The sequence below is a fragment of the Aptenodytes patagonicus genome, chromosome 3 (genome assembly GCF_965638725.1).
Source record: "Aptenodytes patagonicus chromosome 3, bAptPat1.pri.cur, whole genome shotgun sequence".
In the NCBI taxonomy this organism is placed as follows: domain Eukaryota; kingdom Metazoa; phylum Chordata; class Aves; order Sphenisciformes; family Spheniscidae; genus Aptenodytes; species Aptenodytes patagonicus.
Window position 1 is genome coordinate 65,734,639 of NC_134951.1, and position 288,358 is coordinate 66,022,996.

The window sequence follows — 288,358 nt, forward strand, 5'->3', positions numbered from 1 at the left end:
ATCCAACGGGATCTACTTTGATGTTCTCAGTGTTCATTTATTACTTGTTTCTTGGAGATGTATGCTTTTGTCTCAGCTTTATATTGCAGCAGCACTGACATCACACACATTCCCTCATTTTTTTTCCTTGCTTTGACCTACTGAGAGGAACACTTCTGCAGGCTCAGCCAGTGTAAGAGGATATCACTTGTCTCTCAGACTGTAAGTTTCTGTCAGACTGTAGTTGTAAATCTAAACACTAAATTTATTAATTTTTAGCGCTATGTGGTATGGCAGAGCCAACAGGGCCAAAATAAGACTGACTCATTAGGTACCACAGACACCTTACAATAGTCCTTGCTGCACAGAGCTTCCCATCCAAACAGATAAAGCAGACCACAGATGCAAGGGAAAACAGAAGCAAAGTGAACAAAGATAACTCATCTAAATTCTAAAAAGAGCTCAGACTAACATAATAACGTCTGAGAATACATATTTATAACCAGAAAGCTAAATAAGATCTTACATTTAGGCTTTTTTAGCAGGACTGCGTGAAGATGTTTGAAAGACATTGAGAATAAAAGAAAATAAGAAAATAAAATCACTATGTTTCATGCTATTTATTCCCTCTTACAAACAGACTGTCTATGTCTCAGCATTTATATAAGCACTTTCTTACCCAAGGTTTTCAAGCAACTACCATCTAGTGCAGCCTCCTCATTCTCCAATGCTATGGATAAGTACTGTTCTCAATTTACAGACTGAAGCACAGAAAGTCAAGGGTCTGGCTTAGCATTCTCCTAACGAACCCAAGCTGAGGCAAGACGCCAGGAGCAAAGACATGCAGTCTTGACTATCAGCTAGGTGACATTTGCCTTGCATTCTACTGACCTATTTTGCAGTTAGACAGTGTTGGGGTCATCACGCTCAAGATTTAAAGCACGTTGCTGTAGGCGCAGAGGAGCTGGAACAGTGGATGGAGACAGAGGAATAAGTCATTGTCTCTCAGATAAAAGAGCAGCGGAGAGATGGCAGAGACAGCACAAGTTAATATGACAGCAGTGATTTAACAGTTTGTGTGACGAAAGAAAAATCCTCCCCATTAGCATTTTGAGGTAGCTCTGATCAAACATGGCCATATTGTATATTTTTACCTCACTGATCACTGCATTTAGAACATTAGCAAGAAGCACTGCAACAATTAAAGTTATCAAAGTGCTGTTAAATTTCACCCACTTGTACATCAGCTAGAGTGTCAGTAACTTGTGCCATCAGTCTCTGATTATTTTTATACTTTGTTTGACAGACACTTCTGGAAATGTCTTCTTGTTTTACGTCGTCAGCAGAGCTCCCAGGCTAAGTTCCTTACGTATCTTTCAATGCTGCTAAGCTGATTGGCATTTACTTGTACCCCCCTCACTATAAGAATCATGGGGTCTGACTTGGCAAGAATCACCTCTTCTTTTTCTTTTTTTTGTTTTTGAACGGAACAGCTGCCCTCCGAACTTAAGCCCATCTGGTCTTATTTGAAAAATGAAGGGGGAAAAATTAAAATAAGTTCTCACTAATTAGAGGAAAATTGTATGTAAACAATTGAAAGGTCTTTTCATACTTATGGCCTGACATTTCCACAAAGAGCTTAATTGCTTGCATGGGCCTAAAGGGTTATGTTCTTTTTTTAAGTTGCATATGCTCTCTGCCAAATACTAGCTTGGACATGCTGTGAGTGATTTTTGGATCACCAGCAGCTCTTGCTATTTTAGGCTCTGTCACAGCTTGAAGTTGTAATTAATTTTGAGGATCCTGACAATCATAATTATGACAGTCCTGGTTTCTGATAAGGCTCACTTAGCTTTTCTTTTGTAGGGAAAACTTTGATTTTAGTATTAGGAAAAGAATGTCATACTGCAGACTATCACACTGCAATAGATTCCCAATTTAAAGAATAAACACCTGCCATAGAGCTGGGCAGGAAACACACTTCTTGTCCCATGAAACTTGTCAAGTTTTCATAAATATTCCCACCATGAAATCAAGATTCTTTGAAGCTCTATTCATAAAATCAGGTAAAGGAAAAGCCAGTCAAAAGCGACCCATCATAGTAGTATACTGTTTTGGATGCTTGAGATGCATGCGAGAGAGAATTTCAGTTCCTTTTATGCCATCCTCTTTATCTGAAAGTGAACAGCCCTAAAGAATAGGCCACTACTTACCCCATAAGAAGCCTCTCCTGCTGGAACCATCTAGGTTTATGTAATAAGTAAATACTAAGTGGAGTAGAGCCTTTAAGTCGGCGTCATTCTCTGTCCAAGTCGGTGTCTGATTAAGTTGCTCTTTGCTATTCTGGGGTTTCTATCACTTTGTCTTCCCATCACTTCCTTCAGTTTCTCTCTAGTTTTGATTAAGAAATCAAGTTTTGAACTAGAGAGATCCTCAAAATATTGTACTGAACTGGTGTGTTCCTATGGAAAGTTTTCATTCCCCTGAATATTTTTCTGTGGGATAAAAAGAATTAAAGTTTTGAAAATTTCTCATTTGTTCTCTGAAACTTAAAAACCATTGCATTCTTTTATTACAGGTGAAAAAGCATGATGCTTACAACTTCCAGTATGGCTTACCTTCCACCTTCACATCACTGGTAATTTGTAATAACAATAATGGCAGGAGTATTTTCCCTTTCGGGCTTTCAGAGAAATTGACCTAAAAATTCACTGGAGTTGGTAGCAAGACAAGTATACAGGGAAAAGAAAACGTTTGCTGGACCTTTGGATTCACTTCTGATGGCCCTGGGGAATAATAACGTCTCCCTCAACTGTTTTATGGCCCTTGAAGAGAGAAAAAGCATACTGCATTCGCCTCACACCCCAAACTAAGCACATGCGTCATGCTGTAGTCACTGTTTTCTGAGATTTATCCTCCCTCTTTAGCAGCTCCCATTAATAGCAGAAGGAATCACACGGTTACAGAAAGGAGGACGTCCCTTCTGAAAGAATATTGTTGTGCATTATTTGTAATACAACACTCAAGGCCTGCTCGTACCTTACAGGTTTTGGCTGATTTAGGGTAGTGCAGGGCCTCAATAGAAGTAAGGAAGCAGCTCAAGGAGTTTCCTAGGGCACGTATTCCTAACCCAAGGAGCAACCTGGTTAAGTAAGAGAAGACACGCAGTTCTGTGCCATCCCCTGCCCTGGGAATCACACTGCCTGTGTACACAGACAGCTTGGCTGACCCAGTGTCCAAGAAAGGAAGAAAAGAACTGAATGCCTGCCTTCTCGCCTGCTCCAGGGGGATTTCTTCTGTCACTGGCGCCAGGAGAAAGCCTTCTCTGTGCTTCCCCAGCACAGTAATGGCAATTTTACCTGCATTCATAGCATCCTTTTGCTTTCCCTTGAGAAAGAATTGCCAGCCTTAACCCTTAGGAGATAAAATACAGGCCTGCATCACTATTTGTACCATATTCAGAGAGTTATTCCAGGGACTCCAAGCCCTAAAATCATACAAGTTTGAGAGGCTCTCTTTTTTTTAATCAATAACGTGAGTTCCTAGCTCCTCTTGCTTCCCCACGAAGAGTCTGACAGTGTAAACTAAGTAGGTACTAAATGCTGGGGGAAAAAACCCTCAAAAACAAAGGGGCAATGAAAAGATCCCGTTACTTGTTATAACTTTTCTTAATTAAGGGTTTTTAAAGGAACTTTGTGATTTTGTTTGTTTGAATCCAGGTTTTTCAATGCCCAGAACTGGTAATCCTGGCTAGAAGTTTACTAAATCAGAATTAACACATTTAAAGCTATCTGCATTTTATTTGGAATGGCTAGGGGAGAGCTTGGAACTTACTCTTTTTATTCAGTGAAAAACTCAGATCTAAACATGTCCAGCTTTCAGATCTAACCATGGATGTGAGAAATTCACAGGTAGTGCCACAGAGCCACAGCCACATCCATGAAGGAATAGATGGCTAACTGCACCCTCCAGGACCTCAGTCTGCCACAGAGATTCTCAACCTCCTTCTCAGTTTTTGTCTAATCCCATTTAAATGTTTTATTTTAAAATTTCTAAACAGCCAAAAATCTGCTGTTGGATATGCCCAGAAACCTTTTTGTACGGGACTAAGCAATTTCGTAATTTACTCATTCTTGAAGCTCAATGGGATTTACAAATCAGTCATTGCCTCACCGAGCTCTCAAATGAGCTTTGCTCTGGTAGCCAGTTTTTGAATACCTTTAAATATTCAAGCCCAGAACAACTATGGTCACCAAAGAGGTTAGTAGTGGTTAAAATATTTATGCAACTTCAGTTCTATCCTTTATCTGCCTACCTCAGATGACGAGGCTATTGGCTGTCCTGGAATACCTAATTCCCTCCTATTGAAATAGTCTTTCAAATGAAGTCATCGCCAGTAGTAAGACTGGAATCCAGGGCTTCCTTTCTTATCTCAGGTGGCCTACCATCATGTCTGATCGTACTCATACTTTCCCTTCCTTTAGACCAGTAAATTAAAATATCTGTTTTTCTCTCCCAGTACAGCCTCTGGTCTGGCTGTTGTAACATTTCCCTGAGGATGCAAAGGAAGATACTGAGCCCAGAGTGGGGAGTACTCAAACCGTTGAGTGACTAATAACAAAGAAGGAATGAGATGCATGATAGCCATCAGCTCTAAGCCTGTATTGAAATTGCTCTTTAGCTATTCCAGTTTATTTCACTTATAATTTTTACAGTGTGTACTTGGTGAAGGAGCAAGATAGCGAAGTTTCACAGAGGTGCTTCTGGGTCAAGTTCTGGGTACATGTCCTCTTCTCCTCTCCCTCCCTACAGCTGCCCGGGTCCACTCAGTGTAAACATGATATCAGCGACTCTCACTTCACTCTGTCGTATTTTGATTTCAGCCTCAAACTATCCCACTTCAGAAAACCTAATACACATTCTTAAATCTCTGAGAAGTTTCTAGTGCACTAAATATTACACTTTGTGAATCTTCCTTGCATATGTGTTTTGTCAAGTCTGCAGATTCCTCCACACGCAGCCTCTGAACGTGACTGTGCAAAGCCTTTGGGGGCACCTGACCAGTAACAGTGATAGATGTAAGAAAGAAGCTCCTACACAAACACAGCTCTGAGGGCAAGCTTCTTGCTCCTTGCTCTTCCCAGTATATCGCCAGGTTTTGGGATTCCTGAAACATAGGGAGTACCACCAGCTCCTTCTATCAAGTCTTCAGGAAGGATGAAACAACTAATCCTTGGTTGTCAAAAAAGAAAAAAGAAAAGATACATAAACACTTCACACCAGGAGGGGAGACTACGAATCCTGCTGCCCTGCAGCTAGTGTAAGGCATCTGTGCCCTAGAAGTACCGATGCCTAAGATACACCACGTCCTCAAGGCCTGCCCCCGTCCCTGCTCAGCGTGCCGGCTGCTGCGAATTCCTCCGGGCGCTGAGGCAGACGGGCACGTTGTGCTTCTGGAGCAAGGTGCCTGCCTTACAGGCACTGCCATGGACAGAATTACAAGGCCAAGGTTTCTTTTTTGGCTTTGGCCCTAGGATGCTTGAGATTAGGCAGAGCACCGCGCAGTGTTGCCAAAGAGCCCTTTGCAGGCTTAGCCTTTAGAGTACAATTTCCCTCCAGATGTGAATGTATAACAGGCGACTTAGGAGGTAACAGCTTAATTGTTCTTTAGCTAGTAACCCTCTGTCCTGATCATTAAAACATTTTATGTACTGTTCAGAGTTTGTACACTGTAGTAGCAATTATACTGAAATAGATAAAATAAAACAGACTGATAAACTTGATTGTTTGTTTTCCCTTAGTTTTCTTTCCAGACCTGCTATAATTGTTTGTAATAACAGAAAGAGTAACAATAATGCTGGTTAACAGGGTTGTCGTTAAGGCATGGAATGGATTCTGCTCATAGCTCACGACTGCATTCCTGTGTGTCCTGGGGCAAGGCGCCCGGTGCTTCTGCTCCTCTTTTGTAAAGGGAGCAGAACACTCCATTTTCTACCTATTTTATGCACATCTTGTCCTTTGAGAGGTATTGTGTTAGGGATTAGTCTTCAGACCTGCCATGAAAATCTTCCTTTGAACATTATCTGATCATTGCAAGGTCTGTTTGGGCTCAGACCTTCATTTTACACTGAAAACCCCACCAGTACTCCACCGTGGTTGCATTGCACGTCCAAAACCCAGGTGGTACAGACCCGGGCGTAAAGCCTTCCCTCCTCTTCAGAAAGATTCTGCTAGGTACATCCTACACCCAGTAATTGGTCATCATTTCTGTCTAAATTATATTCAGGCTACTTGCAAAGTTGTGGAGAGATGCTAGCCAAGTAAATAACATAAAAGCATTAAAAACAATACCTGTTTATTTTATTTAAAAAAATTCAAGATGAGTAAGTGGTGCCTCCAATAAGACAAAACAAAACCCAAAACCTCAGTTGTATTGAAATTTTCATTGTCACAGAAATCTAACCAGTCAGTAAACCATGAAATTATTATTACCCACATTATCACAAACGTGCAAAATGTATAGACTTTAAATCTAAAAGGGACGATGAGGGATGATGACTCTAAAAGGACATAAGTTATATAATTCTATGTGGTTATATTTCATAATCAAAATAATGTTTTTGACTACAGAATCCAGACTTGTTTAGAAAGATATAAGGAGATGGTGCAGGTATTATTTCCTGTGGGAATTAGTTCCAGTGACAAACATCCCTTACATTTGAAAATACGTGGGTTTCAACTTGAATGGCTTAAATTTTACCCATTTGTTCTTCCCACTTTTTTTTCCTACTAGATGCAGTAGGTTTCTAGTACTTCTCATTTCTCCCTGTAAAAGTGCCCAGGCACTGAACATTGACAGTATGAAGCACACCATCAGTGGTCTCCACAAATGCTAAAAACCAGTTGGGTTTTCTGCTGTGTACCTGGAAGGAGATCTGTTTCCAACTAGTTCAGGCTGCGTCAAAGTCCAAGGCTCTTGCAGAAAATGCCTTGCATGCAGTCAAGGATAACAAAACAGTTCTAAGATTTGAAAAGCAAGCAATCAGGAGGGCCAAAAAGCCACAATTAAATAGGAATTCATATCCTGAATTTTATGAGTAAGAAAAAATAAAGAGTAGAAAAATATTGCAAAAGCGCCTGTGAAATCATTATTAAGCTCCATTCTCCATTTATTCCTAAAGAAATAAATGATGTTGCCCTAACTAATTAAAATTGGTCAAGTACCATTGAATATTTGGGAAGAAAATGAAAAATTTATTCCTAACATAAAGGTGACACCAGAAGGCATCCAGTTTGTTCTGTGAAGAGGGATCAATTACGTGTTTATTTATAGCCCGTGAACCGGGATTACAAAATGTGGGCCCATGACTCGCATGGGCTCCCAATGCTTGCTGTTGGAGTATTGCTCAAGGCTCACGCATAGAGCATGTGGCCGCTACGCTTTCAGGGTAAGACTGCAACTCCTCCTGTGTGGCTGCCTCAAACAGTAAAGGTGTCCAAGCAAGCCTGGCATAATGGAGCAGTTCAACTTCTCTCATCTTCTGAGATCCGAAGTTAAAGGTCTAACTCAGCAGCTATTTCCTCTGTTTATTCAATTAGCTTTTTTAACTGACCTTGGTTTTCTTTCATCTGCTTTAGTTTCCTGCCAATACACATTTCTCTTTTGTTGGGCCATATAACAGCTTCTACTTTCTGAATCACCTGTATATCATGTAGTCACAGAGCAGCATGGGAGAACCCCTCTGGCTCCAAGACCCATGTTCCTGACACTCCGGCTGGCTTTCAGCTATGATTTGCTTCCTGTTTGCACTTGGGAAATAGGGTCGTGGAGAAGATAAAAGACTGCGCCGTAGTAGGGACGCATTGCCTAGATGAGACCCTGTACTAAAAGGGGTCTTGATAAAGGCAAATTCCCAAACAGCATCATGGGCCCTCCCTTTCAAGTCAATCAACACACATCAACTCGATGTGACAAGGAGTACCTGAAGAAACCTCGAGTAGAGTTTATTTCTCACGTCACCTGATGGTACCTTACTTGTTGCCTAGGCTTTTGTCATCTCTGTGGTCTTGGGACCAGAGTCAGGGCTCAGCCAGCTAACATTAAGCAATGGCCCTACCAAAGCTGCTGTTTTCCAGGGAGAAAAGGTTTGAGGCGTCACTGTGTGTTTATAGGAACACTGTTTTGCTGAGCCATGGTTTATTTAATTGAATGAGGAACTAAATGAACTACTCATTTAGTAGTCCTCACATCAGCAAAAGCCACATGTTGAGAATTACCGACATATATGTAAACATCTACACAGCAGCAACTAAATACATAATAAAAATACAACTGTTAAATATCACAGAAAGGACATCTTCTTAAAAAAAAAAAGAACTTGGAGTATGAACTTTGAATGAGCTTATGCTGTTTTCTAACCTGGGAATGAAAAAAATATATATATAGCAATGAATGATCTTTGCATTCAGCCATGAAATCTTACACCATCATAGATGTTTTTTTAACTACTTTAGTCAACTCAGACAATCCTTCTAGAGGGAAAAATGTGAAGGTCATAAAAAAGTGCATACCAGAATATTACATGTAGGTATTTAGAGCTGAATGAACTAAAGGCTTTCCCACTGGATTCATTTACTCTCCAAAGTAGCCCCTCCTAAAAGATGGGTCTGTATGATTAAAATATGGCCAGCATTTTATAGTAAGTCTCTACCACTTTACAGTAGTTAGCTCTAGGGCATATTTCAACTCCCATTCAAGTGAGTCTTTCTATTGACTTTAAGGGGAGATGGATCGAGCCTTTTAACAGCAGTCTTCTGGCCCCATGTGCACTTATGTAAATCTAGACTTATTGGATTAGATGACTTCACGGAGTCTCTTCTACCACCATTTTTAAGTTTCTTTTGTATTAAAATGAGGTAGTTTAATTCTCATTACAACATTTGATTTCTCAAATCTGAAATTTCTGTTATGTAGAACAAAATTTCATTCAGAAAGTTTTTTATTGGGACAATTTATAAAATTTTAGTTCTTTATTGAAATAGTACTGCATGACACAGAAATTTTATTTCCTATTTGAGTCCAGTGCTTATTTATATTTTGTTTTACAAGTGTATAGCAATTGAATAGTCTGAGCGCCTATAAGAACATTAGATTATCTTTTGATGCCCATAAATACTATCAGTAATGCAGAATATTCAGCCTGAAGGTTATATCAAATTCAAGCAAGAAAGGTGAATGCAGCCTTATGCTTGCTTGAATCTCATTTTGAAATTAATAAACAGTTTGAGATAGTGCATTTTAAAGCAATATCTTTTTAAAAGAATTTAGAAAGATTCAAATTAATTCTTTATCTGCATATTGATGTATTTTTAATCTGCTTTAGATATAATATTTAATCCCATTTTATTTCTTTTAAATGTCAAACTGTATTGAGCAGCAGAAATTGTATACATCATAGACAACATATCAAGAAAGAGATGATTGCACCTCACGTGTTTTACACCCGGGGCCTGACTCTGTGATACTTGGTGCCCCCAGGTATAATCTGCCATCTAAGACAGTCATATGTTGTCATCAACGGATTTTGACTATACAAGCAATTTAGGCAGTGCTAAAGACAGTTTAACTATCGGTATAAATCAAACTGAGCCATTTTCAACAATTCATCAAAACCTGGTGTAGAGGTGATTCTTTCCATGAAACCTCTTCCAAGAGTAAACTCACAAAGTACCACTCAGAGAGGGTCTGAGTGCCCTGCAGAAGTCAGCAAAGCCAACCTCGCAGGAGCCAGTCCCGTGTGCTTTGCAGCAGATAGCAGTCATTGCTCATTGTTTCAGGCGACCGTCTCCTAACGTACTGAGCTGGAGCTCAACAGCTGCATCTGCACAAAGCAGTGGCAGAACGCAGGCCTAAGCATTGCCCGGCCATTGCCCAGGACTAGCAGGCTACTTGGCATAGGTTTGACCCATGGTAGCTCACGCTTGGATTATGTCAGGGCATGTTTGGGGAGAGCGAACATCATGGTATCCCTAGGACAGCTGCTTTCCCAGCAGCTTCATGAAAACCTGTATTTTCAAAACTACTTGGTTGTAATGAAATGTTCAGTAGATGCAGATTAACCTGGGGAAGGGAGGTCAAAGGGTTTTTACTCTTCTACTCTATTGGCGCCAGCTGCCCCTGCTTTGTGATGTACTTGCTGTAATAGGTCTGTACAGCCCTCCAGCCAGACTGGACCATTGTGGTTGCTGTTCAATATTATTTTCCTAAACATTTCCGCTCCTATAAAAGTCGAAGAAGTTTCCTGACAGGCTGTGTTTTTGGTAGTAGCAGGAAAGTATTCCAAACTGATTACAGTACTTAATTTTTAAAGAAAGAGGGAAGGAAAGAGCACATAGATATTTCTTCTTAAATAAGAAGTGGGCAGAACGTGTGATGGGTCCCAGCCAGGTCCTTAATAAAACGAATGATGTCTGTGTTCCCCAGAGGGCTTATGACGCCACTTTGGAGTTTGCAGTCAGCAAGAAGCAGCTCATATTGCACACCGCATGACACTGGAATATGACTAATAAACACCAGGAAGTCCCCAACGGCTGCAAATTTGGCAGCGCTGTCTGAATTGGCCCATCATGATGTTCGTGAACCTTGTGAGCATACTTGGGCCCAGTTTCAAACGGATAGTAGATCCCTGGTTTTTGATTTAAGGCACCTCACTGTTTAAAAGAACCCGGCAACTGAAATAATAGAGGTACTGCCTGTGAAGCCCGAGGTGCACCAGCTAAGCAACAGGGAGCTGAAACTTGTGCAATGCCTATCTGGTTTAAATAAGGCTATTAACATTCCTCACTAGCATTCATATACATGCATTCGTATTAAAAATCTAATAAAAATATTCAAACCACATCTGGGAACTAGTATTCTAGGTTGGCACAGCTATCGTAAATTTTCACAGCTAAGTCACCGACTTCTCAAAAAGAGTTTCTAATGGAAATGTTGATAGGCCATTAGCTAAGTACTGTGGTGAGAATGTCACTGCTATAGTAAGAATGACCACAAGTCGGTTTAACAAATAATAAAATACTAGTAAACAGATGAGGCTTTAAGCCTATTCATTAGGCTCACTTTCTGATGAGTTAAAACAGACTGCTTATTTCTTGTCCATAAACACCCCCAGGCAGTGGAAATCTGTCACGGATAAGGCTGGTGTGACAAAGTTTGTTTAGTTCTAGAATACAGTAGTCAGAAGAATGCAAGAAACCATATATGGTGACATAGCGCCCTTAAGTCTGTAAAGTCAGAGGGAAATTTTCTGGTTAAAAATTCTGATATGTTATAATAATGTGTGTTATCCTACTAAAAATTAGATATCTGTGGGACCAGTTTAGAACAATGGGACTGCTAAGAATATCATTACTAAAAAAGTGAAACCATTGTCTGAAACAGTCTCCGGCTGGAGGGTTGTGTGGTGGGAAAATATTTTAACGGGGTTTCCTATTAGTGGGATTGTTCTTGAGATGTAACACCGGTATTGAAATACAGCGGAATGTTCACCATGTGCGTCTCTCTGATAGATGGCAAGTACTTCATGGTGATTTTATTTTTAAAAATCCCTCGTTCCGATTTTTGCTCCGTATTGCAATTAATAAATTCACAGGCTAGTACAGTGCACGCTTACATGACGGATTTACGCTAGAGTGGCAAACCTGTTACAGCACTGGATAGGCAGATCTGGGGAAGAAAGAGGAAGCCATCGGAGCTTATGATACATACTGAGCCAGCAGCCTGCATGGTAGCTCATGGGATCCAAAGCCAAGCCTACCCCCTGCCAACACTTCACAGCCAGAGGGTCTTAGCCTGCAAACCCTGATAATTCCTAACTACTCACACGGGAAAGTATTTGCTGTACTGCTCTGCAAGCAGATAAAATATAGGCAAAATCTGGCAAAAGTAGGAGGTGAAAAGAAGTTAACTGGCACATTTTTATTAGTTCCATTCTTCTGTCACTTGCCTATTGGTCCTAGTATATAAACTCATAGCAAACATATTCCATTAATAGGTTTATTTATACAGCAGTGTGTTTAAACCCAGTTTTATACAGAGTGGATTTTTATATAGATAGTGGATTTCTGTGCAACATAACAAGTGTATGCTATGATTTAGTAGTTTGGGTGTTAATGAACACTAAGATATTTGCACATTACAATACTTTAATAGTCCAATACAGTAAGATACCTACAATTTTATGGCTAAAGCTTTTTATACTCTTGTATTTTTTCCAGCCCTGTGTTAAATACTTTTTCCTTGAATGGGAATGGCAAAACTCACAGTTGCCTCAGTGGAGATCTTAGGTTAAGCTGTTGCCCACTTTTACCACTTGTTCTTCTTACAAAACCAGTCATTATTGTGGGCTATCTTAAGTACACTTCCAGGTCAGGCAAGGTGGAGGTGCTTTTTGAGAAGGAGGTCCTCCTCAAAGTGGAGGTCCCCTTTGAGAAGATGAAACTGAGGTGTTTCATCATCTTATCCAAGTGTCGTGTTTGAAAGTGGTCCTCCTCCACTTCTCCTGGCATGGAAGTATACTTAAGATAGCCCACAATAATGATGGGCTTCGAGCTGTCTTTTGTTCCTTAGATTACAAACATGTCACTCAGATATCTGAGGATGAAACTCCTCAGTTCAGCATTATGCAAACGCCAGATGTGTACTGCAGTTCTGCACTTCTTTGGAGAACACAGAATTTATACTAAGCTTTGTATGAGCATAACCTGTTTCTGTCCTACAGAAACAAATGTAGACTGCAGAAATGATTCATGCAGATGTTTTGCTACAGCTCTGGCTTTAGTTACATTCGCCTTTGATTTCACTATTCATATAATTCATGGAAGGATCTACAACCATCTATGTTAACTAAAATACATATCGAATTTGCACTATACATATGCTGACGCATCAATGGCATGGCACTTTCACAAGTGTAAATTACAATGTCTTGGCCTAGCTAGCATAGAGATAATTTAGTTTTGCTTACTCAAAGTTCCCGCTGAGTGAAATTCTGATCCATCAGAAGTCAATGGGATTTATGCCTTTGATTTTTACTTGGCCCAGGACTTCCTATCTTGTGTTTCTAAATATGTACAGTGGTGGGTTTTTCATTTCTTTTTTTCAGAGCTGCTATGTTACTCTATTTCTTTTTCTCAGACAATTGCCAATAAGTGGTTCTGGCTTTTGTTGTTTAATTTCTAAGTATTATGGATCATATGTAGTGGGGAAAAAAATCACTGTTTAAGGTATTGGTTTCTTCCATAAACTCAGGTTTCACCAGTGTTAGGGAAACTTAAGAAATAGGTGTTCCCTGGAATGTATCTAAGATTCCCCTCCTGTGCTGGGACATCCTATTCTCCCGCTGCAAGCAGATACTAATGAAATTGCCAAACGTTGTCTCTAGCACTTGTCTCATGGTTTCAGTGTTGTTTTCTAATGTGGAAACTATCTCCCTTCACAACTCATAGCAGTTTCAGACTTGCTTACTAGAGAGAGAGAAGTGCAACCCATCAGTGGCGAACCTTTGCAACACTAAGCCTATACCTTTGAAGTTTGTTTTCACAGTTCCATCATGGCATGAAGCTTCCCTTAATATAGATGTAGTCCTATGGTGTTAACATACTCCAAAAAGAAAAGAATTTTGGAATAACATGGAGACTTAAAAGAAATTCTCTCCTGTGCCAGATTCCGCTATGCTTCTGTAAGTCTAAGGAGACCCACTGAAATCTAGGGGACTATTCACAGAAAAAGAGCTAATGTAGCTAAAGCTATCGAACTTGGTATACCAAGTTGCTAAGCAGTGCTTACACTAGTCAAGGGCTTTTCAGCTTCCCATGCTCTACCCACTGAGAAGGCTGGAGGTGCACAAGAAGCTGGGAGGGGGCACAGCCAGGACAGCTGACCCAAACTGGCCAAAGGGACATTCCATACCATGGGACGTCATGCTCAGTACATAAACTGGGGGAAAGCTGGCCGGGGGGGGCCGCTGCTCGGGGACTGGCTGGGCATCGGTTGGCGGGTGGTGAGCAATTGCACTGTGCATCACTTGCTTTGTATATTATTATAATAATAACAATAACAATAACAACAACAATAATTTTATTCTATTTCAATTATTAAACTGTTTTTATCTCAACCCAGGAGTTTTCTCACTTTTACTCTTCCAATTCTCTCCCCCATCCCACCGGGGGGGGGGGGAGTGAGCAAGCAGCTGCGTGGTGCTTAGTTGCCGACTGAGGTTAAACCACGACAACTATGCATTCAAGTATTATTTTAAATAACCTGTCTCCATTATTTTGCCTTATCGAACAAATAATTTGTCTTGGGTTTCATTATTTTTTCTGAGAAATAACGTCAAAACATGAAGTTAATAATGAGTTTATAGATATAGAAACAATACCAGAGGCTGTTAAACAGGAGACTTCAGCTAGTACATGCTCTGTAGGCTTCCACAGTTCTTTGCTGACTGCAAACTTTTATACCTTTACAGCTATTTACACCATCGACAGTGAGCAAGTAACACTTTCAAGTTCTCAGTTGTTTAAAGATGTATGCCACACTTTTTACATAAAAGTGAAATGTAAGTGAGCAAAATGTTTTTTATTCATATTTAAACAATTCATGGTGACTTTACTATTTGTATTTTTTTAATTCTCTGACTTTAAAATAAAGAAGAAAAAGAAGGAGAGGCACAAGAATTTATAAAAATCTTTTCCAGTTAGACTTTTCAGTGCATGGATGGAAATTTAACAGCTTTTTGTGTTGAAGGGCAAAATAAAAAGATGTGTTGCAGAGATGGAAACAGAAAAAACCCAAAAGGCTGAACAGCCCTAGTAGTAAATCATCTTTGCTATATTTCATAAAAACAAAGTGAAGACTTTTATGGAGGCTGAAAAACACCCTGGACCTTTGGTGTTCATAAAATTACAAATGATTAATTCACCACATGAAAAATTAGAATAAACCAACAATTAGGACTGTATGCTTTCAAGAGTTTTTTCCACATTAAAAATTATGTGTTGCTGTCTTTAAAATGCTTTAAAAGGATTTTTAATGAGAGTGTTTAAGGCAACTTTAATGGTAGAAAGCACAGTTTCAATAAGATTAGATGTACCAAAATATTAAATATTATACATATAGGAACCAAATATAGCCTTTCTCAGTGCAGTCTAGATTTTAAGAACTAGGATGACTGGGATACAAAATTCATTTTTAATCAGAATCAATATCGGTATTAGAGAAAACAAAATAATCTGGTACCAGCAACAATGGGGAGGTAGGGACAATGTAACTAAAGACTCCAGCCAAGATTTTTCAGTAGAAGCAGCTATTTAGGCAAGCTTTCCAGCAGGGTGGTGAAGTTATTTTGCTGCAATTCCAGAAGTGTGAGTTTAAATTATGCTGAAGACAATCTTCCAGTTAACCAAGGCAAATAGGTACCTTGTCAGTCGGGCTGCAGAATTGTTTCACCCTGGGGAAGTACTTTAACTAGTCTATGTTTGTTTTCCTACACCCTTAAATTTGAAGCTCTGCAGGAAGGTTCTTTCTTTTTCATTAGATGGTCATATAACACCCAATATAACAGAGCCCCACCCTGGACTGATATGCATTTTATTTCCCAAAGCAAGAATAAATCAGGAAGCCTCTATTGTTTTCCCACAGCAGTGTTAATTTGAGTTGTATAAATCACTGTGATACATATGAAGCTTTGATATGGAAGCTAGGGAAAGACAGCATCATGTTTAGCATCACTTTAGCCGCCTCTGCAGGATCATCCCATTATCCCTGTGGGGACTTTACTTGCCCACCTTTGCTTTTTCTTTCTTTAAAAACCTTTCCTCAGGACTCATGTAATATGTCGCATTGTTCTAATTGATGGGGGCTGACAGGATTCTTTTCGGAGCTTGTCAGTGCTCCTCTTTAATTAGCCAGAAAGACCACTGCTGAGTGACAGCAGCGTATTCTTCCCACAAGTTCCCAACCCCAGCTACTACAGGGCATGTGAGACGGAACCTGAGGGTAGCAATCAATTTCTGGTTCCCAGAATAACATTGCCAGATGATAACCACCACTGGTCATGAAGCCAGTATTGCAGTTGATGGAACTTTTTTTAAATTAGATACTTCCAATGCTGCAAACTCACCCTCCTCTTACAGTAATTTTAGCGTAACTATAATCAACATATAGAAAGAAACAACCACTAAACCTGTAGATGTTTGAAAGATTCTTTTCTTTTACATATCTGTGGTTTTCTTTTTCCTCTTTTCTTGACTTTTGGCACATGTGTTTTTTCACATATTTAGTATTTGCAACTTGCCCAAGCACTAGCGCAAATACTAGCTCAGGATTCCTGTGGCGGTGGAAGAAGTCTCGCTGACAACATTCACCACCTGCTTCTTCTGTAGACGGAGGATTTGCTTACAGCCTCATGATATGAGGTACCTGGCTAACCTAAGCTCTGTACCTCTGCAAGGTCTGTCAAACTCAGACTTTGTACGGTTCCCTGAAAAGAATCATTCGTGCTTTATTTTCTTGTCTTCTGCAAAATAGTGTTAGAAACATTTATGCACATTACAAGGAGTAAAATTTACATCACTGATGTATGACTAAATGCCAGGGAAATCTCAATAAACTGTTAAGTATTCTTTTAACAAAATGCAGCTTCTACATTACAACAATACTAATGGAATTATTTTACAATGTGAGTGGAAGATGCCAGAATTAAAACTAAAAAAAATCAGAGAAACGCAACAGAAAAGAAATTGGCAGTTCTCAAGAGACTAAAATAAAGCATAAAGAATGGTGCCTTAATCTTAAATGAAATTTGACTATATGTGAAGTATTATTACACTATCTATTAATCTTAGTAAACTGCCTCAAATTTCTAATTTAACTGTAAATACATATCCATTTAATTTAGAGAATTAAATATAACATGGACAGTAAGTCTCTCAAGCATTTGTGTACAAAGTACAGATGTGGTATTTGCAATGCAAATATGATAGATATTGAGTCACTTCAAACAGAACATGGTCACAAGGGGAAAAAATAGGGGCCAATGTCAACACCTTGTTATCTCAACATTATAAAAGTCACCAAACTCAGCTGTTACAAGAGTGTAATTCCTCCTTCCATGGGCATTTCTTGCAGATAATAATACAGGCTGCAACTACTGCAGAACCTCAGAAGAATTCAGACCAAGAACTCCCTCCTACTGAAGGTCTTATTTAAGTCTGTTCTTTAGGCCTGTTTCTCCATCATTAAAAGCTGTAAGAATTTTAATTGCCAAGTACTTCCCAGAATTAAAGTTACAGAGATTATTTTTCCCTAGTCTAATTTTCATCAAAATGTTAGTGACGTTAGGGTTAAAAAAACCAACCCATATTTCTACCTACACAGGCTGAGAAACTTCTTTTTGTGGTTCTTTTTTCTGATGGAGGAAATCTACCTCCTCTATAGGGAACTAGCTGCACTTATCCTTCCTGGCTGCCACTTGGCTGTATGTTAGGGCAAAATTGCTTTGCTTTTCCAGATTGTTCTGCGTGAGAATAATTGCTGAAACAAACCTTATGCTTCCTCTGACTCAAACTTTTCTGGTTTTTAAGAAAGTATTAATTACTTCAGCAGTACCTCTCCCTTCCAGAAATCCTGTTTGATGTTACTATTCATTTACGGCACTATGCACGATACCAAACAGGACAAGTAAGAAGGTTCCTGGATACCTGAGCAAACTACTTCACTTGCCTGCTGTTAATCTTTTCCTCCTGAAACTCTTTCACCATGATATAACATTTTTTAAACTTTCAAATAGGTGCAAACAAATCTGATACAAGAATATTCCTGTTTTCCTCCTGGCACTATGATATAAATGCCATTACCATTCATCCTCAGAAATGAAGGTACCTGCAAGGAATGTGGGAAAACATCTCTGCCACATCACGCGGAAGGTACGCTGAACCTGGCAGAGAGAAGAGCGAGCTCCAGCACTGCCCACGCCCCCCTTTACCAGTCAATTCGTCCCTCACTTTGCATAACTAGCTGCATATTTACACAACTAACACAGCATCTCCTCTTGCTGCCAACTATGGTAAGATCAAGCTTTAACTACTGCACTGTTAGAGCAAAGCCATGATACCACATATCTGAGCATCATAACTGTGGTTTATGTTACCTAAGATATGAACTATTCATTTATTAATTCCTCTTCCCCCCCCCCCAAGTAGGTAATACTAAACTCCATCCATAATAGAGTGAAGTTATTTTCAAAGTTGCTGCCTGTTTGCACAAACAAAACCTAAGTAAAATTGATAAACGTTAAAAAAAAAAAAGAAACGGATTGTTAACAGGATACATGAGGATGAGGAATACTGTAAGGATTTCACTGTTTGTTTGCAAAGGTTGAGTAAATTGCCTGTAAATTATGCAGTCTTCACAAGCTCTGAGCAGTAAAACTGTTACTACACTTTGCACACTATGCACCTCTAATACCCAATGTGAAGTTCATTTATCAACAACCACTCTTGTATAAACAATCCATGGAGAATCCTGACTTGTTTTCACTTGTTATTGATGATCTTTCAAAACTCAGAAATTGCCTCCTCTTCAATTTCCTACCACTGAATTCTTAGGTAATCACCTCATCAATAGTCCACAACAAAAATAATTGTTTCCAGAGCAAAACTCTCCCCAGATTTTAGGCCCTTTAACTTGGTCCCTCCATGTGCTTCAAAAGTGTGAATAATAAAAATGTATATTAAAAAAAAGCTCAGAATGTGTATATGCTTTTATTAAGTCAGAAGTGGAGAAAAGTTTTCCCAGAACAGGATATGGGGCAGGGAAAATGAAACACAGGCTGCCACCTTTTAGGATATGTGTATTTTTTTTTTCTTTTGACATGAAGTTCAATCTTCAGTTTCATTTACATAGTAGTACAGGTCATTCAAATGCTAATAAGGTACTCACATTCACAGCCAATCCCAAGCATAGTCAACTAATGCAAAAGGTGAAGAGGAAGAGAACTTTGTCTGTCTTTCAATGAGAAGGTGTACCACAGGGCAAGGGGTGGAGAGTTACATTAACTGCTTTGTTCTCATCTGTGGTTCACATCCTTTGTGTCCCTTTCCTGCACCCTCTCTTTTTCACTGTAATAGCAAAGATGCTCTGAAACCAGAGCTGAAGTAACCACTTGTAGGTCTCAGAACAACTTAGGAGCTGTGGCAAAACCTACACCATTTGGTTTTAGTGCTTTAAAAAAACCCACAACTATTTGTTACTAGGAAAAAAAGAATATAATGGGAGAGGGGTGAGAAAGGGTAGAGATTCAGGAGAGCACGTTTATCTTGATGACCCTCTCTGCCTCCTGTTTTATCCTACTCAGGACCTCTTTGGAGACTGTTGTCAGAAAGCTCCTTTTCCTGTCCCAGAACTGCTGTTGCCCAACTGCAAACTCTTGGAGAGAAAAATGTGCATGTACCATTGCATCAATACTCAGTCACACAGAGCAATTTGTATGACAAGCTCTTCTCCCCCAAAAATGGCACTGAGAAGGCACGTAATCTCTACTTGTCTGATTTGGGAAAATCAGCTGACTGCTGCCCAGGTAGCTCTCATAGCTCTTGATGTATCAACACTGCTCAGTTAGCTGAAACAAGGCTATATGGCCTTAAATACTTTCACATTAGCGTCTTCTTATCTTGCTTATAATTCCGAGCTGATGGTTCCACAAAGTACATCAAACGATTAGCTGCTTCTCTACTGAAAGTCGGTTCCATCATATATGCAGCCCTGTGTAATTACAGTAATCATGTCTACACGAAAGCTACAGATATGCATCAAGGTATGTTCCAGTTAATACTAAAAATGAAGTGCTTCCTTCCATTGACTTCAACCGGTGGATGACCATGCCAGAGGAAATTATATTATTAATATCTTTTGTGCAGTTTACATGGGGCTAGCTTGTCAGATCCCTGGAGCAGGGACCGTGCCTGTCTCTGTGTTTACAGACTGCAGTAAGACCTCCAAGCAGAATGTATACAGTATGAGTAAACGTTAATAAGTAACCAAATGGAAATATAATAACTACATTAATAACTAATACTACCTTACACAAACAGGCTGGACCCATTGGAAGAATGCAGAAGCCATGAACATTAATGATTCTTTCAGAGTACGTTTATTACTTCACAGCCAGAACAGAACAAACTTACCTCTTGCTGGATGTCTTAAGATTTCAGTGCCTAAAGAATGATTTAATAAGGGGCTTGCCCTCAGGATTAACTCACAGCCATGTACAAAACAGACCTCTACAACTGCTGTTTAAATGTCCTTAAAGTAACCTAAACAGTTCATTTCTAATCGATATCTCTGAGATTCAGGATGAGGTCCTCACAGAAGCTAACACCTGAAGAGTCTGGTCAGGAATATCCCAACACAAGACAACATTGCAATCCTTGCTGAAAACGAAGGATAATGGTCCCTAAATGCTGTGCCCGGCTTTCTGCCTATTACCATACTTACAGTGCTGCAACTAAACTAGCAGCTTAAATCTATATATACTTTTGGAGCTGTAATTTACAAGTTCAGAAATGTCTAAAGTCTTTGAATAGAACATTTTAACAGGAGAAAGGAACTTGTACTTTGAAATAAAACAGGTTTTCTGAAAACACTCTTTGACATAATTTTTTGGAATCTCTGCTTTTCACTTTATAGTTTTTCTGTGTTTCCTTCCTCAATTGCACACCACCTGCAAATAAATGAGCGAAATTGCTTGAGCTTCATTTAATCTTATACTACTAGGAGAATCGAATTCAATCATGCTTCTGGAAGAAACAAAGTTATTTTTAGTGTAACAGTAATATATAATGTCATTTGTAGCGTCATTTGGCAATGGCATTTTTACTTCTATAAAAGATGTGAAAAAGCTCATGGCCAATTATTTTTTACTTGAATATATGTTATTATATTATAATGCAATACAGCAACAATATGATGTTACAGTATAGTAAAAAGTTCTTGGCATGACTCTGTATTTCAGTTTATTGCATAACGAGCTCAATCCTGCTGACAATGACATTGATGAATGCTTTGCCACTGGTTTCACTGGAAACCTCAACATGCCTGATAATTGACTAATAAACACAAGTACTCTCTTACACAGACCATTTCTGATCAGTGACAGTAAAATTATTATATCATGTCTTTGGTTTATGCCACCTATGTATGTAACCAAAAACTATTTTCAAAATGCTGGGGTTTATGTCTCACAGAATTTGAGGACGCTTTAAACAGATTTATAGAAATAGTATGGTGGCCATCTCAAAGTTATTCTGTTGAAGAATGTTGTAAATGGATATAAATAAGCAGAGAGAAGTCTTAAAAGATGGCTGAAATTCCTAGAAGTAATCAGAAAGTCAGGACACTACATTTAACGTGAAACTGATTAAAAAGCAAGTACAAGGGAATTACACTAAGCAGCAGAACTAATGTTTAATGGAACAGATTAAAATGCTCACATTTTTATATATCATCCAAGGATTGCTCTTTATTTTATTTGTGATGTGATGAAATCTGAAACAAGGTTCTACTGCCAGAATAAACAGGGATGGATGTGGGGCACGCCCTCAGCCCTCCCCCAGTGCCAGAGGCTGACATCTCTCCCACCTCCCCAACAACCTGACACAATGTTGTCTCTGGAACAGGTCTAAGAGAGACTTTCAGGCTACATCTGCACTAGGAAATGGTCTGGGGCTTGCTCCTCTGCCCTGAGGCCATCTGCCAGAGCAGTGTTTCCGTAAGGCTGAAACTCTCATTATCAACTCTCTTACTCTCCAGCGTAGGATGGCTGGACCAGGCAAAGCACCAGCAATGGTCCTTGGCCCATACCACACTCCGAACTGCACCAGGGCATTTTTTAGGTGAACACTAACCGGTGAGAGCAAAACCGTGCCAAGAAGCAAGCTAACAGATCTGTGTGCTAGCCTCGATCACTGCCAACATAGTTTTTGTGTCCCACAGTGACAGGGAAGACACGATTCATCAAAAAAAATGTATGGCCCAGCATTTTCTCTGGGTAGGGCCCATACATTACTTAAATGAAGCTTCATGAAACTTCCATGAAACATGAAGAAATGGTATCTTGCTGGAAGCAGAGTGGGTCTCTCCCAGGAAGGAAAGGAAGATCCTGGTATAATTGCAGGATGCAAATTAAAATTACCAGGCACACCTCATTCTGCCTGCACAGCCAGCTGAAAAATGCAGGTTTTCCTTTGCACTTGGCCAGCTTTGTTTCAAGCAAGCTTTAAAGACAAAACTCGCGCTAATTTCAGTGGGACTTTTGTCTGCGTACGGGATGCAGAACAGAGCCCTCTCCTGGTGAGCACTGAAGATAATTGAGGACACCCCTGGCACCGTATTTGGCACTGTCCGCAGCACATATCTATGTGATGAAGTATTGAACCTAGGCACTCAAAATAAAATATTAGAAAAGCTCAGCTATTTGGAGCCATGGAACCTTATGATTGAGGTCAGATTTGTTTGGATTAAAAAAATATATGGAAATCTAAATAACACTGAAATGATGGCAGACTTGAAAACTGAAACCAAAAAGTAGGTTATATAACATACTTAAAGGCACAGTTGGCACTTCAAGTTCACAATGACTAGCCAGTTGTAACCTGCTTTTGAACCCACAGCTGAACCCTGCATGTCGAATTACTGAAAAGGGTGGGTCACCTTCTTTTTAAACCTGAAATCTGATAACCAGGGCAAAAGAACCCCCATTCATTCTTTCTTTTTATGACTAGAAAGCCATGAAGCACCAATAATAACCTTAAGTACACAGATCAACAAACTGTGCCTAATTAACACACTTTTGGATTTCATACTTGAACCTGAAAATAAGAAACCATATTTCAAAGCCCTGCTTTTGTAAAACAAAATTTACAACAGGTACCTAAGCTGGATGTGGCATATGGTAAGGCACTTCAATAAATCATAATAATGATACATTGCCAAAATAGTGGCTGTCTGCCATTAGATTTTCTCAGAATAACTAAATAACAACAACAACAAAACCTTTTTGTCACTGAGATGCAATGTAGAAGTATATTCATGTCATTTCAAAATTATATATGAAGATTCTAAAGCCCATATTGTTTGTAGCAACATATGCAGACATGATTATCTGGAACCATACTACTTAGGGCTATAATCTCATTAGATTTCACAAGGTAAGTAGGGTTGGGTCTATGTATTTGCATGGAAGACCTCCAAGGAAATTCCAAGTTACTGGTATCTGTGCAGGGCAATGTTCTTCTGCTGACTCAGTATTGAACCAGCATAAAGTATATGATCACAAGTGCTGTCTTTATATAAGAGGTAAAAACAAGGATACCGAGCACTTGCGGTCATTAAATACCCTATGGTAGTTTTTGCAAGTGTAGGAGTGCCTGGCCAAATACCAGTCTAGATAATTACATCCTGCCTACTTACATTCCCCTGTTGCTTTAAATGGATAAGGTATTATTCTTCTATTCTTGTGCAAAAGTGGATCCTACAGCCCTTCCTTGGGCTCTGTTAGGACTATTTCTAGCATGACCTTCTTCATGCAGGGCTCTATATGGTCACACAGAGTCATTTATATGACTCAGTATATTGTACTAGATTTTGGATTTGCCGCCTTCTGAAATCACTTCCACTGAGCTCACTGGAATTGACTTCAGCCCAAAGGCACCAATTTAACTAAAATCATCATTTAATTCCTACCTGTGAAAGTCACATTTACAATAAATCACTGTGAAAAATTACTGTTTGGTTATGAGACCAGTTTCTGTACGACTTCCTTCGGTACACGTGACCCAGGCCAAATGCTCATTAGTTTTGTGCGTGACCCTGCCCACTCTCACCGAAATCAACAGCAAAATAGCAACGTGGTTCAATGCCAGCAAGGCCAGGCCCCTTAATGGGAGACTTGCCTTGGGTCCGTACCGTGTAACCGCAGTGCGACTCTCCCATCCCTCCTCAGTCTGAAACACGTTACATCGAACAAAGATCATACCTAATCTTTTCAAGTCAGCCGTATCTTACATTTTAAGAGAGGGTGCAACAGATGGTTAAAAGCTTGCTTTAAAGTGGTATGTCTGTTATAACAACCCATGTTATTAGGGGACTGTTCCCCCTAACAGGAATTTGCTTCACTGAAGTAAAGTGGAAGGAAACCAGACTTCAGAAAACCTTCATTATCGTGTTCGAGTACCTCACCTTAGACTACTGCCGTTCACAAAAGTCCTCTCGAAAGGAAGGAGTTGTTAGCACGTTTCCCTACAGAAGGAGCCTGTTAGCAAGATGGGTGCTGGCATTAGTCACAACTGTTACTCTGCGGCAGGGTTGTCAATCGCAATTATTTCCTGCAAAGCTGAGTTTTCCCCCCTGCCAGTTACTCTCTAAACTCTCAGTTTCAAAATTCACTTCATATTTCTGGCTTGTCCTACACTATGTCAATTTGAAGGCTGGCTTTTGGGGGCTTTTTTAGTTTAAATGTTTTTCTAGCTGTATTTGTGTAGGTCAAAAGAGTTTTCCAAGTCTGTTCACTTTCTGAGTGGCGACTCTCCCAAGACAGCAAATACAGGGTTTTTATAGACTTGTTTTCATGAAGATTTAGTCATCTTAAGTCTGAAATTATTTAGGAGAAAGATTACCACATTAGTACAATTCGTTGAATGCAAATTATGAAATTCAAAGGCAGACAGCTTGAGTGAAGTTATGCTTTAAATAGCATCACCGGATGCAAAGTAAGCAAATAGAAGGCAGGTAGGAAAGAATCTTCACAAATCTTTTCACAAAACTTTTTTTCCCCATTTCATGTGACTTGCTGACCTCAAAAGCTTCTGACATTCAGTACTTCTGAAAATCAAGGCTTTTCTCTCACATCTCTCTCCAGCTATAGGGGCTAACTTTTGCCTCCTCTTTTGAATTTCTGACTTACACTCTTTGGAGAGTGAAGTTACTTGATAGAAGGAGGGTGATACAGCTGGTTGAACAAGAGCCACCCAATCCACTCGGTGAAATACTACTCAGGAGGTAATACAAGGTGAAGAATAAGAGTATGAAATGTGACTAGGCCATTAGGGATTTTCTTCTGCTTCCCCACACTAGGTAGCAAAGAGCACCAAAGACAGCTGCTGGATGTCCAGCAGAAGAGCGTTCAGTTTCAAAGCAGGAAGGGACTTTGTCTCCATCCACGCTGACCAGCTTGAGAGGAAGGAGACAAATGCATCCTGTAAAAGGGTACAGCAACAGGTCCCGTCGTGTAGCGCTTGATCCGTCTTCATATACTCCCAACCTTCCCAAAAAGTCAGGACTGCTTTACAGTGTTGGTTTATTGTAGAAGAAACAAAAGGAAAAAGTGAAGGGCCGACTTTGGTACCTACACTCGAGTGGATCAGCGTCAGTCAACCGCGGGCTGACTCGCGACCCATGCCCTTCAGGGCCCTCTCCTTCTTTGCTCCCATGGCTACTGGCTGTAGCTGCCAGGGAGTAGCGAAGGTGAAGGGTCCAGGCCTCGGGCCGCGAGGCCGGGGACAGCTGGACGGGCGGCCGGCGGGCAGGGACACTTCGGAGGCGCGTGACGGCCGGGCCGGCCGGAGGGCCGCGGGGAGACCGCCGGCCGTACCCGCCGCGGTGTGCCGGGGGCCGGCGCGGCGGCAGCGCAGGCGTGCTGAGCGGGGCGGCCCGGGGAGGCGCGGGCGGGCGGCGGGGGCAGCCCGGCTCCCGCGCCGAGCAGGGGCCGGCACAGGGCGCAGCCCCGGCGGCACCTCCCGGCACAAGTGCAAAGCGGCGCCCCGGGGCTGCGCTGGCTCCTGCGCTCCTCGCCCCTTACCTCGCCGCTCCCGGGACGACCTTTTTGGGCGGGCGGGGGTTACCTTTTCTTAGCAAAGTCCAGTCCCTTGCCAGGAAAGCTTTCTACGTGCCTGTGCGTGAGAGGCAACTAGTTGCGCTCGCTGAAGTGCTAGCAGTGTTTGGCTTCTCCCGTACCAGCCTCCTCCTCCATCTACCCCCCCCCCCCCCCCAAGTCTCCCCTCCCGTTTTGCTCCGCGTTGCGCTTTATTTGTGTGCGGAGAAAGGGGGGGGGACTTGCAGAGGGGATGTCCTGTTTTTGCCAGAGGAACGGTGCAAAAGGGGAACCTCGGCTCGGAGAAGGGACGAGAATAAATAAATAAGGAGCAGCCCTAAAATAAAGGTAGCGGCGTTCCCGGCAGCGAGAAGGTGAGTGTCTCTCTGACTTCCCCGTCCCCGAGTCTCCCTCCCACCCCTTCTGCTCGGAGGTGGAGGAAACCGGTTCCCTGTCGCATGTGCATGTGTCCTTGGAGATGGGTGTGTGCGTGTGCTTGTGTTTAGGGTTTACTTAGCATTGTTTTCGTGTCGGTCCGATGACAAAAAAAAAGTTGCTGTAAAACAAACGTGATGGGAAGGAGCAGCGGAGCCGTCCACCGCGGGGCAGAGACGGGCTTTCGCCCCTGGCCCCACGCGAGTTTAGTTGCAAAAAACCTGGTCTCCCGTGCGGACGGGGTGACGCTTTGCCCGTCCAGCCGGACTTTCTGCCTCTCTCCAGGTGACAGTCCCTGCCGTTTTGCCCTCACCCCCGGCTGTTACCGTGGCTGCTGGGGTAAGCCCCGAGACAGGCGCAAGTCGTGCCGGCTGCCATCGCATTGTTCCCCGCTTGCGCCTCCCGGCCACCCCGGTAGCGGCGGAAATGGGGGGCCCGGGCTGCGCCCCGCGAGCAGACGGGGGGATGCCGGCCCGCCTGGGCGAGGCGGGAGGCCGGCCGGGCGGGAGGGCTCTGCCGACCGCCGGGTCGCCCTGCCGCCCGACCGCGCCTGTGAGGGCCGGGGCTGGAGCCGGAGCCGCGGCCGCGGCCGGCGGCGGCTCGACCCGAGGCTGGGAGAAAGCAAGTTCCCTGGCGGCGGGGAGCCCCTCCGGCCAGAGCGGCATGAAAACACGCAGGGATGGTAGCGAGCCCCTTCCCGAAACACCCGTTTCTGCCGGCGAGGCTAGGGTTCGGGCAGCGCGGGGGGTGAGGCAGCTCGGCCAGAACCCGGAGGCACAGGCGGCGGCGGCAGAGGACGTCGGTCCCGCCGCCCGCCCTCGGGCCCCGCTCTGCCCCAGCCGCCGGCAGCGCTCGGGGGTCTCCCCTGCCTTCCCTTCTCCGGGCGGAGCGCCGCGGGAGCGCAGCGTTCGGGGTGCCGGCGGATGGGGCGGGCTGCCTCCCGGCCGGCAGCCGCCGCTGGGGCTTCTGCAGCCGCTTTTCCCGGTGTTCGAGGGGAGCGGGGACAGAGCTGCCCGTTGTTTTTGCTCCTCGCCGTTTCCTCTCCCTGAGGGATCCCTCCTGCTTTTCCCCTCCCCCGCCCCGGCTTGTTTTTCTTGTGGTTTAAAGACAAAACGGTGCGTTTTCGGGTTGTCCCACCTCGCCCCCGCCCCCGCCGCGGGTCCCCGCTGCGCTGCGGGACGGAGGCACAGGAGAGCCCCGGCGCGGGCGTCCCGCCGCCCTTTCCGCCGGCGGTGCGGGGTCTTGTGTTTTGGTTTGAAAGCGTTTCCACGTGGGGAAGCCTCTCTGTCTGCGTGTCTGCGTGTGTACTTGATCCGTGAGGAGGTAACAGGATTCTCCGTGTTCAAACCCAGTGGGCTGTTGGCCATTAATTTGCCTCTCCGGCTGTCATTACAGACGCTTCCAAAACCAGATACCCGCGGAAAACCGCCGGCTGGGTTTCACACGGCTCCGGCGGCGGTTCTCCCCCAGCCGCGGGGGCTCTGCGCCGCGCCCGGGCGGCGGGGGCTGCCCCGGGGCCGCCGCCGCCGCGCCGCCCGGCACCCACCCGCGGGGGAGCAGCCCCGCGGCGCTTTCCACCGGGAAGCGAGAGCGGGACCCCACGGCAGCGCCGCTGCCAATCAGTAATTGGCATCTAAAGTTTCATTTACATTTATGAAACTGCCGCTAAGAGCCAAGTGGGTACGGTGCTGCCTTCCCGTTATCCCGCGGGCAGGATTTAAAGCGGAGCACACGGAGGTACACGTTTATCTCGCGAGCGGCGATGTGAAATAGCTGGTATGTACAAAAATCCTGGGAGGCACGCTGTACCAGACAAGGGAGCGCCTTGGCCGATTCGAGTTTAAGCATGAAGTCATGCTAGAACAGTAAGAAACCAGTATTTTCAGTTCCCTGAGGTTTGTTTTACGTGTTTCGCTTGCTGAGACAAGAAAGTCTATCTAAGATAAACTGATCGACAGTTTAGATTTAGAGTGAAGTATACAAAGCAAGCATCTTTTCTGTATGGTAAATATTTTTTTTTGGTCTGGCCTCAGTGTTTATTTGTTATTTAAAGAGTGTACTTTGCATTAAAGCTCAGGTTAAGTCATTGTTTCATTTCCTTGACACTCACAAGTTTCGTAAAATTACTGTGGCTTTGACTTTTTCTCCTAGTATTTCTGAAAATGCTGCCGAATAACAAATGTTTGCATACCTACAATATGTATCATACTGTGAGTAAAGTCGAAATACAGACTGACATTTCTGTCCCTTCCCCGTGATTCTTCCTGTATGTTTGACATCTAACATTAGCTGGGCTACGTCCGAAACAGCTCTTCTTGCTTTCTTTTGAAAATTCTGGTATTTATGTTACCAAATGTTCTTCAATCAAGTGTAATAAAAATGAGAGAGGAGTATGTTGACTAATCTTTTATGGTTCTTCAGATAATTCATATGCAGTTATAAATTGTTACGTGCAGATGGTTGTACTGCTAATAAATTTAGTTGAAGGTTACTCTTGCTGGATTTGTATTTATTAATGGCTTCACAACCCTTTGCAATAGGAACGTATTCTGCTGTATGGATAATGCCAATGGGATAGATAAATTCTAAACAAGGGGTTTCATGAGTAGAAAACCTGTGGGTTCCCAGTTAATTGCAGTTCCCAGTTAACGTGTTTCAAACAAAGCAACTAGAAATACAGCTATAGATAGTATCCTGCTGCATATTTTTAGCCTCTGATGCAAGCTTTGAGAGCTACTCTTTAAACTTTATGCAACTTTTACCTTTCAGTCCTAGAATTAATCAGTGTTAAACACTGGCAAGGTACCTGTCTGTTTCTTTGATGACCTGGTGGTATTGCACGGTGTTCAATGCAATCTTCCAGTGTTAAAATTTAAACTGCTTTTTCCTCTATTAAATATGAAAGTTAATTCAGAAAGAAGAAAGAAATTCCTGGAATTTCTGTCAAACGCTCTAGGACGCCACTACTAATTTTTTCTGTGTTATCTTTTTCTTTCTTGAAAGTAGGGATTTTATGAACTCGGGGTAAAACAGGTCTCCCTTTTTATAAGGAGAGTTTATTCAGCATACTTCTATATTGCAGCTGCTGATCATATTTCATAGAGCTGTTAAAGCACTTAAAACCTAAAATTAGGTACTGTCTGGTAGTAAATATTTCAAATCACTCCTTAAAGAAATAAATAGAGAAGTGGGCTTTAAAAAAAAAGACGTTTTGAAATATATCATTGAACAAAAGTAATCTTGCTTTGCTTTTACTCAAAATAATGCAGTTACAATCTAAATCACTGGTTTCAACACAGTGTGCTTTTTCCGTAGGCTTTCTTCATCTCCTGCACTTTTATTGTGATTTTATACTGACTTTATTTGATATCATAACCTGGTACTTTGTTCAAGGTATGTTTACTGCGGCAACGCTTGTATTAACAGGTATCGAATTAACCTCTAACATACCTGTACTTCCAGTGAGTATTCTTCTGACACTAAGAACTGAAATGTAAGTTCCCTTGCTTCCTGGTGTGCATGCTTCTGTATGGCTTTTAATTGCAGAAGGTGTACACTTGCTTTTTTCCAGATTTAAGATGAGTTAATTTACAGATTAGTATTTTTAATTTGTGCTTTTTTGCTGTACGGTAGTTTTCTATTTGTCTTTTAGTTGAACACGGGAATAGGTTTATTTGCTCATTATCATTCAGTTTTAGTATCGTCAGGGTTTGCAAGAACGCAAACACAGCGGCATCAGACTAACAGACATCTGTCAAGTTGATCAAGTATTTTTAAAGCTTTTTGAAAGTTCAGCACTAAACCAAGTCTGGCAGCAGAAACACTCAGATGTCTTTGGTTTTTACTTTCTACTCGAGAATCCAATGTTATTTCTACTATCTAACATATCTGTAATCTTCTTGCCATTTTGCGTTAGAAAAGCAGTATTTATGTTGTGCAAGTGGAAGAAGAGTTTTGATATTTGGTCATCGATTGAGAGGTTATAAGTAAACTTTCAATATGTGGTATTAACTTAATATGTGCTATTTTTCTTTTTTGGATTTAAATGTTGTGTAAATGTGTGTCCAACTTAACCTTTTCTGTCATTGAAAAGTGCTAATTGATCTTGCTGGCCCTGACATAATAGTATAGTTTGATATTTGAAACCTTTCAGCTTTGGCATGGCCCTTTAATCTCCCCTGAGATTTCAGGGCATGGTTCTACTGAAGGCATAAACTTCTACTCTTTTTAAAATTAAATAAAAATGGTTATTAAAAATATATTATCTTTATGGTCTTTTAAAGTCAGTAGATGTCTATCTATCAAAGCCCCAGGCTTTACAATATACATTAAAAACTTTCTGCTTTACTTGTATGTATTAGGTGACATTTTAGATGTTGCTGTACAGAAATCAGATTTTTATGAAATAATTTTTTTTTGGCCAAGTCCACACTTCTGTGTTGCAATGTTATTAAATCTGTCATTAAATCAGAAGTGCTTAAAGGAACTTGGATGCACTTTGCAGTGTGAAAGCTCAGATATGAAGAGTGCTTATCTGTCAAGTAAAGAATAAAATTTATTTGAAATTGCAATCAAACTTACATTTTTAGTCCATACTGTAGGTTGTAATGCTGCCAGAAGGATTCCCTTTGGGATGCCTGTAATACAGGACCTTGGTGAAAACTATTTTAAAGCAGTTTCTTCTTTTTGTCTCTAAGCCTGAGAAATGTGTCGAATAGCTGGCCTGCCTTTTGCTTTAATGCTAAACAATAAAATTACTTCGATGATTGATTATCCTATATCAAAATGCATCACTGGGCAGTCTCACTCACAGGATTGTATATAGGCTAGTTGTCAGACTTTTGAGCAAAATGTCAAATGCTAATGGCTGTCTGAGGAGTACTAAAGTTTAAGCATTTTATTTTCAATTTGATAAAATTTCTTCACGGTAAGGGAAGATTACAATGAGGAGTGATTCTCTTCAGAACTTTCGGAGGTCCATACACCATATACTGTCAGGCTCAGGTACTAGACACTAAACTTTGATTTAGACTGCAATTACCATGGATTTGAAAAGAAGGATTTTGGAGGTTTTCTGTGCCTAAATTCCTTTGGAGGTCTGTATCCTTTTCCTAGAATTAAAAAAATAAATAATATTACGGTGATTTTTCATTAAGCAGCTGTCCATAGAAGTACAGTGTAACGAGTAATGTTGCAGGACTGTGTAGGGCTGTTTAATTGGATGTAATTTAAGTGCTGTCTCTGAAGAACTCAGTCTGTCTGGGCTGACTGAATACTGTGTCTTTACACCAGGGATGCCTCCTATTGTGGCTGGACTATACAATTTGACTGATTTGGAGAAGCAAACTGCAAAAAGACTTCCCAAGGCAACCTGCAAAATATTCACATACAGAAGACTAACTTTCATAGAGGTGATAACTTTTTACTTACGTGTTTAAGTTAATATGCACTAGATTTTTTGGCAACATTAAAATTTATTACTATTGTGACATGACCCAGTATAAGTTGACATTGTCAGCAGCGTAAAGAATTACTGCTGCCTTTTTTTTTAATTGGGTAGACGCAGCAAGTAACTATTCTGCTCTTGACACATATATAATTAAACCACAAAAACCTACATTAAAATACCATGAAGGGTCTGATTTAGACCACAAAAGTAAAAGAAATACAGAGCTGAGTTTGCAACTTTTCAAGTAATTCTCCTCTATGACTATGTGTATATAACTATTGAAATCAATGCTGGTGCATGAGGTAATTGGAAACTTAACTTGATGTTTTGTGCCAGATCCTTAGCTGTTGCAAATTGGAGTAGGAATGTTGAAATTACTGGAGTGGTCTCACATTATGCCAGATGAGTATCTAGTCCTCTATTCTTAGTGCGCAGTCTGTTTTTTGGGGGGGTATTGTAGTATACTTTATACGTGTGAGATCACATGCACAGAGGAGTGATCCTGCAATACTTAGAAAAAACAAAGGAGGGTTAAGTATAAATGTCCAAATCATACATTCATGTTTTCTTCCATTTTAAGACATTTTCATACTGCTATGTGAGAATATATCTTTTTATTTTTTGCAGCATTTTATAAATGACCACAGAAATGCATTTTACAGTAATTGAATTTCTGAAAATGATGCAGTTAGAAATATTGTTAATTGACTGTATTCTTTTAATTCCTTTCGGGCAACTTTGTTGCTCATAGAAGTGAATAGTCAGGTTGTGTTTACTCAGGGCCATTTCGTGAATGCCAAGCCTATTCAATGAAAGGTGTGAAGTCCGTTTACCATGTTAAATCCCACCTGGATGTTCCTTTTTATTTACTGTAGTATATTCCCAGAGAATCACAGAAAATGAAGATCACCTTACTCCCAAGCGAGAGCAGCAAAACCAGCCTCTGTACACTCTGGTTTATGCATCCTGACATCACGCTATATGTGAGGTCTTTCTTCCAGCTCTCCTGAGTGTCCCAGCGTAGACACGGTTTCACAAAACCAGGCACAGCTCAGGCAGATTATGCACATTTCCTCTGCCAAGTTCTAGCAATGCAACTCAGATTCAACCTAACGTTCCTGTTCTGGTCTTCTTAATGCAGAGAACTAGGGAGCTGGAAACTAATAGGGCCGAATGGTATAGCGGTTTTACAAATGGAATAATTATATTCCGGGAAAGGGTCTCCAAAACAAAATTTCCAGGTTACCCCAAGGCAAGATTTGGAACTGTGGTAGGTTTTCCAAGTGGAAAGATTAAAGTACTTTTCCACTCAGCCACCTATTTTTATGTTTATTCTAATCTGGTGTGATAGAAGGAGCTGGTGTAATGTTCGTCTTAATTTGGTTCAGTTGATTGCCCTTTCAGAGAAGCAATTTTTGTGTTCAAAGCACCATCCGAGTGCTGAGCTCACTGTGCAATAGTATAGCTATAGGGAGTCACCTGCAGTAAGAGATCTTTCAGCTAAAATGGCCATCTGATGTGTTTCCTAGTCATTTCTGGTAGCCAGTTAGCTATGATTCAGCTTGTTTTCCAATTTTCTGATTAAACGATGGTCTAATTTCTCCAAGGGCTAGCTGAGTAGTCAGATTTTTGGCTTAAGACAAACGACATTGAAGGAGTTACTCCTTGATAGTTGTGAAACCACCCAGCTTTTTGAGGTCTTCCTTAGATCTGCATTGAAGGAAGTCCAGGATTGGAACTGCAGCTCGAGAGGTGCTGTCAAATCAGGACTAAGCCTGCAGCGTTTCGATTGTGAGGTCTATAGGAAGAGGTCCATCATTTTGCTCTGTTTTTACATCGTTTGCTAGGGGTATTGGTTCATATAAGCAGTAATAGCAGTAATCTGCGTGTGACTCGTTGCTGTGTGTGACCAACTGTATCTGAAGTTCCTACGTCCATCCGTTTTCTGTGGCAGAGGACGGAAGAGCGCGAAGCTATGGTTTCACGTTTGGTGGCAGTGCTTCTTAAGCAGCCCTTTACCCCTCTGCCGGCCACTCATTTAAGCTGGATCCGTTCCTTGCTGTGGTTCACAAACAGCTGTGCTGGCAACGAAGCAAAGGTCAGAATGAGTGGCAGCACCCGCGCTGCCGAGCCGGGCACTGGCGCTGCAGAAATAGCTGCGGAACCACAGTCTCCGTTACCTAATCTGCCACCTCTGTTAACTGAAGTGCAGGGTCAAGTCTGCGGGATAGGTGGAATTTTTCAGAACGAAAACATTGTCTACAAAAACGATCCCTTGATATTTAACCAAAAGGTTTTGTTGATGTGGGTTTTTTTAACTGAAACTAAAGTCGCTGCAAATAATTTGCAGATACATGTGCAGGTTAAAACAATAGGGAAAGTTTTGGAACCTTTGGAGGGGACAGCTATGATGTTCTCAAAGGAAGGCAGGAGTTCAGATGTGATACCAGATGATATAACTTTCCCAGGTCTGTGCACCGCTGTCCCAAAGCTGGGCTCTCAGGGGACAGGCAGAGCGTAACTGCACTAGGAGGAGAACAACATCGCCGAGGGCTGCAGCGCTCATGACGGGCTGCGTTCTTTCACCGCTATTTCTGGGGAAAGAAGCGGAATAATTTCTCAAAAGTGGCCATTACTTAGCTGTCACTGTAGACAAGTGCTTAATTTATGGCAACTATTTTTTATTAGCCTCCACTGTCACAAAGTATTAACTTACATGCTATCACGTTCCAAATGCCTTTTGTATGTTGCTCGCATATAACACTGAAATACGCATGCTATACCACATCACGGGTTTATGAGCACTTGAGCATGCCAAACTAGCGATATTATTTTTGATGTGAGTACAAGTTTGATTTCTAGAGATAAGAGTAGTGATGTAATAAAGTTCTGTAAGGGTTTTGAGTTGACATGACTTTTTGATTAATAAAGTTGAAGGACAAAATCAACTTGGCACAAATGAAATGGATTAAGCAGCAAACTAAAGCATACATTTCAAAAATACTTGCTAATGAATCTTTAAAGAGGACACTATTACACAGAGTCTTTCAGGGGTTAGTCATCAAATCAAAAACTATTTGTTATTTTACCTGTGACACAAAGATTAGTAAGTTCTACAAGAAGTAATACCTTTGATTAGGTCAGTTGCTGACCTAATAAAAGAGATGTTTCTTCTTACAAGCTTTCTTGTACTTCTGTTGTTAGACTATAATGCCTCCAGTACTGCTACTACAGAGACTGAGGGAAGAGTAAATAATGAAGAGACCAGATTGCTAAGAGTAGTCTGGCTTGTTCAGTAAACTGAGAGCAAGCAAACAGTATGTGCTTCAGTACAAGCCGGTGGTTTATTAAAAAAAAAAACAACTGGAGGCCATAGCAAATGATCAGGATGGTACCACAGCCAAAAAAGGAGTAGTAATTATTTAAACAAAGTACTAGGCAGAGTAAGAGAGGTTACATTACCTGTGTAGATAGTATGGGTGCAGCTACTACTGGAAAGCGGTGCTCCCTTTTAGCTTTGGAAAGGGAGCTGGAAAAATAGGAGAAATTTCAGATATAAGACCAGAGGAGTAATTAAACAATTGGAAAACATGTCTTCCGGGGAACGAGCAGATTTTAGTTTAGCAAAGGAGAATGTAGCATAGTTTGATCACAGCAAATAAATATCTAAGTGGGGGAAAGGAAATCTGGTAAAGGATCCATTGTCAAAACAGTTGTTTAATTAAAATCTGAGAATACCTGTTTTTCACGATTACTTTCTGTTGCACACTTAGTGCTGGCTCTTAGTAAAAGAGACTCGCCTGTGGGATGGCGAGCTGTTCCTTCACGGAACTTCAGCATTTCACTTGCGTATGGGGACTGCTGATGGGCCTGGAACCGAAATGAGTGCAGACAGCTCTTGTGAGGATCAGCAGCATAAAAAATGTAGCCTACACAGCACTTCTAATATCGGGTTTAGCATTTTCTTTGTGCTGGACAAAGGTGGCACATAGGAATTTTGCTACTTTTCATTCATTGTGTTCTGATGGTTTCAGTTTAGCTTGATGGCTGTGGTGCAGCAGCGTTAGGTTTGATGACTAATAATTGTCCTCACATTCTGTCAGAAACTACCTGAGCTGCGTGCTGGCACCAGCAGGAGTTCCTTATTCTGGGACAGTTTTGCATTCACATTTTTTGTTTCCCGTTGCTCAGTAATTCCTTAAGAATGGAACACAATATGTAGGGGTTACTGTGAACTTTAATTAAGAAAAAGGTTGCATGTCTCCTACCAAACCAGAACCAAAGTACCCAGGTTTATTTTCGGTGAGTTTACTTTTATATTGCTTTCTGGCATTTCAAAATGGCCCGTTCGAGAACTGTATGTGAAACATTTGCAGTAAGAGGAATGGCAGCTGCCGGCCAGGGGTGGGCAATGAAGGTGACAGCTGAAAAGGAAGGGCAAGCTGTGAGCTTCCTCCTTCATCAGGATGTTTCTAGGAATCTTAGCGAGTATTTGAAGTTCTTCAGTAATGATCATTGCATACTCATACTGCTGAATACACTCTTGAAACTGTGGCATGACTTTTTAAAACAAGATGTATAGATACTATGCTGTCACGGCTTTAATTTTAACATGTGATTGGATTCTTTGGGTTAATTTATCCAGCCTTATAAAACTGCTGTTTGCTTTTACCTGGAGGATGTGCTCATTTTTAGGTTCTCCTAAATTCTAAAATGATAAGTAGGGTTTCTGTTTTAGAAATAACCTTTATTGTTACCTTATGCTGTTTTTGTTTCACAAGGTGAATTTTTTTTTATCTGTGAAAGGTAAATTTGACATGTCTTTTGGGGAGAGGAGATAATAAATAATTAATATTTTCAAGTTGACAATGTCACTTTAAATATTCTGGCTAACCAAGCATAGCCTTTTTCTTTCTGTTTTCAGTGGCTTGTTTATGAAGAAATGAAATGTTTTATTTGGTTTGTTTTCAGCTATTTTCTACAAAAAGGAGAGGGAGAATGTCTCAGAAATTAACCAAAATATGCTGTGTAGTAAAAAACAAAATCCTTCCCCCCTAAAAACCCCTAGTTGTTCAAAACATTGAAATGGCCAGCTAGTAGAAAAATAAAACTAAAATTTTTATTAAAATTATAAAAGAGTATGCTTCTATCTGTGGCACCTTTGCATTACTTTTTTTTCCCCTGGGAACCGTCTTTCTTTTTGGTAAGGATTGTGTGGGTTTGATCAATCATGAGTTTGAAAACACTACGTTTAATTTTTTTGCTAATCAATTTCCCTTTATTTTTAGGGGAACACAGTGGGATTCTAGATTAGATTTGTGTACAAAACGAGGCCAGAAACATTCTCAGCATTTGTTTTATTTATTTCTGGCTGGAATAATCTGTAATTGATTAATCTGGAATGAGTCAGAAGAGGTCTGTGTAGCTGCATGCTTTATCTAAGTGTGAGTGAAGAGGTCTCTAGCAGTTGGGAAGCCCCCAAGCATCAGTGAATTCGCAGCTCTGGTTTCAATCTCGGCAATTTCACGGCATATTGTGCAATGTTAGGATAAGGGAGGAATTGCTGAGTTTATAATTCAGTACTCTGAAATTCTGAAAGCTAATCCTTCTTATTTGTTGCACAGGTATGGGATGAGAGTGGTAGGAAGAGTAAGGGGAGTCAGTTTTAGCCATATTTGGGTACCTGTAAAATTGGTACCCAGTTTTGCAAGAGAGGTAAATGCTGCACTGAAGTATTATTTTACCTGAAGTAAATGAGATACAGTGCTTGCGGTTGTTTACCATTTGCCAAGAAGTCTTTCTGGCTTTCTGTTTTCCCACTTGTTTTGTTGTATGATGGTAATGGGACAGCAGGCAGATCTCTTGTCATAGACCCTTTCCGTTTCTTACCTGTTTTATGTACCTAACTGATGCGGAGACCTCACGGTATGTGTTCCTCTGCTTTTTTGTCTTGATGCCTGCCTTTGACTGGTATCGAATGGTTTTGCGGTGGTGTGACTTGTTTCTAAGTTAGAATTACCTGATGCAGAGTGGAAATATCATCTTGATTTTTCTTGAATAAAATGTCCACAAATACCACACAAGCAATGCCATCCTTCAGGAAACTCAGTCCAAGGAAGCAAACTGCACTGAACTGACAATTATACAAGTGTTCACCAAAGACCATGCAGAATTTGCAAGACTGTGTGTAACAAATGTATAGTGACTGGCATGAAAGCCAATTATTCGACTTGAATTTTGAGAGGTTTTCAGTGTATTACAGTTTGGTCGCATGAATTGTGTCTGTTTTGATTGCTCTGTTTAATGTCTGGCATGAATTCACATGCTCAGAAAGGAAGATGGAAGTAACAAATTGTGTCCCAGTTATAGATGTGTAATTTTTAAGGGGAGGGAGAAGGTAAAAGGAAACCAGATGAGCACAGAGCTATGAACGCCTGACGGCTGTTAAAGACCCCTTCCCTGTTCTTAACATACATGATAACCCAGTATGGATAATTCTGTTGTCTCAAGATGTGGAAATGGCTGAGTTGTGTTACCAGGAACAAACACTCTTTCATCTCCAGCAGGAATAGCAGGCAGACCCTAAGTCTTCTGTGAATCTGAGCTTTGGGGTTATCAGTGTCCTGAAATCCTGGAATACCAGGATTTTAGTTCTAATTTGTAGTTTGGTTTTTGTGCTAATAACGACTGACATTGCACCTTGAAACTTACTCATTTCAGAAGCATGGTTTCTATATAGATTATAATATATATTGTAGAACCAGTATATATATTAGAATATGCTGTATACCCAGTTTAGATATATGCATGTTCTTAGGCACACCCATGCGGGATACTGTGCCGGGATGAGAGGGCTGAACAGGTCCTGAAGGGTGCCCTGCGCAACCCCTCCATCTAGCTGGACCGCTGTCACCCATGTATTTTGCTGTGAGAGTGAGGGCTCTTGTTCATAGAGGAAGCGTCTGGGTCCGTTCGCTTTTCAGCGTATCCTGGAAATTCTTCCTATATTCCTTCCCTGTAAATGAGTAGCAGGACAGTGTGGGTGGTTGTAGTAGGCAGGAAATTCAGCTGTGCTCAGCAGCCTATGGAAGTTGCGTGAGTTGTTGTATGAACTCCTAGCGTAATTCTGATAATTCAAAAAAAGGAATAATGTGTCTTCTCTAATTAAGCAATCCATCTGCAAATGCAAATTGATGTAGGCAGGTGCTCAGCAGAACACAAAACCCAGCGAAGATGTTTTCCCTCCGCCAGGGGCCGCTGGACGTGCTCAGAGCTAAAATAAGCTGTATGCTGAGGATGGCGCGGCATGCCGTCCTCTCAGCTGCAGACCAAGGGCTCTGGGTAAGGAAGGAGCTCAGCATTTTGGAGGACACTAATAGGTGGAGAAGTGGGTCCCGGGTATGCTACAAATGGTTCCAGAAAGCTCTAAAACTTCTCTAAGGGTAAAATTCTCATCCTCAACAAGCTGAAAGTGGACTGAAACCAAACTGATCGGAAGAGAGCCGTATCTAACCCTCTAGAGATGAGGGCCTGAGGAAAAAAAAGTGTTAGAAGAGGAGGAAGGGAAAGACGGACATTCCATATTTCCCTTAATTCTCTAGACTGTGGAGCAAGGTTTGTTTCTACAATGCAATATGAGTTTTTCAGGAGGCTCATTTCACTCACCTTGATATCAGGAGGTGGAGAGCAGTTACCTCAGCTAAGCCTAAATACGCATCCAAGATTCTCAAGCCACTTCTACTTCCTGCAAAAATCCTTCTGATTAAAAGAAATGCAAAAAGAAAAATTTGAGAGCTAAAAAAAAAAAAAAATTCTGTATGCTTTCTCTCCACCTGCCAGTTCTCCTCAGGAAAGCAGTACATGTCCCTGACTAGGTCATACTGTCAGGATGGCTTTGCTTGCCTTTTTAACTGTTTATTATGTTTATGGTATTTAAAATTTATTAGTCATTTGCTCTCCCTTGAAGTTAGATATAGATGATAATGTTTCTTACTGGTTTTTTGCACTAAAGAAGAATTGTTTTTATTAGAGTTGACACTCCTTTCAAGAAAACACAGCACTTGTATAAGAGAAAACACAAAAGCCTATGAAGCTAAAATTAATTAACCATGAGAAATATATCAAGTAATAGCTTTTCTGAGATTATGTTAAGAGCTGAATTTTCATTTTGCCTTACAACATAAGATAAGAAAGCTGACATGTCTTCTTTTTCTACCAAAACAAGGACAGACAGTGATGTCCAGTTTCTAGAAAGCCCTACGGTTATAATTTTGTTTATTTTAAAAGTGTTAAATGCGTATGTTTTTTCTTATTGACTTGTCTGCTAATAGTTTCACTTGAGTTTTGAAGAAAGCTAGGTTATAAAGCACATCAATCTCATTCCTCATCTGGGGCATGGATCTTTCTTGTTTTCCAAATGTGATACTAGTAGGGACTGAGAAAGCGGTATGTTTTTACTGTCCAAAATACAGTTTTTGATTGTAGATATAGGCTAAGTTGAAATTCTAATAAATCAGCATTTGGTTTCCTTTTCTTTTAATTAGGTTACATTTTATCTTTTTCACATGAGACTACAGGTGATACGCATGCAGAGAACTAGAAGAATGTTCTCCTAAGAAACGAATGATTGAATGTTAGGTGGTGCCTGTTTGTTACTGCCTGTACTCTCTCTCCGCTTCCTTCAAATAAATGAGTTTCATGGGAAACAACTAGCATGAAATCATCTAACTTAGTGAGATTGCAGTGCATATGCACTAGTTCCTTGCACGGATTCTCGTTATCTACCTTGCATAACCTTTCATGCCTCAAATGTGCTTCACTCTCCTCAGACGGTCTGTAGGAACGGTGCAAACCCCAGACAGAGGCTTGCCAGAGGCTGGGGGAGTTCAGACCCTGGAGGCTGCGCTCGTTCGTTGGCACCTTACTTCTGCACGTCCTGCATACAGTCAGTTGCAGTTATAAGCACTAAGTACTTCTACTGTCACAGATTTCTGAAGTAGAGCACTAGAAAATGAGAAATTGTTCTATTTGTGGCCACTTCTGACGTAACATTTTGACTCTCGACCTGTGGCTGTGATAGAGATGAGTTCTTTGTGGCTGTGAGTTAGTTGTGTTAACCACAGCAGCATCCTTTCTGTTTATTCTCTAGGCTTCTTATTGACACATTTCAAAATGTAAAAACAATGTAGTAAATTTGACTGGGATCATGCAGCTCCTGTACTATACTGCCATCATGCCAGAGCATCACCATGATATAACCTCAATAGAAGTAGGTGTTATTCAGTTGAAAAAGAATAAAAAGAATCTGACAATGTGCCCAAGGGGATTATCACGTGAAAAAAAATGTTGTGGTAGAAAGTGAGGACCACCCCCCCAATAATTTCATTGAAGACGCCCCACTCCTAGTGGACCAAGAGAAGACTTTCTTCCTAAGTTTTTGGGTTGAAGTGAAAGAGAGGAAAATTTTTGTCTGATGGCCAAACTCCTCTTCCAGACGATGGATTCTTCTTGGAGCTCCATCTCTCCATTTGGCTGACTGGAGGGCCTGAAGCAGCCTCTGAAATACTCTTGGGAAACGTCAAGTGCTTTAAGGTTGTTTTCTACCTGTGGATCCCCAAGCTTCACATTCTGTCTTGAGCTTGTGAAAGTTGCAGCACAGGATCTTATTAGACATCTCATAGAAAATAAAACTGCCTCAGTCAGTTGTTTATTTGTTGCAATCCTAATTTTCTGAAGAAATCATTGCGAGCGGAGAGATCACGTCCTTTCTGTCTTACATTTTCAGTCATTTACAAAGTGGTATGCAGCAGATCCTCAAGTAGTTTTTTATTTTTTTTTAACTTATGGGTGTATCTCCGGGAGGAAACACATGTTTCTCCTCATGGTCGAGTCCTGGAAGTTGCAGTTTAAATTTGATGAAGTGTTTTATTCCCCCAGATAAAAATAAATAAATAAAAAATTAGATTTAAATGCATTTGTTGATGAGGAAAGTCAGGAATCCTCCTAATTAAGACATTTCTTAGAAAGGTAAAATTTTTATCTGGGAGCATAAAACACTTCATCAGTTTTAAAGCCACATCTGCAAGGACTGGATCAAGAGCAGAAACAGGCATTTTTCTTCATTCTGGCTTGTCTGTGAGTTTAAGACTTTTAACAACAGTTTTAAAAATATTTAAACCCAGTTAGAAACACTTGCAATATAATAGGGATAAGAGTGCCCTCCCTCCCTCTGTTTTTAATCTGGTTCTCTTGATGGGATAAACTACAAGGTTGCATTGGTAACTGGATTATTGCCTCATAAAACAGCACGAGGTTACTATTATCCTTTAATTTTATATCTTTATTAGGGAGTAATGTTGGTCTTATTTAAATCACTGACTTCTCTAATGGTTTTTCTCCTCTTTTACAAATTTATAAAACTAAACCCTAAAGGATTTGGTCTAAGTGCAATTGGCATAACTGCCATTATAAAAATCATTGTGTTAGTAGTTGGTTATAATCAGCCACTTTAAGTGGGCTCAAAATGTAGCAGGATTTAGCTGTTGATAGGTAGAACACTGATAAAATACTAATTCTGAATTTTATTTAAAAAAGCTCAATTTCCAGTAAGAGTATGCGAATTTTGAGGCTGTGTGAAGATAAACAACAGAGCCCTAGAAACTATTATAATATAGCATGTTCGTGCAAAGGATATATTTAACACTGTGTATTGCTGCAAAGATTAAACAAGCTTGCCTTTGTCTTGCAATTCAGTAAAGTAAGTTCAAAAATTCGTGAAGGTCAGTCTTTTTTAGAAGGTGACTAATAGAAGTGGCATATTTAATGATACGTTCCAGTGGATACAACCACCTGAATTTTGGGACAGAACACACATATTGTGGGTGAGTCATAGGCAGTTCTTAATAGTAAAACTCCTGTTGGACTTACATAGTCAGGATGTATTTAAAATATCGATACACTTTATTTTTTAAGAAAAAATGTGACATCCATCTGTTGATTTCAGTGTGCTTTGGTTAAGATCATGATCCATATGGAAAGAAACATGAGTATGGGTCTGTCTGTTACGGTACGGCTCCGTAGTTGAGTTGTAGTTGAGTTTCACACAGAAAGTGGGGGATCTGTCACCTTCAGTGACCGACAGACAGAATTAGAGCATTTAATGTTTGAATGCAAGCCAGATACTGACTTTCAGTCAATAAAGTTAGAAACTAGTCAAACAATTTGTTCCAAATCTTGACTTTTACTAGTGAGTGCTTGACCGTTTCTTTCCGCAGGCAATCTTACTAATGCAATAACATGCACACACTTCAAACTCTTAATTAAATTAAAGCAGATTTTGTGTTTAAGTTACTAATGGAATATTTTAGGATCGGTTGTGAAAATTCACCTTTGTGTTTGGAATTGCCTTCTTTGGCAAGGGCTGCCGTGAGAAATGCTGTGTAGAGCTGCTTTCTCTCAAAATACCCATTGTCCTTGGTAGGCTTCTCTCTGAAATTTGCTTGTAGTGGGTGTTTTAAAGAAGCCTTTCCATTCCCCTTTTGACTCCATTGAACAGAGACTGCAGAAGATTTTTACAAACACAAGGGTGTGGGCTCCACCTTGACCAAAAAACCATGGGAGGTGGTTACTGTTTTGGTGAAGGCGTCGATGTCTTGAATCCCTCTGAAATCGAGAGGAGATTGAAGCCATTTTGAAAAACAGGAATTACTTTCAACTTTCTGATACGGTGAAATACGTGCAATGTGATTTGCTTGCAATTGGTCTTTTCCTTATGTAACATCGTGGCAAAAATTAATGCAAATTAGAATCTTTTTGAAACTTAGAGAAGAGGGAAGGAAAACGAGGTGTAATCTGGTGGCAGGAAAAAGGGGAAATAAAGGTGAGACTGGAAAAAACGTAGACTGGGGCTGTAAACATGTATGTGCCTATGTTCTAGGAAATACCTAATGCAAAACATAAGGAAATTTTGGGAGTTACATTTTGGGGAGTAAACGGAGGTATGGCGAGTAAGTGGCACTTCAGACTAAGAGAGGAGGAATTCACAGGGCAACGTAAGGCAGTGGTTGGGGACGTGTGGGTGCAATGGCTTGTAGCTCCGGTTCCTTTCAAATGTTCTGCGAGTGCCAACAGAGCTATACATTGTTTAACCTCAGATAAGTAACGGTTGCGTTTATGCAGGCTGGAGGTAGCGTAAGGTATAAGTGCTTGCTGGTCAAAATTTAAACCAAAGATCCATAATATGTTTATGTTATTGGGCATACTCCCAGGTAATGGTTTCTTGGGGTGCCTTGTTGATAAACAAATCCAGGTTGTTTGGGTTCCTTAATTTATGTGTTTACATACTGTTATATATTTTGTTTTCTTTTAAATGTAACACTAGCTTTGATTAATTGTTGTATATATGAAATATCCCTGGTACTTGTTTTGTTCTAAATTATGCAAATTTGTGTAACTCCAAAGTGGATCTTTTCTGAGAATGGAGATTGTAATATAATTGTGTGGCTTTATAGTTAAGGTTACAGTAATCATTCGTATGCAGAACTCTTTCAAAATAGAATTTTCCTATTGAAGATCTCAATATTTGATGAGAGTGATTCACCCTATGAGAGAAGGCATAGACATAGCAGATAATTAGGGTAATGTCTGTCATTTAGCACTTTGTAGGGAGCTGCTTGTTATAAACCACTTTGTGTATTTTATTTAATCCTGGAGGAATTTAATGGACCTTAGAGAGCGGACTTCATGCTGATAATTGCATAATAACCTTTTTCTGCCAGACACTTAATGACTAAGAGGTTATCATTAAATGTGTATTAAGCAGTTTTGTTCAGAGTTCCATAATTGTCTTTCTAATATGTTCTCCCAAGGGTTATCTTTTGTTGTCTACTTAAACAGCTGCCTGTATTAAACATTTTAGCTTTTTTATTGGTTTGTTTTCATAACTATTTTTTCAGCAGGAGTTGAAGAATTATTTCTTAAGTGTGTTCCTGTTTCTGTTGGTGTATTTTAGATAGCTTCCCAAAATAATACTGGAGGTGTTGAAACATTTTGTATGAAATTAGGCTTCATAGAAGTCAAAGGGAACTTTGCTGCAGATTTTAGTGAAACCACAGGCTCAGTTAGGGTGTGTGTTTGTTGCAGATTTGCCTGAGAAGTGAGGATTACAGACTAACATATTAATTTTTTCTCTTCTTTTTAATTTAGACTACTGAGCTGTAAATTGAAGGGAAGATAATTTCTGCTTGTGGGGGAAAAGAAAGGTGAATAACCTCCATGGAAGACTCTCAGGATCTAAGTGAACAGTCAGTAAGTACAAATGTTGCTAAACTGAATGGAATAAATTGCACTCCATTCAAGTTGTGTTTGAAGGGATTTTACTTCGGATTTGAGAATTACAGTAGGATCTGGGGAAAGCTTCTGAGCTTTTAGATTCAAACCTTTTCTTAGTTCATACATGAAACGAGGGGGTTTAATCTTCTTTTTTACCTGTTGAAGGTGAAAGATCATAGTTATGTAGGATTTTGCAGAACTAGAATTGTTGGAGGGCTGAGGGGTATAATTGAGGTACACTGGAAGAACAAAATGTTAAAAACTTGCACAGTGGTATGCCTTGTTCAAATAATTGTATCAAAATGTAGATCCACCGTGGTCTGTCAGTTTTGCCAAAACAAGAGTTACCAAAAACGCAAACAAGAGATTGTCAGACTGTGGCAGATGTCGTACGTGAATTGTTTCGGGACTCTCCTGGATTTCAAGGGGACTGTGAGAATTGGCAGTGTATCTCCCTGTGCTATGTCAGAGGGAGATTCCCCTTGTCATTGGCGAAGTAGCTGGGAAAAACAGGGTGGACATTTCTTCTCCTTTTTCCTTTCTAATTTTTCCTTTCCAATTTTTCCTTTCCTTTAAGGATGTGGTCTCCAGACTTCCTTACCACCAGGCTGCAGTTCTGAGGAGGCAGCATGCGCCAATCAAATTTAAAGTTGGCTTTGTTTTTAACATCTTAATTTCTAGTGGTCACAGTACTGGCAGATTTTGCGAGTACCATGATCCCCACAAGTCTCAGCTTGGGCTCAGTGTACTAAAGATCAATAAAGGGATTTCGTATTTCTATTTCTGACATGCTGAAAGAGGTTATCCATGTAATAAACTAGTTTTAATATCTTTTTTTATAGCAGAGACTTTTATAGGTAACGCAATTGCAAGGAACTGAGAAGAGCTTGCATGTATTTTTAAAATGTCAGTAATTTACTTTAATAAGGAGTACTTTGCTCCTGACTGGATAGCTCCTATCTGAGACTTTATCTTGGACTAGAGTTTTATTGCTGATTTAAAATGGTACAGAACTGGAAAGTCTTAAGTGTCTTAAGTCACCATAGTGGCACTACTTGGGACAGCTGCACGTATTTATGTATTTAAACTGTTCCCAACCAAGACTTTAGAGCATGTAAAAGCTACATGGCTTCATAATTTAATAAAGTTTTATAAAGGTCATAAAACATTAAGCAGAAGTTCTTCTCTCATAGTCTGTGAAACAATTATTCTGTGCAGTATACATAGTATGGTTATTAATAGGAAGTAGACGAGCCAGTTTAGCTTAGTGCAAAAATGTGTTTTCATAGTAGTTAAAATGTTTTTGCACCACTGGATGCCTCATAAATGCATACTTTAGTAGCCATTTTACTACCGTATCGTAGTCTAATTTCTGCAGTACTTTTCATAGTTACTACATCGCTTTATGCTAATAGTGAGAACAGTTTTGCAGGCTACAAACTGAGGTGAAATCTGTGCCATGTTGCATATGGAGATAGGATTTGCTGTCCTTACACTGTTGTTAGTGTCACAGAAAATTGTGATTCAAGACAAGAGTTTATTCTTCTTACTCTTTGCTGAACAGTGGCAGACCTTCAACGTGATGGGTGGGAAGAGTTCCCTTTCATCACTCCCTTCATCCAGGTGTGCACCCAGACTAAGATCTCACCCAGGTGTTGGGCACTGTCCTGGGAAAAGGAATTGTGGTGTGAAGCCCGTCTGCCTAGAGCAGATACTGAACCTTCGTTCCCCCACTTCAGAAGCCTTTTCACTATTATATCATGGTTAAACTCCTCTCACAGCCAAGTTTTAAAAAAGAAAATAGTGTTTCTGGCTTATTTCTTTAAAAGCCGCAGGGCAAGACTAGAGATCCCAGGTAGAAGGGAGCGTTCTCTAGCCGAGGCTTTGGTAGTTTAAGCTCCAGGAAAGTATCAGATGTATATCCTACACCCCTTCTGCTTGTACTGCCCTGGTGTTTTGTAGTGGTTAATGTGTTTTGTACTGGTCAGCTCCAGGCAGTTTCTGCTCATCATGCAGGATTTCTGGTTCTTGACATGTTCAAGGAGCCTAGGTACTTCATTCCAGCTTCAGGATTCCTCTCTGGGAGCTGGGTGCATAAGATTTAGATCATGGAAATTCAAGGAGCCTAAGGATCTAGCCGCTGCTGCGAGCGTATTAGATTGTGTGAATAAGCATGAATGCAAGACCTGTGCTGAAACTTGTGCTGGCACCTTGCCCCAAATATTCTAGTCCTTGGTTACTTGAAAGACTGCCTGTCTGCAACCGAGATGGGTTAGAAGGTACTTGCTGTTGGATAGTATGTTTGATGGACAGTTGAGTTTTCTGAATAGAGAGATTCCTTTATTGAATTCATTTCCCTGGGCAGTCTGTTAAGAGCCTTTCATCCTTGGGAAAGGAGGCCAGGCACATTTACTTGGGTTAGTTAACAAGGTTAAGCAGGGGGATTGGACTAGATGACTTTTAAAGGTCCCTTCCAACCCAAACTATTCTATGATTCTATGATTCAAGTTTTATTTTAAAGAAAAGAAATTATGCTAATTTCTGCAAGTAGGTCATCCTCCTGAAGTATGATGAGCTGTAGTGTAGCTTTTATTGTGACGATCTTCTCCATAATTCTGAGATCCCTACTATTGTTCTAACTCGAGTTTTTGTTGTTTACTCTGTCTTCTATTCTTTTAAAATACACTAAGAAACGACTGGTTCTATGATTCCTGTCCTTAAACTGTATCACAGTCAGGTGAAACTGATATGCTCATAGTTACGAGCAGTTCCACAGCATCCCTGTTGCCATATAAGAAATAAACTCTTCCACTTTTGTCTCAGAGCAGTGACTGCGTGACCACGTGCTGCTTCAGAAATCTAAGTGCACCCCTGTTCTCTGAGCCTCTAAAGAATCGCGTTTGACTGAATTGAGCAGCTGCTGTGTTTTCTGAGATGCCAGCTTGATTAGATGTAATATACACACCATTTATTGCATTATGTCACTAATTTATTTATTTTCTCTATTTTTATTTGTAGTGAATTCCTTGCCCCTGCTACATTTTAAATCCTTATGCACCGACTGACCAGAAGTCAGTCTCCTTGCCTGCTTGTCGTACCGTAAAGCCTCTGTGCCGAGAAGTCTGTCGTGCTCGCTTTCCTTTGCCTTCCCGCTCCCAGTCCCATGTGGCAGAGGTGGGGTAATCTAGTCTTAATCTAGGTTGTACAGTGATCAAAAAGAGTCAGAATCAGAGTGGAGTTTATTATACTTAGGTTTTCCTGTCTCTACACAGAACCGCATAGGTAAATAGCTGTATTTTGAAGATCAGCAGGAAAATGGTGCAAGTTACTACCTGACACAGAGGAGAGCTGGCATCCATCAGGTGCAGTTGAGATCCAGGGAGTTCTTGCAGCTGGCATGGAGCGGGCTGGGCTGGGGCTCATCAGTGGTACTGTACCCTTGGGGCAGGGTGTGTGTCCTACAGAGCTCACAACTCTTTTTCTTTCCGAATTCAGATGCAGAATATGCTCGTACATCGTGCATAGGAAGGAAATTTGTTTATGAGTATTCTGAAAGAAATAGAAGAAAATAGTAGCACATGTATTTCACAGACAGAAGAAAATAACCAAATGGTCCTTTTTATATTCTGGTGTGATGTCTGTCACCATGTGCAGGCTGCTACTTATCGACTAAAAGAATACTTAAAGCCATATAAATTGGTTTTACGCGGACAGTTGTAGCTAGGTAAAAATGTAGTTTTAATAACTGTGATTGCCATAGATTTTATACACACTAAATAAAAAAAAAAGTAGAAGATCTAATGAAACACATTACATTTTATATTACTATTATTGCTATAGTTCAAAATAAATATGCTGATTTTTACTAAATTCTAACTAGAAATAGTTTTTCAAAAGATGCATGTTAAAAATTCTTCATGTTAAAAAAACATGTTAAAACATGTTAAAAACATTAAACATTAAACATTAAACATGTTAAAAACATTAAGCATTAAAACATTAAACATGTTAAAACATGTTAAAAACATTCATGTTAAAAAAACTAAATAGTTTTGAAATGGGAGAGGAGGAAACTTTACAGATCTTGTGTTTATGAAGAATCTAGCAATCAGGAGACAAAAGTTCTTTAACAGTGGTCTTGGAGATGGTTAAGAAAATGATAAAAGTTTAGCACCTAAATAGTCCTCTGTTGTGCCTTGGTATAGCAAACAAACATAGGATTTTGAGAACTACAGAAGTTTTACACTCTTTATTTTATCTTCTTCTAGTAATTATTTGCTGTTCGATCTGTATTAGTAGAAGAAAAATAATTTGGCTGCTAACTTGCTAGTTTAGGATTTCAAAGGGCCTTATTAGAAACTGCTGTAATTTCATCCCCTGGTCCCTTTATATAACAGCGTGCATATTTAGATTACTTCATTTTAACCTAGAATTAAACAATAGATTGCAGTGCTGTAGGACAGGACACTAGCAGATGTGAGGCTAAGCCTGAATGAACAGGTTTTCATTTTTGTGTCGTTTGGACAATCATCCCCATTGTGCCCTGGGTAAGTTATTTGTTTTTCATCAGATTATACAGACTATCATATCTGTTACTTGCATTTATGCCCTACTTGCAGCTGGACAATCCCTGGCAACCTTTTCGGACAGTGTTGTTGCCACGTTTTTGTTTTGTTTTAACATGTGAAGGTGTCAGATGTGATCCCCTTGCAGATCAGTTTTCAGCTGTAGCTACTTCTCTGTCGCACGAGCCCTGCGCCTGCAGCATTTAGTCTTCCCCCCTTTGGGGTTGGGCAGCCTGGTTGCACCCTGGGAACTTCGGCTGAAGCTCATTTCAATGAAAAGAAAAATAGTTTAAACTCTTTTACTGAGTTTTAAATGTCAGCATACTTTATAAGGCTGCTCTGTATCGCAGCATAGCACATTGTGGTTCTTATCTCTGTGATACCAATATTTGTAGGACTTGGACTATTACAGGCAAGTCATCTTGTCAAATTAGTGATGTTGGTTGAGAGAGACCTCTGGAAGTTATCTAGGCTAGCTTCTGGTCATGAAATGCTGGTGGTACGCACAAGTATTTCACTGTTATGAAAGCAATGCACTATATTAAATATCAGTAAGCGAGTGCCTTCTGAAGAAATTACAGGTTTAGCAAGCAAAAAATAGTTGCCTTAACTGAGTGATTATTTGCTTTTAACTAAAAACCATCATTGAAGAAAAATGCCATAACTTGAAGTCAGTTGAAGTAAAAGAAAACCAGCATGTCTTTTCCAAGGTATATTTCAGAGCATTTTTGAGAGTTACTTAGGTATTTTATTACCCCCTTTCTATAGACACAGAAATTGGCACAGAGAGATGGCTTGCTGTAGATGATCCAAAATTATCACCCGCTTTGAATTACAGTAGATCAAGAATGAAGTGTAATACCATAATTCCTTGTCTGTAATCTAATAGGAAAGTATAGAAAATTGACAGGGCTGAATCTTTTGCATTCCAACAAATTTGAGGTAGAAACATCACTGTTGTTCTCTCCCTGCTGCAAGACCTTTACATATGGCATAACAACCCCTGCGAACGCATAAATACTGTTTTTCTAATTACTTCGCCCTCTACCACTTAAGCATTCTGTCATTCCTATACCATAATCCACCAGTGATAAATTTGAAGGTGCTTTTTCCAAACTACATTAGTAGTTATGTATATATGTTATTTTTCCCATTTACCAAATGGGACAGACCAAATGAGACCAAACTCAGAAGCAGATAATGCATTTTGACATGCAGACTAAACTGAGCTGATTCACGTTTCATATGAATAGCATATCATTGGAGAAATAGAGTTTGGCTTTGGTCAAAGATACAAATGGTCACTGTTGACACACAAGTAATAGAAATGTGCGTTTCTTTCTGAGTTAATTAAAACTATGATTTGAAAGCACTTTTCCTTAAAAGCTAAATAGGCAATCTCTTAAAAAATATCCAAGAGAGTGAGGCAGAATAACATTCAAGGCTGGTAACCTTGCAAGATGAGGTGAGAAGAGGGTTGGCAAACAAACAGAAACATTCCTGTCATCTGCACTGTCACCTCTCCTCCGGTTCAGCTCTCCACCTGTCTCCTGGAAGATGTTACTTAGTCAGTATCAGCGGTTTAAATGGAAAGGCATTGTATGGGCTGTGTTTAATAACAAGGGAAACCAATAAAAGAGGTATGTTCTGTTGTCACATACTGTCCTTGGAGCGCTGACAAGGACTGACACATAACTACTATATAGCTTGTCATGACTGGTATTCCTGGCTCCAGAGAGGCCCCAGACTGGAATTTTAGGGTTGAAACTACTTGGGAAAACTGCTACTTCCATAAGCTACATGAACTTCCCTCAAGGAAGATACCATCTTCTGCACAGAGGGCTCTAGGGTTCCTAGAGCATGGAATTCTGTATTAACAGTGATGTTATAGCTCTGATGCTATAGAGATAGCAGAGGCAACTTCTATTACATTATAACAGATAATACCACTAGAAAAAAAAAATGGAAAAAACTTGCAGGTACAAAAAGTTCTTTTCAAGGCCTGAAAACTGGGCCAACTCAGACCCTCTTTGGAGTTTCAACAAGGGCTTATTCACCTAAGAAAAGGTTTGTATATATGCATGTATACATAAGATTTGGAACATATGAGCCGGTCTAATAAAAGGTATTGCCTCTCCCTATAAATGGTGCTTCTTTACATTAAATCATCAGAATCTGACAGATGCATTTCAAGCTCTGCAGGTGGATTTTGCTTGTAAGATATGATACTTGTTCAAGCATTTAAAATGCCAAATTTATAAATGCTATACTTTTAATTGATTTTGGTATCGTATTTTAACTTAGAATTACTCACAAAATTTCCAAGGATGTCCATGTCAGTCCTATCTGTGAATGCAAAATGAAAATATAATAATTTCCTTAGGACAGTGATTGTACACCAGCTTAGGCTTCTGATTTTGACAGTGTCCAGGTGACGTTAACATGTCCAGAAATACTTTCTTCTTCAGTAAAAAGGGGTCAGAGTTTTGTAATGCACACAAAATATTTGACAATATGACAGTGAATCAATCTTCTCTAGCCTTTTCTTTTTGTAAGGCTGAAAGCCTAGTGCTTTCATGTCTATTAAATGACTATGCCTACATTTTCTACATGAAAAGTATGGATTACACTGAACATATATTTGGTTTATTCTCATTTGATTATTATAAAAAGTCCAGATGCAGCAGTGTGCTGAAGAATGTGTGGGACTTAAGGGATGTGATTAAGCCCACTGAAATCAATGGGATTTCTCAGGTGCTTTAAGTTAGGCATGTGCTTAAATGCTTTTCTGGAAAAGACTTGGAAATACAGTACAAAATAAAAGCAATGATTTCAGAAATATTTTATTAGCAAATACTTCTAATGATTTGTGGCTATGCCTAATATTTGTTCAGCGTCATATAACGGTCATGGTTTCTTTCTTCTCCCTGTAGTAACTTTTCTCTGAGCTGTACCTCAGTATCTGAGTGGTTGACTTGCAAGTCAACTCCTATTAAAAAAGAGAAGAATGACAGGGAGAAGTGTTACATTTTTAAATAATAAAATGACACTAGATGAAGAATCTAATTTCATATTTTATAAAGTATGTCTTAAACACATTGAGCATATGCAGACCCATTAAACCACAGTCACATCCTTGTCCTCTTTTATATTAGGTTAAATCTCTAGCAACTTAAAGGAGGAAAAGTTAAAAGTGTTGAAATGTTATGGCTACAGTGAATGGAAATAGTTTTGCCATAATATAACTTAAGGCAGAACTTGTCCCAGAGGATCCCATTGAAGAAACAATGCAAAACTTGTGTTGCTTATTTTATTATTTATTAATTAGTAAAAGAATTTAAGATTGGTTCATCCTCGATGCTCCTGAAAGCAACACCTGATGACAAATGAGAATATTGTTGCTGTATTGTGCTTTGCAGCGTGCCAGCACTTGGACTTCAGCAGTGATTGTGCTTTAGTCCAAGAGGTCCACCGACCCAAATATGAAGCACCATTGCAGCTGAGAGACAAGAGTTTTGTGTTGGAGTGTTACTCTTATAAAGGCAACTTCTAGGTGAGAAACTAAGTTTATTTCAGGCAAGACCAGAGCTGACTGAACAAGCCTTTTCTTAAATGTGCCAACAGACCTAGTTTATAATCTCTCTCTCTCTGTGTATATATGTTAACTGCATCCTGACACTGGTTTCATGATATTTAAGGCAAAACCAGACCAGAATGTTGTTGAACAGAGCCACTAATAAACTGAGTGTTTGTCATTTGTCAACTAACAACAGAGCTGAGAAATACTCTGAAAAGATCTATAGTCCTGTAGTGTTTAAGAACCTGTACCTGAAATTGAAGGTTTTTTACAGAAAATTTACTTACCCTGGAAAACCTAGGCCACCTATAGTAAAATTTTTGTGTTTCAGTGGAGTCAAGAGGTTTTCCCATTTTCCAGGTGCATTGCCTAAAGAAAAAAAAAAAGAGGAAAAAAAAGGGGGGGGAAGTCTAGTGGTTTGCACAGGTGCCTTTGGATAAGCCTGGATCTCAAATGCAGTAGGACTTGCTGGTTGACGCAAATGTGTTCTTTTGCTGGCACCAGTAGATGATAGAGCTGTATCTGTGCAATAGGCAGAGAAGACATTTCTTTCTGTGTTTGAGACTGACATAAATTCTAATCAGAAAAGTTCAATGTGCTTTTCTGTGGTGAAAGAAAAAGCTGTATACAGAGATCTGAACAATCTTGTGGTCAGATGTTCTTTATAACATGAATTGTCACTGCCATGCACTGGAAAAAAATCTTCACAGTAAATAGCAACATTACAATAATATTTTTTTTTAATTGTTTAACAGGAATAAAAATAGCACTGTAACAAGGACCAACATATTATGGTATTATATGTGTATTACCAATGTAATACTTTTAGTGTGCTCAGTATGCTGTGTGGCTTTTGTACCAATTTCTGAAAGAAGTTTAGAAGATACTACTTTCCAGTGCCAACTGACATACTTTTTTAATGCTAATGGAGAATATGTGGGGGGGTTTACTTTTTTCCTTGTGAAAACACCTGCTGAAGTTAGAATTTGGTGGCATCAAAAGGAAAAGAATCTGCTGTGAAACAGATTTAAAAGTGGGGACTAAAAGCGGCGTTTTTATCCTTGGGATCCTTCAGGCATCCTTCTTGGACTCATTGCTAAGCTCAAGTGTATTCAGGTTGGCATTCTCATCTGTCTTTTCAGTAAGCTCTTTCTTTGCTCTATATCTGACTAGCAGGTAAGGTACAGGGAAGGTACTTGGGAGAGTGTCTCTGATTCAGAGGACCTGGAAGAAAGGTGCATTTTGATCCCTAATGTTTCTTTGGTTCCTTCTCTTGCTCTGCCTCCCATCCTCAGCCCCCACAGGCTCTGGTCTGGAAAATACTGGGCATAGAATTTTTAAGGCATATATGATATAATTTGATAAAGTAATGTGGAGATGAAATGTTAAATCTGAATCTTAGGTTAAATATAGAGGAATGCATGTTAACTGACCCTGACTTTTTCTTTTTTTTCTTTTTTTTTCTTTTTTTTTTTTTTTTTGTAGGGGAAGCAGTGACTAATGGGATTTCTGTCATGAAAAAAATCTTTTATAGTGCAAATCTTTAGTCATTCCTGATTCTGTGAAACTGTGTTTGGCTTTAAATTTTTAGTCTTTGGTTCTGGGCCACATGAAATTTTGGTTTATGTGATTCAGTCAAAGTATACAAGGGAAGGAGCTAAAGCAAACCTCACTTATTTCTGAAATGAAAAAGAATGGTTTTCTTATTTCAGTTAGCAATGCTGTTAAAAACTTAGCACAGGTTTTCAAGTTTCAGTTTGCCACACAGTCGCCTTCCCTGTGGGACTGCTCATGGCTTTGTAGTGAAATGCATTGAGGTGCCACCTGAGCATATTTGAGATTTACATAGTAAACACCCACGGCTTGGGAACCTCATGTTGCTGGACACAGCAGTGTAGATACTAAATTCCTTCTTTAAAAAAGTCAAGCTATGACTGTAGTTCAGAAACCAGCAGAGAGTAATGTGTGCTTAAACCGTTTTTAGGAATTCTTTTTACTGACTCTGAGTAAATAGGGTTTGTGCATTTATCAGCCCAGGTAGGATTAAGTGTGAGAAAGAACTTGTTCACTAGATGGTGATCCTCACAGTGGCTCTTAGACCAGTTAGAAAAACCTCTACTTGCTCTTTTTGCCACCCCTTGAAAGATTCTTACTCTACTGTTAAAATTCTTCTGGTAGCCTGTGCCTTGAGTGCAGCATGTTGCTTCCCAGCAGTTCAGGTGTTTGCTTGAGTGGAATGGGCTATCATTTCCTCTCCTCCTTTTTAGCTTGTTTTATTTCAGATATGAAATAAACTTGATAGTATGACAATTTTTGAAACAATGTAATTAAAATAATTCTGCAATGAAATCTGTGGAGTATTTCTATCCTTTCAGTGGGTTTTACCATCAGAGGGAACAATGTATTCTATACTTAACAGAGTTAGTTATCTTGTTATCCTGTGTTTTACATCAGCCACTGTTAATTGCATTTATTTAAACAGCCTGGCAAGGTATTGGCCTTGGGGGACCCTGACCCATTATGGGCATCTGAACTTCACTCGCTTACCTCCTGGTCACCGTGGGCTGTTCCAGGTTGCTTTTAATCTCACTTATTTCAGGAACCAGATTCACTCAGCCTTCACTGCATTGGACACAGGAATCTATTCTCAGGGAAGTACAGCAGATAGCAAGGGTGAATGCTGTGTACTGTCAGTCAGATCCTATATGCAGGGGTCTAACTGTTCAGGAGCTTGAATCTAACCACGGTTTCCCTTTATATACATTTAATCAGTTTCTTGTACACCGAGGCATACATTGAGCTACTGGTTATCGTCTTCCATTACATATCTGTTATCTACTTTTCAAGTGATCAATTACTCAGCGTAAACTCAAGCACCAGTCATTAGCACATTCGTATGTTCAGTTTATGCTAAATGATCTTAAGAGCTGTATTTGTGTATTTCTTCCTCTGTACATTCTCTTCCACGTAGTTGTAGTGGTTCTTGTACTGGGGCTAGAGCTTTGATGGGCTACGGACATCCGGACATCCTGCTCTTTATCCTGTTATCGAACTGCTTGTCTATCATGTTCTCAAAGTCATTGCCCAAGTTAAATAGCTTTGATAATGAGTTTTCATGGGTTTTTAGTACTTCATTATAAAAGTCAGGATTAGCCTGTAGCCTCTGTAATGTGGCACCTGTATCTAGAAGATTCATAAAAACGAAACTAATTTTATCCCCTTTTCGCATAGCTTTGAAGGTGCAAGGGGCCTCATATCATCAGTTTATTAGTTCAAATGGAACGCATTTACATGTTTATTAATAAATTTAGTAAATGACAATTTAAACCATACTCTTCAGGGCATCACAAGTGAAAATCATAGGCTTCCAAGGAGTTGATACCATACTGAGTTTCGTGCATGACTTGCTTTTAAGTCAAGGAATCCAGAGTTTAATTAATTGAAGGAAATTTTTACATTTTTCTTGCAAGATGCTAAATTTAATCTGGCGATAACTGCAAAATGAAATTAGCAGTAGAGGAAATAGTCTTTGTAGGACCAAGGGCAGTTACGTGATGCGTCACTGGTTGATCGTTCATAAACTCTTCAGTTCTTTCTTGTTAGTACTAGAGTTCAACAGGACTTAATTTTGACAAAAGCAAACACTTGCTGATAAGATTTCCCTGAAGAGTCAACATCAGCCTGAACTTTCCAGGTTGAAATAATATCCAATTTTAATTTAGGCAGGGTAGAATTAGCTAACATTTTGAGAACCTTACCCTGAACTGTTTACTGAAAATCTCTAAGCTCATGTAATTTAAACTGTATTTTAGACTATGCCTATGGTAGCAGATGTATTACAATAATAATGGTACACTTCGGCTGCTTTTCTGATGCTGTTGGATGTCTTCTGTTTTGGACATTAACCTTATAAAGAGTTCTGTTGAAAGTCCTGGTGTTGAGCTGTGATAAGTAAGACTCTGAATAATTGCCTAACAGGTCATCCTGCCAAATATAATCAGGTTTGAAGAAGTGACTTATTTGTCTGCAGTTGATAGGTTTGGAAAGTCTACAGACCTGCTTTGTATTTTTATCTAAATGCCTGTGTATTGATAAAAGAAGACTTAGAATTATGTAGAATATCGGCATTTTACACATTCTGTAGTCGTGCAGATGTAGTTAACCTGTTGTTTCTTTCTTATGTCTACAAAAATTGAATACGTATATAGAGCCTGATCCCAGCATAATTATTTCTGCGTCATGCAGCTGTAAAATTCACCAGTTATGGAAAGCCTATCAGTAGGGTGTCAAGCAGACCTACTGTGCAAAGAGCTTATGTGAGCACTTAAAAAAGACAGGAGAAAAAGAGGTATGTTTAGATCGTATTAATTGCTGCTTTCATCCTCTGTGGTGTATGGGAAATGGTATATTTTGTCAGGCAAGGAAATCTTGGTGTGGTCTACATGCTGAAATACATAATGGTAAAAAACAGACTATAATGGTCAGCGAGCTTGTACTACTTACTCCTTCATGGATGAATGAATTTCTCATGTTTATGAAGAGCCTACTGTGCATCAAAAAGACCTGTGTAGAATTTTACGTCTAAACGTACTTCCATTTATAACTGATCTTGCGGTAATACTCAGTCAGTGCTGCGGATGTGACATGATAGTGGATCTGCAAATCATGCTGCAAAATTGACCCAGTTTACCTGTAGGAGCGTGGAGCTAACGAATAACTGTAATTACCCCAGGGGCAGTGCTTTATTCTTTGCTGTCTGGGTTCACTTAACAGGATGTGCATTGAAGAAGAAGGATGCTGGCTGGTTGTAAAAGGGCTGGAGCATGGCTTCTTTAAAATCGCCAGTTACAGAAACCCATCTGGCATGTCCTAAGAGCAGGAGCTGACCTACGAGTTGTCCTCCTCCGATTTCCAGCAGTCTCAAGGGACACTCTTGAGGCCTTTAGTGAATACGGGATGCAGTGTCTAACCAGGAACGATGCAGTATTTTGAAACATCTGACATTTTCAGCTGAGTGCTTCGCAGTGCTCAAAAATTATACTTGCTGCTAGCATAGTTTCAGAAAAAGATGAGAGAAAATATCAACATTCACAATCCAGTCTAATCAAGAGTGTATTTTTAAAAAACATTATCCATGATGAGTACAGCATAAAACTCAGGAAAAGGAAAAAAAAAGAAAGAAAGAAAAAAAAAATGACACAGATTTCCCCACTGGAAATCTCCCTTTTATTATTCTACGGAAATGGACATTTCCCTTTTTGGAGTTTGGAACTTTATTGCCATTAGTAGTAGCCAGTATCCTTCCAGCAGACTTTCTTTGTCTTCTTCCAGTTGAGCCATTCCATGGGTAGTGAGAGGAAGAAAATACAGTAAAGTTTATTTTTCTTCATGAGGAGTATTTTAAGCTATTGTTCAAATGAAGAGACTCAGTTTGTGAGTTTTGGCTGTGCATGGTTTGCATGGTTTCCTTCCTGTGTCTATGCAGCGCTAGTTACCTGGCCCCTTGGACTGGAAGGATTTAACTGGAGCCATCACTGCTTAAGCACTGTAATTCTAAAATTCTTTCTAGGCAAGGCTGTCCTGTAAGTCTTAGCTAAAACTGAAAACATCAACAAGGTTGTTTATTTTACTGAAACAGTATGACAACTTTCAATTGCTGTAACTTTTTCGCACCTCTGTAGTAGTAAGGCTGTAGTTGCAACGGCACGTTAATTACTCTAAAGAGAAGGATTGCAGTGGATAGATCAGAAACAATGTCTGAAGTGCAGAATAATGACACTAGCATTGACAATTTTATGTGGAGTATTTTTCTCAACATACAGGAGGTGTGCAAAGTGTTGTCCATTTGTGTATGGTAAATATTCTATACACTGTACTGTTGAGACACAATGTTCTTTCTTCATGAATTACATTCAGGCATAGAACATGGCTAAGTTACATAGGTGAAAGGTGAACCCATTTCTCAGGTTTTCTTAACATATAATATCTAGCTCAGTTCTTTTTGAAAGATTTACATTTTCACTGAGGAAATTTTCAATGGAAAGTATAAATAGGAATGTATATGTTATGGGTGATTTTCTTGCCAATTTTTAATGCTGAAAGAAATCAAAAGACGGAAAATAGCATCCATGAGGGAAAAGAGTCACCAAATGTGTAAATGACGACTGTGAGGATACTTTGACCAAGTATATACAGTAATGTAGAAATGTGAAATGCAGCATGGCTACCCGCTGGGGTGAATAATGCAGTTGAAATGTTCAAACATGGCTCTTTGGCTGTTGGTTTCGCTAAGGAACTATGTTTACTTTTCATGTTTTATACTTTTCAGTGCTGCTGCTGTAACAAAACATCAAAGTGCCATGACTGAGTACTACTTGAAAAATGAAATAAACATTGTCTAGGAGAGGCTCATGGAACATCCTCGGATGTTTGGAGCTAACCTGGTCTGTTCCCAGTATTCACCCATCCTTTACTACTGTTTGCTAGGAGAACGGCAGAATCAGTCCCTGCTCTTCTGCTGCTGCTCAGTGGTGGCTTTTGATCTTAATATTAACAAAAAAATTATCTCAGACAATCAGACCATTATAAAAGTCTTGAAGCTTGTTAGGGGCATAGACATATTAGATTGTGCAGGGAATATCTCCAGATGCTTTATTTTAATTTTTTTCCTATACTTCCTTGTAGTTGGTAAGAATCTTCTCTCTCAGGGGAGTGTAAATAGTTTCCCTTTAAATTTGGGTTTGGAAAATGGTCTTTAGCAGATGCCACAGTACAAAGCAGGCAGCACAGGTTTGTGTGTAAATCTGTCTGTAAGAATAAGATTTTTATGATGGTGATGAAGATCTATGGAGGAATCTTTTCTCTGTTATGAATACTGCTACAGAGGTGAGACCTTTCAATTTGGCTACATGAAGAGGTTACTGTTATAAGAAGACCAAAAATATGTTTCTGCCATTGTCTTCCATTTCTTGGTCTACAGTAAGCTCAGTCCAGCTGGGGGAAAAGACTAAGCTGCCTTCTTATCTATAAACATTAGTAATGTCACCTGGTAAGTTTGTGTGTGTGTCTTTTCTGCTTTCCCAGAAGAAAATGCCTCAATTTAAGTTAGAGAAACCCAATGAGTGAATTACCCAAGACCAAACTCAGCTATGCTTGTGAGTTTGACATCCTTAAGCTCCACTGGAACTTGGCTTCATTCCCAGGGCTTCCTGTTTGACATCATATCGTACATACTGTGAAGTTACAATGCCCTGTAAGTCGTAAACTTAATGATGTCAGATTAAAAGGGGGAAATGGAGAATAGATTCATCTTAGAAATAAAGAGAAACTGTAGCTGCCTTCCAAATGGAAAGAAAATGATAGAATAAATCATTCTCTCATTTCTGGAGCTGAAAAGACTATTCTGCATTAATAAAAAGGGAATACTAAAAGTGTAATAAAGTGTAGTAAAGGTATTGCACAGTGTGTAGTGTTTGGCACTGTCTTCCACTGAAACGATACATAGCTGGGTAGATGCCGTGTGGGCTTGCAACATCCTTCAGCTTTTTTGTGCTTCTTGTACTTCTTTTAGTTGCTTGAAGGAAGCTATTAATTACATACTATTTTAATGGCAGAATGTACTCGAACATAGGAGATAACTGCTGTGCTTGCTCTACCCAGTACTCACACAAGTGACATGTAACAAAGGAGACATACCTTTTTGGTGCAGAGAAATGTAAGTCGCCATGGCACAACTAGCATTAAAGGGTTCTGTTTGGCTCCCTCACTACAAGAAGGACATTGAGGTGCCGGAGCACGTCCAAAGAACAGCAACAAAGCTGGTGAAGGGTCTAGAGCACGAGTCTTACGAGGAGCGGCTGAGGGAACTGGGGTTGTTTAGCCTGGAGAACAGGAGGCTGAGGGGAGACCTCATCGCTCTCTGCAACTACCTGAAAGGAGGTTGTAGCGAGGTGGGTGTCGGTCTCTTCTCCCAAGTAACTAGCGATAGGACGAGAGGAAATGGCCTCAAGTTGTGCCAGGGGAGGTTTAGATTGGACGTGAGGAAAAATTTCTTTACTGAAAGAGTGGTTAAACATTGGAACAGGCTGCCCAGGGAAGTGGTTGAGTCCCCATCCCTGGAGGTATTTAAAAGACGTGTGGATGTGATGCTTAGGGACATGGTTTAGTGGTGGACTTGGCAGTGTTAGGTAAATGGTTGGACTTGATGATCTTAAGGGTCTTTTCCAACCTAAATGATTCTATTCTATTCTATTCTATTCTATTCTATTCTATTCTATTCTATTCTGTTCTAAAGCTGTTGTAGGTGATATAATAAGAAAGCATGGGAAATACTGCGTCTACTCCAGCCAACCATCTTTCCATCCCCATCTACCTTAAGAGAATAGAATAAAGTCATCTACGTAGAAGAAAAAATGGAATTTCTCTAGCAATGTGTTTAGGCTAGTGGGGATGTTGTGTTTAAATGGTCTTTTTTTTTTTTTTTTTTTGTTCAGTACAAGCTCACTTTGCTTGAAATATATTTGACTAAATCTTCTGGGAGAAGGCAAAAATTTTTCCAGAATCTAGTTTATGATGAATAGCAGTCTAAGGTTCATTAGTAGTCTCATTGTACGCCAGCATATCCTGGATCCTGTCTCCAGTCGGTACATTTTGAAAAACATCCAACATCTGTCTTACTACCAAGAGATTTATAGTATAATTCCAGTAGATCATGACATCCGTTTTCTGCCCTCATAAAGAATCAAGTCCTTGAATTTTGACAACATTTAGATACTCTAAAGACTTACATTTTATTCAAATGTACAGTCCCTTCTTTTTATAATTACGGATAAATGACTAAATCTTTACATGTACTGAATATGAGCAAAACAAACATTTATAGTTAGCAGAAAATGCGTATTAAGTGGGAAGTGTAACTGTTATTGTGCCAGCAGAGGTCTTCTAGTTGTGACAACAGTGACCGTCATTACGTATATAATTGGCCATATATTATGAACTATTTTACACTGCCTAATATGGTAGTGTACATTTTAAATCATTAAACTTCTAGAATTTGAAACTATCCTACTTATTATGCAATGTATACGATTTGAAATGATTGTGTGGTTTTAGAAAGAAATATTATATACAATTTTCTACCATTAGTTAAAGACCTCCCCCATTCGTATGACACTAGACTCTTTTGAATAGTTGTAATCATCTTTATTAAAACGTTATTACTGTATATATTGAATATATATAATATATATAAATATATATAAAAGTGCCTAAGACGAGTATTACTTTTTGGCTTAAGAGTTATTGCTTTCTTGGGACTTCAGTAATTTGCAAACTCTCTTTAAGGGAAAGAAATCATAGATTAAAATTAGGGCCACCACGGTTTTAAAGCAGATCCTGCCCTTTCTGGGAGTGGTCTGCTCCATTTACATGTAACTTAACATTGTTTGCTTGTGTGCAGGGGAAGACCTGGTTTGAGGATTAAAAACTCCCCGTATCATATGAAGAAATACACTTTTCACACTTGCTGTCAGTGTAAATATTTTAATGTATAAAATTTAGTGGAAATGGTTTGAAGATTTTTTTTTTTTAATGAATCAGTTTAAACACCTGTTATATCTCCAGCAAAAAAAGTCACTGTTTAAATACTGAAATATGTTAATATTTTAAATATTGAATTTTCATAAGCTGGTAAACATCTGCTAATTCAGCAGAAAATTCGTGGCTCCCAAAACAGCAGTAAACAAAGAAACAAAATACATGGTAACCAAAACAAACCCTACAGACCCTGCACTGTATTATGCAGTGGGATTAACAGGTGTATGCACCTTACGTGCCAGTGGTTTTTAGTTCATACTGGAGATGTTTGTCGCTTGAGCAAATTCAGTCTAAGGATGAGAGAAAATCTGGCAAATTTTTTGAGATCTGATCATGCTTGTTTGAGTTGTAATGGCGTGTGTGCCCAGCACATACCTGTAAATTCCCGCTATGTACGTATATCGGCTGTTAAGAGAAACTGATATGAAGAATGAGTTATAGAGAATCATGAAGAAAAAATAAAATCCAGCCCAGCTAATTCTGTAGAGTGTTTCTAATTAGTATGGCTACAGGAGGTGATGAATTTCGAGGGCTGCGGAAAGAAACAGCCTATGATAGAGTATTTCGTTTTCATACTCAAAGAGGAGGAACTCCCGCATCCTTATTTGCCATACTAAAAGCACAGAGTAAAGAAACCACTGCGTGATTGCATGGATTTGTGATTTGATACGCGATGCCTTAGAGATCCTTCAATGATTGTTGCATGATGAAAAGTAAAGCTTTCGGAAACTGTAAGTCAGTCTATGGTAGCAATGCATTAATTGGTATACAGAATTTGCAGCCCTCTGCTGTTTCTGTCCTACTTATTCGTCACGTTGCTGCGACTTGAAAAGAACCTCGCTTCCCTTCCTGAAATACCTCTGCAGCCCTGTTAGTATGCTCAGGTTATATACACCTTTCCATTACCTAGGGTTGGGTTGGCCAGCAGGTTCTCAGTTTATGAATGCTGCCTATTCAAAAACTATTCCTTTGGTTTAATTGCATGAGGGTATGTTTTAGTAAGCCTAAGTAGAAAATAGTATCTCATTAGCCTGGCTATTTTAGCTTTCAAGATTATTTCACAGAACTATGTTTCATAACTCTATAATTGAACTATACAAAAACCTCTGCATTTTGACAGATCGGCTGATTGCAAAATATGTTGGTAATGTTGTGAGAGTTTGTGTAGCTTCTGGTTTGTTAAATCCAAAGTTTAGAGCGGCCAGTGCTTACTAAAGTTTCTGCTGATTTCCAGTGTTAATAAAAATTGCCAAGGAATGAAACTGCAGCTTTTTATTTCATTTTCCTACATTAAAATTATAGTTATCTTGCAGTGAGGGAGATTCCAAATCTAGCCTTTATCTCTTTGATCGAAGCTCTTGCAGGCAGCAGAGTATTTTTAAACTTTGTGGTTCTCAGTGTAATGTTCTGAATGGTTCTGCTATTATATACTTTTAGTCAGCTTAGTATTATTTTTAAGTGATAAAAAATCAACGTGAACTAGGTGAAAAAAGTGACCTTTTTTAGCAAAACAGTTACTTGAAACTAAATAAGGGGTCTGGTATTCCCAGATAATTACCATTCTTAGACTTGGTTTTCTCCAGTGCAGACCGCAGGGTTTTCCTGCTGGCTGATAATCACATGCAGATATGACAGCATATCAAAATTTGGCATTTTTCAGACCTTGCCAGTGGCTCTTAATCCATGTGGCCCACGTGTGCCCTCAGTCAGCTTCCTGCTTTGCTCACAGCAGCTGCTGGGCAACCTTGCTTGCTGGTGGCCACCTTCTTTTTCAGCTTCGGATTTCTCATAGAGAGCACCATTGAATGGAAGGGAAAATACAAAATTTTTGCTCTGCAGTGCTGCTAGTGAAAAAGAAGGAATGACCTTCTTGAAGTCATCTTTCCTGTGCGTGATTAACACGTACAGAGTTCTTTCCTTCCCTGCTCCCTGTTTTTGCTAACCCTAACTAGGTATGTATCATGTAGCCCCAAACCACCATGACGAACAGCTCTTTGGCCACCTGGCATTTATCCCCATTATATCAATATGCCCGAAGCTGCTCATCTGCTGGAAAATAAAATAACGCAATGAAAGGCTACTTTGTACCTTTTGCAGCACTTTTTGCAGTGGACTAGGCATGTGAGAGACTGAATGGGTCCTGGGATATGGTTATACTCGGGTATCCTTTTGGCCACGCTGCATTTTACAGTGGAGTATGCTTAGCTGTGCTATGTTTTAAGCAGTGCATCATACCTTAAAAATACAGAAGTACATAAATGAAAGCTTATGTTATGGAGCTAAGTTCTCAGTTACTTTTACTTACGCATTTTATGTCTCTTCTACCCATTTCCTATGGTACCATGGACCTGATTCAGAAAAGCATATAAGCATGTGCTTAATTAAGTGCTTTCCTGAATAGGTATGCTTTTCTGAATTGGGGCCCATAAGAGTAACTGGCATGTGGGCTGTAATCTCCCACCTGGGACACTCGGGGGGTGGATATTAGAAGACAAACTAGGTTTTTTTCTGCTATTCCTGCTTTCTGGAAGTCTCCCACTGCTCTAGATGATTTCAGTTTTTGATAAGGTGCGTTCATCTGTGAGCTGAATCAGGCTTTATATTTATGGTATTCATCACTTAAATCCCTTTGTTTTGAATAAATATAGGTTGTAACTGATAGAAAGTATATTTGCATTTCATGTTAGAAAGCTAAATGCCATGGCAGCTGTTAAAGAAATTAAAGAAAGCCTTCTTCTCAATCTGGAAATCACCTTTGTACCCTTTGGTTTTGATATTCAGTGGGGTTTAGTTTTTATTTTTACAACAAAATTAATTTAGTTATTTCGAAGATCATGTGATCGACTGCCCGAAGTGTGTTCTTTGGCACAGACCCAGATTCCTGTTCTCTTTTGGAAGTGTTACAGCTGCAATAAATTTGATTTCACCCTTGATAATTTTTATAATGTGTAGTAATAATGTATTGCTGATTTAGTGTTGTTGCCTTTCTACTAAGGAAAAAAAAGTTCACAAATCACAAAATCACAGATTTTATTATATTTACCGCACCTAAGTAGTGGTATATACATAAAATTCAAATACATTTCAAGATTTGTTTGGTGTCTAGTTTTGGGAGGTTATTCAAATAACATAAATGCTGCAGTCTGCATGTTGTTTGTCACTTCTGAGAATTCTGGTAGGTTCCAATGTTTCCTTTGAGGTCTCTGTTGAGTATTTAATAGAAAAAATGCACAGGAATCAAGAAGCTTTGTCTCTATATTAATGAAGCACAAAATACTCTTTATACTTGGCAGTGTAATAAAATATTACAAAATACATATATCAAAAAGGATCTTTGGATGAGTGGAAAAAACTTGGCTTTTTATTTTGGTAAAGTCATTTAACTTTTTTTTTTTTAAAGCTGTTCTGTGGTCTTCTGTGGTTATGCTCATTTCATAGTTGCACCATTTCTTCCAAACTGTCTTTCGGTTGCATAGTTAATAGCCTTTTTAACTATTGCATTGCTCGGACAGACGTCTTGACATTGTAGGCTTGTTTTTTCTTTTTTGTTGAAAAATGCTTAATACTTCATAAACCTTGCTAAAGCGATTCTCTTAGGAGAGAAACTTAGCCTGGGAGCAGAAAAGAAGAATATAAAAAGGAGAGTGACCAAAAACCCAGCCCGAGACCCCTGTGTTCTGTGTGATAACGTGGGACATCCTCTGTGAAGGCTGATAGTACTTGCTGGTTGAACACTACCATCTCTGTGCTTAGTCTCGTTAAAGAACATTTTTGGCAGGTAAGATGGTTAGCAGCTGATAACGTATAGGTTCGGACACTGCTTTCCAGCCCTGTGGAAAACAGGTTCTTCAAAAAGTTGACACAGTCACTGGTCTGCCTGCCATGCCCATGTACCACCCCTATGTGGTTATTGACCCTTTCTTTTCATATTTACATTTATCCCTTGCTAGACACCACCGTTTGTAGCTCATGTATCTGGTACCAAAGAAAGGGCTTTGGTTTCCTCCCTTTTCATATTTCCACCCACTGCCTGTTTTACAGCTTTTCATGCGGAGGTAACTGTAGAGAAGATGCAGATTCCCTATACAACCTTTAGGGAATCTGATGCTGTGATGCTTTTGTAACCTACATCTCAAGGTGCAAGAAGTACCGAATATGGAGATAATCACGAGGCATCATGAATGAACAGAACCAGGAAAAATAATGATTTCCTGTTGGGAAGAAATTTATAATGAGATGGCAACTCTGCTGCTACTATTTCACCCATTTTTTATTTCCCTCTTCTGTAAGTAGAAAAATAAGGCAAAAAGCATAAAACAAAACTTTCAAGGGCATCTTTCCTCAGCTGCCCATTCAACCCTTCAGGTTCTGCGAAACCAGAACTTTCCTTTGCTTCATTAGCTGCAGGGGAAGATCCTTCTTTTCTTTGTTGTTCAGAGCACATTTTAAATAATTTAATAAGCACAAGTGATTAAGGCATTAAGAATTAAAGTAGCTTTAGAATCAGACTGTGGTAATGGAGAAGCCTAAGTTCCCAACTGAGCAAAAAATGGGAAAAGCCTTACCTATTCACCTAAATCCTGTAAAAATGGCAAGGGTTTGTTGGAAAGAACCTGACTGAAAACCACATTTTTAGGAAAAAAACTTCCCAAAGAACTGTAGTGGTTCTTGAATTTAATTTTCAGGCTTACTGTTCTGTAACTTCATCCTTGCAAAGTGGCACATATTTTTGGCAGCATATATTTTACTGAAAGATTCTGAAATAAAAATATTCGTCATTTTTTAAGTCTTTGGATTATCAGTGTCACCCTAACATACTTCCAACTCTTCATTAATAATTAAGTTTTTAGATCCTTCGCACAACATTGCTGAATAAGTAACAGAAAGACTGTTGATGAAAATACTGGTTTTATTATTCAATGGATGCAAGAAAAAGTGTATTTTGAGGGGAAAATATTTACATCAAAATGTAAATGTATTATTGTTTCACTTTGTATCCAGTAGATGCTGGGCTATGTTCTGCCTGTAAGATGAAACATCAAAACTAGTAAATATCTGTTAACTTTTTGGCCTGCTAATGAATGGAGGTAGTTTGTACAATTCTATGAGGTTATAATTTGTGCTAAGAGAATTTAATTTGTTTGCTGAATTGATAAACTTCAGGTAAGTCATTCAAAGCTAGATCGGTAAGAAGCCAGTCTATTTTTCAGTGGTGTTCCCATAACTACATATAGTATAAAATAAAATCAGTTCCAGGAAGCCAATGAAAAGCAATTGTAATCAATGTCCTTAGTAGATGGAAAGCTCCTAACACAGGTGAAATAAGCTATTCTTTTTTAAATAGACAGAGGTTTGAGAGCCCAGGGCAAAATTACAGAAGCAAATGCTTCCCCTTCCTGCTCCAGTCTTTTTGCTCTTCCGCTTCCACTTCTGTCCTTTTGAGTTCATGGGTCTGACAGTAAACTGGCGGAAAACAGTTGTATATCTCATTTCTGTAAGAGCATTGTTTGATGTCACTGGTGAGCATTGCTCTCTTGCCTCAAAGGGGATAAGGGCAGGGAATGAGTAACACAGCAAAGTTATTCAGGTAAAGCAACCTGAATACTACATCAGCTACTGATGTCCTCTTCTGACTGGTCCAAGAAACCGCCCAGGTGTGGCATCTAAGGTGTGGCATCTAACCACTAAGATATGGCATCTCTCTTCCTTTTGATTTTTCTATTATTAGTATAAAATGGTTTCTGTGCAAGAGACGGCAGTAATTGCAGTTATCTATTTGAAGGCAGGGTGGCTGTGGACTCTCTAGATCTTCTCCCTGTGTCTTTGCATACTTTCTGCAGATGTTCAGTTGCACTCATTTCTTGGTGGAGAAAAGGCTTTTCCATCAGAAAAACACAAGTATAGATGGAATCAAGAGTGAGGGAGGTAGGTGTGGGAGAAAGCAAATTCAGCCCTTCTCCACCTTAGTTTAGTGACCAGAGCATAATTTCGGATTGCTCTATAATTTGATGATCCATTTTGATCTAGAATAATAGTAGAATTGACAAAGTTAGTAATTGCTGCTCTTTTAAACCACCAGTACACAGTTCTAGAGATGGTAGGCAAAATCCACCATTGATATATGCAGGCTCAAATCAGTGGGATTAATGCATTTTCCCCTACCTGTACGGCAGTTAAGTTGGACTGTAAGCATCATTGTGTTTAAAACTCCATGATAATGCCTCAAAATGTCTTCTCAGCTTAGTGTAAAGTGATGTTGTTAAATCACCAGAGGCAACACTCCGTAATTGTTCAAGAAAATAGGAAGATGTAGCACTGAGCACCCAACTACACATCACATTTTAATTTCTTTTTCCTACTATGCCTGAGGAAAGCTGGGGGGGTGTAGTCCGGTGAGTGCAAAAGAACTTTCCTAAAGGCTTCTTTAAGAAAGAGAAGGAAGAATAGCATTTAATCTACTCACTAGTATATTATGTTAAAGGCAACAATAAGATGTAGAACATCACTTATCTGTGTGTTATACACATTTATTTTCAACTGCTCTGTAATAGATTTTTTTTTTTCTGTCTGGGTTTGCTGTCAACCTAGAATGTCAGTTTTGTTTTGCCTTTTTTTTTCCCCCTCAGCATTATATTTTGTCAGGAAAGGTTACCTCGTGGAAGAACTGGGCATGCCTGCACCATGCAGTGGTGCAAAGTAGGAATACACAGAGGTGTCTATGCTAGTTAACAGGCTGGAAGCATGATGCTGAGCCCAGCCTGGTAAGATGTGTGGAAAGGTAGATAGATAGACTGGGAAACTGGAGACACTAAGCAGCGGCTTTAACCACCAGGTAGCAGTGGGGGAAATCCCAGAAAATTATATGTTATGTTTTTTCTATAAAACTACTAATAAAATTGTCAATAAAAATATTGAAACCAGAAGAACAGTTGGGAGGGGTATTTTCCCCCTCTCATTTTTCAGAGGAATAAAGCCATGGAATACCAGAAAATAAGAATATATCTGACTTTTTGTCCATTTTTTTGTGGGTAGTTTTTTCAGCAGAGAAATTCTCATTTTGATAAGGAGGTACATATTATACTGCTCAAAAGGTGATGGGTTACAAAGACCATAGCTATCTTGAGGAAGGATTTTAAGTGGGGAGGCTTGCTTTTTGGAAATTTTCCCTAATAGCATTAAAATAACATGTTACTTTTTAGTATATTATTTGGGGGCTGTAGTTTCCCCAGAAATCACAGCTCAAGATAGAAAAGCAATGAAAGAATGTAGCTTCTATATTATATTCAAATTTTGAATTACAGCCTGACATTGTACATTTTTACCCACATAGCCCACATCCCTTTTAGAAGGATATAAACCAGTTAGCTCTTTGACTATAATTTTTCAGATAATCCGCACATGTTTGGAAGCAGAGCAAAGCAGCTATTGAAGGAGATGGCTGTTCCTCTTTCCCTCCTGCCCTCTCCCCTGTCTGGTGGAGAGGAGGGACCAGAGGCAAGGTAAGACATTAGGGAAGGGAGATAAGTTTCTTCCTGTAGATGTGTATAACTAGCACTGCTGCTAAATCACAGTTTTGTGATAAACCGTGGATTATATGCATAGAAATACTGTTGAATCATCCCTTCAAGTGTATATATATATACACATACCTAAATTGTAGCTGTTATAAACTCATTGCAAAATACATTTTTTTGATGATGAGCTATTAAATAACTTAAATAATAGAAGTTAAACCAATGCATCACGATAATTAAAATGTAGCTCTAGGAAAAGAAGATGTTACAACGTGCAGTGGAACCATGGGACTGACAAGAATAAACAGTGACTTTCTGTTTTTCACATTTCAGGTAGTAGTTTGTTGCTGGAAGCCTAGTCATATGGTGTTGAAGGACTGACCTATTAATTTTGCAGATGGTAAGAGAGGGTTAGAACAGATTTATAGAACAAAGGTGTTTATTTCTGTAGTCTTTAAAGATAAATTATATATGAATGCTTTAAAAATTCATACAGATATTCTGTGAATTAGGACATTTTAAATATATATATATATAAAAGCAGTTTCCTAAATTGTACAGTAATGTTGTAATTTACTTTTTTTTAAAAAAAAAAAGAGGAGCAGTTACATGTTCTCTACAGTTCATATAAGGAACAAGCAGAATCTGTGATATTTGCAAGAATACCAAAGATGTGCCATTCCACGATGCTCCATGGAGGTAAAACAAGAGATAAGAGTTGTCAGTCTTTCAATAGAAGACATTTCTGGCTTTGTGCAGAAGCAGAGATACAATGTCAAGAAGAATTACAGCTAATAAGCAGGGGTTTGAGGAGTGCAATTTTAGATGTTGACATGTACTACTCCAGTCTCACTCTAGTTACCTGTCTCACTTTGGCATATTGTCCTCAGCACTGAGTTTCTAACAGTAAAGTCTTGTATGACTTCATGGGACATACGGCATTAAGACATTTGGGGGGGTGTCCCCCAATTTTTATTCCTCTGGGACATGGGAATTGAGCACCTTTTATGTTAAATTTCTTGCTGCATATCAGACAGATTGAGAACTTATGTATGTATCTATTGCAGGCCATCCCTTTACTCTCTTATTGGAAAACACCCTCCCAGTCAAAAAAAAAAGGCTGGTCTTGCCTAGGCGCCTAACTGGGCCAGGTGACTCATAGTTGAGAAGCCAAACCACAGAGTGGTGGATCACTGATCTAACTGGTAAATAGCAGGTTAACAGTCAAGCCCATTTCATCTGCTCAGCATTTCCCACCAGGTAGATGATCACAGCGCGCTGAATTCTTTGGCACTGCCTTTCTCCCTCCATGTATTGTATGTGGAGCCTAAAAAGTGAATTAGGGCTCAAGATTCTACTTAGTTCTAAATACCTAAATCTGTTCTAGATTTAGCCCTTGGTGCCTGGTTGGCTACAGTTTTGGTAACACTGCTGACTGTTCAGTAAGATTATCTGGTGAACAAAACGGGCCCCAGATTGATCACCCATAAGCGAGTGCTACCTTGCTTGTAACCAAACAGAAACAGGAGCAATGATGTTCCTTCCACTAAGGAAGGAAGGCTTTGTTAACAGCAGTCCTGTGGCAGAGTTTGGATGGTTTGAGTGGGCCAGGGACACCTAAGGGAGGTGCAGCTTCAACATTCAAAGTATTCTGGGTGGTTTTGTATTATTTTAATCAAAAGTATCAGTACTAAAGCTTTTCCATACTGATGGAGAACTTGCATCTTTATTTGGAGCAATCTCTGGTGTGAGCAGAATACTGCTTCAAGTGGGGACTTTGGCTGTGCCGCCTTCTCTCTGTCTGATACATTCAAGGATCGTTTGGTGATCGTGAACTTCAACGTGGTGCTTTTCGTACACTAAACTGTGTTTTGGGAAAGCAGTAATATGCAGCAGAAGGAGAGCAGGCTGCTGGTCATGCCTTAGGCAAATGTAGCTGCCTAAAATAGCACCATTAGCCCACAAATACGCATATTGGCATGGTGCACTCTTAGAATTCAGCTTCATACTTTTTTCATTTTTCCTTACACTGAAGTCTTTTAAAAAGGTCTGTGAGGTTTTGTGGAATGTAACCTGTCACTGTGAGATATGGTACACTGGAGGAATATTAGAGAAAATGCCCTTCCACTATTTTGAACCTTTTTGTCACAGTATTTTATGTCACTGCTTGCCTTCCTCTCTGCCCTTTGTTTTGTTTGCTCTATGGCTTACGAAACACCCTCATTAGCTCGCTCTTTCTGGCCTGTTCTGATAGTGCTGATTCACTAGCAGCTGATATTCCACTGTTGTTTTTTTTTTATTTAACTAGCAAGAGAATATTGCATAGCATATTGGAAAGGGTCATGGGAAGTACGGTACAGCCTGGTTCATCTTCTCCTGCTACCAGTGACATTTCTTCTTTTCATTCATCTGTCTCCGTTGGGTCTTTTAAGTCTTGAGACACTGAATTTGAAAATTCAAAATAATTTTTCTGTAAACATATCTTAAATAATTTTTTTTGCAGCTGTCTCAGCTGCTTTGTGCTACAAGGAAGAAGTTGCTTAAACTGCTGATGTGTAGGATCCTCACAAGTACTGAAGTTAGAGTTCTTTTTAACAAATTTGAAGCTGACCTTCTCATCCTTCCTCATGCCATACAGAAACATACATATACCTCTGTTTATACTTGGAAGTGCCTGTCTCACCTTATCTGAATTATATTTCAGGTTGTGTGCCTTGCTTGTGAAAAATTGCTATAAATCTGTTAAATAATATAGCTTTTCAGGTTAGGACTAAAACCTTGTAAATCTGTGTCATCATCAGCATCTTTTAAAAGATGGCACAAATGGTGACATCTGGGAGCCAATTCATCATTTAATTAAATTATCCTGTAATGAAATCTGCCTTAATGAGATTAATTTTAATTATTAATCAGGAGCTGACATGGGCACAAGGCACCATAAATAATAAATGGAAGCTGTGTCTGCTCTGTTTCTAGGAAAGGACCTACTTTAGAAGAGTAGTGCTTTTCATGAAGCTGTGTTGGTTTTTTTGTACTATCATGATCTCTATTTTGTTGAGCTTGGTTTCTGTTTTAAACTTTAAGGCAGAATATTAGTCCTGTTTCTGTTAATGAGTAACTGTTGATGTTTTAATATTTCATTTGATTCAGTCATATAACCAGTCACTTTTATTATTCCAGAAATAAATTCTGGTTTCGTTTTCATCTATAGTAAATATCATAACTGTATTTTAGAGGTAAGTAATGTAGGTATAATTTATTGAGGTTGTGCCCAAAGTATGCAAGGCTTTGTGCTAATCTGTTCTATCACACCTATGTTTATATGCATACATGCGCTGACACTTGTGCAGCTTCTCCCATGTTCTGCTGTAATGTCCGTCTTCATGTGGATTACATTAGTGTTTGTATTATCAATGTTGTTTATATGGACTTTTGTTGCTTGGCCACAACAGAAGTTTATCTGGGAAGCATGGCTGGCATAGGAGAAAAGATCCCTATGGGTACCAGCCACAAACGCTCCGTGAGCCTTGTCATGATTGCCTTACGTGAGGAGTGAACCCTTTTGCCTTTACCTCCATTAACAAGCAGGACACCACTGTGCTCTCACTTGCCAAGTGCAGACTGGTTCCGCAAGGCTGGAGCTGATTGTTCGCTGCTCACAGAGTGATTATTTCTTTGGCCTCCTGGGCCATGCACGTTACCTGCCATCTGTATTTGTTTTGAGGGAACTGTCATTTGTTCTAGTTCCAGCATTCGATGAATATTTGGTTTCCCTTCATTGTCTCTTGTTGAAAAATCATTTTACTTCAGAAAGAATAATAAGACCAAAGTTAGAACAAGAGCTATTGATGCTGAGGAGTATCAGTAACAACCTGCCACATACGGGAGTTCCTGAATGAATGCAATTTTTGTAGGCTACCATAAGCTTGTTGGCCTGATAGCGCAGCACATGTTTGGGCCTCATTAGATGAGGGAATGACTAGGCACGTGAACAGACCCCTCTGTCTGAGTTGAGGGAATTCCTTCTTCTGCAGCCATCATGGGTTGGACTCAAGGTCCTTTTCTTGATACATTTCCTTTCTATTTTTATTTTACTAAAATCAGAAGATTGAAATTTAGTGTATCATAATCTTACCAATTTCTCAGTATATGTGACTATAGTATCTGCTTGGTATGCATAATTCAAAATGAACTTTTCATTCAGTAAGCATCTTAGCCCTCCCAAATTCCTCTTTTATGCAATGGTAAGCAAGACAGTAAAGGGTTAGCATGCCTCACAGTTGTTTTAGAATCCTCTCAAGAGACGGAGATCTGGCTGATCAGCCCTTCATACATTTCCAAAAGGCATGCAGTAGTGTTCTGCATGGAACGTGAGGAACATGGAATGTTTTGAGGACATTCAGCAGGCTTGGGAGGAGAGGGCAGGTTCTCACATGGATAAAGTTAGAAGATAAGGAACAGGGAATGAAATGGTCAAAAGGGATTGGATGACATCAAGGAAAAAAAATACTTTTTTTTTTTTAAATAACTGTTAAAAAAGTTAACATTTAAAGATCCCACTATTAGCTGATGAAGTCTACTGCCTAGTGTCCCTCAGCTAATGTAGTCCAATAATTGCTGCAGGGTTGGAGAGTAGTTTGGTCAAGTATCACTATGCGATATCCCTGTTCTTACACATCTGCTGAAGGTGGGATCTTGGGCTCAATGCATTTTTTTGTTATCTTGAAGAGATCTTCTTATGTTCTTAAGCAAAGACTCGCAAATGGCCGAGCACCCATTTGCTGCAGTGCGGTCATAATTAGCTCTAATAATACCAAAACAAAAGGTGTTGGTGCTTCCCCTTTTGTCTTTCACGGAAGTGGATAATCCTGATTTCTGCATCAGTATAGTAACTTCTTGCTGCCTGAGGTTTGGTTAGAAAATCAAGATGAAGTGTTGACTGTAGAAAAGTTTACGTTAACTTGGATCATGTCTGAGAAGCTCGTTGAGCATAGTGCAATAGTATGGCCTCCCAAGCAGGCTGCAGGGAGATCACACAATCTAGGAACGCAGTGTGACCCACTCTGCTGGCACAGGGTGCATGCATTTGGGATCTGCACGTGCCTCCAAACAAAATACCCTGTGCCTTACTAGAGGGGCACATTTCACTTGGTTTTGAGCCACTGAACTCAGCGCTGTAATCTCTCTAGTGCTGGCCAGTCAGCCCTTGTGTCACTGTGTTCTGTTAAAATGCAGGATGTTCCACTGTGTGTTAGCAGCCAGGTTTATTATTCTGCATTTGGTGGGTTCTTACATACATACATCTCTGCATTGCAATCAAACTTCGAGTTGGCTTTGTTCTCCAGGAGCTGATCCAAAGCGCACTGACGCTTAGAGGAGTCTTCCAAGTAACTGCTGTAGGCTTTGGAACAAGCTGAGTATTAATAATGCAGGCTGGAAACATTCAAAGAAGAGTCACTACTTCACACATGCACACACACACACTTAGATGTATTCAAAGGATTTATTATCCAAGGGCTACGGAGAATATTTTGTTCAACAGCTGCACATAAAAATAATACTATCCAGTCAGAAAAGAGAAAACTCATTTCTGGCATGGTGGCCTGGCAGATGTTTGGAAGTCTGTTTTGGAGGGTGGGTGTGCACCCATACCCGTGTGTGTATGTGTTTGCAAAGTTGCCTGCTGATCCAATTCATTTCTAGCTTTCAGGGAGAATTATTGCAAGATTTCAGTGATCTGTGGATTTATTTTAAAGGTTTTAGTTTTCTTTCCAGCTTCTCCCAGATGCATTCAATAGATGACAGATTTGAGGGTAATACTGGCTAGTCTTTATATATTTAACACTCCATCCCATTCTTTCTTCAAGCACATACTGAGATCTGGACAAATGTTTAATATCATCATTAAGTTGCAAAATTAAAGCTTGGCCAGTTGGACATGATCTACTTGGAAGAGCGCAGCTCTGTAGAAGATTCTGGTAGTCTTCTTGGGCAGGACAGCCGTAATATTGTGCAGTCCACTAATTGCCTCAGCTCAAAGTCAAAACAACCCCCAGGCCATTAACTTAGGCTTTCCTTTACTGCTGAGAAGTGTGTGCTCCCCACAGGTTCTAGGTGGACGTAAACCCTGTGCATTTGCGCTTGTCCCGTATACTTTTTTCCATGTTCCAATGTCCCGGTTGGCTCCCACTGAGTTTAAAATATGCCATTTGAAACCATGTTTTCATTAGGCTTATCATCCTTGCATGCTGATCTGCTTTTGATCTCATTGGGTCTGTGTCTGTTCCATAATTGGTTTGTCCACATTTCCTAATGTATAAATGGATAAGGAGATTTTAGGTGAGATATCTAACTTGCCAAGAAATTGGAATTTGTAAGTTCAGCCAATCTAGATTTCCACCCACTTTCTGATGTATACATGTGAATGTAAATTGGTTTCGGTCACTTTAATTTACATACCAAAGAGCCAAAAGAAGGTGTAAGTTACTATAGGAGTGGATAACTAACTTATTAATGTGTGCTCCTTTTAGTTGCATTACCTGTTTAGCCTCTCTCTTGACTGTTCGGTGTATCAGCAACACCTTTATAAGCTCAAACTTAAGTATTTAATAATTCAAATTCAGCGATAATACATATAAAGATCTAATCTACAATTTGTGAATGAGTGTGGATATAAATTTGCCTATTTTATGATTCTAGATTCACTCATTTCAGTCTTAAGGCCTGTTCTGCTATCCCAAGAGTCAAGAGACTAAAAATCAAGCTAACAAGGAGAAACGTGCCCTAGACTGTTCAGAGCGTTCTGGGTCTGGCCTATGAGATCTGTGGTAGATCTGCTCTTGGCTTCAGTGGTGAAAGATCAGACCTTTAGAATAATAGTCGTCTTGCTCTTGTTTAAGATTTCTTAGAATTAATTCGAGTCATTCTACTTCCCAGGGTTGCCTGGTTTAAGTCAAAGTGATTTAAAACACCAATTATAACCATGATTTGAACCACCCATCAGAAAAAAGGTCTTGATCTTGCTTTTTATGAGTATTTTAAAATTATTTTTTCTTTAGAAACCTTGTCATTGACGGTATAACCATGGGATGTGGACTTGTCTTGCATGACACCTGAAAAACAAGCATTTAGGGAAACAAGTGATTTTTCAAGTAATTTTATGGGCTTACTCAGCTTGTGAATCTCAGTTTATATTTTGTTAAAATAAGGATACCACATTTGTTACTTTGTAGAAATTTAAATTTGGATCAACCTGTAGTTTGGATGCAAATCAGAACTCCACCCAAATACAGAAAAACAACATTTAAGCTCTTTTATTGAAATAAAACAGCCTTAAATAGTTTGAATAACATAACAAAAATATTTTCATGCAAGTCTAAAGGATTTGTTATACAAGAGAATTATTAATCACAGTTACTAAGTGAACAAGTCATCACATTGGGAGAGATTTTCAAAGCTGTCTGGATACATAAAGATGTCGTGGTTTAACCTCAGCCGGCAACTAAGCACCACGCAGCCGCTCGCTCACTCCCCCCCGGTGGGATGGGGGAGAGAATCGGAAGGGTAAAAGTGAGAAAACTCATGGGTTGAGATAAAGGCAGTTTAATAGGTAAAGCAAAAGCCACACACGCAAGCAAAGCAAAACAAGGAATTCATTCACTACTTCCCATGGGCAGGCAGGTGTTCAGCCATCTCCAGGAAAGCAGGGCTCCATCACGCGTAACGGTTACTTGGGAAGACAAACGCCATCACTCCAAACGTCCCCCCCTTCCTTCTTCTTCCCCCAGCTTTATATACTGAGCATGACGTCACATGGTATGGAATATCCCTTTGGCCAGTTCTCGGTCAGCTGTCCTGGCTGTGCCCCCTCCCAGCTTCTTGTGCACCTCCAGCCTTCTCAGTCGGTAGAGCATGGGAAGCTGAAAAGTCCTTGACTAGTGTAAGCACTACCTAGCAACAACTAAAACATGGGTGTGTTATCAACATTGTTCTCACCCTAAATCCAAAACACAGCACTGTACCAGCTACTAGGAAGGAAATTAACTCTATCCCTGCTGAAACCAGGACAGGTAGAGAGAAGGATTTTCAGATGTTACAAATGAAATTAATTGCTGGCCTCTGAAAAAATGAGTTTGAATTGAGAATTAGGTTTCTTCTTGCTTAGACACCTTTGAAGTTCTGTGTATCAGAAACCTTCGAAAATTAGTTTAACTAGTAAAGCTCAGCTTCTGTTGTTTTATTTGTTATATGGATTGGAAAAGAGAAAATTTCCTGCTTTTGCATATCTTAATTGAATTCCTTTACATTAGAGGTAGAAAAACTTGATTTCCCTTGATAAGAAAACTGAAACTTAAAGTGTCTAGGAAAACTCATTTCTGTGCAGGTGAAAACAAAATATTTAGCTGAAAAACATATAATTGCCAACATTTTATCCATTATATATTATAAAACAATGACCTATTTGGTATATTATGATTCTGTAGTTTACTTTTTAATCTTGAGTTATACTTACAAGTTTTTCGTCCTATATATGTCTGAGATTAAAATAGAAGTTCTTGTAATACATTTAATAATGACTCAATAACACTATTTAAAAAAAAAATCCTATTCACTCAATAATTCCAGAAAGTTTTGGTGTTAGTATAGAATGGCATAATTTCAAATACCATTTAAAAATGCTTTAAAATTATGTAAGTTTTAAACACACAGTGAATACAAATTATTTAAATAGTAGAAAATACATATCCTTCTCTGACAGTTTTCCATATGATGGACACAAGTCTTTTGGAATGTTTTGGTACCTTTAATTATTTGTGCTAGTCTTTCTAGATACTATAAGAGCACTTTAAAGAAACTGGCCGCCTCTGTAGCAAGACAATCTTGTAGAAAGATAGCCGTATTCACCCCACCTTTGGATAGTTTGCGTGAGTGATATCAGGCCTCCTTTCCTCCTCAGCAGAATTTTCAGTCTTACCCTGGTAGACTTTCAGACCATCTTCTTAAAGTTGGAGGGGCACTGAATCACCTGAATGAGCTCATGAATCAGCTTTTCATAACTTGGTAACTTTCAAACCTTGTACAACTTAAACATCAAGACAACATCTGAAAGATGCCTCTGGGTAACAGGTTGTATGTCATAATGATTAGTGAATTTTAACTGTATTCTATCAAAATATTTGATCTTTGTTTTTTTTTTAGTCACAGTCTTCATTGCCAATTCTTTCATGTGGATGAAATTAATTCTTTGTCCTTCTATTTAACCCAGTCAGTGTAATCGGTGACTACGAAAACTGTCTTTGAAACTGAACTTTCAAAAACCTGCATGATTTACTGCCCAAATTCCTGGATAAATTCTGAGAACCTTATAATTTCTATTTTCTGCCTTTTTACTATTATCAGAGCTCCTGTTTATATTCATTCTCATTTTTAATTCCCTTTGAGTTGAATTAGTTATCTGAATCTGCTCTCTGACCTCCAGAAAATGGCTTCTGTTTAACTTCATTTTGCAGAACAATTCCTCAGCTGATTTCTTGAACCCCAGAAATCTAAGAATCTGTGTAGTATTTTATCATAAAAATAGAGACATAATGAAAAACTCCATCTTCTGTCTTCAGCTTTAAGGCCCTCTGATTTAATCTTTATCTGTGCTGGTAAGCTAACGAAGTTCATGTGATAAAGATTCAGGAAAAGGAAGATACAAAGTTTGTTTCATGCAGTAGGAAGCTATATGATCTTTTCACATACTGTCAAATGGAAGACATTAGTTAATGTTTTCCACATGCTCAAGGTTAATTGTTCATTCACACATGTTCTTCTGAAACAGTCTGTCAGCCCTTTTTTGTATTTAATTTCCTACATTTCATTGAGATAGTAGCTGTTTCAAGCTGCTTGTCCCCCCTGAATTCCTCTTTGAGCTGCTTAGTTTATTCTTAAACTTGGTGCACCTCCAGGTCCTATTTGTGTTCCTTTCCCAATAACCAACTCTGAGACAATGTGTCCCTCTGAGCTTGCAAAACTAACCTAGTAATCTGTGGTCGTCACTCCCTTCTTGTCTATATGGTAAATCTTATTATAGAAACCAGAAGTTTAGATTTTCTTTAACTAAAAACTAAAGCATCGGCCTCAAGGTTCCCAGTGTTGCGTTTGTTTTTCACTGAAGCGAAATCTTTGGTTATACTACAAAGTTCTTTGTCTGTTTCAATATGAAAAAAGGAGAGTTTGCACCACTGCTTCAGGCATCTAAATTTACATAGGTATTCAGTGAACCAAAATTCAGGTTCATCCCACCTAACTGGAACGCCCCATTGAGGAACCCAAGCTAAAAGTCAGCAGATGAAGAGACGTGGCCTCTGCAACAGTGAATCGGGTCTTGGTTTGCTGGGCCACATGCTGGAAGAGTCTCAGGACTGAACTGCCCTCTGAAGTGGGCTGTTATTATTAACTGTTATTATTAACTGTTCAGAAAGGATGGTGGAGTGGAGTTGTATTGTAGTTCCCTAAAATGTGAGTAGACCCCTCTGCCCTGCGATCATCCTTCCCTGATATTGCTTAGATACGTAGGAGCTTTGGTACTCTACAGCACAGCATAAATGACCTCACACAACATCTATGTTAAGGTTACCCAGTGGTCAGCTTTGAGTCTATCCCAATCTTTCTGTGCGCCCACAGGAAAGCATGGAGGGAGGGAGGGAGGGAAATCCACGCTCTGTGTTCAGTTCTGTTTGCTCAACCTGCTATGGATTTGGAAAAATTGCAGAATTCAGATATGGGAAATGGAAAATAATAAAGACATTAAAAAAACCAACCCTCCTTTATGGACTGCAACAAATATAGTTAAGAGATGAGTGCAGTATGCATATGCAATAATGACTAGGATAGAGACTGTAAGTCAAGTGCTGCAATTTAGGGAGTATTAAGAGAAATTGAAATATATTTCAAACTAATAAAAGCAGTATCTTTCTACTGACACATAATAAAGATTTGGAATTCATTGCCACTAGAGAGCACGGAGGCTAAAAGCTTAGGTTTTGTATGACTGAAATTATTTCATGAAAAATAAGACCATCCACAAATACTAAGTAGTTTTGCTTTGGTCAGATATAAATACGTGTGTTTCACACACCAACAAATCCACAGAGTATAGAGGCAAGACTGAACTCCCTGTCCTGGCAGGCTGTTCCATAACGTCACTGGACATGGGAGGGACTCTTGCATCTACTTTTCAAACCATCAGTAGTGTCCACTTTCATAAATATGTCATTGTATCCCGTATAACCCAAAGATCTAATCTGGTAATCTAATTCGTAATAGAGACTGAAGGCAGAGATATCGTGGTTGATGTCTTCTAAGCAGAGCTCTCAGCCAGCTCTGGATTGCAGCACTCACTGGGGAAAAAAACCCAAAACTATTCCCTCTTCTACTGCCAGTTGTCTCTGCTCCCCTCTCAAATAGGCACTCTTGCAAGAAAGACTTCACTTGTGACTCCCTTTTTTTCTACTCTGCCCTTCTGCGCAGGCACAGCCAAGCATTTATTTAATTTTTTTAAATTAAAATTTAAAACATTCAAACCTGGGGGGTTGTTTGAAACTTCGTTTTATCCCTCAGTGCTTTTAATACGGCGCTCGGGCGCTAGCAGCAGGGACAGAAGGCAGAACTGCAGTTACATATAGTAACAGGGTACGAGTTGGTTGGGCCCTGCCTCTGTCCAGATGTGATTGTTTTGGGGCCAAATCAGCAGAAGCCTTGCATACATGGCTTTGCCATTCAGTAATGCCATGCACTCTGAATATGTGATACAATTTTTCTTGTAGTGAAATAGTTGTGCTTTATTTTAGCTAGATATTTTAGTTACCAACTTACATATTTCCACTCTCTGCTGTGCGATTCAAGGTATTTAAAATTTTCCTTAGTATTTTCTAACATTCCCTTGAACTGTTGCTAAAACTGAAGATATTTATAGTGGATTCAATTTGAATGACTATATGTGTGCTTGAATTGTTTAAAATCTCTGAAGCAATATTTTCATGCACTATGTAATTTTTTTAGTAATATCTCAAGGTGTTTGTAGATCTCTAGAAATATGTGTGAGGAGTAAGTCTCATTTCTAATTGCACATATTGCAGTGTGATGTCTTTTTCGTTGAAAACAGTAGGTATTACGAATCTGGAAAAGAGAAACACATTTTGTGTGTGTTTCAGTTCATTTCTTTCTCCACAGAAAAAGCGTTGAAGCTTTTATATTTTATCCTCAGTCATGAAAAGGTACTGTTTGACTACTGGAAATGATCAAAAGCCCAGTTGGAGAAGCAGAATACAAAGTTCCCTATTTAGGCCATAATGTAAATCTTTAGAGGTCTGTTTTAGGAAAATAAATTTATAGGTATACCAGAAAAAAAACCTCACTGCAGGCTTTTAAAATTGTTGCTTTTTTTGTTATCAGTTTTGAATCACTGTATAACTAATGTCTCATGACAGTGACAGAAATATGATTTTATTAAAGCTTCTGAATCATGTTCTAAAATACTATGATTTGTGATATTTTATTCTTAATTTATATATGCAAATCTAAATAGCATGTAAAAGCAACCTATCTGCATTTCTGTACTTGTGTCCAGAAATAGAGATCACGATTTAAACCAAGTAATTCTTCCAAAAGCTTGTGCTGATGCTGAGAAATTAGTTATGATGATGGAGGTTGTTTGCTCTCCAGCACTAGTCACTTGTAAGATGATCCACCTTTGAAGTTGTGGTAAAACCTCTGAAACACTATATTTTTGAGTAGGGTGGTGTTGAAATCTGTATCCTGACCCAAATTTTGCTTTCACTTACAACAGTGCAACCCCATTGACTGTAGCGGAGTTGCAAGTGTGATGAGAAGAAAACCGGATGCAGTGAATTAAAACATTATTTATATGTAGAAATACCAGGTAAAAAAATACAGCAAGAGCCAAATTTTGCTACTATGTCATGGATAGTTTTAGATTGACGCTGCAGTAAAGGAGAGTGTTGTCATAAGTGGACATTAATACCATTGTATTTCCAATTGTAAATCTGCATGTTTGAAAAATACTGAAGGATTCTTGCATATGAAGCAATGTAGAATTTTAAGATGTTTTACAAATTTAAAAAGCTTGTAGAGTTTAGTAAGTGATCAGTCTAATACAATGATATTTTGGCAAAACTATCTGTGGAAGCCAAAACCCACATGCTGCTCTTGATTATTGTGGTGCGTTCCGCACAAAATTGATGAACACCTCCAGAGAACAGAATATGCCCCTACATTTTCCGGTGTTGCAGAGGACTAAAAACTTAACTTAGGCTTCAGGATGCAATAGCTTAAAGCAAAGGGTGAATTTAATAAAATTACAAAGAGGGAGGATTGTATTTTAGTTAAGCAGTAAGCTGTCACTGGAGGAAAAAGGAATAAAAGCCTATAGTGTAGCACAGCAGAAAAAGGAGCAAGCTGCTGAAAGCTGGATAATTTGGGGCTATAGAGATGTAACTTCCTCCCTTTGCCAGGCTGTGAAATTCTTTGTAATTCCCACTGGTAAAGCTGCCAACACAAACAAAGGCAAAAATGGAAACTTCAGTGCAAGTCCTCCTTTGATGAGCAGAAGAACATATACATCCAAAGGAACAAATTTATCAGCACCATGTTTGATACAAACTTTTTGTAAGCATTATGGAAAAAGGACAGAGATGTCACCCAAATCAAGAAAGCATATAAGAAATTTAATAATAAATTATGTTTCTAAGGAATTATTTTAGCAACAGATGCACGCCTAAAAAGACGTTGAATACTAACTTGCCTAACAGTTACAGTGTTTTCTGTAACTTTGGGGGAAAGCTGGCTAAAATATGTTCATTTCAGTGTGATACTGGAGTTTTTTTGTTAACTAGCTGTTAGTCTCTTTAGATGAAAAGATTGAGAGATGAATAGTTAGTATGGCTCAGCAGTACTTTGAGAGTATGGGTTCTTTATTAACATATTGGTGACTTTAAGCATAAATGTAATTGTACAGAAAGAGCTGTAAAAATTTAGTACCAAAAAACATAATCTATTAAGTTATCTTTCGTCCAAATTTTTAAAGGACATTTTTAAAAGAGTGTCTTATAATTGTCTGAGAATAGCTGTTTCCGGTAAAGACCAAGTTAACTGGCCCAGGTAAGCTAGGTATCTCCCTGAAATGTCCATAACCAGACATGGAGGAGCCCAAGAATTTTCACTGTAATATCCTATGTAACTCATGTATGCCATTAATTTCTACTTAAGGCTCCCTTTCAAGGTTTTTATAGAGTGAAAACCATTTCTGTATAAAGTGGCTGGCTTCCCTAAATTTGTGAAAGATAAGCTTCATTCACTCACAACCAGAGCTTTTAATTCAGTTTTGTTTAAGGGAATTACTGTACAGGCAATTACAAAATTACAGATTTTGTAATTTCTTATTTCTTCTGTAATTTCTTATTTGTACCAGTTTATTTCTAATGCATGTATAAAATTTACCGTGTTGCGTTGAAAGTTCATATTTTAAAAAAGGACAATGGAATTCTTCTTACATACTTACGTATCAGTCTTAGTAAGGGAGGTGACCTCAGTTAAACTGCTGGTTTTGTTCATCCCTTAAAGTGGTAGCCTAAAAGAGACTATTTGCTAGAAAGGAGTCATATACGGATGATCTTTTTCAGGGTGAGTCAGCCATTCCTTAATTCCCACGTCTCCCAAGTCAGAACCTAAACACCATCTTTTCCTTCGTGCAAAAAGCACTTCCCCTGCCACGCTAGGCTTTGCTCCAGGCACAAATAAACAGTGTGAGTCCTAGCACTGTGCCCAGAAAGGTCAGGATCTGTTGCTGCTGCTCCCGCTTTTGCCTGCCCCGGCACAAAAGTGCTGCCTTGAAGTGGTTTGCATACCACAGCTTAGGAATCCCTGCTTTGGTTGTCTCGGGCCTGATACCGCGCTAGCTTTCTGGTGAGGAGGTCTGTGGCAATTACGGAGGTGCCAGTCAGCTTTCAAAAGAAACAGTAAGTTAAAGCAAGGATAGAGCCCTTGTTTTCTATGAAAAAGCTATCATGCCGTTCCTCAAACCATCATTTCTGAGCACGTACAATGAAGTAGCCCTGTGTGTACTGAGGGAGGGGGGAAGAGGGAGGAGAGCTGGTCCTGTCGCAGAAGCAGAACAAAAGCCGAAACAAGTGCTCAGTACAAGCAGTGAAGAGTATCGTACCCGTCTGAAAAAATGAGAGATACAAATCGACGGCATTTTGTTTACTCAGACTGGATGTTACCTAGAAGAGGAGGCTTGGCTAAGAGCAGTCAGATACTCAAACGCTCTTACTGAGTGTCTTTGAACGCGTAATGGTTAAAATGAGTGAAAATGTGGTCTGCTGATCAGAAGTTCAAGTGCAAAACTCCCAAAAGTTCGACCTCTTATTTCCCTTGCAGCTTTCAAGGTCTGTTTCAAAAATGTAAACTCCTTCCCAACTTTCACATAACTGTCATTCTCTCTTGTACTTATTTAAATATTTTTTTTTATTTGGATATAAAATAAACCTGGAAGATTATACTAGACTTGACTGTCTAGAGCCGTAAGAAAAACTAGATTTTAAGCTTTCAGTGTTGAGATCATATTTGAGCCCAGCACTGATCACTGACACATTACTCATCTTGACTGGAGTCCTAGAAAATGTGGTAATAAAAACACATAATAATTAGCAGGGGCTTGAATTAATATTTTTATAAGTTATTTTTACCTTGAATGCCTTCGAAAGATAAGGTGTTACATGACAACTTCCCTTTAGGAGAAATTATATGAAAACTCTTTTCACAAGGTTTGTACCTTGCACTTGACGTGTATTTTGAAAAGTTCACGATTTTATTTATTTCTTTGTTTTAAATCAGAATTAGTATCAGAGACATTTAAAATGGCAGGTGGAAATGAGATGTAAATGAGTACTTTTTGTAAAAAAATTCCTTGAAACCAGTGGAAGAAATCCAGATGGAGATGTGGAGGCAAAAAATACTGTGTTGCCAGTTATGACAGTTTTATTTTGTTAATGGCATTAATGTTTCAAGTTAAAGGCTTAATATTTCAGGTTAAAGGCATGAAGATGTATACTTGCATTTTACAGAGTTACATGTAAGACTGCAGAAATAAATTGGAAAATGCGAGTGCTGAGAAAACAAGGCAAATGAAGAAGACCTCAGAACTTTAAAAAAAAAAGTGATGTTTTAAAGCTCTTTCAGGAATGTGATTTGTAAATATGTACAGTTTGTTGCTGTTGTTAATTTACATTTACAATGTAGAATTCTTATTTACATTTATAAACTTTTTCCATTATCACTGTTTGAAAATCTGATATACTCAGATGTCTGTTTTTTTTCTTTGAACTCAGAATTTAGCTAGCTTCCATCTGTTCTTCAGGGTTTTTTTGAGATTTAATCAAACAGTTTTTAGGTTTTGGTAGCAGTTTCAATAATGAAAAAAGTGCACGTCCTGAAATCCAACTGGCATCTGCTGTTCTGTTGTTGTTCTCCGTATCCGATAAGGGGCTCTCTGCAAGGCGGGGGGGCGCAGGGAGAGGGAAGGTGGTAAGGACTGTGATGAAACCGCAGACTTTGCTCGAAGGAGCTGCGCGCGGGTGAGTGCCCAGGCAGAACATAACACAGCATTAGTGGTGGCTGGAGAGTCTAATAAATACAGTATCGCATATCGACAGAAGTATTATAATAGTAATGATTTTATTTGTCTCACTCCCTTGATTTTACAGACAAGGCATGGAGCAGGTAGGAGGCACTCATGAAGTGAAATTCAAAGGATAGTTTGTCTTCCCATAGGGCCTATGGGATTGCCACAGATACAGCTCAGAGAAAACAAACAAAAAAAATACAAGACAACAAAGCTGGCTTAGAGGGGGTTGTAAATTTAAATTTCATTTAAATTTCTTGAAAAAGCACAGCAGTTTGGATCTGGGAATTTATTCTTTCCGACAGTTTTGTAACTAAAAAGGCAAACTAACAAAAAAAGGTAAAAGCAGTTGAGTGAGTGAGTTTTTTGACAAAGCTGGGTTGGTTGGAGGCACCATTATACCATTATCCATTATATGGATAAAGGTTGATACCCGCAGGGCCTGCCGTGACCTGCCAGAGCCAGTCAGCCAGCCAGGGAAACGCCGAGAGGCCCCGAGGGGGGGAGAGTCAGGGGCTGGCGCAGTCCCCTTGATCAAAACACCCTCAAACCCTCTTTGAATGCAAGATCAGAGTCCACTAAAATATTTATTTGGCATTGAATTTGATCTCCAGTTACGAAACTCTTGACCAACCCAAAATCTCACAGGCAGCCCTTTCTCAAAAGTGGCTCTACTTCTTACACTCTTCTTTTTTTTTGTCAGTTTTATCACTGTATTGCTTAAAACCCCCTATTGACTCAAAATGTGGAGTGGTTGTGGTGGCACTCAGAATGTATTAGACAAGGTTACTCGACAGCAATAAAATCTGCTGCTTACTGTGTGTTCTTCCCTCTGATGTACCTTGAGAAGTACTTCATGTCATATGATGAAATCTGAGGGAATAGTAAAAAACCAGCAACTGCAGAAATGCATTCAAGGGAAGCATATCTTACCATTAGTATCTTAAAAAAGAGATTGCCGCTTATATAAATAGAGCATTTTCCTTCTCTCCAATTTCTCCACCTAGAGGAAAAAGAAAAAAAAGGCAGAGAAATCTTTTATACCTCCACTGCTATTTTTATTAGTCTGCAAAGCTGTGGATAGAACAGTAACTGTAACTTATGTGGTCCTGCATCGTTTGTTAGTTTGTGACAATACTTAAAATGTAAAGGCATGCTGGTAAGCTTTTCTTTTTGGTTTGATAGTCTCTGTATTGCAGGCAAACAGTGAACAACAACTTATAAAGCAAACCGTAGAACAGAAAAAACAGTATCTGAAGTAATTTTCACTACTGTGGCCCTTAACCAAACACTTTTGGTTGCAGAACTAATTGAGAAATTCACAACATTTAACATTTTATGCTCTCATGTTTTCTCACATGAGTACAATCTTTATTCGCTAATGTCTGCTGTTTTCCTTTCTGTCACATTTGTGTCCTTAGGACAGTGGTGTAAATAAAGGGCATGAAGAAACTTCTGATTTATGTGTCCACAGAAAACATCTCCTCCTTGGTAATCTCAGTTTGCAGACAGAGCAGTTCATCAGTCACAGGGATGCTGGGACAGTGGTTTCCCCTGTCAGCCTGAGCAAGGAGCTCGTGCTGTAGATGTAATAATTTTCTCTGATCATCTCTTGACACTGCTGTTGTGTGCACAGAATTATGCCGTAGAATTTTTGTTATCGCCACTACGCGATAATCACCTTTAAAAGTGTATGGGAGGGTACTTTGCCTCCAGGTATCCAGGCCTGGGAAACGATAAAACCATCTTATTTTACTGGGAAAAGGAGGAAGGCTTTTCCTTGCATTTTGGTCCTTGCATTCTTGTGAGCAGAGACGTGTTAGTCTGTGGCAGAAGACAGGAAGACAGAGGTGAAGTGGTGGCAGGGGGTGGCAAATGAGTCTGCTCTGGTTTGGAGGTGCTGAGTGAAGACCTCCTGCTCACAGAGGTGTGCAAAGGGGGTGACGGTGTGCTCCTTAACTGCTTGTGGAGTATAAAACCAGTCTGGTTTTCCTCTGCCTGATGCCTGGTAGAAGAGACAAATTCTGTTCCTCATCTGCTACTGTGAAGGCTCTCTGCAGTTCATTGAGCGGTGTCTAAGGATTTGAACCTTAGGGCTCCCTGCTCATGTATGTCCCGTGGCTTTCAGTCTTCCCTTGGCAGCATTTTCCATGATAGCTTTTTCCTTTGTTTCCCTTTTTTTTGGTGGTGAAAAAACCAATTGCTTGCAAGCAATCTTGCGTTAGCAACCTTCCACATATTAGTTGTTTCAGCAGTTAAGAATGAGGTTATGCCCAATGCTAATGTCAAAAACAACATCTGAAAGCTGATTATGCTCTCCCCAGTACTTTATATATGCTCCAGTGGGTTTTCATTGTCAAAGAGGTGGGCCTTTATTATGCCACATAATGCAGTAAAATGAGGATTACTTGGATTTCAGTGCATGAGATAATAGCAGCTGACAGGCACCTGTTTAAGGAAGTATATTGTATTCCTAAGCACGAGTATTTTGTAAAAATTAAGTGAGATTGCATGTGAAAAAACTTTTGTACTTAAACTTCATAAATAAGTTTAAGTACAAAAAAAGGCATCAGGGAACTTGGATGGCTGTATTTATTAGCGGCCCTTACAGTCCTGGGAGTCCATTCTAATAATAAAGTGTGGGACCTGTCAAATGATGGCACAAATACCCTAATCTGAACTGACATGGCTTTCTAGCCCAGTTCATCAATCATGTTTTATTAGCTTTAGCAGAGCCAAGCTGCGATCTGTCATTTCGATGCTGTAGTGGTGACAAAAACTGGTGCTGAAAATGTGCTGCAGGTGTAACTTTCACTCAAAGAGCATTTCTGAGCAGCAGTCAAGTTTGTGTTTGCATGGGGAGAGAGTGCCATCTTCAGTTTCACGTCTCCACGTGAAACAAGTCTGAACTTTCTAGTACTGCCCGATGGCTAAGAAGTGAGGAAAAAAGTGTCAGTAGAAATTTAGAAACAGTTCTCGATTCTTATTTTTATGAGACTTTGGACTTGGGAAGAAAAATGCTAAACACCATGTTCTTGTTCCTGTTTTAAGATATAGTTAATTTAGATACGTCTGTTGTGATGAGTAATTTCCAGCAGAGTAAAGAAAAGTAAGGTTGGGCTTTGTCCTTTTGGTCTGCAACGCTGTTAACGAAGAAAATAACAATTGCCAGTTGGATCGCAAACCCCTCGTAACCAGTAGCAGCACACTATGCATAAAAAATGAAAGCTAGGAGCCTGTACGCTGCTGTGTATTTACTGTGTTTTGTAAGAGCCATCAATTCCATGTATTCTTTCAGCCCAGAATTGACTTGGTGTTTACATTGGGGTCCTAGCACTTGACCCTTGTTTTTCTTGGCTCTGTGTCATTTTGCAGCAGAGCTTGAGGACAGTCCTCATCTCTTGTTTCCAGCATGTTAACATACTCAAGTAAATATTGTCTGGCACAGGCACACGCGTTATCCTTTGGGGGAGTATTTGTAAAAGTTTTAAAGTCCAGATCAAACAATGGCATCCATCTTCCTTCCTCATGAATTTCTTTTATTCACAAGATGAATGTTGCTGGCAAAATTCTTACTTTGATCTTTAAAAAGACTTTATTTTGTCGATATTCACAGACGAGGTTCGCACCCATAAAAATCCGTATTACTTGCAGAATATATGCCCAGGTACATCTTTTCTGTATATTTTAACACTTAATAGGACTTTGCACAATAAGGAGCAGATGTGTCATAGCGACAGCAGGCGAGCAGGGACCAGGAAGGTGGTTTCATTAAAAGAGCCTTGGGATAAATGCAGCACATTAGATACCCACTGAAAGACAGGAGCTGTTGATGGGGTGACCTCTGAATGCAAGTCATCTTACTATAAACAGAAGGGTGTGGAAAGCCATTGGACAGAGCCAAGCTTGTTTACTATCCAGATCTCCTCTTAGTTAACTTAAGTAACCGCGCTGTGCTAGGCTCGGTGTGACAGTTCAAGGAAGAACAAAGTGTCTTCAGTATTTCTGAGTTTGAAAAATCCTAGCTGACCGGTGCAAAAGTTTTTTGGTCCTGAGAATCTGTCTGCACACCTTAGCTGCTGTACAGTGGAAGTTAATTAGTGCTAAACATAACAGATACTCTTTTTTTTTTCGTCCTGGAAACTGACTTTGCACATTTGGGGAATTCATTTCTGTTCTTCAGACACAACTGAGGTAAGGTTATGGTGGATTTTAATTTGCAATATTGATGCAAATGTTGCTTAGTGATAAAATGGGAAATATAAGTGGGTATTAATTGCAGTCAGGTTCTATTCTGAAGAGGAGATTTTGTTTTCATTTCTGTAGTAGCAGTTTCAAACTTGTTTTTGGAACAACGCATTTGTTCATAGTAGCTCTAGAGTACGGGAGTTTAGGCAGGTCGTAGGACTGAATCTGTCATGTTCTTTTGGGAGCAGCTTTTTCTTGAGACAGGAGGTTACTTGTTAAGCACTGTAAGAAATAAAATGTGTCATTCTTTAATATGCTGTGAATGTCACATTTTGTCAAATCTGTGAGCAGTTCGTTGGTGTGTTATTCAATACATTATTGTAAGAGACACTTAAGGGCCAGTATGCTGAGACAGGTGTCTAGACGTAAATCGAGTTCAAATTAATTAGCCCTAAACGACAAAAAATGTGGATATAAATAAAGTGAATTTAATTTACTAATACTTCATGCGAGTCCATTTAGTCCATTTCTAAGTTGATTGGACATTAGTTTGGAACAAATAACGCTAAAGTATAATTACGCTAAAGCATCAGTCCTACCCCCTCAAAGTTCGCTTTAACCTTCTCTGTGATGTTATCTGTCAGTTGGCACTAAGAGTTTGTATTTGAGTCTTACTTCATTGTGAATTTGCTTCAAACTGTTTAATGCGTTTTGCGATTGCACAGACCATTTTTTGAGAACAAATTCTGATTAAAACCTGACTTCTTCAGGGAGTCCGTGCGCGTGTGCTGCTGTTGCACTCAGGTTCTTTTCTCTACCTTGGGGTCCGTGTAGCAGGCGAGTGCAGCAGTGCCGCTGTCGTGCTGCATTCAGAGGGCCACGATGGGAGCTGGCATAATCATTACTGCTTCTTAAATGTCCGTTTCATTCAGGGAAACGCGGGAGGGGTTTTTCCTCCGGGGGTACCGTTTTATTATCCTAGTACAGCAAGCAAAGTCCCAGGCAAGAAAGAGCAACCCGGTCTGGTTCACCTGTAAACAGCGATTTACTGCTATAGGGAACTGTAGTGTGTAGGGGAACCTGTTTGGAAGAAAGGTATGATAAATTATTACAGCCAATAAGTTCTTCAATATTGTGCCTGGGGTCTGGTGAGCAGCAAGCAGCAGGATCCGGTTACACGTTTCTTTTCTTGGACTGTTCACTGTTTTCTGAAATGCATTTCAGCTAAACAGCTTTTAACTGTCTCACTACCTTTTGTTCCATTATAACTTCTTTATCTTCTAAAGTAAATCAAATGTGAATTCGAAAAAGGTATATAAAGCAAGTAATATTTTAAATTCCCCAATTAAAATTATGGTTCTTGCCAAAGCATTTTTCCAAGATAATTTTAGATTCATTAAAGTGCTTAGTATAGCTTGTTAAATGGTACTGCGAATCAAGTAGCATCAACCTTGTATGAATGTGGATAACATCAAGCAAAAGAACTTGAATTTGGCTTTGGGGAAATATCTGTATGTTTGTGTGATCATGCAAGCATGCACACGCATGTTAGAGTGTGCATACAGGGAAGCAAATTCATCTGTTACAGAAATTAGAAGTTGAGGTTATTTTCTAAACTTAAACAGATTGTGGTTTGATAAAATGTCTGATTATACTGTAAAATACAGGAAGCAAGTGAAAAACCACATTGCATACTATCTGTCTCATTTGCATGCTTACCTATCTTTTTAATCTTCTGTTTTCGGTTGTTTTCTTTGCAAGTAGCTATACTTAAATTTTATTGAAGTTACATTTACTGTGGGAGAATATAGGAAATAAGCAGCACTTTATTCAGTTTTAAACTTTGAATTTTAAAATTTATTTAGTAAATGTTATTTACCACGGATTAAAATTTTACCATGATATATCATTTCAGTATTTTTAAATAAAAGGAGAGCATGACTGTATTACATTTATGTATAAAAGGTATGTGAGTAGTTTGTAGAATTTAGTGCTCTAGTTAATAGGCTACTTATTTACTTTTTATATTTTATGAACTCTATTTTCAATTATACTGGTGGAAAAATTAAAAAAAAAAATATTTCTGTAATAGCTTAACAGAAAATACAGTATCTTAGTATCATATGTGGTTTATTTCTCTACTCTATGCAATATTTAATCATTGCCCTGAATTAATACACAATTAAACAGTATTCAATTCTAAGTAAAGATCTGAAGAAAATGCGAAGATTTTTTAAAAAGCTAATTTTAAAATTAATCCCATTTTAGACCCAAAAGGATGCACTTAAAATATATATTGAAGAAGCTGGATTGATTTAAAAAGCATAATTATTTTATTGTTTGCGTTGGATAGAACAGAAAGCGGTAGGCTGTATCCCAGAATAGTAGAATTTATGTATTATTTTAGCTAGAGTTAACTGAAGATTAGCTTCCTAAATATTAAAGCAAAGTTCTCTGTGTGTTCTCATAGGAAATCTATAACCGTTCTTCAAAATTAATTTCAGGAATATTTAAAGGTCGTTAACTGAGCTTTTCAGTTATATAACTGTGGCTGATCATCTGGTATAACTGATAATAAAACCTTTGGAGGGTAAAATAATCTGAAGTGATTTCACATAAACAGAGATTCTGTATGTATTATATATTTATTTGCACACATGCACAAAAAACATATTCTCGTGTGTTTGTATGCATGTTTGAACAGTTCTTTTTATCAAGGGTTTTCTTCTGGATAAAATGAATTGTCTTATGATTAGATTTTTGCTGCACTTAAAGTATCTGTACTGCTGTTCCAGGTGAGTTCTGCATTCAATTAGAGTCACAGCTAAGAACCAAATGTACACGTTGCTCTGAACATTCAAAACGTTAGCTCCACTGAAGCACAGTTTAACTTGATTGATACTTGGATTTTAAAGCAAATAGGGACTAATTTTTGCCTGTGGCAAAAATCTTTGAAGTTTCATGCCTGTGCCGAGGCTGGATTAGTTAAGCGGTAGGACTGGGGCTGGGACTGTGACCCTGTTGTGCTTGGCAGGTTGTGATAAATGGGGGAATCTTTCTTAACCTCATGGCCAAAACATTCCAGGATCAGGTTGGGGAGACAGGAGAGAAGGGAGGGGGGTCGAAAGATGCAGGAGACTTGGTACGTTAAAGACGGAGACAAAGGACACTTGCTTGTTTGTCTGAAACAGGGGTGAATGCGCAGACTCTTGGGGGAGAAAGTACTGCAGATGCGTTGCAATATAGTTTATTGTTATTTCTGACCGTTGACCTTGGTAGATGAAATTCATCCTTCACTGTGAAGTTGTCTCTTTTTATTTTTGTTTTGAATGCTTCCAGAGTTTAGAGAATCTTGGTTGTTATATTTTCCTAAACGAAAGAGTTTTTTTATTTAATGCTTGAGATGTGTGTATAAAACCATCCAAAATATATTGGAAGAACTCCTTATTCCAAGTAATTGCCTGTTGGGTAAAGATTTTACTGGAGGACTGCAAATATAAACAAAATGGTATGAATTTGAAAAAAAACCCAACCAACCAGTTAATTAATTGCTTCTGGAAAGCTAGTTCAACTATTTGTTTATAGAACATTTTAAAAAGTAAAACATACTTTTAAATATTTAAAAATTTTATATTTTAATATAGCAGTATTAATAAAAAAAAAAAATTTGGTTATGCTAAAGTAGCGTACTGGGATAAACCAGTCAAATTTCCAAACCTGAAAAAAGAGGCAAAATTGACTTATATGTGAGCTGAAATATGATCTATCAAGTGGTTCTTTCTTGTGGCATTTTAAGAGCTATACTGCCTCTGATGTTGTCCCTATTGACTAATAATGAAAAATATGTTATTAGATGATGGTTTGAGATTTATTTACATACCTTATACTGTAAATACAGCTATTCTGGCTAGTGTTAAGAACTATAGCATAAAGCAAATGAAAAAAAGAATGGTAAATATTTTAACATGCTTTCTAGTTGTGGCTGTTGTTGTTACTAGTATACAAGCAAACATATGCTGTATCCCTGTGTGTAGATAAAATTAGTCATTTACCCTTTTATGATTAATTTCCATGAATGGCATTTTAACACTATGATATTAATAGGATTTTTAATGAATGTTGTGTTGTAAATGTTCCTGGAGTTTACCTGTTCATTAATATTTGAACAATTAAATGTAAATCACATATATAAAAAGTAGTCTCACTAAATAGGATTTTGCTATTGTGTTGCTTACTAGCATATAGTAACTAGGTGTACATTACATGTATTGTATTTTCCTATGCATTTATTAGAAAGTATTTTATCTGTGGTTTGGCTCTGATAAATTATTATTCTTTTTTTTCTACCCTTAAAAAAAAAAAGACTCATTTCTTGGCAGCATTTTCTTCACTTTTATTGAAGTGTTCTAGAGGCACTGAAAACTAAACTAACCAGAAATGAACTAAATTTGGTTGCATGACGATAGAAATGCATGTGAATAGGTCTTTAGATTATATCCATTTGTTTGTGAGATTTTATACTGCAACATTGTATGTCATTTTATCTTTCCTCTAACAAATTATTTTTTCACGAGTTAGATAACACATGGGCCATAAAGAACTGATTATTTTATTTTCACCAGCAAGTAGTTTGAGCTACAAAGAATTTTTTGCATCCTTACTCTAATAGAAGTACGTTGCCAAAGTTTTTTGTTATCTGATGTAGTTTATTAATGTTACAACAGCTGTTAGAAATTATTGCTACAATGCTAAACAAATTAGCTTCAGTAACGAGGAAGAACAGAAATGTATGAAACTGAAGAAAAAAGACAGCTGTTCACTGTGAACGTACAGGCGATTTACTTGGTAATTTTCAAGGTGGAATGTGATGTGCGATTGCTTATTACCTTCTCCTTCTCCTTCTACTTTTTTCCCAGTTTTGAACACACTTTTTTTTTTAATTTGTAACATAGTCATTTGTATACATTTTAAGTAGGTGATTTTAATTGGAATAGCCTCAGTGCATTGTACAAAAAATACTAGTGTTGTACAATTAGCTGATGACTTCAGCTTGGGCTATTTTCATAGACCAAATTATTTGTTCATGTTCAGATTCAAAGATATTATCTGTTGAAAAGTCAGATATTTATGGCTGAATATCTTTGATTTACTACCAGGAGAAAAACTACGGTGGAATAGCAGAGCAGGGTTTTTTGTTGGTGTGGGGTTTTTTTTAAATTTAATTTTATTTTAATACTGTTTTAACATGGTCTCCATCTAATTCTCGTCTTCTACAATGCCTACAGGACTCTGCCAGTTGATAATGGGTAGGCAGGTGCTGAGCTAAAATCGTGTTCATATTACCTGCTCATATTACCTTGTTCATCCTCCCTACAACCTGTCTTCTTGCTCCGTCCACCTGTTGCTTTCTGGCATTAATTGAGCCCCCCATCTTACAAAAGCATATTCACATACGTACCTTCTTTATTCTGAATCGTTTCTTTGAAGATAATGGGCCTAACCACCATGTTCCTGTTTAGGCTTAAGCTTAAATCTTTGTAGGCTTGTTCCAAGCTTGACAACTCTTAAGCTCAGGGAATGCCTTTTGCTAAAGGACTGAATACAGCATAGCTTCAGTTGGCCGTTGCTGTTACCCTCGCTGCTGTTGAAGCGAGGTGAAGGCACCGGTGGAAGCCCATGCAACCCTAGGCGGGACTGGGTCATTTTCTGCGGTTACTGCGGTTAGTCATGAACAGCCTGTTTGCATTCCCAGATCTCAGTGCATGTACTCAACGTGGAGGTACTCCTGCCTTTCAGGGTTGGGAAGGAGAGCAGTGAACAACTGCTTATAATCAACAACTGTTGATTATTTTAGTCAGAAAGGGCAAAATTGTCCTGACAACATTTAGAGCAGGAATTTTCCTTTTTTCTGTCAAACACGCTGGAGTTTAACTGGAGCTGAAGAAGCCAATGGTCTGGAGTGATCCTTGCTTACAGCTACAGTCAAGCCTCCCCTTTCGTGAGCCCAATCACAGCAAAACTACCCAATGGCCAGTTGCAAGATCATTTAATTGGAGTTGACATTTTAGAGCATGTACAGTCTGAATTCAGGTCAGGATGTGGAAGTGAATTGTTTTAATATAGAAGTCAGATGATTTTTTTTGATCTGTGAGTAATGGTTACATTTTCTCATCTTTTTGGTACTCTGTGTCACATATGACACTGTCCACTGAATACAGTCATGTCTCCTGAGAGATGAAGACAGATCCAGAAGACACAGAAGTGAGTTGAGTCCTTCTTAATAGATACATGCTAAAAATTGTAATGAAAAGCTGCAGTATAGCACTAGTTTTTCTCCTTTTCTGAAGGACATCTACGAGGATCAGCATTTCTTCTGATTCTGTATGACATGCATGTGCTGGACTGGTCACACAGCATGGACTGTGCTTTCAGACACCGCAGGTAATACGCTGATCTGCTACCATTACATCTGCCTCATATAGCTGTAGCTATATGTGCTTGGGATAAGACCAACAGTGAAGAAAAGTTGGCCAAAAGTGTATCTGAGCAAGAGTAATAGTGGTACTGGTGAACAGGTGGCTACACTTGGAAGAGCTTGTGTCTACCATGTCGACTTGAATAGTTCAAGTCTCAACCTAGGAACTCTCTTTGGATCGTCAATAAACCAAGTTGTCGTGTAGCTGAATCCACATACAATGCTTTCAATGTACCCAAACTATTCCATCCCATTCTATCAGACCGTGATATGAGTCAGGTGTTCATTCATTATTAAATGGGCTGGACTTTTATGAAGACTTTGGTGCTTGAAAACTAATTAGTACAAAGCTCACATCGTCACCTAATGTGAACACATTAGATCTGTCTTTTTTTCCCTCTAAACGACATTTCCTGAACTTTTTGAATATAGTTCAAAACCACAGTCCTTGTTTTTAAAGTCCCTTTAGCTCTGGGATGAAGAATGCAGCCGATGACTATGCTCCTCCAAGACAGAGAGGACGGTGAAGCTGGTGGTGTTGTAGACGTTTCTTCCTCAAGGCTGACCCAGCACCTGGGAGTGAACTCTCAGTGGAGCTAAGAAACCAGAGATTGTTGACCAAGAGTAAGGCACGTTTTTGGGGGCTGATCTCCTTTAACCTTAGCACATAGCAATACTTATATTAAAAATACGGAAGACAAACAAAAAGTGCAGGGAGAGAAAAAGGACCTCACTGCTAAAACAGAATATTTTACATATATGTGTTTCATCATCTGTGGTGAGGATGAGTATTTGACAAATGTGTGATCATGTTGTTTCCTGTACTTGGGTATCGGTATGCTCCTAGGTAGAAACCAGGATAGTGAAGAGCAGAAAGGAGGAGATGATCGACAAGGCCATTTGTTTAAATTTCCTCTAAGTGAGGGATGGAAAAGCTGTGACAAGTGTTCTTTGATCTTAAGGGGGAAAGACAGATTATTTTCTGGTGAGGCAAAAGACTCAGGAGAGAAGTTGGCCTTTGTTACTGGGGAGGTCAGTATGTAGGCTCTCGGGTGAGCTAAGGGAAAGCTAGGTCCCAATGAGGCACCAGCATCTTCAGAACAGAGAGGCGCCTTGCGGCAGAGATACTTGACTTGTGGTAGAGAAATCAGCATTAGCAGTAGAAATACGCTGTACCGTTGCTCATACAGGATGGTTTCCACATGAAAAGAAAAGAGCATGTTTTATTATGCTTTATGGCACAGTACTGTATGCCTTTAACAAAATAGCTTGAAATATTTGCATGATGTATTTGCAACATGGCCAAGTTAACACAGCCATAGGAACATTAACTTTTGAACTTCCTGACTTTCATTGCTTTAAATTTCAGCTTCAAAGTTTACTTTTTTTCCTTTGCATTTGTTGGCCCTGGTTAGTTTTGAAAAGCGGGAGAAAAGAAAATAAGTTCAGGTTTTCTGAGGGGGCACTGAATCTTATGCATATAACGGGAGATGACTTGCTATTCCTTTGAATGTTAAATGATAACTCCAAAGCAGTTTTGATACACCTAGTTTGTTTATGATATTTCTGTGGAGCTGGGGAATCACAAGATTAAATCTAGAAAGCGTTGCACAGCATGGCTCTTTTCCTGCATCTCAGTATGTTTTTCTCCTGAAAAGAGATCAATGGTATCTGGGAATGCTGAGATTTAAAAAGCAAACACTTAAAACTAATAAAAATGTTGTGATCGCAACAAATCTGGGGGAGATCATGGGACCATAACCGGAGTAAAAACAGGAAGCATTTTTCCATGTCTAGATTAAGAATGGTATCTTCTAGCTGATTTCCAGTTTGGAGATACCGGGGAGGCACCGAGGGTATACTTGCGGATTCAGCTGCAATGACACATACTGCTGATTTGAAAAGGCAAAAAAGGCCACAGGTTTGTCTTCAGTATTTTTTAAAGAGAGAGAGGGAGAGAGGGAGGGAGTGAAAGAGGGAGAAAGACGTGTGAGGGAGAAAAAAGAGAACGAGATCTTCCAGTGCTAGTACTTTAGCATTTCTTCCTGAATCTGACTTGGACAATAAATGAGCTGCTCCCAGCTCCCGACTGGTGGAGCTTACCCTGCCTTTGCAACTGCTGAATGGGGAGCTAGCTCCTTTTCTTTCTTTTTTTCTTTCTGGGAAGGGAGCCAGCCTGATGGCCCATCCTCCCAGCAGGGCAGGGGAAAGTGTTCTGTGAGCTCTGAGCTATTAGGTAACTCAGGCTGAAACAAAAAGTGCTATTGTGGTGTGGCATTTACCCTGCCTGCCCCACCAGTTAAGGCAAGGCATATTTCGTTCTTTCATCTAACACAAACAAACAAAAAGAAAAAAAATGGCATTTTTTCCCACAGTGCATGTATAAGTGCATTTTTAAATGTAGAAGATAGTACTTTACAGGTTGCACTTGCTTAAATTATGACTTGACCGTCACACCCTCTGATATTTTTTAAAGTGCGCTTGTGCCAAAGGCAATTCAAAATGTGTTTTAAAAATGTTTGCAGGTATAAAAGACTTGAAAGAAGCTTAGAGCTCTGAACTGAGTGAACCCATTAATCAGGTTGCAAAAACAAACATGTAGGAAATCCTTCCACTACTAAGAAAGTGCCAAGGAAGGAAAGTTTTGACCCCAAAGATAGCCTGCGAATGAGAAAATTGAGGCGTTAAGGTTGTCTCAGATTTTATCAATTTATGCTATAAATACACCTTAATGAGACCTCCTTCTGTAAAACTTTTCAATAGAAACACAGTTTTATATTAGATAAATCTTTCTGATTTAAGTAGCACAAAGGCTTGTGTCAAGGCTGAGACTGTGCAGTGTTCCTGAAAGAAACAATCATTATGATCTCCTTGTAAGTATGAAAAAGACATTTACCCAGATTAATTAAATCCCTATTTACTTTACTTTCTATGTACTGTGCACACCAGCAAGGGCTCTAGTGTGTCGCTACTCATTGTCCCAGGCTGGTGAAATAAGGTCTGGGGGAAACGCAGCGCCACTTTGCAGCCCCTTGCCCTGTCTGTGGGCTGGTTCCTGTCGAAGATTCATCCACAGTGTTCTCTACAGAGGTTTATACGGAAAATCTGAAGCATTGTGGCAGTGATGAAGACTATAATCTCAAAAAGTGGAAGCATTTAGCAAATTAGTATATGCTTTGTAAGTGATAGCTCCTTCTTAAAATGATTAGAGTCAATGACTGGTTCAAAGAAGCTGAGGCTCTAAAGCATGAAACTTTAGCAGGAGCCATCTCTCTTCATTGCTGTAGTTAGTGTTGCAGACAAAGAGGATTTCATGGAAGATGTAATGAAACACACAAGCTGTGTGGGGACAGGGGGCACTCCCTCACTCTCTGGCAGCACTGTTCCTTTTCCTCAATGTTTTCCCCACTACCTATCCTCTTCAACAGTCAATGGAGAGTAGCGACCGTTATTCACAATTCATCTTGGCATAATTCCTCTCTGTCTGAAATAGACGGCTACTCTAGGTCAGGTGAAATACATCTGTGTCTTTCTGTTAGATGTAAAGGAAGCCTGCAGTCACAAGCCTAGATAGATTTAGATGCCTAAACTGCAGGTATTTGATACTAGATGTATCCCCTCTGGATTATTTTTCATTGCAAGTTAGATGTACACCACATGGTGTTGCAGACCAGAGTTACTACTGTATTAGTCTGGGGAGAGGTGGGGGAGACAGGAGGGTAGCAATGATACATTTCATCATGAACACGTCTTATCTTAGGAAAGGTTTGCATGGAAAATAGAAAGAAGCGATGGTGGAACAGCAACGGCTTCCCCTGTTCCCATCCCTTCCTCTCAGCCCTGCTCTGTGCTACGCGTTTGAAGCTCCCACGCAATATCGACAGTGTTCTTATTCCTCCCACCTCTTAAAGACATGGAAGCGTATCTGATGTCTTTAAATATGAAGTCTCATCTACTGTACTACATAAAATACGAAGGTCAACTTCAGCAGTTCGCTTCCATAATCAAACCTTTTAAGTAATTTGCACTTTACTTTCATTTTTCAAAAAAAAAAAAGTTCAGCATATTCAAAACTCGATCTGTTTTTATTAGAGTTATCAATTTTAGTTGACGGCATAACAATTTCATTACTAAGAAAATGGAAGAGACTATTGAATAGCTAAACCTAGTTTAGGAGACGAGCTGAAAACTTGTTTTCACTGAGGACTAGCTCATATAGCCTTTAATTTAAAAAAAAAAATGACTTTAATAGTGAATTAAATTCACTCTAGTCAATTCCTGTTGATTTGTCCTTGAAATTAAGTTGATTCCTATAGCACGGTTTTCCTCATTCTTCCATTGCAATTAGAACTACTTTCAGATCTGCTGAGATATGATAAATCTACTTCAGGATGTGATTCAGTTAAAATACAGCTATGCACAGTGCCTGCACTGTGAAAAATCGGGGAAAAAAATCAATTTTCTATTGCTTCAAGGTCTTTCACTCAACAGTAGCATCAGTGTTTGGGTTTTTAACTAAGTCAGAAACCTATTTAAAACTTGATGGTGAGTAACTATATAGTATTACATTTTTTACATACATTTTCATTTCATTTCACATTACATTTTCATACAAACTGTTTATATATATTTATATTATGTAAGCTTATTATTATTAGGCTTAAGTAACTGAAACCCTTATGAGACCTATGGAAGTGTAGCATAACAGTGATTTACTGTGAAAAATTCAGTTGAGAATTTGGGATTATTCAAAATTCTTTCCAGATCTTTTTCTAGGCGTCTTCAGCATTTCTGTTTGTTTTTGCAGAAGCTTCACTGAGATTTTGTCTTCACAAGACATACATAGCTATATGTCTATTTTTTAATTTAGCCATCAAAAAACTGCTTAATTCTCAATAATATTTGTATATTTTTTAAAAATCAGTTTGGAAGTATATACATTTTCAGAATGGCTACAATTTATTACTAAATCCCAGCACTGTACCTTTAAGCTAGCCCTTGCCCTGTTTTTGTAGGTCAAGATAATGTCATTATTTGTTTTATGGTAGCAATGAAGGGTGTCATGGTAGCAAAGGAAATCTTTGTTATGCTAGGCATTATACAGACAGTCTCTGTGCTAAGGATTTTGTTGTCAAGAGGGTTATAAAACTATATGTAAACAGTGTCAAAGTCAGCATCTAAAAGATCTTTGAAGGACAAGCTACTTTTCTTTACTAGTCATTCTCATAGCAGTGTCACAGACATCCTGAGCCATATTCTTCTCCTTTATTTCCATCAAACTGTTCCCCTGAATCCCCCATCCTCTCCTGGGGCCATTCCACAGACCTGGTCCCTTTCCCTGGACAGTGAGTAGAAGCTGGTGAGCTTTCACCAGGGTAATTTGCTGTAGGGAACAATCCAGGCAGTAGAAGTGCACTTGCTCTGCCCACGCTCTAGACCAATCAGAAGTGGCATTAGCACAGGCTGAGCAATCACATACATGTGCTTTGAGATGTCTTTGGGTCTGCAAAGAGTACTTTTCCCTCTTCATTCTTGTCTCCTTGATGTTAGAGCTTCCATAGCTCCACCACACAGAGCTGCTTCCTCCAGACCCAAAGCGTTGCAGGCGCTACTCAGCCCGATTGCACGCCTACCAATTTGGGAGGGATGCTCAAGGCCATATTAGATGGAGTAGATGAGGGAGCTCAGCAGATTAATTGCCAGAATAATTTACTGCTGATGTTGCAAGATTTTTCAACTGTGCTTATTGTAAGTGTTAGAAGGGATTTCTCACCTGTGTCACATTATGAGTTTAATACCATGAGTGTGTGTGCGAGAACACCTCGTAGAGCAGGACCAGTTCATGGTTTAACATATAGTGTAATGAGGTCCAATAAAATCATGTTAAAAGGATGTTAATGTTGCAAAGGAAAACATCAGAAGCAAGGAAATGCCAGAATTAATATGGCCTGTGGAAATCCAGTCTCTTATGCATTATGGTGTAGCTCTTATTACATGACATGCTAGGCTTTCCAGGAGATGTCTCCTTTTTCAGGGAATGTGTAGTTAGATTTTTCTTTTTATGTTCCTCAGTCTGTATTTGTTAAACATGAAGCATCCAAAGTCCATAATTAATATAAAATCATTCGTCATGTAAATATTTCTCATATACATTAAATTAAGAACTTTAGTGTTTAATAAATGCATCTCTCTTTCACAGTGCCCTCATATTATCAGACAGTTAAAACTGTTCATATTTGAAATCTGCTGAACCAGGGCAGAGGTGAAGGCAGAAATTGCATAAAATATTGACTGTTTTTTCCCCAACTTGAGTCAAATTAGACCTTCATTTTTATGGATAAACATAACATTTGTACACCATCTTGTGAGTTCAAAGTATAGTTTCCCAGCTTGGATCATTAATTAGGTCTGCAGTGCAGCTGGTGTAGCAGAACTAGCCTGTTACTCTGGGCAGACTGGTCACTAAAGATTTTACTAGTGAGTTTCACAGATCCTTGATGAATGCTCAGGCTTGTGTTTATGGTGTTAGTCCCAAATACAATTAGAGGAAAGGAGAGCAAACTGTGCTGTGCTGTCCTGTCCCGTCCCAGCCAGCCCCAGTACTCTTCCACTGTCCACACCCCACCCCTACCTCTGCCACACTTTTTTCACCTGGCTTCTGCCCTCCTCTAATTTTGCCCCCTGCAGATCCCGTTCCTCTTTTGCCCCCCGGTTTCCATTCCCTCTACCTGTTCCTGTTTTTCCTCTGTTCCTCCCTGTATTTGAGTCTACAAGGTTTTTCTGCTTCAGGGTATTGCCTGGGTACCTGCACGGCGGGAGATGGGACTGACAGAGCAAAGAGGGACAGTTTCGCTAATGTCAGTCCCTTTCCTGATGTCACAGGGGCTCCTGGCACTCAGAAGAAGTAATCCTAAGTCTTACTCAGCGCCAGCATCTTTGAGATGGAGAGTATTGAATGCAGATAGGGTCCTCAAAAATTCAGGAACCAGACTACTACAGGAGTCCACTAACAGTGTGAAAACAGGGCTTTTAGAAGCTTATAAACTGAAACAAATTTGGGCACCATTTCACATAGATGATGATTTCTGGATACCAGTACACCTTGGACTCCCCCCACTTCCAGTTTTGGGGTTCTGCCTCCAAACTTGCAGGCGCTAAAGCCGCTCAGCAGCATAGTGGCGTGACTTTTAAAATATGAACACAACAGCATGTTTTCTCAAAAATTTGGATTTAAGGATTTTTAGCTGAAACATTTCAAACATATTGTAGTAGGCAGCCCAGGGTAGGAGATTTCAGCGCAGCTTGGCAAAATTCAAAAACAACTGGAACTGGTATCTTACCACTCTTGTGAATGATTCTCAACATGCATATAACTAAAATGGTGAGAAAACCTGTGTAAACAGAGAGAGAAAAAAAGGAAAACAGAGAAGCAGTAGAGAAAAAGGTTCTTTTTATAGCATTTAACACATGAGAACGTAAATAAATGTGGTGTTAGTGAAAGTTAATTATTTTGAAAACAGTCAGCAAGGCAGATTAAGAGGAAAAACAGTATATCTGAAGACAAAGGAAATGATGTTTAGTCTTTGATCAAAAGTTTTCACAGTGATTTTCCGTTCACCTTCAAGGGTAGCATAATTTTATGAATAACAAAATGTGTTTTGCTACTTGAGTAGCCCTAAAGAGAAATGGTGTTCGTTCCATATGGTCACTTGAAAGAAAATCACATGCCTGTTCCTCCTTTAAGAAATAACATTTTTATATTCTTATTTTTAAAAATATTTTGTTTTCATTGCAATATTCTTGAATACAAAATACTCACTTTTTTTTTTTCCTAAGTTTGTTCCACCTCACCGGACGTGAGTCATTTTGATACAATTGGTCCATGGCTTTTCTGCTACTCCCTTTTAAGGTATACCAAAATATGTTGGGGGGGGGTGGTGTTTATATTCGCCACACAGGGCATTTCAGTCATTTCAATTACTTCATAATGTTGGTCAAAGCAAGATGCAGTAGTAGTGTGAGCAGGGGTAGGACAACTTGTCCGTGAGTACCCAGCTATTGTTTAACTGAGGGAAGAAGCACTTCTCATCCCTGCCCAGGAAAACCAGGGCTCTTAATATATATATTGTGTGTGTTAAAAGTGCTCGGATAGCATTACTGTATGTTTGAATTATCTTTGGGCTTCTGTGGTAATTGCCCACCAAAGGACCTGCCATCACTTTGCAAAATCAGGGTGTTGGGATGCGCTGGGTGACTGTCACACTCTACAGCAACTGGTTAAAGTCACTGGTTGAACTTTCCTGACCTGGGGAGTGAGATCTGAGCCCCAGTGCAAATGTGACAGACAGTGCTACTGGTGGCAACCACACAAACGGCAAAGGAATTGGAAAGGAATGTATAAATGCCAGTAAATTTAACAGCAAGGAGATAGCAAAAATAGCCTGTAGCCTGGAAGTGAGTATATGCTAAAGGGACAGACCAAAAGGAGATTTACTAGGATTTACATAAATTAGATGCATTTATATTTGTAATTTTAATTACATTACGTTATTATATTTTATAATTCTATTTTATAGTTCTAAATACATAATATTTTTAATTATTTGAAATTATATTTTATATGTAAAATGAAAAGATTCTTTTTCTGGCCAAGTCCCTCTGTAACTCGGCTGAGACAATCTGCTTCTGAAAGTAGACACTTCTTCTCAGGGAAGGGCTGTTTCAATTTCGGTGTCTTTGAATTATTTTGAATTTATTTTTTGAACAGTTGCCTGTGATGTTGACTCTCAGCACCCTAATTTGAATGAATATTTCTCGTTTGTATATTAATGCACACTGCAGGCATTTGTCTTGGTACTCGATCATGTGCTTATATCTCAAGTATTTTACTGTATTTCAGATCTAACGTTACTTTAATAACAATGTAGTGAACATAACACTATAGCAATGATGTTTGCATCTGAATGTTTACGGGGTAGTGCCTGTGAGTGTTGGATTTACGTGGGCCTTCACTGTCTCTCATGCTGGGCCGCTGCCCCCACCGCATGTCTCCATGGTACACTGAGACTACCAAGTCCATGGAGTAGCACAGCAGGAAGAGTAAAGAAACAATCCAAGAGGAGGAAAATCAGTGGTGATGAAACTGAATAACTGGCTAGGTTGAAAAAACTTTCGTAGTAAAAATCAAGCAAAACAGGATATTTAGATCCTTTGTGTTTGCTACTTTTTTATTGTTTTGGATAACACCTGTTGCAATAATAAAGACAGTTTTAAGTTATCGTCATGGGGAAATTTTCATTATTGCTACTGAAAACTGATTTCTATGAATAACCATGTATGCAACCATATTGTTTTTTCAGTATCTAGAACACAAATGAAGAACAAAAATGACCATCTATAGAACCATGCTTGTACTCAGACATCTTTGAGTGATGTTGCATGGCATTCAGTTGAGGTATTTAGGGAAAATACTTAGCATTAGCCTAATCCTTTTTCTGTTGGAGTTGGTGAGTATTTTGCCAATGACTTCAATAGAAGTGAGTCACAGTCACAATTTTTTTCTCTGAAATGCTTTTAAATTAGCGAAACAGTATGGAAGACTCTCTTGATGCAAGGCATTCCTGAAAACTGTCATTGAACGCTTGCTGTTTGTAATGGGAATGTTCTTTGTATTGTGTCAGTCACATCAAGTGAGTCTCAGTGACTATAATGTTTCTAGACGGCTTTAAAAATGGAGTTTTGAAACCTCCCACACAGTCCTGGATTCTGCATTAGCACACAAGTGAGCAAAATGTTTTTTTCTCTGCTGAAAGTACAAGAAATTTAGATTACCAGAAGGTACAATTAATTTTTTGCAGGAAATCCTGAAGATCCCAAGGAGATACCTAGTCTGCAAGAGAACAGTTTTCTATTTTTATTTGAAAGTGATGGATTTTTTTCACTTTTAATTAGCTAACAGCAATGTATTGCAGAGATTAATACAGAAGTTGAAATACCTTTTATGTAGTTACATATTGCAAATATGTGTGGAAATGGTGTATGTGTTCTTTGATGCATTAGGAAAATACAGTTAACATACAGTTAGCAGATTCACAAAATTAAAATTAACGTATGAATTATTTAGCTAACGCTGTGCTTTGCCCCAGAATCTGGTGTTTATTATTGTGAGCGTTAGCAGGAAACAGAAGCGGTATCAATTGGGAAAACATTTCTTTACCGAGCTGAGAACAGTATGGCTTTCTCGTTTCGAAGTGGGGAACCTGGCTCTTTGGTTTCTTTGTTCCTAGTTAGACTACTCCCAAGCTATTTTAGCCGAACATTTTACATACTGACGGAGCCTGGGGAAGTGCAGTTGGCAGCTGTTCATGGGATAATAATGAAACACACTGTTTAGTACTGCATACTGCTGCTGTAAAATGCGGGAAGTATTTTATGGCGATCACGGTGAGCAGAGCTGGATCCACTTTAAGCGCTGTAAGTGCGTGAACCGTGAGCGAGGAAGTCATGTTTCAAGTGAGAGTAACTGGCATTCATTTGCTTTTGCAGGTAAAGAAACCGTGTACAGAGTCAGATGGTTCAGAGCCGCAGAATCCCAGGTACGGTACCGGAGGGCAAACGCCGACTGATCGCAGCGCGGTGGCGGGGCGCGAGGCGGAGCTGTGCTGCGGATACGTAGCATCAGAGCGCGAGAGACCTGTTTTGCAAAGAACGAATGGTTGGATCAGTTTTGATGGTTTTCACTCTGGAAGAGTTTTTCCCCTTTTCCCAGTTAAAGATGTGGGCTAGCATCTAGGTTGTCAAGTTTAGATGGTGCCATAATGCTGAATTGTCATCCTCAATTTAGAAATAAAATCCTATTAAATAGTGTAGGGAAATCAGTGTAAACAAATGTCACTTTCTTTGTTTATCCTTTTTCTGCATACCTGAGTCTTGAAGTTTACTGATAATATAGTTTATTTGGGAAAATTCACCTGTATCAAAACTTCTTTGTTTTTACTTACACAAAACATGCCACTGTTTGGGAAGAGGCCATACATTCTTTATAGAGAAACTTTTCCAATTAGTCTTTGCTAATTTCATGTACATGGAAAAATGGATTTAATTTCCATGTTTTGCACATATATGTACGTGTAAGTATAATTTTGAGCAGGTGAAGTAGTGATTGTTTTAGATGTGCCATCAAGTGTGCATCTTCCTGTTGATTAATAAGCTGTTGAGCAACAGTGGATGACTTTCTTCAAGTTTTGTGGCTTGAAGTGCTTTTGTCTTTGTCTTGCTCCTGTTTAGAAGACCTATTTCAGTTTCACAAAAACTCAGAAGCTTTAATTGGGAGGGGAGAGCCACAAAACAAACCTGACGTCACAGTAATATTGTGATTAAAACTCAGAAAAGCAAAGTAATTCAAGGTTTGCCCCCAAATCCCATCCTTAACTATGTCTTTGGGCCACTGTTGCAGCAGGACCCTCTGGGGGTCACCTGCAATATCCAAGGCCAATATAATGCCTGTGGCTTGAGCTGTGCTGTGCACCGTCTGAATGTCTTTGATTAGCTTTTTGTGTCAGCTATTAATACATCCTTTCATTTAGTTTGGTAAGAACTGAATGTATGTAGGGGAATACAAATTTCAATGTCCAAATATGCTTCCGGTGAAGTCAGTAGCAGTTTTGCCCTGGACTTCAGCGGAGGCATGTTTTGCCCTTCAGTCCTCCTCTAATAACTTCTAAAAGAAAAATGTATCTGCTATGCTGCTGCTTTGTTATCAAGGTCAAGCTCTTTCCAAGTGCTTTCACGGCATGGAGAATCCCAACTTGGCAAAACACTTGTGCATGTGCATAGTTTTAAGTGTCTTGCTTGGCCAAATGAGACTTTTATAACTCAAGTCTTGAAAAATCATGAAGAAGTCTGATGTAGTTTCATCAGACTATGATATTGCAACAAACCTGAGGACCCAGAATACGATGTACTGTCATTACCTCTGCACATCAGGAAATTTCTTATGAGCTGTAGATAAATTCTTCATACCAAGTCTGAGGAATAGGATACTTTTTTCTTCCAAGTGCAAAAGGGAACCCATGTTACAAATAGACAATCTGGAGGCTAAATCTGGTAGTTTCATTTTTTTAAGGTGCATTTTCAAACAAAAATGCTTTTCATTTTGAGCTCCGCAGCCTCAGTTCGAGGATATATCAGATACAGTTGGGATCAATGTTCCTGGCCTGAGCGTGTGCAATGCTGTGTATACAGCTTGAGGTGGGATTTTTCGGTCAGATCTCGATTCGTGATGTGATGTGATGACTTTGGTCTTTCAGGGGAGTCTCTGACAGACCTTTGGCTGGAGCGGCGCTAGAGGGCACCGCGCAGCACATAAAACTGTAAAGCCTGGAGCAAGGGAATTCTTCTCTAAACAAGGCTTAAGTGAAAACATTGCACATAAAATAAAACATCAGCATAAAAATCAATGCTGGAGACACACAGCCTTACAGAATAGCTCCTGGCTTGGGACCTAAGGCCAATATCATTCATTTATTTAGCTAGCTTTATAGTCTGTTGGTTTTGGATTTGAAACTATTACAATAAATGCAGATGGAAAGTGTTTTTACAGTAGGGAAGTAATTAAATTGGGTGTGGGAACTTTGTCAGGAGAATTTTGGAGTGACATGTGTGTATCAGCAGATTCTTTGTCTTGCTTGGCCTTGGTTTGTCTTTTAGAAAGAAACATTCAAACTGCAGATGTGACTAGTAAAAATTTTTTTAAGGGAATTTACTAACCTATGCAGCATACCAAAAAATGCTTTCCAGAAGTATCCAGCTATACATGCAGTAAAAATCGACCATTGCCAGCATTTATTTACAGAAAATGGTTGTGATCTTGACAGACAGGTAAACTGCACAGATAGAGAGGGAACTGTAGGTAAGCATTGAAGTCGTGGTGGATAGGTGAGTTGTAAACACAAAAGGAAACATGCATGACTCTTCAGTATCTGTCACAAATTTTGATTCACAAATGACTTTGTCGTACAAATTCTGTCAAAGTTTCTTCGGAGTTATTTTGCCAAATCCCTACGAACTGGTTGTGAATACTTCCTTTTATCCCCAAATGCTTAGATATTATACCTAAGTGGTGGTATTATACCCAATCATGGTGGTATTGTGGCCGTATCAATATTATGGTATTCTTTCTTCATAATTTTGTAATAAAAATCAAATTCACCCTGCAAGTCTGGATAGCCATCTGGTCATGCAAAATGCCTACAGCTTTTTGGAGCCACTGGTGTGCAAGGTAGAGGCAGTAAATGGTTGGGAATTGCCAACCATTGTACTACAGGTCTGGACGAGACAGGAGTGACATGCATGGGTGACAACTCTGGCATGCTGGCCCTGTATCAAATTCACTAGCGAGTTTAGGAGAAGAAGTTCCTGTGTTCAGAGCCTATAAACATACATTGCTCTTAATTTTCTTACATGGTAGGTATACTTTAAAATGGTACCAATCCTGAGTATGCTGAACAGCTCCTACATTAAATTTAATGTCATACAAGAATCGCTGAAGTCTAGTGCAGTGCAAGAAAGTTAACTTGTTTGCAGTAATTAACGAGCTCCCTTTTTACATAGGTAATCAAATAAGTCATTTTAATTCTAATAAGGGAGCATTTTGTTGCCTTAAAACTTGTAAGCTACACTTACAGCCTCATACCCCAAGACCTTGCTGCAGAAACGAGTTAAACGCTAGAATATGTGTGATTCTCAAGTCTGGTAAAATGATAAATACTGAGTCCCAGACTCCCGCTCACACTCAGCTAAAGCAGGTTTGGTTTGGCCGCACATCCCAGGGCAGCATCTTTCTTTGAGACAACAGACTGCTTGATGAACACATCTCTGCTACCCCCAAATCCTCCTTCCCTTCCCACCAGGCTTGCCAGAGATTCCATTGTAAGACCAAAGTCACATCAGGAATTGAGATCTGACAACAAATATGGGGTTTTCTGGGCTATAAAATGAAATAGGGAGGAGAGAAGTGAGGAGAGGGAGAAAAAGTCCCTGCAAATGGAAATTTAGCAGGGTCTTCTGCCGCTTCCTTAAAGTCCGCTGATTATAGGAAAAAAATAATGCTTTTTTACTCTCTGGAGAGGATAGGAGGCTGCAGAAGAATAAGGGGATTTTTCTGACATCTGAGACACAGTTTGTTTTTTTCCTGGAAGGGTAAAGGGAAATGGCCATATATTTAATATACTTTCCCTCTGTAAACCATGATCTCTATATTGTGAAGATTATGTCTATGGGGAAAAAAGGGAGAGCTTGAAGATTTTAACAAGTAGTTTTGTAAGCTTGGGATGAGTTAGCTGACAAATTAACTTGTGAAAATACATAGTGATGTCAAAAAGACATTACTTGTGTATTCACAGAAGGGCAATGGATCTTTGTATTGGTAAGTTAAAGCTAAGCCCTATGGAGTAAGAGGCCCTCCATTCTTGTTGCATAATTTTTGCTACAAACCTGTGGATCCAATATCTTAAGCTATATTCACTCTTCTGACTTGTCTTTTCCTTTATATACTTTTTTTTTTAATTTCTAAAAGCAAAAGAAAGGGAAAAGAAGTCATTCTTAAGCAAATCCTCCCTTTTAAAACTTTATCAGATGCTGTAAGAAGAGTGTAATCAGAGGCATTATAGCTATTGCGTTAGTACCAGCTAGACAAAGTTTGTTCCTATGTATTACTGAACTACAGATTCACCGATGATGATCACGGGTAAATATTGAATCATATGCACAGACACAGTTGCCAGATAAACAGGCTGTCCAAAAAAGCACGGAGGGATTTTTTTATGTGTTTAAAAAAGGTCTCCAGTATTTCAATTTAATATGGGTTTCAGTGAGGCTCTTAGCATAGATTGCAGCTGTTCATCAGATGATTGCTGTTCTGTTCTTCCACACCCACACTTCTTAAAAGTGCACCACATAGTAAGATTTAAAAGATATGAATTCCTGTTTCTGTTTCTTCATCTTAAAAGTCTCTCTTAAAACTTCTGCATGAGAAACAGGCTTTCACATTTTCTCACTGGTCTCATTTTGATACCGATTCATGGTTTTTCATTGGTCAGGATATAGAGTGCATGTACACGTCCAGAGACAATTGCTGTCATTAATGCATTCGCAAGTAAATAGATGGTATTGAATGCCAGTGGGAGCTACCACAGTTTTCACATTCAGTTCACTGGACCAAGGTTTGTTTCCTCTGCAATTTGGGGGCACTGTTGTGAACACGATGTTCACTGTACTTACTGTACCTGAGCTACGCTAATACTGCATGAGTGCATTACTGAACAGTGTTTCCATGGGCATCCGTATATTTAATGAAAATGAAAAGGAAAATGTGTCTGCTGCACCTTATTCTGGACAACCAGATCATCAAACGTGTTTCGTTCTCAGTGGTTTGGACTGTGTAAAATACACCTGATATTTCTCTTTCGCTGACTAATTCCCTCAACAAGACCTTCACAGTCTTATCTCAGGATGATGATGGTTGATTCTTTCAGTCAGGTATTGGCTTTATTTTAATACCATGTAATTGTCCATATTTACCAGATCTAACATTGTAACCCCTCAACCCAAATCCAAGCTTTACAGGCATCTGACAGATTCCGTGATGAAGCTGTCATGCCTTCCCCATGACTGTTTGAACACAGCTGACCCTCTGCATACCCATTCCTAGGAGAGCGAGACCAGCAGTACCTTCTCATTCATTTGCAGTTCAAGAGATGAACAACAGATGTTTATCATTATATGGTGAAGAGGAGCTTTACGATTGAGCTGCCAAGCAAGAAAAGCCAGCAATAGCTATGGAAATTGTCGTTAAAGTTTCAGCAATTATAATAGAAAAAATAAATATTGGTTGTGCAGTAAAAATGGGCAAGCTCAGACTACCAAGCTTTCATGTGTGTTGTTTAGCCACATTACGCTCCCTCATTTTCTTCTCATCCATGTCTTGAAAGTTTTTTTAGAAGGTAAGGGTTTGTTGTCTGTGAACCCTATGTAGCTTATCTTGGCGAGAGGGTAATTTAAATGCTTTTCAGAGTTAGGAGTAGTGTAGCTCCACTGTACCTCACACTGAATAATCTGTAGATCATAATGATGTGATAAATGGGCTTCATTTGAGGAAATGAGATATTGAGAGGACTCGGTTTGATTTAGACTATGAAGGTGAGATTCATCTCACCCTGAAGTAGATGTGTAAGGTAGGCACTTCTGAGATGCCATTTATCTGATCTTTCTATTGACTATGAAGACAGCTTACTGTATCCTTCTTCTCCTGAGCAACCATGCAGACTCCACCGGCAATCACCTGTTGCACTGCTGATTTATTACAAGAAGACCAGCTAGATCCACAACATGAGCAAAGGCAATGAAAGCATTTATTTTGATTTTACAGATTCTGCTTTTCTGCAAAACTGTTCAGTTCCAGAAGGGGACACATGCGATAATAAAATTATTCTTTAGCCACGAAAAACCACTTTATGACTAGCTGCTAATATTTCTTGTGTTTGGGGCAAACTATAAAGAAGAACAGATAGAGCAACACAAGTTTGCTATGAAAAGACAGAATAAATAAAGTTGAAATTGAAAGATTGCCACAAGTAATTTTGGGAACTGGAAGAAAAAATCCAGTCAACAGGAGGGATAGTATATGTCTGTCAGAATATAGCATTCATGTCGGTGAGGCCACTATAGTTATAGTTAAACACTTCACCTAAGAGAAATGTTTGCCAGGATCAAGCCCAGACTTCTCAGTCAAGACAGTGGCTGGCAAAAAACGTATCACAATTTTCCAATTTTAAAATAACTACATTGTGGAATAAGATTTCTCATAAAGGCTACATTCTGGGACAGACAAGCTTAGCTTGCAGTCGAGAGAATGTTTTATACAGATCTGTTACTTATTAAAGGTTTGGTGTACGTATTTAGTCTGCATGCCACTTAGGCAGTTTGAGTCAATCAAAATAATATAGTTAGTGAGATGACTATGCAGATACATGTAACTGAATGACATACAGCATCCACGACAATTGCACGACAGTTGCTGCAAGAAATATGTTGCCTTGCTATGTATGTTGTCTTTTCAGGCATGTAGTTTTCAGGCAGTGCAAGTCTTTCCTATTTTTAGAGCAGGCTGTGTGGTATCTCTCTGCCTGCTGTACGCTGATGTTCTCATTCGTTAACTTTAGAAATTCAGTCTTCTGATTACCCGAGGTCTATTGAAGCTGGTCACTGTCTGCCCGTTGGTTTTTGTTGGCTCTGGATCAAGCTCCCAAAGACTTCTAAAAATATATTTGATATGTTTACAGAAATTACAATAATCTATTTAGAGTGCAAACACATGGTAACTGATGGCATCACAGGGAAGTATCTGAATGGTGTATATTAACAGATCCCTGTGGCTTTAACAATAAAATTAATGTATTTTTTTATATTTCGTGTCTGTATTCCTTTTTTTTTGGAATACAAATTCCTTTTTTTTTGTCAAAATCATGCATAAAGTATTTTCTATTATATTAGTAATACTGTCTCTGGGTGATCCCATGCCGGGTCATGTCAGTGATAAGACTTCCATTAACCTGAATTAATGGTGGGTCAGACTTTGGAATAAACGAAAGCAACAAAACCCAAGAAGTTTTGAACACTTTTTAGAAATTTATATCACCTTATTAAAAAAAACAAAAAAGATAAACAAGAAGTGTTAGTAGAAGTAATTTGGAGATTTTGGAGTTACCCTTAAGTGCAAGTACCTAGTCTTTTTGTCTAATGTCACATACTATGAAAGATAAGAGCTTTCTAGTCTGGATCTGTGCTACTGGAATGCAAGAACCAACCACTGCTAATGATTTAAAACCTATTTTAAAAATAGCAAAAATCTAATACATCTGGAAATGAGATTAAGGTCTCTGAGAAAGAGAGAAACATGCTATTCTAACAGGTCTGAGTTTATCGTTAATTGTTGGTAGGTGTATGTCCTATTTATGAGATAGAGGAGATAATACAAAATCCTGTGCAAGTGCATGCTGCAATGTACTAATTTAAATTTAAAGGATTTATTTTATTTGCTGTCCCCTTAGAAATGTGCTGTCATTCCTGTTTTTTTAGGTGTATTTTGAAAATGGTTAAAAACCTGTTCGATAATGGCTTGAACCACCTACTCTTAAAATATTTCATGACTGCTTATTTTTTCCCAGTTTTCACTCAACAAATACACAAATATATGCATTAAAAAGTAGTTGGTACTTTATATGTATTTATTCATTGGATATGACCTTATGTCTTACATATCTTAAGTAAATGTCCTAAACATCAGGCAGTTCTGAAAGCCATTCCACTTGGTGCAAGTATTACATATTTATTTCTTGGAGTGGGGATTTGAACCAGAGTCTCTAGTCCCTTTTGCTATCCCGGACTGATCTGTGAGAAAATTTTCCATCATCTGGAGTAACTCCTTGCTTACGCACTGCTATTATATGAACAATGGTGGTGACTCCCAGGACATCGCTGTGTCCACATCTGTTTTAAGCTCTTCTCATCGTTCTTTCTTCCATATGCCCTTCTTCAGAGAAAGGAAGTTTTTTTTATGTGAATGTTTGTGGTTAATTGTGAGGAGGACTGGAACCACCCCATATATTTGTATAATTAATAGTTTTGACATAATTGTGACTTCCGAAGTGCCTCGTGATTTTTGAGCCTGCGCAAGAGTGCGTTATTTAGCAGACCTCAGCCGTGAAACTACCCTCACACATGCTGAACTGCTGTTACCTGTATTCTGCCATCATAGGCAATGGGATGGTGAGTGCCCTTCAACCTAAATGCATGTTAGTGCTCTTTATAAGGTCTGGGAAAAGCTGGCAAAAATGAAGCTCTGGAGCTGTGTCAATGACTAAGTATTAATGGCAGTTAAGAACCAAGAAAACCCCCAACAACTAAAACCAGAAAAGGGACTACTGAAGAACTGAAAAGAAGGCAACAAAAATTTCCAAAATTTCATATATAAGAAGCCCACTAAACCCAACTTGCTCATAGTAATAACTTTCAACCAGGAATGGCAACCTAGAAACGAAAACGTACACAGACAATTTAACATAAATGTTATAATCAAAGATTCTTGAAAGCACATTGAGATAATCAATGTAATCCAGTAGCCATCGTTTCAGAACAACTTCTTATCAGCACAGGTACAGCAGTGCGCGGTGCAGTTCTTCCATCGGTATCTCCCATCCCCTTTATCATCCCTTTTATACGTGGGTGCTGTTACACAGCATAACTTGGGCAACTAAGGCAGCTATTTTTACACCAGGCAGAAATGGTAACAATATATGTTCTGCTGCCTTTACTACTGGATAAACAGGTGGCACAATGTAACACATATGCTGATGGTAGCAGTTAAATGCAATTTTGAGACCATGCGCAAGGCTATTGTCACTCTCCCCCATCCACTTTCTCTAGCTGCAGCTGCAGGTGTGCGGAGGGAGCAGGACCGAAGCCATCCCAGGGGCTTAGCGTGCACCTGGTTGTTACTCACCTATTTTGGACGGATCAGATACCAGTGCGGGTGAGCGGGCCAGCATCCTCCCCGCTGCCTGCGACACAGCTTGCTTATGCCAGATCGTGGTGTGGGCACTGGTAGCCCAACATACAGCCTGAGCTATAACCAGTTGCATAGATAGATGGTACTTAAGTTCACTTTTATGTGTGTTCTTCACGCTGCATTATGGACCAGCCAGCGTTCGTTAGCTCGCTGAGAAGTGCCCTTGGATTGCCAGCAGTTCCAAGATGTCAGTCTGGCAGTCACTGGCCTGGCTGAAATTAATTTCTGTGTAAAGTGAGTATATTGCTGCTCTGCAAAGCAGGTGGGCAAGGTCCAAGTGATTGGCCTTTAAAAGATGAGCATTGACTCTCAGAGAGAGCATTCGTTATACTTCCCTCTCCCTCTCTGTTCTTCCTCCCTACCCACCCCCACATTTTGGCGAGTTCATACTGAATCTGTTGATCTGCTAAGTTGTGCCGTAAGTCATGGTACTTTTTGGTATACCTAGCCTTCTTGGATTTCAAAGAGAGGGAAAAGGAGTGCATGTATTTCTGCATTAAATAATGTAGTAATCAGAATTGAACATTTTTGAACCTTCAAGAATGTCTTGGGATAGGTTAAATACTATTTTTGAGTGAAAAAAGATAACCTAAGATTATACTTGCAAGTATTTTTACTTAATCCAGTAGTTTCTTAGAGCCTTATCCTAACATTGAACTGGATTTTCAGCCATAAAATGACAGTGTTTGTTCTTCAAGTGCAGCACATGCAATCACAATGAGAAGGAGCTCTGTTTCTTTCTTTCTCCCTCCGTCTATTTTTTGCTCTGTCATATCACATTACAGCAGTACACAGGAGAACTAATTCAGACTCTGTTCCAGCTTCTTTGACCTCTTGGGTACTCCAAATATATTTTGCCATTGGTGAGGCCGAATAGTAAAAGTATTTGGTTCCACCTACTTTGCACTTCAAATCCAGTTGAATAGAGTCCTAGAAGAATGCAGACATTTAAAAAATTGGCCATTTAGATCCAAATCCCCTATTCTGAGATTGGTACAGGTTACTTTTTAAATGAATCATTTTTTTCCTCAAATATTTTTAAGTGTAAGTTCTTGGCTAGATATTTCACAACCTGTTCAGACACATTTTAAATATCACCAGTCAGTCTATGTACTCGGTAAGCATTTAACTAATACCATGCAGTTAGTATGCTGTGCTAGTATTTAACATGCCGAAAATCACCTCTTTGACATCCTCCTAGATCCTGATCAGTCGTTAGGAAAAAAAAATGTAGGAAACAAGAATAGAATGAACCAAAGAAATCCATATAAAAAGAGACCACATGCAAATAAACTAATTGCAAGTTTGCTTTCTGTTTTCTAACATCTGCACCTTCCACACGTTACACACATGCATGTTAAAACTGTTTTAGCATTTCAGACTTGGTCTCCTCTCTTTATGTTAAGGTAGCCTTATCAGAGAGTGATTTTGTGCTTCAGCTCTCTCCACACACAGCTTAGTCTGAGCACTAGTCATCGTTGTCCTCCTCTGGGAACAGGAGTCAGAGGATCCAGATGACAAGTAGGGAAAGAGACTCCTCCATAAGCAGCATCTGGCTCTTTGGCAGATTTGTCAAGCACTTCTGCTAATGGGTTTGGATTTGCCCAGGGGTCTTTTATGTGGTTACGTTGCAGATGGTCTGTCTGTTCTATCTTCTCCTTTTGAATGCTTTTATTTAAAAAAAAAAAAAAAAAGGCAAAAAACTTTCATCTGATCCTCAGAATTTACACACTCCTTTCCAGCTGATAAGGTTCTTTATGGGTCTCATAAGATGCCTGTGCAGGCTCCTTTCTATTAGAAATCGCAAAGCTTTCCATATATCCAAACGTGTGTCTTGAGTTTTGTTGGCAATTCTGGACTTAGTTCTCCAGTTTAGCTGCCAAGTGATATAATTTACTGTGATCTGAGTCCGTATTATTGTCAAATTTCTTTGGGAATTACTTTATGTCATTTGTAGAGCAGAAGTAACTTTACCTCCCCTTGAAGCATGAAATATACTTGCCTTCCACTAGCACTTCCACTTTGAAAACCAAAGTTCAAATCTGGATTTGTTTAAATGTGAAAATGAGTATGATGGTCTCAATCTAATTCATAGGGGATTCTTGTCTGCCATTTAAGAGAGGCCCCAGACTGAAGCAGCAAGTCTGTGGGAAGGTATGTTTGGCAGTTCGATGGAGAAAGGCGTACACAGTGCCCAAATGAATAAAGCAATTCCACGGATCAACTTTTTAGCAGAACTATTTATTGAGTGGCATGAGCACAGAAGAGGGCAGAGAGGGAGAACGTCCTGTTTGGTGAATTTAATTTTAGTTCTGTTTCAATTTACAACTGAATCTATGTCACTTTAATTTTTAAGGGTTTGGGGGATTTTATTTGCTTTTCAGTGTAGAAGTAATTGGCAGGTGACTAGACATAAGATCATGTTTTATTCCTGTGTTATTTCAGGCTTATGTCTTATTTTCCTTCTAATTATGTAGATTAAATTAAACAGAAAAAAACCCCTGTGCTCTCAAAGATGCAGTGCTTTTCATGACTTTCTCAAAATAGTACTAGAGAAGGATATTCATCCCCCTTAGCGTTTCATTATTATACCATGTTTCACAACAGTAATATTTTAAAATTTGCTGAGAAACAAAAATAATTGAATTATAAAAAGCAAGCGTGTTATTATTAACATCTCCTACCTTAGTGCCCTGTCTCGCAAACCAGGTTCTTAAGCACTGGGGAACCTGTGCTAAATGCCATAAAGTTATAGTCTTAAGTCTGCAGTACAGGCGTGCGTGAACTTAAAAACCACCAACACTTTAGGGTTTGTTTTGGTTTGGTTTTGCCGTGCTTTTTCCTCAGGACTTTGACAGAAGTGGATATTTAATGATTTTTAACGGCTAGGCGGTCTGTCAGAAGTCATAGCGAGGTCAAACCATTTGGTGTAAGGCGGGCTTTTAGCAGAGGGAGCTATAAAGGAGAGCTTCCACCAGAGAGGCTGGTTTCCAGTGCTGCCGTGTGTGGGGGGGGGACAGCGAGGGGCTGGAGCCGTGGCTCTGCCCGGGCGGGCAGGTATACCCCCACCGCGGCTGGGGTGTCGGCATGCAGGCTGAGCTGGAACTGGAGGTGTTACAGATTTGCAGCTGGTACCTGCCCCTTCTTGTGGCTCAAGGGGATAATTCAGGGGGGGCGGATTGTGCCCTAGAGTCCTCAGCGACACGTATTTATTGACTCTTAGAAAAATCACCTACTTCACCCCAAATTAAAAAGGTACATAAAAACTGTGTGTATGCTTTAAGTCTCAAATTATAAAATGACTTGGGGAAATCAGACAGCGAAGCAAAATGAAATGTAATCATTTGATATCAATTGTAAAGGTCGGCCAGCATGAGTACATTTATCAGGGCATCATTCTCTCTCTTGCTCAGAATAATAGAAATTGTTTTGAATGTACTTAGTTATTTGAATGTACTTAGTTATTTGAATGTACTTAGGTATTAAAAGTAAATGCAATAATCTCCCTGTTCTTTCAGGTGTGCAGGTAATAAGGTCTCCTGGAAAAAATGAAAAGGGATGTGTGCAACACATCTAACGTACCTTGCCATCTGGAATGGTTATGCCCAGCTACACCTTATTACTTAACAGGAATGATCAGATGCTGAAGCAGTTAAAGCATCAGGCAGTCAGAAAGTTGCATGTATTTATTTTATATTCTAAACCTAGCTCATTGTTGTGACTGCGATTAGAGAACAGAAATAATTGCTTTTGACACAAACTGTTTTGGAGCCAAACTTAATGTGCTCCACATGAGGTAAACTACAGAATATTTGTCTTGGGAGCCAAGGTAAAGATCAGGTTTAACTTTTAAGGGGAACTTCACCGTTAAAAGTGAGATGCGTTAATGTTTCCCATGTTAAGACTGCTTGCCAATAACTCTCTGTATTTTATATTTACAAAAAAAAAAAAAAAAACAACCCAGAGAAGATTCAGAATGCTTGCCTTAAAACGTGAAGTTTGAATGGAGCATGAAAACTACAAGTTTTTGGCAACTGCTGTATTCTGCCCAGTCTGTCATCATAACTCATCCTTTCTGGAGATGGATGAAGTTCTTGCAGGCCCCTGTACTGGTGGCTGAAGAAATTACATTGAAATGAGGTATGATAACTCTAATACAGCACACCTGAAAGAACTTCTTTTCCCTTGGGCAATCCCTGACGAAGAAGAACCATGTTTCAATAACTAGTTTGAAATTTAACAGACATTTCAATTCAGGGTAGGTCAGACACAACCCACCCTCTGCTCTCTTGTCATGAAAATGTGAATTCATACTTACATCATGCAGTCCAGGCTCCATTGAAGCCAACAGCAAAATTCCCAGCCTTTCATCCTTGATTTCCCAATTTTCGATTTGCTTAAATATTGTCTTACATGAATAAAGTTGACATTATTATATTGCAATTAATAATGTTATTGCTATATTGCAATTAACAAATGCAGATATGGATCAGGCACCAATATCTGGACCCAGGTATCCCAGCTGTCCCATTTCCACTGGTGGTGGTGGTTATGCGGCAGGTCAAGGGAATGAAGTACGTTCCCCCTTGCTGAAAGCGTACCTCGAGCTACTGCACAGACAAGCCCAGAATGAAGGGTAACTTGAGAGGTACATCAGATCTAAATGGAAGAGCTACCCCATCACAAAAGCAGGTCTCCAGCACCCTAGGAAAGGGCATGAGGAATTATATCACTTTCTCTCTGAAAAAGGTAGTTGGAAGATAACATAGCGATGAAGTTAACCCTAGAAATTCCTCTTTCTCATGTGTGGGTGAGTACCAGGGATTTGGAGGACCTTCTGTGCTTTGACGTTTCTTTCCATCTCAGTCTGCCCTTAACATGTGGTTTGGAAGAGGGCGTTTCCTCTCATTAAAGAGCGAAGGTGCTAGAGCACCCCCATACTCACTGTCCAAGGGAAATCAGGGCTCCAAACAGCCCTTTCAAAACTCCTCTCATCTTTCCACTTAAAATCAGACTGTCATGCCATGAGGAACACTGCCTTGTGTTTTCCCTGAGATGTTTTGAAATTCCGTGCAGTAAGCAGTGTGGCTTCGAAGGCTATGTCTTACAAAGGACAGGTTAGCAACAGGCTAGTAATTGGCACAGCTGATCATCTCCACGTTCTTCTGTATATATGAGAAATGGTCTTTGTTGCTCAAATTAGACTTAAAAACACCAAAGAAAGACTTAGTGTGATTCTCCAGTCATCGGGTTTGTTACCTGTTCCTTACCTCCGACCAGATCACTTGTCAGAGATGCAGAAAGGACTCTTGAAATTCCCAGCAGATTTTTCAGACGGGACTCTGAACAGTTATTCTGCCGAAGTTGTGGCGTAGGCGGGAAGGCCACAGGCTTGCTGCTTGCATTTCAGCCATCTCCACAGAAGTGTTTGTTATTTGTTTATGACACAGCTCATCATGTTGTAAGAACCACAGAATTTGCAAGTGCTGATCACATCTGGAAGTGATCAGAAGTGGAAATGGGAGCTGTTGGGTGAACTACTCTTTGAAAATGTGGCCCTGTGATCCGAAGACTTGCATTTAGATCTTACGTATCTGTAAACCGGTAGTCTGTATTTCATGTAAGTTGGATACTTGACAGCTCCCTGCGGAACCTCAGTGTCATTATCGCTTTTGATTTATTTAAATGCTCACATAATTACTTCAAAACCTACTTTAGTCACCTTTTTTTAAGTAGCAGGTTAAACATGAGTTTAACCTCCTGTATACCTTTACGTATTTTCTGTTCACACCAGGATTAGGAACTGCGCAACGCAGCCTGTGGACTGCGGGGTTCGTGGCCAAGCTTGTGGCAGCGTGTGAAACGTGCCCCTGCCTGAGCCCGAGCTGTGGCATGGGATCGTTGCTGCTGTTGGGGCTGTGCTAGGCACGGGCTTGGTACGTGCCAGCTGGCGCTCAGGCACGCTTCGGTACAGCCCAGGTTCAGGATGGGCCAGCCTGTACGTGGTCTAAGAGAACTGAGCTCCCTTCTGTTCTCTCTGCTGTTCCATCAGTCCCTGGTCCTCGACGCTTATTAGTTTAGATGTTGTCTGTCTGGCTCCTGGAGTGGTTTTCTCCAACCAGCTGCCTTTTTCTTTGAGAAGACGGGAAATACCTGTTCGGACACCACATTACCTCTTTCCAGATACTTCCTCCAGTGCCTGGAGCATTAGACCCCGAGCTAAAATCGTATCACATCAAACCTGTGGCTGTCATGTTCAGATAGCCCGGAAAAGAGATCCCAAAGGCCGGGATCCAACTGGCCAGAAGGTATCGCTTTGCCTGACTTTGCTTTTTGTGTGTGCATCAGTTTATTACATCAGAATATAATAGTTTCCCATATAAAACCATCATTTGCCTTCATCAAATCAAACCAATCCCAAACTGCAGGGTGGGGAGGGGGGGTGAAAGGGGACCCATACGGGAAAAAAGGCTTCCCGTTATCTACCTTTTCAGTGACAGCCTGCCCGTTTCGCTAGTGTAGACCTGTGTTTTGTAACTGAAGAAATCTCCTGAGCATAGAGAGGGTGAGCTGGAAGTTTATGCTGAGGTAAATAACTTAAGTTCTGCCCCCCCCCCCCCCCCCCCCCCGCCTTGATTTTTATCTATTCATTTTAATACTTGTTGGCTTTGGACAAATGGACTACATGTCCAACAGGAGAATCCAGAAATGGTTCCTAGAAATTATTCTATGTTTTATCCACAAGTGTGGAAATCCAAGTTAATTTTACGTTGTCTTTTAATTGTGTCAGGGAAATGGCATTCATTCCCAATAAAAGTCAGAAAGCAGTGAGAAAATAACTTAATGTGAATTTGTGGCCAGCTGAACTGCACTAGAATAGACAGTTTTCTGTGGTTTTCTGGAAACCACATTAAATGACATTAAATTGAAATAAAATGTCTCAGTCAATCAGAAACCAGGGAAACCATACAGTTACTGACTTTTAAGCAAATAATAGTTTTCAGCAATTATACAGCACGACAATCCAAGCCTTCTAAATTTATTGCTGTGTTTAGTCATCACCAGAGCAAACCTAACCTTTTCACCTTCATTTTATTCCTCAGGCAGGAAAAAAAAATGTCAGTTTTTCTTTTCCAACAAAAATAAACTTGAATTTGTAAGCAATTATTTTTCACAGTATTTAGTCATATTTTCTCACTAGACCCACGAAGAAATCCATATATCCCTTTCAGTAAAGCAATATCTGCTTATTACTATAGCAATAGCTGTATGCTAGATTAACAAAAGCTGTGGCCTTTGGTGTTTGCTCATGCGGTGAGAAAAGAGGGAAGCACAGATTTAACGAAGACAAAAAATATCTTGACACCTAGTTGTCAGGAAGCACAAAGAATCTCAAGGTGGCACAGCGTTAAAAAAAGAGGGTGATACCAAAAGTTTAACTGGGGAAGTGGGAAGGGGGGTTGGGGAAGAAGCTGCAGTGCTGTTAAAAGAAACATCCTTTTTCTCTAGCTGTGAATGGCATAAGGAGGCACACTGCAATGCTGGCCTTGTCAGCAAACCTGCTTGCCCACGTTCTCAGCCGAGCCCTCCGCAGCGAGTGCATCCCGAGCACTGACACTGGCTGCCTGTCAGACAGCTCCTGTAAAGTAATACTGTCTGCATGAGGGTTTTTTCTCCTGGAATTAGAGCTTGAATAGCCAAGAGAAAGACAATAGGCATGAAAGCAAAACTGAGATACAGTCACAACCAGTGCCACTTTATGTCCCAAAGGATCGCCTAAGGAGTCCCATCCTCTGCAAGATAAGCAGTATTGTTGAGATCTAAAAAGCTATTAAACAGAATAGGGCAGTTTGGAGTTTTCCTCTAATTATTGTTGCTTTATTTATTGTTCCTCTAATTATTTGTACTGGAAGGATCCTCTCCACAGTGCGGTTATTGCAATCCCTGGGTAAGAGGCTATTTCCCTGTGAGCTTGAACTCACGCACTGGGATGCTGCATGATGATATTCAGGCTTGTAATTAATCATCCATATTCATAAGGACTCTACCACAGTCCTCACTGTATAGTTCTACAAAGGTGAACTTCATGCTATTTTTATTATTTATCAACTCTCTGGTATTTATAAACATGGCAGAAAACTCTAATGTTGCAATTCTTCGTTTCACTCAGGTTTCCTCCCTGTGATACCCTCTATCTGACGTTGGTTGTAGATTGGCAGAGAAGTATTTTTTTTTATTATGAATGTGGCATTAGTTTTGCTTATTTCTCTTACTTTTTTAATATGAAAGTTGACACCCTACTTACAAAACCACGAGAAATAGTAATTATGTAGCTAGAATCCACCTTCTCATAAATGGTTGCAAAAAGTTTAGCACTTGTTTTCTAGATTGTTAAAAAAAAAAAGTAATAAAACTCTGAAGAGCATTTGCTCGTTTTATCCCTGTAACATGACATTTTTTTACTGCTTCTTAGCACTGTATCAGATCACTTTACAAGTTAAGAAATGAGGCCTCAAGGAGAGTGGGAAGGAGGTCTTGCTAGTGTCCAGCAGTATTATTTGTTTTTAACTCTCTGGCAGGCTCCCAGAATTCACATGATGGAGGGGCATGCTTTTGTGAGATTGTGCCTAGAATAGCAAAAGATTTGCTATTTTGGCCATCTATTAAGCTTGAGAAGATACACAGCAGGGGTTGATGAGCCTGGGAAAACAAGAGAGGCAGTCATCTCAATGGAGCAAATTTATCTCATCGGTTTCGCTGTTTCTTCATTACCCTTTACAGTGGCAAAAAAATGACAAAGGCTGCCATACACAGCGTAAAAGCACCTGGAAAAGAAAACATTATTAACCTGTATTTTAGAGTTAGTGTAATGATTGGAAACGTTACTCATTTGAGGAGTGTTCTTATGCTGTGTGTTGTGTTACACTATTTGTGGAAGTCTTTGGTGGAAAGATGTTGGAAAGCTTTTTATTGTGTATTTATACACTTATACACATGTATGGGTGGATATTTAGCACCAAAGAATTATTAGAAGTTTGCATGTAGCTGTGTGTTCGTGTACATGTATTTGTATGCATGTGTGTATTCCCTTGAAACCTGTCCATCATCCAGAATCCCTCTCTCTCCACCTTCTTTGTTACTGCCCACTGTGATCTTTGAGGACTGTTAAAGGGTTGGTGTCACTTCTTTTTAATTGCATTATTTACAGGTTGTGTAGGTGCAAGTAAACATGAAAAATCCCTGGCCTAATTGTGAATGTAATGTGTAAAATACAGTTTTCTAAAAAAAAAAACAACTAGGAAAAAACTCTATAAATATGATGTATCTATTGTTATTGATTGTTTTAAACTTTGTTGCAGATTTTATGTAGATTTTATTGGACTAATGACCAAGAAAGATCTGGCTAAAAAAAATTTCTGTGGGAAATGGAAAGAAAACCACCCCACTTTTCTTCAAAACTGTGTAGTCGGTCAGAGAGCTGAGCTGACAGCAGTAGGAAACAGATTTAGCTGAGTCTGAACAGATCTGTTACCCAACTTTCATATTGTTCTAAAAGTTAATTTTAAATAAAGGGAAATTCCCTGTTTGTTTAATTTCAGAAGCTCCAAGGTAGCTGACATCTTAATTGGACAAGGCTCCAGGTTTCTGTGAGAAAGTTTGGGATATGTAAGAACTAGAGTTACAACAGGAGGGATGTAAGAAAAGCAGGGGAAAACTAACAAAAAAAACCCAAAAACCCACCCCCAGATAATGTGGATCTTTGCCACAGTGAAGTTTAGTAAAGATTCTGCTAAAGAAAATTATGTAGAGAATTTCCTTTTAAAGAATTTTAAAAAGAAAAATCTTTTTAGATACTTGTAAAGAACCTTGTTCTGATTAATTTATAAACTATATGAAATTATTCAATTTTAAATAGCCTTCAGCTAATCCTTCTTTCAATTCTCTTTTGTTTTGGATTTGCTGCAAATGCTGCACAATGAAGAATTAGTATTTGTAAAATGTTGTGTCTAGATTAGGATTTAAAGTACTTTGTTTTCACAGTAGAATATTTATTCTTCTATAAATCTTTGATAAATGATTTCATATTTTCAAGCTTGTTAGTAAAAAAGTTTGAAATACAGCAAAAGTAGATTATGTAGAAAAAAGTTTACATTTTAAAACATGATCTCTTTAAAGAAGAAAATTATCTAAATATGATCTATTTGTAGAATTCATTAATAATCAATGGAGTTTTGAATTGTGGAAGGACCCAGCTCTTAGTCCACGTTTATAGTATTTTAATTGGAAATGCAAATGGATTATAACAACTCAGATTTTCTGGAAGTAGTTTTTAATTCTGCCGAAGAAAAGCAGCGCACAAATGGATATGTGATTGTAACGAGAGAAAAAAAATATCAGGAATTCTAAAAACACAACCCTAGAAGCAAGGCTTGAACTTTTTACCTTTAAAATAATACAAATGAAAGCTATACAGAAATACAGGGATGCAGTTGTCACGTTGGGCAACCATAATTAGCCATACTTAAACCTTCCTGCGCAAGGTTGGGTTATGATGCTGGGCTGTGCACTCCAGTGGTCTGGGATGCATCACAAGTTCTGTTCGGCTGCTGTTGTAAAGACGGGGGGAAAATTTTCCCTTTGGATGCTGCTCCTTAACCCGTTTCTGAACATAGGTTAACCCCTGAAAAGATGTCACTTCAAGCCAGGGAACAAAATGTGGAAGGCCCAGGATTCACGCACGGCCATCTTTTTGATACGAAACCGCTTCAATATGTTGGCGTTGTCCACGTCCAGGTTGGAGTTGAAGCCTACGGCGATCTGGGAGGCTGTTCTGTGCAAATGGGATGGTTTAGAGGCTTTTCCAGTAAGCCTCTAAAATGATCCACTAAGCATGTGCAAATACCAATTTTCGAAGACTTAAAGCGTAGCCAAAGCAGAATAAAAGGCAAATCCATCTTGCCAGTTTTCAGGTTTTTGCTCAGGAGCTTGGAATCGTGCTAACGTTCTTCAAACAAACAGTCATGAGAAAATTAAAACATCTTCTTACCAAGTAATCTGTTTCCTCTCAAAATTTATCTTTTGCTACAATTTAGCATTTTACTTAATTACTCTGGAAAGTAGTCTGAGACAATGCAAGAGGGGGAAAAGTAAAGCTCAAACAGTTACGTGCCTGGCAGAGAACCAAAAAATGGAAAATAAAGTTGTACGATGTATTTTTTTAAGCAGCTTTAACAATAGATTTTATTCTGTCTAAATTGAAACACACTGCATTTACTAGAAAACAGTCTTTAATAAATAACTGCATGAACTTAGAAGTATTAACTGGTCCTTCAGAGATCACTCTTTTTTACTTTTTTTAGTGCAGGAAAACACATACTGAACCCAAACCTGCTTCTGATTAAGTCAGTGAAAGCAGGACTCTGATAAACATTTAGTTTGACAAAATGAATTCAAGATGTTGGAATTATTTCATCAATTTTTAAAGCATTTTTTCTGAATCCTCCATTCACTGAAACTGTAAGATTTTAGTAGGTCTGTGACATCTTCCCAAGAATTTTTTAGGCTAAAGGTAAACTAAATGCATCCAGAAAGGTGAATTGAATGACATCTGTTACACAGAAGGTAACGTGCACTTGAATAAATAAATTACATAGGGATATATTAAAATAATCCCCTTACTTGTTCACACAAGATAGAGCACCCAGGATAAGTATAATGTATACACATGGTTCTGTGAAACTTTTTATTGGTTTGGATATCCTTTTTATCCTTAATAGACTACCAATAAGTGCAAGATGTCTTTTACTCATGTAGAGAAAATGTCTCTTTGTAAATGTACTGCTTTAAAAATAGTATTAGTTAATTAACTTGCCATGTCTTTGGACTGGGATGCCATTTGCTATGGAAAACAAATATAAGGCAAATAAAATACTTTTCTGCACAAAAGGTTTCATACTGGTATGGAACAAAAACTATTCCTTTTACAAAGTCCGATTGTTTATATTCTTTGCCAAGCAAATGAAAGTCAGTGGACTTAGTTTTCTGATTAAGAAAATCTGATTCGATTAAGAAAATCTGATTCATTTGAGTGTGAAAAGTGCTTAAGATGGATACTTCTTAAATACACTAGCTAGGTAAATCAATGATTTTGCTTATGAAAAATTGCTGAAGCGTTTGCATCTGTGGCCATGATATATGCCTGTCTGAAAAGAAATTATTGTCATTTTCATGCTAAACCAAAAAAAAAAAGAACGTGTGAACCTTCTAAACTAGAACTGCCTATTAGGTCTCTCTGGGCTGATCATACTTGAACAGGAAATCATGACACTTAAACTGCTAAGTGAACACGTGGGGAGTATTACACTGTATATGCAACGAAACACACTTTGTTTATTTTGTGTAGCATTCTCCTGCTCCCTTAAATACATACGAGATGGAAACTCACAGACTTTTTTTAACCTTTAGCTGCTATCATTGTATAGAAACTACTAAACAAAACCCGACGGACTAGTAAACCACTTGAGTTCATTTTATTTCATCTAACGCTGATCACATTTCCAGTAGACAATAAATATAATGCACTGCTGACTTATGTGTAGAAATGTATATACAATTAGATGAAGAAATCCCGGTCAAGGCAGCTCAAATCTCAGTTTATGCCTTTGCATTTCCTTGAATATGGCTATAAAATTCTTACCTGCTGATGCATGGCCTCCTGCAATATCAGTTTTCCCCTGCTCATCCAGACTGCTGCTGGGGAGGCTGCCCTGCCAGTGGAGTATTGGTGTACCTCAGGCTTGACTTGAGCATTTACTGCAGTAAATGAGATTCTCTGCCTGGGCTTCGTGTGCCTTTGGGTAAGGCCTTGGTGCATTTTCCCAGTTGAGATGTAGTATTTCCTACAATTTCGGGAAGATATTCAAGACAGGACAGCTCTAAGTCTGTGTCTTGGGTTAAATAAATGCAATGAGAGGCAAGCTAAAGCATCCAGGAAATCAACACAATTAGGAGCACAACATGGGAGACAATTTCAGTCTGTGTTTTTTTTTTCTTTTCCTTATCTTGGAGAAAAAAAATAGATTCAGGCAGCAGATCCATACTTGATGGAAAGATGGTGGGGTTTTGTTTGTTGGTTTTTTTTTTCCCCAGAGGAGGATGTGTAGAGCTCAGAAGATAGACAATTTCAAAGAGAAACTTGCAATAAATACTTAAGATGCTGGGTATTGCCTTAACAATTTGCCGCTGCTCTTCCTGCCCAGAATATCAATATACAGGAGCAGTTATTCTTGCTGAGCTATCCCAACCGTTCATCTCTGTCCTAGCCATTTCAGTCTTCTACAATGCAATTGGGCTTTTACAGCTCTGTAAGACAATCTTTCTGTTGGTCTTTGTAGTATACATGTGGTAAATGGTTCTCCGGTCACAGATGGGCTGGCAACTTCTTTGCTTATACATAGCAAAAATGTTTCTTTGGGGAAAAATCTGTGTAATTAATTTATAAATGAAGCAAGGAAAAGGCAAGCACACACTCCCAATTGGATTGCAATTACCAGTCTAACAAGAAATGCTCCTTGTCTGCTTTGTCTGCTTTGTCTGAGAAAGGCAGATCTGTTGTCACTGAATGAAAGCCATCCACAGTCCCCAGTGTAACTGTGACGCTGAAATCCATTGCAGTCTAAATCCACTTGAAATTTTACAAGATTCCTAGAAATGACTCAGAAAAAACAAACTATCAAGTGAGCTAGTAAGAATATATGCATTTGTAAGAGTGAAGAATCTTCCAGGTGTACGTGAAAGTTCTGTTCATTCATCTGTATGGTCTGATCTAGTGTGGATGCAGTGACTGCTGGTGGTTGGAATACAGATAATGGGAGGCAGAAGTTCCTATTCTGACCTTTTGTGTAATGACTGACTTTTCACTTAATTTCTCTGTTTTCTTCTAAGAAATACCTATATACGTGCATTTATTCATTTATCCCTCCATCTGTCCATCCATATATATGCACTCCCTCATGCACCTCTTTTACAAGCTCTTTGAGCAGTTTCATAAGCCTGTGTCATTTACTTCATAATACCTAAAGGAAAAGTGAAAAATACCGGCCTTGTTGCTGTTCACATCAAATTATTAGCTACTTTCTTAGGTTTGGTAAAAAGCAAAGAAGACCTTAAAGGAACCTGTATTGATTTGTTAATCTGGCTGCATTACAAACTCTCCATGTAAAAAAAGTTGTTATAGAAAAAGCAGATTATTATAGGTAGCATTACAATGCATTTAAATACTGTCACCTTCTTCTTTAACAGGTCTATGGAAATGCAAGATCTAGCCAGTCCTCATAATCTTGTTGGAAGTAGTGATGCGCCGGGTAGTTCCAAACTGGATAAACCTAATCTCAGTAGCACATCAGTTACAACAAATGGAACAGGAGGTAAGTATAAGACACTGCTGGCACATAAAAAGTTTTGGCTAGTTTTTAGTCATATGCATTTTTTAACATAATTTCAAGGATGAGCATCAACACATTTATAAACCCAGAAGAATTACGAAAAAATGGCAATCATACCACATTTGGGTTAATTTAAAATCTCTGTCAAAAGAAGTGCATCAAAATTAGGCTTGGGTAATTTTTTTACATGGTGAACTTGCTAATACCATTTCTTGGCAGGTAATGCAAGTTTATCATAAAGAGATTTTTAGATTTTCCTCAAAAGTAACTGGTTATTACTGCTGTATCTATTACTGTAGGGACAGCACTACCATGCAGCTACAACACAGATGTTCCAATGCTTTCAGATAATAGATTCTGCCATAGCTGAATTGGAGCAGTGGGAGGCAGGGTACCACATTCTGAGATGGAGTCCTGTTCTGATCAGTGTCCATGAGAGTGACACCATGGATACGAGTCAAGCTAGAGCGTCAGCCCTCTTTTTTGGAGTTTATATGTTGCTGTCTATTTTAACAGTTGGCACCAAGAAAAGTTTTTTAGTTTGTTCTTTCTGGCCACAATGTAAAGCATTTTATTGACTTATCCCTATTTAAAAAAAGAAATCTGTCAATGTCAATAAAAAGAGTATGTGCATGTGAGGGTAACAGAGCTCTGCGGAGAAGGGCTCAACTGTTAAAGTTCAACCTATTTATATTTTTAAATAGAATCCTTATTCCGGCATAAAGAGAAGGCGAAACTTCAAGCATACCATTAAAGAACGCTAATAACTAGATGCCTCTATATTATACTTGCATAAATAAACCAGTTAAAATAATACTCATAAAAACAATACAGTGCAGTTAAAAGACTTGGCTCAAAGTGCAAAAACACTTACTGGCCTTGAAGACTGTTCACGTACCCTGAACAGACATTGGGACAATGAACCGTTATACCATTCCTGTTCTCAGGAGACAACATGACTGTGTTAAATACTGCAGACTGGTTGCTGAATTGCAGTACTCCCTCTTCTGCCACAAGTATGAGAGACCCTGGTACAGTGCATGTGTGTGGTGGTGTGTCTCCATGACTGCTGTGTAACATCTCTCTTGGTTTGCTCTGTTCTTTTGTTATGCGGTTTGAACATTTTCATGGGGTTCCCTCCCCCGCCTTTTTTTCCACCCCTTCTCAGAGGCCTTTCCCACAGCCAGAAAACTGGTAGGAAGTTGCAATAAATAATTATCTTACCATACTTTGACAGTCATTTGATGAGCAAGGAGAATTTAACTCATTTAAAATTAGCTTAACTGTCTACATGCTCTGAGAGACGGGGAGAGCCCCGTGGTGATCAACATTTGCTGGGAACTGCCAGTAGTCAGCATTGCTGGAAGTCAGACCAATGGATTTTCCACAGAATGCCCATTTGTTTTTCTTTTATTTTTAGGTACAACATTGCATGATTACCTGAGCACAAATCAAGGTTGACATTATTGTTACTACTCTTACTACTACTTTCATTATTAATTAAAGCTTATGTCTAGTGTGCTACTGCATGTAACTCGCCAGTTCACAAACATTTGGCCAAATTTTCCAAGCTGTTGTTTTCATTTATGAGTTTCCTCTCATGTATTATTAATTGTTATGAGTTATAACAATTAATAATAATTTTATATGTGACACTGTTGCAGTACATATGGGATTAATCATAGGTGTAAACACACGTCACCATGACTCTCTACAAGCCATTACACAGGTGCTTAAGCTGTGCAGGTTTGGACTAAAGTTAGGAAGATCTCGAAAAGTTTCCTTTTAAAAAAATCCTCAGAATTAGCTTGCCATTTGTAAGCCACATGTCTAGAGGGAATTTACCCCCAAAAAAGATCAGACTTGAGCACAAAAGATCATTTGCACTAGAATAACTGATTCCACGTGAATGCCCCTGCTCAGTTACAAGAATTTAAGGAAGGACTGAGCTGACTTAGTCTGTCACCTCAGTTAACTGTTCAGCATGTTCAGATAAATGTGGAAGGTAATAATTTAAGTACTAATTATCAGTAGTGAGGAAATGTAATGTGAAAGTCCTTGCATTACTTGCATTAAATCTGATTTTCCATAGGCAGTAGAACTTTTAGATCTGCGCTTCTAGTTGAGTATATTCATAGGAAAACCCTTAAGGCTTGCTAAAAGAAAGAGGAAAATCATTCTTATGACAAACTGTGTGGTTTATTGTTTTACATGAGCTTTTAGTCAGACTTGTTTTTCTCTAATAGCTATTGCACTTGCTTGTCCTGCTTCACACATAGTAGTAGCATCTCTTGCCCCTAAAACTCTGTGTTCATTTTCAGTCCTTAACGTAGAGAGGTTCTTTAGGAAAAAAAAAGAGGTTGGCAGAGTAGTAGTCATGTTGGTCTACTAAGTCCTTTCATCAAGTGAAGAACTTATGGTGTGGAAGCTGTTGCCTGTTGGGAGCTGTATTCTGAGTTCATCTTAGAATAATTAAGTTTGGAAGGGATCCCTGGAGGTCAGCTGGGCCAACCCCTGCTCAGAGCAGGGTCAACTTTGCTGTTAGATCATGTTGCTCAAGGCAGCGTCTAGTTGAGTGTTTAATATCTCCAAGGTGGAGGTGCCACAGCCTCTCTGGGCACCTGTCCCAGGGCCTGACTACTCTCACAGTGAAGAATTTTCCTCTTATATCTAATTGGACTTGTCCCTTGCTGCAGCTTGTGTCTGTTGCCTCCTGTCATTTCACAGGGCACCTTTTGAGAAGAGTGTGCCTTTGTTCTTTGTCATCTTTGCACCTTCCGATTAGATAGCTGCAGGCAGCAATTAGCTCTCCCTGCAGCCTTCTCTTCCTAGGACAAAACAAGCCCAGCTTCTTCTGTCTGTCCTTTCACATCATATGCCCCAGCCCCTGACCATCGTGGTAGCTCTACTCTGTTAGCATGTGCAGTCTTCACTGTTAGCAACACTCAAATGTATTTCCACCTTGAGATTGCTTTTAATTTTATTTTTACTCTTTCAGTATATAAAAAAAAATTAAAACTAATCCACACTTTAAAAAATAGAATATTAAATGTATAGTCTTTAGAGTATTCATCCAAAATGCTGGTTCAAACTCTTAGTTCTTTGCATTCTGTCTAGAGCAGTTGCCGTAGTAGTATCAGAACCACGCTTTATCTCGCATGTGGGAAACATAGGGATGATTCTGTGTTTTTAATTGGTGTCAGCTTTTATTTTGATTTCAGCTTTAAATGTTCCTGGGTTTTTGATTTGATGTTAGAATTCTTTTTTTTTTTTTTTAGTTAGCTTTGTGCTTTTTTCCCCTCTTGGTTTAATGACATGCAAAATAAAGAAAGAAACGTAATAGTCCAAATGTCTAGCTACACTGAGGGAAGACCTTGATGAATTCCTTACTGTGATAAAATCTGAATGTAACAAAGTAGAACTGTTTAAAATCAAGCACATATAAAAATACTTTCTACATGTATTTTTCAACAAAACACAGTGCCAATATGATGTTTTTCCTCAAGTTAAGTACATGAGAAAGTTTCTTTCGGTTTAGATCCTTTTCTGCTTGACAGGGAGAGAAAAAGTTGGTGACTATTGGTGCTGATGGAAGTGCACTGCAGCTGGCATTAACCAGAACTAGACACAACTCTGAAGTAAACATTTCAATTCTTTACTGAAGTTTTTGTTAAATAAAACAGTTAGGCACATACTGGAGTGTCTTTCTGGATGCAATACTGAACACAGGTTTGTAGCTCGGTATGGGCAAGAGTGGAACACCTTCTTGAACAGAAACAGATAAAGGTACTAAAAAGTAGGTTTCTTCATGTAGGTAAATGTCCATACTCTGCAGAGAAAAGAGGTACGCATCTTATAAAGTAAAGTATGACCAAAGATCTTCAGAGGGGAAAATACAGATCTTTTAACTTAGTATGTTTTTTCATTCTCCTACTGAAGTACATACAGACATCTGTTTATAGTAATCAGAAAACTAATTTAGTTACTTTTCATGTTTCAGGCAACAATACGTGTGCCACATGACTGAGAGGCCTGAGGTTCAGTGGAGGCAATTGTTTTGTGACAAATAACCCTTAAGCTTTTTCTTGATGTATATTTTACTGATCTGATGAAAATAAAATCACATCTTTCTCATCAAAATAGAGAAATGGGAATGGTTGATTACTCTTACGAATGACTTTTTGTTCATTTTGTGTAATTTTTGTCACAGCTTTTTTTTTAAATCAGCAGATCATAGCCTGCAAAATGACAAGGAGTGCACAGCAGCTTGAAAAAATGTGGCTAAAATTCTTCCCTGATGATTTCATATTGAATTAATATCCTGCTGCTTGCAGGGAGAATATACGGGTGTGGCGGTTTTATTAAAGAGAAACGATAATGAAAAGAAGTCTACATTTAGAAGGCACACATTCAAATATTTTTTAATCTCGCACAGTAAATGGAAAGACACAACTGTATAACTTGTGTAAGAAAGTGCTACTTGGTTTCCTTAGCACTGGGGCACCAGCGACACTGCAGGGCACTCTCCCTGTCACAGACACAAATACATGCCGATTTCTCAAATGTTCCCTGCTTGACAGGTGACCCTTTGAATTCAGCGTAGGTCACTTGTCCAATTGTAGATATCTGCAGCATCCCATGTAACTTACTGAAGTAAGATCCCTTAAGCAGTGTGACTGGAAATTGGGTGTGATATCGTAGGAGAGTTAACTCACACAGGGCCTGTCACAGGCAGCCGTATTGATAGCTGTGCAGTTTCCCGGTGAGCTCCTCGTTGTGCTCACAGACGCAGGGAGGAATAGCAGTATGGTTCTGTAGGTGTTGTTTTCCCATAAGAAAACCAAATCCTTTATTTAGCTCTCCCACTACCTTTTCATCTACAGACTCTAAGAGGGATGGTGAACTCGAGGGCAGCTCAGGCTGTATTTGGACTGAATCACCCTCTGGAAGTACCTCTCTTTCTCAACTGGATGTAAAGGGAGATTAGTATGCACCTAATTTATGTGCTTAAGTTAGGTGACTTGAATCCGAGCCATAGTTTGTAAATACATTGCCAGCTCAGAACATGAAACTCCCCCTCTCCCCCTTACTATTGCCAGTGAAGTCAAACATGGATGCGGTGATGTTGACAGACGAGAGCTTTGGTCAGCTTAGCTGATGTCCCTCGGAGGCGTCAGGTAACTAGCTGGCAGAAAATGCCTTTGCTTGGCGTATGTTAGACCTGCTGGGGGGGGCTCTGCCAGCCCGGCTGTCGCAGCAAAGGCTTCTCCACATATCCTGGACTGTGTCCTTGGAATTTCCATACCTGGCATACGACCACAGTAGTGGCCCATGCAGGTCCTCATTGCCACTTCGCTCTGCGCCCCCGGGCAGCAACCGGTCTTGTGATATCTATAAGCAAGTTGCTGATATATATGTGATAAATGCTGACACACACACCTAATTGACTTTCGCAAAGCAATTGTGATAATATGTTGATGGCTTCCATATTTGCCAGTCAAACATCTAATAAAAGCTGCAGTGTATTCTGTACAGCTGTTTCTTACCACCTCAATTAGAAGGGTGATTCCCAAACTTCATTACAAAAGTCCATGCCAGATGGTCTGTTCAGGTAACATATTAAACTATAAAATCTAGATTTTCAGTTTTAGCTTGGATGGTAAGAGTGCATGATGATCCATAAGAAAGAGTTCAGAGTGGACCCAAATGTTTGGTAACCTCTGAGTTAGAAGCTGACTTGTCATGGCTGTCATTTGTGTCCTACTCTAGTTCTTCTGCTTTTTTTTCTTTTAAACCTCTCTATTCATTTATGGAAAATTGCTTGCTGGTGACCTAGCTCAAAAAGCCCCCCACAGGCTCTGTAAAAGGGGAAGGGGAAAGGCAGAATGCTGGCACTGTGAAAGTAATTTGCTTCTATATGAGCATGAAACCATATTATTATTATTGTTTCACTTGTCAGGCAAAACTATTTTTGTTATGTGCTATATCCCTTGACAGCTAATGTTTCCTTCCTCTCTGCTACTCTTAGGGAATTGTTAGAATCAATTAGATTTAGGTTGAAATCTCCCCAGAAGATATTCCAGTTGCTAAAACCAATAGATAGACGAACGCACAGATAAAAAGCTATGTAGATGCATGGCCCTTCCAGACAGAGCAAGTGTAGATTTTCTCAATACGGTGGTAGAGCGAAGGTCGAAGCTGTTGCACTGCATGCTTGTTCTAGCTGGACTACCGCTAGTGAGACTGGCATGAAGAGTCCAGTATAAATTTAGAAGTAAAATCTCATGTCTACTTATTCTTCTATGTAGTGTCTCTTCTTGCAGTCAAAACAGAACCCATGAACAGCAGTGAAACAACAACAACAACTGGAGATGGATCGCTTGACACTTTTACTGGGTCAGGTAAAGCCATAACAAGATCATGTATTGTTAGATGCACATTAATATAGCATTTAATAACCTTCACTAACGAACATTTCACTGCATGGAAGCAATCTTTAAAAAACTACAATAAAGTAACATTTTAATACCTAATAATAATAATAATAATAATAATAATGATAGCTTTTTCATTTTTGTAAATTAAAATCTACAATTTTCATGAGCTATGATCTTAAAGAAGCTTTAATGGTGCCTAAGATGATTACTGTATGCAGAAATCTTATAGTAATAATGTTATTATTGTACTGTAGATTTTTCTCAGTGTTAGTCTTGTACAGTCTTAGGAGGAAAAAAATGGATTGTATTTGTAACAGCCATTCTAATTTGTAAAATTTAAAATCTTAAGGGTTATATTTCAGTGCTAATCTTTTTATTCCTATGAGCAGTGTGTTAGTTTAAACACTAAAGCTACTTAGTTAGTTTAAAGCTACTTCCTTTCCATGAAAATAAAGTCTGTGTTTTACTTTAAATAATGTTTCAGTTACTTCTTCTTAAAAAATTCAAACAAACAGCAATTTTTAAGTAGATTCCTATAAATTATTAAAAGGTGATGAACTGTGGAAAAGTATAGGTAATCTGCCTCCTAATCATTAAGCTGAATCCTGCTAATAATAATATTGGGGAGGAAGAATAAATTTTGCATCTGAAAATACCAGTTCAGTGATGGCCTGACTGAAATGTCACTGAAGCCAGGAATCGCTGGAATTCACACTGGTACTACTATTACTTTGGTAGAGTTAAGTAGTCAAGCCCTATTTAAAATATTTTGGAAATCACAATGTTTCTGTGTAATGAAAATGTTTTAAAAATTGAGTTTACGTTTCTGGAATTGTTTTTTAGGCATCAGTAAATGCAGATATACTCCGAAGTTGGTTATTCAGAAAAGTATTTGTAATAAATTTAGTGCCTGAAGAAAAGGTCTTTTGTGAGATGTAAAGCAAGTGTATACTATTTCTGATTAGAAAAAATGAAAACACTGTCCTCATTATGATTATACTGAAAGGAACCCCATCAACTTAAAGTCTTACAAGTTCTATAAAAAAATTAATAGTCTTGGCTAAAAATTAGCTTTCCTTTTTCACTCTGTTGTTACTCTGTCCTAAAATTGTATTAGAAATGATTACAGATTATAAAATGTCCAACCATACATATGATTTTATCATTGTTGGTGAAATTTTATCAGGTTCTGCCATGTATTTAAGGTATCTGAGTTGGATTCCATGTGTAAAACATGGCTAAGGCAACATTTTCATGAAGGGGTGCCAAACATTGCAGCCTCCAGTTCAAGTTTAGATAGCTAAGTAACAGCTTGATTTCCCCAGGTGCCACTCACCCGTTAGCTTCCACTGACTTCAAAAGAAGTGCTGAGATCTCTACAGAGATCATTCAGAGATTTGGAAACAATCAGTGCCTCCAAGAAAAGGCAGGAATTTGAGCCTTACACATTAATTTTTGTCTGTTAGCCACCTGCATACTCAAAAGAAATACGAACCTGATTCTCAGTTTAGGCCACAAACTCAAGTATGAAATGAGTACGGTCATTCACAGTGGGAAATCAATAGTCTGCCTGTCTGGGTGATGTGCAGTCTTCATCATCAGAATGAGACGCAGAGCTGCCGTGATAAGAATAAATCCATCACTTTCACACTTGCCTTTTACTGGTACTTGCGAATTGGACAATTTGGTTGGCTCAGTTTTGTGGAAGAAGTGCTAAAGAACGATAAAAACTCACCAGAAATGTATTTCTCTGACTTCTTAACCTAACTGGTTATTTGGGAAGTTTAATGGGTTGCCAAAGACAATAAATACTGACTGATAGAAAGATGTCATTTCAGACAAACCAGCTGCAATTGAAAATAATGCATAACAAAGCCCAACACTGAACAGTTAGTTTTTTCCTAATAATCAGTTACATACGTGTGTTATTCCCAACTGTGACAAGGTGATAATGCTAGTACTTTCCTGCAGCTTTCAGAGCACCTGTGAGCTCATTTCGTGAGGATGCCTAGGCATATAGGCCACTAGCAGGGATATCACCTACTCTGTCTTAAGCATAGGTCAGAAGGACTCAAGCATCCTTTGTTGAGTAGGGAAGGATTTAGGTATGTTATTAAATATCTTATGAAATGAGACATGGGTGAAAAGAGAAGTCCTTGTTCTGAGACCCATTTGAGAGTCTGCCATGCAGAAATCCTCTCCTTCAAATATTCTACCCATTAAAATTGATTTCCGTGCTCCAAGGGCAATCAAAACCCGTGACGTGTCCCGGAGCTGAGCAGAAGGCTGAACGAGCCCTGTGGGGTGTAAAGTAGCCAGCTCTGTCCCTAATGACCAGCTGTAACACAGAGAGTGATGGTCAAACAGACTGTGCGAGGTATAGGGCAGGAGAGACAGATCAGGCTTCACAGGTAACCGTGATGAACCCCAATTTTTGATTGAAAAGTTGAAAAATAAAGCACATCGATCTCTTTACTTTGGAGTGACAGTTGCCACAGTGGCCTTGCCCAGGCCACTGGGCAAGCTCCTGCTCAGAGCTGCAGCTCACGTGTTGCAGCTCACGCTCAGGGCTCCGGTTCCTCCGTCCTGCAGAGCGGCCCCTGGGAGAAACTGTGCTCTTAGCAAGGGTTAGCCAGGTGGAGAGTCACGTTGCGCACCCCTCTTCCTCCTCCTTTTTCTTCAAAGAATGACAGTTCGTAATTAATATCGGTATACTCAATTTGAAGCTTTGTGGTCCTGTAGCAGACTCCCATTGGGGTGGGTATTCACAGGATGTGGAGAGCTGAACAGCCTTGAACTGAGCATTTTCATACTCTGTGAATTTGCTGCAGCTGCTGTACTGTGAGTGCCTGCATTCTTGTGTTTATATTGCTTACAATACTGGATTAATTTGAGAATTGTTTATCATTTTAATGGAGCGGAGAGAGAGACATTGAAGTTCTCGTCATCCTTTTTACTTACACACAAAAAGGATATAGAAAACAATTTCTGAAGGCTATAAAGGCAAAGTTAGGAAACGCCACTGCTGTATAACCTACGTTTGGTCCCCTTGTGTGTAGACGTTGTGATTTGTTATTTAAATAACAATAACAAATTTTAACCTAACCTCTTTGCACAGAATTTTCCAGATGCGTAATGAAAAAATACAAAATTCCAGCCTGTGTTAATATACTGAACCCAACACATGCTATCAGAACAGTTTATGGTGTTGTGGTTTAACCCAGCAGGCAGCTAAACACCACACAGCCATTCGCTCACTCCCTGTCCCTACAGTGGGATGGGGGAGAGAATCAGGGAAAAAAAAAAGTAAAATTTGTGGGTTGAGATAAAGACAGTTTAATAAGACAGAAAAGGAAGGGAAAATAATAATAGTAATAATAATAACAATAATAATAATAATAATGATAAAAGAAGATACAAAATAAGTGATGCATAATGCAATTGCTCACCACCTGCCGACCAATGCCCAGCCAGTCCCCGAGCAGCAGTCGCTGCCCCCCACCACCAACTCCCCCCCAGTTTATGTACTGAGCATGACGTCGTATGGTATGGAATACCCCTCTGGGCAGTTTGGGTCAGCTGTCCTGGCTGTGCCCCCTCCCAGCTTCTCGCTGGCAGGGCATGAGGAGCTGAAAAGTCTTTGACTAGTGTAAGCACTGCTTAGCAACAACTAAAACATCGATCGGTGTGTTATCAACATTATTCTCATCCTAAACCCAAAACACAGCACTGTACCAGCTACTAGGAAGAAAATTAACTCTGTCCCAGTTGAAACCAGGACATACAGTCATTTAAATTCTCCACAGCCACCTTGGCCAGTTGAGCTAACAGGGTAACTGGTAAGAGCTGGCTGTCAGCTTCTTGTCCCCTCTGTGAATCAACGTTAGTGGGGACTGGAATATGCCCTTAGCGCCATAGTGAGACTTGAGAAATCAAGGGTCTTACACCTGCCCTGAAGACCATTCCTCTGGTAAATTCAAGTAGTGAAGTCTTAGAAATACTTGAGTTTTTTAGAGAAGAAACAGTTTTGATTTTGTTTTTAATGTAAGTAATATAAAACAGTGTTTAGCCCCATTGATATAAATGGCTGTATAAAGTGGCACAGTCATAAAGACTATAACAACCTGCCTCCACCATCTCCTCCATTGCCAACAGTCCTCAGAAGTAGGGTTAGGAGGCTATCCAGCAGTGAAAGTTGTTTAAGTTTGATAACCCTTAGAATTACCAATCTAATTTATAAGATACAGGCATAGTCCATAGGCTCTACTCAGTCATAATGTTCTCTTATGGTAGGTCTTACACCCTGTGTTTCTCAAACATCTCACAGTCTAAAATGTAATGTACAAATCAATGGGACAAGCTACCAGAGAAAGAGTGAAAGGAACAGACTTTTTAGTTTGAAAGGTACACAATTTACTCTGGGGGCACTTGCCTCTTTTTCTCTCTCTTCCCGGTAGTATCATCAGGGAAATTGAAAAAAAAAAAAGAAATTTAAAACCAGACACATTCCAAAAGTATTTTATTTTCTTGTCTGAATTTATAACATAAGGTATATGCAGAAAGAATAAAAAAGCAGGCAGGACAGTTTTTGCTGAAAAACATTAGGTTTTGATAGCTCAAGTGATTTAAGTGAACAGTCATTCATTTTTTGTAGTTTACATCAGGTGTGGTGGAATGGTAAATGTGCTTTAACTAAACTAATTAATCAAGTGAGCTGTCATCCAGCGAACGATCAGACAAAAAGTGGAGCAGTACAGGCAAAAAAGATCCAATAAGCTGATAATGGATCACAGAAGTTCCTTGCCCTTAGAATTTCCAAGGTCACTCTGTTAGCTGTTGCTTGTCTTTAGAAAGGTCATATAACAGGGAAGGGATACAACAGGGAAGACTACTCTTCAAGCCTTAAATAACTGAGAGCATCCTTTAGAGTTCTATGGGCTGATTATGTTGATATATACAGCTATAGGTTCATCTAATTCTGGGAATAGCTGTATGCGCACCTAGTGGATCACTCTGCGGATTGAGCTTAAACCACGGAAAGGCATTCTCAAAAAAAAAAGAATATCCACATAAAAAATTCAGCAGACTTCCATCACAGGCAAACCCTCAATATCTTTTCAGTGAGCAACTCTTTTATGAAATCTGGTGGCACATGTTCCAAAAATTATTCTCCAACTCTTCTTTATTTTCAAGCCATACTCAACTGCACATTTAAAAAAGAAGCTAATTGTTTTTCTTCTACTGTGTTTTCCTTTTAAGTCCTACATGTTCTAAATGCATTTAAACTAGCTTTAAAAATACGAAGTTCTGCGTATGTTCAAAGCAATAGATCTCAAAGACATTAATTAGGCCTGGATGTAGAAATACATCATGTTTCATAAAATAGTAAGGAACCTAAACCTATTTGTCACTTATATAATTCTGAAAGTTCATTTCTACTACCATTACGAACAACTCAGGAAGAGGGTACACTTTGAAGTACAACTATGATTGATTAGACTAAAGAAATTCCAGTGCTTCGTTGTGTACTACTTTAATCTTTTGAAAAGTGAATGAACAGCAGATGGCCTAATAAAGACACTCTGTGTGTTTGCCCAGTATGGATTTGCTCTGAAGGGATTGGTTCAACACTTTAGAGTACATATATTTGGAATACATCTGTCTTAGTCAAGACAGATGGCTAAAGGAAAGAGAAACTTCCAAACACTTGGAATTAATCCAGTGTGAGCACTGCTTCTGAATGAAATTTTAATGGGGTATGACTATTGTTCTGTTAGCTTTCTTGGAAGAATGCAGCTGTGAATAGTATAGACATACACAATTTTGATGGCTACTGGACAGGACTGTTTACGCTTACTTTTAAAATAAAAATATTGTTGTTAGTGGCTATGTTCTGATCAGTCTGTCGATAAGGAATGGTATTCATTTTCTAGTAGTCAATCCAGTATCTTCCATCACCTCAGCTGACTAAAATTAACCACACCCATATAAAACTTATTTTTCCTACCCAGTATTAAAATTAAACTTGTTAATGTGAGACTTTAAAAGTATGCCTATGTTATTTCAATCCCATGCAATATCATATTTTAAATCACAAGATTCTTTTTAACTACCAATTTTAATACAACTTGCAGATTTGAAAGATCTGTGGTGTGTGGATCAGCTTATGTATGAAATTGCCTCTGCAATATATTCAGAAACACGTCAGTCGAGCTGAAAAAGCATGACATACCCATACCAACTAGAGAGTTCTGTACAACGATGAATGATTTGGGAGTTTTTTAATTTTTGTATTAAGATGTTGCATTTCAGGTGACATCTACTTTGTTGAAAAGCTGTCCATTTCAATAAGCTTCTCTGCTGATGTTGCTGCATTAGTATTCAGACTATTTGGCTGTATTGGTCTCGTGATGTTTCTAACATTCAGACCGTTTGGCTGTATTGGTCTCATGATGTTTCTAACTGCTGTACTCTTGTTTTCTGTTTTGCAGTAATAACAAGTAGTGGCTACAGCCCAAGATCAGCGCACCAGTACTCTCCGCAGATATATCCCTCCAAGTTAGTGTCTGCACCTCTTCTAGTCTTTTATAGGGAATTGACCATGGCTGTAGGCAGTTCTGTGGTTTGTTGTAAACAAGCAGAGAGAAAGGAAAATACTTAAGCCTCGGTACTGACTCCAGTATAGCGCGCTCTCCAACTTATTTTTCCTCACATGGCTGCAGAGTAAGATCCTGCTCTGGGCACAGTACGGTATTGCTACACGAGAAATACCTTTGAATATCTGCACACAACAGAAGGAAAAAATCGGACTATTACGTTCTCAGACATCAGCATCTTAACAGTGCTGGCAATGTATACAGACATATTTTGAAGAAGACAGTTTATATTTAGAAATCACAATTGCATGTGCAAGATGCGTACTGAGAGGTAACCCTGTCACAAACCCTCCCAGCACCAGCATTGCCAAACGCTTCCAAACATTCCACAGTCAGAAACCACCCTTTCCTTCTCCGGTATCGTAAGATTTAAAAATCAAATAAATTGGATTAGCTTTTAATCTCTTTTTTTGGTTTGTTTTTAAGCCAATGGGCGTTGTTAGGAATAGAAAATTTCTTTCACTTCTTTTTGTGGAAAACAGGCTCTTGGGCAATCACATGAATCCAGGAGTGGGAACTTTAGGAAAAAGCACTGAAGATTTTGTATGAAACTGCTGCAGTTAGCAGGCTATTAGTTTGCTTGTCCTACAATCAGTGTTGTGTACATGGGTGCTTGATTCCAGTATGCCATCTATTTGTTTCCGTGTATTTGATACAACTACCTATGTGACTTTGATACAGAGAAAACATTGAAACTGTAGCTGATTAGGCTTTTTCAAGTTTCTTTAACAAATTTGCATTCATCTCATGATAGCCAATATTTATTGATATAGAAAGTAGGTGCCTGAACTAAGAACAGTCCACCTTATTCCACTTAAACCAGGTTTTGGCAAACTATATCTGATACTTTTGGCCAAATACATTACAAGGTTTAATAGAATTTTTAATCTGCCAACTGTACTGAACTAATTAGAAAGAAAAAATTTTTTAAAAAAATAGAATCTGAAATTCAGTCATGGCTTTTAATGGTCAGGTTTCAGTTAGCGTAATTCTGCAGAGTGTGTTTACTCAACTCTTGGTCCATAAAGTCTTATTTGACTTACAAAACAATCCAAGACAAATGTTTCTCTGTATGTTTTTGCAACTCTGGAGGGCAAAAATTTTAAACTTGATTTTATTCAGTCTCTCTCTAAACCCCCAGTATTTATAAATAAAAGACCATTTTTATTTCCATTCTATTTTCCTAGCCCATATTTTCCAAATGTTTAAAGCCCATCTGGTTACCCAGGTATTGCCATCAATATTTTTCATGCTGCTCTCAATGGGCACGATCCATCTCCCGTTGAAGCCAGAGGCTAGATGTCTGGTGAAGCAGAACCGTACGCAGAGGACATAATGTAGTAGCTTTAACGTTCACCTCTGTATTTCCTTTATTCTTCTAGTCCAAGTTTCCCTCCACTGGATTAAAAAAGCATGAGGTCTTTTCTGATTTAAGCAGGCTGATCTTGGCTCAAAGGGGTCAAATCCTTATAAAGCCGTATAGCGGTGGCACAGTCCACCTAGAGCTGGACACAGTAGCTTGAGAATTAAATTGTAGTGATGGGATAGCACAAAATATTCACCGTGCCCTGAGGAATGTGAGCCAGAGTGGTTTTCAGCTTATTTCAGTGGGTGATCGAATACATCCCAGAAGAGGAACAGCTGGCAGAATAATGAACTGCCTTTGGACATCTTTAAACCTTTTTCTTTACTTTATTGCTTGAATCAACATACAAAGTATTTGTTGCCACAGTAATGCTATTTTTCCTAATATTTAGGCCCTATCCACACATTCTTTCTACACCAGCAGCTCAAACAATGTCTGCCTATGCCGGACAAACCCAGTATTCGGGAATGCAGCAACCAGCGGTCTATACAGCCTACTCACAGACAGGACAGCCGTACAGCTTACCCACTTACGGTATTTGACCTCTTGTTACTTCACCTTACGTAGAAGTAAGAGCAATGCCGATGTGAACGTTTTCTGCTTTCTTTTTTATTTTCCCAACTGTAAGAAAATATTTTAAAGAATCAGTTGAAAATTAATTTCTTACACAGATTTGGGTGTAATGTTGCCAGGCATCAAGACGGAAAGTGGGCTCTCGCAGACCCAATCACCACTGCAGAGCGGGTGCCTCAGTTACAGCCCAGGGTTTTCCACCCCACAGCCAGGCCAAACACCCTACTCTTATCAGATGCCAGGTGAGTAGCCACCACCGTCAGGGCTCATCCCATCCCGCTGCTGCTGACGGCCCCCTCTTCCCTCATATTTATGATATATTTTCCCTTCATTTTTGTGAACTCCGGCAAGTACGCTTGTCATTGACAGCTACTTTTACCTCTAAAGTTTAAAGCTAAGTATTTTTTTCCAGTACTGATATGCATATACGTGTTCATTTTAGTTATCTGTTAATTTAGATCTGGCCATGCAATGCAGTCCTTATTTGCACCTTCATTTTTTTATGGGGTGAAATCACATGGCAGGACTGGAAGCATTTGTTGTATTTATTAGCATACACAAGTCACTTTTCCTTGTTTCCATGTGTCTGAGTATGACATCATTTGTTACTTGTTTCTCTTTGGATTAGCATAATTTGTTAGAATTTCTCCTTAATTCATATTTATTCTTTCATTTATTATTCAATTAGTACCCTTTGATCACTGATAACCTGTTTTATTTGGATAATTTTTAAGCTTCTTATACAACGGTTAATCTTTAAATATTACAAATCACAATATGAATCATCTGACACGTTGAAAACAAGGACATGCCTCATTACAGATCGATTAAAAACACCTGGATCATTAAAATATTCTTTATTTTAAGTGTTAGAACTTAGAAATGAAGGCAAAAGAGAAAAACATTTTTTGAGGAGAGGTGAGACACTGCAATAAATTGAAAAATGCTTTCTCGATCGGTGTAATGACTTACTGCCAATACCTTCCTTGCATGGTGTGAAGAGGAATGTATGCCTGTATGTGTGGAAGTAGCATTTCATTTCTTTTGAAGTTTCGTTACAATGTTTTATTGTTTAAACAGAAAATAAAAGTTGTTTGTTCTTCTGATTCATCTATATCGTAACATGGAATATTGTATTTAGAATTTTATTTTTATTCACAAGCAAGTTCTCACAGTTAATTGTATTTTTTAATTTTAGGTTCTAGTTTTACACCATCGTCCACTATTTATGCAAACAATTCTGTTTCAAATTCTACAAACTTCAGTAGTTCACAACAGGTATGAATATTAACATTTTTGTTTGTCAATTACAAAAGGATTTCTATAACTCCAATGATAGCATGTTATTTTAATTTAGATCTGTTTTGTTGAATTAGACTCACTGTGGTTCAACGCTATTTTCTGTGGAAAGCGATCAAGATCCCAGTGGAAGCCTAGTTGCATCTTTTGGCACTTAAATACTTCAGCAACCTCCCTGTAGTCTTTTAGTAAATATCCTTAAATTAAAAAAAATCTAAACTAAACTCCCCAAACTCTTGCAAAAGTCATATGATTGCACACTTAGAAATACTTAATGGAAAAATCGCTCGTTACTTTACTTAATTAAGTACTCTGCTGCATTTGCTGTTTTAGGATTATCCATCATACACAGCTTTTGGCCAAAATCAATATGCACAGTATTACTCAGCATCAACATATGGTGCATACATGACCTCAAACAACACGGCTGATGGCACTTCATCATCATCAACCTACCAGTTACAGGACTCTCTCCCTGGCCTGACTAGTCAACCAGGTACAGATCTACATTCAGGTGAAAACAATTTTTGTATTTTATTCTGTACTTGTATAAAGACAAGATTTCCGTATCAACCTTGTTTGAATATTGACATTTTAAGCTCATGCCTTTCAGAAAATTTTATCATGCAAACCAGCCAAAATAAGCTTTTTTTTTGTTTAGTTAGGAAACCTGTCTATTTTATTAGTTAAATAAAGCTCTTTGCAAACTGAGATGGTTGTCTGTGGAAGAGGTAGGCCTGAAAAAAATTACAACAGTCTGGTAGGGATCTGTTAGTACCGAAAATGACCGTACAGTAACAAACCTTTAGTAAATTTTGAAGTAAAAGTTCAGTGAGCTCTCCTGTTACTGACAGTGGAACATACCTGTGTCCACCTACATGTTCTGAAGTATTGCTGTAAAGAATTTAAAACAAGATACTGTTGTTCATTTAATTATGCCCCAATCACGCTAGCAAGAGTACATGGGCTTTGTTCAAATGTATACAAGCCGTGCTTGCTAATTCACAAATTTAAGTAACTAAGAAAAGAGCAATCGCTTGTTAGCACAAGTCTCTTTAAAAAAATAGCATTGAAGTAGTTGAAGTTGCAAAAAGAAAGTTCTCAGGAGACATCAGGAGACTCAATTTGCCTGCCCAGCTCTGCCCCCTTGTGCACATCCACTACAACACAGGATTTTGTTACACAGTTCTGTTCCTAGGGCACTGCTGCTGGGTAATGGCAGCTTCTTCATTTTTTCTCATTATCGTTATAACCCAGTTCACAGTCATTTACCTGCTCCATTCTATGTGTTCTGCAAACACAAATTGTCTGTCTTTTTTTTTTTTTCTTTTCATGCTAGGTCTCTAAGTTCCTGAACATCTCGCCAATTTATTTTCCCCCATTTAATATAAATAGGACTAAAGTAAAGACAAGTTAAAATTATGCATTTGAAATTATGCATAGTACAGAGCAGAGCTGTGAAGGTGGGGTAGTTTAGGAATTGACAGGCACAGTCAGATGAGTGTGGTATCCTTACTGGGTGAACAGAGCCTGCTTTTTCATGCTCACTTTCCTGTATTGTTTCTATTATATTCTATTATATAGGAAGTTCTTAACGATCTAGCTCACTATTATGTCGTATATTCATAACCTAAGTAGCCTACTAAGGCTGTGTGTAGCATCTATGGGGTTATCAATTGCCAGCTGCCTGGCTCAGCGCTCGTAGAGCAATCCTCTCTTCCAGGGACACTGGCTTCCCTCGTGCAGCACGGGTAGTGTCTGCCTTACCCACAGACTGTGAGCATTTCCAAAAAGACTAACAAACTGGGTTTTGGATTAGGCTCTGAATAGAGGGGGGAATGTGGTTTAATCACAAAATCAACTCATTGCATAAATCTTCCTAATTCTCATTTTAACAACTGCACCGTCTCACTGAAAAGTATAGTAGAAAAAACTAATGTATTATAATAATGAATTTGTACAAAGGAAGGGTAATACTGTGTAGAAGGGTATAAGCAAGGCCTCATACTTCATACAAGCTGCTTAAATTTACTAAAAACGTTGGAATTTTAATGGCATGAGTTGAAATTTTTCCTAGCCAGCTGTTTTCCTCAGGCTGATTTTTAAAGTCTGTATGTGTGTGTGCATGCGTGTGTTTGTGGTGTGGTGTGGTGTGGTGTGGTGTGGTATGGTATGGTATGGTATGGTATGGAATGGGTATGGGGAGATACACATACCCTTGGTTTTTGATGAAAGTGTAAAATGTTATTCAGTAGTCTCAGAATGCAAATTTAGGAAGAAAAAGCGAAGAGGTAACTTGAAACAAAGTGAAATTTCAACAGTTGCAGGACATTCATAACAGACACAAATCATATGCAAAGTATTTTTAAAAGAGTGTGAAGAGTACTCACAAGTGATGTTTTGATAATTGCACATCCTGTGTACTTTTCCTTGCTCCTTTGTTACTCCTCCATATTCTTATTTGAGAAAATCAGTGTTTCCCATATTGTCTCTCCCTTGTGTATCTGTGCTTCCTAGAAATGCTGTATAAGTTTATCATGTATTACAAACTCCTTAATATCGAATCGCATTGGCAAAGAAAAGGAATCTTACGTAGCTTGAACAGGTTGAAAAAATACTGAAGGCTTCACATCTATGAATCAGTAAGGATTTTTCTTGTTTGTGGATTGTTTAAGTGTATGAACTTGTTTTCCTGTTAAGTAGGTTGTGCATCTGAACTTACAAATCTGCCCACACACTCCTTATTTCTGTGAAGTATTGCACTGATCATGCGACCCTCTGCTGAACACCCACTTTGTGAATACGTGACATGCCTGTGCCCTTCCATGTCACTGTAAAAATAAATTTCCATCAGTGAGGTGCAGTGTCTTGGAGATCACTTCAGATACAGTAGATCATACTGCAGAGCTTCAGCACTCACTCACTGTTTACTTGCTGTCTAACAAGCCTTTATTGCTCAGTCCTTAAGACTTACAGCAACTAAAACCTGAGATTAAACACAGCAAGGCACTTCACTCTTCTGCCATCTCTGCTAGCTAGTAATTCAAATAACTGTTCAAAAGCTCTAATAATCTGCACACTTACCGGATTTCTTTTTTTCATAATAAAGCCCCATCAGATCAGGAGTTAATATCAGTTACAATTTTATTTATTGACCAAGAAAATGAGATGAAAATTGAAACAGACTTTACTCTATCTGCTACTCATAACAAGCAAAAACACATTACGAGCCAGGAAAAAAAAGGCTTGTAATGTTGAAGCCATCTTCTGGCTGCTCTGTCTAGTAAGAATATGTAACAAAAGTCAATCCATAAGGAGAGTATGAAGTGGCTCAGAAGTCCATCCATCCCACCTCTGTGTAAGGCTCAGCTCCTTGACCTTCCCATGGACTTCTCTTCTGAGCTTGTATTGTGCCTGCCCTGTATTAAGATTTTTCAAAATGCACTCGTGACCACAGAGTATCTGCGAGACAAATAGTTCTCTCCAAAGGCACTTTATCTCAAATTGGGATAAGTCAGATGAATCCTGAGATGAGGTCTCAGGAGATGAGTACATTTGAGTACATTTAATCTAGGGCAGATAAAATTCTAGCCGAGGAAATAGGCCTGGGTAAAAGCTTCATGTTTAGGCACCTCACTTTCATATGTCCAGAGTTAGGCAAGGTGAATCACTTGTAGGATATTAGCTCCAATTCGGTTACTAGGGTGCAGCAGAGCTTGGTCTCTCTTAATTTGTACCCACAATGAAGTCACCCTTTGCAGCTGCTCCAGGAGATGGCATTAAGTCTACATGCAGACTATGCCCACACCTCTTTTCTCCTGCTTAAGTGGTACAACTGTGTTTTAACAGGGAGGAGGGGATGTTCACATCAAACTAGAGGTGGGAAACAATGTTCTGGATATGAAAGACTACCTCCATTTGTAACGGTGGTGCTGTAACTCCCTGTCCTCTTAACTGGAGCTGCTGGAAGGTATCCACGGCATGGAAGGCTTCATGCTGGACATGAACCAGTGTGTGTGTATGAACATCTGTGATAAAGTGGTCGTTCCATGTTCTGGTTTTAACATTTTCCTCTTGCTTTATTGAATCTCTGATGCTGCTAATAGTTCCAGTGGGACGAGGCTATGAAGTATATTTATTAGGCATGTGTTGAATATTGGAAAAGCTAAAAAAATTCAAACATTGCAATAAAAATTTCTGTCCAATATGAGCTGCAGCAGGAACTCTTCATGAAGGTAATGTTTTCAGTACTCTTTGGTACTAGAATTTCTCACATTCTTTTATGTTACATGGCTGAATTTTTAATAAGTTTTTCTTTTATCAGCATTGACCTCACTTCTAAAGGAAACGGAGGATAAGAAAATGCAGTTGCTTCTTTAGCCTGCTGTTGGTAAAAAGAAAATCAAGCAATTAAGCCTACAGTTGTTCAAAAAAACACACACTACTGACTTCTGCAGTTCTAAAATAGATGCATACCTTGCGTTCAAGTAAGAGACAGCTGCTCATTCTGATACAGAGATTAGCATAATGAAATAAAGTTGGCTTTAAATACCTAGAACTTACAAGGTACAGTGATTAGTTACAGTACTGATTAATGGATAATTATGCAATCATGTACAGCGTTGACCCAAGCAGAAGCCTGGGGCAGCTGGTAATGGCTAATGCTAAATGGAAATTGAAGTTATTTACTTCAGTTGTTGGATACTTTCAGAGAAGATTTAGAACAGGGCTTTTTTTTATATTTTATTTTTGGTAGATTAGAGTAAACACAGTCATTGAGAACAGATGTTTTAATACGCAACTGTAGAAATGAGTCTTGATTTTGTTGTAAAACGTTGAAATGTTATAAATATGAAGACTTTTGTGGTAAGAATGTAAACAGTCATCTCCACTTATTTAATTTTTGCCTTTTCATTTCTGGGGTTTTGGTTTGGGACATTTTTTCCACTCTGTCAGAAAAATCTAGGAAATTATATTTTTGTACAGACTTCTCACACACTCAGAACTTCTTTTGAAGCCAGTGTAGGTTTTTGCTGCACAAGAATTCTGGTTATGAAGCATCTTTTTGTACATTTGTACATTTACCGAAGTATATTTTGCTGTTCTTCTTATGGGGAAAGAACTTAGATAATGTGACCTTATTGATCGATCCACTGCCTGCAGTGTCCTTACTGACATCAACACCGTGCTGGGAATAGAAATGATTAGTCAACAAGAACTCGCTCTCTCCGTTCTGTAGGGACAAGTGAAAACACCATGAAAACATTATTCATTAGATATTATTATTGCTGCTTAATTTTCCTGTCATTTCTTGGCAAATAAGAGTTTTAGCTGAAAGAGAAACTACTATAGAATGCGTATGATCCTTATCCAAATCAGGACAGACCTATCTAAAATGGTATCTGGAATAAATTCTCAAATTGCAGTTTTGAAAATCTCTTCCTAGCTGCTTGCCTGAAAGTTTGGCTCTCTTCTGCACAAGCAGAGAAGCACATTGGTTTTGCAACATTGAAGCAGTCATCACCTAGTTCGAGAAAAAAGTAGTAGTATCTTCTTCCAGGCAATAGCAGAGTAATTTGAGTACTTTCCCAGGAAGTGAGAGAGACAGATTTGATTTCCTCCTGTTTCTTGGAGGATTCATCACCTTCCACTTGGGGGTACAGGGATGTGGCTTCTGGGCCATGAAAATACGTCTTTATACTTCATATATATCAATCATTCAGTCAAATAAACAAGTGTACCCTGGAGAAGGCAGTGGAACCTAGATATGTCCTTCTCCAGGTAAATGTCCTAATCAATACGCTCAGGAACTAACTTTCTTCTTATTCTCCCTTTTCCTTGAATCTTGAATTCTTTCCTCACAATGTGTAGAGCTCCCAGTCAGGAATGTGATATTATGGGCTTAAATCTTATTCTTCCAAGAAATACAACAGTATTTTTCTAGTCAAGATATATAAATATATCTCCCACTGTATTTATTTTAATAATCTTCTGTATGTGGTTCACTGTAAGGTATAAATAAATGATGGAAAAGATTAAGAATTTAACTATTGTGTTACATTATGCACAGACCCTTAATTGAGACTGCAGTCTATTTTTTCTTCTTAGAGTCTGCTAGACCAGAATTGTTTTTTTCTTTGTTGTGGAGGGAGAATGAGGTGAATGACGCAGAGAAGATCACAGAAACATTCAATCATTCATGTTGGAAGGGACCTCTGCGGGTCTTTTGGTCCAACCTGCTCATGGATGAGCCAACTTAGATCATGTTGCTCAGGTCTGTGTCCAATGCAGTTTTGAGTATCTCCAAGGATGGAGAATGCACAGCCTCTCTGGGCACCTGTCCCAGGGCCTGACCACTCTCATAGTGAAGGATTTTTTCCTTGTATCTAACAGGAATATCCCTTGCTGTGATTTCTGTCTGTTGCGTCTTGTCCTTTCTCTGCATACCTCTGTGAAGAGTCACTCAGCCTTTCCTCCTACATACTAAGCCCCTTAACTGTCTTGGTGGCCCTCACCTGGACTAACTCCACTTTGTCAATATCTCCCTTCTACTTGGGGACCCAAAACTAGACATTTTTCCAGACGTGGTCTTGCAAGTTCAGAACGGAGCAGAAAAATCATTCTCCTTGATCTGCTGGCCACTTAATGATGCTCTTCAGTAAAAATGAAAAAATGTTCAGATTCCGGTTCGAAATCAGATGCATCATAGATGATTCTTTGGAAATGTTTGCACCAAGTGTTAATTTATTCTGCAGATGTGCAATCATGAGCACTTCTAATAAATATTACCGAAGTGGCCCAGAAGCGCACAATTACGTGCAGCACAAGGACTCCCTTGAATCAAGCTCTGTAGTAGATGTCAGATCAAAGCTGTATCCTTTCCTTCTTTAATGGAAAAAAATCAAATCGTTAATAGGATAGATGATGAAGGAGGATTTATGCCATTTAGCACTCGGGAACCTAGTCAAACTGCATTTATTGCTAGCAGTTTTAAAGGGGCGCTGAAGGTACTGTGTTATGAAGAAAAGGATATTTACCATTTACTGAGCTGTGGCATACAAGTACTTTGTAAAGGGAAGTTCCATGCCATCCTTCCTGGAGATACCTTCTTCAGTCTGTCTGTCTTACATAGCTACTGGTTTGTGATCACCTCTAAAGCCCTTCGTTACCAGCAGAGGCAAAGTAGATTAAATGGGTAAGTCAGGGATAGGCCCGAGTGTTAAGAGCAACTATGCCATGCCAGATCAAAGGTCCTTCCAGCACATCTTCTCTCTCACAGCAGACAACAGCTGATACTTAGAGAAAGATGATCAGAACACAAGTACGACTTCACCCTCTTTCTAGTAGTAACTGGAATATTGCATTTAATATTATGACTTTCCTCTGCCAATTTATGGGCAGAGGTAAGGGGGGAAAAAAAAAAGTGAACTCTACTAAAGAGCAGGTGACATGGGAGGAGGAGATGAAGCAGGAACCTGACTGGCTGTTCTGGTGCGTGGACGAGTGCCAAAGGGTGTTCTGGTAAAAGTAACGCAGGACTTGGAAATAAGTCTAGCTGAACTCCAAACATGGGAAATGAACTACTTTAACTAAAAGGCACTTCGTGTTTTGAGAAGTCATTAGTGGACTTCTAAAATACATCTTCCTTGGATATATCAAAATTTTGCATGGGCTCATGTGTATTTGTATATATGTCTGCACATGCATACGTGTCATTTTAATCTTTCTCTTACTCTGCTACGGTTTATAATGTTTCCTTGGTAAAGTCAAAAGTGTATGTGGCATCTGCAGATTCCATCTACATAAGACAAATCACGTTATCACTCATTTCATACAACTTTTTTAGGTCCATCTTGTGGTTGAGTTTGCATACAGACATGTCTAGCTTTGAGAAAAAAAAGGTTATTATTTAAAAATCCAGCACTAATTTTGCCATGAATGGTTGACTTTACAGGGGAGTTTGACACGGTGCAGAGCCCCTCCACGCCAATCAAAGATCTTGATGAGAGAACATGTAGGAGTTCTGCATCAAAGTCTCGGGGTAGGGGGCGGAAGAATAATCCATCACCCCCTCCGGACAGTGACTTGGAGGTATGCCTGCAATAATTGATGAATGGTAATGTGGAGGTTTCTTCTGATGAAAAGTATATTCTGAAAACTACAGCTGTGGAAATAGCTTAAAGCATTTTAGAAAACATCATGGACTCGGTCTCACTAACTGAATATAACAGACATTAGTCGCTGTTTTAACATACATGTACAATGAGACATTACTGTTCTGTATGACAGACTTAGGCAGAAAAGTAGATGTGATTCAACCTTGCACTTTTTAGCTCTAAGATTGCGTGTCTTTCAGTTTCTCATGCAATAGAACCACAAAATTGTGAGACCTGTACTCAAAATGGTCACATTTTCTTTTAGTTTTTTGAATAGGAAATCTCAAATATATTGCTCAGCTTGATTACACGTATTTATGAATGCAGTGTAAATATGCAGGATCATCTGGCCATAGCCTTTCAAATACTTAGGCACAGGTTTGTCCTTGTGCTTGTAAGTAATGTCAGTGGATTTCAATGAGGCAGCTTACATCAGTGTAGTTATGGCTGTACTTAAGTATGTGCAATATCAGTGCCTTAGTGAAGAAATATATCTGCCTAATATATGGGGTGACGATCTAAAACACAAGTGACCTCTTAGCAATGGAGTAATTATAGTCTTATTACTCCTGTGTTAGCAGTGCGCTGCCTTACAGTGACAGGAGGAGGAGGAGGAGGAGGAAGCGGAGTGCCTGTGTGTGTGTGAAACACTCCAGCTCTGGCATCAGGGGAACGTGCTGCCCGCTGGTGCGATGTCTCCCCTGCTGCCACCAGACCGGCACTGGGAGCGAGCAGCCCTGGCCAGCCTCACTGCTGTGCCTTCACTGACCAGCTCCGGGTACAGCAGAAGACGAGACTTGCTGGGACTTGGCTGGCCACACAGCCGCTCCTGGGTGGCAGGGTGGGCTGCAGAGCTAGGCACCGAATGGAAATGCCATTGCTTTTATACAGAAACTGTTACACGTTTTTTGATTTCCAAAGGATTTCACTTTTCCAGTGAAAAGACTCTAACTTTTTACATTTCAGTTTCCCTGTTTCTTTTATAGTTTACCAGTGAAAATGAACCCCTTATCAATATAAGGAGTTTCCTTCCTTTTTTTTTTTGAGTTAGAATAATCCATTTTATCCTACAGTATTATTTAAATTCTGTATGACATTATATGTGGCATATAGCACTTTTACCAAAGACTTAATTTTAGCTATGCAGGAGAAATAAAGAAGAACCTTGAATCAGTAAGACTTGCAGAGAAGTATCCGAGAGTACTTTTTATCCTTAAGTTAACAATTATGCTTGACCCCCATCACGCTTCTGAAATATGTGTTACACAGCTGTTTTGAAAAGCTTTTTAGGGGACAAATAAGAAATGGTTGAAGAGTTCAAAAGTTACTCTCCTTCTGACTTTTTACCACGCATGATACACTGTTCTTGCTGATTTTCAGAGGAAACCTGCTTGGTTAAGCGATTAGTTAAACTTTAGGACCGACTTGACTTTTAGCCCTCTGGGTGGGATGGGGATGGGACTTTGATATTGTTTGTTTAATAATACTGTCCCCACTTCTTTTTTCAGCGTGTATTTGTTTGGGATTTGGATGAAACAATCATAGTTTTTCATTCGCTGCTCACAGGATCCTATGCACAGAAGTATGGCAAGGTATGTGAGCCATGAATTCTACATCGATTCACTGTATCAGAGCGATCTGGCCTGCACATGTATGTGTTTTTCACCTTCCATGTTCATCATGGCTTGGGTGAAGGTAGAGGGAAAGTGTACAGTAAACCCCATTTTCAGAGGGTTACTGTGAAAAAGTCAAGGAGAGAAATGAGACACAGACCCTAAGCACAGTATATGAGGCAGGGCTGAAGCAGATGCTGCAAATGAGGGAAGAGTTTATAGAGCAACAGGGATGAGTTCCTGAGGTACGTTGGAAGAGACATTGCAGGGAGGTAATAGAGGTAATGGGCAAATGGAAATAACTGACTATTTGGATGCACAGAGGAAGAAATAGGAAATAAACTGGAGCGATGGGTAATTTATGGAGAAATTGATGAATCGGAATGAGCAAGTAAGAGGCAGACCTGCTTCAACGCCAGCTGCAGATGTTATTCTTTGACTCTCCATCTTTTCCATTGACTCTTTGGTTCCCTTGGCTGGCTCTGGGGTGAGTAATGCCAGGGAGTGAATCCCTTTCCCAAGCAGACAGTTGTACTCATCCTCTTCCCTCCGGTGAGATCCAAAAGCAGTTCAGGTCACAGAGCAGCAAGCAGGAGAGCAGGAGGAAGAGCAAGGGAGGCAGAGAGAGGCAGTCGCAGCCTGCAGGAGTGGGAGCTCCCCTGCTGAGTCAGCAGCGAGCCCCGCTGGGCTGGTGGTAGGATCCCAGGGAATGGTGCTTGGGCAAGGGGAGAAAGGACTGGTGGGAAGACCGGTGCATAGCAGCAGGAGCAGACTGCTGGGAGGGGTAGAGCTAAAGGCCTGGATAAAACAAAAAATTAGGGCAAATGTATGGAAGGGAAGAAAATGGACAGGGAGAATATTGGTATGTACGTACGTGGATGTAGATTTTCTAGGTGTTGTGCCATTCAAGTGTAATTAATACAAAGGTATTTCTTCTTAACAACATAACCATGTCCACACTATGTCAGACAAAGGGCTTGTTTAGCATAAGTTTCCTGCCTCTTTATTTCAGCCAGAATCAGATGCTCAAGAAAAGGATGTGAGAAACAGTACATTAGAGAAATGCTTTCCACACACACCTCCCCAGTGGGTTAGAAATGTCCAAAGCTAGATCTGTGAATTATAACCACAGATGGGCCAGTCCTCCGTGTTTTGAGACAGCTGTTTGTGGTTATTAAAAGAGAAAGCTAATAGGAAAACTCACAGGCCCAGACAAAAATCTGAATTTTTGGAATGCTAAGATAAGGGTAGTTATTCATGTCTTGTAAAAAACAGCCTTGCTTGTTTTGCAGCTTCACAGTGCCAAATCAGCGCACATTTCAGTGCTCTGTCAAAAACTCCTCTTCTGCTGTTCTTCAAACACTGTAACACCAGTGACTGTCAGAACCATTTTAAACTTATAGTTATCAAAACAAGAGAGAAACCTAGCTGAACATGAACATTTATTTCACTTTTGAGTGTAGCCCATAGACTGCCACAGAACTTGCTGAATTGCCCCAGTGATGTAGTCATTCCTTTCACTCTTTTTTGATTGTGCCCTTAGGATGTTTACATCTCATGCACCATCTCACATAATATATGAGTAAAGTCTAAGTCAACTTTAATAAAAAGTTTTAAAAATCAGGGCACATTTTGTAGCTCACAAACATCTGTGAATAACTTTGAAAACTGTCTTAGAGACAGCGACAGAAATGTAATTCCTCTTGGTTTCTCACTTTGTTATGAATAGGGATATTTGAAAAAATCCCAGTACCACTGTTCTTTAAGAACACATCTGCTGCTATAATTGACTCTCCGTACAGAGTCCTTAGAAACAGTAATGGCATATTAACAGCCAGTAGTACTGGCAGCAGATAAAGCTGGCTTGTATAAACTAAGAGTATCTCAAGGGCAAGTGAAATTAATGTAGTTATACTGCTGAGATCAGCATCAGTAAACAAATGTCATGAACAACCATGAAGCAAAAGGAGAGGAATTCCTAAGAAAATCCTTTTTCTTTTGTACTGATAGGTGGCATCCATACAACTAGGGAAATGTATTCCTTTCCAGAGACTGTGAAATAAAAGTCGTAGATTTTTTCCTTCCTGCAGTGACCACCTTTGCCATATTTATAAAGAAGTCGTTGGGAAGGTAATGAGTAATTGCCAATGAAACTCAAATATATATATTGTTGACTGCAAGGAGGCTAGAGCAGTAGGAAAGGGAATACAGGGAGAGCTTAGCATGAGTAGGCTTTAACTTTTGCATGTCATTGAAGTGTTGCCTGAACTTAAGATGGAATGTGTCTGAGCCTAAGTGCCTACGAGGTGAGACATGGGAGAAGGGAAAGATAGCACAACTGGACCTTAGTCGGTCTCTGGTGCATGACCTGTTTAGCAGATGTGGCCCTTATCTTTTCTGCATATGATTTCCATCTGTAAACAAGGTCTTAATCCAGACTGAAGTCTGGATTGTTAGGAGAATTTGGTTGCTATGAGAGTAAACAGTCCATGAATTGTGAGGTTCTCAGTGGAAGTCTTGAGAGCCCATAGGTCTTTCAAAGGTGTTGAGAGAGCTGTTTATCCTGGAAAGGTGGTATAAAATTACTTCACAATGAAAAAAATTCAGGGTAGTGTAAAATTATGGTGATACTAAATTATTTAATGGTGGTAATTTGCTATCTGATTTTAAAAAATAAAGGCGTGTAATGTTACACAGATGCTCAGCTGTGCATACTATGTTCTTGCATATGTATTTTGTGAGCCCATTTTGTATAACATAATCAGGTTACTCCCAAAAAAAGAAACCAAAACAAAAATTTCTCAGGAAAAGCAGAGTTTTCCCCTTCCCCCATATTTAAATATTCTAAATGAGACTAGTGAGTCTTTAATGTGAACATTGCTTTAAGGGAAGGCATCTTCTTATACCAAGTATGCTCACTTCATACTTTCAAGGGGTGAGATACTGGGTTTAGAGCTAGTGTGAATATAGAGACAGGCAAGGATGTTCACCTTCAGATCTTTCCCATCTACTCCTTGACATCTAAACTTTCATCCCCCTTTTCCGCTAACTCTTTACCCTATTTCTGCAGTAACCGGGCAAAACCAAAACATTCAGAAATGAGTCTTTTCATCTCTCTGCTCTGCTGCAATTCAGGCTGCGCAGGAAATGCAGTGAGGGGAGGTGCAGCATGTGGAGGTGGCCATCACGCTGTTATGGCCAGGTGGAGGGACCAATGTATGTGTGCAGAAGCACCTGAGAGCCGCAGTGGTACCAGGAGACAGTCTGTCTTTCAAAAGAGTTCTACAGTTTAACAAGCAGTGGAAGTAGAAGAGAAAAGGGAAAGGCAAACCAAGCATCCTCGAGGAGAGATAGGCAATGGGGGCATTCATTGTCAGAGGTTATGTGGGAAGGCCTGGATCCAGTAGTAAAGTTTCAGGTCATGTATTTGTCAAGAGAACATCAGATTTCTGACTTACGCCTGAGGATTTCTGAAGTTGAGAATGCACACTCTCCTCAGTATATACTTGTCCAGCACTTTGCATGGTGTGATATTAATTTGATTTCAGAATTATATAGGTTGTTATAATAAAGAAGTTAAAAACAAAACTGGTGATGAGGTGAAAGATTTAGCTTATTGGATGCAGCTGTAAGCATCTCATTTGAAACACAGGGCACATTACTGCTTCTTATCTAGGCACCAGTAGATTATAGCTGTAAACTCCACTGAAGTGGGAGAGATTTGGCCAGAGGTTGGTCAATGCATCACTTTGATATTTAAAATACAAAACTTATCCAGAGGAATATTCTATGGCTTGCTGTTTCCTACCTGTGGGTGTTTCTGTCTGACTTTTGGTGTAGTGCTTACTTTATTGGGCTGGTCAGAGCTAACATAAAAAGAGAATAAAAACTACCCTATACCTCTGTTAGGTTTCAGGGAAACCGTGCTGCTTCCCAGCAGTAAGAGTACCTCTCATTGTTCAGCTCCTTTGCTCGTCTGCTTCGTACTTCATAAAACTAGTACATGTCTATTTTTTATTACTTACTGCAGTAGCAAATTATGAACATTGGCATTTGAGCTGTTATATTGTGACTTGTGTGGCTGATGATGGTTTTTGCAGCTGAGCACCAGTTGGCAGATACAGTTTTCTACAATGCTGAGCTCTTAAGTGAGGATTTGTTGATGTGACAGGACATGTGTTAGGAGATGTCATCATCTGTTAAAGTTTATGAGTTACATTCTTATTCCCTGTGAACAGTGTGTATTCTTTGTTCCATTACATTCCAGTTATTCTTCCTGATTTGAGGCTGATTAAGCTGGAGTTTTGTCTACCTCCGAGCATTTATATTTCATTCGTTTCTCCCAGGTCAATCCAGAGGGCAAGGATGCCCAGATAAACACTATGACTCAAGGTGCAACTGGCTAAAAACAAGTGAAAGTCCCTTGTGACCTTAGAAGGGAGAGAATGTGATTTCCAAGTGCAAAAATCAAAACAAATCCACACTTCATGATCACATTTGGACATTTTTGATAGTATTGCCAATGACAGAAAGTTGTCAGGGAGGCCACATTAACCTTGTACACTTCTCTGGAAAGAGCTCAGAAGCTTTTTATTGCTCACTCTCTGCTTGTCCAGTCATTAAACAGCAAAACTTTGTCACCATTAACACTCATGATGACATTCCCAAGTTCACTCATAAATATGCTTTTGTCTGCCTGTATTAATAGTGTCTCTCTCATGACCTCCATTTGTCCTCTCCATTCACTCCCTCATTGTCTGAGACCTCTGAGTCCATTTTCTTACCACCTTCTAGAGAGCGTGGAACAGAAACTCCCTATGGAGTATGTGAGTTTTCCTTCATCAGCCACCAGATACGGTTATTAAAAAGAGATGTATTCTGTTCCTCCATTGCCATCCACATGAAGCTCTCCTGGAAACAGGTGTCCCCTATGAGAGAGTGAGGGCTGAACTTAAATCTGAGATTCCTACATAATGTAGGGAAGTGTCTTTAAGTGAAAAATATTGGTACTTAACTTAAGCATTTCCACTTCTTCCAGAGGTCGATTTTGTTCTAAGTCTGTTCAGGACGGCCACCCATTGAAAATCTGTTCTTACAATATTATTCTTCTATTTTGCTTGTTTTCTTGCTTATTTTTACAGCTTCATGCATACAAACTCCTGTCACAATGAATCTACCTGACAGTCTATTTATCTATTTGTTTTCTGAGATTTTATAAAAGAGAGTTTGGTGTGTTTGTATTATTTTTCCATGAAATTAAATGATTTTGAACATCTTGTGCTGAAACCTGACCTTCCAAGACAACGTTAAATAGTTTTCTTCCACTAATGGACACTGAGCTTTTGGGGCTTTATTCCAGTCACTTTCCTCTTGGTCAAAACATTTAAATATTGGTCCTCCCAGGATATTTTTACCTAGTCTCCGAGGAGGCATTCCAGTGGATGGACCAGTCTAGTACAGAAGTCCACAGACAGACAGTCTGGCTCCAGTTTAGTGCCTTCATACTAACATAACTAAAGTCATTTGTATTTTGGTATACAGAAGTGCTGTAGCTGGTCTTGACTCCTTTGCACGCTAATGATAGCTGGCTAAAATCATGCCTCTGAGGGCCAAAGAGTTGTGCTTCTTTATTCTGCAAATTATCTGGGGAAAACGTCCAGTTGTTTTTTTTTTTTTATTATTGTTTCCTCTTTTGTGTATGCTTGTACAGAGTAGCACAAAATACCATTTTGGCAGGAGTCCAGTGTGCCTTTTATTCAGTTTCTCAATTTGCTGTGCTCAAATCTGTATCAGCTGCACATGTTTCTTGCTTTCTTTTCAACACTCAGTTCTTTGTGCCACTTGAGTGAGTCTGCAACGTCTGCTTCAAGTTGAAAGACAGTAAAACGATGATTGGGATGTTCCTCCACATTGTGCAAACATTATAAAACCACAGGACCCTGACAAATCTGCTTTCTCTGTCTATTTTTATATGTGAAGGAATGAACTTAACATGGCACGAGCTGGAACGTGATGTTTAATTCTTGTTAAACAGTTGCAGTGCAAGGTTTGGCCAATTTATTAAAGCAAGAATTGTTCATGTCTTGAGAATTCAATTCCAGTGACTCTTCTTAGCAGAAGTTGTTATGGGGAGATCCCAGACTGATTTCATGCTAAGCTGAAATGAATTCTCTTTGCTTTATTTTATTTTACATACAGTACCTAGCAATATCCTACACATGCCTTTGTCAAAACAGGAACATAGGAAATCTCATTTTAACAGTAATAAAGTCGGGCATAGTTGGTTACAAAAGTACTACTAATATGAAAATCATAAAAGCTTTGTCACATTTACATCTTTCAACTATACTAGGCAAGGCAGGAAATTGTGATGCATAGTTGGTAGTTTCTGTAAAAATAAATTGGATTATAATGGAATATGTAATAGCAAATTTCCGCATTTAAGTCTGCTTCTACCCAGGAAGGGGAAAAAAGAGGCTGAGAATCAAAAGTCTGAGATTCCAGTCTTGGAAGCACTCCAGTGAATAACTTAACTCACATAAATAATAATGAGTTACCACCTGTGCATAAAGTTATGCACATGCCTTAGTGTTCATAGGATTGAGGTAAAGAAGCATATTGCAAATACTCATATTGTATGTAGGAAGAAGAATTTATAATTTACTGTGCACAGAAAAAAACGCTAGAGAAAGGAGAGAGAAACACATGTTTATATGTGATGACATTTTGATAAAAGCATTATGGTTTGATGAGGAATCTCATGAGTCCAGAGTAGTTTGATGATTTGTGTTCTAAGTATCTTACATGAGTTTTTGCAAATCTGTTAACGTGTGTTCCTTAATCATCCCCTTGGAAAACTGACCTTTGTACTTGCTGCTACCTTCAGCCACGTGACTTTCAGATCCAGTGAACATGACTGCAGAAGATGTAGGGGATGAAGTTATGTTACTAAGCACTGCATTTGGTTTTTACTTCTGAAAGGTAGTCTAGACCAGGTCAAGGGTCAACGTAAAAATATTTCCTTTCACTGCCAGAGATTTGGGTCTAACTTCGGATCATTACAATTTCTTGTACACTATTCTCCCCTTCGAGTCTCACTTTTTCATGAGCAAGGGTCAAAATATGTCTATGTTTCAGATTTTACCATTAGTTTTTAAGTGCTTGAGGGCAGAAGCCATCTTTTATTCTGTCGTTGTGAAGCCCTGGAGTAGCGGACGTCTGATGCTGATTGGGAAGCCTTTGATCCTCATACTAACAAATGATCATGCGAGGTTTTGTGTGATTTTATTGCCAGATGCTGGTAAACTTTTAGACTTTTAATCTCAAGGTATCTAAGAAAGGATTTCTGAAAACTTGCTAGTGTCAATCAGAGTTTAAATGATGAAATATAGATTTTTTTCTTATTTTAATGAGAAGAGGATCATTTTAAAAGTCCATTGCAGTACGTTAAGCATAAAATAGTTAACTGAACCCCACAAGCCCAGGCAGATGATTAAGACAATGATAAAACTAGTTACCAGGTGTCAGATAAGCATCAGGAACTGTCCGTGTGCTTTCTTACTCTAAAACAAATGTAAAGTAATGCAAATGGGCTTAACCTCTTTCCTAGCAAGCCTAGCAAAGTTAAATTAATTATCTCACATTTACTGTATACTAAATGCTCTCAGGCAAACTGTTATTGCAGATCGGTAGATTTGTGGTATCTTGCTGAGGTAGCGTGATTTGGTAGTGTGAAAGCTGACCTACGAACAGATGCAACATTTTGAATTAATCTCATCCAGGGACAGGAATCCTGTATTTCATCAGAAACGTAGGGATGATCTGTAGCAAACAAACAAACGTACATATGCTTTCCCATTCCTGTGGACCACCTAGAGAATTGTGCCATAGGTTGTACGCACGCTGAAGAACACTTAGAAGAACACTTACAGGCACTTTGTTGAATGAATACCTGAAATAAAACCATAAAGGAAAGCCTGGAAATTCATCAGTGAGTGCCTGCATGGAAGAAGAGTAAATATTGAGACGGAGAAGGACCAAGCACAGGGTTTGAGGATACATACTGGAACAGCAGGAAGTATAGGAAATAAGCGATATAGGCCTAAGCGTAGGCAAGGCAGTGATGATTTACCCAAAGTGAAACTCAATTTGGGGAAATGGGCATAGGTTCAGACTACCTTTTGTGTTTTTATAAAGCAGAGACATTGGAAACTGAAAAGGCCTCTTAAATCACACCTTCCTATCACAGTGTTCGATATTTGCGTACAAAGTAATTATTTGGTAGAGATGACTACCTTTGCTAGTTCAATTTAGCAGGACCTTGGTGAGGACTTCTGTGTGCCTGAAAGTTGGGAAGAAAAGCCAAGAGATCAGAGGAATTGTGCAGTGGACTGGGTGTCACATGGAGTAATTTCGTTCCTACCTCTGCTGCTGACTCAGTGCATGGGGTCAGAAAAATTATTGTTTCATGACTCAGCTTTTTTCTGCCCACAAATTGACAGGCAAGATACTTACATATTTTTATAAAAGGCTCAGGGTTGAAAAATGTTGTGTATTCTTATTATAATAAATATCGGTTTTCTTACATATATCTTTCGTGAGAGGTTCCTTCCCTGTTTACAGCCTTCTTTATGCAGGTTTGCATATGGCCACCAGGTTTTCCCCTGTCAGTTTAGCCAGGTTACAAATGCCTTGACTTTCAAAAAACTTGATGTTTCAACATCCCCAGCTCCCCATATGTTCTCACACAGGTTTAGCAGTCTCTTCTTCTAGCGTTATATTAAAATAGCTTAATACTAAAAAGATTTTAGAGAAATTTCTTGCAGTGTTAATTTTTCAAAACACTTTGTATACAGCAGTTTTTAAAGTAATTCTGATACAACTTAAAGGTATTTAAGTACTTAACCTTGCTTTCTGTTTTTTAAGGATCCACCAATGGCAGTGACCCTTGGACTGCGAATGGAAGAAATGATTTTTAACCTTGCTGACACACATTTATTTTTTAATGATTTAGAGGTAAGAATCAAAAGAACATAAACACCATTTATGTGTTTTTAACATAGTGGTTTTGCTGTGCATTAGTGTTTGTTGTGTGTGACATTTTCTGCCTATCTAGACTTTGGGTTTGTCATACTCTAATCAGAGAGAGGTTAGCCAGGTGGCAGTGACTTCTCGTGGCACCAGAGTCCTTCCATGAAACTGGGTGAGAGAGGGAATCTGCAAACTACCCTTTCCTCTCTTTGTCCTATGGCCACCTCTTCAGTTTCCATGGATTTAGAGCTGTCTGCAGTCATTTCCAGGAGGGGGACATATGTGCCTCCCATTCTTTCTCTTTAAGTTCTCTACATTCGCTTTCAGTGGGTGCCATCATCTGACCACAAGAGACTGTGTTCTTCTCTTCACATACCTGAGTAGCCTTTTGGCCACAGGCCCCCCTTTCTTGCTCGAAGGTAGAATGTTCTTCATTTACCTCAAAGACTGCAGCATCAGAGAGCTGGGACTATGATAGATGTGCTCATCAGTGATGTCTCTTCCCGAGGTAACCAGGCACCACATGTTTTGTCACGATGTACCCAGGGTGTGCAATTTGGCATCCAGTCAGAAAAGGGAGAGACCTCTTCCTAGGGAGTGATCGCTGCGGACTGCTCACCTGTCAGAAGCACACAGATGGACTGCTGCAGGGACAGTGGTCTGGGAAGCAGGCCCATCAGCTGGGCTTCACGGACTTTCCGTTTCACTTCGGGAGTCTGGATCTGTTAACGTGACAGTCTTACAACCGTGTGTGTCAAGAGGCAGGGGGTGAAAAACAGTTCTCAAATTAAACTATGGGCTTTTCAGACCTTCCCCTGGTCTAAATCAGTTGTTTTCTTACTCGGACTGGATCCCAGAGTTCCCTCCCTGGACAGATATTTTGCCACTAATGGCAGTTGGAAGACTTTGAGGTTTTGTTTAAAACGCCAGAGAAAGGTCTCTGGTGAGTGAATAGGAAAAATGATAAGTGAGATTTTTCCATTCACTGGGACGTTGATTTTTCTAGCGTGCACTTCTTTTGTTCCTTCGTCGACTGTAGGCAATAAGAAAAGCAGAAGGTACCAGGTTGCAGTTGTCTTTGTTGTCCCTTGCAGACCTCATTTATGCTTAGCTCTTTTTAAGTCAAGAAACTGGGATCTACTTCACCTTATACCTGAGCTGCGTTTCCTCCTTCCAGCAGCAGAAATGTAAGAAAGTAAAGCCCTCAACATGCCTTTGCCAGTCGGTGTTTTATTGCAGTCCTAGTGCGTCATCACTTGACAATGCAAGTGCATTCGGTGAATGTTCTCCTTCTGGTGCCCCATACCAGGGGTAGATTCCAAATCAATTTTTCAAAACATTGCTTAAATTTCTTTTTAGCAGACCTTTGCCTCTGCGTGTTCAGATTTCATGTGGCACCCAATGAACTTTAAGCTGTTCGGTAGCATATGCCCAGAGTTCTTCAATCTTGTGCTGAGTTCAAGTGGAAGAGTTGCCCTCTTTCCATATCTCTTTATTCTTGCTTATGGCCATTGAAGCTTCATTCCTTTCTCTCATTATTTATTTTCTTTGTAGATCTCAGGTTCAGCTGTCATAGGTGGATCATCACATTTTGTATATTCTTCACAGGGTGATTTTAATATCCTGTCCAAAAATTCATAGTCCAGCTCATTCCAGAGCTTGAACAGTATCCAAACAATTTTCAGTTTTAGATAAATAAAAAAATACTATTTGGGGACTCTCTTGGACAACCTTATAGCTCAATCAATTTGCTTTGATTAAAACCAATTTCTGTAGGCAATTAAGTATTTTCTAGCCCAGAATTCATCTTTGTTTCAAAACCAACTGTCTTATAAGATTACCAAAATTCCAAACTTCTTGTTCTGAAATGAGCTGTATGCACACATTCTGGCATATGCAAGGAGACCAACAATTTTCTGTCTTCTTAGCAAATATATAAGATATATAAGATATAATTGCATGGCATCCTGTGCCAAAGTACATAGAGGCATCCTTTAATTTGCAGATGAATAGATCTGTCTGTTTAAATATGTTTGCAGAGCACATGGCCATTACTGAATATTACACTGCCCTCTGCATGATGAATGTGTAATGAATTCTGAGAATTCCCCAGTTCTGACTTGGGGTCTCTCTCTCATCTCTCCCCCTCTCCATCTCTCTTTCTCTGTCTTCCTCTCTGCATCCTCCCCCAAGAGAGGGGAGGCGAGTGCTGAGCTGTTGATAGTCATGGCCATCAAGACGCAAGACCTTCAGTTCTTACTGGAGGAAGTGAGATAGGCCTTTATTCACTAGACAGATTACTTAGCCTTTCATCATCTCAATTTTTTAATGCTGAGCCATCAGGTCCTATACCTTCTGTCTTGCTTTCATCTTCATCCCACAATAAACCTCATGGCTCTGGACATGACAATTGTAATGTACTAATGAACCTATATTCCTGTAATATTGACTCCAGTCACTACATCCTCTAAGCTTTCTTTTTTCCCTGTCTTTCTTGGTTGCAAACACCGCATACCAGGGTCTAGTAATAATAACCAAGCTATTGAAAGTTATCACATACAAAAACAAAGTTTTCCTTCCTCTATGCAAATCTGTCTCACTACAATGACTGCTGATGCAGAAATTCCAATCTGCTGAGACGTTCCCCGCTGACCCAGTAACCCATGTTCTAATCAGCCAAGCTGAACTTTTATTTCAGGCTAGGCTGTTCTCCAGCTATTTCATTCTCAGTGTATAAATTTTAGTTAGCTTGAGAAGTATCACTTGGGAGGGCAGTTGGTGTTTTGCCATGAAAATAGGAGTCTGGTGCTCTAGAAAGTTCATGTGCCTAAACAATGCTTAGAGATGGGACTCAGTTCTGTAATAATATCCAGACTAATGCAGTCTGTTCTCAACCAGGTAAGGAATAAAATGAAGTTTTTCTCCCTATCTCAGTATTAATTTTAAGACAGCTTTTAGAAATGTTGGTAGGGCATACTATGCACGCAAAAACCCCAATTTCTACAAATTGCAAGCAGGAATTTGGACACGAATCTTCCAACTCCGTTATCCCCCTCCACTCTCAGGATAATGAAGAAAAAAGAGTATTTATTTCAAACAAACTGAATTACGTTTCCATTTTTATGATAATCCTACCATATTTTAAATAAGATTTTGTCATCGTTTTTTTCTCAGTAGACATGGAAATGAGAAATAAAAAATAAGATTCAGGTAAGCCCCAGAATTTGGGAGGCAGGTCAAACTAGTTTTTACAGAGACTGAAGCATATACATAAAAAGGGGTGTTCTGTATAGCCTGAGAAAGCATAATGCTGAATATCCCCTCAGTAATAACATTTTTGTATTCAGTGTGGTGAGTCAGTGTTTTTACTGGATAATGAAATTACTGTTCATTCCAAGAGGATAATTTTTATGGATGATTTGTTGATTCTGTACTCTCAAATTTTCAGGCTTTAAAAATGGCTGCAAAGAATTGACTGCGCTCAGATATAGTTTAAATCAGTATTGCTTCAAGCAAAAGCCAGTTATTGTACCTAGATTCCTTTCCTGTACTCGCAGTAATAGGAAATATATTTTATCTTTCTTAGTTTTGACCTTGCACTGACAGTGAGCCACTGTGACTTGAGTGTGGCCAGTACTGTAGCTGATGTGAAAAGTATTTTACCTTAACATTTAAAGTGACAGACAGCTTGCTTGCTTTCCTTCCTCCCTGCAACTGTTTGGTCTCTTTTACAAGCAAACTCAGATCTAGTGTTGCGCCACCAGTTTCCTGTTTCTTTTGGGAAAAGTAGAGAACTATCTCAAATCTGCTCAGATCGCCTGCTTTTTCTTTTTTTCTGGAAAGTTTTTTCACACCATGTAAGTGAATTTGTAAAATGTAAACACTTTAGTTGAAGTAGATAAGTAAACAAGAAAACAAAGTAAAACGAAGCAAGGAGTGGTGGGCGCGTGAGTTTGTTACTGGTCAGCAAATGTTTATTGCCAGTATGGTGAGGAGGTGAGCCATAGATCTGAGAGGAGAAGAGGAAGGAGGAAAAGGAGGAGGCTGGAGAGTGGTGGTGGGTTTGATCCTCGTATGTGCCTGGAAACTTAAGAACCTTCTTGCAGGGACAAGGGGCAAGTAATCAGAAAACTTCACGTTCCCCTCATCTCCTGTTCCTGGAGTCAATGAACAAACCGTGAGATAAAAAAGTAAAAGTAAACAGCTGAGCCTTTGCCACCCACTCATATTTAACTTAATAATGAAATTATCAGCAGAACAGTTATCTGGAATTTTTCAAGGCTGGAGCAATGTAGCTGAAAGGCTTAACAAAACCCAAACAGCAGCAGACACTCCTTCTTATCCATCAGGGCTTCTGTGTGCCCTCCATTTAATTAGTACACCTTCGAATCCACAGGACTGATTTTTAAACTTTTAAAATTATCTTACGCTTTGACCAGTTCCAGGGAGATCTGTGAAGGTGATTAGGAAGCCAGCTATTGCTCAGATATTGCAAAATACAGAGTTAGAATTTGTCCCAGTGGGGCACTTTGTCTGATTTTTGAGTTCCTGTCCTACACTGGGTGGAGCATAGCTGCATTTTTTTTCTGGAGTGTAAATAATAAATAAGGATAAAGAAATGAATCTTTTATTTCAGCTGCCACTTCCCCTTTTCTTTCTCTTTTCACGTGCTATTTACATCCAAAAGCAGCTTCTTTAAAATATTCTACAGCTCAAGATAATCTCCTCAGAGAGAACCAAAACATTTTATTTCTCCAGTGGGGAGAAGAATGCTTCATTTCTGTTGCTTGAACGCAGCTCTTTCATGCCTGTCTTAGTGGATTAAGCCAGATGAGCAGAGTTTGGCCACTCATTCTTTTAGTCTTGACACAAAATTTTGAATTATGATTGCTTGTATGATGCAATGAAATTATGTATTTGAAAATGAAATTGTATGTATTTATTTTATTAAAAAATTGGTAATTTATTTTTTTTAATAACTTACTTCATGTGGGTAAAAGTCTGTTCAGTTTTCATTCAGTGCAAAGCAAACAAAACAGAAATAAGAAATGGTAATTCCCCAAATTCACACGCTAGGAACTTGTGGCATACACATTTGGAAATCACTCCCCTGTTCAGATTTATCCTTTATCTGGACAAAGTAGCACTGGTACGAGACTGAGATTGGAAACTTAGAACTGTGTACTCCTGCATGTCACAGAGAGTCTGAATTAAGTGCTAGTTGTCAGCAACTTTATTTGAAGTAGATGACTCGGACGACTCTTTATCTGAGGCACAGAGCTGTGCATTTTGAAAGCTCAGCCTCATTTTGTCTTAGTGATGAGATTAAATTATCTGAAAACATTAGTTGGGGAGTAATTTTTAAATACGTCCTTGAACTTTTTCATAAATTATATTAGGATTATGTTAACAACAGCTATTTTAAATATTAAAAAATTACTTACATACAGGAAAGTAAAATCTCCAGACCCTGAATTTCAGGTGTGTCTTTGGGTTGAGATGTTAATTCTAGCAACTACAGAAAACAGTAATACGATGCCTGTTCATATTTACTGTTGCATGGTGGCTTGAGTTATTTATTTATTTGTGCTTCCCCCACATTTTCCTATCTTTCTGCCATAACCACTGTGCAGAAAAGGATATTTGATAGCTATCCAATTATAAAACCAGCTTGGAGAGGAGTTCAGTTTTCCAGTGCATCTCAGTTCCCTGGAGTTACTTCCATCCCTTCCGAAACCAGGAAATAATGAAATTCTCCAGGACTGCTTAATTATCTGTGATTTTCCAGCCAAAGGCATTTGGATAAATCAAGAAAAGAATCTGATAAGCATCCAAACTCCTAGAGACTTAACAGAAATTACATGCCTGTGGCGGTTCATCAGCAGCAGCTTTTAGGAAGTGGGGAAATAAGGTTTTGGAATATTGGTATGCTAGAGAGACTATAAATGAGACTTGCAATTGTTGGGTTTTTTTCAATTAAAATAATTTTAATCAAAAGCACACTAAAATTACATATAACTTTTCTAAAGGCCTATTTTAACTAATAATTTATACAGTGTAGAAGGAGTTGAGGGTTGTATTATTTTAAATGAATTGGTGGTAAGAGGAAGCTGTAAGTGTACATACACCGCCACCTCCTGGTGCACTTAGTGGCCTGCACCGATCATTTCTTCAACATCTGTACTAAGCATATGGACAGCATGCTCTTGTATAAGATAATTTATCATTTTTTTTTTTTTTCAACAGGAGTGTGATCAAGTTCATATAGATGATGTTTCTTCTGATGATAATGGACAAGACCTAAGGTAAGATAGAGCATTTGTTTCTTTTTTTATTTTCTTCAAAGATTAAATAAATTGAGCATTTACAGGAATACATTGTATTTATTTTTACTGTATTTTGGGTGTTTGCAGTACCTACAGTTTTGCAACTGATGGCTTCCATGCAGCTGCAAGTAGTGCAAACCTTTGTCTGCCAACAGGTGTAAGAGGAGGGGTTGACTGGATGAGGAAGCTGGCTTTCCGTTACAGAAGAGTAAAAGAGTTGTATAATACTTACAAGAACAACATAGGAGGTGAGTTTAATTGTCAAAACCAATTTAGAATGCTGATCAGGTTAAACTGCATAGTGATGGGCTCCCGCCGAGGGAATGTGCCTTGGAAGCCACAGAGTGGATGGAAAGTGATGTGACTGGACCTTGGGGTATTGAAAGCAACTGACGGTAATGGCAGAGCCAACATTGTCCTGTTGTGCAGGAGAACCAGAGATGGGGAAACCGAGCAGGCTTCCATTTAGCTTCCACAGAGCCCATTTTTCTCCTTCCGACCCAGCGCGGCTATACCTACCTTACTGATTGGTTGAGCCACTTATTCTACCTCAAATATGCTGTTATTCTAGGAAAGAGGTTGTATAGTTTCCACAGCACAAATTGGTTGTGGCTGGCCTATTCCATCCTACGTTTTCATGATCTAGTTGGTAACAACACACTGTCTGCTAAATTCTCTGCTGGGTACCTGCTAGTCTATTTTCACCAGTGGAAGCAAGAAAACTCCAGCACTGCCATACCACTAGCTCCTTTTGTTGACTCTCTAGCTTACAGAGTTAATTGTGCTGCAAGAAATCCGAGTCTCATTTGGGCTGAGAGCTTTCCTGTTACTGTTTTCATTCATGGACTCACTCATGTCCGTGCCAGCAGGCTTGTAGGAAATCAAGCAGCAGAACTGAAAGAATCTGTCCTGGAGAGTCCTATGTGACTTGCAGAGGCAGCCAGCCCTCTTCTGAGGAGGGGAATATGTCAACTGACTCCCTCAAGAAGAGCCTGCGAGAACAGGGAATACTTAGAAGTCTTCAAGCGTTGCTACAGCCACAGTTGAGGATAAGATGAGGACAACCCAACCAGGAAGGAGTCCAAGTGAACACTCTCCCATTCTATAGCACGGGCTTTTTCAACTCATCTGCAATTTATTTCAAAGGAACCTGAAACTCAAAGTAAAGCTTACCTTCAGCAAAACCAGACAGTCTGGTGTTGACTTCCTGCAGTCTCTGAAAAATGGGAAACAGTACTACTAACATGGACAGTGAATTAGTCGTTACCTTAATCATTTTCTAAACTCTGTAAACCTGAAATACATATTTTCTTTTAGAAGCTCAAAGTCTTTACTTGCCGCAGGATGAAGCAATAGGAGCAAAGGGTGATAGTAAATGACTGGCTTTCATGTGCCCTGCCTTGCCCTTCACTGGTGTCATGAATGGAGTTTTTATATATTAAGAATACTTGAAACAGTATTAACCAAATGTTACTGGGTTTTCTTATATCTCCTAATGCATCTAAGATTCTAAAGCTGTTACGTTTCATAAAACCTTTAACATCAGTAAGAGCTTAAGTCCAAGAGCGCAGCATAGGGAAACACACTAAGAGGAACAATCATTGCAAAGGCAGAGTGCCGATGTGTGGTGCATTTTATTAAGGTTTTTATTCTCTCCCACAAATCCTGCTTCTGAAATATATTCCACCCTTAGTGGGCAAGTTCCTTCATTCATCCTCTACTTTTTAGCTCTTTTAATAATCTTTTTATCACATATGTATCTATTTCAAAATAGCTGTTAGAAGGCAACAGAAGGCTAGATCAAACTGGGTATTTTTAGATTGCTGCATTTCAGATTTTTGAAGACAGTCATGATCACTTCTTGGGAACATAGGGTGTGAAAGCGAAGAGGGATACTAAAGGTCATGAAACCTGCTTCCCTGCTCTTCCAGGACCAAATCTAAATTTAAAATAGCTTGGTTCCAAAGAACTCATGTCTCAACAGTCAATAAGCTGGGTATTTTTTAAAATCTGACCATCCATACCCAAAAGGAGATTTTAAGGTGCTTTTAAGAACTAACTGAGATATGAGGACATAAGATGTACGCTGTTTCAGGGCTGTAAATGCTATAAAAGGAGCTATCGTTACCAACTACAACAGGACATGAAGAACAAGCCATCAGCAAACAAATGTATTTCCATAGGTGTAACCTGAGGTTCACCTGTATACAGAGTCATAAGCAGGGCAGTTTAAAACATATGCAGATACTGCAAAGAAAAGTTTATTCTAAGGTCTCTTCTTTTGTGAATGTCTCTGCCAATGATCCCGATGTCATGGATCTCCTTGTCACTGCCTCTGATAATTAGAGAATAAGATATATGTGAGGAGTGGGTTTAAAAAATGTATATTTCTGAAAGGTATACTTTGAAATGTAGTAAAGTAGGCTGAATAGATGAGAAAAAATCAGACAACTAATTATTAGTATCTGCAATACTCTCTGACGTTGCTTGATATAGTGGAATGCAAATAAAAACACAGCAATTTACTGAGCCTTGAAGACAATAGATTTTCTCTTTGATGTTTTTTCAAGTTCTAGTGGAATTTAAGATAGAAACAATGACCATAAAATCTATACATTCCAGCTAATACAGAATTTAATTTGTATTTTTTCTTTTCTTGCGTTTTTACATTAAAGGACTCCTGGGTCCCGCTAAAAGAGATGCATGGTTGCAATTAAGAGCAGAGATTGAAGCTCTGACAGACTCCTGGCTAACAAATGCACTTAAATCATTATCAATTATCAGCACAAGGTATGTATTTGAGTCTACTGTAAAAAAGTTTCTAGTTTTGGACTTGTAATGGCTATTTTTTGACATTTTAGGTTACAATAAATTAGTGCCTTTAAAGAACAGAACAAGTCTAATACGACTTTTGAACAGGACATAGGAAAAATTCCATGGAAAGTGATTTCATTTTCAGTTATTCCAGCATTTACTAAAGATAGTATGAAGTGTCTTCTAAAACGTGATAAATGTCCCTATGTATATTGAAAGGATATTGTAGAATTCTGAGCCAGCCTTTAATTTATCATCTTCTGGGCAGCATCCTCTGAACTCCACGTCTCTCTGTTCTGTGCTTCAATGTTTGTGCCTATTCACAATGCTACCTAAATACTGTATAGATCCCAGAACACAAAATCATTTTCCTTCTGTCCTTCCAGACAAATCAGTATGCATAAGCATATACCTAAGTTTTCAGAAGAGCAAAAATCTGTTTTAACTGAGTTAAAAGTCTGGGTTCCCAGTAATGACGTAAAATGTATTGTTCCTTTGAAATAATAAAACTGTGAACACTGCTGTTGCTTAGTCAGCCATGCAATATGTATCTCATCAGAAATCCTCAAAAATTCTGGTTTTAAACCATAAAAAAGAACAATGTTAAGCCATCTTGCCTTCTAAACACATCTGGGAAAAGACTCGGTGTCAAGTGGAAAGGACAAACTTGGAAAGATGTGAAAAACTTATTTTAAACATAACAACTTTTGCAATATGTTTATCTCTTAATTCTTGTTTATTTAACAGTGTCTAAAGCACCTCAAGAGAAAAAAAGTAAAAAATGTGTGTAAGCCATTGTGTTTAGCTCTGCATTTCTTTCTGAATTGCTAGTCTTCAAAGTCATTTGGTAACGAAGGCCAGTTGAGCATTGGTGAATGAGTCTGGAAAACTGTTACCAGTTACTCAGGACTGCTAAATAAGTCTTTTGTCTTGTCTTCAAAGAACTGTACAGCTATAAATCTTCAGAAGCTACCTGTGAGGCAGCTAAACATTGCCTATATGTTGCTCACAGGAAATTGAGATACATAAAGGCAGAAATAGTAGCCGAAGGTCTTGCTCGGAGTTTGTGGAAGAACCAGGAGGAAAAATCACAACTATTTGCTCTCAGCTCCATGTTCACACCATGGTCACGCTCATGTTCCAGCCTGTCAGTGCCTAAAGTAGCCTGGCTCTGAGTTTTCTGTTGTGTAACTGCTAGCACAACTTCTCCATTGAAGTTTTCATCCTCACCATTGGGTGCTAGCTTATTAACATGATTATCCTTATCTCTCCCTCTTCTCAGAAATATTCTTACTCTTGAAACAGGAAGAAAGTGATGTCATTGTGCAGAAATGTGTATTGGCTGTTTATTTCCCCTCAAGACAGGAGTAACAAACGATGTTTTCACGTTCTCCTAACTCTTATTTGGCTGGTAGCTACTGCCAATTAATTGCCAGCATGAAAATTATGCTTTCAAAGCATTCGAATGCCTATTTTCGGAGGTAGTTAGTGATCTTAAATGTCTGTATTTTAGTGGACCCATCTTCAAGGACCTGGTTTTTATAAACCAGTGTGGAGTATTTCCTACACATCGGGCCTGCATATTTTTTTAAAGGATTTTGCTACAAGTTTTATGTTCATTTTTCTGGAAGTGATGGTGCTGAGCAGCACTGCTGTGTGAGTGAAAGTAAATGTTGAGGAATCCTGAATATGCTCTCCACAGCTGGTTCACCTCATCAGCATTTGGGTAATGGTTCTAAACTATTTAAACTGAAACTATTTCTCTCATTTTAGGAGTAACTGTGTAAATGTGTTGGTAACAACAACCCAGCTTATCCCAGCACTTGCAAAAGTTCTACTATACAGCTTAGGAGGAGCTTTTCCTATTGAAAATATTTACAGTGCAACCAAAATAGGTAAGAAAATTATTCTTTCATCCATTCTGACTACACTGCGTGACCAATATTTTTTTGCCAGTAATGGATGGATTCCAAGCCACTTCCCTGACACTTACAGTGTTAGTTACAAGATTTAGGCATTGCATATGTTTAGATGTGTTTATGTCAATAAATTCCAAATTCAGCTTATTTTCAATGATGCCTGAAGGAATAAAGGTCCCCATACTGATTAAAAGCCTCAGAAACTCCTAAGTGTGGTGCAGAAAACAAAAAATGTGCAGAAAAGAATGAAGAAAAGTGTTTTGTGAATTCAGATCTAAGCAGAACTTCTGTTAAAATAGTCTCTGCTCTGACCTTCAGCTCTATGTAAGCTCAGCCACCGCTTCACAAGCTTCTTCTGGAAGCATAGTACATCAGTGAGGGTAATGACAACTGTTACCAACAGAAGCTGTGTTGATGGGTGCCACAAGGGCACTTCCCTATTCTGTTCGTAACTGTGTACCTCTTGTGTATTACAGTTTGAAAATTTACGGGTTTTGGAAATTGCATCCAAAATTTTCTTGTAAACCAAGAAAAGTTATCATTCTTGTGAAATGTGACACAGCCTACAATGACCGATAGTTTTGGCAGATTTTGTGATTTACCAATTATTAATTCAGGAATGCTTAATTTCTATACCTATGACACCTTATATAACACAGAGTGTGGCACTTCATTGGCAAAAGCCTTGTAACATATTTCCTAAATGATTTTCACAAGTGAAAAACCAATGCATATTCTAACAGTGTCAGGAAAAACTATGACCTCAGTCATCCTTTAATTAGCTGTAGCTGTCCTCTAGACAGAAATGCCTCAAAGACTTCAAAAACTTAAGTCAAGGCACGAAGTATCCCAAATACCACATGGTACTGAGCAGCCTCTGGAACGAATGTCATCTGTCATACAGCCTGTACATGTTGGATTCAGTCACTGAGATTGCACTCGGACCAAAGGAAGGAGCATTAAGAAATAGTGCCGACAGTACAGAAGGGGGTGGTGAAGTGAAGCAGGGTCTCTGGAGGCTCTGTTGAAGTAATTCTGCACCAGGAATTCCTTCTGGGAACAGCGTGGCCACTGTTACACCCCTGCCGGGAGGACAGAAAACTCTGTTGGGTACAAGATCTCTCTCTACTTTTCATCTTAGTGATCTCTGCACTGTGCTGGGCACAGGACTATAATTGCAGCTGTCGCTTGCACACACTGAAATCTGGTCCTCACTCAATAGTTTTCCTAATCATAAGCCCTTTTTTGTGGGCCAGCTGAAAAAAAGCAAGAGGAGAGCAGTAAGCATCAGAGATCTAGAAATCACGAGCTTGTGAGAAGAGACTGAAAAACCTGGGGCGGGGATAGACATAATAACAAGCAAGGTAAAAAGCTATCACAGAGAGGGAAGAAATAATCTTGCTCTACTTTGATGGGAGGTATGACAATAGGTGATGATTTCTGTGCAATAAGGCACGTGTAGGTCGCATGTCAAAGAGAAACTTCCTAATGGAAAGGGTTAATTAAATATGGAGATCGCCTGTGGAAACAGCAAAATCATCATGTTAGGACAGTTTTAGGATTGATAGCACAAGCATTTGTTGGTAAAACTGAACCTGCAGTACAATGAGAAGATCAGTAGATGACTTCTCTTGGTCCCTTTCAATCCTGTTTATTGTTGTTACTGGCTTAGCCTGCTTGCTTCCACATTTCTCCAAAAGAGCCAAATGCTTCATGGAAGTTCTCCCAGGAACTAATTTTATTTTGCTTGTCCACTGTTCTTTGAATACTTTTTTGCATTGCTACATCACTCATTGTTGCAGATACATTAGAGTTAAAATTTCTGCTTTCCTTGAAAAAATATTACTACAATAATAGGGAAATATTTAAATTCAATTATTCGTTCAATGACCTATTCATTTTTGCAGTGCTGCTAATTCCTTTACCTTAGTGGCTTTCCTGTAATTCTTAAGAAAGAGATTTAGTTTTACCTAAAACTAGTTTTTTAGTTTTAATTCACTAAGGGAATTAATTGCTTCTTACCAGTTTTGGCTCTAAATCCCAAGGATGGGAACTTTTAAAAAGTAGCAGTAACAATGTTATACCACTGCAATAATCCTTTGTAGGGCTTCACCATAACTCACTTGATAGCTTGAATAAGTAGTGCATTGTTTTTCAGGCAAAGAGAGCTGTTTTGAGCGTATAGTGTCCAGATTTGGCACTAACATAACTTATGTTGTGATTGGAGATGGCCGAGATGAGGAACATGCAGCTAATCAGGTAACTTCACTCTGAACTCTTATCTCATTTATCTTCCAGGAAAAGAAAGTTGCTTTGAACGAATAATGCAAAGGTTTGGCAGAAAAGTAGTATATGTTGTAATTGGGGATGGTGTAGAAGAAGAACAGGCAGCAAAAAAGGTAACCTGTCTCCTGAAATGTTGGTGTGATACATAGCTACTAATGCAAGCCTTTCTGTTTGCATTTCTGTCAGTGTTGCACAATGACAGAATGACAAATAATTTCAGTCCACGGATGCAAGGCAACAAGAGCATGATGAGATCAAAACGTAGAGTAAAATGAACCATTTGGATTCTAGCATTTGCTTCACTTCAGTTTGGAAAGAAAAAAAATGCAAAATTATTTTCAAAATAAATGAAAAATGATTGCAGCAAAAATGTCTGACTGGCTTCAAGCAAATCAAACAGAAGAGAGAGAAAGGGCTATGACATGATGGTTGGGTGGTGGTTTTCTTTAAATGGTGAAATCAGGGAGGTTTCAAGAGAAGTGTTACAGAGAATGTGGAAAAACATCTAAAGGACTGTGCAAATTTTTTGCTAACATAGATGATGATCTGTAGTTTACTGGAGCAAATATGATGAACATACAATTTGCTTCAAGAAAGACATACCTGCAAAAGGAAAAAGAACACAACACAGAGGTTGTGCAACAAGTCTGTGTTTCTAAAAAAGAACCGTTTCTATAGAAATATTCAATTTTCTCATGATAATAATTCAAGTCTAAATTTCACCAGATAAGTTTTCAATATTCGGAAACAGATCAAATCAGTAATTTGCACCATACTTCCCAGTATAACCTTGGAAGTGTGCAGAAGCTGAAAATTTTTGCCTCACGATGTCTGCACAGGACAAGTGATGTAAGTATCATTGTGCTAGGAGTAGCAAAGTAAAGTGCCCTTTTAGTGTTGTAGCTGGAATGGAATCAAAATGAAAATAACCAAAATGCTCATTCCAAATGGTTCCTTAATACAGGTGCAGTACTGGTGATGGGTCTTTGTTTAGTTTGTGCTAAACAGAGGTGGTTGGATTGTGTACTTTCCAGTTTGGCATGCTTTTTTCTTAACGTGGGCTATATTGCATGGATAGATAGAGAATTCAGAGAGATGGATGAATATAGCACATCACAAATAGATCTGAACACAAGATGAAAGTATGGGGTTTTTTTTATTCTGATGAATTGCTGAAGGAGAATAGTGCATATATCTGCATCTCTCTCAGACACTGATGCTTCCTGCAACACAAATTATCTTTTTTTAAACCAGAAATGTGTTGTTTTCTTATCCAAAGAGATTTCTTTTTTCCCCCTAGATGGAGAAAAATGTAATTCAACTCTGTTTCAAAGTGTTGTGTGTGAAGCCTCTTTTAATGAAAGTCTTACAGCCCTTTAAATGATCATTCGGTATTTTGCAAAGTCTAATAAGTGGAGCAGAAAGGGATTTCCTATTAATGCTCCTTCGTATGGGTTTGCATGCTAACAATAAGCAAACAGCCCTTACTAAATAATGGGCTCTTTCCAAAGAAACTATTAAGAAAGACTATCTAATTATTTTAACTTCAGTCGAACTATTAAGCTCAGATCTATTTTGGTCTGTTTTTTGTCAGTACTTTACTAGCAAAAATCAATCTAGAAACACAGCGGTGTAAAATACGTGGTGGTAATCTGACTAGCCCTGTGTCACAGTGTTCCATCTTTCCTGACCTTTTCCCCCCTCTAACAAACACAGCACAACATGCCTTTCTGGAGGATATCCAGTCATTCGGACCTCTTGGCTCTCCATCAAGCACTGGAACTAGAGTATTTGTAACTGTGTTCTAAAGTTGGCGATCCTTTTTTTTTTATATATATATATATATATTTCAAGTACACTGAATTTTTATGTGTGATTCAATGCCTCTGGCTTTACACATATGAATTGTCTTAAGAAGGGAAGAAATATTTGGAATTAAAAATTCCAAATTGAAGAATTCAGATTGCTGAATGGAGTTAAAACATTAGTGCTACGTAAGGAAGCTCTATGGTCTTATATATGCAACGTTTTAAAATGAATTAAAACTGTGGAGGTTGCTGGTACACACCAAGTGAGCCCTGACAGGAGTGAACAAAGGACTCGAACTGGCAAAGCACCACATGCGTTTTCCAGCCGACAAGGTGGTGTTCAACAACATTCCTCAAAATGGGATATATTCTCAGCACTGAGGTTTGAACCAGACTTTAGCCTACCTAACCCAGAAAATCTGAATTGGAATGCACTCAGACTGTATAATGACAATCCTGTCTAGACCTGTAATTTGTGTAAATTATTGATGAAAATAATTTACTGTGACTTTATTAGCAGCTGATATTGGAAGTGGATGCAATTTTTCTTTCTTTTGGGGGGTCAGGGGAGGGAGAGGGTTATATAATATTGTCTCTTTTATAAGTTTGGCAAACAGAATGTGCATAATGATGTGTTGTGCCTTAAAGAGAAGACTGTGTTCGTGTGTTATAATGTAATTTTGGTTAAAAACTATGTAGATAAACAAAAAAACCTTTGTGATAATTTTTGACATGACCAAATTTGAAATTCAAAGAAATCAAAGAGCAGGGCTGCACCAAAGCATTTAAGTATTTGTTGCAGTAAGAAAAAATAATAAAGGAACGTTTGTGTTTTTATTTGGATTCTGAATAATTCCACTGATTGTTCAAGGAAAGTTAAGAGTATGTTGGGAGGTTGATACTGGGGACCGCTACCTTGAAAGCTAAAAAAAAAAGTGTTTAACACCTTCAGCATCATTTCTTGATTCTCCGACAAGAGAACTAAGAGCCATATTCATGAATTACTTAGTCCACTGAAAGCCATACAGTGAGTGCACCTGCTGTGTAGAAAAGGACAAATTCCCACCCAGCAGACAAAGTGTGCAGGTGGCATTACTGGAAGGTGAAAATGTGAAGTTAAGCCCAGATGGGGAATAAAACACAAGTTCATTAGGAATTAAAAATTACTAAAGAATCTCTCACCAGTCAGATGCACAAATGATGCTACATTTAGCATATTCAGGATCAACACAAGCTGCTGAAATTGCTGGCATGATGACATTGGCCATTTCAGGAGCACAGTCCACTTTGGTAAATATAACAGCGTTTTGGTAGCTTTTCCATTCTGTTCCACATTTATGTGTCTTCTGGTTTGGGTCAACGTGATTTTCCTCACCCATTTTTGATTGCACGAGAATATTACACAGGAGCAACCCTAAATGTTTTTGAATCAGAAATTCCAAAAGCATGTCAGGCATCTGAGGAGAGGATAAGGAGGGGATTTTTATGAAGAAATATTGAGAAATAAATTACCTTAATTTTCATCATTTCTATTAAAAATTACGGTCCATACAGTGATAATTACCTTGCAAATTTTGAACATGCTACCTTTCAGCTTTGGAAAATGAGCAAGGTCCATATTGCACACAGGGTCCCTGGCGCTCCCCGTGCAGCTTGAGCACTCTGAAACAACAGCAAGTGGTTCGTCTCTCATGGCAGAAGATGGAAACTGCTTTTTGATTTTTAACACTGTATGTGGAGACACCTGAGGTTGCCTGTGCTCTGACTGCGTGAAGAAGGTGTTAAATGTAAACTCCGGGATGCCTACACAAGCACAGTAGTCAGCACTGAGGTGAAGATCTTCCCTCTCTGTGCTATGAAGCCACCTTATGTCTAGTTACCAGGCAGTAACTTTGTTGATTTAAACTTTGTAGGTTATATGAAAGTTAGTTGGTAGGTGAAAGCCTGGAGCCACTAAAAGTCCAAGGCAAAACTCCTCCTAAAAATGGGATTCCTTTGCTGTGTTGGAATTGGATATACAAGTCGCCACACAACAAATAAATGATGATTTGTTATCACTGGGCAGCGTGAAGCCATCACACGAGACTTGCCACATATGAAATCATTATACATCAGTTACTCAGGTGATAGATTTGTGTGTCCAACAAGTAAAAATGATTCATACCTTCTTTATATTTACAGTACCGGTCTCGTCAAATTTGGCCTGGAAGTACATTTTTCATAAAAAGCTGGGGTACCAGCTTTTTGTTGTTTTTCAAGTGGGAAAAAAGTGTTTCTACTGGAATAGGAAAAAAGGTGAAACAAAGCCCTTCTCAAGTTCCAGCATCATAACATTGCATGAGAATATCAGCGTAAAAGCTGTTGATAAAATTTACCAAAAAATTGGTATGTTCAACTAGCTTATTTCTCTTTTTTTTTTTGTTTTGGACAAGTCATAGTGTTATTTAAATGCATGAAGCAATATTATTTCTCAAGTTATTTGTTCAGCTTTTCAGTGTTCTTTTCCTAATCGGATGTAAGAACAAACAATAGCCCAGCAATGACCATTGGTTCTTATAAAAGGTTTGCAGTGCCTTCGTTGGAGTTGTGCTTAGCTCTCTGTGGCAGGTATGGCTCAATTAATATACTGGACTTCTAGAGAGGAGTTGGAGGCAAAAGGAGGGAAGTTTTACAGAGCATGACAAAGTTCTGATTTTAATTTGGATTCAAAATTCAAGGATTTAGTTCAAAAGCCTTTGCAATACTAAAATTCTAAAACAAAATTTCAGAGCACAAATACTCTCTTGCTAAGCAAAAAGCGTTATATATCTTTAAATAGAAGTGTGTAGTACATGCCTGTCTTTTAGAGAGAAATTACTCTGATACATTTTCCTGCATGAACAATACAGAGGAGAAAATAACCAAGGCAGAGACATAGTCACACCAGACTGTTCCAGATGGGTCTAGTAGATTAAACTGAAGGCTGGTCATTTTGACAGAGTGCATTTTAATTCAACAGCAAATTAATCAGAAACTGCCTTCCCTTCAGCCTCTCCTCAAAAACCAAGATTGAGCACAATGTCATGTTTGCAAGTATTTTGGGCAAATGAAGTGTAGAATATAATGCCTTTTGCTGATATTTTAGCCGTTCTCAGTCAGTACAGAACTTGAACGTTCATCAGGCGTTTGAATAGTCAGCTTGCAGAATACAAATACGGTGTGATCGCAGTCACAAGGTAGTATCTTAAATAGATATAACTCTGTGCAGTTCAGTATATCAGTAAAAGAAGACAGGAAAAACTAAAAATGACGCTTCTTTTTAGATGCCTATGGAGATTGTGCACAAAGATATAGGTGGCAGCCAGCTCCCAGATCTGTTTTCATTAGAAACCACTGCGAGCAGCAGTGTTTGCATCTAAAGCAGATGCGGAGTATGTTCCAGTGTAAGCACTGACAAGGGAGATGAGGCAAAATCAAAATCCTGTATACAAGCACACTTCATCTTGGGGCAGATGAAATCCTGCAGCCAATCGGAATTGCAGTTTATGGAGAATATGGATTTGGCCCACAGTAGGAAGACTGGATTTTAGTTGTGAGGTTGTATCCAGATCCAAGGTTTCGGTTCAAAAGTCATCTCTGCTTTACAGGATTGACACCAGGCATATGCTCTAAATGAATATGGTATTTAGTATCTCTGAAGAGGAGCTGAAGTGACATGAGGCAAAATCCCAGCAATAGCAGCATTTTGGAGATATAATTGAAGCCAAGGGTCTCTGTCATGTATTAGCAGATCATAGTTTATTAGGGCCTACATAATTTAAGAAAATGTAAATTAAAATTAAAAGCTTGTAAAATTATGTACATCTTTACTATTTCTCAATAAATACACTTGGAAATGTCATTTTCTGCACTATACCATGTTGTAAGATGTTTGGTTTGTGGTTGACACCCTCTGTACACAATGTCTCTTACAGGAACTGAGTGTGACCTTGGACTCTTTTTAAGTATGTCCGCACTGCCTTCGTGGTTTATGCCTGGAGCAACAGTGCGCTCATGTGGTCTGGTAGAGACTGGCTCACCTGCGTACCCCGTTTGCAGGGTGGAGCTGCTAGAGGCAACCTCCCTCTGGTCCTCACCCAGAACACCAGGTGCCTTGCTCCAGATGCAGCCCGAGAGACAACTAACACCTTTGTTGCGGTGTCCTTGGGGCAAAATACAGAACAAACTCATTTGATGGTCTAGACACATAGTGTATTCATTTAAATTCCCTTACCAATTCACTTACTAATGTTATGCTAATATTCTTATGGACATGGGTTGTTCTGGAGACAGACTGGGCTACTGAAGGGAAGCAGCCATTCCAGTCAAAGCTGAGCCTCATGAAACTTTGTAAATGTCTTTGGGAGCAGTGCTTCGTGTCTTAGTGAGGTGCTGACCTTGGTTTGAAGGAAGCAGTGCCCCCACAGTCTGCTTGCACAGGCTTTAAGGCAAAAGTGCGACCACAGGACTACCAGCACACATAGATATGACATTATGATCTTGGGAACAACATGGCAAGTGGCAGAGCCTTGATAACCACAGCGCTTCAACCACAAGAGACAGCTTGTAAAGAGTAGATTTTTTTTCCCAGGAGTTAGATTAAAGCATGTCTGTTACAAAGATCATAGAATCATAGAATTGTTTAGGTTGGAAAAGACCTTTAAGATCATTGAGTCCAACTGTTTACCTAACACTAAGTCCACCACTAAACCATGTCCCTAAGCGCCACATCCACACGTCTTTTAAATACCTCCAGGGATGGGGACTCAACCACTTCCCTGGGCAGCCTGTTCCAACGCTTGACAACCCTTTCCGTGAAGAAATTTTTCCTCATGTCCAATCTAAACCTCCCCTGGCGCAACTTGAGGCCATTTCCTCTCGTCCTATTGCTTGTTACTTGGGAGAAGAGACCGACACCCACCTCGCTACAACCTCCTTTCAGGTAGTTGTAGAGAGCGATGAGGTCTCCCCTCAGCCTCCTGTTCTCCAGGCTAAACAACCCCAGTTCCCTCAGCCGCTCCTCAGAAGACTTGTTCTCCAGACCCTTCACCAGCTTCGTTGACCTTCTCTGGACACGCTCCAGCACCTCAACGTCCTTCTTGTAGTGAGGGGCCCAAAACTGAACACAGTATTTGAGGTGCGGCCTCACCAGTGCCGAGTACAGGGGCACCATCACTTCCCTACTCCTGCTGGCCACACTATTTCTGATACAGGCCAGGGTGCCATTGGCCTTCTTGGCCGCCTGGGCACACTGCCGGCTCATGTTCAGCCGGCTGTCGACCAGCACCCCCAGGTCCTTTTCTGCTGGGCAGCTTTCCAGCCACTCTTCCCCAAGCCTGTAGCGCTGCATGGGGTTGTTGTGGCCGAAGTGCAGGACCCGACACTTGGCCTTGTTGAATCTGGACAGATAACTGTTCTGTATGTACATTTGCCTTCTACTCCAATTTTAGGAACGAAAAGGAAGATGTATCAAAAATAGGGCAGACAAAATACAAAGGCCCATCTACTCAGCAGACTGACCCATAGAAAACAGTAGTTTTAACATTGTGTCTTCCAGATAGGTTTGCATGTGACTCTAGAAAAGAGGAACCAATATTCAGTACCATTTCAGGAGAGTGAGATAAAAGGCAGTCAGAAAATGGTTTTCCTCCCCATTAAAACCGTGGGAGATTTCAGAACTTTTCCCTTTTCACATCAGGATAAAAATTAGATATTGGGGGCTTTTACTTAAAAGCTTTTGTCTGGGCTTTAGCACAGCATTAGCTTCATTTCTCATTGCTGAGAAACTCAATGCTATAAATGGCTGTCAATATGTTCTGCACATGACGATTCACAGCACTGAACTAAAATAAAAACATTATACCAAGAGCATTTATGGGTGGAGAAATAACTCTTCCTCATTTGGACACAAAAATACCTCTTCCTCATTACCCATTACCTATAGTGAATCCCCAAGGAAAACCAAGCAGAAATTTGGAATGGAATTATTTGTTACGTGTCTCGTCCATTGTTTGCCAATGTATTATTATCTCCAGGGCATGCACATTTAGGGTTGACTTGTTTGATCCATTTTCTTTTTTCCAAACAAATAATGGATTCAGAAACATTTTGCAAATGTTTATAAATTTGGTGGAATTGTTTCAGTTGCCAAAAGCCCAGGCAGTAGGAGGAATGCTGAGAAAGTCAAAACATCTCAATAGTTTGGTTTTGCATGTTAGTTTCTCTACCAATTTCAAGGCTTGATTTTCCAAGAACTGAATTTCTGGCTCGAAACCACTAATAAAAGATGAAGAAGGAATTACTTTTTTTCTGGTTGGGAAGAAAAGGGAGAAAACACCAGAAAGTTTCACAAATTGATTTTTAAGTGGACAAGCAAAGAAAATCCTTTGTTGCACAAAGCACCATTTCTCAATTTGCCAGATGAGTTAGTCATCAAACATCCATCTAAACATGGGTTATTAGAAATTCACATATGCACTTCAATAAACATGAAGCAAGAGAGCAGACAAGCACGAAGGACAGGATTTAAATGAACTATATCATATCAAGGAGTCAGGCTGAGAATGGAGGTTAATTGGACTTGATTTTTCTGCTGTGCTCTCAGTGTCTGGCAAAATGAAGTGCTGCAGAGGAGCGGCAAATGGAAAGGGATTCATGTTTCTTAGGCCACTATACAACCTACTGTGCCCTTCACTAGGAAGCACACACTTTTTCTATATTAAAAAAACCCAACTGGAGCTGTTTGGAAAATATTAGAAATTGTTGACTCATTGAAACCAAAATGTGTTTTGTGACTGCACACACAACGTCGATGAATGGAACATTTCTAGTCTTGTTTAGAGAAAGAGTGAATCAGGAGCCCACCAGATCAGCCAGAAAAAAAAGTCTGAGCCATTGCAGGAGTCTGGTGACTATGGCTCTCAGCTGGCATATCAAGCCCCTGTTCTTTGCTTTCAGTTTGTCTGGGTTAGGATGTTGGTTTTTCGCTTTCTGACTCAAAAAGGTCCCAGTTTGGTCCCAATAGTGAAGAGGAATGTTTCTGAAATCAGAAAAAAAAATGAGAGTGAGAGATAAGGGAAGGAAAGAAGAAATGACAAAAAATAATCTCCCTCCTTGCCCAGCACTAAAACCACTATGCCCATTGTGAAGGGTTCTGGAAAAAGAAATCTTGCTGGAAAGGATTTAGCAACTGAGAAGCTGTGGCTAGTTGGTCAGTTGGCTGCAGGGTGAGGGGGGGCAGACAAGACATGGGAAAAGACCAGCAACCAGAAAGGGCATTTTCCCTGGACAGTGTGTGTGTATCTCTCCTGTTTTACACCACAGCCTTATTTGTGTTCTTTGTGCTCTGAACTCCTACGCCATACAGCTACCCTCTCCAACTGTCCCACCAACTCTGGTCCATGGGTTTTTGCAGGCTGATCTCTTTGCTTCCTTGTTTCTCTCTGGTTTTACACCTTTCTGCTACCTCATTGCAGGTGCAGCCCTTTGCTGTTTGTGAATTTGCTAGGGTTTTCTTCTGCTGCTCAAATTACCCAGAGCCTATGAAGAGGCCTCAGCACATCTTAAACCTGCTGCTGGAGAACTGCCAGATTAGGTCTCAGCAGGTCTAACTCCTCATCTCTGGCTGAGATAGGCATGGCCATGCCTTTTCACCTCCTGCCCATCATGCATGCCTCCTGCTCACCTGCCCCATCCTATCTCCATCCCCCACCACAGCCCCAGCCCCACTCTAGTCCCTTTGTAGCCAGCTTGCAGGGGAGCACCTCACCTGCCCCAAGACACCAGGCACGCCTGTGGTCCCATTGAAATGTCCACATGCCCAAGAGGACTCCTCACGTGCTGCACCGCCTCCAGGGCATCAGGATCTGAGTGTTTAGCAGAGAATCTAGCAGGCTGTTTGAAAAGTGCCACCCGAGTGCATAAGAGCCATCCCAGCCATTTGGCAACTGTGCTGTTTGCTTTTAGCAACCCATGAGGGCATGGCAATTCACAGCCTCATGATGTCTGCCACATGCGGACAGTTAAATAAATTAATTCTCCAGGAAACAGTTAGCTGTTATGGTGAAACCTTAGTAACAATCAGCTGCAGTTGATTTAATTCATTGCTATTGCAACACACTAATGAGCTTAAAAGATGGTTTTCATTTATTTGTCTGTGTGTGTATATATATTATTTTTCTCCTGGAATAAACAGTTTATTTGGTGGGAATGGGCAGTAGTGAACAGGGACTGAAATGGATGTCTTCTGAGTGTGGTTTTTAACAACATATGAATATTCTCTTTCACCCATGCAGAGTGCTGTCCCACTGTTGACAAATGCGTGCATATTGCTCTGTGAAACTTGCTTCAGTATAAAAGCTGTTGCTTCTGGTGGCAGGATCACTCCTGGTCCTGCGTGGCTCTCTCTGTGCCATCTCCTTCAGGCAGTCCTGACCTGTTACCCTGGGACTGTGCTTTGCATAGGGAAGGTTTTGGACATGACTGGAGGTGCTGGTCAAGCTGCCAGCTTAGTCCCTCCACACACAACTCATTCCTGCTGGCAAGAAATGAGACAGCACAAATGAAATGTTTTTTTCTTCCTGTTTTAGCCACAGGGTGTAGGAGCTGCTAGTATAGCTCAGTGTATCCCTGCAGTACCTGATCCCACCCCCTTTATTAAGGAGCCCTGTTCAGGGAGGGCAAGGTCTTCACAGGCTGTCCCTGCTGCCCTCCCCAGCATGCCCAGGAGCCGCTCTCCTGCCAGAGCAAGGCTGCACGTCTCCATGCTGGGGAGGTTTGGTGCCATGGGAGGCCTCTGCCTCTACCTCACCAGCATAGCCCATGAGCAGCCTGTAATGCTATCTTTACAAGAGTGCATCAGCTTCAAATGCTATCTTTCTGCCGTGCAAAACTTTTAGTTTGATTTGGTTTTATGGTACAAGCCATGACTGGAGCATGCATGACACTTCTGCAGCCCATGCAAAGGGGTATTTACCAGAAACCCTTAATGACATCTGTGCCTCACGATCACTCATACTTAAAGCAAAACAAAACAAGGAAAAAAAAAGAGGGGGGGGGAATGCAGCCAAGTGGGGGGGGCTGCTCCACTCAAACAGCATATGGACACTGATTTACGAAATGCAATCCTATTCTCAGCAATCACCACAGGCTACTGACGCATGGCAGCTGATGGAGGTAAGGTAATTAGCAAAGCCTAACTGCTCCTGTTACTCCCTGAGAGCTAAAATGAGGGTTTTATCGCAAGCCCTGAATAGCCTTGAATGAGGAACATATTCGTGTTCAACATCAAACCACCTGGTGGCCAAACCAGAGGCTGCGTAGCCACCCGGCCCCCACGGCCAGTTGAGAGGGGAAAAGCCGAACCTGCCCAGGTCCCTTCTCAAGGTGGCTGCCCACTCCACTCACCTGGCTCCTCGCCTTGCTCAGTGCAACCTCACTTGCCACCATCCTAAGTGGGAAGAGGGCAATGGCCTGGGCAGCATTGCCCCTGGGGTTAGCCCCCAGGGAGCAAGGAGTGCAGCTCCCAGTGCTTTACTGATTATCTCTGAGTTGTTTTTCCACCCTCCTTAGACTAAGCTGGTTCTCAGTGGTGCAGGGGTCCTAGCTGGGAGGAACCTATTCACAGAGGGAAAAAAAATACCACCTAATTTGGGCCCTCAAGAAGTCAAGAACCATTCAGCCCAAAGGGTATCCAAGCACTTGCTAGTATTTTTAATTTTTCACTTTACCTAAATGCTCAGAGCAAGTTTTCTTCTCTGGTTAAACTGCAGTTCCTTAAAAGCAGTTTATTTGTAAAGGGAAGGCTGACTCAACCTTCACTCTAATAACCAGGAAAACACAACAGTAAAATGAAACAACAAATCATTGCTCTGACAGTAACGAGGCGCTTGCTTAGACATTTATCTGTCCTTTTACAGGGCAGTAATTTCACGGTTGAAAAGGCTTGTTTTCAAACTTCATGTCTGGGAAGAAATTGCCAAGCCCTGGCCAAAATCGCCTCGTTTAGCAGATGGTAACACTGTACATAATTAATGCATTCATTTTCATTCTTAAAAACTACTAATGCAGCTTATTTGAATTTCCTCCTGAAAGCTAAATTTATTGGCTACAAAACATAGAGACTGTGCCAACTGTTTCAAGGAGATTATATCCTGTATTTCCCCCATTTTCTAACTGTTTTCCACTATCACCTGGGTGGCTCTTCCCCTCTCTATAGGAAGGTTCAGAGTGGGCGACAGCTTTCTCCTGTCCCTTTTATTCCTCCGTATGTTTTCATGATAAAGGTTTCTTTCCTTCACCTCGGTTTAAAAAGCAGAAAGGCTGCCACTTGTTTGCTGAAAATTACTTTAAATTCATCAGCTCTCCCAGACCTAATAAAGTGACATGTTTACAATGTTAAAGGAAATCAGGTGTTTAAATGTTAAATGAAAAAAACATATTTATGTAGTGTTATAATAATACCGTTGGCCTGGCCTTTCTCAGTCTATTCATCAGGCAGCAATCTCCCCACAAGATGCTGTGGAGTCTGCATGCTGGAATGCCATGCAATAATAAGCCCAAATTCACCATAAATAACATATCGCAGCGGCCTCCCCCCTTGCTGCTGGTAGCCGTGGCAGTGGGGCACACGTAGGGAAAGAGTCGGCCCCCAGGCATGTGGCAGCATGGATGGAGCAAAGGAAACCCACTGGCAGGCGGGTACCGCTGCTACAGGCCCCCTGTGCTGCTCAGGCAAATCCCATTCATGCTGCTGGTCCCTTTTGTGCTGCTGGTCCCTTTCATGCTGCTGGTCCCACTGCAAAGAGCTGGAAGCAGAAAGCCTGGACCCTTGCTGGGTTGCTGGGTCACAGCTGCTGATGCCCTCTTCATTTTGAAGGCCAGCCTCCAGTGCTGCCATTGAAGCGGGGGCAGTGCACACAGGTGGACCATCACATTTTTTCTGGCATTCAGCCGTGCTGTTCCCAGCTCCACTGCTAGCCATTTTGTTACCTAAGTCCACGGTGCTAAATAGTATTACTGCCCCAAGTAAGAAGTGTCCACACTGCTTGAGATCCTTCCTTTAAAGGACAGAAACCTGTCCCGTCCTGGACAGTGATGTAGGTGATGGGAACCTCCAATTTTATGGTTTCTTCTTGAGAAGAAGGTTTTTTAATCTCCTACTCTAGTTTGTAAATTCAGTGGTTAGGTGTGCACCTCTCAGCGAAAAATCAGGAGGATTCAGTCATTTCCGTTAAAGTGGATAACAGTAGAGTCCCTTTGGCAAGTAATTCTTGCCGGACTATGGTTTATATGTGGTTTCCCAAGCCAGCTCCTACCTCACTGCAGCTGGGCTGAACACACTGCCCTCTGGATGTAGCTCTGCAAGAGAAATACCTTGTTTACCTCCTACACATCACTTGTTCCCACACTCTGAAATACACCATCACCCGTTACCATGTTCACAGAGGTCTGCTAAGAGGTGTTAATGGCATGGGTGAGTTTAGCCTTCTCTCACATTTACTTACTGCTGGGTCCCAGTACAGTTATTCTCACAAATCCCGTAGAAAAGAGCAGTCAGCATAGGCAGGTAGAATCTTAATGGTTCGTATTTAACAACGAGAATGTTTCCTTTCTTTTCTTTCCCTTTGTATTATATTACCCTAAAAAGGAAATCCTCCAGTATCCCAACAAGCTGAAGCCCTTCATGGGACTCCCCACCAAGAGATGTGTTGCTCTACTACTGAGCAAGCCTAGGGAGAGAGCTGTCAGGGAGAGAGGCACAGCTTGCATCTTCCCTACTGAGTGGAAAGGCACTGTTATTTTATTCTAACACATAGGTAACTGAGGCACTAGGTGATTTATGGTGACACAGCATGGCAGGATATGAATCACACGTCCCAAACTAACCTCATCTCTCTGCCCTTACCTGTTGCTAAATCCAATATCTATTCTTCTTTGGCCAAGGCCCCACATAACTTCTTTTATCCTTGTTGAACTTTTGTATTCTGCTCCATGTGCAGAGATTGGCATAGGTCTATAATGAAAATATGCTGGTTTTTAAGAGGAATTGCTGAAGGACATACTGAATTTCTCTCTAGTGATTCAACCACTTTCATAGAGGTAGGTAGAATATATATCTTTAATTGGTAGCCATCTCTTGTCCCCTCTTCTGCTGAACCACCATCAGACTCTACTCTGGTTTTATGATAGAAAACATCTGGAGAACATGTGGTCCCTTACTTCCTTTAGCTGGCTGTCTTTGCTGAAGGCTAATTTCAGCCTTCCTTGTAACTCCAAAAGGAAGCCTACAGAGGGTGGAAGCAAGGACAGGTAGCCTGGGAGGATTACAGAGAAATTGGCCGAGCAGCCAGGGATCAGGTTAGGAAAGCTAAAGCCCTGATAGAATTAAATCTGGCCAGGGACATCAAGGGCAACAAGAAAAGATTCTATAGGTACGTTGGGGATAAAAGGAAGACAAGGGAAAATGTGGGCCCTCTCCGGAACAAAACGGGAGACCTGGTTACCCGGGATACAGAGAAAGCGGAGGTACTCAATGACTTTTTTTGCCTCAGTCTTCACCGGCAAGTGCTCGAGCCTCACCGCCTGAGCCGCAGAAGACAAAGGCAGGGACTGGAATGAAGAGCCGCCCACTGTGGGAGAACATCAGGTTCGAGACCATCTAAGGCACCTGAAGGTGCACAAGTCCATGGGACCCGATGAGATCCATCCGTGGGTCCTGAGGGAATTGGCTGATGTAGTTGCCAAGCCACTCTCCATCATATTTGAAAAGTCAGGTGAAGTCCCTGGTGACTGGAAAAAGGGAAACATAACGCCCATTTTTAAAAAGGGTAGAAAGGAGGACCCAGGGAACTACAGGCCAGTCAGTCTCACCTCTGTGCCTGGGAAGATCATGGAACAGATCTTCCTAGAAGCTATGCTAAGGCACATGGAGGACAGGGAGGTGATTTGAGGCAGCCTTGCCTTCATCAAGGGCAAGTCCTGCCTGACCAACATAGTGGCCTTCTACGATTGAGTGACTACATCAGTGGACAAGGGAAGAGCTACAGATGTCATCTGTCTGGACTTCTGTAAGGCCTTTGGCACAGTCCCCCACAACATCCTTCTCTCTAAACTGGAGAGGTATGGATTTGATGGGTGGACTGTCCGGTGGGTGAGGAATTGGTTAGATGGTCACATCCAGAGGGTAGTGGTCAACAACTCAATGTCCAGATGGAGATTGGTGACAAGTGGCATCCCACAGGGGTCTGTATTGGGACTGGTACTGTTTAGTATCTTCATCAGTGACATAGTGGGATCAAGTGCACCCTCAGCAAGTTTGCAGATGACACCAAGCTGAGTGGTGCAGTCGACACGCCTGAGGGACAGGATGCCATCCAGAGGGACCTGGACAAGCTGGAGAAGTGGGCCCATGTGAACCTCATGAGGTTTAACAAGGCCAAGGGCAAGGTCCTGCACCTGGGTTGGGGCAACCCCCAGTATCCATACAGGCTGGGGGATGAAGGGATTGAGAGCAGCCCTGCCGAGAAAGACTTGGGGGTACTGGTGGATGAAAAGCTGGACAGGAACCAGCAATGTGCGCTCGCAGCCCAGAAGGCCAACTGTATCCTGGGCTGCATTAAAAGCAGCGTGGCCAGCAGGTCGAGGGAGGTGATTCTGCCCCTCTCCTCTGCTCTGGTGAGACCCCACCAGGAGTACTGCGTCCAGCTCTGGAGCCCTCAGCATAAGAAAGACATGGACCTGTTGGAGCAGGTCCAGAGGAGGGCCACGAAAATGATCAGGGGGATGGAACACCTCTCCTGTGAAGAAAGGCTGAGAGAGTTGGGGTTGTTCAGCCTGGAGAAGAGAAGGCTTCAGGGAGACCTTATTGCAGCCTATCAGTACTTAAAGGGGGCTTATAAAAAAGATGGCGACAAACTTTTGAGCAGGGCCTGTTGTGACAGGACAAGGGGGAATGGCTTTAAACTAAAGGGGGGTAGATTTAGACTAGGTAGAAGGAAGACATTTTTTACACTGAGGGTGGTGAAGCACTGGCACAGGTTGCCCACGAGAGAGGTGGTGGATGCCCCATCCCTGGAAACTTTCAAGGTCAGGTTGGACGGGGCTCTGAGCAACCCGATCTAGTTGAAGATGTCCCTGCCCACGGCAGGGGGGTTGGACTAGAGGACCTTTAGAGGTCCCTTCCAACCCAAACCATTCTATGATTCTATGATTCTATGATTCTATGATTCTATGAATATCTTTCCTTGCACCTGTAGATCTCAGAGCCAGCAGCTCCTGCATTCAAGAATGGAAAGCTACAGACACTTGACACTCAAACTGGCTGCTGGGGTTAATAGAGGAATCTTGTCTCTGCTATGAAGACTCTTCAATAGTGATGTCTGCAGTGATGCAATAGCAGTGATCTCTGTGGTGATGCAATAACACCACAGAACAAAATATCTGGCTATAGAAAGCAGCCACTAGACCCTGTGACAATAGTTCCTTTTAAATGGTTTTAAGAGGATGGGGTGTGTAAAGAAGTGAATGACATTGTTTTGTCATATTTCTGAATTAAAAGAGAGTGAACCTCTTTATCTCTAATAACCATTGATTTCAATATTGAGGTAAGAAAAAATTTGTCATAATAAATCATCCCATTATACTCTTAGCCTTGTAACTAGAAGCCTTTTTTGCCATTAAATTTTCTTTCTCAACTATCACAGTAGTAAATTCACAATCAGTCTCCATGATGCTTTTTTATATGGAGAGGCAACGCTTTCAGAGCTTTTATCATTGTGGATTTCAGGATAATGTAATGAACAGAAGAAGCCAGAACTCTTGTCACACTGTTGGGTTTTATTAGAACAGTCAGGAGCAAAACAAATGTGTTGATATTTGCTTCGTTAAAAACAGCAAACTGAGTAACAGAGCATGCAGACTCTGTAATGTGATGCTGGGTGATATGCTTCTTTCCTGTTTCTCCACCTTTGTACTTAATCCAGAGTTCCTCGGTGGTTTTCAGTGTGTAGATTACTTCCCAATGCAGAGCTTTTCTCATGGTCCAGTGTACCTTTCCATGGCTGATCCCATACCTCCCCTTTCACAGCAGCTTACTGCTATGTAACATTAATGCCTGGTTTGGAAAAGCCACATTCAGTCATGTATGTTTGGCTTCTTCAGTGTAATAAGGCTGACCAAAGAAAAGAAGACTGCCTTGTTTCCTACAGATGTAAGCAGATGCTAGGAGTACCATCAGCAGTCCCAAACCCGTAGTTGCGGGAACAGCCGCTCCCCACTTGCCTACTTGCAGCCATTTCTTCAGATAAACTGATGTCCCCTGCAAAAGACTCTTTCTGTTACTGCTCTTAAAAACACAGAAATCATGACATCAATTGTCCATTGAGAAAACCACCTCTAATGAGGGACAAAGCCTAGCAATGAGACAAGTGAAAGGCCAGTTCAGTGGCTTAAAACCCAGGGCCAGCAATACTGAGAGCTGCACTCCCTCACCAGCTCCTTGCAGTCTGCTGTGGCCCAGCTGTCCAAAGCTTGTCCCACCTTGGGAGTTTTACTGCTTCAAGGCTCTCTGGATGCTTTCACAAGTGGAAGTCATTTTGGTCTTTCTTCCAAAGTGATTCAGGAGAACTTAGGTAGGTGCCACGTGTTTTATGAAAAGCCATATCAGATCTGATTAGATCAACTGTCCATCAGGTCTAGCCTGTCTCTGACAGGGACCACCACCAGGTATTTCAAGGAAAAAGGAAAAACTTTCGGGAAAGATGAATAGGCTGTGCCCCATCTTGAACAAGTTTCTTCCAGTCTTTCAGCAGCTACTGGTTTAAGAAAACAGGCTGAAAACTTGTATAACTAACTACCTGCGCTGATGGAATTGATGGTATTATCATTCATCACCTAAAACCCCAGTCTTTTCTGAAACTTGTCATGCTCTTTCCCTCAAAACTTTACTTGGCAGTCAAAATTACAGGTCAGCTGTAACTGTTTTGAAAACACATCTCTTTCTGTTATGAATTTGTTCTCTCAATTTTATTTGGTATTGCCTGCACAATATTATGGGGAAGGAAGAATTGTGGAATATAGAGAAAGTAAAATAACAATAATTACTGTCTACTTCTATCAAGTGGACATGGCATGACAGTAGTACTTGGCAATGACACTGTATTTTTTCTGGCCCCTTCTTCCTTCTCCTACCTTTCATGAGGTTAATTAGCTTGTATACTCTGTTGTACATAGCTGTGCATTCAGCAAAGATGCCTGGAGTAGCTGAAACAACATTTAGATATTTCACTGTTTCTCTCCCCTTGCTGATGGAGTATCTCTGTTCATATAGTATTTTTACAATTTATTTCATTGCTAATCCCTAACACATTTTCTAGTATGTTTTGTAACTATTGTACATTAAAATTTATCTTTCTCCTACTTAATTCTAATCAAGCACTTGCATTATTTCAGGGTTATTATTTTCTTTTTAAAAACAATGCTAACAATTTCTTTCTATTGCTGTGTGCACTAGCTGCTCCAGTCAATAGAGAACACTGGATCTAGGGATTTAAACAGAATTCCAGCTGTCTGACGATGGCCCTTACAGTCTAAGTTTAAGGGACACCAAGGGATAACCTTTTCACAATGGTTGAGCAAGTTTGGGGGTTGAGGGATTAAAAATCCATTTTGCCTCGGAATTAGTCCACCTTTGGGACTAGTCGGACATCTCCCTAGGATGTGGCGATAATGTTTTGGAGGCCATCTGAAGAGAAGATTACACGGCACGGCCCATTTACTGAAAGGTAGCGAGAGTCTGAGAGAGTTACTTGAGAAAACCTCCTGGAATTGCTATCTCTAAAGCTGACGGTCATCCAATAAACTGAGATCACACATGTGTAACATTACCAAAGTGTCAGCTCCATAGCATGCTATCTGCAGTGAAGTTTTCTCAGAGTTGTGTAAGCAGTCTTGTGATTTGCTTGAGAGATGAGGGGAGACGTGCACCGTAACATTTGGCCTCGGCCGGAAGACGATGACTTCAGTGATGGTAGACAATCCAATAAGTACATTTGTTGTTACAGTACGCCTCTCAGCCAGGCAAACACTTCTGCTGTAAGCCAAATTTATGTCTCAGACGAATCGTATAATTTATCAGCAAAACAGACCAGACCTATTGTTGCCTACAGAAGTAACAGAAAGAACCTTCAGAGATGACAAGAGTGTGGTCCAAAGAGTTTGCACTGCAGCATGTGGGGCTTTTCCAGCTCTCAATGTGTTAGAACAGGCAGAGATAAATGGGCAGATTGGGATCTCTGTAACTTTATCACCCTGTGCTTAACAAGGCAACAAGTTGGCCACAGAGACATTCCCAGGAGACATTCCATAAGATCTCTGGAGCCAGGACTGGATTTTCAAAGAAGCCAGGAGAAAAACAGTATTTTCACTGAATGAGTTTCCTTTCTACTGAGGTCATAGCATATTGAGAGTGGGTAATTCAGCTATCTGCAATATGTTCCTGCACTCCCCCGGCTTAAAAAAAGAACCAGCATTCCCATGCTCTTCCTCGTAGAGAGGCTTTGTGCAAAACAAATTGCCAGCAACCTTAAGCAAGCTGTGGCCCTGTCTTCTTTTAGATGCCTGTTTGAGGTCACAAATTTTCTCTGTATTGATTCGTTCTAGGAGAAGCAAGTGAAATGGAGCTGGTGGGCCAATCTCGTAGGTATCTGATACCCTCAAATTCCCTCATGGGAATGGATCTCAGCCATTTAAAAAGTAGGCTTAGTCATAGCATTATTCACAGTGGTTGGCGGTCTCCAAAAGGCTTTGCCAGTGCTATTACATCTTTCAGCATACTTCAGTTCAATTGATCGAGAGCATCTGTTGGGCTGAGGAGAGATGTGAGGCTAGATATATTCGTTTCCTGAAAAATAGGGTACTACTGAATGCCTCTCTTTTCCAAAGGTTTCTAGCTATAGTGACTTCTTGAAGTCTTTTCTACTACTCAGCATTTTGGTAAAACTGGTGGAAAGAACAGCAAACCAATGTGGGCTGCAGTGTTTCAATGGCAACAATTTTTTAATTCCTTTAAAAAATTCAGTTGTTGCCATGTTTTTCCATTGCCCATTTTATTCTGGGAGCTGACTGAAACTTACTGGTAATAGCACAACTCTAAATGTTCTGAAACATAGGATAGAATTTGTATTTGTAGGATATAACAAACTTTTCAACAACTGCCTCAATGGAAGACATCCAAACAAGTTTTGGATGAATGTTTTATGGGTCCCTAGATCCTTTGGCCTCACCACTGTTCAGCCCCTGACGTAAACAGGTTGACACAAATGGCAAGCAGATTACAGCTTTTCATTTTGGAAATAGAACAGATCTTAACATGATGCTCCGGCACAGGATTTTGTGAAATGCTTCACCATCTCAGACACCAAAAAACCATTAATGGAAGCACTGACTAATGCACCCATTCACTTCCTGGGCAGACTAGTAGTCTCAGATAGACACGTTACTAATGTTGGTCAGAAAACACCAGTTCTCTTTCTCAAAGGGGATTTGGACTATCTGTGGAAGAGTCCTGAAAAGTCTGGGGAGAGAAAAGGGACTGATAAAAAAGACAAATCCAGAGATAAATTTCCTGCTTTTGAAAACTAATTCCAGGAAGAAAGGAAAGACCTTTGCAGAAACCTTTTGTTGTTGTTGTTGTTGTTGTTAAAGAAAAGAGAAACTAGAGGGTCCCAGGGACCCTCCTGCCTTCACCCTGGGAGTCCTTGGGACCTGGGGGGGCGTGCAGGGGAGGGGATGTGACATGGGACCGGCTAAGGGAGGAGAGACACTAAGGGGGAAGAAGAGGTTGGGAAGCATGGCCCCTTGTCACTGCCAAATTGAACCAGGTGCACAAAGAGCTCTGGGGGTGAAACCAGGATGGGAGAAGCACAGAGCAGAGCTGGGACAGGGCTGGGAGCTTGAGATCTGTATAGTGGTTATTGCAGCAGCACTCGGGGTATGAGCTGTTCCTGAACTGCTGTGCTGCTGGAAAGCAGTTGTCTTCTCCAGCCATGGGCTGGTGTTGAGATGGAGAATGCCAGCCTCCCTTTCTGCCTCACATTGAACCCCCCTGGAAAAACATGTTATTTCTCCTGCCACTTAGCCCCTGGTAGCAGAGATAAACCATTACAGGTGACAGGTGAACAGCTGTGCAATTATTCTTGCCTACAATGAAGCCCATGAATATTTACAGTCCGCTATTTGTCCACATTTCACCTTTTTTCATAGAGGCTGATCCCAAGCAGATATTGCTGCAGTTGCTGAAACTGTGATTCTCAATACCTGAACTATGGGAAGGTTTGGATGGGAATGTGAAACTTCTGCTGCTCAAGTGTCTATCTGGTTGTATGTAGTATTTACAATCAGTTGCATTTTGCCTGCTGCAAAAGACAGGAGGTACTGCTTGTGTGCCCACCTGCCTTGTGCCAGCTTCTCATTTCTCTGTGCCCTGTGAAGCAGCAATTGCTGCCTTCAGCTCACCAGCTAAAGGGAATTTCCAAAGCTGTCTGCATTGGTCTGAGAATCGATACTTTGGGCAGACCGGTGTCACCAACACAGAGCTCAGGAGGAGTCATTTCAGCCTGGTTTTGGGCCTGTGTAGGTCCTGACCCAGCTGGCTGGTAAGTGTAAGGAGCAGGGGGCTGAGGGTCCCTGTGCTCCAGCAACCAACTCTTGTCCCGCGGGCAGTGGCAGCAGCGTGGGCAGGCAGCCCGAAGGCTGGAGAAGAAGGAGCAATGTTCCTTTGAGTGGCAAAGCACAGACTGATCACTCCAGCTCAGCAGGTGCCACAGGCTGGTCCCACTGCTGCTCCCCAGCCTCCAGCCACCAAGTTTCTCTCTCAGCGCCAGCTTATCAAGCATGGGCTGTACAAACGCACAGCTGAGCATATTTCAGGAGAAAACAAGACGAACGCTCGCTGTGGCTGTGGTTTGTGCTGTCACGGCTGTGTTTGCTCCGGCTGCTGGTTGAGACGCAGTGCAGCTGGAGGCTGCAGGGCAGCTGTCGGTGGGGAGACACTGCCATCTCCCGACACCGGGCTTCTGGTGGATGGAGCGCTCTGTACCCGCATCTCCTGGGGAAGCAGCGGGGGGTAAGGTGCCTGGGGCCCCAAGGCTGGTTCATGCTCACATTTTGGTTGCAGGGGGGGTTTGGAGACCTGGCCGCAGGCAGCCTAGCAGCCAGCGGTGGGAGGTCACGCTCTGGGCTGCCAAGGTGGTCACGGGCTGATGTGAAAGTTAGCACAGTGAGCCAGAGGTGATACAGGGAGATAAGCCCAAATGCAGCAGGGAGCTTGGGAGGCATACAAAAGTGTTTGTAGCTGAAAACTGAGTAGGCTGTCACAGGCCATACCTGGCACCACCATTAACAGCTGGGTAGACAGGAATCAGTAAATTGCCTGTGCCTCTTCCTGCCCGCACCCTCTAACCGCACACCTGGACCACTTTCTTGAAGAAGGCAGGCATTTAAAGGAGGCAATAGCATAATTTTCTCCTCCAAAACGACCCTAATATGTGCAGGAAATCAGCAGAAATTCATGCACCTTTACATTTAGCTGTTAAAAATACCATTCCCAATCAAGCAAACCAAAGCTTGGGGGACAGAGATGTGAAAGCGCACCTGCTTTCCCTGCGTGTGCAGCTTCTGTGCCTGTCGCTGCTCCAGCGCACTGGGCCGTCCGTGGGACGCCGGTGGAAGCGCAGTTTGGTGCTAATCTGAAGGCCAGTAATTCCCAGCCAAAGCACCAGGGGTCATTCCACTCTTTATCTCCACTTTAGCCCAGCTTCTCAGCACAACAGCACTAGCAACACCTCTCCCCTTCTCCTCTCCCTTGCGACCGCCTATGATAAACCTGAACTGCAAATAAGGTTGTGTTTAGACAGGAAAGTGGTGGGAATTTTGTCTGAGTAAAGACAGGAGGATCTGTCCCGGTGGAAAGGCTTTTGAGTGGTTTACAGTATTTGCCTGTAATTGTACACATTCCTTGAACTAATCATGTCCATTCATTTTTTATCCGTGCTAAACAACGTAGTAGGTCTAGTACACAGGTGTGTCACTCACCCTGCTTCAGGCTAGAGACATCCGCGATGGAATGTAATTTTTCCACCCAGAGATTAGTTATGTTAATGCAACGTCAGAGGTGACCGGTTTGGGGAGACGGGGAGAGAAGGGAATATGGGAGGAAAAATAAGCTGAACAAAATGTTCACACAAACTTGGAATAAAATTACCAAGAACAGGTGTTTGCTTTCTCCCCTGACATGTACAAAACAGTGATGGATTTTTGTTTTTAATAATAATTCTTATTTCAAATTTAAGTAATTCTCTAGCTGGTGATGGTTTGATCTAAAAGGCATGGAAATCAAGGGAACTTTCCCTGGGCTTTGGATTGTGCCACATGTGTCAGCTGGATTTACTTGTCATGGGAGTAGTAATGAGGAATAGATTGTTTAAGGCTAGAATACCTAGGACTTTGCTTCTGGTTAAAGCAGGTTACACATCTAATAAAATGCACCTCCTGTCAACTACCGTGAGTCTTTTCCATGTTAAATGCAAGGTGTTTGAGGCCTAGAATCCCACAGGAACAGAGGTGCAAGTTTAGAGGAAGGTAAAAAGTGCGCGCGAGCGCGCGCACACACGTTGTGTGCAACCTTTCTATGCCTGAGGATTTAATCTCATACATGAGCAATGCAGTACACAGGATTGATGTGCTTTGGGCAAAGAACTGAGCCCTAAAGCCCAACCAAATCCACCAGAAAGTTAAGCCCTTCCTTCCTGACCTTCCTCCGTACTTCACCAGGAAAGGGTAGGTCACTCTTCTCGTGCATCTTTTTTTTCTTTCGGGGAGAATGGCTAGAAAGAGAGAGAGATCCTCAGTTCCCAATGTATATCAACACGAGTTTTGCTTTTCTCACAGCCTTAACATTTATTTGCTATAACAGGCTCTGGTGCCTCAGTCCATGTCTGTCCAGCACTTACACAGATAATGTAGCCTGAAACCTTTAATGGATGCCTAAGATTACACCATGTCGGCACTCACTCCCTGGCTTGTCTGAAAGTTTTTCATCATTTTGGCCAAGAGTTTCCATTCTCTTTAGCCCCCAGAAACATCAGGCAACCCCTGTGCAATTTATTGCAGTTTACAGTTTCTCCACATGGACGTCACTTCCAAAATATTCATTAGAAAAATTAGTCATTTACAATAAATGTTACATTTTTACAAGAAAACGCAGCGATTATTTATTAAGCATCTGGATTTTTTCAGCACCACTTCATAATGGGGATGAGCCTGAACTGGAACACCGGATCTAAACCCCCTTCTGACTTTTGGAGAATTTCAGATCCAAGTTCTCGAGGGCTGGGATTGTCTTCATTTCGAGTCTTCTACAGCTCTGAGCACATTGTTGGCACTTAACAAATAAACAATAGTAATCCAAATCTGGAGCAGAAATCAATGACTAGGCTGTATCTGTACTTCATAAAAAATTTATACATCTTACACGTTACCCATGCTACATCAAATGCAATGTCTTTTTTCTTTTGTAACTATAAATGATCACAATTAGAAAATACAGCCTCCAGCCCAGAGCTCACGGGGTTGCCAGGAGAAAACACCACACTTCATGGTAGCTCCAGCCATAATCCAGAGGTGTGAACTGCGGTGATGAAGTGGCTTTTAGACAAGCGCCGCAGGGCAACAATAACTTGAACTATGGCAGCACCAGCTGCAAAGCCCACCCAGGCTGGGGCCCAGCCTCTGGCCAGCAGGCACACCTAACAGGGAAGGAGCAAGCTGCATGTGATGGCACGAGGGAAACGTGAACTAGTGGCTGTGTCTCATCACAGAAACTGAACCAATTGTCTCATTCATTCCCAGCTCTCAGAGAGGACAGAGAAGGTGGCTTACCCAGGCTGGGTTTACAGGGATATAGCTTCACATCAGCACTCTTGAGACAATGATCACTTCATATAAGGAAAGGGATCTTGGGGAGCTTCCCCTCGCAAAGTTATCATCTACCAAAGCCTTCCTGCTGACACCACCTTTGCTTTACATGAACAGTGCCCCTGGGGTTTAGGCCACTGTTTAGAAGTGTTCAGATTTGTAAACTAAAAAAAGAATGGCTGAAAAGCATCTACATTGTCCTCCCTCAGAAAGGAGAGGCACCCATATTTAACAGCGACAGGCCCTAATGCAGTAGTACAGTAGCATTTATTGTAATCTGTATAGCTTTGGTCCAAAAGCTATACTATATTTTCCTTAGCATCTGCTTTTGGATATTTGGCTTTCTGTGTGCTTCACAGTGGAAATGAAGAAATGGTGAAAACTTCTGGCAGTTTGCAGAGAACAGAAGGAGAGAACATAGATGGAAAAGCGCTCCAGCAGAGGTGGAGTAATGGCAGCTGATATGCAAGGGGAAGTCATAGGAAACAATGCAATCTAACTTGTTCCAGCTGCCTGAGCAATCACAGGGACAGTGCCAGATGTAATATAGCTCTGGTTAGCATGAGCTGAAATGTGGGATAGCCTCCAAAAACAAGGATGGGGAGAAGAGAAGCAGCAGCTTGTTTGTGAACAAAAGACTAAACTATTTGGTTGCTAAAATACACGCAAAGAAGGTATCCCCTCCCTTTGCCCTATGTGCAAATCACATCTAATCTGGGGAAAAGACAAAAGGAAAAAAAAAATCCAGTTTGTGGTTGTGCTGAATTCATATGATAAACATTGGAGGCCATGCTAAATGGGGAGGAGAGCTTGGGGAGTGTTATTTTGGTTGTGCAGCAATTGAGTCAAATGTTTTAACAAACCACTGCTGCTCTGTTAGAGAAACTGCATTTTTAAAATGTGAATCAACCAGGACGATTCACAACAAGAGAGCAGCTCCGAGAGCCCCTCCGTTAAGTGTAGGCTACGTCGACGGTCAGTTCGTTCCATGATTACGTTGTAGGATGGAGGGCCTGAGTTACCTTGGGACTAGTTACCTAAGGCACAAATGGCCGAGGACTACGGTAACTCTGAGTCCAGCCTATGTGGCTGAAAACGAACAAATATGCTTATTCTGGACTCCCTTCTACTGATATTTAATCTAAATCTATCTCAAATCACTTTATACTATGTTCAGTCATGTCTATGACTGTTGAGTTTACCTTTCCCCCAGGCCATTTAGACAATGAAGGAAACCCAGAAGGACCATGTAGATCAGATTGCCTTGTCCATCCCATCACCTCCTTGCAACTGTTGCCCAACCTGCAAGAGCACGGGCAGAGCACAAAGTAGGCAGGACAGGCAGCAATTTGAGTGCTTCTCTAAACGAGTTTCACAAAAGAGCCCTGCTGTAAGGAAGGATCATTCTGCCTCGGTTTCCAGAGCACATTAAGAAATACCTTCAAGATGTCCTTCCATTTTTAACTTGCTTGTGTTTTCCCCATGAGGGGAAGATCCAGCTGTCCAATTTGCTCAAAGTAGAAAGTCAATCTGTATGACGTGGTTTGAAGGAAAGGATGCTGTTTTGACTCCACTGAATTTCAAAGTGACTTGGCAATAATTGCCATTATTGGCTTGTATTAAAGTGACAAAGTAGCAGGAGATAGGAAGCATTATTATCCCCATTTTACAGAAAGAAAGGAAGACATGGGGAACTCAGACAATTTACTTACTCCAGGGTCTTGATCCAGCTCCGTTCTTTCTCTGACACAGAAGTCACAGCTCTGAGGAGGGCGGCAGGTGCTGCACTAGCGTGGGTCTGCCAATCATCACCATTCTCAGCCAGGAAAACAGGGCAGGACCAGATAGCTTAGCCTTGCAAGAAAGTGAAAAAAACCTGAAAAGCAGAGTTAATCCTTCAATTTAACAACAGAATGGGCTTCAACAGCAAAATCTCTACTCTGTTCGCAGTTTCTGAGCACTGCTGTGGTTGTCCTTCCTGCAAATATGATCCGTTATCATATACTTGTTAACATTTATAGATGTTGCCACATAATGTAGATATGGCTGTTCCTTCCCCCACAGCCACAGTCTATTTGAGGGATAAAAGCTGTTGCTTTCTTACAATCAAAATGCCATCAATCTTACGAGTATCAGATCTGCGTTAAGTTCTTGTCACAGAAACGCTTTACATTTATCACCTGGCATGTGCCACCTCTGTGCCCTTTTTCCCAGGGACACCACTTCTGTGGAAATATTAATAAATGACAAATTGCATTTGTGTAATCTTGTGAAATGTTTTGACTACTAAAGTTGTTCCATAGCAGTTCATTAAAGGACACATAAAGTATTTAAGTTTACATTTTATAAAAAGATCAGGAATGCTCTGGCTGATTGCTTTCTTTCTATTGAGCATCTGTTTCCTATTTTTTTAACGGCTTGCAGCAGTGGTTGGCCAGTTCTGTACTAATAGTTGATCTTAACTGGATCAAAACATTGTAATTTCTTAACAAAGGTTAGAGAGTGTCCTTCTAACACAGCTTCCTATGGCTGCAACCAGCAATGTCTGTGCATCAACATCTGGTTTCAAAATATTAAAAATGATAAACACTTCCAGATACAATCCATCTGGCCTCCCAAAATTCTACATCTGCATAATTTTGCTTTCCTTTTAAAAACCAAACACAGACTTAGTTTGGCCCTGCTGCATTACTGAAGAATCCTCCTCCTTCTAAGTGCGGGGCAAAGCCCGTGGTCGAGTTTTGTTGGAAGCAGCCATCTGTATCTGGCCGACTGTTGTGTCTAACGTTGGCTGTATTAGTAAGTGATAAGCGGAAGTTCTTTGCTTGGTTAGCATACGGTATCTGATTGAATCAGAAGGGAGGCTGCAATGAAGAAATCATGGTGAACTGAATGAGCAGTGAAGTTTGCAGTGCTGGCTGCGATTGGGGTTTTGAAAGCTGTTTGCTTGCTGCCCATCTGCATCGTGTCAGTCCTCTCAAAGACAGCACCAGGCCTGCAGTATTGCTGCCAGTGCAGATGCAATCACGGTGTGTGATTCACTGCTTCACTCCAATGTCTCAGGCGTTCTTGAGCAGCATATTCCTTGGCTCTAACACCCTGCAGACAGGTCTGCAACACTGTAAGGGTCAGAGCAGTTGGAAGGGGGACCACCCCTCTCCCTTTTGGCCAGAGATATTTCCTGTGGGATGGCTGCTGCCGCTGTGACTAAACAACACCGAACTACTTCCTCTGGCCTCTCTCCCCTTCCTTTTCATTTTCCATGCCAATTCAAGGAGCTCTGTACTGTTGAGTCCCTGACTGCTTTACCCAGATGGAAAGGTTATTTGTATTTCATATGCACAGAGAAATAACAAGTCATTCTTACGCAGATAACTCTGTGCAGAGTATGAAATGTCATTGGTTTCATTAGCTTTTAATTAATGATGCTACTTAGTGTTCAACATTATGTATATAAAGGAACGGTGAAATTAATAATAACATATGGAAATTAATAGAGGTGTGGGAGATAAGTATTCCAAGTTCAGTCAAAGTCAGAAGTTCATCTTATCATTTTTGTGTCCATCAATGGTCTAATTTTGCAATGACACAGTATTTTTCCCTGAGCTTTTCAAAAACTGAATAGGTTCCAGTAAGCTCTGAAGGCAGGACACTGAACAGGCCTTTCACCCCAGCTGGAGTGCTCCAGCTTAAAGCTGAAGAGCTAATCAAGATGGGAATTAACACTTCTTTCAGTCTTCCAAGATTTTACTGACTCTAATGAGAGCATCTTTATGCTAAAAACCGGAACAGACAGCATCTTTCAGACCAGGAGAATGTCCTAGAGGAGTCACTGCAAGGATCCATACTTTGACTCGGCTCTTGGTTCATAGATACCTGGTACCCCACCGTCTGTTGCACAATACCCCAACCAAAAATATACCGAGGATCATGGCCATACCCTGGATGGGATGGTTGATAACAGCAGCCATGAAAATTTGAACCACATAGATAACAAAACCATTTCAATAGGGAAAAAATTCCAGTCAGGCCAGCCAGTCTAAATGTTTAATTCCATTGTCACGCTCATTAGTTGTCTATACTTCTAATTTCAGTTTGAGACCAACTTTCCTGCATAAATCAGAGACAGCAAACACCATCCTAACACCATACCTAATCTCTCATGACTGATGTGGCTGTTGCTAATGTTTCCTGTAGTGACGATGTCTTGCCAGGTTCTGAGGAACAAAAGCACAGTCAGACCATATAGTAAGCTGAGTAAAACAAAGGTCTATGGCTGCACTAGTTATATATGCTGCTGTTGTCATCTCTTAAATGTAACTGCATCGATAAATATGTGCCAAGTGCATCAGCCAGAAGACACCCTAAAAGGTTTGGGAATGACAAATCAATGAGAAAACCCCATAGCAAACTACCAGCAGATAGTGTCAAACAACCCCCCACTCACCTGCAGCAGACACTAGAAAGCCAAGGTGGAGAAGACAACTTGTTCCTTTCTTGACTGAGATCTGAGGCAGCTCCTTTTTCCACTGTTCACAGCTAGAGCTTCCTTCCTTTCCCATCCACATTTTGAAAGAAATTCAAGCAAAGTTTACCTTCATTCTGAGAGACATGATAGTTTAATCTTGATAATAATTCTTTTATTTTCAATCTAAGCAGTCAAAATAGAGTTTGCTTATCAGAGAAAGAACTTCTCAGGAAAATGTAGGTGGTGTCTTAGGTTTCTTAATGACCCTGAGCTGCCAAAGTCACAAAAGACAACCATCCCAGCAGTATCCCTGTGCCACACTGGAGTTTAATTAATTCTATCAGTTGATAACCAAACAATTTGATCATTTGATAACCATACATCATTCTTAGGGTGGCGAGTAACATCATCATATGCATCATCCCTGGTTTTCACCTCCTACAATGAACATCTTTTTAATGTCAGACTTCAAAGTGTCTCTTTCCTTCTTTCCTCCTCTTCCCTACTTTCATCTCCCCCAAGTTCTTTTGTCTTCCCATTTCTCAAAAAGAACATTTTGCTCCATTGCAAAAGCAATAATTTTACTGTGATAAGGGCAAGTGTTTAGACAGAGATGGTCATGACCTTTTTGTTTCCCATCATCAGCTGAGGAAAAAGAGCTCTGAAGATGTCTGGATTAATTTATTTAAAATTGTTTGTAAAGGAAATCAGAACCAAATTATGTTCTCTGTTTTTTTAGGAGGAGGGAGTAGATACCCAGTATGCTTTTAAGTTGTGACTGCTGCTTCTGAACACATGCTATCCTGCCTCATTCCCACTGCTCGGAGGTTCACGGGGCTCCACTCTTTCTGGCTTGTCTGGGCAGCCATTTCAATGTAAGGGAAATTTTTTTCCTGAGCAAAATCCTCTGGGTATGAGAGGCTAGTGAGGAGTGCGATGGTTGTTGTCAGCCCTGTCAAGGAGGGATGCTTAGAACCCCTAAAAGGGAGATACTGAGGGCTGAAACTGGGAATGAGGCTGTGAGGGGAGTCAGGGTGCAGGGTTTCAGAAGAAACCAGAATTTTAAGCAGTTATTTCATTATTGCCATAAGGCTGCAGAGCCTGTCTTCCCAGGCGGAAAGCAAAGGTTTCACCCTGTGAATCCTGAGGAATAACATCGCAGTGGTGAAGCAGTTCTTGTCCTTACTTTAAGACAGTGTCACTCATTGGAAAGAAAGATTTGGAGAAGGCATTTCGGGAATCCTAATACTTGAATCTGTTTTAAAATATAGGTAAAATTATTAAAAATAAAATAAATAAAAGATGAAATTGAATAACATAGCCTTACCCCTAAAGTCTGCCTCACAGATACCTTTATCTATTTGGCATGACTTCAACAAAACATGATTGACCTGCATAGAGGCATATGCCCTGTGTTGAGACAGAGGGAGTACTGCCTGGAGCTACAGACTTACGACCAATTATTTTGCTTGTGTAGACACTTAGATAAAACTGAATTAATTTCAGATTAAGTTTGGCCAACTTTATGGTCACGATTTGTTCTGCTGAATAAATTTGCTACCATCCATGTTCACTGAGATAAGGATGTAAAGGCAATATTAGATGTTTTATTTGATATCAGAGAATAATGAAGTACACTGCATATTTGATTGTGTCAGCCTTGGAAACAGGAGTCTGAGAGTTATTCATTGAATCAAGACAGTGAAACTTTGGCATGATCTCTGTAAGAATAAATGTTATCAACACAGCTTAAATACTTCAAAGAAGCTCTATATGAGGCCTAAATAATTGCATAATTCAATGTAACAAACAAGCTAAGAAAATAATATAGCCTCAGCAAATAATTTGCTTTTCCTAGGCAGCTCACAAAAAGGAAAAGAACCAAACCAGATAATTTGTTGTTACTTATTCTCTAGCTCTTAAAAGGTTTTTTCCCTTTATTAAACAGAAATGGTTGAGTCAGAATCTGGTTTTGTTTCTGTTGAGACTAATAGCAATAGCATGATTTCCGTAGTGAGGAAGCAAATCCATTTTGCCAGAGCAATGCTGTAAGAACTTATCCATGCTCTCTGACATGTAGATAACATTAGCATTTACTTTTCCTATCTGATAGCATTGTTTTAGTATGAACTTATTATTGCTTTGGAAGGTTTCTTGGTCTGACCTCAAGATCCCTGAAGAGTGACGGCCTAAAACTATTTCAAATAAGGCTGTCTGAAAATAAAAGCAAGCAATAAGAAAATTATACTGGCTTCCAATTCATCTGCTCAAGTGTCCAGGTTACCTCAAATCAATTTTAAATTGTGCAGAAGCATTTAAAAAACAAATACATTGCCTCTTTAGTTGTAATTTCCACAGTCTGCTTTCACTCACACTTTAGTCAATAACTAAAGGCTGGGAGGCAGAATAATATTAATATATATCAGAAAAAAATATTTCCAAGCTATAACTCAGAGGAACAGGTTATATATGCAAATATATAATCTAGTAGCTGGGAGACTTTATGGATGCTCATGGGTATGAACACTCAAACCAATATTAAGAACTACAGGCCTTAGTTGTTCAGTGATGCACTTAATTAAGCTCTTCAGTTCCCATTTAATAACAGATTTCTGTCCATTCCATTTGTATTACATGTTCCTTCAATTGTACAAGTTCAGTCTTATAATAAAGGTATGTATTTCCTCCTCTGGGTAAATATGTAACCTCTTAGGGATCATTTACACTTGAAAATTAGCTTGGCACAAATGCAAGTGGGAAACTAAACACAGTAACTATTTCTGTGTAATTCCACATGTAGATATTGTTATAGCACATTAAAATTGTCCGCTCATGCGATTATTCAGGAATGCTAATCCAGAATTGCTGCTCCGGAAAAACTCTTTAGGTGCAATACCACATTTGGAAAATCTAATCTAAACCTTCTGATCTATATTAAAGTCACATAAACCAGAAGAGGAGTCAAGACAGACAGAAGAAATTGTGATGCCCACATTGACTACGTTGGCAGAAAATCATTAACAGTGATGCTCAACACCCAGCAAAGCCCCGATGCTTTAATTCCAAAGGATTTCACTCATTTTTGCAGATTTACTGTAGTGGGTGTGTACCAGTGATGAGATCAGCACTATGATTCCTTGAAACCAGCTATGCCCTCGCCTACTTGCCTGTTACCTTTCCTCAGGATAGCTAACAGAAGTCCTCAGAAGACTTGTCAGACTCAAGTCAGAAGACTTGTTCTCCAGACCCTTCACCAGCTTCGTTGCCCTTCTCTGGACACGCTCCAGCACCTCAACGTCCTTCTTGTAGTGAGGGGCCCAAAACTGAACACGGTATTTGAGGTGCTGCCTCACCAGTGCCGAGTACAGGGGCACCATCACTTCCCTACTCCTACTGGCCACACTATTTCTGATACAGGCCAGGATGCCCTTGGCCTTCTTGGCCACCTGGGCACACTGCCGGCTGTCGACCAACACCCCCAGGTCCTTTTCTGCTGGGCAGCTTTCCAGCCACTCTTCCCCAAGCCTGTAGCATTGCAGGGGGTTGTTGTGGCCGAAGTGCAGGACCCGGCACTTGGCCTTGTTGAATCTCATACAGTTGGCCTCGGCCCATCGATCCAGCCTGTCCAGGTCCCTCTGCAGAGCCTTCCTACCCTCCAGCAGATCAACACTCCCGCCCAACTTGGTGTCGTCTGCAAACTGAGGGTGCACTCGATCCCCTCATCCAGATCATTGATAGAGATATTGAACAAGACCGGCCCCAAAACTGAGCCCTGGGGAACACCGCTCGTGACCGGCTGCCAACTGGATTGAACTCCATTCACCACAACTCTCTGGGCCCGGCCATCCAGCCAGTTTTTGACCCAGCGCAGAGTACACCTGTCTAAGCCGTGAGCCGCCAGCTTCTCTAGCAGAATGCTGTGGGAGACAGTGTCAAAGGCCTTGCTGAAGTCCAGGTAGACCACATCCACAGCCTTTCCCTCATCCACTAGGCGGGTCACCTGGTCATAGAAGGAGATCAGGTTGGTCAAGCAGGACCTGCCTCTCATGAACCCGTGCTGGCTGGGCCTGATCCCCTGGTTGTCCCGCACATGCCTTGTGAGCGCCCTCAAGATGAACCGCTCCATAATCTTCCCCGGCACCGAGGTCAGGCTGACAGGCCTGTAGTTCCCCGGATCCTCCTTCCGGCCCTTCTTGTAGATGGGCGTCACATTGGCAAGCCTCCAGTCATCCGGGACCTCTCCCGTTAACCAGGACTGCTGATAAATGATGGAGAGTGGCTTGGCGAGCTCCTCTGCCAGCTCCCTCAGCACTCTCGGGTGGATCCCATCTGGCCCCATAGACTTGTGAGCATCCATGTGGTGTAGCAGGTCATTGACTGCTTCCTCTTGGATTATGGGGGGTTCATCCTGCTCGCCGTCCCTGTCTTCCAGCTCGGGGGGCTGAATACCCTGAGGATAACTGGTCTGCCTGTTAAAGACTGAGGCAAAGAAGGCATTGAGTACCTCAGCCTTTTCCTCATCCTCGGTGACAATGTTCCCCCCTGTATCCAATAAAGGATGGAGATTCTCCTTGGCTCTCTTTTTGTCATTAATATATTTGTAAAAACATTTGTTGCTGTCTCTAGCGACAGCAGCCAGATTGCGTTCTAGCTGGGTTTTTGCCTTTCTCATTTCCTCTCTGCACGACCTAACGAGATCCCTGTACTCTTCTTGAGTCGCCTGCCCCTTCTTCCACAAGTGGTAAACTCTCCTTTTTTTCCTGAGTCCCAGCAAGAGCTCCCTGTTCAGCCAGGCCGGTCGTCTTCCCTGCCCGTTCTTCTTACGGCGTATGGGGACAGCCTGCTCCTGCGCCTTTAAGACTTCCTTCTTGAAGAACGTCCAGCCTTCCTGGACCCCTTTGCCCTTCAGGACTGTCTCCCAAGGGACTCTCTCAACCAGCGTCCTGAACAGGCCAAAGTCCGCCCTCCGGAAGTCCATGGTTGCGGTTTTGCTGGCTCCCCTCCTTACTTCACCGAGAATCAAGAATTCTATCATTTCATGGTCGCTAAGCCCAAGACAGTCTCCGACCACCACATCTCCCACCAGTCCTTCTCTGTTTGTAAACAGCAGGTCGAGCGAGGCACCTCCCCTGGTAGGCTCACTTACCAGCTGTGTCAGGAAGTTGTCTACCACACACTCCAGGAACCTCCTAGACTGCTTCCTCTCTGCCGTGTTGTATTTCCAGCAGACGTCCGGGAAGTTGAAGTCCCCCACGAGAATAAGGGCTAGCAACTGAGAAACTTCTGCCAGCCACTTGTAGAACGCTTCATCTGCCCCTTCATCCTGGTTGAGTGGTCTATAACAGACTCCCAGCAGGATATCTGCCTTGTTGGCCTTCCCCTTCATCCTTACCCATAAACACTTGACCATATCATCATCACAATCGTTGAGCTCTAGACAATCGAAACACTCCCTAACATACAGAGCCACCCTACCGCCTCTCCTTCCTCGCCTGTCCCTCTGAAGAGTTTAGAGCCATCCAGTGCCTCATGTTTAGAGGCACTTGCTTAGAGAAGTGAGGATGGAATCCCCTTGCAACACTCAACTGGTTCAAGTTGCCCGTCATCTTGTCCAAAAGGAGGGCTTCCTATTCCTTCCCCCCCCAAACACTGGAGACTGATCTTGTCTGAGGACAGGACAGCTGAATTAGATCAGGTCTCTGTGGTGTGAAAAGGGTTGCTGAGATTTCATGCCAATGAATCTCGATTGTGTGCTTGTGGCCAACCCCTAGACCAGAGGAATTAATGATCCCTTCTGACCTTAACCACTGGCAAATTATGCAGCTCTCAAAAAGCTCCTTTCTTACAGGGACCCCAGAGGATGGTGTGTTGCATAATGTCTTCTTCAGCTCGTAGCCATTCTGAAATGCTAACACTGACTTTTGGCCTGTCCTGGTGACTGCATTGTCTGCAGACATCTAGTTAACTACTGAGAAGTCCTGTAGAGTTGCAGGACTGTGACAATTGTGGAGAAACAAGCGTTGAACTGAACGTGTTACAAGACCATAAAGTAACTACTGGCAGTTAAGTCTTTACAGCTTATTGCTGGTCACATGTACCCTTCTTCTGCCCATTTCAGGCAGGAAGAGTAACAGGAACATTTGTGTGTTTCCTTGTCTAAAGACAAAAAACTCTTTGTAAAAATATAAAATCTGGAAACAAGCTGGCTGGTGAGGTCTTAAAATACTGGCTGCAAATCAAACACAAGAAAGGTATTGGTGAAGGCCATGTCACACACAAAGAAGAATGCAGCAATATTAAACTTTGGAACCTTCCTTGGGCTGTGGAAACAGATCAAGCTTCATTTAGTCAAAATATCTTCACAGATAGACAGAGTTCTGCTTTGTTTTTGTATCTTAAATGTAAGCATCGATGTAAAAGGGCATCGATGGCTAAATGAAGCTGTACATTTGCTTTTTGTACAAAAACCCTGTATTTTCCTAAGGCCTATCCCAACCACATCACTCAACAACACCCTTTACAAATAGTGTCTCCTCTTAAAAATAAAAAAGGATCCAATAATGATCATATGGTCACTCTTGCTTAAGATGCTGCTTGCCTGTACAAAGTGATAGACTTGTAAAACTAAGATTTGTACAATTGACCTTGACCTCTAAAGGTCAAATTCATCATTAGCTTAACTTCTCCAGAGAACATGCTCACACCAGCTATTGTTTTTCTGAGTGCTTGCCTAGGCTGAGACTGTGGCAAATCTTTAAATCTCAATGAGGTGACTCTAGGATTATCACATAGGTAAATATATGCCCGAAATGTCATCTTTACTCTCCATTTAGAAAGAGTTAAACAAAATGTTTGAATGGAAAGTTTAATAACAAAAGACATTTATGATGTTTACTTAAATTTTCTGGACCATTAAGTCTAAATGACATGAGTTATTGGATGCTATATCTGGCCAAAAAATCTTTTTGACCAGTCTAAGTTTTACTACATGCTGAGTTGCCAGCATCCCTATTGGAAAAAAAAATAAATAAAAAAAATCTGTGGTCAAATCCTAGTTTTCTCAGTGAAATCTGGATTCAGAATAGCCATTCATGCCAGAAAGTACCTTTTGAAGTTTACATTAACATGGATATTTATTTATTTTCCCTCTGTAACAATGACAGTGGTTGAGATAAACTGTTTAATTCTAAATAGAAAACACATCTGCTGTTTCTGCATTGTTTGTGGTTGCTGGAGGGGTGACAATTTAAACCAAGTAGCACACATGACATTTTAAGTGAGATGTTGTATGAGGATTTGCAGCTGCTGCACTTTCCTATTTTCCTCTCGCCTGACGGCACTGCTCCGCTGCAAGGCCTGTAAACCTTTCCAACCCCAACATGACTCTCAAAGGAAAAGTTTATACATATCCTTACATACGTGCATGCATATGTGCATACATGTGGTATTTTTGACACGCTCATTTTCATTTCTTTTGAGCAGAAGAGCATTTTCTACACTGACCAGCATTTCAGCGGCCAGCACAGCCCCAAGATGATCGAATCAGGCCAGACTTTGCTAATGGCTAGGTGACGAGCAGGCATCTCAGACCTCTGAAAGTAACCTGCAATTGAGTCGTGACCCACCGGCATTAGACATCATGGCCCACTTGGGGATCCGACGTGTTTGAAGTACCCCTGGGCTGCGATTTGTTTGGCGCTGGAGAGCCGCAAGGCCGGCCCCGAGCTGGCCCCGTTCTCTCCAGCAACATCCCCGTTATCTCAAGGCTGCTGGACAGCGTTAAACAAACAGAAAGTGCTGTGGGATTGTACTGAGCAAGGTAATCGGAGGTTAGAAAGGCTGGCCCCACTCCAGCCAGGGGAGCTGTTGGAATGGACACCCGCAGCTCCCTGCTAGCACCCCCTCCTGCCTGTGGAGGCTTTAACGTGGGGCGTTATCTATCCCCCACCCAGGTAAACGCTGGCTGAGTAACAGGCTTCGTTCAGGCCCAAGCGACTCAGAAGTGTAAGCTCTATTCGCAAAGGTGGGCACCTCTGAACGGCATGCTGCAGTGCTGACACCTAAACTAGGGTTAAATTATCTTTTTTTTGGATCCCTATAGTGGTTTAGTCGCAAGGACACACTGCTCCTTTCAGGTTAATCGACTTGGCCCTAAATAAGTGGGGGTTACATTTCTAAATCATTTTGATAGTTTGGAAATTTTGCCTGCTTACTAGGCTGAGGCAGTGCAACTCCCTGCTTCCTTCACTCCAGTGTTTCTACACTGCTTTAAGCTATATAAAACCATGAGGTTTGACAGTGTAGTAGTGCAATCCACTAACCATAAAAACAGTGTGGGTTGACATTATTATGGCTATATTATGGCTGGAGAGACTAAAAAGCTCCTGAGCAGTATGAAAAGCTTGGGTGAGCGTCTGAAGGAGGGATAGGGCCCATGAGCTCCTGGTACGCAGCCTCCACTGCATTTCTGCTGATTTTTTCTCTTCAGTTCAAAGAAGGGTGTTGGTATTTTATTTTGCCATAGCTTGCTAGAGAATAGGCTTCCTCTTTCCCTTCTTGAAAAATCCTGCCTTGGATCTGAAGGGAGAGTCATGACGTTTTCTTTGCCGTTGTGGGATATTGCAGTTCCTCCTCTCTGTCGTCCCAGCAAAGCAAGAGCTTCTCTTTGGAGTTTATGAGATGCAATGAGTAGAGAAAATTATTACCCTTGGGAGGGACCAGATTACAACAAACTGCAAATATTAAAAGAAAAAAAATTCCCAGGGAGGAGCCTCAGTATCGACCTCCAGGTCATCTTCCCCCACAGCCCTCTTTACATTGTACAAACTGAACTTTGTCCCGCGCTACTAATGTGCCCAGTACAGTTTTCAGAAACAAAGCATAAGCACACCCAGCCAAGTGCAAGCTTAATATAAATGTGCTGCCTCTTCCTCTGGTTACAGTTGTGAGAAATTGCTTGTGTTTTAAGAGGGAGGACAGGGAAATCAGTTCCCAGGTTGGGCCTCGCTGCAGCCACGCAGGCAGAGAGGAGAGAAGCCAGCTCCGGTGCAGGGTGCGTACACACACTCACCTTCAAGCACTGTTAGTGAGCCACACGCCGACGGAGATGCTTTCGCAGGGTCACAGCGTGTTTGGGTTTTTTTGTAACGCTGGCCCCTGCACAGCAGCCATGGAGAGCGGGGCCATAGTTTTCTGTCAGTTCAGGGAATCACTGGGCTGCCAAAGAAACCACATAACAGCTATTCAGCAGATGAACTCAAATAATGCCACAGCACTTGGGTGGCCATATTTATACTGGGCTAGCCAGGAATGTCAGGATTTCAGCATTCACAAAAAATGCACTTCTGGCACAAACTATCTCTGTCATTTCAGCTCCACTCCTCAGTCTCAAATGATCCATATTGTTAGGAGAGTCTCAGTGTTTGGATGTGTTAGCATGTGTTTCCCCACTCCATAGGTTTCGGGAGTAAGGAAACGAGCCCTGCCCAGCCATCCTCCTCGGTAGTTCTGCTTTCCTCTAAGTAAGCAATGGCAAACAAGAGATGGGAGAGAGATACATCTGAACTCATGCAATCTGTCACAGCACAGCATCTCCCGAGCACAGGCTTTTTACCCTTGGATCTATCCCATCTCTGTCTGCACAGCCATATTTCAAGGATTTGTCACGGGTCACATCTGCCAGCAATCATGTGGAAGAAACATAGAAAAAGAGCAATGCACATTAGCTCCACTCTCTTCCTCCTGCAGCCCTCCTGTGCTCTTGACAAACAGACAAACTCTGATGCTGAAGACAACCAGCCTAATCCCCACCCCAGAGAAGTGACTGGGAAGATACCACGAGCTTCAGTGGATTTTGTCCCACAGGATCAGAAACCTGTGAACCCCACTCACATAGGAGGAGGTGAGGAGCCAAGGCAGAGCCCCACAGCTCCCCAAAAACTTCAGCCCAACAAGGAGGCTCTGAGCACTGCCAGGCAAGGTCACCATGAAAACTGTTTTACCACTCAGAAGTCTTGTTTAGGAAGAATAGTAGGTAATTTTAGACTTGTTCAGGATTCCTGGGCATCTGGCAGACCAGGGGAAGCAGATCTGTGCTCCCTCCTACCTAACTGCTTCATGCTTCAGAGCTTTGGGCCTCCTTGGCAGTGCAAAAGCAGATCAGTTGCACCAGTCCTCCCTGTGACTCCAACAGCTCCCGGCAGTATCAATTTAATTGCACTTGAGCCATACAGCTCATTTACACTTAAGCACGAAGTCTGGTATACTTTGAAATCCTCAGATTTAGTGCACGTGTGCAATCTACCTGCAGATCAGACATCTCCTGGGAGCAGCATGTTCTTCTGTACATGGTTTCTAGGCCAGGAAATCCCAGGTAGGAATATAGGAGCCCTAATTATGGTTAAAATAGACAAGTAAAGATACCCCTGTAAATTGAAAGAGGAGTGGCATCAGCCTTTCAGAAGCAAAGGTAGATGAAAGTATTCTTGTGGATCTTTCAATCTCAATGCCCTGTCCAGTTGGACTATGGTCCCAGGACTGCTTTTTCAGAATTATTCCACTTCTCTGTGCTGCTCATACACTAGCACTATGGGACAAAATAACCAAGGAAGATTTGTAAAAAAAAAAAATGATTCTAAAATCCTGCTTTAAAAGAACTACAAACTTAAATATTGGAGTACCAAAATCAAGTACTGCCAAGTTAGGATTAATTTAGTCTTTGTAAGTGAAGTTCTACTATCACATAATACCAGCTCCATAAAGTAGTACTGATGTTCCCTCCGATCATTTAGGAGCATTAACCACACCTGGAGAAATCTCTCACTGCAATGTTTCCTAAAATATTAGAGGACTTGGTAGGATCTTTTCCTATGTCTGATCAATGAACCACCAAAACCAGCTGGTGCTGACACAAACATATTTTGAAATCTGGAAACCTGACACACAAAAACATCTCTCCAGCCAAGGCAGTGGGCCAGGTGTTTAAGATACAGGATTTGCCAAAGTGCTTGGAGCTGAAATGGGAGCAAGACCAGTGAAACATTCAATCTGTTTGCAGTACTTTAGTGTCTCTTTTACAGGTTTTCTGTTTTTTTGTTCTTTGATTCGGCAAATTCAGTGCAGAAGAGAGGCTTGCACAATTTCCATTGAACACCTTTCTCAAAACGAGGAAGAGTATCTTGAAGAAAACACCAAAGCTTATTAAAAGATTCATACCAAGGCATTATTTTCTATTAAGACATTCCATAAATACGCTACGAACAGGAAATATTGAACATATAATATACAAAAAAACAAACAAAACCCCCTCAAAATCCCAGCAATGGGAAACTGATCCCAGCTCAGTGGAAAGTGAGTAGAAAGTTTGCCAGACATTTCCAGGGAAATCTAGATCCCATCTGTCTCATGAGGGGTCAGTCCTGAACTACAAAAGATAATTCACTAAACACTGTGGACATGAGGAATGACAAATGAAAATCAGGGAAACCCATTGTCCTGGTTTCGGCAGGGATAGAGTTAATTTCCTTTCTAGTAGCTGGTACAGTGTTTTGGATTTAGGATGAGAACAAAGTTGATAACGCACCGATGTTTTAGTTGTTGCTAGGTAATGCTTACACTAGCCAAGGACTTTTCAGCTTCCCATGCTCTACCCACTGAGAAGGCTGCAGGTGCACAAGAAGCTGGGAGGGGGCCCAGCCAGGACAGCTGACCCAAAACTGGCCAAAGGGACATTCCATACCATGGGACGTCATGCTCAGTACATAAACTGGGGAAAGCTGGCCGGGGGGGCCGCTGCTCGGGGACTGGCTGGGCATCGGTCGGCGGGTGGTGAGCAATTGTACTGTGCATCACTTGCTTTGTGTATTATTATTATTATTATCATATTATTATTATTATCATTTTATTTCAATTATTAAACTGTTTTTATCTCAACCCACGAGTTTTTCTAACTTGTGCTCTTCCAATTCTCTCCCCCATCCCACCGGGTGGGGGGGAGTGAGCGAGCGGCTGCGTGGTGCTTAGTTGCTGACTGAGATTAAACCACAACACCCATACACTGTTTGGTGTCAATTTACAGGTGTTATTCTGGAAATAGGGCAAGGATAGGAAGGCTGATTGATTGATTCAAGCCAACTGTGTTCACTAAAAGCCAGTGTAGGTGTGCTCAGCGGTAACAGTCACAAATCAGCCACCCGCCTGATAATTGACAAGACAATTTGTAATTTGTGTTGTTTGCCCCTTTGAGGTGGCTTCTTCCAGTCAGTAACAGTATATTTGAAGAGCTGGTGGGCAGATGTTACAAATAGGGACAGAGCACATCACACAAATCAGGAAGTCCCTTAAAAATCAATCCCCAAGAGCATTTAGTGGCTGTACACGCTACCCAGCCCTGTAGGCTTCTTCACCTGCGCAATTCAAATTGCTCTAAACAGAGCTGCACCACTAGTAATGCATGTGGTATGTGAAGCTGGAAAATTTTGAAACTTTTGAACTGCTATTAAATCTCTGATAATATTTAGATTAAAATCCCTTTGAGGTATGGACAATCTCCTGCTGTATTTATGCAGTGCCTATGAAAACTTAGGAGGGAGTGGAGAGAAGACTGAGGCTATGACAACTTCCCTGGGTCTATTTCAGTGAGAATTTCTGTTTCTATTTCTGTTGCTCTTACATCTAATGAGGGTGACTCAGACTATGCTGAAAAAAGCCTAGGAGCAAAACTGGTTATCCATGGTCCTTTTCCATATATAGGTAGGATACTAATATGACCTAAATTTTACAAACTCCTCTGAATAAAGAGGTATCAAATAGAGTGGCTGCATGGCACCAGGATTAGTCACAGAAGCTGCCTCCACATGCTACTTCTCTTTTCCCAGGGCCCTGTAAATTTGGGGCTAAACCAGAAGTAGCTATTGCCTCTTGGCACTGGATCCACAGTGCTCGTGAGAGCAGAGAAAGCCTTGGACCTTCTTTGTGCTGCTGCACTGGTGTAAGCAGATTTCATGTGGGACTGCAGTCAGTGTCCCAGGTAACTTGCCCAGGATCCAAAAAAACTTCAGCTTTCACGTTCGGCCTCCCTGGTTTGGTACTGTGAAAGTGGGTTGCTGCTCCGTGTTACAGAGGGTGGAAAGAGTGGGTACAATCCAGCCTTGCAAACTCCTCTGTGCCTGCTGCTTATGTCTCATGAAGAGAGCCTTGCTGAAGGGGTGCAGCAGTCATATGCAGCCCCATATAAACGGGAGCTCAGGGCATGCTACGGAGCAGGCAGGGCTCCTTAGCCATCAGCCTTTCAGCTTAATACAGAGAGCTCCAAGAATTATTCCAATAAAATCAAACGCTTGTAATCTCTTTTCTCCCTAGTACCTCCTCCTTTAGAGCATGTCTTCTTCTGTGCCAGCAGTGTGGAAATACACTCCTCGAAGTCACATCAGTTGTTCTAGTGATTTCATAATTGTCGCAGAAGTGGTAATCCCCTCTCTTACAGATGATGAAACGTCTGAGTGGTACTATATGATTGAGAGGATTACAGCATTAAGAAGTTTGAGCGCCTCAGATTTTCTAAAGCCCTTCAGTTTTATCTATGCCTGCCTCTATCCATTTTAGATGATGGTGTGTTTTTAGGCTTGGCTGGGTGAGTTACTGAGGTGGGATTCATGTATCATGATACATGGATATGAGTATCATTTGATCAGATTATCCCCAGCTCTGTCCACTTGTCCCTTGTTCTGAGTTTTTACACAGTACATTACACTGCAGAGACTGTAGAGCCAGTGAGACTCTGAAAGTGTATGCAATTGTTTGGATATTATTTGCATGGACATGTGTATGCAATTGGTTAGATACATGCTCCCAGATCTAGGCACTGTCATGACAATTAAAGGGGAGACAAGTCTCCCAGTGGTGGAGGTAGCTACCCATCCTTTTTTTGCCTGATCTGAATCATGTCATGGCAAAACGTGAAAATTCCTTCGCACCAAGGTATTTTCTCTGGTAACTACAGCGATTTTACTCTACAATATACATTTCCAGTCAACAGAAGACATTTGCTCCTGGATGGATGCAGCTGCCAGAAAGAAACAATGATACATGTAGGTCCAGGAGAAGACTTTAAATCCTAACAGAACATGCCCAGGAAATATCAATCAATTCCTATAGTAACTGATCATCTTCAGCCTTAAAAAATCAAGCTAACAGCTGTGCACTGTCTCTTCTTCCAGAAATGAATCCAGATCCCTTTTGACCTGGTGTACACTATTCATTTCTATTGTAGATTTTGGCAGTTTGCTTCATACTTTTAATTATACCCTCTGAGCAATGAAAGTCATCCTGAATAGTTTACAGCCCGTGCCTCATCTGCAAGCTGTAACCTCTTTTTTTGGAATTAGCAACAAGTCACACAACTTTTTATTTGAAACAACCCATTCCTTTTCTGGTGTATACTGTACTGTATTTCCTGCAAATTCCTATCCCTTCCAGCTGCAGTAGAACTTCAGTCTCCATTGACTTGAACCCAATGCAGTCATTTACTCCACGGTTCCTAGACTTTTAAGGCCTGAAGAAGCAATTGCATTGTCTAGCCTAACTTCCTGTAAAATTAAGGCCATAAAATTTCATTTAGCTACTGCAATGTGAAGCCTAATACATTGCACTGACTAGAATGTATATTCTTCTATTTTTACTAAAAGTTAATATGAAATGCAGCGGTCATGATTGCATTCCTCAGTTTCATATTCCCTATACATGCCTGTAAATGACTCCACAAGGTATTAGGCAATGAAGAATCAGACCAAAATGGTCAAATGGCTGCAATCTTTCCTGATCAGTTTTCATATACCCCTATGCATAATGATTTAATTATCTCTTGTTTCAGGTTTCAGTAGTGTTTTACTGCAATCTGTATGTACTTTCTGGAATAGAAAATTAAATAGTTACATGATAAATATTATTATCATACTGTCTATGGAGCTTGGAAGGGATCTCGCTAAACCTCATTTTCAATACAAAATTATTTTAGATTGAGATTATTTTTCTGATTCTTTGGTTAAACAAATTGCTGTTTATTGATGAAAATATTCACCTTCAGATGGCAGAAAGCATATGAAAAGATTTATTTATTGGGGGTGAAAAAAATTTTAAAATGGTTCCAAAATGGGAAAAAGATACATTGGAGCTGCTTCTGAGGAGGAGTTTCATGTCTCTTATCTGAGACCTTGCACTGTGAACAGCATCTACAAGGGTGGCAGCTTCAGATTCTTGGGCTGACATTACAGACTTCATAAGAAATCTCAGAATGGCTTTTGAAAAGCTATCTCAGTGTGAGATACCTTTTCCCAAAAATGCAGAGACAGTTTATGTTGAAGACAGAATTGAAATACAAGAATGATCACTCCCTGTCCTGTATTTAGATCATAGTTCTCAAGTATCCAGCTTGAGTGACAGAAACAAGTCAGAGGAAAACAGTCAAAAGCAGGTTCTTGTAGAACTTGGTATTTTTGCAATATTTGCCATAGAATTGGAACATAAAATATTCTTCATCCTCCTCTATCTCCCACTCCCGGGTTATATGTCCTACTTTTGCCTAAAAAATGAATGCTTAGATATCTGTTGAAGTTTATGTTTGATTTTAAAAGCCGCTTCCATTTTAAATTGTTTTCAACGCTTGAGAAAGTTGTCCCAACAAGCTGGAACTTTGGAGATTATCTCCAGCACAATTTAATAAACAGAACCACAGCACAAAAAACTGCTTAAATCTGCAAGAGAAGTAAATACACCATTACAGCTGAGGGACCCAGAGGGCTCGTCGGGTGTGATCAAGCGAGTGTATTGCACAATCTATTTCTGTATCTGAAAGACATGCTTGTCCTAATTTATTTAGGAACTTGGATTGAGTAGGCAGCATTTTGGTATTGATTGAGGCATAAAAAACTTTACAATTCTCTATCCGAAGCTGTAGAAATCTGATGCAGGAGTGGCTTAGTCATGCAGTATTAGAACATCTTCTTGCCCGGAGGAAGCATCACACACAACATAATCCCATATAAAGATTCTGTAGAATGACCATTTGCAATCCTGTTATTTTTCTTCTTCTTTTCTAGTACTGATACGAACTGGTCCCCAAAAAATTATCATGTGATTAAAAGAGAAATGTAAAGAATTATACAGTATTAAATTATTATCGACTGACTCTTGCCCTCTATCCTACTTGTTGTAAGCTCTGTTATGCAACCGAATATAGTGACATAAATAGGATATAGGCCCTCTTTATCTTTTTGGAAGAAGTTATAGTGTATTCAAAAGATTTTTGGTATGTGTGTTACTTTATCTTCATTATAAAAACAACTTGGATGTGGGCTCTGGGGGAAATTTATAGTCTCTCCATGACACAATTAAATTACAAATGTCTCATTAGAGACTGCCAGTGTACCTCAGATAATGACTCTAAAGCATTCATCTCAAAGCTCATTTCCAGACTGTTTTTCTTTTGAACTCGTCATACTTGAGGATTGTACTAACTTTTATGAATATGTTTTTAAGGGGCACTGTCCTTTAGGGCACACCATAAATACTGGTGTGCTTGGAGTAGAAGTTGTTAAGAGTCCGGAGAGGAGAATAAGGAGAGAGGCTGCAGAAAGGAAGCATAAACCCAAACAAACTAGCTAAGCCCAGTTATGAAAACTTTTATCAAGCACATGATCAGAGAAAGAAGTCTTGAATACACAGATACTTTATCCATTGCAAACTACAATTAAACCACCATTTCAGATGATGAAACAAGTACAACAAGAGAATATATTTGCCGTGATTCACTTCACAAAGGAAGTTTGACACCAGTTATTTCTGATACTGACCAAGCTTTACAAAGTAGCCCCTTTGGTGAACGCTTTCTTATATTTTGGCTTTTTGCCTTTGGCACCAATAACACCCTTGATTACTGAAAAAATAAATATTAATGAATTGGAAGTTAACTCTTTTCCTCCAACTCTGGCATTATGTAATGAGTCTAAACATCTAACTGGATAGACTTAGATTACTTGTTGGTCTTTTTTTTTTTTTTCAGTTCTTACAAAATACCACAAAGCTATATTATTCTGTCTTTCATGAATTCCAGGAAATGGATAAATCAGATCAATGCATCCTTTGTATGAAAGCTCAGGAAATAATTTCTGGTCGTCTTCATGTAAAACATCCTTTCTACAAAACCTGATGCCTTGTTTGTAAAGAATGAACTACTGTTTAACGTTAAGTAGAGGTAACCTACTTAAACTTAGTTCTTTTTAATGACTGCACTGGTGAGGGAAGACACCGGTCATTCTGAGCTGCTTTCCCTTCATATGTCTATCTGAAGGAAACATAACGTATCATTTGTGTAGAAAGGAAGAAAGTGGTTCTAGCTTCTGTAGTTCACCTGGCAAGTGGAAGAGGCTCTTCATGTCCTAACGCCTCTGCTCCCTTCCTCCTGACATCAAAGACTTAGTAGCAGTAAACTAAAGCTGCAAACAAAGAGATGAAAGTGTATTTCTATTAACTCCCAGAAAGAAAACCTAGCAGTCAACAAGCATGTAAAAGAGCCTTCTCCCTCAGTCTTCCAAGCAAGTGATCCCCCTTTATTTTTGTCATGGTCTCATGAGGTACAAACAGAAGAGTGTTTGACTCTTCTCCTGATTCTGACTTTCTCTCTTAAACTGGGTGATACCATGCACACTTCCCACTTTGGAAGAATCAGTTGCAGCACAGTCTATGGCATCATTCATTTCTTGAAACAGTGATAAATGAATGTGAGGAACGCTATGTGTTAAAAAAACCCTGCCAGGGCACATACAGTTGTTAAGGTTATGAAGTCTCATTTTTGTTTGAAATTTTCCCTGAGTTCATACACTCTTCAGAACTCATGGGCTGGAAATTTTAGCAAAATTTCCTACTGTTAGCTCCAGGTATCAGTTATTTTCTGAAGAAGGATTAACTATAGCTGTGAAAGAACAGGCACTGATTTTTGCGGTGGCTTATGACCGCTATTTTTCATCCATCCTTTCTATTTCCAGGAACTCAACAGGACACAAATGTCCAACCAATGTGTCAGGAGAGAGCGTCAGCATTGCTTAAACTTATCCAGAGTGCATAGATATGAAAATAGAAACTCAGAATACAGATATGTGTGAGTGGGGAAATGATCCATGAATCGCTAATATGCAGCACTCCACTATCCAGTAACTGTTCATTCCTGGTGCACTCAAGCCCACATGGCTGTGGAGAAGAGCTGACACATACGAGCATTAAAATCTCAGAAATCAGCAGGCAAACAGAAGGAAATAAAGGTATTCTAGTCTCATAGTCATCTGTGAGTGTGACGCATGAATGCTAGAAGTCAGCAATACTGTATCATTATCTCTTAACAAAACGATAGCTTTTCCTCCCCTCCCCTACATTTGGTAATTCCAAGGGAGGCTGCATGTGCTGTATCAGATTGTGGCTAGTAGTGACAAGTGTGATATAGCAGTAGGCTTTATTAAGGAAATTAGGAATGTTTAAAAGTGGTACGTAGGACAAAAAGGCATTTAGAATATCCCAAAGGCAAGCTAAGAGAAATGGCCTTGTGGACGCTTCAGAGCAGATACTCCAAAAGAGCTCAGTATCTAACAGCTCCTTCTTATGCACTTAACAGCAAGGCTGGGCTTTCAAGAGTACTAAGCTCCACAGCCTGATCACTGTGATTAGGAGCCCAGCCCAGGTGGAAGCGGGACTTTCATTTTTCAGCTCTAGATTTCTTTGGAAGTCCAATCTTGAAATCTCAGGGAAATCTTTTCCTAATTTGTTTTATTAAAAAACCCCTACTGTGTTTCCTGGAAGTCTGGCAGGTCTCACACTATAATAGTAGATAGCTAATGTCCCTGCAGATCAGGTCTTTCACTGTAAAGTAAAACTAGATGAGGTAAGAGTTACCTGTACTACCCATGGCAGTCTGATTACCTGAATATTGTATTTAAATATTCAGATACAAGCAAAAAGTCATCATTTAAGTAAAGGAAAGATTTTTACGGCTATAAATGAAACCATTCTTCTGGAATGAATATGATCTTAAAGTTTAGAAATCCTCAGGCTATTCTCTAAACAAAGATGTGGGAAACTATTACTGTTTATATTAAATATTCCCATGTGGATCTTTTGGTCCTTGTGGAATATGAATGGCAATCTCTTGTAAAATCCCTACTGAAGCTGTCAACACTTTCTATATGAGGCATCCCAGATACAGAGAAGAGTGGAGCATGCATGCGGGTGGGACGTACCTGTTTCCTTAGGAATTGCTCACCCCTCTGGTGGCAGACAGGTTTTCTGAGGCTACCCAGATATCAGAGCAAAGTCACTAAAGTTATTTTTCATAGGGAAGGAGATGATACACTCTTCCTTATTACCAGCCTTGTGAAACAGGGTCTTCAGCAGATTTAGAGCAGGGGAATTTGGGACTAAAAGGATGGTCCTGTGCCACAGAGTGACTCCCCATTCTCACAAGCCCCATCTCCTACAATTAGTGCACACGCTTACCAGGATCCACTTTGAACCTTCCCATTTTTACCTTCTGCTTTCATGGAAACCTGACCCAGAAACCACCTTCTGCCTTGAAGCCTAAATTAATTCCTGGACCGTTTATAACCATTTCTCCTTGTGACAATATTTTCCATCTGTTTAAACTTCTCCTTTTCCTAGTATTTCTTCCTCTCTTCCTCTTTAGTGTATTTGTGGAAACTAACCTTGTCCTCGACAGGTTTCATTGTGTTGCTGAACCATGCCAAGCTCTTCTGGTCTCTTCTTCTAAGACAGGATCCCCAGTGGGCCCTTTGGTAGGCCTGTTCAATGAGCTCTTAATCACTCCATGAGCTCTTCTCTGCTCTTATCCCCTGCATGTGAGTCTGGTCACAGATAGTCAAAAAAAGATGGGTTCAAAGTACACCAGAAAATCTCCTGCCACTACCTTGGAGAAGACCAGTCCCTACCAGAAACGCTTCAACCGGTAAACTGCAAGCTTGCGTTCTCATGGTCAAGACCCCATTACAATTTCCACAGTATTTTTTCATTCTCTTATTATTTCCAGATTATGAGATCTGACTTTATCGCTCATAGCACTTATACAATTAAGTGAGAGGTGAATCAGGGCCAGGTTGTTTGCCAAAAAACAAGTAGAACCCAAACACTTCACGTCACTGTTTATTTTCACACTCCTCCTGAAGAAATATCTAGGTCAGCTACATCAAACTTTGACTTCAGGATGCCTTGGATAAGGCTCATGCTCAAGCTACCTTGTTTATACCTTTTTGAATGATTTCTCCAGAAGTATTTGTAGCCCAAAGTATACTTACCAGCGAGAATTAAAACAAAAATCAAGATTAAAAGTTCTCTGTTGTTTCTGTATATGGAGAAATGAAGCAGTAATTATATTGTGCATATCTGGTCACTGTAACTGAGGTATTAACTTTATTTTACACCTACACAAAGAAAAGTTGTTATTTTGTAGAGCAACAGTGATAATGTTGCTCCCTTGAAATCAATGGCAAAATTCCCACTGAGTTCAATGGACTAGGATTTCTTCCACAGAGTCTGATTTACTACTTCGCTGCATCAGTTGTATGCCAGGGTAACTTTACTGAAATCACTGGAATTCCCATGGCATGAAAGCAGTGAAATCAGAAAAAAATCTGAGTGCAGAGAATCCTAATAATTTTTACTGGAATAAAAGGATTACAATTGAGGCATAACTGTTTTGGTAAACATCAATTAACTGAGATGTTCTCGAATGGCTTGTTAGACAGTTGCATACTGCTATAAAAGCCAAATATAAATACATTTCATGTATTCATACCATTTTATAAAACTGGAATCTTGCATAGACAAAGCAGGGAAACTGCGAAGACTTACATCACTGCTAAATGAGTTTCTCTTTAAAAAGTGTTCAACGTGTTTTAGACCAAGAGCCAAATTCTGCCCCTTGATATACACATGCAAATTCCATTAAAGTAGCTGGAACTGCATATTCATACTTGTGGGAATGATTTGGCTGTTTAAAGGCAATTCTGGGAGCATTGACTGCTAGGGCTGCTCAAGAATTTGCCAGTGAAAATGCTTTTTTGTTTTATTTTTTTGTCAAAAACTGTTGACTTGTCAAAACTAAACATTTCTGCACAAATATATATAGCGTGTTTGACAATGATCGCATTTCTGGTCAAGGAAAAAGAGAAAGCTAATGTCCACAGCACAGCCAACAGGAACTTATGCCAAACTGAGGGCTAGTGTTCATATTTATGCTTTCCCAGACCTACTCCTTTCTCTCCCAGTCCATGATGAATCCCTTGACCAGGGTAAGTCGTCATCAGTCTCCCTCACTGGAGCTATTTCACACAGTTCTATAAATTCAATATTAATTGGGCAAAGAGACTGCTTAATCATCACTTCCCCATCTGGTAGCTTTGTGTTTCTGTCAGGAAAAGCAATTACTTGAACCCCTCCACCCTTCCAGGGGATTGTCCTCTTAACAGACGCTGTTGTTCTTGATTGAACAAGGCATTGGCTTATCCAACACCTGCCACGAAAGGAGTAGTGGGAAAACTTTTGACTCATCGGAAATGATCATGACATAGGATATTTGTTTTCCTGGAAATTCCACACCCCCCCAAAAAAATACTAGTGAAATAGTACTTGGTTTTGGTTTTATTTTGCAAATGCATATTTTTGTCTATGTCAATAATTTTTGATATATTTCCTTCCCACCTCTAGTATTTCAGAAATGGAATTAATACTTCATTAAGCACTCAGCTTTCAAGGTACTTGGGGATACAAACTAAGCAACAAAATTTTTACATGCATACATGTAAGACCACAAGTAGGAGAAACACCATGCTTCTGCTGTGCTGTTTGCCAAAGCAGCTGACAACTTAGGCGGGGGGACGAGCTGAGAAGAGGGGAATTTAACACAGTGCATATTATGGATGGCTTATCTGGCTGGCCTTTGGAAGGCAGCATGATAGAATAAAACACAACTTGTCAGAAGTGCGGCCAGTGGCTTGAGATCTAAGTCCATCCCCATGTCAGGGACTGAGGCTAAAACAATGCCTACATGCCAGTCCTGCTTAGTCCTTTCTGTGGGACTTTTCCAGTCCGTGAGCCCCAGGGTGGTGATTTCATGCCCCCGCAGGTGGGAACCCCCTCGAGGGAAGTGCAGCAGAGGTTGTTATGAGACATGAATATCATTGCACATTGCAATACTTCTTTGGTGTGAGAAATAGTGGTGCAATCAAACCTGCCCCCCATTTCCCCGTTCTGGCAGCTCAGAAAGGAAGTCTCGGACCCCGTGAGCAGCTTTTGCTGGCTGGCAAACAGAGGGGACAGGGCTTACGAGATAAGCAAGCTTAGTGCTAGCTCTTTGCACAGGCTGAATTTCACTCCATGCCATTAAAAGTAGCACTGGTGACTTTTGACCACCATTAACCCCTTTAGGAGTCACTCCTTAGCTGGTTTTTGACAAATCCTCACTGCTTGTAAATGAAGTTCAAATTAAACATTTTTCCCTCTCTATTTTTTTCAAAACTGTTCTCTTGCTCTGGAGTGATGATGGAGCTGCTTTTTTGTACTTCGAAGTTCTTTCTTTCTTTCTTTCTTTCTTTCTTTCTTTCTCTCTCTCTCTCTCTCTCCCCCCCCCCCATCTTTCTCCTTCTGCTTGCTTGCTTTCTTTCTTCCCTTTTTTTCCTTCTTTCTTTCTTTCTTTATGTTTCTTTATTTCTTTATTTCTTTATGTCTTTTTAGTTTTAACAGTTTCACTTCTAACTGAAGTCCAGAGCCTGTAGGGAAATGCTTTCCCTTCAGCTGGGCCTCTTCCTATCTTATCAAATAATATTAGCTTGCACTCCATTTATACCACATAGAGCCTTAGAAACTCTCATAGCTTTTAACCTGTCATGTAGATTAAGACCTCATTAAATTTCATACTACCTTCAGCATGATCGTGTTACCTAATGCTAAAGATTTTGGGGCAACATAATCAGTACTGACACAGAATGAAAGCAGAGGGATCTGTCATCATATGGCTGTTCGTGGCTTCATTTAATAGAACGAGAATTTACTGTCTGGTAAATTTGGTTCAGTCTGGTCTGCGTTTCTGCATGTGCCCTGTCTGGACAAAGCATGCCTTGCATTTCCCCTCATGAACTGATTGCATGACCTATGCTTCTGAACTTGAATGAACGTGTCCATGCTCATAGATTAAACATGCATATTTGAGAATCAGTAAAGTGTGTGTGTGCGTCTGCATATACAGACATGCATACGCACATACATATTTACTTTATAAATAGGTATGGGATGAATGAGCATGCTTCAGTGTTTGCAGCATGATAGCAGCTATAGGTGACTGTTTCCAGAGACTGGAAATTTTTGGTGTGAGCACTGTATACACAGTGTAAAAGACCAGCCCTGCTGCAGGAACTTTACTGTTGAAGCAGGTTATACAAGATAAAATGTCCTTACTCCAGTTTTATTGGTAAGAAACAGAAATACCAAATGACTTGTTCTCAGTCATGTAGGACATCAGCGGCAAACTCCTATGACAGCTAATACCTCTGCTACTAGTCCTTTCTTTGAGCTCTACTGTCCCGGCAACATTTCTAGTCCCCTTTCACAGATATAGAAAATTCTGAGAAAGAGAGAAAAAAAGAGGTCTCCGTCTTACACAGCACACGTCCCTTGAGAATATGAGCAGCTCGCAACAGTTTTGTGTTTGCCCTAATAACAAGCCCCGTAACGGAGACGTAACCCACTGCTGATATACAGATGGGGAGCGGAGGCAGAGCGCGCGGGCAGGAGCTGCCCACGGCAGCTGAGGGAGTGCAGAAGTTGAATGCAAGTTCTCCCCGGGTTTGTCCTGGAGCTCTAGCATTTGGTTCACCCTTTCTCGCCTGGGCGCTTACCTAATTATCCAGAAGTCCTTATCAGGGCATTACAAGACCTCTCTACAGGAGAGCATCAATTAGCAATCACTTTGATGAATTTCTCCACTCACTTGCTTTCACTTTTAAAATTACTCTTGCTGTTACAAAGGATTAGGCCACATAACAACATCATATCATTTTCCTCTTGAAAGTACACCTCGTTGGGTTGGGGGACTTGTTTAGGGAGAAGGAAGGGTGGGAGAGGAATAGGAGCAACGCCAGCTCTCTCCCAGTGCTCGGTGCAATCCACTTGCTGGCGGAGGCGGGAGGGACTGCCTCTCTCGTCCTGCCCCCTCCGAGCCCCATCTCCTTCCCCGCTGCCTGCCTGCCCGGCATCGGCGGCCTTTGTACCGGGCAGGATGAGGCCCTCTTTCCGCCGAGCCCAGATAGCCACTCGAAAGACTTCCCCGTGTCACGTCTGTTGTAACTCCGCCGTGCTTTTCCTGTGTCTGCACAACATCTCAGCTCATTAGGAAGACATGAGATAGCAGAAGGCCCGATACGGCGCATTTCGGATCCCCCGAGCCCGGGAGATCCTCCTTCCCGTACCACGCATGGGACCCTTAACTTTAACCCAGCCGTGCCTTTTGTCTGAAGGGGAGAGACTATTTATGAGGAGTCATACAAAATAAACACGAAGAGTTCACCATAAAATATGACAACCACTTTAAATAATGTTGACTTAATTAAACTTTAAACTTTATTTATATATTTTATGGCCGTAGTGTGAGCTCTTCTCGGATGTTTACTTCAGTGAAAAATCCATCATGTGAGGGCCTTGAAAGGAATTAATCCCCTTACCCCTGGCACAGAACTCAGTTCCAACAATTCAGATCTAAATATTTAGTGATGGATGATACATGTTTATAGAACAGAGGGCAGCATGACATTTAAATGGGATCCGGGGTTGCTATAGTGAGCGGACGTTGTTGAAAAGAAACTGGAAGCTGAAGCTGTGCCAATTATCGGAAGCCGATAAGTCAGCCCCTTTTTGCCTGATTTTTCCCTTCCGTCTATCCATTCTGGGTTTTCGAAGGCTTCTTCACAGAGGGTTACGAGCAATTTTCAGAAGGAAAAGTTCTGCTGACTCTTGTACATTTGGTAGTGCATCCCATGGTTAAACTAATAGCCTCGTTGGGTGTCAGCCAAAGGTTACAGGCCTCTCAAAATATTCTTGGAAAAAAAAAGAGTTTATCACTGAACTGAAGTTTCTCATTAGTAACCCTGTGTTGTCTAATCTGTGAAATTACATGATTAACTCTTTTGCAGAGACAGCTTCAGCCAGAGTTTGCAATCCCACAGGAAGTTATTAAAAGTATCACCGAGATAATTTCCCTGCTTTGTACTTGGCCCTTAGGGTAAAGGAAATACATCATTAGATGAGTACTTTATAATAAAGCTATAGATCACTAACAATTATTAAATGGCTGTCAAGAATGATTATTATTTTAAAAGTTGAGCACTGTGCAATTTGAAAAACAAATAAAAAACCTTGAAAGAAATTACTTCCTTTGTTTTTGTATAGAAATTAGAAACATGCCTTCCCCCCCATTCTCTTTGAAGTGATTATTGGAATATAATCTTTCTCTGTACACAGCCATCTTACCTTCAGCATTTCTTTCTGCAACTCTAAAAATACTCTTACGGAAAGCAGCCGCTCATTATTGAGAGAATATTCCTCAGTGACCCAGAGGATAGCAGAGCCTTTTTGCATGCACTGAGAATGACACCTTAATGCATGAGCCCTGAACCCCTGATGCTTCAAGTTACTGAAGCAGAGGTGGTGGTCTTCACCCAGGAGCAATCCTTGCTTTTGGTAAAAGTTGAACTCAGGGCTATCTGGGACACAGAAAACACTCCCGTCATGTATTTTAGCTGAAGTCACTTGCAGATGTTTTCTATGGTTTGTTGCACTTGGTTTTGGCTTCCTAATGAGTTCCTCCCAGACCAATGGGTGGTTTAGTTTGCATCTTTTGGGAGGAGAGGTAACAGTTCAGATCTTTATTAGCTTCCCCAGCTAGTTACCAAGGCTTCCCCCCCCCCCCCCCTTTTTTTTTAACCATTACTGAAAAAGTGGAGTGGTGAGAAGAAGGAGACGCTGGCAATGCCCACGCAATCAGCCAGGCTGTGAGCCTCAGCCAGTGACACAGTTACTCTCCAGGGATGGCAGTGGAGCACCTGACTGGACTGTGTAACAGACAAATAGTCATGAGAGGTTTGAAAAAGGTGGAGCATGTGGAAGCAAGAGTCAACAAGCACTCTGTTGGCCCTCAAATCATATCCAGCCAAACAATTTTGCATTATGGCGTTCAGCTATAAGCCAGCAGAAAACTGAGCTGGAATTTTAAAAATATCATCAGATTGTTCCTCTGTGCATCCAGAAAAGGAAGACTGCTACCAGACACCTGTAAGAAAGCTTATTCGTGTTCCTGTGAGAAAGCGAGATCTTTCAAACAAGTTGGTTTTAGGAATTAACCACGCAGCTCTTAAAGGCCCAGCCCTAAAATGCACTGTAGGACCATCCTTGCAGCCCAGCTTCGGTGATTTCATCTCGTTACAGTGCCTCAATATGACTAATGCACCCATCTGGTACAATCTAGGAGTTAAGAAACAGTGCTTTGCATCAGGAGAGCTGAAATCTAGTCTCAGCTGCATAAATGTGCTACCAGGTCAAGAGATTTGCTGTTTCTAGGATGCTTTTTTTCTTTCCCTAATAACTTCTTCCTGACCTTAAATAAGCTGTGATCTCCTAGGAGAGAAGTCATTTGACTATATAAACACGATATATGTTTATACATTTTCAATATAAGTGCAGTTTCTGAAGAAGGAAGAACTTTGAGCTACCTTGTTCCTCACTGACCTTTTTCATTGTGTATCACTTGCACTGGTTATAACTGGTATCCTCTTTAAGCGTTTAGAATAAAATTCACTCCCATCTGCTCGTTCTTATTTTTGAAAAGTGATCTGAGAATGGCCTGGATTAATCCTTAATCCTCTGAATGCTTAACCTAAGATCTACATGTCTAACTCTTCTTGAAAAGCTTAAAAAGGGGAGGAGAGTTTGTCTAAATTGGTGTATACATATGATAATATTCTTCTTATTCTAGTTGTAGTTTCTAAAAATAATATGACTGGAAGCCATTCTGAAGTGCAAGATAGGATAACTCAGTCTCTGCAACCTTCCATGATCCACAAGTGACAGAGAAATATTTTATACTGCATTTTGCAGTTAAAAAAAAGACAACTGATAGCATTTTCCCTAATGTTTGTTAACCAATTAGAAGTGACGACCTATTCTTTCCTCAAAAACTTCAGACACAAAAGGTTCTGGAATATATTCAGATTCATGGTGCTTAAATAAATGCAACCTAAATCTTTTGAAGTTTATTACCAGTGTAAGACCTGAGTTTTAACACAAGGTCAGAAAACTCTTGAAGATCCATGGGAAAGAAGGTTACTGTGCGATCTGCCAAAGGTAGCTATGGAAAACAAACCTATAGCCAAATAGGAATAGTTTAAGCTGTCTATGCAGGTGTCCATATTTCCATGGGAAAACTTTCAGGGGTCCACAAACTGGAAAACTTTGAAAATATTGATGTACATGCTACATGCATACCTTCAGAATGGAAAAGCATTACAAAACAAAAGCCACAAATATTAGTGGAAAATCTCTCACTCGTGTGTCTTACTTTGAACTGGGATTTTATAACAGATATCTCTGAACTTGTAGAAGATAACCAAGCATGTGCTCCAGAGCTGATCAGGAAAGCTATATCAACACAATTGACTTGGGAGATGAATGCAGAGTGCAATTTTCTTCCTGTAGTTTCTCATTCTCAGGAGATGTATTCTGGCTGATGTTAATGACAAAACACTGATTTATACAACTAGAGAGATCTGCAACTGTATATGACAGAATCAATGCAATTGGTGACCAATAAAATGCCAGTTCTTGCACAGACAGGTTTGCCATCATCACACAGAATGGCGAGTACCTAATTTTGCCATCCATTTCTCTGTGCATGGGGTATCTCCAGGAGATATATGAGTCTTCCTTTGGTTTTACTGTGGATTATGCCTTTACACCTCTGGGAGCAGCTGTCATTTGGTTTTCATTTGAAAACCAGCTTGTCACAGATGAGAACTGAGCAATATGCTCCTTTCTGCAGTATTGACTCATTTTCTTTCTTGCACTACTGATTTTTCTTATTTCTGTCATCCAGGAAAGAGATTACTCTTTACACATAGAAAATGTAACTCCAGCATCTGATCAAAGTTGTATTTTAAATCACTACTGTTCCTTTTTCAGAAATCTTGCATAACTGTCCTTTCATTAAATAAAGTATATGGCCCTATTAATTTTAAATTGCTTTTGCTGGTCCCCATTCTATCTGTTTTGAGAGATGTTGGCCCTGGCTACTCTTGTCCTAAATGCAATTTTATCAGCCAGTGACGGATCATGCTCTGTATGTATGCATGGCATTTGCAAAAAGTGACAATACCTCTCTGTTTCTCCTGCTGGAAAAGGAGGAAGAAAGCTCTCCTCTGAGAGGGAAGGATGTTTCCAAGAGCATCTCCTTTCCCTGTCACCGAGTGGCTGTTCTGCATCGCTGGAGGCAGCAGGAACGCAGCAGAACCCAGCTCAGGGTGAACCTCCCACCTTCTAATCACGCTGCTTCAGGTAAAAGTGAAAATGTCGTCATCACACCAAAGGCTCATTCCCTAAAGTGTTAACATCCTCACTCCCAGAGACGTAGGAGTGGAGGGCCTTTCTTCTCTGCTCAGCACTTTTTAATGCCATAATTTGAATGAAACATCGGAGATGAAGAGCAGTAGAGGAGGAAGATTCAAAGAAATAACAGCTAGAACAGATGTGTAAAAAAAAACCCTTCACCAATACTTGTTTTACACTTTTTGGCTTTACAGGTCACCCATTTTTTAAAGCAAAAGTATCAGTTTATTTCTGCACTTCATTGCCAAATCAGAAAATAGAATCACGCAAAGCGTTATCATTGCTTGTATTCATATTTGTAATTATTCTTACACTTCAGATGTGGGGAAAATCCATTATTCATAATACTGTGTTTTAGTTGGTAGAGCACCAGACTCATAGATGATTAGTGATAGCTGATGAAATGAACTTTCTCTAAAGTTCAGGGGTCTTGCATTATATAAAATTGAATTTCTAAAATCAGTGCCTTTGATGTCTTCCCAGTACAAATATTTTACTCGCAATGAAGTACTTGGGACAAAAGTCTGGGAGAAGGGGGAGAGAGAAAGGGGAGGGGAGATGTGGTTAAAGGCAATCCTTAGCAGGACAACTTAAAAATATGACTATGATTTCTCAATAGCTGCTACTGACTTTCCGGTTTACATGAATTTGCCAAATGTATTTTCTTTGGGTCAGATCTTACTTGTCTTGCTCACACAAGTATTCTTATTGACTACCCCTGAGAATAAAGCAACCCAAATTTTGCTTACTCTTTCTGGTTTGCTAATTCCCTTAGGATCAGTTCAAATAAACTAAGGTCCTATGTTACTGGATCAGTTAACAGGCTGTGAAACTATACTAATGTTCATGCTAGCTAAAATTTTTCAGGGGAAATACTTGTGTTATTTTCCTTGGTTCTCTCAGAACGAAAACAAGAAAAGAAGAAACGTTTGTCTGCATTTACAGTGGAAGCCCTGCTACCCAAGGGCCAGGCTAATTCACACGCTGTGATTAGCCCAGCTCTAAACAGATGCTGCCTTTGCAGTCCCTGCCACTTCTGCTGCCATAATTTTGTTTGGAGTTTAATAGATAGGGGTTTTTTCTCTTTTCTTTAGTCTTTGGCCAAATTTTTCATTTTCAGTGCAAAAGCCAACAGTGGTCTATCTGAAGGCTAACTCTTTATGCTGACAGCCACAAAGCTGCAATGAATTGAGCGTTTGCAAATCCCAGCACTGATACAGCCTCGCAGTGCACCGCATAGCTATCACTTGCATTTATACTTGAATCTGTATGTGTACCTGCATGCCTACCTGTACCTGTATTATCAAAGCTCTTTTCCTACCTCTGTATGCTCTATTTCACACATAACACCAGTCTCAGATAGTTCAGGCTATACTGCTGAATCTATTTGGGGTAAAAAAAGAATTTGTAAGGACATAAAGTATAGCCTTCATTGCAAAGTAGACTAGGAGCAAGCATGATGGATGAGTTAGAGTGTAAGACTGCAGAAAGCTGTGAGTCCGCTCGGGAGGGAGCTGGGTTGAGATTCCTGGCACGTGGGTGCTATTTCTAGTGCTCCTGGCAGCCTCCTTTGGGAGGCTGGGTAAGTGGCTTCCCACACTGTTTTAAATCTTACTTTGCATGGAGCTTGGACCATCTCTCACTCTATAAGCCTAAAGTAGTGTCGTGAACAGCCAACTTCCAGTACATGTCTTAAGTGACACTACGATGTAATTTTTTCCCCTCAATATCACCATATTCTTTCCAATGCACTGTACAGTGTTTTCAGCCCCTGCTGATTCTTTACTAAATACTTTTGATTTTTTTCTAAAACTTGGTTGTTTTCCATGGATTATGAAAACTCCTTAGCAGGAACTTTTCCCCCTTAGGTAGATACAATGCTGAACTGGTTAAGACATCAATTTATATTCAAGGATATTCATCACTACCTGCAATTAGATCAGACCAAGACCTTTACTTGAACGTGCTGCCTTGCCCTTGCCTCCCTTGGCTAGTGAGTAGGTCTGCTGCAGACGAGCGCACGTCTGGAAGAAGGCCTCTTTTCCTTGGGTGGTAGGAAGTTTCCCCCTGACGTCACACGAGTGGCCACATGGACATCATTGTCAAAATCCCACAAAACCTTTCCTGCACAAGAAATGAGTTCAACTCCAAATCTTTCTCCTGGGGAGGTGTTACTGAACTGAGGGCAAAACACTTTTTAGTGTATAAACAGAAAGTTTGACCTGCTCATCTTAGCCAGCTGAACAGATCAGTTCCTCAGAGAAGTGATGCAGGTTTCAGTAGGAAACGGGGCACCCTCTGCTCATCTGGGACAGATCCTGCTTTGCTGCCCTGCTTCCTACCGAGCAAGTGACAAAGCCCTTGAGATGCCTCCTCCTTCCAGTCACCTGTTGCACGGTGGGAGGGGACAAAAGGGGACTCCCTACGGGTGTCTCTCGATCAGTAGGCACCAACTGACTAATGGCAGGGCAGGGGAATAACCTCAGGGTACTTGGCTTTCAGCACACTCAGAGGGAAATGGTCACAGAAGATGGAAGAGGGGGAGTACCTGTTGCCAAATGGCTGTGATTACAGCAGTGGCAAACTTCCAGGGAAACAGAGCCTCAGTTCTGTTTTATCAGGATCCTTTGTAAATTGCTATTAAGAAGTATTTTTCAACAATCTCATTTTTATTAGCCGTTTGTGCCCATTATAGTTTTCTAGTTGCTAGTTTGTTATGGCTGTAACATAAATAAAGTTCTAAAAATGTCTCATTTGAGGAGTTGCAGAGCTGGGCATGCCATTTAGACACAGATAAAAGCAGATGTAAAGGGCTTTCTTTGTAATGGGTCTATTTTATATTTAATAGAACTGTCATATAAACCTATACTAACATTTAAAATGCAGTTTCTAGGCTATAAAATAAACACCATTTCTAATATTGCTGTTGGCTTTCACCTATGGGACACAGTTCATTAAAAGCTCTATAAGGCATTTACATGGGGTTGCTGTATGATTTACAATCCAGGAGCCACCCCAGGCAACAAATGTGTTTCTCTCCCACCTTAGGAACCAGTTCTTCAAAAATATTAATGACACCTGCAGGATCACCCAGCCAGGCGGGACTGGTATGATCAGTGGTGCAGTGCTGGTGGAGAGGGGCACACCTTCTATGGCAGGAGCTCTGCTAGGTACAAATGCCTCCTTCAGGAAGAGTAAGCCTGAGAAGCACTTTTGCATGCGGTTCTCTTTACTGAAGTTTCTAAGAAAGACAAGCGTCACCACAAAAAGAAATGTACCTGTCTCAGGTCTCTGTGGGAGGTAAGGCGGACTGCCTGTGCTGGGCTGGGGGATTAGCTTGTTTGCTTGCCTGAGTTGGGCTGAATGACCCTCTGGAGGAGCCCACTTCTCTTCTTTGGCTATAGAAATAGGCATCCAGGTGAGATGGCTAAAATAAGGTGGAAGCACCTGAACACAAGTTCTGCACTACTGATCTAAAGTGAAATTGCGAGACAGCTTAGGGACATTGCCTCTGACATGGTTCCCAGTTTCATCCCAGGATGAGATGCACTTTTCCTACTGGACTTGTGATTCAGAAACCCTAAAGCGGTGAGGATGCTTAGATTCTCTTGGACCCCGGTATCCTTCTGAGCCAGACCAAGAGCGTGCAGTTCCTTCTCTTTGAACTCTGCTGTTAATAACGTTTCCTCAAGTTTCCTGGGGGAGGAAGCCTGGGGCAGAGGAGAAGCAGTCTGCGTCCCCACTCTATGTGGAGTGCCCTGATTGATCCCCAACGGCTGTGAGCTGGCACGCACTGACACCGTGCCACTTGTCACTACACAGCAGCAAGCAAATACCTACACTGAGACACACCTGGAAGTTGCTGTCCCCTGTGGGGACAGCCCACCTGTTTGCTGGCCTTAATGGGAGCGTTACTGTTATCAGAGGCAAAGCTGTGCATCTCCTGTGAAAGTTCCTGGGATCTCTAACTCTGTCTCTGGCTGCTTATAGCTTTGTCAGACTTTAACTGGCTGTACTATTATTTTCCATGCCTCAAGCTGATCTTTATTTGTTTAATGGAGCAAAATACTTAAACCATTTCTGAGCCAGGCGCTGGGGGAAAAAATATATTGTTTCTTTCTTTCTTTCTTTCTTTCTTTTTTTTTTAATGTTGGCAACCTCTTCTTCAAATTGCCCTCATGCTTTCCAGAAGGCACTTCAGACTTGGTAGGGAAGGGGTCCTTTGTGCTGATCAGGTGTGTACCATTTTCTGTTTTGAGTCAAATCTAACCAGATTCTATTACTTTGAAAAATCAGACTAAGTGTACTGAATGGAGACTTTGATTTTAGCAACTAAAATTTTCTCAGAAATCCATTGTCACCAAGTATTCTTGACCTTTTCACAGCAAAATGAATACAGACCAGCTGACCCACGCACCTTGCCCAGTAATACCAGGAACTTGCCCAGCAATGCGGCTCCATGCCTGGTGTGACCTGAGCTGCAGGTGGGATCCAGATCTGCAGGGTGGCACTCAGTGTCTCAGGCTCTCACTGTCACAGGAAGACTGGACAAGAATCTTGGAAAGGTAGCCTGAGACTCAATGGACAGAAAATTGGTTAGGGAGGTGGGGGGAGCAAGGGGCTGACACAGTGCACGAGGACTATTTAAGCAAAGAAACTGGGAAGAAAAAAGAAGGTCTGAGAGATCTGGACCTGGCAGGTGTGCAGAATAAAACTGAGAGGAGGATGCAGGCATGTACGGGAGAAACGAGAGTGTTTAGCAGGAAGGAAGCGGCAGACAGGAGGAGAGAACTTCAGTGGCTGGGGTGGCACCCAAGCAAACTGAAGTTAACTGTCCTACTGCCTTAGATAAATATTCTGAAACCCACTGGCAAGGCACTTGCCTCATCCTCTGCTAATAGTGGTCCAGAGGGAAAACAAAAAGCAGCAAGTTCTGTCAGTTCCTCTGTTAACACAAATAGCTTAAGTATACAGTGAAAGTAGTCTCCAAAAATTAGACACATGTCAAACTATATTGGTCTCAGTGTGGTATTTCAGTGGTTTTGCAATTTGAAGCATGAATGCCTCCCTACTTGAACTTTATAAAAAGACTTGTAAAATTGTTACTGTATCAAGCAGTCAGAAAGTAGAAAATGCTAGAAGTAAGGTGGTCCATGAAACTTCAGCTAGGTTCCCCTGTGCTTGTACCTTGTAAGAGGTTGCTAAATACATGGTAGTGTTTTAGCAAGGCTTTCTGACTAAATGAGACCGATGGGAGAGTGCTATGTACATGTGCATATGTGTGTGTGCATGTGCATCTGTCTATCTTTATGCAGGTCAATTACTCCATTATCCAGTAACTTTCCAGTCCCTTGGCTTATTTGAGATATATTTGACTGAGGGACAGTACCCTTGAGATATTAGCTTCACACACATTTTGTGGTAACGTGTGGTTTCTGCCCTAGCCTCCAGCACAGGGCTGCTTGAGGGGACACCGCAGGTCTAGCTAGAGGTGGGCTGGGTAATTTCAGTCAGAAGGAACTCTGCTGTGACAGGAAAAAAAAAAAAGTCAGAAAAATTAGGACTCGGGTATTTCACACTAGGCCCTGAAGATGAGTGGAAACTCTTGAGTTTCATCCCCTGGGGCCTCAGTTCCCTATCTGTCCATTAGGTCCTGTCACTGAACAGGAGCATTGCAAGAATAATTTAATATTTGTGGGACAATAAACAATCAAGACAATAAACATTTAAGTTAATTCACAAAGGAAGTCACAGGGGGAAATTCATCATTATCTTTCCATAAGAGTATTCAGTGTATTCAGACATGGAGACAGATAGTTAAAAAGCCCATTCACTTAACCTTAGACACTTCACAGCAACCCATATATTAGGATCCAAGTTCTTTGCAGCTCCCTTTAAAGTAGGTGATGATCTCAAGAAGCCAGAGTCGCCCTCTGGAGATACGTTTCTCCTCCAACTACAGAAGGAGCCTATGGTGACCAGGCACCTCTCTGGTGTGCCTGAAGTGGGTGGGATGAGCTCAGGATGCAGCAGCCGCTCTCCAGGCTCTTCTAACATCCCGCAGTTGTATGGGAAAAGCCTGGGCAGTGGTGCTCGCTACCAAGTGAGGGGGAGGCAAAAAGGGTTTCCAGCAGTGGTATCCGTCCTGCCATAACTTTTAACCTTTTATCTTGGGAAGGATCTTCCAATGCTGTTTCTTTACAAGTGGTATTTATATTACAGAAGTTCCTGAAAGCCTCCAGCTCGGTCACGCCAAGCATTGAACAGAGTTGTGAATTATTTTCCATCAGACAGCTGCATATAATTCTGAATCTGTATTTGGATTAAGTATCTTCATCAAAAATTACCTAAATTTTATTATATCAAGCACCGTGAAGGCTCAGAAAACTTAGCTGTCAGGATCTTAACAAAACCAGGCCACTTTTATTAACAATTGTATATGCCAGGAAAAGAAGCATGTGCCACAGTTTTGGCATATCCTTAAGTCACATTGAAGTTAATGCACCATTAAGAGCCTGGCTTGAGGTCTAACATAGGACTGCCTGGCAACCAGAGAAATCGTGCGGAGGCCAGGAGCGCTCACGAAACTGGGGAGAGCTCTAATGACTTCCTTATGACCCATCTCCAAACTGCACTGAGTGGAGCTCTGGCACAGGAGAGAGTTTGGCCTATAGCATATAAATAAATAACAAATGAGCAAGTCAAAGCGAAGGCAGAGATGAATGAAGTGGTTCACACAGCACGGCTAGATTTTTACGCTGTCTCCAGGCTATGGAAGGCAAGCCATCATACTTTGGTTCAGGTTCTCAAAATCGTTTTTAGTGCCATAAAGGTGACTTTTTTTTTTTTTAAATGAAAGCCCATATTCTGGAGCTGTCTTCTGAAGATAAATAGAGCCAAGAGGGATAGTACTTTTCAACAAAAGCATTAATAAGTGACCATCACTACATGGATAAATGTCGTTTTGGACTGAAAGCACAGTATAATTTACTTTAAATTAATAGGTTAATCTTTAAATTGATTAATAAACTTCAAAAACAGCCTGCACATTGGATTTTTCTAAAACCTACATGAAAGCCCATTTTCTATCTAAAGAGATCAGGAATACAATTGCCAGCAGGACTAAAGCAACATTTATAAAAGGGCAGGTTTTAAAGCAATTACAAATCAAAGTTGGCAATTTGTTCTCATGGATTGCATGAATTGCATGCCATATTCAAAAATTAAGTTCTCAGACTAATGCAGTTGGGGCGTTTAACTTTCTCTTGCCAGCAATGGACAAATTAGGTCCAGACACCTGCTGTAATCTCACCAGCATGTCCAGGGAGGGGTGATGATCAAGGAATACACTTCAAAATGTTATGAGCAGGCTGAAAAAGATGGCTAAGGACAGATGGCAGAGAGCTCAGCTGGCAGATGCCTGGTATCCTTCAGTGTGGAAAGAGGGAATATGTGTAAGAGTCTAGGAAGGTGGGTGGTGGGTTCCTCTACATAAGAAAAAGTGAAATTAAGTCTATGTTACCTCAGTAAAAAACTACTGAGAGAACATGTCATGTCTTTTAGTTCTGGCTCAAAGAGCATCAGGGGGATATGATGCTTCATTGAGCATCTAGAAATTTCTAACAGTCTGTGAAAAAAAGGATTGACTGAGTCTGGCTGGGAGCTTGCAAGAGAAGATCATGATGAGAAGGCGAAATGAAGTTAGTTGCGTATCTGTAGCAGAAGCTCAGCAGCAACAGCTATCTACAGCAGCAAGAAGAGCAAGCCTAGATACTTCACCTATAGCTTTCGGGCTTTGTCAAGCCCTGTGTGCTGGGATGTGCCACTGCAGGGCCAGGGATCTGGGCTGCAGCTCCTCCACTGGGGAGTTCACTTTGGTGCCCCTCTGGCTTGTCACCCCACGTCTCCTTACTGTGGAAAACTGGCATACAAATGGGAGACTACAAGGATGGGGCTGATCCTGCCCAGGCCTTGCCATCCCAACTTGGAAATAAACTGTCAGGGCATGAACGCAGTCCTTGAACTTAGAACTGACCCAGTAACACACAAATAGCTACACAGAACCACAGAAAGCAAAAATGTGTGTCATCCAGTAGTCAACAGACCCCAAATAACTGAGACCCCTGAAATGCCAGCAAGTTACCCGATTTTGCTGTCTTGTGGCTGGACAAGGAAATAACTCAATGAGAGAAAACTATGATGGACCAGGTAACTCTGGGAACCATGTTTACAGATCTTTACCCTAGCAAGCCAAAGCTGAACGTTTCCAGCCTCTATCAGTTAAGGTAGTCATAAGAACTGAAGCCTACGTGGCAGGAATGACTGAAACATTGGGTCAGAAAGGGAACACCCCAATAGAGAGATCAGCGAGGCAGAGTGTGCCTGCTCAGGACACTGCCAATCAGTCTGCTGAGGAAGATGGCTAGGAAGATCCCCAGATCATGATGCCCAAAAGAGACTTCCCAGCTGTTCCCTCAGCTCCCCCAGCCTAATGGCAGGTCAGTGGCAGGGCCTGCCATGGGGATGCCATGGGATCACTTAGGGACCTCAGGAAGGCTCTGGTCCCACCTGCTGCTCAGAGCTGGCTCAGCCGAGATGCAGAACAGGCTGCTGGGTCTGCTCAGACTACAGAAAGGACTGTCTCCATCTAGAGGGAGGACATGCAAACTGCTCTCACCAGGGAAGGTTGTGGATGGTCTGGACAAGAAGAGGAAAGCACAGGCACCAGCTGGCAAGGGGGTGCCGATGGCTGGACTGGTAAATTCAGGGGGAAAGGGAATTGCCTCCTGGCTTAGCAGATTGACACATTCACCAGCACATCTTTTGTGTGTTTACCAAAGCATTACAATCTCCTTTCCCAGGCTGGGTGGAAGGTAGAGAGCTTATATTTTCACCTGGGTTTTTTTTGAGGAAGACTAAGAGAAATTAGGAAGAAACCTAAAAAGACCCTCCTCTGTGAGCTGAGGAGTGAGGATGACTGAAAGGCTGGGCTGGGAGATGATGTCTGCTTACCAGAAATAATGAGAATAATGAAACACTAATCTGACTTGTCTGTACAGATGGATTTCCAGCATAACGGAGAAATGAAATAGCACATCCCCCCAAGGGGAACTCCTGAGCAGTGAAGCATAATTCTTGCCTGAGAGTTAAACCTCAGTATGGCTCTTTGCTGTGAAATTACTGCACTGACAAAAATACACACACAGACACACATGCATACTGACAATGGAAGAAAAGCTGTGTTGGCATTTATAAGATTGTAAGGTCAAAGTTAATTTTGTCAGATTTACTAATTGTTTTCAAACTGTGTCTTTCGTTTAAGCTGATGTAAAAGTAAACTCTGACTTACTGTGATTTTAAATACTTTTTGGTAACTGTCATTCTGAATTATAAATAGCTTCATCCTTCTTCCTTCTTATCAAACTTTGACATATGCAAGATAATAAGAGGGATTTTAGAAATATTGATGCAAACCAGCCACCCCAGAATCATGTTAAGTCAATAGTCCCGAAGAGTTAATGTTCAGATCACAGAGGGAGTGTGTAGTAAGGGGTTGGGGAAGGGAGAGAGACTTGTATGGCTTTTGAGCCTGAACTGATTCATTATTCACTCCATTTAAAATTGTCAAAGACAATTTTTGTAAGCATGCGTCCGTTTCTCTTCTGTTTAGAGAGGTATATGGCAGTATGACTACAAGTGAGCACAGTTAAAAGAAGATAGTCATGGCTTAGTGCATGCTGTAAGTGGATTGCTGTCATCACTAAAGCTAAACTAGGGCGACTAGGGGGAAGATGAGATTTCATACTAGCATTTGTCCACACTTGTGTTCCTGCGGGTATTTCTGTGCTCTGCTTTGTTCCTTGAGATAATAATGTTTTCATTCTCTAAATAAAGATTTGCTAGATTTGTTTTCCTGCAAGAAATCTTCCAGGGACTGGATCAGGGCCTCCCTGTCCGCTCACGTCCTTGTCCTTAGAAATACTACACCAGATTAACAGGAAAGGGGTGGCACAAGAGGCAGGAGAATTCCAAACTCCCACTTGGGTTTTTTAATTGTGTTTTCTCTGAAATAGTTTGGCCTCAATCCTTCAATCATTAGTTATACAATCAAATTCTGTACACGTGAGCGTGTCGTTGACTTCAATGGGCATGCTCCCATTGGTAAAATAGTTCATATAACTTAAGTGTTGGAAGGACTGAATCCTGTGTAAAATGGTTGTGTTTTCCACAACTTCTCTGTCCTCTGTGTGTTTTCAAGTCGTGGCCTGTCATTTTATTGGCATGTCAAGTTTTTCCTTGGAGAACCAATGGAGCTAGGAGACAGCAAGTTGGTTCTTGTTTATTGCAAAAAGATGTGATGTATCTGCAGAAGTGTAGTAGTCTGCAAGACACGTAAAAAAATCCTCCTACCCTACCTCAGCACTGATACAGTCTCAGCTGGAGTACTGTGTCCAATTCTAGGCATCATACTTCAAGAAGGCTACAAATCAAGTAAATAGAGAGTTCAGAGATGAGCAAGTAGAATAATCAGAAGTCTAGAAGACATCACTATGGATGCAGAGGATGTGGAGGTGGCACGAAAGGATTTCGTTTAATCTAGAGAAGACAAGAAGGAGACATGACAACAGTCTGCAAGTATGCAAAGGGCTATCACAAAGAGGAAAGGCTTAATTTGTTCTCCATGTGCCTATGACAAAAAGAGATGAGCCTCACTTGCAAAATGGGAGACTGATATCCCTTAATATTTTAATAACTTTCTAGTTTTAGAAATAGGACAGAAGTCAGCTTTTTTGCCTGGAGAAGAAGGATGGAGATGGTGGAATCTTCTTCACTGAAGGTCTTCAGACAAACATCTCCAGCTATGAATAGCCGATCCTGTGTACTGGCAAGAGGGTGGTTAGAAGACCTCATGAGGTCCTCTCCAGCCCTATCTTCTGTTAATGTAGTCAACAAAATTCACAGCTACATTCTAAAGGCAGGAGTCTTATTACTGGGAGTAGAGAAAAGGCAGAAAGGACAAAACCATTGTTTTCAGACCTCAAATGGAGCTTGTAAAACATCGATAATGTTCTCTTTTGATTAGTGAAAGATGAAGAAACAACTTGAAAAGAATAAGCACAAAACTGTAATATGACCCTTTCGGGGAAAGATTTTCTTCCTGCTCCAGTGTCCCTTTATCATTTTTCCTCCTGATCTTTGGATTTTATCTCAAGGTGGAAAAATGGAAATGACATCACCAAGATGACATTAAAGCAGCTTCTTACTTCAAACCCTTTTTGCCAAAATCACTTAAAAACTATTATTTGTAACAATGATGTTTATAATGATGAAATTTATATTCTTTGCCATGTCCAAAACACAAGTAGCAGATCTGAGAACAAGCAATACCCACTTTCATGCTGCACTAATTTGGCAGGAATAAAGTCTTGCAAATTCTAGTGGAACTTTTTTCAAAAGTGAATGGAAATGGGATCTAATGACATTCAAGTAATCTACTCAAGTTGCTGAGGCTGAGTGGAAGATACTTTTGATGGAAATCTGAGACTGAGTGGCTATATTAAAATACAGAAACAAAAATAAAATTTTCCTTTGTTATCACATGAGACAGCAGCCCCATGTTGCTTATGGAGGAAGAAAGCTGCAAAAAACTAGGAGAGAAATTAATGCGAAAGGCTATAAAGAAATGGAGCTGTCTTGCTCCTTAAAAAAAAAAAAGGAAAAAAAAAAAGTTTAGCATGGATCCATATGGTGTGAGATTTCTCTTCTGTGACATTTTTATTAAGGTTATGTATATGACCGTTCATCTTCATTCTGCTGGTGCTAATTGCTGTCTATTGGACCCTTCGCTACTGTGTACAGAGAACACATGCTTCCCCTCGACACTGCCATCGCTGCGAGTGCACTGGATTGTTCTGCTGTCCTCAGATAGGAACCTGCTGCTGCTGCCTGACCGCAACAGCTGGGAATATTCTGCTTTTAAAAGCTTATCTTGTTGATACTTGAGTTGAGCTATTACACAGTGGAACAAGCAAACAGAATGAATGGACCCTCTGCGGGCAACTTATGGTAACAAAAAAGCTTCCATGTGCTTTTGAATGTGTCTCTTGTCTTGGAATTGACAGTGATGTTTAGCATAGATGTTTCCTGCGAAGAAAACGTGATGGTATAGAGCCAGGAACAGGCTAAAAAGAAACATGCACAGAAGACATGTTCAGCACTTAAGCTTCTTTGCAACTCTAAGCAACATTTAGAGTCCAATTTTGCAAAGGTTTACTCATGCAAACGGCCCCGCTGAAATGCAAGGGGCTGCTTTTTTCTCTAGAATGGCTAATTTGATTAAGAATTACTTTCATGCACAAAATGAGTATGTAAAGCATATCCCCTCGATCTTCTATGGAGCTTTTAAGCAATCAGCCTGAGAATAAGGTTATTTATTTATCAGCATTAGGTCCATGCACATACATATAAATTGCATGTACAAGCAGCTCAGAGCAGAGAAGCACAAATATTCCCATGTTACGGATGGACCACCCAGAGAAATACAGAAATCTATTAATTTTGCTTATCACTTAGACTCCAATTTAACAAAACATCTAATAGTGTCATGAATTTTTCTGTCATGAAGTGTTGCAATCATCTAATCTGACTTCCTACATAATGCAGACTGTAGGATTTCCCCAAGCAATTCTGACTTGCACTCCATGCATTTTCGTTCAAACTGTAAAAGTTAGTAGCAGCAATAAGAATAATTATCAGACTTAGGTTCATGCAATTAGTGAATCTTAAACTGTTACCTTCTTAACACATTGCCTTTTGTGAATGGTGCTGTGCTTAGCCATGCCCCGAACTACACACCAGTCTGACTACAGACTCCACATGACCTCTAGGCAGGAAAATCTCTCTTCTGAAGCCTTAATGGAGGTGTTGTCTGAGCAAGCACAGACCCTGAGTGACATGTGCATTATTCTGTGCGTGGTCGAACATCTGAAAAATTGACTCTCAGACCACACTGGGCAATCTGTGAGAGTTGAACTTGACACCTAACAGCCAGACTTACTTGTAACTTTGGTCTCACAGCGATGGCGATTCTTGCTATATGACTGCTGTTTTAACCCATTAACCTTAGCTAAGTGGCCAGTTCTAGTTGGTGTAGGTGACCTGTGGATACACGGTTCCTTTTACCGCATTCTTGGTGGCAATTTTGGCTTAAGGAAAAGCTATTCTCTTCCCCTTCCCCACCACTTCTGCCTTGTGCCACTTTCTCATTTGTGCTTATGCAACTGTTTACAGGGTTATGAAATAAACTAGATGAAGCTTAGAAGTAAATCCATCTATTTTCCTGTTCTATTACAAAAGTGAGACACCTTCTATAAGGGGCATTGTACCTTCAGGAAAAGAATGATAATTTGGAGTCAACACGAAAGAAATTCCTATTTTCCGCTTTTATGGCTGTAATGAAAAATTGAAAAGTATTTGCATTTGAAAAAAAAAATTTCAATAGGTGTACAGGCTACTTTCACTCCCTGGCACTATTTAATCACTTTCTAATTATTATATTTAATTCATGTTTGAAATGAAACTGTTTCCAAAGAAAGTGCTGAGAACAGAATTCTGAAAATGGAACATCCCAATTATCCTGCAATTTCTTTCCTTAGCTAAAAAAAGTACTTTAATTAAATGAAAAATTATTAATTTTTTTGGACACCTTTTCTGAAAATAACCCATTTGCATCATTTATATGATTATTATTATTATTACTATTATTTGCCTAGACTTCATTAAGGGTAAGTAGCACCTCAAGAGGCTAGCCAGCAGTAACAAACACATATATTTGTGCACGTGCATATATATAGTTAGGCTGGAGCTGGCTGAACAGGTTACTGTGAGGAGGAGCTCTCACTGGTCAGAGAGATAAATTTTCGAAGGATACCAAGGTTACTAACAACTCCAGAAATCGTTACTAAAACAAAACAAACAAACAAACAAAACCACAAAAAAAGACGACAACAAAAAATAACATACTATCCATTTTAACTGAGATATAAACCTGCCTCTGGTCAAAAGACTTCCTTGTCACTTTCTGAGCCCTGCTCCAGGGTCCTGGCAAATTCCTTGTGGCACATTTTGATTTTGGGGCTGTGATGCTGCTGGATGGGGCTAGATGAAGCATTCCACGCTTTTTTGCCAAAACCAGTTGTTTTGTGTACTGTCCATCTTCAGGTTTGCCCCAGAGCTGGCTGCATTTTAGATAATGAGGGAAAGTGGTTCTTGTGTTCACATTTTTATTTAACTGGACAAAATGTTCGCTGTTTCTCTAGGACAATGCTATGTAATCTTTAAATTTTTGTGGCTACAAATGCATCTAAAAGTTAATCTTGAGTAATATTTCGCTGTCCTTTTCTTCATCATCTCCTTTTCTTTCTTGTCCCTACCATAATTCTGTCTTTTGTTCTTATTTGAACACTTCTTGCCCCACAGGCTTCTGGCATGACAAGTCAAATTGTTACCTGTCTTTGTTCCCACGTACAAGAAAACAAGGATGCAGTCCTTACTTGGGGAAGGGAGGACCAGACAACACATTTGGATAAATGCCTTACCAGCTTTGAAATGTCTTGTAAAATTCTGTTAATGTTTCTCTCTGCCATGCATGAGGCTTGCATCAAGTGCCTTTTTCAACAGCATCACTGTAGACAACCATTTATCAGGTGTATATTGTATGGCAGCGCGGTGTTTGGAAATTCCATTTGCCATATGTTATTCATGATCCTTGCTCACAGCCTTCATTTGTCAGGGGATTTAGATCTCAGCTGTGTTTAGTTTTTGGGGCTTGAGAACAAGTTGACCCACAGGCAGACACCTAATGATATAATTTGTTCAGTGCAAAAGGTTTGACTGCCCTCTATCAACCTTTATGCAGACAACTCCTTTGAATACAGTAATGGATGACAATATCAAAAGCATAAATCTCGGCAAACTTCAAGGTTTCCTGGAAAACATGACTCTTAAACTTTAGGCACATAGACATTTGGCACAATGTCAGAAACTTTCTGGACTATTCATTTATCCAACTCTGGCCAAAAATAACCAAAGACTCTATGTGTCTGTTGATTTGTTTTGAAATCCATTCAAAACGGCAAAGAAGTTAAGAAGTAAGAGACCGGCAATTGAGAAACAAGACTTCTGAAGTATGAAAGATCCTTTTCTGTATCTTACAACATGTGGTGCTAACAAGCCAGGTCATGTCCCTCATACAAAATGCTTTCTGTGAACTTAGTGTGGTTAAATTAGCAAGTAGAAATGACATAGTTCAGGTTCCTTCTGGTTTTAGAAAGTAGTAAATAAAGGCCTTGCTGGAGGAGCTGGTTTGAAGGAGAAGAACATGCTGACGACTGTGGGCTCACCCCCGTGGGCAGGACAGCACAGCCAGGGTAATGGTCGTCTTCTTCAGCCCTGTTGGCTTCAAGGGTCCCAGTTTCCCTTTTTTTAAATCTGTCCCATTCTTAACTTTATGCCTCCTGTGTGACATCCCCTGGCTTTTTATTCTTCCTCTTCTATGTATGCTTTTTCTGCTTTCCCCTGCACTACCGCTACTAGTGGGAGGAGGAGAAACCCATCCTCCTGTTCTCTACTCAGCCTCCCCTTGTCTTTCCCCTTGGCATGCATCCTCCTCTCCTAAGCAGAGGGGGTGGTCAGGAGACACCGCAATGATGCACTTTCTCCTCCCGTTTTGTCTTGTTGTTCAGGCCTTTTGTTGCCCTGCCTGGGAGGACCTGTTGCTGTGCTAATGAACATCCTCAGCTCCATATTGGAGATGTGCCCTTGATAGCATAAGACATGTTGTCACTGTTTGGTTGGACCTCAACCCTTCCATCACTATTAGGTTTCATTTTAAATTATAAGGAAATGGGAGAAAATTAAGCTTTTTTGCTTTTTTTCTTTTTTTTTTTAATTTTTGTCAACACAGTCTCTTTAGGCAACTTTAGTAGCACCATACACACACGAAGCTGGCTGAACTGTTCCTCATCCTTCCTGCTACATACCCAGCATCTCTTTTAACAGCTTCATGTTTTCTTCATTAAATCCTTCTTCACTCTCATTCATGCCAGAATGCTTACATATCCCAACAGGAGTGATTAGAAAAGACGGGCAACTATTATAATTTATGAAAAAGTCATTTGCTTTGTTACTGCTTCATGCTATTCTTCTTGTTATCGAGTAGATGAAGGAGTTAGTTACAGTATTTTGCATCTGCAACAGCCTTTTTGATTTTTATCTACGCAATGTCTACTGAAAAAAAAAAAAAGCCCTTATTTCTGTTTGGAGCCCTTGGATGCACTGTACAATCCCTGTAATAGTGCCAATAGCAGTAATAATACAACAAAACATAGAGCAGTTTTCCAAAAAACACAGCGCACAGACTGCACAAGTCCTTGCAAGGGATTTGTGACAAACTGGCTGGCAAAAGGAATGGTATCTTCTGAGTTTCAGCTGCTTCCACAGATGCAGATCTGAAGATGCAACAAGGTCCCTCTCTGAAAGCCAAGCTGCCTATGAAAGAGGCAGGATGAGAAAATATGCTCTAGTCTTGGATAGAAGATGTTCTGTAGACTGCAAATGTTGGAGTATGGCTTTTAAGTACCTTAAGGGAAATCACACTTTTTTCAGTGTGACTGTTGTACGTACGTGAAACAAAGGTGGACAAGGAAGGCCAGCTGGCTGTGAAGAATAGGTAGTGGAGAAGAAGTAAAGACAGGAGCAGACAGATTGGAAGGGAGATATGGAGTGAAGAGGGAAAGCAGGCAGCAGGTTTTAACTTTCAGAAGACAGGGCAGTAACTCCCAGCCTGTACATAGCTTGGAGACTGCTGTGTCTGTCCCAGAAATACATCTTCAGCGCTGCTGAAGAACAGCTTCTGTGGTCAAGAGCTTTTCTGTTTTCTCCAGCTATAGGAGCTCCTTTTCTAACATTCTAATGAAAAATACTTATTACTTCGCCCAATAAAAGGTGCTTAATTTTTTAAACGAGCAACAAAGATTATTTCAATAAACATACAATGGCAATACACATGCATGAGAGATGGCTACTCTTACTTTTCAACGTCAGGTGCTTACTGCAGCTGCTATGGCTGTGTTAACAATTCATGAACATAGCTGGGCTTGTGCATGAGTGTGACATCTTCACTAAAGAAATGGTCTGGTACATTGGGCCCAGAAGAAGCAGCACCGTGTTGCCAAACCAGAATATCTGTCTTGCTGTGTGGTCTTATCAGGTAATTCACTCTTTTACCAAAACGTCAGGTTCTGAGGTGAGAAGATACTGAACCCATCAGCCATTGTGAGGATAAATCAGTTGTCAAATGCTTTCAACATGTAAGTAGCTAATTAAGAAAAAGCATCATTGCTGCGTTTTGACATTTGCAAATGGGAGAAGTAGAGCTCCAGAATTTGGCACATCTGAAACTGCAGAACATGTGTGTAGTTTGGCTCTGCTGAGAGCACAAGTTATCCCAGTCTTCTTCTGTGAATTATTTGGCAGGCTTTCTTCCCCTGCCCCCACAAAACTGTCAATTTTCAATAGTAAATCTCAGCTCCGAGTACTCCATCCTAATTCTACATCCAGGCCTGATATAAATCAACTAGTTTCCTCCAGTGGACCTATGCTAGTTTCTGCCAGCTCAGCATCCGGCTCCGAGTATTTCCTCATACGCATTGTTCCTTCTGGTTTGACCAGCCCTTGCTCCCCTCTCTAACTAGGCAGAGTGATAAGTTGTAGTAGGCATGCCCTGATTTCCTTATCGCAAAGGAAACTCCTTCTTTTCCTTTCAGATTCCCCATACAGTCTGGCACCCTGCCCTCATTCATCTCTGTCTCATCTCGAAACCCCCACTAAGGCATAGTATTGTCAGGCAGTTTTGTATGTTATGGAGAAACCTTATCCCAGAAAACAGATGACTCTCTGGTAATTGGTTTTGGTTAAAACATTTCTCCCCCTGGCTAATCCGTGTCAGGGCAAAACCGAGGTACACTGAGGGGGTCCATTGCACAGCAGTGGCCGCTAGCCCATCCTCCTGTAGAAGGCTCTGGTCCCTTCCAGAGAAAAGGGGAAAACTCACTGAAAAAAAAAAAAAAACTATTTATTCTTGTAAATGTGAATGGGAAAGCTTTAAAGTGAATCAAGATGAGAGCTGAAAGGCTCTTGCAGCGTCTGGTTCATGAAAGGTATTAGAAGGTCATATTCATTCAAGATACCAAATACTGAAAGCTGGTGGAGTGACAGCTGGCGGCAGAAGGGATTGTGTCTACTGCTGCTCATGGAGGTCAGGCCAGATTCTAGCCCTGGCAGCGCTTTCTTTGAGGGTTGACTACCTCTGCCTTCAAAGGGAATTGATGGAAGGTGCCACCTGCAACCTATAAGAAGTCAAAAGAAAAGAGAATCTTTTTCTGAAACAACCTTTGGGAACCCCAAAGTGAGGGGAGTGAGCACAGTGGAAGTGGAAGAATGAGAGATAAGAAGTACGGTTCTACTCAACTTTTCTGCTCTGGACTTAGTCTGGCTAATAGGACTAAAAGAACTTGGGTTGGGGCCTATTTGCAATTCTAAAACAAACATTGACTCAGTCTTGTCAAGTTCATTAACTCTTCATGTATGTATCCTTATGCAGTGTACAGCCAAATCATCAGAAGCTGTTGCCTGAAGACTGATAAAATGAAGAAAGAGCTCATTTTTAACATGTATTTATATACGTCAGGAAAGCGTAAACTTTTAATTTCATCCAGCTTTTATTTAACAGATTTGGCATCTTTGGACCACGGTCTATAAGTTAGCACACCAGCACTGCAATCAAGGGACCTAAGCCGAGAAGTTCTTCTCAGTAATGCAGGCTTCGGCTGTTCACCCTTCAGTGTGTAGTTACCATTTTAAACTCCTGATGCCTACTGCACAGTAAACCCCATCAAACTTTCCTTTATTCTTCAAATCGCTAAGATTGTTACTTCAGCTAAGAATCAAGTCATGACAAACAGAAATACAGTAAATGTGCCATTATAAAGTAATCTATAGAAAATCACATGAAAATATTTTAAAAGAGCCAGAAACATGCAATTTTAACACCTATACATTGAATGAGAGTGCCTAGGAACAGACTGTTACACTGGAGCCTAATCAAAAAATCCTCCAAAGGAAAGATTTCATATATCGTGCCCTACCTTAAAGACCTGAATCTGGGAAGAAGTGAGCATCGGGAAGCCTTGCTTCGGTTGTTAGCTGTGAAAGGAACTCAACGCCTCACCCTGTGGAAGGATTCTGTAACAGAAGAATGTTTATTTTTCTGTGTACTTATCTACATATGAATTCAGTTGGATGCTAATTCTGTGTGCTGTGGAGGGGTGAATATGTCATGCAGTTAGTATCTATTGATCACTAGTATCTTCCGCCTTTACAAGAATCCGCAACTTCAATTTTCCTTCTGATTCATACAAAACCAAATAATTCTTTCCTTCAGAGGTTTGCTGCAGGAAGGATGCATGGTGAGGCAAATCCTCAGGGCAGTGACACACAGTAGTTTACAACCACCTTTACTAAAGCAATGAACTATGGGCAACTTACATTTCATGTCCTTCCAAGGAAAGTTTGGAGGATATTCCGTGGGGTTGAGTGATGTTTTCTCTATGTCTCTTTTGACACAGAGATCTGAGCTAGATTTTTTTTTAATTGTTCTTCATCTTGTTTGAATTGGCTAATTCTGTTGGAAACTGCAAGGATCAAACATACATTTGCTATAGAAGATGCTCTGTCTCCCGCTGTCTCTGAAGCCAAACAAGTAATAGGATACGCACACAGGCTGTGACCATTTTTTGAGCAACGGTTGTAGCCACTCTAGGAAATTTAGTGTGGGTTCCCTCATGAAGAAGACTTTCAGTGGGACATATAATAAACAATGGAGCTTTTGCGTTCAAGCTTGCTCCTCTGCTGGTAAGTCCCTGTCTCTCTCTCCAGCTGGTGCACCCTGCTCCTCCTTCCCTCACTTTTTAGAGGACAGTCAATGCACTTTAGAGCACAGCTCAGCAGGATGGAGGCAGTCTTGCCATGCAACTCAGTGGGTACCTGTCACATCTAAAGGTATCAGTGGCAGGTGAAAAGGAATATTTGAGGCTGGTGACTGTAATTTATTTACCCTCCTATTAAATCTGAGGCTGAAGTATACATACGTGCACAGGTATTATGTGATCAAAACCCCTCTGGAAGATTCCTATGGCATTTGTAGCATCTAGTCAAGTCCATAAGAGGAGATCTGTGGGGAAATGGGGAGGGAGGGGATGTGATGGGACAAATGGCTGTGATTCTTGAAATGGACCAGTCCTCCCCACAGGGAGAAGGAATGTAACCGGTGCAAAGGTGAGTAACCATAACCGTGTCCATTTAATACCTTGGGCAAGGCAAATTTTTTCCTCATGGCCTTCCATGAGCCTCTGACTGCCCCCTGTATCCTCACAATCATCCCACGAAAAGAGCAGCCACCCTGCCCTGCCAGGCAATGCGAGCACCAAGGGCTCTGCCTCCTCCAGCCAGACCGAAGAGGAGGGAGCCGGGAAGACGACATGCTGATACAGGGGAAGGAAAGGAAAACAGAGGGAGAGAAATGTGAAACCTGATCCATTTAATAACATCAAGACTGATAGTGATTTTCCACTCTATCTAGTAGGTCAAATGATCTTATAATGCAGTGTTAAAGAGAAAGAAGATGGAAATATTTTCATTTTCTCTCAGAGTCAATATTTCCCTAGTTGGAAATTAATCACTGTAAAAGAAGTTTAAGGGGAGTCTGTCAAGGTTTATTTAGGCTTCAAAATAACTTTTTAAAACACTGGCTTTTGTTGTTGTTGCAGGTTTAGAGGTCAGAGTTTCCCTCCACAGCATTCTTCTCTTGACAAATGATCTTGGCAGCAGCCAGCCAGGTATTTTTTATTTTAAAGTGACTTCTTGTGTGTCCTGCCATAAGCAAAACCATGCAGATACAGTGGAAAAGGTACAGCATCCACAGTCAGCTCTATTAATATCTCATGAATCAAACAAGATGTCTCACTTTTTTCAGAATTTTTTTTTAAAAGATCATTGCAGTGAATCTTCATCTACCAACCTGCCACCTGATTCTGAAGCAATTAAATTTTGAATTTAGGTAATGCCTTCTGAAGTTACTGTTGTTAAGTCAGGGAAACCTCCAGTAGAATGTCTGGATTAATGGCAGCTGGCCATTACCTGTGGACGTGCAGGTTATTGAAGTCTGTCATCTGGACACTAGTTGTAAATTGCAAGCTGTTCCTGAAAGAATATATCTGAAGAAAGGGTGAGAAGAACTTTTCTATCTATGAAATAGTATTAATCAGTCTTTTCACTAGACTCTTTGCCCCTTTCAGACACAGAAACTCAAGAAGCAAAAGATATACCAAAACAATTAGTTCCTCCCCATCAGTGACATCTAAACTGGATTACTCGGGCAAAGTTTGGGCTCCATTATATGGCTGCTTTTAGAAGCAGCCTGGATCTGAAAATGAAGGGAGTGCCTCAAGGAAGCATCAAATAGTGCAGTTTTCCCTCTGTCACTTTATTCTTGAAGCTGAATCAGATTCTGCCACACACACCGGAAATAGCCCCCCAAAAAATCTGAACAATTCACCAGGAGGGCTGTTGAGATCAACAGCGGGAGCAAAGCTGGCTGCACCTCCCTGTGACTCAACCACAGTGGAAGGCAGGAACCTCACTGAGGGCCTGTGACTCCGAAATGTTATTTCTTCTTATCATACATCAGAACACATCTGTAGAAGCTTTCTGGCAGAGATGCCAGATGTTTTGGTTCCCTTTATCATCATGCATTGATTATTTCTTGTTTGTTCAAGGCTTGCTTATGGTTTTACATTTTGTTTCTTCAGTGATGACTTCAATTATTTGGTGATAAGCATTTGTTATTTTGCTAGACACTTTTAATGTTCTGCTGTTATACTCCAAGGGAGCTTTGCAAGTTAGTAATAATAAAAATACTAATGAGTAAATAACTTTTTAACTCTAGCTATAGTTGCTGCAATTTTTTGGCACTCCTTATTAAAGGAACAGCTTCCCTTGAAAATTTACCTAAGAACTACAGATTTTGGTCCATGTCTATTATAAATTTGGTTCTCTGTAAACGTACTGATCTCTCTTCATCCTATATACACTGGAAGACAGTAGATCTTTTCCTGGGAGGCAACTGGGGCAAATCACTATGACATTTCTTATCTGGAGGCTCAGAATCAAATTGGGACACAAAGTGCCTTCCAGACTGCCAGAGACTCCCTTGACCACAGCACTGCGCAGCTTCATACAGGTTGATATAAAATCCGTTTTCTACAACTGACAGCCACTGTTTTATGCTGAGGGCTTAAAGTCTAATCTACCGAAATCCAGATACACAAAAGATGATTGCCTGTGCTTCTGTGTGTGTCTTGTTTGTTTTGTAAATATTTGTCTATCAGTGAATTACTGACACCAGGCAAGGAGGGCTCTCTGTCTCATAGACTTCAGCAGAGTATTGCCTGCATTTGTTGAGTGTGCTCAGTGGGTCTGCATGATGTATGGGTGGGCTGTTTGCCATAAAGCACCGTTACTCTCTAAGGAACACCGTTTCGCCTCTCTACGTTGGATGCGGGCAGGGAAGGGTGAAATGGGGAGCAGGGGAAGGGTTGAAATGGAGGACCAGACTTTGAGTTCTCTGGAAACCAGGGATCACAAGCCATGAATCATGCAGTAAATACAGAGCCAAACGTTTGGATGAACAGAGCCCTTAACAATTAATTAATTGTTGACTTTAACTGCCTGTGCTGCAGATGTGCTATCATTTCTACAGAGCAGTGCCTCACCAATCTCTTTAAGTTGTTTACAAAGTAATTGGTAAATGCAAAAAAGAAAAAAATCTTGTATGAAAGTTGCTTCCACAAACGCGCGGATGCGTAGGCGTGCACACAATGAAAATAGGAGAAAGGTTGAAGTCTGCATGATGTTTGATTTTATGAGAGTTTATGAATGTCCCTTGGAAAAGTTTTCATGTCTTATTCTCCCATGCTTCCTGGATTTTGATGTTTCCCATTAAAAAAAGCAGAATATCCCTTCATTTACAAAATGAGTTGGATTTAACTCTATAATTTGTAAATATTTATACATATTTCCAAAGAATACATGGGCTGAACTGCATTTTTTCCTGATTACTTATATGCCTCAATATATCATCTTAGCTCCCACATCTTGTACTTGCAAAACTGAACTTTCAGATGAAAAGTCTGTACAGGATGACAACAAATTGGCAGACTGTTTCAAGAGGAACAATCTAAGTGGCATGCAATTCAGACCTGAACAAATGTGATATGACGTTATTTTCCATTACAGTTTCTCAGGTTTGTGGCTGCAAAAGAGCTTTCTGGTATTAGACCCAAGTCCTACAAACACTTATGCACATGCTTAATATTTTACACTATATTCAGAGATAAAGCTGTGCCACTGCATTCAGCAGAATTACTCTTGTGCAAAGCACCTTCAAGATTAAATCTCAGGTGATTTGAAGCTTATATGCAACACGGACTACAGAACAGTAATTTCATTTTTTAGTATATATTTCTTCCATTGATATTTCCTATGCCACTACGGCATTGAGGCATAATTGCTTTTTTTAACTTGTAACACACTTATGCAAATGAAAAACGTTACAAACAACGGCAAGAGGAAGTTGAAACACCCAAAACTCTTTGAAAGGAAGCTGAGGCAGGTGTTCAGAATCAAAGACATCATGTATGCTCGATCCAGGATTTGCACATAAACTCTGTTACTTGAGACGACGTCTGCTTACAGTGCTGGGTAACCTCACTGTAAGATCTTAAGGCACTTAATTCCTTTTTCACTGAGTCACTCTGCAAATCCTTCTGAACAGGATAGGACATGGTAATCAAAGCATTTACTGAAATGCAAAATCATTTCACTTTGATTTTTACATTACCAACCTATGACCCTTCTTTCACTCCAGGTTTTCTATTTCACTGTATTCGTGTGTTTTCCCTCACTCCTAATCATTAAAAGGGTATCAGTGTACATATGCGTAAATATGCATTTCTGCTAGATTACTAAGAAATGGGTAGAAATCTAAGGAGTTTTGATTATTCAACTTGAAAGGTATTCATGAGCCTGACTTAAAGGAGGCGTGATTTAAAGAACACTCACGACATTTGGAAAGTCAGATCATATTTGCTAGTCAGTTCGAAGACATTTAAAAATAGATTAGGAACCTACATTTCTAACCACTTCAGAGAGCACCCATCATTATCTCCCTCTTTCTCCCCCTTGGTACGTGTGCGCAGAGGAGGAGACATCTCATGACTCACCACGCTCACTCCTGCACTTCTGGACTGCAGAAGAGTTCACTGGTGTTTATAGGATGTTTGTGGTGACCCCTGGGATACACTCTCGTAATGAATTTCAGACCGTCTACCCAAGCTTTTTGACTATCTGTCCAATCTCACTGAATTCTTAACCTCACACTTCCTCCTACTGCACGTCCTTCTGGGAGACACTGGATACTCGGGATGAAACATTTTAAAGCCAGTGCCCGCAGCCTTGTCAGTACGTCCAACACAAGACCCTACTTTGTTGTTTATTTTAGCGTAGATCTCCACCCCCTTCACTTGCTCACAGGAAGGGCTTTTTCTTACAGATCGTAGCCCTGCACTTGAGAGAAATCTTCCTTCCTTTCTTTTTCTGGGTCTTTTTTTTTGCCTCACCAAAAGAGAGAGAATACTGTGCAAGAACAGTTTCAGATCCTGTTTCACTGGGATACAAGGAAAAATATACTTTTTTCTGCTACTATAGTCATCCCCAGAGTCAATTATTACCATTTTAAAAAGAAAGAACCCCTGCATCCTTACTTCTTCAGAAAACCAGCCTTTAGTAAGCTGACCTAACAGAAACTGGAAGCCCTAACTAACCCCTTGGCTGATTCATGATTTATCTATGCCAGGGTGAAGCGTTCCACATATTAGCTGGAGGAAATACACTTCTAGTTTGTAATCTTGATGAATAGTTACTGAATTTATTTATTTTCTAATGCTTATTTCAGTCATTCATCATTATTTTGAAGACCTTTTACAAATATTGCATTGAAACTTTTGATGAGTGATATATTTGTAAAAGGAAAGCTGCACAAATGAGCAAAGTTAGAAAGAAAATTCCCTCAAAGAAAAGAGCTGATACCATCCGGCCAGACAAACGAACGCTAGCGCTGGACAAAACAGACTGCACATAAAATACATTAACGTTGCAGATGGTTTGCTCTGGTCATGCTTCATGATACGTGCTTATTTTACAAGTGTCTTCTGAAGGGTTAATGGGCTACTGCAACACCAAGCCAGTGTAGCTTCCCCCCAAACCCAAAGCCAGTGGACAGGAGGGGAGCGTATGAGAAGGGAAGGTAGGTGACTCTGGCCTTATAGAGAAGCACTCATGTGGAAATGATTAAATGACTTCTATACCCAGGACTATTTATTTTTTTCCTTAATGGCTTGTTAATAAACATCCTTAGAGCATGGACCAGCATCACCTGATTTCAGCAGAGTACTATAAGGATCAGTAATCTGTGCGATCAGCTAGCAGGTTTTTTGAACCTTTAAAAATGCATTGTCTCACAAAGCATTGTTCTTTTCCTGTAGAGCACAGATTTGAATTGGGTCTGCTACGCTGTTGCTTTTTAAGCAAATGATGCAATGCGGAAGATGAAAATGCCGAATGACCCAGCATGATATTCAGGTCTCTGTCAAAAAAAAAAGTTTAAGATATTTCTGGATATGAAAGATAGAGTTTCTAAGCACAGAGTGGTGGAGGGGTTCTCAAGCGATTATTTTCAGGGAACACTTTGCTACCTGATATTTAAAAGGTGGTGGTAAATAAATCATTCCTTTTAATCAACTCTGCAATAATACGGAGAGAAGCTTAGACATTAGGAAGGACTTTTTTCTCCTCCACCGAGAATAATGAATTGGTGAAATGACCTCAGGGGCAAAGTTGTTGGGACAAGGCAGAAGGTCAGTCAAGGAGCAATTAAATGCTGTCCTGTGGGAAAACAGTAAGTGCAGTCCCAAAGAGTGAGCTAAAAAAGGGCTAATAGTAACAGAGGTAGAAGAGAACATCCCTCTGCCAGCACCATTACGTAGTCTCATGATCTTTCAGGAAGAAGCCACAGAACAGATCTATTAGGACTGTAATAAATACCAAGTTATCAGAGTAAGAGAGAATTTGGATATAAACTCCAGATGGATTTAAAGCACAAGCTCATTTCTCTCACCTCTCACAAACTGTGTAATAAGCCAATACATGAGTCCAGGACATCAGTCAGCTGTAACTGTTCATGTCAGCATGCCACAAGCAGGTAGCTAGCTGCCTGCGGATTCTTGGTCTGTCTCAGCCCCTTCAATCTCAGTGACCCTGCCAAAGACAGCATCCATAAATCCAGAATTAAAAACCATAATGTAGTGGCAGACACTGCTTCTGCTGCAAAGGAGAGACAAAAGCAAGTCAGCCTTGTTTACACTGAATTTGCTTGCCTCAGGTTACACACCTATGCAGGGGTAAGGAATACCAGAGCTATACAGACAAAGTACATGAGGACTGCAGTCTGTGCACTCTATTACATGGCCATATCTATATTAGTAAATCAATGCCAAGGACTGTTCCTACAGACACAAGTCTGGTCAGCCAAACTGTTGTTAGAGCTGTTCCTGGCCATTTGCTAAAGCTACCCCTCTCCTCTCGTCTTGGGCATTACCTTGAAGTCAGTGTGTCAGAGAGCACTCCCGGGTACCCTGTGGGGGGGTGAGGGAGTTCAGCCATCCCAGTGCTCCCTGTTGGCCCCATTGCCAAGGACTGGGTTTGCACACTTCTAATCGACCTGTGCAGGCATAGTCAGAGACTCTCTAGGAGATAAGGCATTATGAATCCTGGTGCAAAGGCGAGATTAACCTCAGTGAGAACGGAGAGAGTGCTCTGTCTCTCTGTGATGAGAGACATAGGGCAAGAGCAAAAACTCAACCTGCTCTAGAGTTTGTTTTGGTTTTTTAAGGATTTTGAATCCCCTGCAAATCTTTCTGACAGGTAACCCTGGTACAGCACTGTCTTTAGAAAAAGAGACAGCCGCACAGCATTACTTTAAAGCTGAGGGATAGCAGGATGGGCAAGAACACCATAGCCTGGTACCACCACTGTACCACCTCTAGGTGGACAGCAAGTCTAGCTCCCTCCAGCCACCAAGTCTAGTTAGATCCACAAACCAAGATTTAGGTTAAGAGAAACTTGCTGCTCAGGCGAGGTAATGCACTCTGTTACCCTCAGCCTAGAATAGAGACGCTGATCTAATAAATAGCTGCGATAGCATAAAGCTTGGCATGAGCTGCAAAGCCCACCTGAGAAGAAACACATACACAGAAGCTATGATTAGTCCCCTTGGGAGCAGCTAGCAGGGCCTGAGCTAACCTGTATCAAATGAGGTCAAGAGCATCTCCATTACACTACAGTACTGATATGCCTCAAAAGCTCTGGGTTTCATCAAACCAGTTAATACTTGGAAGAATGAGTATAGCTACGCTTTGGATGAGCAGAACCCTGACAGCATATTTATTTATGCAAATATTAACTTTCTCCCCATTTCTCCCTCCCACCCAAACCAAAACCGAACAAACAAAAATACATGGCTCAGTGTTCCCAGCAGGCTTCTTCCTTCCCATGGAAAAGGAGAAGGTAACCCAAGTATTCTCCAATTCAAATGCTCACTAAGTTTTCCCCCTAAAAGTTCAGAGGCAGATGGGTATCTGAAGAGGTAGATGGTTACCTACATGCTGTTAAAACCCCTGCCATGTTCTCTGTGGCATAAGAAAGCACACAGAAGAGAGAGTAAGAGCTAGAACCTCCTCCAAGCACAACTCTGGAGACCTACCCTCAATATCTTCCATTTTCTTTCCCCACCATTTTTCTGGTGAAGGACGCATCAGCCCCATACTACTACAGTCCTTCTGTATCAGACTACCCCACTATCACTCCCACCTATGACCCAGAAAACCCTACCTATAACGATTTACCTTCATACTTACACACCAAAGTATACATTTGCCAACGCACCTTCACAACTCTAGCTCTTACAGATTTCTGGAATTTAAAACCAATTAAAAAATTAGCGCAAAGAGCAGCCAACAAACAAATCCAAGCTCCCTCTATTATCTGAAGTCCCTGCAAAACCCTAAACAAGAGCCCTTCTAAACAAAAATCCAGACTCTCCCTACCAGTTTCATCTGCTCCAACTCAATCCAGTTTCATCTATTTCCTTTTCCTTTTTCTAATCCTCTTTTATGCCCATCAGCTGGTCCTTTTAGTCTAACATAGCCCAGCTGCATCTGCACCACTACTATTTAACCCCTCATTGTCTGGTTCCACACTTCAGTATGTACAGTGAAGAGGACAGAGGCAAAGACCTATGGATTGCTATAGGCAGTCTTATCTGAATTTTCATTTTTTTAAAATACCCTGAAAGTGTAGGCTATTTTCTCTCATATTTTATTATTTACAAGAAGAAAAAATAACTACTATATTTGGGCATAGATTAAAATCACCTTAGATCTGAACCACAAGCATAAGAACTGGGTGCCAAGCTAGTCACTGTTTACTCACAGGCTGATGATGCCCTCAAAAACAGGGGAACTTAATCACAGATTTAGCTGCTTGAGGTTATCATGAATTCAGTTTGTTAGTCCCGATGTGCTATTTACTTGCTTACAGATTTCTGCCCTTCTTTGTCTATGTTACAGATTTAACAAGTGGAAAATAATCATAGCCAGTCATTAGAATATACTTGGGCAATGGATTTTAGAGCTTCTTTTCTGAGGATTCACTAGGAAATTTAGGTCCGGTTAGGCTCTTTCCTGGAAGGAACCGTTTGAATGGTTGTTTGAAGCAACCCTGGATTTGACAAGTTTTAATTGTACTGTAGTCTGTCAAACTAACAGGGAAGTAAACGTTTCACATATTGCTATAAAGCATTGACCTCTTCTCGTATCATTCTCACTTTATTGTAAGGATTTTATTAGTAATTTGGCAACAGATACTATAGCAAACACATTAGATACCTGTATTTGATTAACATAACAATTGAGTAATTAGATGAGGTGAGATGTGAGGTTTCCTGGGATATGAGTATTAAAACTGATCCCAGATACTTAAGGGAAGTCTTAGGTACTTACGTAATTTGGAAATCTTTACCACCAAGTCACTCCACACCTGAAAGTGATTTATTTTTGGGTGCAGGGTTCATGCAATCCCAATTCAGGGAGCAAATTATCTGGGTTTTATTATTATCTCTCATTGTACCTCTATTTTTGTATTTTGACAATGCTAGGATTCTATAGCACAGTTTAAGAAACATTGAACAAATCCAGAAATACAGCCCTGGCCCTGGGGGTGTTAGTTTGAGCTCCTCATTGTGTAAAGATTCATTCATTTGCTTAACATGTAGGTTATGAAAAGTCATTTTTGCCCACCACAACACTTCTTCTAACTTGCAGAGTAAATCCTGGTATGCATATATAAGCAGGACTCTAATAAGATAGCCAGAGCTACTGACTGGACTGAGCTCTAACCAAAGATTGCTGTTTGGGGATTTGCATGTTTTTAACCATCAGGGTACCTGAAGCCAGGTATTATTTTCACCAGATTCCAGGACTCTTCTCAGCAATCTAAGCTGAGTGTTTTCAAATTATTCTGAAAGCTAGTCAATGCAAAAATGTGTTTCTCAGGTATAGGTCCTGACTTGCTGATTTTTAGGCACGTGGGTGTGATTTGTTTTACATGATTTTTCCCTTCTCAGCACTGTACAAAACCCCGTGTAAACAAGGGAGAGCTGATCATCTTAACATGTATAACAGTGACCTTTCTGTACACAAAATGCTCTCAAATGTATAATACAAGAATTTAAGAAAGAAAGATATTTCTTTACTATCTAAATTATACTTATCAGCATTTTTAGTTGTAAGATAAATGTTATGTTTGTTATGTTTATCTTGTGTTCTAGATAACTAAGGAGTTATACTAAAACCTTCAAATAAACTAAATTTAATCCCAATCAAAAAGTCACGCTTTGAGTCAGATGTGATGTCAACTTTGAAATAACAGTGTTTCATTATGAGGTATTGTTTATGTTTTATAGAGTTCATAGGATCTTTGTGAAAGCAAAAATAATGAAAGCTCCTTTCTGAAAGCATTTATGTGTATTATATTTATTCAGAGCTAAGCTTTTAGTTGCTTTCCGCTGCTCTTTTCATCAAAAAGAATAGCATGCTCTGATTTGAACAGCAAAAATATCACAATGCATGAAAGGCAGGCTCTAGTTTTGCATTTGGAATGAGTAGGACAAAGTCTGTTGCAAATGTACTTGTGCAGAGATTTAATCATCTCTTTTCTAGTACATTATGAAGAAAGATATTCCCAACAAAGCTGAGATACAATATTAGAGTGTGATCCACCCACTCACAGCTGTCTTTTAAACCATGTTTCCTGTCTAGAAGCTACTGTTCCACTGAGTTAGCATGACTTGATGTGAACTACCTTTTGTTATTTCCCTTTGTGATTTGTCCTGCATTAGAAAGGAAGTGGCCATAGCAGGAGTCGGTGGAAACCATCCCGAAGCACACAAGATCGCAGTACCGCCACTGCCCGTATGTTAATAAGAACGCAGTATAAGGCAGGACTGCTACAGAACTAATGTTTGCCTGAGTTTCTGAAACAACCGTCTATTTAGACAAACCTGAGTGTTAGTCTGTAAAGGCAGAGAGTGCCCAAATGGTTGTATAATCTCAACAATTTAGAGCAATTTCTGAAAAATAAATCTTGAAGAGGTGCCCTGGAGGTTCCTGTAAGCAGAATGGTATTATACGCTATGCTGCATGGGGTACCAGGCTTTGGCCAAAAAATCCCACAAGATCAGCATATTTTAAGGATTCTTTTTCTTGCTCCCTGTTTCTTTTTCCATCTACGAGCAGTAAGCCAACCACCAAGCACTGGTATTTTCACTTCTCTGCCAAGAAATGCCCCTGATGAGGAGCATAGAAACAAAAGATAGCTCTGAAGATCTAAAAAATAGGTGAATTCACTGTAGATACTTAATGAGGGTTGTGGTTGACTGGGACTTCATCCCCCGGCCTAATTCATCCTCCTCAAGAAAACCAATGTGTTTGTTATGCTCCCTCTAACTACCACTTCCAAGAAAGTGAAAATAAAAAAGGCAACCGCATCCTCAAAGGGAGGACTGTTACATATTTTTGGCACTAATCTGCTCCCAGATTGCATCTATTTTTTAAGTATTTTCAAGGTCCAAGAGTAGGGGGACTCCCAGATCCCGCATTAGTTCAAAGAGTTAAAACATTCAGCAAGCTAAACTCCTTGCTTTGGCACGTCTATCAAAGTCTTTGAGCCTTTAATGTAATTGAAAACAATTGTCCCAGTGGGGAGGTCTAACACTCTGACCAGTTGCAGTTAAATGCTTGAACTGCCTGAGAAAACTAGAGGGGTTATAAGAATTCAAGGGTAAACTACATGACACGGTTCTGGTGATAATAATGTTCCAGAATTTATATTTATTAATATTGCCTTCTTTTGGTCAGACTCCCACAGGAAATCCTGAGGAGTACATGTCTCTGGCATGTTTTATCTTAGTTAGTCCCATCCTTGTGGTATTGCGTGCTGATAGCAGGACAGAAGAGTACCTTTGAAAATCTCTGGTCTTTATAGAAGTTGCGGATGACAACAAACAGGACCTTCAACACTCTGGGAAGACAATCCATCTACTTTCCTTAGTTATCATTAAAATGTCTTTTAGACATAGGTCATAACTGGAAACCTATAAAGGATGTCTGTGTATTAGGCACTTCCCACAAAGCCTGGTCCCTTGCGATTAAAATTTATCACATTGTTCTTCTGGTTACAAATACTGCTGATATGTGTCATTACTGCAGAGCACTGCTCATAACATTTTGACTTTACTCCAAACATTTTTTTTAAATTCTGAGTTTCCCATAAAGAAACCACTCCTGAAGTTTTTAAAGACACCCATTACTTTAAAGTTTTTAAGCCTATTTTAAAGGTTGTTAACTATTTTATTTTCCTGTTAAACGTTCACTTACACTGACAAATAGCTTGATGGGAAGTTTCACGTTCCCCTCTCTGGTCCCTGGGATGTAGCAAAGAGCAATTATGGTGCATAAAATCATACAGCCTTATCAGTTTATAGAGCAGTTTATAAATACTGAATCTTCCTAAAAGCCCTGTCTTGACTAAGACCGGTGTCGCTAACATTGTGTTTCGGTGGTGTTCTCTTTGAAAGACTTGCTGGTTTTGCTTTTTTAAAAATTTCAAACAAATTTTTAATTTTCACGTTTACTGGAGAGGAAACACAGCATAATTATTGTTTTACTCTAGCGTCCTTGCTAGAGTGAGCTTATTTGCTGTGAGCAATGCTAGATCTTTAGCTGCGGGCACTGAAGTCCATTTTTTGCCAGTCTTTCTAAGAAGAAAAGGTTTAGAACATCACACCACATGTTGCTTTTCTGTGTATGTGCATATGCAAGTGTGTGTGCCTGTGCCCAACCCCTTGCCCTTAGCTGTTGAACCCTTTGATCAATTTTAACAAAAATTGACTGGGCAGCAACAGCCTCACAAATAATAAAAAAAATCCTTCAAGTTTCATGGAAATAGTCATCTAGGTAGAGAAAAGAAATTGTATTATGCTGTTCCTGAGGAGAAGGCTGACGCCTGACCTTGTCTCTTACGGGACATTGAAGAACCCACTTCACAACACAAATCTTTCTCTCGGCCACTGCTGGACCTTCTCTATCTGCACAGCTGGAGCACGTAAAGAAGCAGCACAAGTGTTCCCTTCGCCTGATTTGTCCTGCTGGAGACAGAGGGGTGTATTTCAGTATTGTTTACTCCGTCGGTACCAATTTACTGACCTGCACAAGTGGGTCACAGATTTCTACACCCGCGCTGTGGCATTAGACCAGGTTAGGCCTGGATGCCGTTAGCATCCAGACTACGGTTCTGCATTGTGCAAAGCGCAGATCTTCACTAAGCCACCCCTGTCCTGAGCTCATAACTGAAGCATAAAATACTTGAGCATACGCTCAGGATTATGCATCTGGACCAGCTGGCTTTAGGACTCTGTGCCGATGTGTCTCAGGTGGGGATGTGGACAACTGGCACCTTGCTTCCTGGGACCTTGTCCCACGGGCCCCTCAGTAAGGAGTAGCTGAGTCTGGCAATGAACAGACACAGGACAAAATAAGGACTGACACTGGAAGGTAACATTCATTTCAAGAAGTATCAGTTTGCAGGCATGAACAAAGGAATGTTACATACGTGAAATTCTGATGAAGAAACCAAGTTAAAAAGCCCGTATTTTGCATTCAGCACTCATCACCTTATTCTGAGAAGCACGATAGCCAATTTATTTCTTAGAAAACTAACTTCTTTACTTGTCACTCACCTTCTCATATCTGCTACTTGCTGTCTCATCCATCTTTTCTACTTCTTGTTTTTCTTCCTTTGACCAAAAGAAGTCACAGTTCCCATCAGAAAGACATCTTGTCTTGTGCAAGCTAGGGAGTACTGCACAGCAAAAAAAAAAAGCTGAAAATGACAGAGATCTCTGCCTCATCTGTCTGATTATTCTCACTAAACAATATATTTGAGAAATATAGGAAAAATGAAAAACAAAAGATAAAAGTCAAAAACTAAAGATAAGCTGTGCTTTCAGATATATGAGCAGAGAGAGAACTGGCTCTTCTTGCATCTTTGGATTTCACAGCATCTGAAAACAAATGAGCAAAAAAAGCCCCTTCACCTATGCTCAGGAAATGGAGATATCCCTTCTCCTTGTTCCCAGATGGCACCGCAGCAGTTTCTGTAAAACTACTGACAGAAGAAAAATCATTTTGCTGATGTGTGAATAGGTTGAAGCCTGATCCAAAGAACATTAAAGTCCCTCTGGCAGGACTGCCAGTGCCTGCAGTGGGCTTTGGATCAGGCTCCGCGGGATACTCGAAAGCAGTCAAAAGGAAATTATTTCCCCTTGTCATGCCCTCCTGGCAGCAGTTCCCACAAAGAGCACAGCTCGCTGCCTATTTTGACAGAAGCCCTGGAAACAGCATGTATAGTATTAGAAAGCCAGATGATAGAAGGCGCTGGATTTTGCCCTTTGATACATTTCCAGTAGAAACGTGTTGGTTCCCTTCCCTAAATGTTTTTGGATCAATTTCATGTAGAATTGGGGGCCTTTACAGGGACAAGCAGCCCCTCTCCCTTTACACCAAAGGTGCTCCAGCGCGATGGCCGTGCTGAGCTCTGTTGAGAAACATGGTGGATGATGCCTCAGGGACAAAGGCTGCATGATGGTAGGGCCAGGAGGTCCAAATTTCAACTCCACCCAGAAACCCTGGGGGCTCCCAGTGACTCAGACTGGAACAGGACTGCCTCGGAGAGAAAGGAAAATAAGGTGGATGTAAAGAAGAGAGGGAAACTCAGATCCAGGCTGGGTTGCATGGGGCCCCCCAGCACATGAATACAAGAATTCCACTGGCCTTGTGATGTTTTGAAAAGTAAACTATGGAAGAAAGACCAGAAACTTCAAAGAAATTCCTGATTTGGAAATTGTCTGATGTAAAAGGTGTTAGCGTAGAGGAGGGTAGAGAAATAGCCTGTTCTCAAAGGCACTCTACAAGAGGTCAAATGTTGGTCTGGCTCATATGGCCATTTTTTCCAGTTGTACAGTATATTGTGTAAACTAAATATAATGTAAAGATGCAAAAGCTTCCAGAAATGTCATCTTACAGACATTTGCTTGGATGCAATCCATGATTATGTGAAAACATTTACTTAGAGATCTAAAAGCCATGGGTTATGTGGGTGTTCTGTACATTTTGCAGTAGAACTTACACTATAGAGCCAGAAAAGACTGAGAGTCTTCATTTGAAATTACTTGCATTGGTACACTGGCCTGTGCCATACCCAAAGGTAAATGTGGGTGAGTAAATGTGACAGAAGAAGATCGTTCATGGCCTATTGGAAAGAACTGCCAGAAACCTTTACATGTGAGTGGGACCTCGGTCAAATCTCTGCTGCCAATCTCATGCTTGCAATTGCCCCCAAGAACGGGTTACTAGAAAATCTCTAGACCAAGATACGGGTAGATTTTTCAAAAAGGATGATACTGTTTGTCTGACTTTTGAGCTGGGCTTACCGATAAGTTCTCACATGACAGGGCATGCATGACATTAGGCTCACGTAAGGTTGTGCCCTTCAAAGGACAGAGGCTAGGAGATGCCTTTTTAGAGACCACAAATGAAGAGCAGAGTTATTCTATTAAACCATTACCTTGCAACTCCTGCAACAAGCACCAAAACAATCTGCAGTCCAGACTTCGCTGTTTCTCAGTCTTAAGCATATACTTGTGATAGCCTGGACCAAGCAGCTGTGCTGCAGGGGCAGCAGGTTGCAGGGAGTGATGTACATATATATGAGGACTCGGTGACTCATCTGGCTCTACTCTTGAGACTATTGAATTTCTCACTTATAAAAGTATCTCAATATCCCCTTACTGTTTATAGTTTGCTTTATATTTAATAAAAGAAAAAAGTTAAGGAGCTATCCTCCCTGTGCAGTCAATACAGAGATGCCCTAGAGCTGACTCTACTAGTTCCAGAATTGCAAGCTGTACAGCCACATCTTTTAAAGCTCAGCTAAATAGATCATGCCATTGTGGTTAAACGTACCCTCCGGGGACCTCACCTAGTGTGATTATACAGAGTTGTACTGCTCTAGGTAATGTAACAGCTCTCTTGTAGCCAGCTGGAGGATCTACAGCACCTGGTGTAAAGGTGCCCTGAAAAGTACTCGGTAGTCTTCAGCACTGGCCAAAAGCATGTCCTTGATTCTCCCAGTGGTTTTGGACCTCAAATACTCTTAACGTAATCATACCCACAGATCATCTGTGCAAATCCTGAGAAGTCTGCTCCAATGAGTGAGAATAAAATGGGTTTGAAGCCGGTGTGCGCCTCTCTGTCATCTTGAATGAATACCAGAGGTACTGGGGAAAGAGAGGTTATCTTCTAGCAAAATGTATTTCATCATTACACCTCAGCCTGGAAACAGACTGGGTTGCTATGAAGTCACTGTACCCAGCTATGGCATGGGAGAAGTAAGAGTTTAGGGTTCTGGCAGTTTTTTGAAAGACTTCGAATATAAACAGAATTCCCAGACCACAGATTTTGGGAGTGAAATGAGCACAATAGTAATTATTGAAAATTGAAAACAATGAAAGAAATGGGAGGATCAAATTAATCAACGCCCATAAAACATCCAGAAATCTCATTTGGATGAGGTTTTGCAACCCTTACTGCTGGTATCAGTGCAGCTGTGTGTGGGATAAGCTGCTACACAAATTGAACCCAGGGGCTGGGTCCTGGCCCTTTGCTATCTGCATGCACAGGGCCATGAAGTTTTAGCAGGATTCAGACTCTTCCAGGCATCTGGACACAAAGCAGATTCAAAAACTGCAGTCTCAATATCCTGATAATTAAAACATTAAAAAGGTCACATTTAATCTATTTATAGCAATAATCATCTAAAAACATCAGGAATAAATTTTGGCTCTCTTGTAGTCAAAAGATTCTTACCATTTGTGTTAGTAGATAGGGATTCACACAAGGAACTTATTTCAACTTAAGAAAGTCAGTCACATGGCTTGGCCAGCGTATACTCTTTTTCTTAGTGTTGTTCATGCCAAAACAAGAATCAGACAGTTAGGAACTGAAACTTATGCATTTTGTTTCTTTCAACATCAGAAAACATATTTTCCAAACCAAAGCCTAAGCAGCCTAAGGAATATAAAATCAATGAGCCAATAGCTTTCCCGATGTCATAGCTAGAGTTTATGTTAGAGGTATGAATTTAGCAACATAGCTTTTCTCAGGCTGATGAAATAAATGAAATAGCATGTGACATAGTAGAGAACTTTACTGCATAAAAATTGATCACCTCTTCAAATGCTGGTTGTCAAGAATTCCTATTCGCGTCTTACTTTTCCCTTTAAAAAATGCCACTGCACCACAGACCTCATCAAAGGCACCTCTGCACTTACTGGCAGTGCCTGTGCTGTATTACAGATATCTGTTTGTGGAGAAGAACGTCAGAATTAATTCAAACCCCAAAGGCATTGCTTTAATGCATTAACCACTTATCTTTGCAACACACTGGGGCAAACATTGTTTACTTCACGTCCTCAGAAACGGGTCCTGGATTTCCACTGGAGGCTGTGTGAAGATTTAATCATAACTGTGAAAATTGGCAGCCTAAGTGTGCCCTTTCATTTAGTGAATGCATTTGTAACAGGGAAGTGGAAAAAAAAAGGGGCCCAACTGGCACAACTGAATGTTTGGAACTCCTATTATACGCAAGCATATATGGATTCAGTTTCTAATAGAGCAGGCTAAAACCTATAGTGAGGCGTTTGTTTTATGTTCACTTTGACATTTTGAGCCAACATTAGCTGAGGTCGCAGCAGAAAATAAAAGAGTCTTGTTCTACTTCTTCATGCCCCAAGAACATCTTCACCTTTTGCACCAAAGATGCAGCAGAAATACAATCAAAATTGAAACTATTTTTTTTTATCAAGCAGCAGGGGCAGGACAGCACAGGACTGCTGGCTTCTGTGGTAGTTCTGGTTTATTTTGGTCTGGTGTACATGCAGCTAGAGCCTCTGTTACACCAACCTGAAATCTCCTGATGTCACAGTGCCTGCAAGGTATTCTCATTTGCTGCATACTCTGGTAATGACCCCTCCTGTATCAGGAGCAGATGGCTGCTTCTCAAAATTGATATTTTCTGCAGAAAAGGTTCTACTTAGGGGAAAAAAAAATTACCTCTAGAAATTAAGAAATTCATTAATACCTGAAGGGCTCACTTACTCTCTGCAAGGAAAATGGGAAACTGAGAAATAACATTTGATCATTTGGACTGACATTAGCAACACTGCTGATGGACATGAATCTCGGAGGGAAGTCACTGCACCTCTATGTCTGGTCAGCACCACTGGTAGAAACATAGGAAACAGTAGGGGGAACTGGGTGTTATTAAAACCTTGACTAGTTGAGGGTTTGTTTAGTTTCAGTTTTCCAAAATCATGACCCCCCACTTGGTTTTGAAATTGCATCTGGATTTCAGTTCTGTGTAATTTCATCGCTTCTTAATGGTGCCAACCTTGCGTTTTCACTACCTGTATTGTGAAGGTTGGCATTGCTATCAAAAACCCAGTTCTAGAGATAGCTTGCAATAAGAACAGCTTACATTAACACTAACCAAAAAAATTCTTATAGTGGCAAAGAGTAATTTGTAGGCGAAATGTACCTTTGAAGCTCGGAGACCTGAAAGCGTATAAGGCAATGCCATCTAGTTATCACAGCTGATATTTCCCTACAATATACAGCAACTCAGATAACTAATGATTCCAAGCTGTATTTTCTTCCTAATTTAAAAGTGGAGTAGAAAAATTACTCTTCATTTTGCAGTTTATCCTCTTAAATGCTATTAATTAGGCATTTTTTATGTTTATTTTACAGTTATATATAAACACTACTACCTTGTGCTTTTAATGATCCCTTTGCAGTTTCTAAATTTTCATGCATTTTACAATTATAAGCTTTCATTCCTGGCATTTCCGTCTGCTTCCAGACATACACTTCTATTACCAATGCTAATAAATCTTTCTTCTTCCATTGACACCATGGAGAGGTAGTGAATTCCTTTAAAGAGGGCCAGCCCAAGACCTATGAACCACCTCTGTTCCCTTATTTTAAGGAAGCTTTATAGGTTATGTAGTCTTGCCCTCTGCCTTGACCCTCTGCCGAAGGTTTAGATCCACACCTAATATTCAGTGCAAAAAGGCTGCATTCGCATCAGTCAGCACAATCCCACTCGTGTCCACACTGGCTGATGAATGCACATGTTCCCTTTCTACAGTGGCATCATTATGCTACACACAAAAAAGAAACCCACCAGACTTCTTTCTTACTTAGTTACAGATCTAGGCTTATAGTTTATTGCAGGCCACTCAGCTATGAGTGGTCTCTGAAAGGATGACTAGGCTATGAACTAACTAATCAACGGCCGGGAGATGAGGTCAGGGCAGGCCCCTGATCATCCACACAGCTTAATTGCTTGCTCAGTCCCTAATTTTGGTTTTAGATGGCTACGGTGAGCTTTCTCCAGGGCTGTGCCCTGGTACAGTTGTATCAGCTCTTCACTCCAGGGACCACTCGTAACTGCCTCAGGGTATACCACGCCTGCCCTCCCTTTCATGCTCTAAAGCACCAGTCAGGTGGCCATCACAACATTTTGGACTCCTGAAATGAAAAAGCATATACAAAAGGACATTTGTATTTTAGGGCCATGGGGGACCCATAGAACTGTTATGTCACGTGGATGTGGTCCGTCTAATCCAGAGCAAGCGAGCCCTGAGTGGGGCAGACACAAGCTTGTGCATCCCGCTTGGATTCCTGACCCTCTTTTACTTAGCAACATAGATATAGCCTACAGACTATACAATTCGGTGCTGAAGCTCTCACCTTGGGTATTTGCAGCATTAAGAATTCTAAGATTTTTTCTGTACCCAATGAGAAAAACTTCTTTTTTTTTTCCCCTTTCACTATTTTTTCCAAATAGAAATGCTCCCTATCTATATACTTAGTACTCTGCTACTCCAAACCCTTCATTTCCATGACTCTGATGGATCATGTTTTTCTCAACTCTTTCCTGAACTTCTGTCTTATCAGGCCTCAGCCCAGGTCATTAGTCTCTAATGAATTTTATAGGTATTCTGGAGAATGTTTCTAATATGTTACAAAGATTCTGATAAGCTCTTTATTCACTATCCATCCGAAAGCATGACTCTCCGGGGGTGAAACCACTTCTCAGGGTTGTTAGGTTGTTTAATGCCCATGTATTTATTTCTTAAAGGTCAGTAAGAGCAAGCTGTCTAGCTTGTAAAGAAGTAACATAATTGCACCCATTGTTTAAAACCTGATGCAGTACTGATTGCAGTCAATAGAAAGATGGAAAGTTCCAGTCCTCTTTCAGTGAAGATTTCTGAGAACAATCATGAGAGCATGGAGCTTCACATAAAATAGTAACTGCTCTCTCTCCAGAGAGATTTTCACTTCCTTGTGTTACATGCTGTACAGAATGGACTGAAGCAGTCAAATGATCCAAATGACAATAGGTGATTTTTCCCTATGTTTTTTTCAGCACAATCTACATTGAAATGGGGCAGCACCACTTATTTTTGACCCTATCCAACAAGCTCTCTCGGTGACTTTTTTTTAAATGTTCTGAAGCTTGAAGCTGTGAATTGGGGGAAAATACAGTTAGTAACAAAGAGTCTCTAACTGATCTTAGTTGGGAAAGGAAAAGTTTTTCAGAGTTTGTTCTAGTGAGACATCTAGCTGCTCTTGTGTGCTAGTATCAGTGTGAAGCAGAAAGAAAATGGTTGCATCCAGAGCTGAAAGTTTCAGATGCAATTAGGAACAATTATGTTTTTATTTATCAGTAAGAGTAAACTGAACGATCACATCCCTGTTTAGGTCCCTTTAAGTCTTATACATGTCTAAATTCAAATGTGCAAGTTCCAGCAAAAATAATCAGATTATTCTCATCCTTAAGAGTTAAGTGCTTTTCTGGAGTAGGATCTGTGTAAGAGAAAAAGAGCCAAGTCTACCCAGCTGCAAGCCTAGCGAGCTTACGCCAGGTTTGAATCTGCTCCAGGAAAGATAAATGGCTGCGTATCCATAATTTACAGGACTATAAATATCAAGAACGCTGCTGATGTCATACTGGAGTGCGCAGTCCTCCATCAGGTAACATTTCCGTCGGCTATGAGATGAGTGCCTTTTAGAAAAGGACTACAGGACTGAGCTGTCACAGCTTATTTTAAAATTTTCTCCTTAAGACCCCGTATGTCCCATTTACTATCAGCTTTCCCATTGACGGTTTTTAGTTTATTTTAGCAGTGCTATTTTATTACATGGTGTGACTGTACCAGCTTTATCATTCAGAAGATTAAATGCTGTCTACCCTGTTATCCACATGGGTCTTTGAACTGGACCCTTTACTGAGATTGCTGAGGGCTAAATTTTGGCCTGACCCATTCAGTTGTTGGGCTCACAACAGAAGCGTGGCACCTGGAGCGGAAGACAGGCACAAGAGGGGCAAAGGGGGAAGTAATATTTTGAGCTCATTCATGGTCTGAAGTTACTAAATCTTAATTAGTTGACAACTGCTTTGGTTCCAGTTCTCGGCATGCTCAAACTGTGCCTCCAAAAGAGAATATGAGGTCAAAAACCTAGACATTACTTCTTCGTTATAAGGATGCAGTTTTAAAAAGTCCAGGGCTTTTATTCTGAAATTTATTATGCATTCTTTATTTTGGCAGGTCTGAGATAAACCAGCAAACATACTAATGAAGACAAGAACTGTCCTGAGGAAATACCTCCTATTAGTTAATAAGCAGACACAGTGGCCTGGATTAGGAAGGAACATGACAACACTGTTGAAAATGAAGATGTGTATCCTAAGTGAAGCCAATGGGTTCACAGAAGCCAGGGCTGTGTAACCTGCTGCTGCACATCAGGATTCCAGGAGAGGAAATGAACATTACGCATGGTGAGAGCAATAATACACCAGAGTGAGATAAATTTACTTATTAACTGCATTTCACCTTAGAAATTTTAAAGTAGCATTTCTGTACTGAGAGAAACTCCAGAAGATCGGCTGTCCGATGCAACGCTGCCTTCCAAATGGAAAGATGATTGTCAGCTCTCTGGTTCGCTAACTTTTATCTTCACTGATAAATGAACGTTAAGTGGTCAGTTGTTGACAAAAGACCTCTTTTTAACTGGGTATGTGAACTGGACCTTACATAACCTGGCAACGTACTATCATCCCTGGACCTTGTCACTCCGATAAAACCATCTTGGCTTCTTCAGAAATGCGGATGTTCAGTGTCTACATTTTTGCTCTTTGGAGGGGAAGATCACAGACATATATGCTCTGATATAAAGACAGAAAATCTTCCAAAGTTTTGGTTCAGTAGGAATTTGCCCAAAATAGGCAATAACCAAGGAAACCACATTTGAACCCAACTAGATAGAGTTGCATAGCTCCCACGTTGTCCCATTGGAACTGATTAGTCCATAGGTCTGGAGGAAGATCTGACCAAGCACACTGAGGGCTGTTTCTAAGAGACCAGGGAAAGGCCAAGAAGCCCCTTAGCTGAGGAACGATGCTGTCACTCAATCTCTCCATGGGCCTCCTGGGGAAAAGAAGTTCAAGACGTCACTAAAGAGACACTGCCAACAGCTGCCCAACCTTTCTTCACTCATGGTGGTTCCACTAGTAGAAGGAACTTGCCAGCACTGTCTCTTTTTTGAACAGAGCTCAAGATATATTCTAAGAGAATCTCAACTGCTCTGAAAGCTAGAGTTCACGAACTGCATACTTTTCCTTCCTTTTTGTTTTGTCTTCTGGATTTCTTTTTAGCTACTGATTTATCTCTAGCTGGGAAATCTCCCAGTCTTTTTAAGTACTTAAATTTTTGTTGTGGAATTGCTGCAGGTCTGTATGAGGGTCAGTCAAAGTCCCCATCACAACAGATAATACTGCAGACACTCCTCCTTCAGCCTCAGAACAGCTTCAGCTGTTCCCTACAGACAGTTCCAACCTAGTCCCAAGTCCTTGCCATCACCCCACTCCTACCAGTGCTCAGTCCTACACAGGAGGTGGCAGGCTGTCCAGTGAACTCTCCTCACCCAGAACTACTTAGGACAGCCAAAATAAAACTGGTAGTTTCAGAAATATGTCATTGCTAACTTAGCCCATTTCATGGGAAGTGCTCACACGAGATGGGCCACCAGAAGACATAGCTGGAACTGGAAAGGACCTATGTCTATGGCCATACTGTCCCTCCGTTTGAAACAATCCTAAGCATTCACTGGAGAGAGCTCAGCCTGCCCCTCACTCACAATGTGCTGTTGCCTTCTCATGCCTCATCACGATGCTTTTGAGCTCCTTGGTCCTCTATCTGTAAGATATACTTCACAAGTTAAGGAGGACTGAAATAGGACCTGTTTTATGGTTTGTGTTAATAGTCCATGGAGTTCTGAAAAGACAGCTTCTGGGAAAGAAAAGTTACCAAATTCTGCTCATGAAGAGTGCTCTTCTCATGTCTGTTGTGTAATACCATTGCTTGATGCAGTTCCAGGAGGCAAAATCATCGTAACCAGAACAGAGTTCAAAGAAGGGAGACTGATAATTGGCCTGGTTTTGATTCGATAGCTGCATTGCTTAATTCCTAGTTTATTTTGATGTTAGTTTTAATGGCCCAGACTGAGTGATAGTCTGGGGCTTCTTTGCTGGGTGTTGATGGATTTAAGTTGAGTTTTTCCTTTTGTTCTTTTTATCTATTTTGTTATATTTCAGTTTGTTTAACTAACATAATAAAGTTATTAATAAAGTTAAATCATTTCTGTCATTGAACAAAATGGTCCAGAACCTTTAAAGAACTGAGTAGATATCATCCAGCCAACTTAAAAGCCTATATTTAAATCTTACTTCGTAAACTCATTTAAATCACATGTTCTTACATGTTCTGTTGCTTGAAAGTTGTTTCCTTTGAAACTTTCCTTTTTATGCTTCCATGCAGGAAATACGATAAACTTGTTTATTTCATTTGTCAGTTTTGTGTTTCTGAATTTCTTCATCAAATCGGTTATCTTCCTTAAGTATCCAATCCTTGCCCAAGTTATGTGCAGAGAGGGGAATGGTTTTACTGCTATACTTGCAGTGCTGGAAAGGAAGACAAGAAAAGAGCAAGCAGAGGTGCTGGCTTCTGAGAACTACAGGAAAAAGAAGACATCAAAAGGGCATTTTATTTTGGAGACAATCCTGCAGGATGAGAAAGCCAAATATTTTTAGGATCATGGGATAATTCAGGTTGGAACAGACCTCCAGAGGTCAAATGGTTCAACTTTTCCAATCCAGTGATACATCACAGTCAAATACTTGCTTATCACGTACTGCTTTTCCTGGCCTTTTATTTTCTTAGTTAACTCTATCTTCTATCGCTTTTTAATTTGAACTGGCCTTAGGAAGTCATTAGCATTTGCATAACAGGACTACATTTTATTTATCAGTGAATTGGAAGCAGCTAATTAGAAACAAACAATCTGTAGGTTGGAGATCTGCTGAAATCAGCAATAAGGCTAATTTTTAAAATGTGCTGGTGAAGGGGACCCCGACACATGTGGAAGCCTCTCTCTTCTTGAGCAGTGTGGAGTTTTTCAAATTCTTCAGCATTCACAGAGGGGAAGAGGGTGGTAGGACTCAGTAACAAGCCCAGATGAAGAAGAGCAACAACAGCTTTTCACAGCTCCAGTTTGAAGGGGAGGGAAGGCTGGAAATCCCCAGGCTCTCTTCAAGCAGAAAGAGTTAGGTTAAAAAGAAGTAGACAGTAACTGGTTGAGAAATAAGCAATTTCAGAATGTTTTTATCATGCCATCATTCTCTGGCAATGAATCTCTCCACTTATTGCTCTGAAGAGGGGAGACATTTTCTACTATGGAAATGCTGGTAGGGTTATCCATAACTTTTGTTCTTTGGAAAAGACAAGAAACGCTATGTATAGATTTCAAAAAGTCAGCCTTATTTCCTAATGCCTGGTTTTCACCAAGTATAGATGTCTTCTCTTTTCCAAGGTCTACTTTACTGGTATAATTCCTTCTGCTGTAATGCCTCTGGTGAGTTTTCAGAGATGAATACCAAAGTTATCTCCATTTTCATGAAAGTAGCAGGGAGCGGGTACAACTACAGTGTAAATGAAGTTACCAAGCTTACAATTGACCCATGCTAGGAAGAAACCTCCTGGCAAGTCTATGCTTGAGCAGTCCATAAGCAGATGAAAGGTACCAGAAGTGTTCAACAACATGCACTGATCCTTGGCTAGTTAGTGAAGCAAGGCTGTCAAGCAAAACTGGGCAAACTGCACCCCCATGATTTTAGTTTGTATTGTGTAGGTCAGCCTTGGTGTTTCTGTTTATGTAGCTGCCAGCCAAAAGTGCTTAAAAGGCCTTTTCAGGCTGTAGCAAGGAAAAATATTCCCTTCCCTGCTTGAACTTGGAGGATCTAACAGACCCATCCTTTCTGTCTAGATGGCAGAAATTTGGGATTAGGACTGCCCATTTCCTTAGTGCTTGCACAGTTTATATCACAAATACATATTGATTAATGCCTAGGGCTCTACACACAGAACCAGTCCAAATTTAATAATAATTGTAACAGGATTTTAACAGTCATTAACCGTGAGTATTTATTTCTACTGTAAGTTTTCTTTCCCAGGCAAAACATACATACATGTGGATGCATTTTTAAGGAGTTGGGAACTATTCAAAACAAGAGTTATTTTGAGGGTTAGGAAATAGCTTGTCTTGCGGCTGCCAAGTGATTTTGGAATAACTCTTTGCATGATGGAGTGGAGGGGAAAATGGAGATAAAAACATCAGTTGTTCAGTTCAAGGAGTCTAGAAGCTTAAAAGAAAAAGAAAAAAAAAGAAAGCAAGCATTTCACCTGCTTATGCTTCTGCATCCAGGTCCCCCTTTATGTTCCATCCTGAAGCTGGGCAGAGGAGCTCCAGCCACATTCTCCTGACTGTGCCTCTTGGCAGGCTAGACAAAAAAGGCAGACAGCCCTTCTCCCATGTTTTCCCCTCCTTCACCTTAGAATCATTCATAGAATCATAGAAACATTAAGGTTGGAAAAGACCTCTAAGATCATCGAGTCCAACCATCGACCCAACACCACCATGCCCACTGAACCATGGCCCTAATCATAGAATAGAATCATAGAATCATTAAGGTTGGAAGAGACCTCTAAGATCATCGAGTCCAACCGTCAACCCAACACCACCATGTCCACTAAACCATGTCCCTAAGTGCCTCATCTACACGTCTTTTAAATACCTCCAGGGGTGGGGACTCCACCACTTCCCTGGGCAGCCTGTTCCAATGTTTAACCACTCTTTCAGTAAAGAAATTTTTCCTCACATCCAATCTAAACCTCCCCTGGTGCAACTTGAGGCCATTTCCTCTTGTCCTATTGCTAGTTACTTGGGAGAAGAGACCAACACCCACCTCGCTACAACCTCCTTTCAGGTAGTTGTAGAGAGCGATGAGGTCTCCCCTCAGCCTCCTTTTCCCCAGGCTAAACAACCCCAGTTCCCTCAGCCGCTCCTCATAAGACTTGTTCTCCAGACCCCTCACCAGCCTCGTTGCCCTTCTCTGGACACACTCCAGCACCTCAATGTCCTTCTTGTAGTGAGGGGCCCAAAACTGAACACAGTATTTGAGGTGCGGCCTCACCAGGGCCGAGTACAGGGGCACCATCACTTCCCTACTCCTGCTGGCCACACTATTTCTGATACAGGCCAGGATGCCATTGGCCTTCTTGGCCGCCTGGGCACACTGCCGGCTCATGTTCAGCCGGCTGTCAACCAGCACCCCCAGGTCCTTTTCCAACAGGCAGCTTTCCAGCCACTCTTCCCCAAGCCTGTAGCGCTGCATGGGGTTGTTGTGGCCGAAGTGCAGGACCCGGCACTTGGCCTTGTTGAATCTCATACAGTTGGCCTCGGCCCATCGATCCAGCCTGTCCAGGTCCCTCTGCAGAGCCTTCCTACCCTCGAGCAGATCAACACTCCTGCCCAACTTGGTGTCGTCTGCAAACTTACTGAGGGTGAACTCAATCCCCTCATCCAGATCATCGATAAAGATATTAAACAAGACCGGCCCCAAAACTGAGCCCTGGGGAACACCGCTCGTGACTGGCCGCCAACTGGATGTAACTCCATTCACCAAGCGCCTCATCTACACATCTTTTAAATACCTCCAGGGATGGGGACTCAACCACTTCCCTGGGCAGCCTGTTCCAATGTTTCACCACTCTTTCAGTAAAGACATTTTTCCTCACGTCCAATCTAAACCTCCCCTGGCGCAACTTAAGGCCATTTCCTCTCGTCCTATCGCTTGTTACTTGGGAGAAGAGACCGACCCCCACCTCGCTACAACCTCCTTTCAGGTAGTTGTAGAGCGCAATAAGGTCTCCCCTGAGCCTCCTTTTCTCCAGGCTAAACAACCCCAGTTCCCTCAGCCACTCCTCAGAAGACTTGTTCTCCAGACCCTTCACCAGCCTCGTTGCCCTTCTCTGGACACGCTCCAGCACCTCAACGTCCTTCTTGTAGTGAGGGGCCCAAAACCAAACACGGTATTTGAGGTGCGGCCTCACCAGTGCTGAGTACAGGGGCACGACCACTTCCCTACTCCTGCCGGCCACGCTGTTTCTGATACAGGCCAGGATGCCATTGGCCTTCTTGGCCGCCTGGGCACACTGCCGGCTCATATTCAGCCGGCTGTCGACCAGCACCCCCAGGTCCTTTTCCGACAGGCAGCTTTCCAGCCACTCTTCCCCAAGCCTGTAGCATTGCAGGGGGTTGTTGTGGCCGAAGTGCAGGACCTGGCACTTGGCCTTGAGCAGGTTTGAAAGAGAGAAGGAACATGTTCAATGATGGGCATGTGGAAATGTCATTAGTCACATTTAGATAAGTTTATAAATGTACAAAGTAGCTCTCAGGGCTAGACATCATAGGGTTGAGGTGAAACATCTGAGCCTCATCCAAAACTAAGGACCTTCAGCTGGTGTAAATCAGGTATCGTGATACATCCCAGATGAGGGTCCAGTGCCAGGACTCATCTCCACAGTCTGTAAAGCTCCTGACTTATATTTAGGGTATTATAAAATGTTCATAAATAGCTGCAATACGTGACCACTGAATATCAGTGAAATGCAGCCCTCCCTTTGACTTATTTTCTGCTTGCTTTGTATTTTAAAACAGGAAAAAAAGGATCCTTTCCTCTACCTTCAGCACGCTTTGATCTTTCTCCATAGGGTGACTAGCTATCAAATTGGTCACAGGGGCAACTGAGAGATGGAAATTCTTAGGATGGGCAGAGCTATCCATGCTGAACACTCGCTATCTCCAGCCTTGCACAAAATGAATGTTACATGCAGATACCTAAGTTTTTTATAAGCCTTGATGCTGCTTTAACTTAATATCTTGGACTAAATTAGGGGGTAAAACAACAAAAACAACCCATCACCCTTCCTTTCCTTTCTTCTTCCTCTTGAAAACCAACAGGCATTTTTGAGAGAAGGCACAATAAAACTTGTGCTTTAGTGGTGCTTACCTGAGGCCAGGGCAATACGTTGGAACTTCCCCAAATAATATTTTCATCTTAAAGCACCTAAAAATATAAAGGATTGGACATCAATAGTTATAAATATTACAATATAAAATTGTTAAAAGTCAAAGTCATGCCATCTGTAAGTCTTTTGCTTTCCAGATATTATTATGCAATCTGAACCAAATCTTGGTGACTTCTTATCTTGTCTCCCAAAATTATCCTTTTCCCCCAAACATAAAAATGTGCTTTCTGAAGGTGGATGATACATTTAGGATTGTTAAGCCAAGCAATCCTGTGGACAGGTTAATTTTGAAATACATATTTAGGCAGTCAGATTTTCAGAAATTGGTTTTGAAAATACTCTCTTTTCCGCCCCCAGAGTTATCTGGAAAATTAAGCTCTGGGATAAAGTTTATCAGTATAAAGTTTCCAAAGGTTTTCAAAGGAAAAAGGGAAGAGGGAGAAGGAGAAAGAGTATGGGACTGAAAGAAGAACAAGAAAGCAAGCCTTTTAAAATTGTGCTTGAGCGTAAGGTGAATGGCCACTACTTGGCCAAACAAACCAGTCATCTCTACTGCTTCTTGATATCAGGGCGCATAGATTATGGTGAAATTAACTCCTTTGCTTTGCCATTAATGGGAAACAGCTTACTTGGATGCTGCTGCAGAGCCAAAAGTCAGGGAGAAGAGACATATTCTAATTCTGCAAGCTCACAGGAACAGGCATGTAGGGCCTCAAAAGGAAGCTCACCAAGTCCTTTCACCTGGCATTGTCAGGCCAGGGGGAGATGCTACGCTGTGGGAAGCCCACTGCATGGCATTTCATGTTATCAAAACCAGGCCCCACATGTGAAATCTGACCTGCGGCAGACAGAGCCCTGTCAGCCTCTCATTACTTAAAGGGGGCTTATAAAAAAGATGGCGGCAAACTTTTTAGCAGGGCCTGTTGCGACAGGACAAGGGGGAATGGCTTTAAACTAAAGGAAGGAAGAAATTTTTTACGCTGAGGGTGGTGAAGCACTGGCACAGGTTGCCCACCAGAGAGGTGGTGGATGCCCCATCCCTGGAAACATTCCAGGTCAGGTTGGATGGGGCTCTGAGCAACCTGATGTAGTTGAAGATGTCCCTGCCCACGGCAGGGGGGTTGGACTAGATGACCTTTAGAGGTCCCTTCTAACCCAAACTATTCTATGATTCTATGAAATTGTGGGGACAGTCAGTGTGAGGTCTCACTCAGACCCAATGTGCTGCTTACACAGTGAAGCACTCCTAGCCCTAGCAGCTGCAGCCTATTTTCACAAATATCTGACAAGTTTCTTTGGCTCCCTGCCAGTCTGAGCTGTACCCAACACTTCTTCTGTCCTTCCCCTAGCTCCACAATCCTTTGTAGCTGCTGCTCGAAACTTAGACATGTACCAAATGAAGCTCCCTTACTCTCCTCAATGTGCAGACATCCCACCCCAATTAATTAACCCAACAGTGGCTTCATCTCGATGAAGCTGTGACTTCCCACACTTTATCCCCCTCATTCAGCTTAAAGACATCAGCACATTCCTGACTTCATCACTTGTTAACTCCCTTTTGCTAATGGCCAGTGCATCCTCTCTTGCTGGCCTGCTCTGATTTGATATGACTTGAACTCTCACGCAAAAATTCTTGAAGGCTGTTTATGTGCTCGATTGCTATTATGGCACATAAAAATCT

The 288,358-nt window shown here is 40.4% G+C and overlaps 1 protein-coding gene across 15 annotated transcripts; it reads left to right on the forward strand.

Moving 5' to 3' along the window:
• Window positions 1-25,829: 25,829 nt before the first annotated feature.
• On the forward strand, window positions 25,830-185,945 carry EYA4 (EYA transcriptional coactivator and phosphatase 4). Of its 15 annotated transcripts, XM_076333634.1 has the most exons (23): window positions 28,024-28,115; window positions 29,655-29,732; window positions 31,632-31,750; window positions 44,992-45,093; window positions 108,260-108,309; window positions 131,640-131,764; window positions 132,730-132,798; window positions 133,203-133,238; window positions 138,091-138,183; window positions 144,711-144,777; window positions 146,633-146,775; window positions 146,913-147,056; window positions 148,013-148,092; window positions 148,447-148,627; window positions 156,068-156,204; window positions 157,778-157,861; window positions 166,808-166,897; window positions 173,159-173,217; window positions 173,326-173,486; window positions 175,914-176,028; window positions 177,826-177,947; window positions 180,270-180,370; window positions 181,974-185,945. In XM_076333634.1, exons 4-23 carry the CDS (start codon window positions 45,061-45,063, stop codon window positions 182,052-182,054), a joined length of 1,971 nt encoding a protein of 656 aa, XP_076189749.1. In that variant the 5' UTR covers window positions 28,024-28,115; window positions 29,655-29,732; window positions 31,632-31,750; window positions 44,992-45,060; the 3' UTR covers window positions 182,055-185,945. The 15 variants fall into 15 exon arrangements, with proteins under 15 accessions (XP_076189752.1, XP_076189748.1, XP_076189753.1 ...); XM_076333635.1 differs by lacking the exons at window positions 28,024-28,115; window positions 29,655-29,732 and adding an exon at window positions 29,779-29,832; XM_076333637.1 differs by lacking the exons at window positions 28,024-28,115; window positions 29,655-29,732; window positions 31,632-31,750; window positions 180,270-180,370 and adding exons at window positions 25,830-26,278; window positions 180,130-180,230.
• Window positions 185,946-288,358: the final 102,413 nt, after the last annotated feature.

What these genes read in the sequence shown, in the direction of transcription:
- EYA4 (XM_076333637.1), top strand. Translation starts at nt 45,061, where the DNA reads ATGGAAGACTCTCAGGATCTAAGTGAACAGTCA. An exon ending in TACAACAAATGGAACAGGAG is followed by an intron (nt 131,765 to 132,729) that starts GTAAGTATAAGA and finishes TCCTGTTCTCAG; the next exon opens with GAGACAACATGACTGTGTTA. An exon ending in TTACAGTGCAACCAAAATAG is followed by an intron (nt 177,948 to 180,129) that starts GTAAGAAAATTA and finishes ATTGTTTTTCAG; the next exon opens with GCAAAGAGAGCTGTTTTGAG.